The sequence below is a fragment of the Erythranthe guttata genome, chromosome 11, assembly GCF_056151865.1.
Source record: "Erythranthe guttata isolate IM_541 chromosome 11, IM_541, whole genome shotgun sequence".
Lineage (NCBI taxonomy): Eukaryota > Viridiplantae > Streptophyta > Magnoliopsida > Lamiales > Phrymaceae > Erythranthe > Erythranthe guttata.
The window spans coordinates 1,441,310-1,675,559 of record NC_142543.1 but is presented as its reverse complement, the minus strand read 5'-3'; the positions used below and the strand labels follow the sequence as shown (position 1 = coordinate 1,675,559).

Genomic DNA, 234,250 nt, shown 5'->3' with positions numbered 1-234,250 from the left:
CCACCGAAACTTTTTGACCTAAATGAACTGCTACAAAATCAACCACACCCAAATTTCAAGAACTTCTCACATGCAATAGGTACTTTCTTTATTGCTAGGAATCTTCTTTTTTCTCACAAAAAGAAGTTATAAATTTCATTACAACATCTGAAAATATCATATGATAATAATATATCATCTTTTACTAAAGTAAAAAAGGTGAACAAAGTAAACATTGTTGATGAGGATTTTGCTCAAAAGTAACAATGTAATAAGATTAGAATATCAAATCTAATTTTCATCTACTAGAAGCAAAGATACATTCCAAAAAAAAAATATATGGTTGTTACGCAATCAATTTATGTCAATCACAAAAAATCTATACAAATTACAATCTAAAAAAAATAATCAAAAAATCCAAAAAATCAAGAATCACACGATCGAATGCGCCCGTGTCTCCCATATGTCGAAAACATTCTCGTCACTATGCAACGCAAATAGCCTATCGCCCCCAATCGAGAAATCGCAAATGGAACCACCGTAGCTATTCCTCAACCTAGAAGTCAAAACCCAATCGGGCCCCGCGAAAACCGACACACTATCGTTCATCGATGAGAAAAGCTGCCCTTCGTGCAAAGCAAGCTTCGGATAACAAGGCTCGTCCGGCATTTTCCCCTTCATTAACCTACTCCTCGAGCTCCACCTCACGATACTTCCTGCGCGCCTCAAGTCCATAAACCCTAGATCCTCGTACTCGTTCACCACGCATATAGAGTTCGTTTCCTCCATAGCTATCGCGTCTCTAACTCTCCTTTCGTCGGTAATCGGCGCACCGATATCCGACCAAGACCAAACCATGCTCTTATCTCTAAAATCCAACAAACCTATGTAGCAATTATCCTTCCTCGGAAATAGAGTCGCGACGAGTAGACAATTCGTGCCGTGTAGCCATTGTAGCTTGTCCGCTTCTCCGAGCGACCAACCGGATGGCTCGTAGAAGAAATCGACTTGGTTTCCAGTGACTTGGTCCCACACACCAATCCCATATTCGTTACTCCTCCCTTTACAACTCGAAAACAATTTATAATCTTGATTAAAGCTCAACGCTCCACCGGTGTAGCTTTTCGCTTGATTGTCGTGCGCCACATGGAATTTATACCTCAACTCCCCGTTCGACGCGCCGAACAATCCCATGCCGCCTTCGTCTCTGCCTAACCTCTCGCAAGCGCTAATTACGATATTATCCGAATCAACCCAAATCGCGTCGTTCACCCTCTGGTAGTCGAGGTTGATTGGAGGGTGCTCCTCGAGCGTCCAGTCGTAGACGTGGACCATGCTGCCGTGGGCGACGCAGCAGCCGCCGTCCGGGCCGGCCCGGATGGCGGTGCCGTCGCCCGGGGCCCGGCCGTGTACGGACCGGGCCAGGTGGAGCCTGTTCCCGTCGAACGGGCCCCACCTGGCAGTTCTGACGTGGTCGGATAGCCCGTAGAATAGGGCCTCTTTGTAGAGGAGCTTTTCTGGGATGTTTGTTGGGATGTGGAGCTCCCCTGTTCTTAGGAGGTCAAGGAGGATGGAGAAGCAATCGGGGTTTCGGTCGATGAAGTGTTCCGTGGCGGCGGCGGTGGTGGCGGGATTGGATTGGAGATTCCAATTCTCGTCGAACATGGCTCCGAAGAGGGAATTCCGGCCGGCGTTTGCGAGGGTGGTGGCGGTGGTTTCGAAGATTCGGCCGCCGACATTGAATTTTACTCTATCTTTCTGAACTCCCATCATTCAAAATTTGATGATCTAGAGAATGGTGGTTTTGAATTTAATACTTCAATTTGAACCAAAGGGGGGAAAATAAAATGACAGAGGATCACAACACAGCACGCATCAACAGAAGAGAAACACAAAGGAATATTCGATTTTTACAGAGAACAAAAAAAAAACATAAATTTGCGATGAAAATTCAACGGAATTCGACCATTAACAGAGAGCTAAATAACAACGAACAGGGGGTTTTGACTGGATTGAATCACCAAATAAAGTAAACAAAATAAAAATTAAAACTTGCGCAAGAGAAGTGGAATATTTGCAAGAAAGAGAGATTTGGGAGATGGGTTTTTGAATTTTCTGAAGAATTTGGTGAGATTGGGAGGGGTTGGATTTCAAAAATTGACTCTGTTTTTTGATCTTAAAAAAACATGGGCTGAATTCTCAAACTTAATACCAATCTTTAATACTCCTTTTTATAAAATATCAATTGGTCTACAGATGGGCCCCACCGCCATTTTATTTTATTTTATTTTAGTTTATTTCCGACCGTCGGATTGATCAAGATTTAATCGACGGTTTGGGACCTTTTCGGAGGACTTATTCTAGTTTTTTGAATTTAACAGTTAAGATTAATTTGGGCCTAAACCCCATATGCGATTCAATAAAGATTTATAATGTCACGTCTGCGGGGGTATAATTGGTATTTTTCGGGCAATATTCCATGGATTTAAGGGGATGATGTAAGACCGAAACAAACGTCGGGAGATTTTGATAATTAGAAATATGTGGGTGTTTTTCATAATTTAGCCTAACTTTAGGGTTTTTTTTATATGATTTACCGAAAGATTAATAAGGTAGGTCATTTACCTAACAAACATCATTATCTTAAGCAATTTCAATGTGTCAATTTCAAGTTCAAAAGTAATCATCAAAGTTTTATAACACCAAAGACTATATAATTAGCAACTCTAAATATCTAATGCAAAATATTTTTGAATAATGAAATAAATTAGTTAATAATTATCTACTATTTAATATTTGCAACAACTAATGACAAAAAAGGGTGAAATGATACTTACACTACATGAAATCATCATGTATATAACTAACTAAAGACTTGCATCTAAAGTTATCAAAAAAGAGGAAGGTTATGAACAAGTGAACCTCACACTATACATTTTCAATCCTAAATACGAGGAAGACGATCGATTACTAATTTCTTACGTAGAGAGAGAAAAAAAATTCAAATTGAGAGCTAAAAACAGATACTTTAAAAATAAAAAGGGTAAATTACAAACACATTCCTGAGGTAAAGTGTACTTGCAAAAAAAGCCCTTTTATTTGAGAAATTACATCCAACCCCCTACAGTTTGTAGATTTCTTACATTCACCCTCCTATAAAAGGGTGCTAACGTAAGATATCTACAAATTTCAAGGGGATGAATGTAATTGTTGGAAAATAAGGGGTTCTTTTGTAAATAGACCTTACCTCGGGGCTTACCCTTAAAAAACATTAGTAAACTTCAGAAAAATTCTTTATCAAATAAACTCGAGAAATTGTACATTTTATGTACCAAAAGAAAGAAGAAAAGAGAAGTAAATGTACATGTAAAATGTTACAAGTTTACAACAACAATTGCACCAGATCAGCAGTAACTCAAATGTCCAAATGCTATTAAAAAAAAAGATTTATAGAATCCACACATTTCGACAAATCTGGTCCGTCCGATTCGATTCCAGGCTATGTTTTTTCATGACCTGTATTCCTGGAAATTTGCATGGCCGGTTGCCTGTGCATGCGCCACCGCTTCCTGTAGAAAATCGAAGGCAAAATATATATATATATATAGACCACAATTTCAAGATATAAGAAAAAAAAAAAAAAAAAGAAGAAAGGAAGACGAGTGGCAAACAATACAAACCATCTGCCCTACAACTCCGATTTGGCAAACAGCGCACCGTAAAGTGAACTTAGCCGTGTCTGTATAACTCCTCTTCCTATAAATTTAACAATAATACTATTAGAGTGTGTCGAATACGAAAAGATAAAATAAATATATTAATAATTAGCACAAAATAGTCACTCAAAGTTCTCTATAACTGCACCAAGTCGTTTATTTTAGCTTCATATTTAATAAGGTTGAGCAAAATTTTGGTTTCGTTTTTCCCTTGCTTGAGCTATGATAACATATAATATATGTCTATACTTTAGAAAAATACGATCGAGGTTGCATATAACTTATAAATAACAGTTTTGCTGCCATATACAGTAGACGCAGGAGTACTATGTAGAACGTGATAGAGTGGAAGCGATTCACAATCGTATTTTGAAACTTTTTAAGTAAGTAAAATATGTCACAAAATTGGTGTCATAAGTCAGAAATTTTTTAAAGATAAAAAGATTTTACCTGTGCTGGTCTTTAACGAGATTAAGGGCTAGGCTCTCAACGGGCCCCACTGTTCTGTCCTTCTGGACAGCAAATATCGTCTGATCAAATTCCTCCGGTGCTTCTTCGAACGGACACATCTGTCGAAATGTAAACATACTTTTCCATTCACAAATTTAAAGAACTAAAAATGCACATTTAATGCACAAAAAATACGTAAATTACTCAGAAAATGCACACAGAGAAAGAGGATAAGAAAGAAAAAACATACAGACAAAGCATCATAATGGAGCCCGTCGTAAATAAGCATCACTCTTTCCTCGTACTTCTTTTCCTGTAGATACAATCCGAAAACAATCAATAGTCGAGCAATCGTAACCATTCACGTTGCAGAAGGACTAAAATTAAAACAGAAATTACTAACCTGCCCATACAAATCGCATCTCGTGTTTTGTATATCATACGCTGCAATTTCTCGTCCATAATATTCTGCCAATATAGCAAGCTCAATCGCACCTTCATATATTAACCAACAAAAAGACTGTCAATACATTAACCGAACAATCTTAAAAATAATGTCACGTAAGTTTATTTGATTAAAGTTAAAATCCGACCTCCCCATTTTTCCGGATTAAGAATCCATGTACAGTATTCTTCATTAGTCTTTCCAAGAAATGCTTCGGTATATTTTTCTGGATCACTGCTTACTGCTGCTGCTATAACCTTCATTGGTCGAATTTAAACAAATAAACATAAAAAAAAAATTAAAAAAAAAAAAAAAAAATTATACTTCATTTGATCAAATGACTCTCGTTTTGTTTTATAAAAAATATTATCGGAACTCAGTTACTATTGATGCTAAGAAAAATAAAATGAAAGTAGGAACGGTTTAGATGTGAAAAATGCAATCCCGTCTCAGCTTAGAAATGCCGACTACACAATGAATATCAAGTGGCATATTATACGAATCGTATTTACTATTTACTGAAAATAAAACATGATCAAACTTATAACCTGTCTCAGCTCGGAAGCCTTGTTTTTGTTGTGATCCATGACATAACTGCAGATTAAATTCCGTAAATTAGCTATCATATAAATTATAAATTCACACGTGATAATCGAAATAAACTCAAGATCGAAATAAACGTCGGTAACTTTTTTCTTTTATGCTATTTAGATAATAAACTCAAGATTGAAAGCTTACCCGACCGCATTGAAGAGGCAACTATTGTCGGAAGGAATTACTCTCCTAACTACAACACCTTCCATTTTATAAAACCTGAAATCGACAAAATCGTGTTCAGGCCTCGTTCGAAATTCAGGCGCGGATAAAATTAAGTTACGAAGATTCGACATCAATAAACGAGCCCACAAATGAAAAAAGATTTCACCAAATCGACAAGATTTTTTTCTTTAAAAATGAAAACATGAGTAACCAAAGAAGCATAACAAACGGTAATCACAAACAATCAAGAAAAAAATTATTTAAATTTATTTTACGACTCGTTAATCCAACTTGCCTCCGGGAATAATGCAAGCTAAATTACGTAGTTTTAATTCCCCAACACCCCAGAAAATAATGAATTTAAATAAAAAAAAAAAAAAAAAACATGATCAACCGAAGAAGCATAACAATCAACAAATGGTAATAACAAGCAATCAACAAACCATTTTTAATCCAATAAGCAATACTGAAGAAGATTGCTATTCAAATAGAACGAATTCGACAATAAAAATCAATAACAATTCAAAAAAAAAATCGAGAAAAAAAAAAGATGGGTACCTGAAATAATTTGGGAGATGAAACGAAAGGCGAGTTCTAGATCTGGATTATATCTCACAAAATATTCTTGCGTGAATTCTGCAAATGAAGCAAAAAGGCAGAATTTATAATGGAATCCGAATAACTGTATCTATCGTCGTAATCCGAATTTGACAGCTTTGAATTGCGCAATTAATGAGAGCGAAAAAGGGGATTATATAATTTGTTGGGAATTGAAATAAGCAGCTATTGATTTCTTTCTGTGTATGGATAATTGGATATGGAGTTGGTTGAAGCTCAAGTTCTCTCGGAGTCGGCGTTTATTCAATTGTTTTTCTTAACCGGGCCGGGTTTTTTCTTAACCGGGTCGGGTTTTTTCTCTTAACCGGGTCGGGTTTTTAGCAGATTATACGCTTTTAAGTTGATGTATTTGCAAAATAATTTTGAACTTTGCAATATATTTTCAAAAAAAATATCTCTAACTGTCCAATGCAGTTTTGAACCGAAAACTGATGCTGCAAAAATCTGTTTTTTACTGTAAGTTGTAACTTAAAACAGCTAGTTTAGAGAGAGAAAGTAAAAATTTCCATTTGCAGATATATATAACAATAAATAATAAAAAAACCGCCTTAAAAGGAAGTTTTGCAATTTTTTAGCGGTTCGAAAGTAAATTATCAAAATATCGTAAAGCTTGAAAGATGTAACCTATCCGAGAAGCGATGAATCGATATAAAAGATGGAGCTCTCATTCACACTATTCAAGTCATAAGACTTTCAAAAAAGGAAACAAATGTATTAGAAGGAACAACAGTTATAGAATCCATCTGTTTGTGAATACATAATACCATACAGCCAGCCACTTTCAGCCTCTTCTCAAAATGAGGCCAAAAGCAATAAAATTGTAATTCAAAAAAAAAAAAAAAAAAACACAATTACAGGGGCGGGGTAAACACGAGAAGAGGCTCAGCTCAAAAATCAAACTCACACAGCTAATATGTGAAGAATCGAGGAAACAATTAAGGTTCGTCTTTGTCACAATGGAATGTCTCGACATTCCCAAAGGCTCCAATATCATATCCTCAAAGGGCCGTTTCCAGAGATCTCGTTATGTCCCTGCTGTTTAAGTTTGAGTCTACTGTTTGCAATCTCTTGAAATACGTTCGGTCCACCAAAGTCAGCTTTGAAGGCCTTTATCTTCTTCCTCTTTCCTCTGTCGTACTCCTCATCCCTGCCGATGAAAATTAATGTTAGAACTAGTGTGCGTAAGCCATAAATATAATTCTTAGTTATGAAAATCGAGGTTGTACGTAGAGGTTACGCCTTTCATCTTCAATGCAAACTGATTTTAAATGTCAAATTTGTAGCAACGAAAGAATGATTTTCAAAACAGTTGTTTTATTTTCAAAAGTTGATAATCGAGTAGTATTATATATAAAAGATACAAGCCCCATAGTTTGATGATTCACTGCAACTCAATAAAAATATAAAAAGTGAGATGTCAGTAATCTTATGAAGTGGATACTAACCATTCATCTCCAACGTAACCAATTCGCATAGTCTTGGCTGCATTTTGTTTTCGTTTTGCTGAATGCGTTCCATCCCAGCGAGCAACTACAGTCAAGCGAGAAAAAAAAAGTTTTAAAAAATAAATAATAATAATAATAATAATAATAAATATTTGCAGATGTAATGTATTATTAGAAAATATTCTTTACCAACTGTCTCTTCTAAGCCTCTAGTAAGAAGGCTCATTGCATCACTCTGCCTCGATTCACTTTGGTGAGCTTCAGAATTACCAGGTCCTTTAGCAGCACACTGCCTTAGTTGAGGTTTATTTACGGCAGTGCCATCAAGAACTCTCTCTCTAGATTCATTATTGATAACATCACTCGATAGACTCCCTTCTTTGCCACTAATGTTTTGTGTGCTTAAAATATGAGTTTCACCAACTGAGCCACAGTTTGCTTTCTTTTCCGGGGTAAGGGTAGAATGGTCAATAACAGTAGATTGCTTAAGATTTGATGGCAAGTCATTCTCGACCGATATATGTTTCACATTAGGAGACTTCTTTTGATCTCTTCGCTTGGGTTTTTTCTTTTGCTTGTGCAGACCCACACCGAATATAATGTTGGAGCTGAGCGATGTTGTGGCAAATTGACACTTGAAGAGCTTCCTTTTCGCTTTTAGTACACGCCTCTTGTTTTTGGTTGTGTCCCCATTTTCACGAGTTTCTTCGATTGTTGAATCTCCAGTCTTCTCGGAGGAGCCTCCAGCCTTGAAAGACATAGTTAATAAACGGATAAAACAAACATTCATTTTTTTCATTTCTTTGTTTAAGAGAGAGGATTTACCTGAGACTCATCAATGCTGTTTTCCTGAGAGGATATTGTGTTAACTTTACTTGATTCTTCAGCAATCGTTGCTATGGGAATGGTTTTACTACCACACTGAATGAACGAAAGGTAAAGATGAATTAGTGATGTCTACCTTACATCAGAGAGAGAGAGGCCATTTAAAAACAGGCTAAAAGGGTTAAATACCATTTCGGAATTGGTTCCATCAATTTTGCAAGTGTCTTCAGTTATGAAGAGGATAGAGCCGTTTGGCGGCTGATCAGCTGTTTCAGTTGGGTTTTTCATGGCAACAGAATCACTTGATTCTTTCTTGTGAAGAGAATCCTGTGGCACGTTACATTCAGGCAACACAGTACCACCAGGTTCCTTTCGATCTTCTACAACATTGGACCCGTTGTTGCAGAGAACAGTTTCGGGAGCATGTCCATTGACCTCAAATGTCGAAAGTGACCCTCCTTTATGGCCCACTGATTTAATATTATTAGTAGAATGGTCCTTCAATGGATCCTTTGTTTGTGGCACCACTTGTGATTTTTCAGGCTGAGAATCCTTACAGCCCAAGTTATCAATAGCCATTTTGCCATTTAAATTCTGCAAAGGTGTCTCTTTCGAAGGAGTCTCCTTTGGTGCAGTGGTGATGACTGTTACAGCCGCAGAGGCAGAAGCATTCATTTTTTTGTCGATCGAGTCATTGTGAACCTTTTCTTTTAACACCCCGTTTAATTTTGGATATGCTCCATTCAGTATGGCATTCATACTAACGTTTTCTTTCGGGGCAATGTCGACAGGTTTCTTTGGAATAAAGCTTCTTCTATCTCGAACGTAAAACAACATGTAGGCTTTCTGTTCGAGAACTTTCCTCTCGTTAACTTGGTAAACCTGTTAAAAGTTAGAAGTAAGGGTACCCCATCAAAAAACACAATCCCTGTAATAAAACTGAAACAGTGAATTGCGAAATGGAGATGCTTACACTTGAGGACCCTAAGTAGTGTTTGCGAAAACTTTTGGAAACAGATTATGACATTTTTCTTGGCTCAAAATCTGCTTCAGCTCACAATTTATTTTTTGTAGCTTTGAGTTACAAGTTCAAAAACATCTCTACAACAACTTTTCTAGTTTAAAAGCACTTTTATAATTAATGGAAAGTTGTATGGGACAATTATTTAAGGTATTTTACAAAAATAAGCTGATAATTCAAGTTTGTTTGCAAACACTACAACTTCTATATTAGCTGATTAAACTTTAAAGCCATTTTTTTAGGACACTTGCAAACACCCCCAACATTAAGAAATAAGCAATTATTACAATCACCAACTTAATGGCTTGTTACAATTATTTCCTCCTACCTGATTGTCATCGAGATTATACCACATGCCACTTGATGTGCGAACAAAGCAGTAGTAGTGGCCAGAACGAGTGCTCCAGCCAGCATGAACAAGAACACCATAGAGGGTGTAATTTAGATCCCCGTCCTGCAATTATTACAGTACAAGAACTGAAAATGCATATAGACAGGAAAATGTTTGAAGCATGGATGTCAATAAAAACCAGAGGCAGGTTTTCAACTGAGTGTTACTACAAAAAGAAACAACTGTCTTACACGATTCTTTATTCCGTCAAAAACTTACATGGGTGCCAGTCACAAAAGGTTTCAAGTCCAAGGTAGGTCCAAAAGCAATTTTCTTGTCGATCTTTTGACCGGGTGAATGTGCACTGAATCGCTTAAGGTGCACAGCAAGTACGTGAGGTGCCTTGTGAACTGTTAGCTGCTTGAGAGCTTTAACTTTCTGCTTGCATTGCTGACACTGATACTCTTTAGCACCTCCGTCTAATTGTTCTTTACTTGTGAAATGAGCAAGTGCCTTGTGTACTGAGTCTGCTTTCGCTATTTCTAGACTTAGATCCAAGAATGGTTCGAATTTGTTAGAGCAGAAGGAACATTGCATGCATTTCACCTAGAAAATGGCAGAACATCCTTAGTCCAAGCAATAGAAAAGCAAAAAACAAAGACCTTTAAAGTCTTACAAATAATGTAATAGGATGATTAAACTATTTGCTACTTTTTCAAAGATTCAACCAAAAATGAATCATTATTAGAAACCATAGTTGAATTGAAAATGCTAACTATTTCGACAGCATTATTTAATTTGAAGAAAATTGGAAAATAAGTATCAAAGTATAATCATGGTAGGAAACCTCCAAAACAGTTTTCTTGCATCTTCATACTTCTAATAGCCACTAAATTACCTGACTCCGTAAGCGACCGCCAAATATCTTGTGAACTAAACTTTTATCATAAGCATTATCTGATTCAGTAGGCACTCCAGATGGTAAGCAGCATTTGTGCATCGATTCGAGCAAATTGACCATATATTCATGCGCATCTTCTTGCCTTGCATTCCTAAAGTTCCGAGATATACCTAATATTTTGGTTAAGAAATACACTTAAATATAACAGGATAGAGTATCTTTACATGCCCTTAATTTCTTTGAAATGTTGGCAACTTGAGAGGCAAAAAATATATGCAATAGGAAGCAGAAAAACATATGATACCTGCTAAGCACAAGCTCTCTAGAATTTCTATATTGTGAGAGGAAGCCAACTAAAAATATTAGCATACTATATAAAAACTATAAAGACATATTCACTCTTCGATTTCAAACAGAATACTAGAAACTGGCAACTAAAGATTGCAGATCGAAAATAATCTAAGAGGAGGATTGGCTCAAAACCAGAATCACAAAAGAAAAAATTATTTTCCTAAAATTAACAGAATCAATAGCCTGTCACTTTCAAAGGATACAACGCAAGTTTGAAACAAGATCTTTAGGCTCTAGGATCCTCCCAGTGGACTGCAGAGCACGGCTTACATGTTTCTGAATGGCACATAGAGCACAAAAACCAGCAGTGCGACCTTCATAAAGCATGAAAGAATGATTAGAATGACTACAATAAATAAAAGTGAGCCAAAAGTAGGGAAATACTCACAATTATTTTGGTGCTTCCCACTTTGTAGATAAGCTGCTAACGGTTCTGTATAAGTCAGACATTGCACTACCGAATTAAGGAAACAAGTGTTCCCCAGATTGCGTAATCCGGCACCCTGAGATAAAAGTATGAGCCTTTTTCTTAACACTATTTGCCTCCTCAAAAAAACAAAAAATATACAAGAGGGAGATTTGATAAAGAGGGAAATGATATTATCCCAAAATATTGACAAACAAATAGAATTTGATAATGTATGAACATTTTGAATCTACAAAACAACGAAGGAAGATTTTACCCCAAGAATATAGGACAACAGCAACAGGGCATTTCAGCGAATAAATCCTGTTCCTCTCGTCACCATAATTAATTACTAAGAAACTATGCTTACGTAGCTTTTCAGCAACTAACAGATTCTATAAATTTGTAAAGAAAACAAGAACAATGAGAAAAAATTAAAATGTTTGATCAACCATTGTACGAGCCAACAGAGTCGGGAGGTGAAAATGCGGTAGAAAAGCTTCTTACAACAGTTGAAAAGCTTTTTAGCCCAATACAATAGACAAAGACAATCCAAACTGAAGTGAATACAGTCACCACATGTTTTAGTTGCCTTCCCTCACTTGGCACCTTAAAATGTTCCTTCCACTCTTTGTCGTAACGAAATTCCCACCGCACAACAAACTCCCATCTCTAGGCTTCTAAAATGTAATCATAAATTAAGATAATATTTTTTTCAATTTAAACATTTAAATCATCAGTTCTTTTCCTGAACAAAGATAAGAAGCTAGAAATCCTTAATTATAAACAAAATAAATCTAATAATACAAATAAAAAGCTCTTTTCAGCTCAAAACTGCAGCATCAAAAAAGAAAAAAAATTTGGAAGCTTTAAGCATAAATCCGAGAGAGAACTCACGATTCTGCGGAAAGTGATCTCGAGGTTGAGCTCCGGATCCAACCCAATGTCAGTAAGCTCGGACGATTTATCACATTTGTTACCCGAACCGGAAGGCTTGTGGGGCTCCGGGTTAGGGTTAGGGTTCAAGCACACGAGCTTAAACCCTTTGTTGTTCGCAAACCCATTGAACGGCCTCTTCTGCGGTTGATAATCGATTCTCCGATAATGTAAAGTCGGCTCGGGCGGCGCCGCCTCCCCCATAAGATAAATAAATCGGAAGCAATCACGCAGAGGTGGTGGTGGTGGTGGCGCGTTTGTCTGACAAAAAACCACAAACCCTACGGAGGCAGAAAAAGGCTTCCACACACACTCTGATGCATAAGGTTTTCTTTTTTTTGTGTGTGTGTTTGTGTGTGTGCAAGTGTGTGAGAGAGAAAAGCACAAACTTTGTTTGTAAAAAGGCTTTTTCTTATTGGCCCATACAGTTACCCCCATTAAAGCCCACTTACAGAAATCCACTCTCTCTCTAAACATATTTTTATGTGGGCTTATTTATATGTTATTTATATTCTTCCTAAATATATTAATTTTTAATTATATATATATATATTATTTTTTTTTTGAGTAATTTATTTTTATATATTGTTTTATCTATAACAATGAAAAAAAACACAATAACATAATGTATGGAGTAAGTTACATTTAAGTAATTTATCGAGATTTTACTATATACTAATAAACATAATTTAGAAGGTTGACAAAAGTAAATCAAAAGTAATACTTCCATTAGCCTAACACTATCTAAATTAGTGGAAGTTACTCAACTTTAATATTTTTATTTTATTTTTATTTTAATTCAAATACTGATCAGTATTTGGCGTCTATATACAAATCCTTTAACATGTATATAGACGGCTAAAAAGTAGTCATAGTCGAGAAAAAGTCACACGAACAAGCAACAGTAAATCACAACAAGAATACAAAAGACCCTGTAAAAAAAATACATTATTATAAATTTCACTTTATGTATATACATGTATATAAATGTCATATTTATTTATTTTAATGTTTTATGGGATTGAGAAAAATATGGATTGGGCATGCTTGAGCAAAATTATGCAACACTACTCGATTTTCTTGATCCTTTACCATCCATAATCATTAATAATATTATTTAATGAAATTAATTATGACACAAATTCAACTTGAGGAGAAAACACAAATGATGAGAGCCACCACACCTATATGGGAATCATTGAATTCACACCGTTACATTCCATTCTTCATTCTTGCTTCATTCTTTCTTATGAAAATTCAATATTTTAAAAATATATATATATTTTTTTAATTTTCTTATCTGCAACCCCACACCACCATTTGTGCTCATTTAAAAAGGGTTGTTTTGCAGAGGTCTCTAAAATTTTGTATGTCAGACAGACAAAAAAAAACTTCTCAGAGTATAGTTGTTTTCTCTCTTGGCTTCATTTGAACCAAAGCACAAGGCCACCACCACTCCCCCCACAACTTCATTCTCTTCCCTTCATCCTTAAAATACAAATAAAAAAAAAAAAAAAACTTTCTTCCATCTTCTCATATCCATCTTACACTGTACCATATTTTCTTGAAAACCTTAAAACAGAGAGAGAGAGAGAGAGAGTATTTTGAGAAGGGTTTAGTGGCATATGGATTCATTTCTGTTGTAAGTAGCAGAAAAATGGTTACAAACACATTAATGCTGCTAAAGTTTTGATCTTTAAGGTTTTAAGACAAGGGTTTTGAGGTTTTTTTTTTTTTTTTTTTTTTTTTTTTTAAATAAACTGATTTTTTGAGGCCTAATCTGTGATGGGTTTTGGATTATTAAGCCATATTTTAGTTCAAGCACTGTTCTTTATTCCTCTAGTGGTTTGCCAAATACCCAATACAGATGAGTATTTCCTTTTCAATTTCTTGCAAAAAATGGGCTTAAACCCTTCCAAAGACAGCGCCTTTTCTGGTTCCTTCTGTTCATGGAGAGGAGTCTTTTGTGATGACAATGGTGAATACATTTTCAAGTTTGACGCCTCGGGTTTCGGTTTATCCGGTCCAATCCCGGACACCACCATTGGCAAGCTGACAAAACTCCATACCTTAAATCTCAGTAATAACAGAATCACTGCTTTGCCTGATGATTTCTGGAGTTTAACCTCGCTCGAGAATCTCAACCTCTCGTTTAACCAAATCTCCGGGGTTTTACCTAGCAATGTAGGCAACTTTGTTCAGCTTCAAAGCTTGGATCTTTCTCACAACACTTTCTCGGGGAATATTCCCGACTCGGTGAGCTCGTTAACGAGCTTACTAGCTCTGAACCTCAGTCGCAACGGGTTCGAATCGGTAATCCCGTTGGGGGTTTCAAAGTGTTGGTCGTTAGTTTCGATCGATTTTTCATCAAACAAGCTCAACGGCTCTGTTCCTTTCGGTTTCGGTGCTGCATTGTTTCCGAATTTAAAATTCTTGAATTTGGCCGGAAACGAGATTTCGGGCCGGGATTCGGGTTTTTCAGGGATGAAAGTAATGAGGTATCTTAATATTTCCGGGAATCTGTTCGAGGGTTCTGTTGTAGGTGTGTTTGAAGGGGCTTTGGAGGTGGTTGACCTGAGCAGGAACCGGTTTCGAGGCCACATTGCTAAGGTAAACTTCAGCTCCACTTTCAATTGGTCGAATTTGCTGTATTTGGATATGTCTGAAAATCAGTTTAGCGGCGAGTTTTCGGATGATCTGAGCCGTGCTGCGAGTCTCAAACACCTTAATCTTGCACACAATAGGTTCACCGAGCAGCAATTCTTGAAAGTTGACAAGCTTTCTCGTTTGGAGTACTTGAATTTGTCTGGAACTAATTTGATTGGTCAGATTCCGAAGAACATTTCACTTTTACGTAGTTTGAGAGTTCTCGATCTGTCGAAAAACAATCTCAGTAATCATATTCCTCCGATTCTTACTGAGAATCTTGAAATTCTTGATTTTTCGTACAACAAGCTAACAGGTAACATCCCGTTGTTCCTCTTACAAGAACTTCTCGAAATGGAGAGGTTCAATTTCTCTTACAACAATCTGAGCTTTTGTTCTTCCCAATTTTCCAACGAAACCCTCGAATCGGCTTTTATAGGGTCGGTCGACACATGTCCGATCGCCGCAAATCCAATCTTTTTCAAAAGAAACGCTCCGAAAAATCATACGGGACTAAAGCTGGCACTAGCTTTAGCCTTATCGATGACATGTTTGCTTGTGGGGTTAATCTTTTTCGCCTTTAGCTGCCGAAGGAAGAACGCAATGTGGGCGGTGAAAAAGCAGAACAACTCTTTTTCTGCCAAGGAAGAACAGCAAGTTATATCCGGACCGTTTTCTTTTCAGACAGAATCGACAACTTGGGTGGCAGACGTAAAGCAAGCAACATCGGTGCCTGTAGTAATCTTCCAAAAGCCGTTGCTTAATTTCACATTCGCGGATCTTTTATCCGCAACCTCGAATTTCGATCGAGACACATTGCTTGCGGAAGGAAGATTCGGGCCCGTTTACGGCGGGGTTCTGCCAGGTGGCGTCCACGTGGCGCTCAAGGTCTTGGTCAACGGGTCAACCATGACGGATCAAGAAGCTGCGAGAGAGCTCGAGTACCTCGGACGAATCAAACACCCAAACCTCGTACCGTTGACTGGATATTGTCTAGCTGGCGACCAAAGGATCGCGATTTACGAGTACATGGAAAACGGGAATTTGCATAACTTGCTATACGATTTGCCTCTTGGAGTTCGAACCAGCACAGAAGATTGGGAAGATGATCTTGAAGAAGAAAACGGGATACAGAATGTGATTGGTCTAGAGGGTTCTTTAAATACTTGGAGATTTAGGCATAGAATTGCTCTCGGAACAGCTCGTGCGCTTGCATTTCTTCACCATGGATGCTCGCCTCCGATTATACACAGAGACGTGAAAGCGAGCAGTGTTTATCTCGATTTTAATTTGGAGCCGAGATTGTCCGATTTCGGGCTTTCCAGGATTTTCGGAAATGGGGTTGAGTACGATGAAATTGTTGTGAGTGGATCGGAAGGGTATATACCGCCGGAGATTCTTGATCCGGAAAATGGCTGCGAGCCGACGCCGAAATCTGATGTGTACGGATATGGAGTGATTCTCTTCGAGCTGATCAGTGGTAAAAAGCCTGTGGGAGATGATTACGGGGGCGAAAGGGGAGTTAATTTAGTGAGTTGGGTGAGAGGGCTAGTGAGGAAGAATCAAGAATCGAGAGCTATAGATACGAAAATACGCGGGAGTGGACTCGATGAAGTGATGGCTGAGGCTTTGAAGATTGGATATTTGTGCACGGCTGAAGTACCGTTTAAACGGCCGACCATGCATCAGGTTGTTGGATTGCTTAAGGATCTTGAACCAATTACACAACAATGAAGAAATTATCAAGATTCCTTTTTTTTCTTTTTTTTTTCTTTTTTTAAATGTTATTGCCTATTATGGTGCTGCTGTGAGAAGATTGTGTAGCAGCTGTAGTTTTCTTGTTTTTTTTTTCTGGATTTTCATTAGTGATTCCGATTCTTGATCGATATAAACCTCGGTTTGATCCATAAAATCGCGTCTTTAGTGCTAATGTGTTAATGTGTAACAGCACTTTTTTTTTCTTTGCTAAGAGGATGAACTTATGTGATTTTTGCATACTGTATGAGATTCAAAAGATTGTTTGGATGATATAAAAAATATAAAAAAATTAAAAAATAAAAAAAATTAAAAAACTGGATTGCTAAATTTTGTGGTGGATCTGTATTCTGTTATAAGTTAGTTGTGGGCAAAATGACAGTTTCTGTGCACACAATCATCTGGTGCAACTCAACAATGGAGGACCACCATACCACAATAGGTTCATAAAGTATGTTTGTATCTATTCTTAAATGAGACAAGCACCATAAATAGTATCAAAACACCCGTGACGAAAAATATATTTCGTACGGTTTGCTGGCTGCTGCACGAGAGTGGAATTTAATCGGTATACACACGTGGTTACCTCTAAAAATAACAATTGTGACAAAAAAAAAAATTATTTTGTGTGGTTTGCGGGCTATTGCACGAGAGTGAAATGTAATCAGTATACTTACGTGGTTGCGGATTTCTTGTCTAAAGACAATTACCTAATGTTAGGACAAGAAAATTAAGGCATTCTTGTAATTATTTAACTGTAAAGTGAGCTTTACTAATTATAATAATATGTCACTTGAATGATTGTTTGTGACTAAAGTCATGTTGAATATTGTAGTTTAAGTTGTTCTTGGATTACTTTTGAATTTTATCCAAGAATCTAAATAAATTAAGAAAGTATTATGGAATCAAGCAGCAAATATGTGCTGCACCACTAGCTAATTGCTTTAAGCATCAACTACCAAATTAATGTGCCCACTATCTGATTTTTTTTTTATTTGAAACAAATTATTCAACACTCGATTCAAAATCGATTGTTGTAAGCTCGTTTAAGATCGATTCTTTAACATAATATAATTAAAATTGTATTTCATTATATTATGAAACTTATCGTAATGGAGAAATTATAAACAACTTGTCGTTGAGGTGTCTTTCAAGTCAACAATAATTAATTGTAATTTTTTTCGTGTTTGGTAAATCTCGAATATTGTTGCACGAGTCCACTAATAAAGTGCTATCTAAACAAAACATTAAATAATAATAATAAGCTCATAAGAAATTACAATAAAGTACAAAGGGAAGACATTTCAATTTATAATGAAGAATTTTAATTACTAGTGCAAATTAAACCAACCATAATCACTTTTCAAATCCCACATTTTAAATTCTCAACTGAATAATAATAAATTAAAGCAAACTAAAAAAAATATATATATGTAATTGTCAGTTCAAATGTTACGGCAAGTCAAAGAAGCGTGGTTTAGTGGTAAGATTATTTGAGTCACTAAAGATAAGTTGGTGATCAACTTAAATTTGAAAAAGCACTTTTGGAGCTAGAAAAATAAGTTGTTTATGTTAATAATTGTAAACTGTAATCATATAGTAGAGAGTTTCTTTGACTTTCCTACATGTAAAAAATTGGGCACAATTTAAACATTTTAAATAATATGATAAATTAATGAATTGTATATTTCCTACATTTAATTTAATTTACATAAAAAAATTTCACCTTATTCATATTTTTATTAAATGGGCTTTGGCCCAATGTGAATTGGGTTTGGCTAGATGCTAAGCCTCGATTTACTGCTAATATCTTAATAAATCATATATATTCAAAGATTCATATTTCATTGGGCTCAGGCCCAGTAATATATACACAATATTATTATTATATTATTATTATTATTATTATTATATAATAATAATAATAATAATAATAATAATAATAATAATAATAATAATAATAATAATAATAATAATAATAATAATAATAATAATAATAATAATAATAATAATAATAATAATAATAATAATAATAACAATAATAATTATTATTATTATTAAAAAAAAGTCAGATTCAAGTAAAATAAATTTAAAATAGAAATAAATTTTGTTTTCTGATTTCTGAAAATGAAAAAAGAAAAAGAAAAAAAAGAACCGGAGTCAAGAAGTCAACACAAGAATCCGAAGCAATGATGGAATAAATGTCCGGTTCATAAAACAATACCGATTCTGATAAATGAAATTAACAATTAAAAACTTTACTAACGACACTCCATAAAAGTTATCGCCACGCCCTGCGCAATTACTAGCCTGCCCCCATTAGTCTTGTATAAACAACGCTTGAGCGATGGGGCTTTTGGTCATTTCAGTTGAAGAATCAGTCCACACAGGAGGAAAAATGGAAAAGCTTTTTGTTACTTCTCACTCACAAAAGCACGCACTCACACACTGACTGCGTGTAGGAATTCGTCATGGAAGAAGAGAGAAATCGGAGCTCGGTAGCTCTTCCGATGACGGAAATCGAGAATTCGACGCCGCTAAACGGCGGTGAAGGAGAAATTCGAGATCAAATAATAATAGTCGAGAAAATTGATGAACAGAGGCCGGTGCTCAATTATGCAGCTGGGAATAATTCCGGAGGTGAATCAAAAGCTCCCGAATTCGAAACCCTAGCCTCCGTACAGCTGCCAGAGGGTGATTTGCAGGCCGATTTTGATGAGTCCTCCCACCTTCTGTCAGGTAGATATAATTCCTTCGTCTGTGAATTGTGATGTGTGCGCGCGCGCGCGTGTGTGTGTGTGTGTGTTTTTTTTTTTCAGAAATCAATCAGCTGGATGATTTTACAAGTACTGTGATTTTGAATATGTATGTATTAAATATGTTGATTATGTCGAAATTTTGCAGAGGTTCCGGTAGAATACTCTCTGCAGCCATTAAAGCCCACCGAAGAAATTGAGGTTTGAATTTCAGTCCCTCAACTTTTTACACTACGAAAAAAACTAATTTGTAGGGTTTATCTTCTGGTTATTACTTTTGAGTCTTGTCACACTACTTTCAAATTGTACCTCAATTTATTACACTACTTCAATTGTTACTCTTTCTGTACTTTACGGTCGAATTAGATATCTGTTTTGCATGTTCATGTGAGTCTAGACTCTGAAGAAAGCATGAAGGAATACAATATTAGGCTTTGTCTTTTGAACTAGTTTTCTTGGTCCTGTGCGAATATCGTTGACCTAAATATCGTAAAATTTGGTCCAAAATAGACCAAATTTTTTATACTGTACAGAAATTGAGGTACCGATTTTTTTATACTTTACTTCAAATTGTGCAACAAAAGCAGGGAAGACGAAAAAGAACTAATCCGTAGCGTTTGTTTATCTTGATCTGGTTGTTATTCTTGGTACTCGGTGAGTTTCTTTGGTTTAATGATGTCTAAACATGTATTGTGAGTGAGTTGAAAGTAAGAAAACGTTAGAATATGGTCGAATCAGATTTCTGGTTTGAAAAGTTTGTGTGGCTCTGAAGTAATTTTCCTTATCAAAGTGCAGAAATTAATTGTCTACCAAATAATACATCTTACACCAAAGTATGTAGAGGATTAAGTTTATACTATATGTTGATTTCGATGAAAATTATACTTTGTGATTCGCTGTTTTATGTGTACACAGCCTTCTCTTTGAAGTAACATAACATGTTTTGTGTATCTCTGTTTATATCAATTTCAACACGACATTTAATTTCATCTTGTTTTGTTACCATCTCAGGATCAAGTAACAGCTATGCACGACGAATCTTTGAAATGCATTACTGGTCAATCTGCAGAGCTTGTGGTACAGCATCAGATGCAAGCCGAAGCACCAAATTCAATTGTACCTACATCAAAATTGCAACCAGAGAATGGGAACAATCTGTGTCTTACAGAAAACAACATGCAGAATTCTCCAGACCCAAAACCTTTAGCCGCCGCCATGCCTACACAGAAAAATCCTTCCGATGGGTACAACTGGCGCAAGTACGGTCAGAAGCAAGTGAAGAGCCCGGAAGGTTCTAGAAGCTACTATAGATGCACATTCTCCGATTGTTGTGCAAAGAAGATCGAGTGCTCCGATCGCTCTAACCGTTTGATAGAAACTGTTTATAGAAGCCACCACAATCACGATCCTCCCCAAAAAATGAATTGCACTAGAGAAAATCGACCCTCATTAGCAATTGTGCCATCTACTCCATCGAAAGAATCTTTGCCATCTACTCCTTTAAAAGAATCTTTGCCATCTACTCCTTTAAAAGAATCTTTGCCATCTACTCCATTAAAAGAATCTTTGCCATCTATTCCATTAAAAGAATCTTTGCCGCCTACTCCATCGAAAGAATCTTTGCCACCTATTCCATCGAAAGAAGCTTTGTCAGGTGCTCATGATGTGCCTGAAATTAAACAGCAGGAGTCGAGTGATTCTGATCAGACCACGGAAACTAATGCAAAGGAGGAATATGCTGATGGGTCTGAAAGTAGGAAAAGGTACTTTTCGATAGTTATAGTGATGGTAAAAAAAAATTCTTCGTATTATGAGTGACAGTTGCCATACAAAATTGATTCCTCTTTTTTCATCTCTGCAAATTACCAGGCAAAAGAGCAATTCCGCAGATGTACTGGAGTCCCTTCCTAAACCCGGAAAGAAATCTAAATATGTCGTTCATGCAGCTGTTGATGTGGGAATATCAGGAGATGGGTACAGGTGGCGCAAGTACGGACAGAAAATGGTGAAGGGGAATCCACATCCAAGGTAAAACTCCGAATCTTTTAGTGTCACACAGGGGGGGAAATCGGACGGATCTGATTGGAATTAGCACTTTCTGAAAAGATCTGATTTTTTTCGAAAGTGAAGCTGGAATCCAATTTTGTTTAAAAAACAATTGGAACAATTGAAAATCGGAATTTCGGAAATTAGAATAAAAAACTCTTGTTCCAATTATCGGAAATTTTCGGATATGAATCGGCGGAATTCGTAAAATTCCAATTTTAGTAACCTGAAATGTAAAATGGATAATAATTTTGATATTTTAGGCGTAATTTTAGGAAAAAAAAATTAGAAATTTTCGGAAATTAAAACCAGACCGAAAATCAGAATCTCCCATTTATATTCTAATTTCAATAAAAAAAATTGGGAAATCGGAATTTCAAAATTTGGAATGAAAAATATCGTTCCAAAATCGGAATATTTTGGATCTGAATTGGCGAAATTGGAAATTCGTTCCAGTTTACACCCCTAATTTTACACTTCAATGCTAACTCCTCACAAGGCCCGGCTTTACTTTTTCTAGGAGCCACAAAAAACCCGAATCGTTTAATCTTCATCATGTGGTTGTCATTTCATACATCTCTAAATCTTTCCCTTTATACCAGCTGCTCCATCAGTAAACCTAAATGTTCTTTAAACAATTTAATGCGTAGCAGTCTACATTTACATATGGTTCTATCAAGAAAACTTAATATTGGTAGGATATCACACTTTTCCTTGATTAAGGTTCATGTTCGAACAAGGAAGGATTGTGAAATAGATGTGACACCCCCCTTGATTAGGCTAAGCTGATTTTGGTTTTAATCGCCTTTATCTATGAATTATCAGGAATTACTACAGATGCACATCAGCTGGATGTCCCGTAAGGAAGCACATCGAAAGTGCAGTGGACAACGCAAACGCTGTTGTAATAACGTACAAGGGAATGCACGACCACGACACACCTGTACCAAGAAAGCGTCATTCCCCGAAAAGTGCTACTACTCATTCCCCAAGAAGTGCTACTCATTGGCCAAAAAGTGCTACTGCAAATGCTGCTTCTGCAAATGCTGCTTCTTCTCCTCCAGTTCCATTGGACGATTTGCAAAACAAAACGAACCCTCATACTACGAGTCGAACACAATGGTCGGTGAGCAAAGAAGGCGAATTGACGGGCGAAGCGATGAATGTGGCTGGGGAGAAAGAATCGGGATCTGCAAGAACGCTTTTGAGTGTTGGGTTCGAAATCAAGCCTTGCTGAAAATCTAAGCACTGAAGAAAAGTGGGGGGTCACGCAACTATGGTGTGCAGTTCCGTAATCGAATTTATCGTATAATAACTTATTTGATTTGATTTTTATCTTTCTTAGCTGTAGATTAGTATTGGGATAGTGTGGTAATTTGTAATGCAGAACTGAGTAATAAAGATAGGTTGGTTGTAACTTGTAAGAAATATCATGTAATATTTGCAGCAGTGATTTATAGGAGTGATTTATGTAAATTATTGTGGATCTATAGCATATTGATTTGTGCCCACTATATTTTCCTTTTAAATACAGTAGATAAGAACTAATGTATGTCGTCATACAGTAGTTTATGTAAGGATGTATTAAGATAAAAAAAAAAAAGAAAAAGAAAAAAGAAGTTAAATATCACCTTTCACCCTTGTACTTTGGTTCGGTATCACTTTATCATCTTTTACTCTCGATTGCATCAATTTCCCTCTCCAGCACTTGAAAATTTGTCTCAATGTGACTTCATTGTTAGTTGTCAGACATTTGACTTTAACACTGTTTCATCTAAGCTCTAAAATTACAAAAACGCCACTTCTCCCAGTTTAAATAATTATTTAGAAAAAAAAAAGTTAAATTAAATAATAAAAAAAATTGAGACAACGAGAAAACATAGTCCACGACGTTAGTCACAATTTTTTTTGAGAGGTGGCTTTTTTGTATAGCCAAATGTCTAAAAACTAACGACGAAGCCACATTGAGACAACTTTTCAAGTACATGGGGGGAAATCAATGCAATCAAGAGTAGAATGACGTAAAGTGATATCGAACCAAAGAACAAGGGGGAAAGGTGAAATTTACCCAAAAAAATAATTAGAATTGTAGAGTAAATTACGGTCAGTCCATAAGTTAATGTCAAATTACGGAAACTCCTTCATGTTTGGGTTAATTACTACCATCCCATCAACTATGAATTTTCTTACACGCTCACTTTTATGGCACTCTTATGGTGTCAAATTCAACATAATTTTCTAGATTGCGTGAATGTTTTCTAATTTGTACTCTTTTTGTCAAAATATGCCGTTTCCGATACACCTCAAAATATGCCGTTTTCAATACATCTTATGATCATCTTATTTCAAAATGTGGAGTTCGAATAGGTAAAACGAGTATAAATTAGATAATATTCCATATAATTTAGAAGATTACTAAATTTAACAATGCAAGAGTAAATATATAAAAAAAAATCACAATTGAGGTATAATTCTATGTTCCCAAATAAGATGGGTTTTTTGTAATTTACCTTGCTTTTATAGATAACCTTAATTTAACCTAGAATTCATATAGGATACAACTTTGGTCACATGCCGATATGGCATGACTCATTAGTCCACATTGAAATAAAGGATGTACCCTTTTAGATAATTTAATAATAAAAATTAATTAAAAAATAGTAAAAAGTATTAAGTGATGTCATCTCTACCCCGGCCCACCACCCCGTAAACCCCTTTACACCCTCTCACACAGTCAAGAAGACGTGTTCACACCGTATCTATCTACTACTATAAATATCACGAGTCTGGCACTTTTCACAATGGCCGCCATTAGAGTAGCTTTCAATTCCCTCAATTTGCTCGCCTCGACTTCATCTTCTTCTTGCTCCTGCCACTCGGTTTTCACGAAATTGCGATTACGGCCCATCTTGGGAGTTTCCTTGACATTCGCACCCCTCTCTTCTAGAACAGCAAATCGAATGGCTCATTCCATTGCTCGCGCCACTCTCGGCCTCACTCAGGCCAACAAGATCGACGCCCAAAAGGTATTGTTTATTTATTTAATCAAAGATTGGTGTTTTTTTTATATCAAGTTCTCTGTATGTATGGTGTTTGATGTATTGCCTCATTGAGAAACCATCCATTACTGTAGTGTCACAGATTCATTCTTCTGTGGAATGGATATGATTTAACTTAATATTGCCAGAATAATTTTCCGGGTTACAATCTGTTCAAGAATCTGAAGTTTAATTTGTTTGATTGTCTCGTCTTATTCTACCCCGTACATTAGTTCGTATGTGATTGTATGTGAGCTTAATAATTCTTTCAAAAAATAATGTATAGATCTCGTTTACTGCGAAAGAGATCGATTTGGTCCAATGGAAAGGAGACATACTTGCTGTTGGTGTAACAGAAAAGGACATGGCGAAAGACGAGAACTCAAAGTTCAAGAATTCGGTCCTTCAAAAGCTAGATTTACAGTTAGGTGGATTACTATCCGAAGCCTCCTCTGAAGAGGATTTCACCGGAAAATCCGGACAGTCAACTGTTCTCAGGTTTCCCGGCATTGGTTCGAAAAGGGTTGGTTTGATCGGTCTTGGTTCAACTTCGTCGCCAACTTTGACTTATCGAAGTCTCGGTGAAGCTGTGGCTGCAGTAGCGAAATCTGCTCGTGCAAGTAATGTCGCCATCGCACTTGCTTCGTCTAAAGGAATCTCTGAAGAATCGAAGCTGACTACTGCTTCAGCCATAGCTACTGGTACATTTTATTGAATTATAGATGCGAATATATTATTTTGTTGCATATATAAGCGGAATTGAACTAACATTGAGTTTTGAATATTATAGGAACTGTGTTGGGGACTTTTGATGATACTAGGTTCAAGTCGGAATCGAAACAGTCAGCTCTTAAATCGGTGGATATTATTGGTCTTGGTAGTGGGCCCCAGATAGAGAAGAAACTGAAATATGCAGCAGATGTTTGTTCCGGGATTATCTTCGGGAAACAGCTTGTAAATGCTCCAGCTAATGTACTCACCCCTGGTTCGTACTCGTAAAACAGTTAGCTCTTGTCCACTTTTGTTTTGTCTTACTTTTTATAACATTTGGTATTGATTTGGCCCTTTTATTATGTGAACCATTTTTCGACTTTTTTCAAAAAAAAATTCCGATGAATTTTCAGGAGTACTTGCAGCCGAAGCCACGAGAATTGCTTCTGAACACAGTGATGTCTTGTCCGCAAAAATATTGGATGTGGAGCAGTGCAAAGAATTGAAAATGGGTTCGTATTTGGCTGTCGCCGAAGCGTCTGCCAATCCCGCACATTTCATTCATTTGTGTTACAAGCCTTCTAATGGAGAAATCAAGAAAAAGATCGCCTTGGTCGGAAAAGGCTTGACTTTCGACAGGTAAACGCCTTTGTATATGTTTTGCAAATGCAATTTCTTAGATATTTCGGTACCGATAATTTGATCGTGCGCTTTTTTGTATACTATGCAGTGGTGGCTACAATATAAAGACAGGAGCAGGCTGTTCTATTGAACTCATGAAATTCGATATGGGCGGCTCAGCAGCGGTGTTGGGTGCAGCTAAAGCTCTTGGTCAGATAAAACCGTCTGGCGTAGAGGTGGAATATTTTTATTTTTTATATATTATATTATATTTCTCGAAGGATTTTAGTTAATGATGATAACTGGTGATGCATACGCAGGTTCACTTTATTGTTGCGGCTTGTGAGAATATGATCAGTGGAACAGGTATGCGACCTGGCGATGTCGTCACAGCTTCTAACGGAAAGACCATTGAGGTAATTTTCTCCACATTTCAAGTTATTTTGGTTCGATTTTGGTTCTTCATTATTTTGTTATGTTACCTGTTTCCGAAATCACATTTGATCGATTGAATTTTTTTATAGCATGTCGTTGGAATTAACATATTTATAGCAAAGATTCGTTGGAATTATTTTGTATTGAATGATACATGCAATTATTGTCTTCTGTTTTTTTTCTTAATGTACTTTTGTTTGTCGGTGTTAGGTGAACAATACCGATGCTGAAGGCAGACTTACACTTGCAGACGCGTTGGTATATGCTTGTAATCAAGGTGTAGAGAAGGTATGCAAAGATCTATTTTTATTCGAATTTCAATCTCTGTGATTCTTGGAATTGAAAATTTGGATGGCGTACATTCGATATGGAAACAGCTAGTAAAACCCATAAACAAGTTTAACTCTCATTGGAGATTTCTTTTTCTCTCTCCATATTATCTGTCAATTTAGAATTCCAATGATGTATTGATCACTATTTTCCAATTTTGCCCTTATCTTTTAGTATGTTGAATGTAAAACGGATGGAGTATTTTTGAACTTTTGAAGTAATTTCTAGAGCTCGTATTTCGAGGTTTGAGTGTATAACGGCATTTTTTATATCGAATGTGTAGATTGTGGACTTGGCTACACTGACTGGAGCCTGTGTTGTTGCTCTTGGACCCTCGATTGCTGGTAACTGATTATTACCGATTTCATCTTCTTGATTTGATTGCTATTTAAAAGCAACGAATAAAATTACAATACAAAATAAACTACATATATGTAAATTCAATGGAGATAGGATTGTTGCTTAAGTATCTACTAATTACTTTCTTTAAAACAAAAAAAAAAACAAAAAAAAACAGGTGTTTTCACACCGAGTGATGACCTGGCGAAAGAGGTAATCGGAGCTTCAGAGATAAGCGGTGAAAAGCTTTGGAGGATGCCAATGGAGGATAGTTATTGGGATTCGATGAAATCGGGAGTGGCTGATATGGTCAATACTGGTGGCCGTCAAGGTGGCGCAATCACCGCAGCTCTTTTCTTGAAACAGGTAAATAAATAAATAAAATTAAATAAAAACGGACAAAAAATCGGAAGATTTTGATTTAGAAAAATAATGGTACAAGTTAAAAGTAAGACAAAAATATTTAACAGAAAAAATTGTTTGTTTGCAGTTTGTGGATGAGAAGGTGCAGTGGATGCATATCGACATGGCGGGCCCGGTTTGGAACGACAAGAAGAAAAACGCAACGGGTTTCGGTATTTCTACATTGGTCGAATGGGTGCTGAAGAACTCTTCTTAAATTCGCGTTTTTGAATTTAAAATCGATGAAATATCGAACATTCGGTGTTCTCTTTGGTTTGGTCCCTCTGCTTAAAACGTAATGCACTTGTCTAAATTAAACTAAAAATTTCATATAATTTGATGCCATTTATGTGGAATTGCATAGGAAATAATTTATTCTATGAATAAGAGTGCAATAGTATTTTATTGAACTTTAGTTATATTATTAATTTATTATTACTTCAGTGTTTCTTTATGATTTTATGTTTGGGTTTAGTCCTCAGATTGGCAAAGGTTTGCTTGCTTGTATCTTTCATTTTAAAATATAAATATTAAAAATTCTCACTATTTGATTCGGAGTTCGGAAATTGGTAAATTACAATCATCCCCAGAAGCAAAGTTTATTTATGAAAAAACCCCTGAATTTTTCATAATTACACCCACCCTCTGCAATTGGTAATTACACCATTTTCTAGGGTGGTGGGTGTAAGTAATTTATAAACTGCAAGGGCCTGAATGTAATTTTGAAAAAAAAGAAAGGATGTAATATTTATTTATTACAGAGAGTCATTCTTCCCCAATTTAAGGTCTTTACAGTTTACATCTCCACAACCAAAAGAAACATCCAATAGGCAATAATTACACCATAATTTTAGCTAAATTTTAATATTTAATAATTTTTAAAATATTTAATCTTTAAATAATAAATATATTATAAATAATGCACCAGTAATGATAAAAAATATAGAAAAAAAAAACTACTGAATTACAACAATTTTTACAAGGAATTCCAATTGACTTGATAAACCTTTTGGTCAAAATTAAGGTTCTTACAGGCGCGTGTGTCTCACGCGTCGTTTGGACATAGCAAAGGACCCCATTAGATTATTAATTTTTTTTTTTCTTTCTCAATTTGATTCAGCTCCCACTCCGCCTCTGATTTCTCTGTAGACTTTAATTCCATTCCCCATTTCTTTTCTTTTGTTTTAATCAAAAAAATCAAACAAACAAAAATGAATTGAGGGTGACAAAACTAAAGGAAGATGAGTGTTTCTTTGACTGTGATGAACTTTAATCTTCTTGAAGATCAGACAGAAGACAGCCCCAATTCATGGGACAAGAGGAAGGATTTGTGCGCCACTGTCATCACCAGTTATTCTCCTATCATTCTCTGCACACAGCAAGGTTTGTCTTTACTATGTGTAAATGTGTTTTTTTTGCAATTCTCGATTTTTTTTTGCCGTTTCTTGAAATTGGGTGATCTGGGATTTCTTGGATTTACATTTCAGCAGATGGGTTTTCGGAAAGTTGTGATCTTTTTGCTGATTGAAGTGATCTTGATTTTGTTTTGATTTTTGATGGGTTAGGGGTGAAGTCACAGTTGGACTATCTGCAGCAATGTTTGCCAGGTAAACGTTCTTGATTATATTTATAGTCTATTTATTTAGTTGCTTATGTATTTGTTGGAAAATAAAACAAAACCTTGATTGAGGGTTATAAATGCATTCGGTTGTGCATCCCACGTATTACCCGACAACCATCTGCTGTAAAAGATACTGAGATATTCGAAATATCTATTGCTTAGTTAAAGATTTCGAACGATCATATTTATCACATGTCTTACATGTTTGTGTTGAATCTCGAGTTGTTATGTGAGACGAGTTTGTTCTCTATGCTGCTCGAACTATTTGCAACATAGAAAGATAGATATGGCATCAATTTAGACAACTCTTAACGAGGCGTAGTGTGAATGGAATGAGTATAATGACCATAGTTGACGAAATACGATTCACTTGGATGTGGTGGTTCGAGTTGGTAGTGCAGAAATAAGTGGCTAAAATCCTGTTTAATTTTATTTTTTCTTTAAAGTATGTCATTATGGAAATAGAAGATTTATATGATAATGGGTGTTATTTATGTCGGACAAGAAGGTTACGGACAATTTGGGGTTTCGAGGAAAGGATCCGAAGATGCTTCTGATCAGCACTGCACAATCTTTTACGACAAAGAAAAGGTGAAAACTTTTATCTTTTTATTTGTTAAATTTTTTTATTTTGAATTTCTTGTTGTTTCCATATGATTAGCTCGTAAAATAATCGTCTCAATAAGTTCCATTTTATTTATGTAGGTTGAAGTTCTTGAAGGTGGAACCTTTTGGTTGTCTGAATCACCGTCAGTACCTGGAAGCATTTCTTGGGGTTCTTCAAATCCATCTATCTCTACGTGGGCTATATCCTTCATCTATATATATATATATATATATATATATATATATATATATATATATATATATATATATATATATATATATATATTAAAGATTGTATGATCCTATTAGTCTTTCGTTTGGTTGCCGAAATTGGATTTAGCCAAAATAAGATTTTGATGATCTTGCCAACCAAACGAGGCCTTAATACGTTTGATTAGTTAGTGGAAGCGTTGTTAGCCTTGACTAATTAATTGTGTACACATTCCAGCTAAAAGGCGTTGAGCCACCGGGTTTTTCGTTTCAGATTGTAAATACGAACATGGACGAAATTAGCCCTCGTGCTCGAAGGCGCGGCGCTTTGCTGACATGGCAGCACATCGCTTCCTTGCCCCCTAACTTGCCCGTTTTGTACTGTGGAGGATTTAACACGCAGAAGGAATCAACTACAGGTCGTTTTCTTCTTGGAAGATCGAGGTATTACTTTCACCTTCAAGGGCAATAACGTAATTTATCCCCAATCAAACTAAATCAATGTCTCTCTTCGTAATTTTTAATTTAAAAAAAAAATATATTTTTATTACAGGGAACATGGTGTTGTAGGTGATATGAGGGATGCTTGGCCGAATGCTCGTGTGAGAAAAAACGTATCTTTGATTCGCACTTACCATGGATTCAAAGGTAATAGTGAATCGAAAACAGTGATTGTGATTTTTTTTCTTGTTAGGTAACGTAATTTACGCATTTTCCCTTAGGAAGAACCGAACGTACTAGAGATTTTCAATTTTTTTTGTTTTCGTTCGGTTTTTGCATTTCCATTATCGTCATTTAAAAAACCCATGATCCAAACAGAGCCTTAATTTGCGTCTTTATTACAGGTGATAAGCAGGGGGCGAAAGAATTCTTGAAGTTGGTATTTCGAGCGCTTTGTCTATGCTGGGACAGGCAAACACAGGATCTGCATGTCGACTGGATTCTGTTCCGGGGGAGGTCTTTGGTACCCGTCTCGTGCGAGGTGGTTAGTGACAACGTTGACGGATTTTACCCTTCTTCTCATTATCCTATTTTTGCCGAATTTATGCTCCCTCGCTCCGTCAGATTCACCGAGACACCACCTACTCAAGCTTGAAATTAAACCCTCTTTTTTTTTTTTGGCACGCTTCTTCGATTTCGTTGATTTCTTGATTCTATTTGCCACTTACAAACAGAAATGCTGGGGATGTTTATGCAATATTTTACTGGGGTTCTTTTCTTTTTTCCGAAGTTCCGGTTCTTGATTTAATCTCGATACTGGATTATGTGAAGATTATATGTATTAATATGTAAAAATGTTTTTTTATGTGAAAAATATGTAAATATGCTTATAAATAGTCAATAGATAGATATATAACAATCCATTCTCAAACAAAATTTATGTTTTACTTTACCTCTCAACCATTTTGCTTAGTATTTTCCTAGGATGATCCAAACAGAACCTAATGAATCTTGATCAATTGGTTGCAAAATAGAATCATGGCATAAAATTCCACTACCGTTCGATTCATCGCCGTACATTCCGTTTGCTCAAATCGATGTTTTCTCGATTATAAAGTTTGCAACTTTACGTTCACACTCGCAATACTTCTAGTGCAAAATAATTATTTTGTATGCATCAATCATATTACACTAAAAAATAATAATGACTGGTACTTGGTAGTTCATAATATATACATTTTAGGAAAATAATAAGTTAATACAAACTACTAAAGAATAGGACAAATTTGCAATATTTTTTTTTTTATGGGTGGAATAAGTACAAAGAAAGTTGTAACTTCCCATAAAAAGTAGAAATTGTACTGTCACAAAGAGTGAAAGGACCTGCCTGCTAATTACTCGGGAAAGCAAAAAGTCAACATTTGATCTTCCATAGGGGTCAAAGGTCAATTTACCCAAAAATAAATATTAAAAAAAAGAAAAAAAAAAAAAAGGAACCCACAACAACCTGTCCCTATCTAAAGGCAAAACTCATATTACAATCAAGAAAATGACAACTGCCTGAAACCCTAATCCCCAAATAGAATTTAGTCAAGAAATTGGTCCCAATTTTCCCTCCAAAATTGGAATACAAAGAGAAATTAAAAGATAAACCCTAAAATAAATTATTGAGCCCCAAAATCCCACAAATGTATAGTACCATCAGAAGAGCAAGCAGCCACATATCTTTCATCTGCAATTAGGGCATTGCAAATTCCAATTCCCTCTCTAAAACTATACAAATATTGACCATATAATTCTATCTCCCAAACCCTAATTATTCCCCCACCCCATATTACCCCAAACCCTCCATTCACACATCCCAACACCTCCCCTTGCGCTCCGGCGGCACCCCTCACGCTAAACCGACACACCTCCGCCAAGTCATCCACCCGGCGCACGGTGGCGCCGCCGCGCACGTCGGCCACAACCGCCGAAGCGTTGGCGGCGTCGAACGATCCCACCACCACTCCCCGCCGGAACTCCTCCTCCGCCAATACTACCCCTTGGTTCTGCAAGTCGAACGCCACCGCCCTGAGGCTTGTGCACGCTAGGGCGATTGTGCCACGGCCGGTCACCCGGACGCGGCCGATGAGATCGGTTAGTTCGGTTAGCAGATGCCACCCCATTACCGCTTCCGGATCGGTTAGTGTGCCGCCAACAAACACTAGCTCTTCCGTTTGTCCGTTCCATATGTGAAATGCGTGACCGGGAACACCTATATATACAACAAAAAAATAGAGAACATAAAAATCATATATACCGTTTTATACGATATGGTCGGATGTTGGTTCTTTCGTTATATATATATACTTATATATGCATACAACTTTTTTTCGGAGTTTGCAGAAAACCACCTGCGAAGAGGCCAACCCACCACTGATCGCCGCCGGCGAAATCAACTAGGGCACCATCGTTCACCACATCGCCCAAATGCGCTCTCCTCAGAGGTGCCGCCCCATCGCCGCCCACCACCGCAGTGTGAATGTCGCCGTCGAGGGTGGCAAACACAAGACGGGAGTCGGACAACACGATCCCGGAAACAGCGCTGGAGAATCGACCTAGGCGGTCGCGGTGCTGCGGGTAGAACGTGGAGATGTGGGCCCCGGTCGAGAGGCGGAAGAGGTGGACTGCCCCGTCGGAGAAGCCAGCAGCAATGTAGCGGCCGGAGAGCGCCAGGCGGCGGCACGATAAGCCGTCGTTGTTGTTATTGTTATTGTTATCCGTCGGTACGAAATGTAGGGTGGTGTACGTGTACCTCCGGGACCGGAAATTGCTGGCGGTCCGGTGGCGGTAGATGTACTCCTCCCGCCATGTGGGGCGGACGAGATCGTCGCCGCCGACCTTCCATATACGTTGCGTGAGGTTCCGCCACAGGAGATCAGAGCGTGATATCGCTTGCCACGTTGTAGAAACCTGTAATTGATTAATTAAATAATTAATTAAGAAATACATATTTCAAGCTAAAAAATAATATTCAAGAATTATAATTCAGACGAAAGTCAAATTGGCAATGCAAGTAAGAAGAAGACAGCCATCATATCTACTGTGACTGTATGTAACACAGAGAGAGAGATACACATATAGATACAACCACATATATACATACACATGAGAGAGAGAGAGAGAGAGAGAAAGTAGGCATGATCAGACTAGTTTTTATTCGACCTATACGATATACAGTATAGGTGTAGATAGAGTTGTAACGCTGTACTCAACCTCAATTTATCTCTCTCTCTCTCTCTCTACTGCTTGCAGCAAAAAATAAAAGAACTGACAGCTTTCTCTCTCTAGAAATGTGTTATCGAAAGAGTGATCAGAATGCAGAGAGGGGTGAAGAAGATAAGCCACGGCTGAACAGTAAAAAAAGTTCAGATAGATACAGACAACATCATAAAGGAAAACTTTAGTTCATAGCTATCTGAAATCTGACATCTCTTAAAGATTTTTTTTTCTTTTTTTTTTGTGTCTACTTTTTATGTGTATTTACAGATAAATAAAATCCAGAGGATAATGATGTAATATATTCTTTTTATTGCAAAGAATGGGAAAACTACCAAAGATTCACTTTTTAGATTTTCCAGTGCAAATTTTATATATTACATTTTTTTTTTAATTTGGTTAAAAAATTCAAAAATGGAGAATATAATGAATCACACACACAGCACACACAGTGAACGTGTGAAGTTTGTGTATTGCATAACAGTTATTTTTGTAAGGAGATTAAAGCAAAATATCATGGGATAAAAATATGTTAAGTATGCAACTGCATGTACTAGTGTGTGTGTGTGTGTGTGTGAGAGAGAGAGAGAGAGGGGTAACCTGAAAAATATTGAAAAGAGCATGGGCGGCGGCGAGGCGGCCGAGGGAGAGGGAAGCATCGACGGCGAGTTGGAAAGCGAGAGCTTCAAGAAAAGGCTCCGGCCAAACCTCATTGCTCCACCGAATCCTACTACGAGAAGATGATGGCCCTTGATCAAACTCGCCGGCGCCGCCGCGGGGTCCGGCTTCTTCTTCTTCGGAAGATGAAGATGATGAGGTTGACATTCAAGAGTACTCAAAAGTGTAACGGAAGATTTGGAGACAAAGAACAAAAAAACACAAGTATGGAAAGAGACGCCAACAAATATAAAATGAAGGGCCCCCAAATAGGGACGTGTTTGTGTGTGTGTGTGTTTTTTTCCAACTTTCAAGATTATGTAGACCGATGAGCAGAATTTAATTAATTAAATATTTGTTTTCTGTTATATTTAATTTTAACAATCAAAATTATTAATTGTAAATTCAGGATATTTAATTAAACCTATAAAAATTGCACGTTTGACAAGTCAATGTTTTTTTAAAAACTTTATAGTATTAAATTTAATGAATTTTGTGATGGTTCTAATTTTTTTAAGTGAGTATAAAATATGACAAATGTGAAAATTTTAGAACTTAATTTGAGGGTCAACGGTCAACATAGCTTGCCACTTGGACAAGTTTTGATGAAAAGCTGCTTGGACTTTAGTTTTGGCAGAACCCATTTGTTGGGAGAAAAAATATATATATATATATTATTGGGAATGTCCATGAATTTGTTTTATTTTATAAAATATGGGAATTTATTAAAAATAATTTAAGTACCCGATTTTTTGCTTGAGAAAAATCTTTAAAGGCTTATAATAATCATGTAAAATAAGTTTCTTTGTACAAACAAACATTTTATTTAGTTATTGTGTAATATTAGACATTAAAATTTCGAAAAATGAATAAAAAAAATGTAGTGCAAAATTAATTCTATTTATGGGCCGAATTTTGGATTGTAAAATTGGAATCCAGGATTATAATTTTTGAAAAGAAAACTGTGAAATTTGTAAATTTGGTTTATTTATGCACTCAACCCTCGTTTGGTTGCTACAATTAGACATGATTAATTAAATAATTTTGGACCGATAATTATGTATATAAAAATATAACTGTTATCTTGACTTTCATATGCGTGTTTAACCTTCTCAACTAATCTTATCCTGAGAATCAGACGACAAAGTATGATATATGTAATAATCGCGATATCTTGAAACGCAATTTTGGATAAATAATTGATTTAAAAAAAAATTAAAGTCGGACAGAAATTCAGACTGTAATGTATAGTGTTGCTTCCTATCGTTTTCATTTTTTTCTTTCTGAAAAACCGAAATTCAAGAAATAAAATCGTAATTGTAAATGAATAATGAATTCAAATTAAAATCATAATAGCAATGAATAATAAATAACGAATAATGAATATTGTTAGTACACAATATGCATATCCATGACAGAAAAAGAAAAAGAAAAAAATACAGCAACTGAACATCTTAAAGTTTCTGAGTTTTTAATATAACATTTATTAATTAATGAGTTGTCTAAAAATTGTGTAGGTGGCACATTAAATCTTGAAAAATCATCATTAATTCATAATTAATTAACACACTCACAGCTCTCTATTTATTGACTGTAGTTTCGTACTCCTTCCCCTTTTTTAACTGTGGGTTAAGTTGATGTGTGTGCATATAAATTAAGAACCATTGTAGATTAACACCTATTTTATAATTTAATTAGTAACATGTTCGATTGATGAGACTCGTTACTTAAATTCACTACTTGCTCGTTCAATTAACACTATAAAGTTTTCTTGACTAAATAATGTGCGCTAGCTAGTAATGCGTTCGGAATTCACTACTTGCTCGTTCAGTTAGCACTATAAGGTTCTATATTGACTAAATCATGGGCTAGTAATTCGTTCGGTTGACACTTGATCGAAAAGGTGTCTATAATAGAGAAACCCCCCTATTTTATGAGCCCTGAGATGAAGGGTTGGCTTGCGTACACGCAAATAAAAAATTTCCTGGAATTAAGAATTATTAAAAAAAGAAAAGGATTAATTAAGATAAAATAGAGAAAAAAAGCTGAAAAGGAAGCCCATAAATGCTGTGAAATTAATATTATTTTTCTTGGTTCTTTATTGACTGAAAAAATACAGTGGACCAAGAAAATGTGGCATGCTAAAGTCTAATCAAGTGATGGACACACTCTCTCTCTTCTCTCTCTCTCTACATATATGTTGTCAGAGAGAGAGAGAGAGAGAGAGAGAGAATATTGAATGTGTTCTGCTGCATGTATGTATATGTATATATATATATAAAAAAAGTGTGTTTGTTATATTAGAAACAAGAGCGAATGGGGCTAGCTAATTTAGATCAATACAAAGTACAAAATAAGTTGTCTGAATCTGACAAATCCCCACAAAAAGGAGTTTGTAATAAAATAAGAAAGAAAAAAAAGAAGAAAAGGGGGTCTCAGATCCAGGTGAGGCCTATATATACTAGCTATAAACATGTTTTTGTGCACACACAACAAACGGATTTTTTATTTTATATATTCATATATACTCTTTCAGATTCATTGGGTCCCATTTATTACAACCTCTTCCTACTTGGTTATAAATGCTTGTTGAACTAATTTCGGGCCGAGGCCCGTGAAGCCCGTTTTACTCCCGTGTCTGGGCCGGCCCGTGGCCCATGAAAACAGGGGGCAGGGTGGGTTGAGCCCGCAGGCCAGACATGCCGTCTTCAATGGGCCAGGTGGGCCATTTGTTCACCACGTAATTTACCCATATATTTTCCAAAAATTACATTTTGAATATTCAAAATGTGATTTTTGAAATATAATGATAAATTTCGAAAACTTCCTGAACTTAGGTTAAATTATAAACAATACCCTACCTATTTGTAACTATTCAAATTTCCCCGACATTCGTCTCCGTCTTACATTGACCCTCTTATGGTGTGATTTTACACGGAAATATTTTTTAGTCGAGGGATTATTTTCGAAAAATGCAGACTCTACTCCTGCAAACATGATATATTTTTATCCTACTTTTTAAAGATTAAAAATAACTTCTTCCTTCTCGCTCGCTCCGACACTAGCGGCGGCCCACCGCTCGCACACCTATGTAGTGTCGCCGCTAGTTCGCCAGAGCCTTTACGATTCTGTCGATGAAACGAACGGAGATGGCGAATTTAAGACACCGTGCAACAATTCAAAGAGTTCAAGTAAAAGTTTGGTAAAATAATTTTATCCAGGGGCAACATACAAAACACATGATAGTTTGGGGGCAAAGTGCCATTAACCCAATAATATATGGTTGATTTATTTAGCCCACCGCAATTGAAATCATTAATTTAGCCCACAGTCCAAAGCCATGTTTTCGTGGGCTTGATTATTTTTTAGCTTAGTCTAAATCCGTTGGGCCTTTTAATAAGCTTAATGGGCTATAGCTTATTAAAGCACACCACAACCACTATTTTCCTTTAAATTTTATTGCATTTAATAAAGTAGAGAAGAAGGAAAAGAAATCTAACTAGGACTAGTTGATTAATTAAGCTATCTCAGTCAATTAATGAATGATTATTTACTATTTAGTCCGCAATAACATCATCATCCATCTGATTATCACTGATCCCAATCCAACGGTCGAGATCTACTCATCTTCAAGCAAAAACTGTCAAACAACTTGATCCCTCAGTTGGATTTTTGCTTTACTTCCATTTTCCTCCTCGTTCCTTCCGTACTCTTCACTTTTCGACGCGCACACACAACATTTACACGCAAATATAGATGTATTAGAGAGAGAGAGAGAGAGAGAGAGAGAGAGAGAGAGAGAGAGGTTGGAGGGGATTCTGGTGTGGCGTCTGGATCTAGATCTTCGATCGGCGATTCTGTAGTGGTGAGTGTTGAGGTGGACTGGAGAAAAGATGGCCGCCGCCGGGATGAAGAATCAGGCGATTTTTGTGTCGCTTCTCCTCTTCATCAACGCCGCCCACTCATTCTACCTCCCCGGCGTCGCGCCACAAGATTTCCTCAAGGTAGTTTATATTGTCCAATCAATATTTTTCATTTCACTGTGAATCGAATGCATTAGTGTAGGATTTTATGTGTGTGTGTGTGTGTGTGTGTGTGAATAGTAAATATGCACATGTTCTTAATATTGCTGTAATTATGTTTAAACAAATAGATTTGGTGTAATCTGATTCAAAGTTGGAATTTAGACGTAAAATTAGTGTTAGGTATATTCTGGAATTTGAATTTTGTTAATTAAGGGCGTGTTAGTGTTAGATCTCTATTATTAGTGAGTGAATGAATCATGCTCTTAGTATTGCTGTAATTATGTGTAAACAAATACATTTGGTGTGATCTGATTCAATGTTGGAATTTAGACGTAAAATTAAGCAGATCGCTTTCGAACAGCTCTATAACAATGTGTCTTATTCATTTGGTTGTTTATATAGATTTCCAGAGACCTAGCATAAAATATTCTCGAACATTTTGTAGTTACTTCAGATAAAAACAACAATTCAGCAATGCCTTAAAGCTTAGTTAGCTCGTGGTGGTTGTTTTAAATTATCGAATATCCAAGCCATGTGCTAATGTTAGTAGTTGTTGACGATTCTTCTTTTTATGATTTTTTTCTTCGTAATTCTAATACATTTCATTCTTCATTGAATCTACGATTTATATTTATCTGAAACCTATGCCATAATTACAGTGTGGAGGATCTGCATTAGCTGGTCGATATTAAATGCTAGATCATAAAATATATTTTGTTTTAGAGGAACTTAGGGCTTAGGTCGTTTCATAGTAATGAAACATATGCAAAACTGAAACTGGCAGTTTTCAGAATCCTTCAATTCAACAGCCCTAATATACTCAAGAATCTTAACCGTAATGTTTCATGTAGGTATGTACGTGCAAATGCCTCCCGTGATAACTGAAGCTCAAACTTCTATGTGTAGTGCTAGATAATGTGAATAATAACGTTTCATAGTTGTAGTTGGTATATATATATATCAACCTATTCGTGCGCAAATATTTATTTCTGCAGCATGTTGCTCAACATTTATTTGTAGAATAATATATCATCTTTCTGTTACTTTCGCCTTTATGATGTAGTTGTTTTCCTCTGACGTGATTAGTCTAATTTGGCATTATTTTATTAATGCAGGGTGACCTTCTAAAGGTGAAAGTGAACAAACTAACCTCTGTAAAAACTCAACTTCCCTACTCCTATTATTCCCTTCCTTATTGCAAACCAGAGAAAATTGTGGATAGTGCTGAAAATCTTGGGGAAGTTCTTCGTGGTGATCGTATTGAGAACTCTCCATATGTGGTATGTCTTTCTTTTCGTCCGTCTTTTTTTTTTTTATTTTTTTTTATTTCTCCTTGCGTTCAGTCGATTCTCAAATCATGCATTACAAAAAACAAACTAACTTTTTATTGAATTTTGTTTCATGCAGTTTAAGATGCGAGAACCACAGATGTGCACTGTTGCTTGCCGTATTATACTTAATGCTAAAGAGGCAAAGGAATTTAAAGATAAGATTGATGATGAATATCGAGTAAATATGTAAGCCACATTGCTGAAGAATCTTATGCTATTCCAAAATCCAAATCATTCACGATAACCTTCTGTATTGATGGTTTCTGTAACAGGATTTTGGATAATCTCCCTCTAGTTGTGCCTATCAAAAGACTTGATATGGACTCCTTGATGTATCAGCATGGTTTCTTTGTTGGTCTGAAAGGACAGTACACTGGAGTAAGTAATAGATAAATTTGTTATTGAAAAAAGTCCCTTTTGCGGGCCCACTCAGATCTTGGTCTCTTACTTTTTACCTGAATTGCTAGAGCACAGATATGAAGTATTTTATCCAGAACCACTTGACATTTATCGTTAAGTACCATAAGGACGAAGAAACTGGTGCTGCAAGAATTGTGGGATTTGAAGTCAGCTCATTCAGGTAAAATATGGCGCTCGTGTGCAATAGATAATGTGCTTCAGATTTATCTTCTATTACAATCGATCTTTTTTTTTTTCAGTGTTAACCATAAATACGAGGGTGATTGGGATGATAAAACACGATTGACAACATGCGATCCACATGCAAAACGCACAGTAACTAGTTCCGATAATCCACTGGAAGTCGAAGATAAGAAGGAAATTATTTTCACGTACGATGTAGAGTTTCAGGTAATGAAATTTATATATTTAAAAAAAAATCCTCTCTTTTCTTTTCTTGATGTTGATTTCAACTTGCTCTGTTCTTCACCTTGGTAGGAAAGTGAAATCAAGTGGGCATCTAGATGGGACACTTATCTTTACATGCCTGACGATCAAATCCATTGGTTTTCAATCGTAAACTCTCTAATGATTGTACTTTTTCTCTCGGGAATGGTAGCCATGATTATGCTGCGAACACTCTACCGCGACATCTCAAAGTACAACCAATTGGAGACTCAAGAAGAAGCTCAAGAGGAAACTGGCTGGAAATTAGTCCACGGAGACGTTTTCCGGCCTCCAACAAACTCGAATCTGCTCTGTGTCTATGTCGGAACTGGAGTTCAATTTTTGGGGATGATACTAATCACCATGGTTTTCGCAGCACTCGGGTTCCTCTCCCCTTCTAACCGAGGCGGACTAATGACAGCTATGCTTCTGCTCTGGGTTTTCATGGGCGTTTTCGCTGGATATGCTTCTTCTCGTCTCTATAAAATGTTCAAAGGAACCGAATGGAAGAAAATCACTCTCCAAACGGCTTTTATGTTCCCCGGTATTCTCTTTGCTATTTTCTTCGTTTTAAATGCCTTAATTTGGGGGGAGGAATCCTCTGGTGCAGTCCCATTCGGTACCATGTTAGTATTGGTCCTCTTGTGGTTCGGAATTTCGGTACCGCTCGTTTTTGTGGGAAGTTATGTCGGTTTTAAGAAGCCAGCTATTGAAGATCCGGTGAAAACCAATAAAATCCCGAGGCAAATACCGGAGCAGGCTTGGTACATGAACCCTTTCTTCTCTGTACTAATCGGGGGCATACTTCCATTTGGTGCGGTATTTATCGAGCTGTTTTTTATTCTCACTTCGATATGGTTGAACCAGTTCTACTACATATTCGGTTTCCTATTTCTAGTGTTTGTGATCTTGATTGTGACGTGTGCGGAGATTACTGTTGTGCTGTGCTATTTCCAGCTCTGCAGTGAGGACTATTTGTGGTGGTGGAGATCTTATTTGACTTCTGGTTCTTCGGCTTTTTACCTCTTCCTTTACGCGGCGTTTTATTTCTTCACGAAGCTGGATATAACAAAACCTGTTTCGGGTGCTCTTTATTTCGGGTATATGTTGATTGGTTCGTTTGGTTTCTTTGTGCTGACCGGTACGATTGGTTTCTATGCCTGTTTCTGGTTCACGAGGCTCATCTATTCGTCTGTAAAGATTGATTAAATAGGTCCTTTAGAAACTAAAAAAAAAAGCAAAAAAAGCGTAGTGTAATACTTGTCGAAAGTTGGATTCTAGTACTTTGCCTTTTCGTTTAGCCTGATAACCGGGTTAGGCCATAGATTCATTACAAGTGATTAATAGTAGTTTGTCATTCATATTTCATACTGGATGGCCTTTTTTGAGTCTTTATGTAATATTTGTTATTCTCTGTTATTACTTGTTAAAAACATTTATAAAGACATTTTTGGTGGATTTTGAAGCAATCATTTGTCCTCTAGTAGAAGAACTTGTTGCTGAATCACATATAATTTTGACAATATCAAGAAAATATTCTTCTAAAATTGAAGAAAAGCTACGATCGAAATTGACGGATATCGGAAATCTCATTACGACGAGTTCGCATATTAGTCAATGACGATACCAGGGGTGGCCATGGCCCCCCCATTTTACCTCACTATAATTAATTTATACATTTAAAAAGAAAAAAATAATTTCCTCTCCATTTGTTTTTATCTCTGAAATTAAAGCCAACAATCATAGACAAAATAAATAGAATGATAAGTATTTGCTCTTCATTGAATAATATTTTTTGGTTCTAAAACTTATATTTTTTAGCATAATTTATGTTATTTTAATTAAAAGTAAATAATTTTTTTTTTGCTGTTGGTATAAATTGAAACCAACAGTAAAAAAAAAGTCTGAAGAAGGCGGAAAAACACCATTTTCAATTTTCTAATCTGTAGCAGTTACATAATCATCCGAGTGCTTCTTCCTCCACACACACACACACACACACACACACACACACACACACAGTCTGTGTGATTGCGCAATTGGCAGTGAACATGTCAGAGGAAAGTCTGGAAACGGTATCTCCGTTCACGGCTCCTCCGCCGCCGGTGCAGCAGAGGCCTACGTGTAAAGCCGCTGTCCGAGCCGACCGCGGCGGCCCTTACATCATTCTCCGTCAACCTAATGGCTACTCCGCCGAGGTATATATATTTTCATTCTCAGACGTTCAAGTTTCCCCATTTTGCTCCGGCGTAATTGATTAACGCAGAATAATTTGAATTGTTTTTTTAGTAATTACGGAAATGGCGCGGACTTAGGGTTTCACCGTTTCGATTGTGATTTGATCCATTTGTAGATTCTGATTTATGGAGCTCAAGTAATATCGTGGAAGAATGAACGCCAACAAGAGTTGCTTTTTCTCAGTAAAAAGGTACTTTAATTCCTCTGATTTAATTACCAGTGGTTTAATTTAATTTTCTGTTCAATATGTTAATTATTTCCCGAATTAATACATTATGTTATTAACTAGTGTTGAGATGACATTCCGTAATCAAACAAGATGTTTAATTAATCAAAGTGTGGTTTAATCATGATTCAGTATTTTACTTTCCTTACTTGAACGGTCGAACACGATGTTCTCTTCTTTAGTACTGTCGTAAATAATAATGAATAACATATTTTAATTTTCAGGCCGTTTACAGACCTCCACACCCGATTCGTGGAGGCATCCCAATTTGCTTCCCAAAGGTTAATTTGCTTCTTTCATTTGTTTTTGATTCCATTTGCCTAGTTGCGTTTATTCGGTCTCATATATGTATATTGATTTATTAGAAGAGAATAAAATGTTGTATAATTAATCATGCACGATAAGTTTTTCGGCAAAGAAAACATGGATAAGCATGGATTTGCCAGAATCAGATTATGGCAAACCGAGACTTTGGCAGATGATGCAGTTTTTCCCCTTCCAACACCCGATAATGCGTACGTTGATTTCGTTCTCAATCATATGCCCCGCGACTTCCCAGACTGGCCTAATCATAGGTACTTTACAATCAATCTTTTAATTAATTGTGATATGTATACTACCATATCAAAATCGAAATTATATCATTCGTGTTTTAATTAATGTTGCAGATTTGAACTCCGTTTACGTGTTATCCTGGGACCCACCGGAGATCTGACTATGACATCTCGTGTAAAAAATGTCAACACTAATGGGGAGCCTTTCACATTCAAATTTGCCTATCACACCTACTTCTCGGTCTCAAATATCCGGTAATACTAATGACATTTATTATATTAATGTTTTTTTTAATTAATATTTGAAACAGTGAATTAACTAACTTGATTAATCCCTTTTTCCAGTGCAACTCAGATTGAAGGATTGCAGACGTTGGATTATCTGGACTATCTGGAGGACCACGAGCAATTAACTGACGAGGCTGATGCAATCACATTCGAAGACGAAGTATATACACACACATAAAGATGGATTTTTACCTAAGTTTAATTAATTATGTTTGTGTAATTAATTAGCTATATATAATTTCCGTTTTAGTTGGACAGGGTATATCTGAACACTCCTGACGATATCTTTGTTACGGACCGTGAGCTTAGAAGAACTATTACCATTCATAAAGATGCTAGTCTTCCTGAAATTGGTAAGGTTTTTATATATATACTTCATAGTGTCGTATTTATATGCAACGAATTATTTAATAAAACGTGCGTTGATAATATTTTTTTTTTATTTTTTTATTTTGTAGTTGTGTGGAATCCATGGGACATTGAGGCAAGGGATATGGATGATTTAGGAGATGAAGAGTATAGGGAGTTTGTTTGTGTTGAGGCAGCTGCTATGGAGAGTGAAATCACGTTGAATCCGAACGAAGAGTGGACCGGGACTCAGCGCCTTTCCGTCGAGGAATATATTGATTTGATTTGATGAAATATTCACTGCAGTTTGTTACTTTGCAGTTTCTTTGGCTACTAGTTTCTGATTCTTGAGTTTAGCTTATATGTTGATGTATGTATAGTCACTGGCGCGGATTGTGTGTGATCACAAATTTACTTCGTCGAGGGTATTTCGGTCATATCATGTCCGATTTTAAATAAAAAAAGTTGAACTAAATCGACAGATTTGTGTCTTGTTTGTATTGAGGTTGTTTGCAAAGAATTACCTTGTCATTAGGGGTGAACACGGGCGGGTTTGAACCAAAAAGTTAACCCGACCCGACATAGGCCAGGTTTACAACGTGGCGAACCGCACCTGCCTAGTTATGATTACAAACTGCTCGGTTCGGGTCCTTTGATCCATTTTTAGGGGTAGTTTGCTAAAAAAAAGATGAATTATGGATGGGTTTTGCTAACACAAATAACATGAGGACTGTTTTAATAATTAGAGTAAATATAGGGGTGCCGAATGCAATAAAGGCTATTTCACATATGGGAGTCCGGGCCACCTCATATGAATGTAAACACACTATTTCCTTAATTTGGGTCGGATCCACAAATTTTAATCATAATACTCCAAAATGGATCGGATCTTTTATTGGGGGTTTAAAGCCAAATCTAAACTCTGGCCCACTTCAAAAACATTTTTTTCACCTCATTTTTTTTTTAAATTAACTAAATCAGAGAATACGGGGGTACTGTGGTAATTTCGCGGCTGGAAAGTGTTGTATGCCTCTGCTGTATCTATCGATTTCAGTTGGAGCGAAAACGAGATTCTGTTAAGAGTATAAATTTGAAACCAACAGTAGGAAAAAAAAAGGTGTGAAGAAGGCGGAAAACACCATCTTCAAATTTCTGATCTGCAGCAGTTACATAATCACCCGAGTGCTTCTTCTTCTTCCATCTATTTGTAGATTCTGTTTTATGGAGGTCAAGTAATATCGCGGAAGAATGAACGCCGAGAAGAGTTGCTTTTTCTGAGTAAAGAGTACTTTAATTTCTCTGATTTAACTACCAGTGGTTTAATTTAAGAAGTTGCTGTGATTCATAGTACACACATGTAGTTTTCGATAAGACGTAATGCAGCTTCCTATGCAACAGAGAAATGCTTGCTGTACTAGTTTCTGATTTTTCAATGTGGTTTGATATATACGAACAAGCTCATCGGTTTATTTTAGGTGAACTTCGCGTTTCGGGTATATATATATAGATTTCACCGTGCACGGGTATATGTGTTAAAATGCAGTTTCTTCGTAGTTCTGTTCATAGATCATTCATGATTCAACCTAATATACAAATACAGCAGTACAGAGAGAGAGTTTTATCTTTACATAGTTGCTCCAAAAAAAAAAAAAAACAAACCAGTAAATATTAGTTACAGATACAATTATCCTGTCATACTCTCACAAACACAACATCACTCCAGTATTTTACAAATCTTCCAACCCTCACTAGTAATCTCCTAAACAATCAATTCAGGAAACATCCAAAAAATAAAAAAGAGAAACCCGAGTTAGAAAACGATAAGATTTAATCAGCGTCGGCAGTAAAATCAGGCTCCGGAGGCTTCTGCAGTTTAACCAGCTCGCGCGTAATCTTGAGATTCCGATTCCTATGCACTCCCCTCAGAGCATTCGCCGCAAACCTAGACACCAGAAAAGTGGCACCAATACTATATGAACCGGTGGCGTCAGCGGGCCCCGCCAACAACCCTTCCGCCTCCTCCTCCTCTTTCCTCTTCATCTCGATCACTTTCCTCTTCGAGTACCGCCGCCATGCCGCCTGAATAAAGCAGGCCGCCCAAGTCCGCCACTGCTGCGAGTAGAAACGGAAGGTGTGCTGCACCTGCCTGCTGTGCAGCCGCCTGAATTGACTTGCCACAAATTTCAGTTCATCAGCTGTTAGTGCAAAAGCTTCCACCTCGGTCAGTGCCTTCACTGTTCTTGTTGAAGAAGGCAAATTAGATCCGGATTTCGGATCGAGGGCCCACGTAAGAAGCTCCTCACCACAGAAATCTCCTTCTTTGAGTAAACTGCGGTTGAAAAATCCGCTTCTTCCACCGTCGGTTGTCACACTTTCTAGACGACCACGTATGAGAAATATCATTTCGTCTACTGGATCTCCCTCTCGCACAATGTAAGTGTTTTCGGTGTAGAGGCAAGGCTTTAGCCTCTCGCAAATTGCGTCCAATAATCTCTCGTCCATGTTCTCGAATAGAGGGACCTGCCAGAAATTGGTGATGTTGAAATCTCAAATAGTAATACAAAGTGGTTCATGGATTTCAAAATGAAGAAAATGAAAATGCAAAAGCAAATGAAAACAAAGAAGTGAAAAGGTCTAGCATTGTTTCGTTCCCAATTTTTACGTGTAGTTTTCTTCAATTTTTTTTGAAGAAAATGTATTTTCAATGTTTTCGTCACAAAAACTTTTCACCTTTTTTTCCCCAAATCATTTTACCTAGTATTTTACCTCGTAACCAAATAGGAAATCGATTTTACCTATTTCCTTGATCCAAACAGAGCCTCTATAAAAATATTATGTTTATGAGTAGCAGGGGGGCACGACCTCCCCGAGTAGACGCATTCAATTGTTTACGAAGGCATAAACAGGAAAAAAATATATTGCAAATTTTGGATAAGTGATTGAATATTTTACCCTCTTGACCAAAGCCAGACAGAGATGACGTTTGATGTCTCTTCTGAGATCCTTGGGCAGGCTCTCAACCAAGCTTTGTTCATCGACTCCACGTGTTTCTAACCACTTGTACTGATCATACCGCCTGACACGGTCTCTCAAATCCGGAGGGAGCAACCGATGGTGCATCCATTGCTCCGAGTCACGCCTTTTGACTCTCATCTCTTCAAGTCGAATAGTGAGTGATTGAAGGTATGTCTGTGGGAATAGCAAAACACCCCAAAAAAAATCAAAATTAAAAATTAAAAACAACTACAAACAAAAATGTATTTGATTATGATGCCCAACTAATGCCAAGAATCCTATGTCACCTGCATATTTCCAATCAAGAGCGCAAAGAGAATGAGTCCGAAGATGGCAAGTGCAATGCTGAATATCGACTCTCCAGGGTAAGTACTGGTTTGGAGTCCTTGCCCAAGTGTACTGCACAAACGAGAAGCGATATATATATAAAAAAATATTACTAAAGCTTGAGGTTAAATTAGTATGCGCGTGGTTAGCTGATGTATAGAAGTCTGTTTACCTCAAATTCTGCAGGCCCCACCACAGACAGTAACAATATTTGGACAAGAACTTTCTGGACGAAACAATCTCCGCCGCCAAAGCCTGCCGGAATATTCCAAAATCAAACGGCGGGTTGTTCTGATCATCCACAGGGCAAGCCGTGCTTAAAACCGAGTCACTAATATTGCTCCAGATATCATAATCATTCATATTTTGATTCCCACAGTATAAAAAACCTGTGACGCATTTTCCACTCCGTTTACAAGCTCTCTGCCAGCATGTATCATTACGCTCCACAGATAACAAGTACCAAAATGCCCCTACTATCTGAAACAAAAAGATGTATAGAAATGGGGTTTGATGAAATTTTGTATCATGAAAAAAGCAGCAGCAAAACCAATATAATAATATAAATGCAAGCTTACATGACTGGCAAGCATGTACAGTAGCAAATAGGACACTGCACCAGCCCATGCAGTTTCGGCAAAGACACCAGAAGTTCTTTTCAGTTCCGAAGTTAGAGGCATAATTCGAGCAAATCTCGGGATGTACTGAAGTAAAATGATAAAAAACAATGCTTGTTTTGTAGTCAGTACATCTGACCCTTTTGACCTCTGCAGAAATCTCCAGACAATAATCTGCATAAATCCAAAACACTATACAGTTAGAAAACAAGTATTTAATAAAGAACATATGATGTGACCACATAATATCTCAAACCTGTGGAAGGGGAAGAACCGCAAGGAAATCAATGATAAAATAGTACTTCAAGTAACGTTTAGCAATCTGTGCAGGATCTATCACAAGCTCGCCTCTTCCAAATACACGAGATGACGGGGCGATATAAGCGGTTCGGAATTGGAGAGCCATGTGGATAAGATAGAAAGCATCGACAATTGTACGCAGAGTTGTAGCAGTGATAGCCAACTTTCTATCTATGTCTAGGCAATTCGAGGACTTGTTAAAAACCGGAAGAAAGAAAAACAGCGGGTCCACAGATACTGCCAGAATACACGACATCACAAAAAGCTTGTTCCATAGTGTAAGAAGTTTGTCTTGAGGGTCAAATATCTTCTTCTCGGACACTTTTAGGTCTTCCGGAAACACGGCTGGGGAGACACCAAATCCTAGGGACCGGCCGATGGATTTTAATCCTTGAGAACCTTTCCTCATACCTGTCTTAAAGGATTTTGTTGGAGTATGAGTTGTGTGAGTACCACGTCCTAAACCGTCAATAGTGAAGCCACATTTATTTGTTGCCACTGAAGCTGATGGGGATGACAGTCTTGAATCCAGGTCATCCAACCTTTATTACAAAAATCCCTCATTAAAAATAAATTAAAGAAAAGGAAAAAGAAAAAGAAACATCTAATACTTGTTCATCAAATGCAGGTATGCAGTAACCAATAATGCAGCAATTAGGGATTCCGATTTTAATTAAGTCTCACTTATTTGGGGTTAGCATCTTTATTGATTTTCAGGACATATTAAAAGCAATGTAACTTCTTTCTCCTTCAAGTAATCTGCCTAATAAAGTTAGCAGCAGGACAAAAAAAGTTCTATTTTCTAACATTTAAGAAAAAAAAAATAATGGGATACCTTACAAATTTGTCCCGTTGCCCAGCGATATATGGAGTCTTTGGACCGCAATCAAACATTATGTGTGATTAACGTAACTCCTTCAACTGCACGCAAAAGAGGAAAGTTTCAACAGTCTGCAAGAAAGTAATACATGCTGAACAATTTCAGATTGTCTTTTAGGAAAAAAAAAAGGTTTTCATTCTTCAACATTTAAAAGCAATTCGCTATGCACGAACTGAACTAAGAGCAAACATAAATGAATGTTGTGAAAACCCTAAAACCTTCTACCGTCATAATCAAGATCATAAAACCCGAGGCCCGTAAAGATCATCTGAATTCAATTATTACAAGTCTAAAACCTCTAAAAGTCACTTCAAGATCCAAAAGCAAAAAATACGATACTCCACCACCAATAATTTTTTTTATTCAAAGTTCCTAGTATACAAAAAGATCCATCTAAAATTCTCCAAAATCCCGCACAACCAGAATTACGAACATGGAGGAAACTAAAGCCGCAGATATGCAAAAAACCCCCAAAATCCAGAGTTCCCCAATTGAACTCAGATTACCAATCTTCAAGGTCAAGCTACAACAACTCCAAAAATCTCATCAAAATCGTCACCAACAAACTTATTATATCCCTTAATCCCTACAGATATACCTTATAGCTGCACTATCCCATCAATAATCACGATTAACCACAAAAAAAAGGGTAAAATTGGTCAACTAATTATATTTTCAATTTACCTCAAAAAATGCATCCCGTGACGATTTACTGCAGCAGTGATCTTTCTTCTTCTCTCTGAATCAAAAAAAAAAAAAAGGTTTACATAAATACTGGAGCTAATCAAAGCTTCGAGATAATGCAAAAGCACAACCGTAGAATAGCAATCAGAGGAGAAAAGGCATCTAAATTCTGAGTGGTAATTTAAGTCGGAGATATATGAATAAAAAGTATAATTCAGATGCAGAATAGGTAAAAGCTAGATCAAAGGGATGGACTTACAGCAGAAATTCGCAGATATTAAGTCATGAAATTCCAGTAGAGAGAGAAAGAGAGAGGAGAGAGAAATGACCTGTTCAAGCTTGAAGAAGAACTCAAGTCAATTTTTATCTATACCGAAGTGGGGGAGCACAATTTCCTAAATGACCGATGTACCCCTATCTATTTCTATTTCTCCTACCAACAATATATTTTACAATTAATACATTTCATACCATCTATTTTTAAGTTATTAAAAACCAAAATTAATTCTAAAATGTTTGACGTGTTAACGTAGTCACATTTGTTGGACTCACTACTATTATTATTATTTTATTTTTTTCATTTATTTAATTAACCACTACCATGTAAAAAAGTGAATCGACACTCTCCAAATTTTGCTAAAGATTTTTATAAAAAAATTGAAAAAGTATGTTGATAACTCAAATGCGTGTACAATGTATATTCCATCGATAATAACAATTAGGGAGTGGTTAATTAGTTGATTGTCTTATAAATATAATATAGTTTTATTTATTTAATCACCGATAAACATATACATATTTATTCCGGCATATTTGAGCATTTCGGCCCACTAGAAAATTAAGCCCAAAATAAGAGAAAGCCCATTATAAAATACCCATTTGAATGAATTGACAATATTTAGTAAATCACAATTGAATGATATTTGGATTCCAATTATATATATATATATATATATATACACACACACAAACATGCACACATACGTATGTGGTTGAGAATTTAGTCTTGCTGTCTATCAAAGAAGACCAGACATATAACATATGTGACAGATACAAGACCTGCTAAAAACAGTGAGTTAGCAATCTGTCGAAAACCGAACGATAAATTACAAATGCCTCGTAAATTATTAGACTAACCAAACACTAAAATACGACATGATTATTAAATTAATCACGGCTTATATCACTAACCAAACGATATCTGAATACCGCCTAGGAATACTCGGACATCGACAAATACACCGTAGAACAGAGAAGAAGAAAAAAGATGAGTAAATATTATTCACTCATACGATACCATCTCAATGCTCTTCGACATTCTACATTATCGAACGAAATACAACCCAATAAAAAAAATCTAGGATTGACTAATAAGCCCCTGAGCAATAATATTTCGAGCCTCGTTACAAAGGGCATCTGAGTTATCTCCTACTATGGGTGGGTGAATAATAACTTTCACTGATCCTGGATTAAGTGTTCCTTCCATTCCGACAGGCATAATATCACCTGTTCCAATTAGAGTAATCGGAATAACCGGTACTCCAGTTTTTGCAGCCACGGTAAATGCACCTTTCTAAAAAAATAAAAAAATAAAAAATAAGAGATGGAAAATTAAGAAAATCCTGTAAAATGAGTGGCAGAATAAAGCCTAACCTTAAAAGGGCCTAATTTGCCATCTTTACTCCGAGTGCCCTCTGGGAAGAAGAAAACCGATGCACCCTTCTTAACCAGAGCCATGCATTGCTTAAGGCAGACCTATATTCGATTTCCGAAGTAAGCAATAAAACTAAAAATGAATTGCTCGAAAATGTGAAGTAAAAAGTTTATAAAGAAGTATTCAGTACCAATTGACTTCTGCTGTCCAAGCGCTTCAAAGGAATTGCACCGAGCAGAAACATGGCCCACCCAATGATTGGATAAAGAAAAATCGAAGTCTTGCTAATGAATTTGAAGCTTCTGCCAAGTGTCAGAAGGGTATATATGTCCAAAAAACTTTGGTGGTTTGACACGTATATAGCAGGAGTATCTGCTGAGGGAAAATTATCCAAGCCCACGTACTCGATCTTGACCAATGGAGCAACTGTTAGAGAAGCCCATAATTTGGCAATAAGATAATGGGATTTTCTTCGATATCGGTCAAACACGAGCACAAGTGGATGCTGTAGAAGCATTGGCACAAACAAGACGATTGCAGCACAGATTGTCACAGCGTAAAAGAGGATTCCTCTAACTTTTGAATTCAACCAAATTTCTGAAATTTTAGAGAATTGAGTGGTGAGAATAAACAAGGTTAGTAGTAATTTAAAAAAAAAAGAAAAAAAAAACTAGAAGTGGGGGCCGGGTAATAGGGTACCTGATAATGGATATGAAGCTGCGGTGGATCCAGTACCCGCAAGTTCGGACCTAACAGCTACGTCTCGTGGTAATTTTCGTCTTTCATTACATGCACGATCATTACGTGTTGTGCTGAGATCAACTTCATGGTACAAAGAGCTTTGGATTGGATAACTTTGTTTTCTTGAGCTACATATAGTTTCATGTGGAAGGCCATCTACATGGGCAAAAAGGGAAATTCAAACCAACGAAAAAATGATTCTATAGTTACCAAGAAAGTGAATCTAATTAATTACCCTCGTAAAGACATTAACATGTAATCATAAGTCGAAAATAATGTGTTCAAATCATAATTTTATTTTTCTAAATATCCTTGTACTGCATAATGTAGTTTAAACATGGAAAAAAATAGATCTGTACGGACTTAAAAGGAATAAGTTTGGCTAGGATAAAAGGCTATTTCGAAAAAAAACGATATCTGGAAAATAAACAAAATACCCTCCAATTTCAGTATGTTTTACGAACACGTAAGTTTTTGCACCTAAATATGTGAATAACATTGTATTCCAGCAGATACTTCGTATCATATGAATCAATCGAGAAATAAGCAACAATAAGATGATGCTTCCAAAAAAAAGTCAATGATGAGAACATTAGTAAAGTTTTTCGATATCATAGCAAAGGACAAAAACTCGAAACTTGTTATAAATGGAAGTTTGAATCTTATACAAAGAAATCACTCATTGTCGAATCATTTATTTACCGAGCTCTTACAATTGCAGGCGAAATCCGTTGAGTGAACAGTTCTATTTACTGAGAATAAATTCAGAAAATGCTTATTCATGCTCCAAATAATTTGATCCAAAAGACATTTAGCAACTAAAAAAACAGAGTAAAGACCTAAAAGAAAATCACTCACGTTTTCTCGAATATCTCTGAAATGGTTGTTTAAGGCTGAAGCTTCTGAAGCGATATCCGTTATGAGATGCCCACTGTGAAGATCAATATTAAGCAACAGAACTGTCAGCAAAAAGTAGAACAACGAAATTCAACTAATTAAGAGTTAAACGACTCTCGAACCAGATTAAAATCTCATTTATAGGTACTCGTTCAAATTGCTTCCACGCACTTTTTGCCTCTTCCCAATTAGACACACATCGACACATTAGCATTACTCGAAATACTAAAACAATGAACTCCCAATCCATCCAATCCCCAGTAAGACCCAAAAAAAAAAAAAAAAAAAAAAAAAAAAAAAAAAAAAACAACCCAATTAGATTAGGGCAGGGCTATGAGGCACATCAATTACACAATTTAATGTTGAACTAAGTGCCAAAATAGTGGAAATTCACGAACAACCTAAGTGATCTCGAACAATACATATTTTTGAGTTATGTCCAGTCAGATTCATCAAACGACTCCAATTTCTAAATTTTATTCCACACTAAAAATCAATCAAAATAAATAAACACAAAATTGGTAAATTAATTGGCAAATTAGAACCACCCACGGTGACCCAACACCTATTCTTCAGTATATAAACAGAGTCGCGCACGAAGAAAAATAAAAAATTAAAAAAAAAAACAAAGAAAAAAAAAAGTGAGCGAGTCAGTGAGTGAGAAGATGATTTACAGGTCGATTAAAAGGTCGAACGAAAACCCTCTGCCCCCTTTCGCCTGCGTAATCACAAAATAAGTCGAAAACTAAATTAAAAAAAAAAATCTAAAATTAAACAGACGACTTCGCACACAATTCACACACACGCATATACAAAATTATGTATATTTTTTTGATACAGAGAATAGATGATTGGATAGGGGAACTCACATGTATGATGAAGTGAAGAAGCGGGAGAAGAAGATGAAGAACACGAGGAATTGAGATGCAAAGATAATTCCATTTTTGCCGATACGGCTTGTTTGGCTTACATTGGTGATTTTTAAATCCTTGTTTGCTTTGAAAATTGTGAAATTTTAAAGATAAAGATGGCAATATATCTAAATGGGAAAACAAATTATTAAATTAATTAACATAAATTGCTAATAAAGGAAAAATAAAATTACACCTTTTATTTAACCATTATTGAAGGGGACAAAATTATAGTGAACACCTTCAAACCTATATTATATAAAGTCTTTTAGTATTTATTTCGATCAAAAACAAAATTCAACCCACTCCATAGTACATTTAAACTTTTATAAATTAATACAGTCGGGACTAGGGAAATTCTATTAATTTAGAGAATTATTAAATTATCGAGTTAACAATTTAACACGTTCTTGCCGAGTCAGGACCGAGAGAAACTATGGTTTAAGCGATGTTATTAATTTATCGAGGACCGAGAAAAACTATGGTTTAAGCGATGTTATTAATTTATCGAGGACCGAGAGAAACTATGGTTTAAGCGATGTTATTAATTTATCGAGGTTCTACTGTAATTAATTTTAGGGTCAATTACAATTGCTCCCGAGGTAATGTCTATTTAGGAAAACCCCCTTTACCTTTTTCATAATTATATACATCATCCCTTGCAATATGTATATTTCTTGCAATATAGTAGGGGGTTGGATGTAAGAAATTTACAAACTTTAGAGGGGCTTGATGTGATTTCTTAAAATTGATTGGCCCTTTTGTAATTACACTTCATATCAAGGAAGTGATTGTAATGGTTGATTAATCAAACTGCTTAACCAAGTTTACTAATCCAAGTCAATTAAACCCAATTGACTAATGCAATTCCACGTATACAATCAACATTTTTTTTTAATTATTTGACTAAGTCTTTCTGACTCATTTATGCACAACTCTCTCAATTACAATTCCCTCAACCGATATTCAATTAGATATTCAATTAGGGTGATTCAAGTTAGATTAGAAATTAAATTCAAATGACTATAAAATTGATTTATTGAGTTTTTTGCCAAATTCGAACCGAAAGATGGCCCATCACATTTAGAGCATCGACAAAATCATAGAAGCACACGTCAATAATACCAAATCCCAATTCAATCCCATATAAATAGCCGTCAAGGCTGGTTAAGATTAAAATTGGCCCAAATACAAACAATTAGGACTTGCGAGACATACATAAGTTGGCCCAAGATAAATAATTAGGCTCAAATTAGCCCAAATTTATAGTCTAATTAAGCTCATGAATAATTTTAACATATATATATATATATATATATATATATATATATATATATATATATATTATTTAATCAAATGTAATGTACGTAATCTAATATATGCATGCATGATCCGATGATGCCAGTTCCCAGAGAATTAATATTGAAACTAGAAGTTATGTACATTGCATGCAGAAAGAAACGAAACTAATCAATCCGATTAGTCATTACATGCATAAACCAATTACATACAGAAATACAAGGCTAATTAATTAATTAATTAAGTCTCATCGCATTCATAAATAGATTCCATAAACTCGAACAAATCAGATCCCCTCAAAAAAAAAAAAAAAAAAGAAAAAAAAAGGAAACCCTAATTAAAACAATCGAAACAATATAATATATATGTGTATATATATAAGAACACTAATAAAATAAAATAAATATAATTTGAAGCTGCAGAAATGGAGATTAATTAATAAAAAGTTCTAGTTGCGTGGGCGCGTGTTCTCAGGCGTGGCAGTGCCGCTGGCCACCCTGGCAACGTCGAGGGCGGTGGCTTCCGGCTTCTTCTTGCTGTACAAAGTCAGATACCCAATCACCGCCACCACCGCAAATCCTCCGACCGCCATTCTCGCCGGGCAGAATGGCATCTTCCTCCTCTGGTTGAGCACCTCCGTGCTGTGCTGCGTCGCCGACGCCGTCCGCGGCGTCCCCTGGTACGCCCCCTCCGGGCCCTGCTGCCGCCCGATCGGCGGAGCTGTCGCCGCGGCGGCGGCCTCCTTCATGGGTGTGCGGCCCTGCCCCGGTGGTGCTGGTGCCTGCACTCCTTTTGGATTCACGTTTCCCGGTGCCACCATTTTTTTGGTTCTTTAACTTTTTTATGTGATATTTAAATTTATTTTTTCTAGCTGAATTATATTAGTTGCAATATATATATAAATAAAGGTCGGTAGTTAGTTATGTCTGTTTGACAAGTGGAGAAGTGCCATTGAATGTAGAGAAAGTTTACACAATTTTTTTCATAATCTCTCGTCTTAATTAAATTAATTACTAATTAAAGTACTTAATTTTTTTGAAGCTGTTGAATCGGTCTCTTTAATTTTATTTTTCAATTTCAATTAATTTAATTGATAAACACCATTTCATGATTGAAATATATATATATATATATATATATATATATGTATGTATATATATATATGTATGTATATATATATATATGTATGTATATATATATATATATATATATATATATATATATATATATATATATATATATATATATATATATATATATATATATATATATATATATATATGAGTAAACTGCAAAAATTACCCCTGTGTAATCCCTAAATAGCGAAAACCCCCCTATGATAAATAAACTAGCAAAAACCCCCCTGTGAAATTATTTAAATAGCACACTCGGCCCATTACTTATTTAAGTGTTGCCTTCATATAAAAAGACACAAATACCCCCGGGATTTTGCAATTAATAAATTCTTACTTTTTTTAAATATTTTAATTATTTTTTTTTTGTTATATCTTAATTATAAAGGTACAATGGGGTCTTTAATTTATTTTCTAGTTTTATTATCACATAATTTTTGTATATATTTTAAATTATCCCTACATCAAAAGAAAACTTAAGTTCCATTATTATGTATTTAAAAAAATATATACTTAATTTGATTAAAAAAATTTAATAATTTTTCAATTTAATAATTTACTATTTTTAGCAATATTTTAATTTCTAAACAATCAAATTAAGAAGAAAATATATATACATGTAATATATATATATATATATATATATATATATATATATATATATATATATATATATATATATATATATATATATATATATATATATATATATAAATACAATTTTAGGGTCAATTTCGTCATTTCACGTCCAAAACCAACTACCAGTCGCGCAACCCGCGAGTGAGCCACACATTAGTCAACCAGGGGTGTTTTTGCTATTTAGAGATTACACAGGGGTACTTTTTACAGTTTACTCACACACACACATATATATATATATATATATATATATATATATATATATATATATATATATATATATATATTTATTCACCCTTTACATCAATTTGTACATTAGTCATTAAGTTTATAGAAAATGTTATTACAAGAAAATTTCGAAAATTAATTAATGTGAACATTGCTCTTTGTGATACACAAGATTATTAAAATAATTGTTATTGTTTATAAAACATAGTTGATAATAAAAATATTAGCTAAATGGCATCCTAAATAATGTTCAAAATACAAAATTTTCAATAAAAATAAATTAAAACGAGCGTAAATCAAATATGTGTAAAAAAAATTAAGTAGAAAGAACCTTACTTATAAGAGTAATCAATGAATTTCACCACTAATTAAAATTATCAAATTTTTAGATTTAGCCAATTTGTAAATTCACCTATAAAATGGTTTTGTAATCACATTGTCAAATATATAAATTTCATTTAAAATTATAAAAAATTTAAAATGGAGAAGAAGGTTTCTGCACTAGTCCTCTTACTCTTACTCGTCTTGGTTGGTAAGTTTTCTTCCGAATATTCACTTTATTATTAATAATAATATAATAATTAATTAATGAGTTAATTAATTAATGTGTATATACAGATGAATTCATGGTACAAAGTGAAGCAAGAATATGCTATTCAAAGAGTAGAAAATACAGAGGGAGATGTTTCTTCAGGAGCCAGGTGGCCAATTGCAGATCTATCTGCAAACGTGAGAAGCACTATTTCTCCGCCGGCGGCCGATGTTCCCGTGGAATTTGCTACTGCACCGCCAAATGCGGCGGCGGCTTAGTTCCGCCGCCTGCTCCACCGCTAGGTGGTGGTGGTGGTGGTGAAGGAGGTGAAATTGGCGGCGGCGGAGGAGGAGGTGAGATTGGAGGCGGCGGAGAAGGGGCAGTAGGAGGAGGAAATGCTGGTGGAGGCCGAGTGGGAGGAGGAGGAAATGCTGGTGGAGGCCGAGTAGGAGGAGGAGGAGGTAGAATTGGTGGCGGTGGTGGAGGCGCAATTGGTGGCGGTGGCGGGATTGGAAGAAATGCTGGTGGCGCCGGAGGCCGGGGTGGAGAAGCGGCGGCCGCGGCCAAGGCCAAACCTCATCCTTAAATAGGATTAATTAGTTAATTATGGAATGATAGATGAAATAATTAATAGGGAGCAATAAATTAAAGTTTTATTTAATTTGAATTTGCATGTGTAATTTGCAGAACTTTGTAACATGTCGTTGGAATTATGAATGAAGAATAAATTAAACGTGTTATTACTTGTTGGAATTTTGTAGTATTTTTTTGAATGTCTTTTTAAGAAAGAAATTTCATTAAACTCAATGAGTAAATTCAGTTGGACAATTAGCTAAATTATTATCGCTACGCTTAACAAAAAGAAAATCACACGAAGCAAAGTTGCTAGCACCGTACGATAAAAGTTCTCCCGACTTTTAAAGAATTGATAACTTGGATACAATCGCCCTGAATCGCCACCCCTTTATTACTTAGAGCCATGGTTATGGCTTCTAGAGCAGCATGCGCCTCGCAATCAACCACCTTTGGCCATTCTGACAAGTGTCGCGCCGCCCGTCAACGTCAAACTTCGATTCTTTATTTAATTATTATTATTTCAATTTTAGAGAGGAGAATGAAGCTCAACAAGTACATGCATGATCATAAATATATACATATTATTTGATCTTCTTATATACTTATGCTAGCTAGTCTCACCTTCTTATTCATACTCTTTCTTTTCACAATTTAATGCATATCAATTAAAAATTTAAATTCATTACGGATAGAAATGTAGAGAAAATGCATAATTTGAACTCCCGACGTTGATTCAAATAATTAACCCTAATCGATTCCGTCCACATCTTCAGTTCCACGATAAAATTAATCGCCCTTATTTGAGAAATTACGAGTTGCCCGCAGAATGACGACTATACACTTTTTTTTTCCCCTCATTTTTTTAGTTTTTCGAATGAGTTCTACATTTGTACAAGAATATAATTAAATGTTAAGGTAACATTTTTTTGATCTATATATATATATGCAATTATATATATGTAAAAGAATTTGGACATTGACATAAATGTATTTAACCACAAGCTAAAACTTTCAAATTCTTAGATTTGGCCACTTGTAAGTTTGTTATACCATGGCTTCATCCTTCTTCAATATCCAAACCCCATGTAAAAAAATCTATAAATTGGTGTCCTCAATTATAAATTATATTATTCCTAAATATTTAAAAAATAATTAAGAACCAAATTAATATGGAGATCAAGAAACATTATGCACTAGTCCTCTTACTCCTATTTCTCTTGGTTGGTAAGTTTTCTCAAATGTATTTCGGATAATGCATATGGATCGTTTTACGTATATTGCAACGAAGGTCTAATCTAACTTGCCTAACAATAGTTTGGTTTTTTTTGCGTACAATAATTAAAACGCAGACGTACAAACGGAAGCGCGAATTTGCTACTCGACGAGTAAGAATTTCCATGGGAACTGCTTCTTATGGAGCCATATTAGAAACTGCAAAACAATCTGCAAACACGAAAAATTCGTCACCGGCCGATGCTCCCTCGGGACTTGTTTATGTTTGAAGAATTGCAATTTCGGCCAAGCTCAGCCGCTTCCTAAACCGTCCCATGGCGGCGGCGGCGGCGGCGGCGGTGGTGGTAAAGTAGGTGGATGTGCCGGTGAGACACGTCACAACAGTACTAAACATTAATTAACAGTAGTTTCTGCTAAATTAAAAAAATAATAATTTAAGTTATTTGTCTTCATTTCAATTTGCATTGTAATTGACTAATAATAATTAAATGGCATAATCAATGTCCTTGTGCAAATGCCTATTAATCATTTGGTTTTGGAATTATATATAAAGCAAGAATAAATTAATGATTAGTCCTATATTAAAAAAGGAGAATAAATTAATGTTTCATTTTTTTGAATGAGATAAATACCATCCACTCTCGTGCAATAACACGCAAATCGCACAGAAAATGGGTAATTAAGCAAACTCCGAGCCACGAGCTAGACGTCGTCGCACACTCGCACTCTTCTACTGTGTGGACAAATTAAATATGATAATAATAATAAGAAAATAAATAATTATATAACAATACAAATTATATTATTCTTCATCTAATACAATAGACAAAATCATTGCCAACAAACCAGTTATCAGAGTTTAACTAGGATTTCACTATAAGAGAAAATGTCATTAATGACACTACAATTTTGATAATATTAAAAAAAAATCAATATATACATATATTTAATTTTCACATGCAATTAATGTATTTAATTTCACCTCTAGCTAAAACTTTGATTTTTTATTTTTAATTTGGCCATGTGTAATCTTGTTATAGCATGACTTAATCATTGGTCAATATCTATAAAATAAGGTGTTCTTGGTTGTTTGGGAAATCATCCTCAATACTTTAATAATTTCAAAATTAATAATTAAGAAGCAAATTATGAAGTCTTTTGGAATAATCCTCTTACTCCTACTTCTCTTGATTGGTAAGTCCTCTCAAATGATACATACATAAATTTGTATATATTTGCAAAAATAATTTTTTGCTCTAGTTTTTTTAGTCCATGAAAGTTTTCTTTATATATAGAAACTCCAAATTATATTTGCCTAATAAATGGAGAAATTACAGTTTTCACCCCTCAGGTTTGCACCGATTTACAATATTTAGTCCCCATGTTCACAAAAAATACATTTGGTCCCTCATGTTCCAATAATTTAACACTTTTGGTCATTTCCGTAATTTACCTTTAGTCCGTTAGTTAAGGCAGTGATGGGCACATGCTTGACTCCGTTAGTTTTTAACGGGAAATTGACGAATAGGATTAAAAGTGTTGAATTTTTGAAACATAAGGGGTTAAATATATTTTTTTTTACATGCATGGACCAAATATGAAATATGTGCAAATATGAGGGACAATATTTTCCCCCTAATTAATTTAAGTCATTTGGTTTTTTTTGGGTGAAAACTAATATATATATATATATATATATATATATATATATACACACAGGGGCGTACCCACCCTTGTGGCTGGGGTGGCCCCCGCCCCCCCAAGATTTTATTTTTAAGCTGTTTTTTTTTTTTTTTTTTTTTTGGTATTTATGTATTAGTTAATGCAGTTTCGCCCCCCCCAAACTTTTCATTTTGTACACTTTAGTCCTCAAAACAAAAAAAAAATTATTTCTAAACTACCCCTATATTTCAGCCCCCCCAACAAAACCCCCCTGGGTCCGCCCCTGTATATATATATATCTATATATATATATATATATATATATATAGGTGAAGTGATGGTAGAAACGGCGGAAGCAAGAACATGCTACGCAAAGAGTAAGAACTACCATGGGAGATGTGACGTAAGCAGCTGCAAAACAGTCTGCAAACAAGAAAATTTCATCACTGGTTTATGTTCCGTTCGATCTTGTATTTGTTTGAAGATATGCGACATTTATGTTCCGCCACTTCCTCAGCCGCTAGGCGTGGCGGCGGCGGCCGAGATGGTGGTGCATAGTGGTGGTAGAGGTGGTGAAATTAATAAATAAAGTTTGCCTTATTTGAATTTGCATTGTATAATTGACTATTTGATAATTAATTTCCTTGCCGTAATATTGTTTAGAACGCTTCTTAATTATTATCGGGTTTAATTTGGAAATTTTTGTAAGAACTCTGTGTAATCTCTAATTGCTAAAAAAGTTCTAGGGTTAAAAAAGTATTAGCAAGAATCTCCTATGAAAACTAGTCAAAAGCTAATGAATTCCCGAACAGCTTATCGTGCGCTTTACGCGCGGGTTTTGAGAATGGGTTGTATTCTTTGACCGGAAACAACTTAAATTCCCTTTTGAACAATTTCAAAACATTACAGATCCACCCCCAAAATTTCTATAAACCTAAAATAAAGTTTTCAAAATTTTCACTTCGATCCCTCATATTTTATGAAAAACCCTCTTATTATTTTTTAAGTTTTTTAATATTTAATGTAAATTATTTTACATTTCATGTTGTTAAAATTAAAATATTATTAAAGAATTACTATGGACAGTTTTGTCATTTCATGAAAGTCAACGTCCAAAGTCGATGATAAGTGGTTGTCTGCTATTAACTCATATTCACAGACAAAAAAAAAATATTATACAAAATAATATTAAAAATAATAAGTTTTGCTTTAGCATTACAAATTTGACATTTTAGGCTACGAATTTAATTAAAACCAACTTTTTACATCAAAAAAAGTTTTATTAACTATATCCAAAATATAAGACGGAAATTAATAACATAATTTAAATCATTAATCAGTAATATAAAGTCAAAAGGTGTAAATATACATTAATTAATCCAAATTTCTCTTACAAAAATTTGGCACCCTAAAATTTTCACCACAGAACTACTCAAGAAATGGGCATTTAATTATCTTTACTACTGTCTTTAATTATTGATTAACATCTACAACTATAAATTAAGCTCACCATTTTCATAATTAATAAGATTAATTATATAGTTGAAATAATTAAAACACATCATGCAATTGAACATGGACAAAAGGTTCTTTGGGCTTCTTATTTTACTCTTCCTCTTTGCTGGTTAGTTCTATATATTGCTTCTGAACCCGAATAATTTCATCGAATATATGTTTTTTTTTTCTTTAATATTGTAAAAAAATTATTGGTATTAGGAGAGATGGTGATGAACTCGGAAGCAACGAGGATGTGCAAATCGAGAAGCCGTGAGTACGTGGGCAAAAGATGCTATAATCGGAATTGCCATTTAATTTGCTTGCACGAGAAGTTTACGTACGGAAGATGCTCTCGAGCACAAAAGTGCCAATGCTATAAGCCGTGCGAAGAACCATTGAACCCCGGTCAAGAACCACCACCGGCGGGACCGGTGTCGTTTAAATCTCCAGCAATCTTGGAATAATTTTTTATTTTTATATTTCTTTCGTCTTTGAGAAATTAAAGCAAAATAAACTGATTTGGTGATGTCAATTTAGTAATTAAAAGATCATCTTAATCACTGTTATGTTCATCCTTGATTCTTTTCACTACGTGCATGCATGCAATAATAGGTTTTAAAGGGGTAAATAATACTTTGTAAACACATCATTTAGATCAATTAGTAAATAATCTTTCAAATCAATTAGTAGTAAATAATAAATTATAAAGATTTTTCAAATTAATTATTAAACATCTCATGTAGTAAATAATAAATTAGAAAGATTTAAACATCATTTAATTTTTATTTTTAATTTATTGTCGAAACTTGTGAAATTCGATTAATTTATATGATGTTTAAGATTGAAGAGTCCTAATTATAAGATTGAATTTCCTGGAGAGCCCCTATTGAAATATACAACTTATACAAAAAAAGAAAAATCTAACTCCTCACTTTAATTCGTTCGGGACCAAATTATTAAAGAAACGACCCTCCCCCAAAACCGATCAACGGGCCATCGCCGCACTACCACCCCATCGACACCGCCATCCCTACCACAACCATCGTCGGAAAACCATGACTAAACCACAAGCAAACAAATAACCAAATAGGTTTTCAATTTTCTTTTTTAATTCTTTGAAATTGCTTCCTAAGCTTGTAATTGAAAAATGGGAATTATTTAAGAAATTTGTAAGAGACGTATTTCGACACTTACCTGTTGAAATTTAGGTGTCGAATTTTCGTGAAAATATTTGTCATGTAAGTGTTGGTCGAAATTACACAAAAAATTGACACCTATATATAAACATAGAAAAGGATCTTACTCTCACGCAAAAGAACTGAGATCTAGAATTCGAATTAAAGAGATTCAAATTTGTATGTGTCTCATCCCGCACTCTCATTGAATGGTTTACTGTATAGATGGAAAAGTAAAATTGTCCCCAAAATAGAGAGCAGAAACAACCATCCCTAGAGTCAAAATGGTGTGTCACCGTAAGATGGCAATGAGAAATTCAATGTGGTGGTACGACGAGACGAGAGATATAAAAAAAAAAAAAAATCAAATTTTAAGGTCGGGAAGGAGGCGAAGTTGAAATACCTCGAATAAATAGTTCTGATGAAAGAGTTTAGAGTCCTCGAATAAATAGTTCTGATGAAAGAGTTTAGAGTCAACGATCAAGATCAAATGATCAAAAACGACTGTCAAGTCACCAATTGAGCTTTGTGTTGTTTGGGCCGAACGAATTGGGCCGACTTAAGTAGAAATCTGATTAAAGGGCTTAATTCTTGATTAATTCTGTTTGGACCCAAATCCAATTCTATCGACTAAAAATTCAATATCATGCAAGTCAAGATATTAACATGCAATAACACATAGACTAATAAACCTAATTAAATTTTCCTATATACAAAAAATTTACATTTCACCACTAAATTAATAAAGAAATGGGCATTAAATAATGTTTACACAAATGCTATAACGAGTCTCCCACATTTAATTCCATCTACAACCTATATATACACGAGTTCACTCAGTTGTACGTATTAATTCATCATACTTTAAACATGGATAAACGGTTCTTCGGCCTTCTTGTTTTACTCTTCCTCCTCTTTGCTGGTAATTAATATTATTAACTAGTCTTTCTAATTAAAAGAATATTGGATTTATCACGTATGTTGGTTAATTTTTTAACGTAATATTGTATCGTGTGTTACGTATGCAGAAGAGGCGACGATTCGTTCGGAAGCGACGAGAATGTGCAAGTCGAGAAGCCGCGAGCACAAAGGAAGAAGATGCTATAATCGTAACTGCAATTTGATTTGCATTCACGAAAAATTTGTGTACGGACGATGCTCTCGTTTCCAAAGATGTATGTGCTATAAGCCTTGTGATCATAGTCCGACTCCGCCGGGAATACAAGACCCCCCACCAACCCCGTCGACTCCCCATTCTCCCGACTCGCCCGATTCGCCCGTATCTTTGATCTAATTATATTATTGACCTTGAATTAAATGTTTCTCGTTTTTTTCGTAATTTCCTAGGGGAGAATGTATCATCAATAAAAGGAATAAATGATTTATTGAATATTGGTATTTATATAATTTTAATTTTAACCACTTAAAATAGGGTAAATTACAACCATCCCTGAGGTATGGTCAAATTACAAAAAATCCCTCATGTTTGGATAATTACATCTACCTCCCTCAACTATTAAATTTGTTCTAGTTCCACCCTTATGGTGTCAAATTCAACATAATCATCTAGATACCGTGGAATGTTCTTTAGTTTAACCTCGTTTTGTGCAAAAATACAATTTCTGATGCACCACCATCTGATATATACAAGCCTAAAAACACATCTTATGATCATCTTGCTTCAAAATATGGAGCTCGAATGGGATAAAACGGGTACAAAATTTGAGAATATTCCATATAATCTAGAATATTCCTCTAAATTCGAAACCGCAAGAGTGGACGTATAAGAAGATTTATAGTTACGGCTGATTATAATTACCCAAACATAAGGGACTTTTTCATAATTTGACCATACCTCAACCCTTAAAATAAATTCTTTATAACAAAAATGAACTAGTAGTTATTTAATTCCATTAATGAACATTTCCAAGCCAAAACAGCTGTGGAAATTGAGCTGCAGCAACGAAAAGCAAAACGTAGTTCCGCTTATTAGTCGAATACATTTGCTTATCGAAAATCGGAACTTCGAAAACGAGTATCCTCTTCACAATCTTAACCAACAAAACCCCCATGCAGAAGCTCTCCCACAAGGTGGCCCCACAGAACATCAAGTGGGCCCACCTTACTGGATGTGGGGAAACCCTAACCGCCATTACTACAGCTGCTCCAACAAAAGTGTAGCCGGCATACGAAACGACATCGAGCAACGGTACTAATATTATTTCTCCACTGCCGCCGCCGCCACCTAAGGAGTGGAGTGTCCCCTCAAGTAGAAGCACTTGCATTAGCCAGCACATCAATCCCGTGCTGAACTGCACTCCTATCGACTCCGGGCTGAATCTGCAAAAACATAAAACTACATCGATCGCGCGCGTTGTGATATTTTGACGTGTACGTCAATCGTGTAGTATTCTAACATATATTGTTAACTAAGAAGTTGTACCGTTCGTCTTAAAATTAATTAATTAGTATACTCTTATAGGGCATTCAACACACACATGCGCGGATCAGAACATTTTATATCTCCGGGAAAAAAAAAAAAAAAATAGAACCGAAAGTAGGCTAAACCCCGTTTTTTTTAGATGTATATATTCATAGAAAGATAAGAATACGTTAGTCGGAATTTTTCGGAATTAATGTCAGAAATTAAATCAGATCAGAGATTCCAAAACAAAAAATTATATAATTCCAATTTCAATCCAAAAAAAAAATCGAAAAAAATCGGAAATTGGAATGAAAAAAGTTGTTCCAAAATCGGAACTGTTCGGATCGAAACCAGCGGAATTTCGGTTCCAACTTGCACCTCTAATTAAAAGTAATTTATTAATTGATGGCAAGACAAACTTACTTTCCATTGATACCAAGAAAGAAGGCAGCAAGAAGTACATAAGTAACAAATGCCATCAGAGGAATGTAAAGATCTGGAGCATTTATATCATGCATCGCACTTTTGAATGATGATGAATCATCCTCCATTGCTCTCATCCATCTTCCCTGCATGTACGTACTCAAATATATATATTTTTTATTAAATTTAAATTTAAATTAAATATTACAAGAATTATATATTAGATTGAAAATTAATTACCTTGTGCAGAAATGGGAACAAAATCAGCTTGAGCTTGTTCTTGACGTATTCGTCGTTCACTTGGAAGTAATATCTCGGATTATTAACACACATGTATCTGCTAATCTGTATTTTTTATTATTTAATATGCATTAGTAAATTATTTTTTTCCTGCATTATATATATATTATAAAAACAACACAATTAATTAATTAAAATAATTAAATCTCTTACATTAATATTTTTCTCGCCATATGCGGTGAGAATATCTGAACCAGTTGCATAAAGCACATTGGCAATTTCATGAGATTTGAATTCCTCGTACATTGCTAAGAAATTTTCCCGGATGAATAATTGAATATATAGGAATTAAAATACATTTATGTATATATAATATATATATATATATACGGAGTAATTTATAAATAGTAAAACAGAAAATATATTATCTGCTGCGTGGATGCAGTTGTGATGAATTTCATTGAAGGTGTTAAGTCATTATCAGAGGGCGGTGGCTCAGAAAGCCAGTTTTGGGCAACGTTTAATTTCCCAATGACATATTTGGATATCCTAAATTTCAAATTAATAAAAATAAAAATTAAATGAAAAGAAAAATATAAGATTATTCAAAGTTCAAAATCGATTCGAATAGTCGAGGTTATATAACTCTTTGGAAAATCGTGCAGATATGCTAACTAAACCTCTTAATTCGTGTCTAAATTTAATCATCTTTTGAAATTGGTTAAGTTAGGTGGAGGTTGAAGGAATAATTGATCTTTAAGATGGGAATGCGATGGAGAGATGAACAGATTAGTGATCGCGCGAGGTGGAGAATTGAAGTAATTTGATCAATTAATCAAGTGGAGTTGAGCTGGTTAGCTAGCACACATACATACACTAAATTACTGTCGAGAAAAGAGAGTGATTAGGGAGGAAAGAAATACGAGAGAACATCGATTTCTTATAAGTTTGCGAGTCTTTGTAATCTCTGTAAACAAGTGGTGGTGCCATTAAATTAATAAAGAGTTGCTCTCTTCCATAGATGTAGGTCGTTCTTCAAAACTGAACCACGTAATCATTTTATCTTCTTATTTCATGTATTTATCTTCCAGAATGAGAGTTTTATGTGCATGATTATTGCTTGTTGAATTGTATACTGTTTGTTGAGATCTTGAATTGAATTTTGAAAGTCAACATTCCACAAAAATAGAGAACATACTACAAGAAAGATACTATAGCCTATATATATATATATAGACACATTTGCAAGACTTTGATTATATGAATTAAATAATATAATTTGGAATTATATATGCTACAAAATCGAGATTGATATATGCACATGCACGTGTTAATGAGTGCATTTAAATCTATCTATCTGTATTTCAATTTTCCGTGATCGAATTTGGGTCTATGCCAGCCAGTCCTACCTTTGTGTGCTACAAAGCTTATATACCAAGAAATCTTTTATTGTCATTAGTCAATACACAAAGTCAACACTTGTTTTTTTATTTATTTATGTATAATTTTATGGTTTGTGAATATCAATTGAGAAAATTTATTCGGAGTATTTCATCGGGTGCAGTTACAGTATCTACAAAACCCTAAAAGTCGATTATTTTTTGGGTTCCTTTTTTTTTTATAAGAAAAAAATATTTTTAGGGTTCGGAAGCTCAATATTGTAAATCATTTTCAACGGGAACTCTCCCACCTTCCCTCTTTAGTCTTCACAAATGCACTGGACAACTGGAGAGAGAGAGAGAGAGAGAGTGGTCCGGCCTATATATTTATATGTATATATAATGCATGATTCATTTGTGCATGAACCTCTAACAAGAATTGATTAAGAGCCCATACATAAATGCCTTCATAATATAATCATCTCTCTCTCTCTCTCTCTCTCTCTCTCTCTCTCTCTCTCTCTCTCTCTCACACACACACACACACACACAAACAGCAGGTCCACATTTGTGAGCAGTAGACAGCAAGAAAAGAGAATTAATGTGAGAGAGATAGGGGTTTTCAACACACAAACCCTATCTCCATCATTGATGCATCATTAATATATATATATATATATATATATATATATATATATATATACTGTTATATATATATGGACCTTCTGTATATGTATATATACATATATCCTTATTACATTTGGTTGTAAGTACTTACAAACAAAATGAAGTACTTACAGAGAGCTGTTCTTCTGTTATGCTTGAGTAGTGTTTTGTCGGCCACAAATAATAATAAGAAAAGTGCAGCAGCAGCAGCATTTGAAGTAGTGACAAAAGAACAAGAAGTGGATCGTATAACTGCACTGCCAGGTCAGCCTCCGGTGAAATTCTCTCAGTTCTCCGGCTATGTCACCGTCAATCAAGAACAAGGCCGCGCACTCTTCTATTGGCTCACTCAGTCCACAACTAATACACACACTAAACCTCTTGTTCTTTGGCTCAATGGAGGTATTTACTTTTCTTTTTTCCTCTTTTTTTTTTATTAATAATAATTACATAGTTATTTTGATGTTTAGTTGGATAGATTAAAAATATATTACACTACATATATATATATATATATATATATATATATATATATATATATATATATATATATATATATATATATATATATATATATATTGGGAAAATTACGCCCAACCCCCTAAGGTAGGCCAAATTACGAAAAAACCCATCAACGATATGTATTGTCTTACACTTCCGTTCTTACAGTGTCAAATTTACCTACTAAATGAGGGGTTTTTTCGTAAGAAAATACATAATTGAGAGGATGATTGTAATTACCCAAATAAGAAGGGTTTTTTCGTAAATTGACATTACTTCAGGGGTGACCGTAATTTACCCATATATATATATATATATTTTGATGTCATGTATTCTTGATTTTTTTATATATAAAATTGCACCTACAATTTTTCCATTTATTTTTCCTCTTAAACTTGGTTATTTGGTTTAATATAGTGAGTTTGTTTTAATTTATTTAATATTTTGTGAGCCTAAATCAAATATGAGAAAAAAACAAAATGGCACGAATGTAATATAACGTCAAGAACAAATAATTAGCCTCATGATTTAAATTAATGAATGCATTGACCCTACTACCTTTTTGCCATGAAACAACTTCCATCTACCACCAGCTCATGCTAGCAGAACCCCATTAATATCTCATAAAATGCACCTACGTCATTATAAATAAAATAAAATAAATAAATAATTCAAAAAAGCTTTGTATATTTTCATACGTAAAAGAAGAAAACCTTTTCTCTGTGAGATAGTAAATACTGTGTGTCTGAGTTTTTTTTTATGGTGTGTAGATAAGCCACTCTGCCATGTCAGAAGGGCTTTTCCTCAATAAATTCTTTTAATTTGTTTTTATTTTAAAATAGAATAAAGTATTTTTTTTTTAAATTGAAACTAAATTAAATTAAAATAAATTAATTGTGCAGGACCAGGATGTTCATCAGTGGCATATGGAGCATCAGAAGAAATAGGCCCATTCAGAATCAACAAAACTGCTTCTTCTCTCTATCTCAACAAATACTCATGGAATTCAGGTTTCATCTAATTTCTCAACACACACACACACACACACACACACACATATATATATATATATATATATATATATATATATATATATATATATATATATATATATATATATATAGATATAGATAGATAGATAGATAGATATCCATTTGATACGAACTCGTCGTACATACAGTGGCGAATATTCTTTTTCTCGAATCGCCGGCTGGAGTTGGTTTCTCCTACACAAACACAAGCTCTAACCTCAAGGATTCTGGCGATAAACGAACATGTACATATATATTTTATGTCGAAAAAAAATTAATAAATTAGTTTATATTTCTGAAATATAAGCGATGTAATTATATATTGGTCGAAAACTCATCAAAATCGCCTCTGTTTTTTTTCACTAACACAGCTCAGGATGCTCTGTTATTCCTCATAAAATGGATGTCAAGATTTCCACAGTACAAATACAGAGACTTCTACATCTCTGGAGAGAGTTATGCAGGTATATACACACATATACATACATATATATATACACCAAAAATTTTGCAATATTATTCGACGATCGTTCCTAAGTTTTCCAATCACACGACAGGGCATTACATCCCACAGTTAGCACAGAAAATAACCGACTACAACAAGAAATATTCCCGTCCAACAATCAACCTCAAAGGATTCATCGTAAGCCCACTTTTCTATATATTTTTTTCCTATAATTCCCATAATTCAAATAAAAGCATCGATAATAATCCTGTTTTATTACATTAAAAAAAAGGTCGGAAATGCGGTTATAGACAACTACTACGACAATGTTGGAACCGTAACATATTGGTGGAGCCACTCTATGATATCAGATCAAACGTATAAATTAATCATGAAATCGTGCAATTTCCGATCGCAGAACATTTCTCAGAAATGTGACGATGCGGTGAGTTACGCAATGAACCATGAATTCGGAGATATAGATCAGTACAGTATTTACACAGCAAAATGCAAAGCGTCGGAGAAAAAAACTAGGGTTTCTTTGAAGCTTAAGAACACTCTTATAGGACTAAGACGTTCCGGATACGACCCTTGCACGGAGAGCTATGCCGAGAAGTACTACAATAGGGTAGATGTTCAGAAGGCTATGCATGCAAATTCTACGGGGATTTCGTACAAATGGACAGCTTGCAGGTATATATTTATGTATATTTATTCCATATGTACAGCAAGAAGAAAATAGAAAATTTAGTTCTTTAATTGTGTATATATGACAGTGACGTGCTTCTAAGAAACTGGAACGACTCTGATGTTTCGGTGCTTCCGATATACAAGAAGCTGATTGCTGCAGGTCTTCGAATATGGGTTTTCAGGTACAATCAAGAAACTCACTAAAGGTGTTTCTGTGTGTAGAAATTCTAATATTCTATTAAAAAAAGAAAAAAAATATATCTAAAAACTGCCGTTCTTGAATGTAATGCAGTGGGGACACAGATTCCGTAGTTCCAGTGACTGCAACGAGGTTTTCTTTGAACCGTCTAAATCTCAAAGTCAAAACTCCGTGGTATCCTTGGTACTCTAATGGGCAGGTAACGATATCTAATTATATTTATACAAAAGAAAAAAAACACGAAATGTAGGATGCTAACCTAATTATGGATTTACGGCTGCGATCCAATTTGCAGGTTGGGGGATGGACTGAAGTTTACGATGGACTAACGTTTGCTACAGTGAGAGGAGCTGGGCATGAAGTTCCTTTGTTTCAGCCTAGGAGAGCTTTCGAGCTATTTCAGACATTCTTGTCTGGAAAGAACTTGCCTAAATCTTGAAGCACTTGCGTCGTAAAAAACAGAAACTACGCTAGAGGGAGTATTACAATAGGATCATTCAATTCCAACTGTACTTAAATTACGTAACAGAAGTCCTAATTATTGTCGAGCTATAAGTTAATAGTTCATTTATATCAGCGTGTTTCGACACATAAAATTCTCTTGGCAGCAGAATTTTACGTGTCGAAATTCAGACAGAAAGATGGGGATGTCAAATGACAAATACATTGCTTTCAAACATCAGTGTTGAATTAAATCAGTGCATGCGAGTACAATGTGAATACGGATATAAATCTAATGTACGTACAGATCGTTTCATAAACTGCAGCTCTCCAGAAAAAAGTCATTGCTTGAACCCGTCGCTCAGGCCTGGAGGCATTCCTAAACTCTGCGCAAGGTCACTCATTCTTTCCTTCATTGCCTAAACAATCAAACATATACGTTTTTAAAACTGGAAAAATAAAAAAAATACGAAGAAAATAAAAACAATAACATACGATGATATTCTTACAAGTACACTCTTCTGATGAGCATTCATGTACGCCTCGGTGATCAAAAGCGAAAGTTTCTGCCATACAATAAAGTATATTTAGCTAATACAATCGTTCAAAGACTGTCGTAGTAATTACATAATATATTAGTTTTAACGAATAATAAACACGAAATAATGAAGCTTAAAATTAGGAATGTGCGCAGATACTCACTTCTGGTCCTAACTCCATTGCAGCCTCCGTAATTTCAGTGCGTATAGGTTGTTGATTCCCGGATAAAGTTACCTGAAGAAAATTCATTTACGGAATTATTAAATATTTAAAAAAAAAAAAAGATAAGCTATGTTATACAGGTGTACGAGCTACTACAAATGATAAGTAAATTGTCAATACCTTAATGAGCTCTCCTTCACAGTAACCATCAAACTCTGCTCTGTAGAAGAAAAAGAGAAACGAAAATAATAAATCGGTACCTAATTATACGCAGAAATACTTACGAAATAGATGTAGTTTTTTGGACCAAAAGAAAAACATACACGGCAAGTTCTTTTTGCACTTTCACTGCCTCGACCTGTACCACCATTTGTGCCTTCTTCACAGTCTCGTATAAATTCTGCATTCCTCCCAGCATTCCCATCTAAGCATGGTACGGAAAACATGTTAATCAAATCATAAGCTTAAGATAATTCAGCACTATTATCACAAATAATGATGTGGAATTACTTGCCTTGGAAGTGGCGTCATCGTTATTTTCGCTATTATTCTTCTTCCCACCAAATAAACCGCAGATACGGAAATTTCTCTGTTTTCGTACGAGCTTACGATAACTAGACGGGGATAAAACTCGAATGCCAGCTGGACATTTGCTGATGTTTAATCTATCTGAACAGGAAAATGTATATATGTATTAGAAAATGTTACTGAATGCAATTAGAACCCTTCGAAAAATCACAAAATTGCTCGTCTAAAAGTAATTTTCCTGTTCGAGAATATGCACACAGCACAATTGCAGGAATATTCCTCAAGCTTAAAATTAACGCATCAAAACAAACTAATTCATAAATCAATTATTCAAATTCTCTACCATCGAAAATTTGTGTATTTTGCAACCATTGAAGAGATTTTTAAATCAGAAACTCCGAATAGCATATTATGACACTTATAAATCTGAAGAAGAAATAGAATTGAAAAGCAATTAATTTCCGATTTAAAAAAAAAAGACCAATTAACATATTTTCAGGAAAAAAACACATTTACGAAAGGGAGGCGGAGAGATTACTGATGGAGGCGGAAGCCGCCGCGGAATTATGGAATTGGGATATTACGGCACTGGTCGACGCCATTTCCACACTGAAACACACACACCGAGCGATGAAGAAGAAGAAGAAGAAGAAGTGGATAAAGTAGTTGAGGGTTTTGGTTTGTAATTATTTCGATATATTATTTTGCGAATAAATAATATCTATATTTGTATTTTCTCATAATAAATAATATTTTTATTATTATCCAACGTTATTTATTTTTATGGGTAAATTACAAACACCCCCTAAGGTATGGTCAAATTACAAAAAAACCCCTCTTGTTTGGATAATTACATCTACCCCCCTCAACTATGATTTTTTCTTACACCTCCACCCCTATGGTGCCAAATTCAACATAATCATCTAGATTCCGTGAAATGTGCTCTAGTTTGTACTCGTTTTGTGTAAAAATACAGTTTTCGATGCACCACAAACTGATATATACAAGCTAAAAATTACATATTATGATCATCTTGCTTCATAATGTAGAGCTTGAATGGGATAAAACGGGTACAAAAGTGATAATATTTCATATAATCTCGAAGATTCCACTAAATTTGAGGAATTGAGGGGGTGGTTGTAATTATCCAAACAAGAGGGGTATTTTTGTAATTTGACCATACCTCAGGGCGGTGTTTGTAATTTACCCTATTTTTATTTATTTCCTTTTCTTGACCACGAGTACGGCCCACGTGAAAAAATAAGTCTAATAAAAAATAAAATGGGCAAATTAGGGCTAACACCCTAAGGTAATGTTAAATTATGAAAACTCCCTCTTGTTTGGATAATTACAACTTTCGCCTTTAACTATGTATTGTCTTACAAGTGTACCTTACAATTTCAAATTTACCTACTAAATGAACGATTTTTTTGTAAGAAAATACACGTTCAAAACAAAAAACGGAATTAACAAAATAAAAACGACATTTAATATTTCAGATTAAAAAAAGGGTTAATATGCTAGAGATCCCTAGTTGGAAATATAATTAGATATGGAATACAAGCCTAATATTTTTTTCTTAACTAAATCTTTTTTACAAAAATAAATATGACCCATATCCTTTACCTTTTTTATATCCCAAATTTGCCCTCAACTTAAATCCATAAATTATACACGTTTCTCTCAGATCTATTTTTCTTATTTTCTTCCCTCTTCTCTCTCGTTCTCCCTCTCTCCCGTTCTCCACCTCTCACTCCATAAATTATACACGTTTCTCTCAGATCTATTTTTCTTATTTTCTTCCCTCTTCTCTCTGGTTCTCCCTCTCTCACCTCTCTCTTTCTCTCCATCTCTCACGTTCTCCCTCTCTCGTCTCTCTTTCTCTCGCTCTCCCTCTCCATCACTTCTCACACGATGGCTATGGCGCAACTATGGCGGTGGCGGTGGAGGCGACGTTAATAAGGGGATGGTTATGGAGACAAGAGGCGACGACGACTATGGTGGTGGAGGTCAGTCTACGGCGGTTGGTGACGGCTATGGCGGCTAGGTTTTAATTTGGTCGACGGCTAGGGTTTAATTTGGTCGACGGCTATGGCGGCTAGGGTTTAATTTGGTCGATGGCTAAGGGTTAATTTGGTCAGATCTACGGTGGATGGTGACTAGGTTTTAATTTGGTTGACGGCTAGGGTTTAATTTGGTTGACGGTTATGGCGGCTAGGGTTTAATTTTGTCAATGGCTAGGGTTTAATTTTGTCGGCGGCTAGGGTTGGTGGACGACTAGGTTTTTGCAGGTAGGGTTTGGCGGCGGCTGAAATTTGTTGGCGGCTATGATTTAACGGTGGATGGAATATGTTAGAAGTTAGGGTTTGGCGGCGGCTGGAGTTGGTGAATGATATAGTTCGGAATAGTACTTTTTAAAAATCTGATGTATTATAAAAACGAAACTACTGGTGTTTGCAGATGACTACGATCGGAAAAAAAATTAAAAAAAATCATAATTTTCAATATTATGTTGGAAAAAAATTGATTCTTAATAATGAAAAAAAACAAAAAATATAAGTAGTTCACGTAACAAATAATATAACAAAAATGCTAGATGCAAATTAAAAATGTTAAATAATACGTACATCATAGAATATTTACAATCTGATGTAATTTCGAATTTGTGAGTAGAGGAGCATTTTTGGAATAAATTTTGTGAAGCAAATTTTAATTAGACTGTCATTTAGTTCTAATAAGATTTGTTACGAGAGACTTATATCCTAAGACTCCTTAAAAAAATCTTTTAATTTGTTTGAAAGTTTTTTGGGATTCTTGAAATTTAATTTCCATATAGATCTCGAGTATTAATCATGTACATGGACATACATACCCATTCACCAGACACGCAAAATTACGAAACTACCCCTCAACCATGGGGAACAAGAAGTAATGCCTGGGAGAAAAAAAAAATGTGGATATTCGTGTCAAATGTTTTCATTATTTTGTTTTATTATTGCAGGTAAAATGGGGCAAAGCTGGTGGATCTTGACTTTGGGTTCCAATCAAAAGAAACAGTGAAGACGCCAAGGAGGGTATAATCGTAATTCCACATCACGGGTCCCGTACCATTAAGAGAGAGAGAGGAGAGAGAAAGAGGAGGGAGGGGCATCACCATCAAAGCAGGCAGGCAGCCTTCAGAAGAAGACCCAGTCCCTAAAAACAAGCTACTCTACCAACAACTTCAAATTCAGAAAACTCTCTCTCTACTTTATATTTTTTTTTATCCCTCATACTTTCTCTCTCTAGAAATAAAAACTTATCAAAGATTCAAGAATCCAAGAGTCCAGCTTTCCTCTGTCCACCACTCCACCTATAATGTCTATACATCATATTATATATGTATCTACGTCTTTATTCTTACACATACACACTCAGAAAGACAGCAAAGAGAGAGAGAGAATAAATAAATTAGTGTGTGTGAATGTGTAGAGAGAGAAAGTGAGAGGTGGCTCTTCACATTACAAACATCACACACAGAAAAAAAAAAGCAGATATGGCTTTTGTGCCACAACTGCCCTTCATCATCAAACAAACAACTACGTTTGTTTTTTTGGTTGCCCGAATTATGTGGGCTTTTTCGGCCCTTTGTCTTGGTCAGAGTTTTCTTCCCACAGGGAAACAAAGAAAAGAAAGAAAGAAAAGAAAGAACCTTCCCCCCCACCCTCTCTCTCTCTCTCTCTCTATTTTCTCTCTCTATTTTACTGCCCTCTCTCTCTCTATCTCCCTCCCCTATTATATCTTCTCTCTATCTCTCTACATACAAATAACAAACCCACCTTTCTTTATTGCTTGCCCATCTCTCTGTCTCCTATTTCTTATCTTTTACCCTAATTTTCATTATTCTTGCTTCTCTCCATAGAAATTTCTGCCGCTCGATCTGTTTCAAGATCGCAACTTTTTTGTGGGGTTTGTATTAGGGTTGTGGTATTATGTCGAAGAGGAGGAATAAGGCGGTGGTTTTGGATTCAGCGCCGCCGTCTTACGGCGGCGGCGGTGGTGGTGGTATGTACGAGGATTCGAGGGCCAGGCTGAAACATCAGACTCTTATGCAAGAATATCAAGAGTTGCAAAAGGTCCTTTCTTTTTGTTTTTTTTTTTTGGTTATTTATGAGATCTGAGACTTGATTTTATCGTTTTGTTTCCTGGTTGGATCTTTGCTGTGTGATTTTTATTTTTTGCCCTAATTTTTTATCCTTTTTGATGTTCTTGATTATGATTCTGCTGTTTGTCTACTTGAACTCTTCACTGTGTGATTTGCCCTAATTTTTCATCCTTTTTGAAGGTTCTTGATTATGATTCCGTTTGTGAATTTGAACTCTTGGCAGTAGTGTCTTGTATTAGATCTATTTATTAATTGAAAAGCTTTAGTATTAATCGAAGTATGGCGATGTTGATGTCGGTACAAGTACCGATTTTTCACATCGTTCCTTGTAATGTTTAATCTAAATCGATTTTGAAATGTCTTGATGCCTGTTAAGTGTTAACCTTATTTGGCTAAATAAAAGTTACATGTAATGTTGAAATTTCCGGAACTTCGGAATCTTTTGATGCTCCGAAAGTTAGTTTAATAGGAGCCGGGGTTATTATTATTTTTTTTTAATTGTGGGACTAACTTACAGTTAAACCTTCTTACAGGAAGTTAATGGTATGAAAAGTAAATTGGAGGCAGGAAAACAGAGGAAGATGATGCTTGCTGCTGAAGTTCGGTACGCATAAGTTTTATGCCTTAATTTAAAAGTATATTGCTTTATTGCTCGTATATTGTGATGGAATAATAATGAAAAATTATGTTACCCTTTTATCAACGTATGTACGAATGGTTCACTATTGTGGCCGATTATTGATTTCTCGAACCCTAATTGCTTCAATATAATCTGCTTAAATGAAGAAAAAAAACGAATCTTTATGCACAAAGCTTCTGTTAGGGTCTGCCGTGATTGATGTAACCCTAATCTTGTCGTTATAAAACACAGGTTTTTACGAAGAAGATATCAGCACTTTGTGGAATCGAGGAATATGATCAATTCGTCAGAAAAGGAAAAAAATGTGCAACGACCGAAATCGATTAAGCAAACAGTGAACAGAAAAGAAGTGGGCCATACTAGACTATCCCAAGTTCCCGAGCCTAAACCTAAGAGGAAACGTGTTACTAGTAGAGGAGAAACTTCGACTAAGAAAACAAAACCAGTTCTTGATACATCTTTGAGGAATTCCGTTGTAGCTTTCGATCTGAACCAGGATAGTTATAACAGTGGATGCGGTAAAGAAGCGTCTTTTCCCAGCCGAGCTCCTATTTTCGACTTGAACGAAATCTCGGTAAATAGTTAAAATGTTTTTTACATACTTACTTTTTTTCTCGTTTTAATTTGCTGTATTTGTTCTAATTATGTTTCACATTTACTAGACGGGAGATGAGGATTTCCAGAGTAATGTTGAAGCAGTGAAGAAAACGAGAAGCACAAACGAAGAGGTGCAGAATGATTTAATGCTTTCGATATGTAGAAATGGCGGTGAAGTAGTGCCTTCGTCTCGTGTTGGGAAGAGGAAAATTTCGTGGCAGGATCCTGTTGCATTGAGAGTTTGAAGCCCTAACAACTTTCGTATGTAGAGTATCTAGTGTTCTTATATATAATATTTTTTTTTCAATTAGTTGTATACAAACTTATGTGTTAGAAACCATCAAACGGCTGTAATAAGTCATGAACATAACGTAACTATTTTTTTTTTCGAGCTTTCGGCGTAAAGTTTGCTAACTTCTGTCGCTTGTAGAAGATGTAAAGACAGAAGCAATTTTGTTATAACAAGTTATTTGTATTGTAGATACATTTCGATTTTCAAATAACTTCAACTTTTACAATGGTAATAAAACATTACCAAGATAATCATTGGCAATTTTGAATAATGAAACATTTTGAACCAGAACACAAAATTTGAAGCAAAATTTACAGGGAATCGAGTCATCGGAATTGCAATTATATCAATGAGTTTCTTCGCCTTTTCATGGTCATCCAAAGCATTCTGAGAAAAGATGCGGAATTGCGCATCTCACACTAAAATCTCTGCTTTATAATTCTTTCGATCAGACTTTTTTTTTTATTTGTCGACTCGAACTGATTCTGATTGATCTTTATTCCCACTCCTCCTTAGCTTTCTTCTTCAAGAAATGATTTGGTAGAAATTCAACTCCAGGTGCCTTCCTCTTCAATCCCGTCATACTCTCACCACGTTCGGGCTACAATAATCGAACATTATCGACACATTATAAATAGTGAAAAGACCAAAAAACCCCTCTCAGAAACTAACAAACCTAATATTTAATAAAATTGTGAGATCTTAGTTGGAAGGCAACTCAAAAGTAAAAGTTTAAGAAATTTAAATCAAGAAACACAAGTTAGAATATCAAATCTCCTTCCAATGTGCTACAGATCAACGAAACAAATCGAAACAATATATCATTTCCACATGGTAATTAATTTAATTTCAAAGTCGAGTAATTAGCAACAAATACTTACATTGAAAGGCTTCGAAATTCTCCGACCAGCACTACCTCTATGGAACCTTCCATTCAGCCTTATTTTCTCCTCCAATGAAATTGCAATTCTTTCCTCTAAAGACCTCCCGTGAGCTAATGGAATACTTGTTTGCGATTTGAAGTCCATTTTCGGAGACGAGAAATACGGGCCCCACCTTGGAAGAGCCGATTCTCTCTCCATCAGTTGGTTCCTCTTTGCCTCGTCTTCGAAGTAAAGCCTTTTTCTGATTTCGTGCATGATCATCTCCTCTCGGATTCTTTCCTTTTCGAGCTCGATTTCGATTTCGGCTGCATCTCGCATATTTCGTGGATTAAATTGGTGGTCTCTGTAGAAGTTATGCTGCTGGTTGTGCCCTAAATCTGGTCCTATATAGCAAGATGAAACAATTTTTTTTTTTTTTTTTTTTTTTTTACATAAAATTAGGAGATCAACAAGAAATCTATGCAGTAAAACCAGAAGAAAAAAAAATCTGATCTTGATACATTTAAACAACGCAAATTCCATACGATTGAACAACTAAAAAACGCAATGCCGATTAATCCCATCTATTTTCAGCTGACGACAAAACATATTGACTAGATTTATTACCGGAAAATCGAAAATAACTAAATTAAACGACGTAGGAGTACGGACCTCGACGGCAACGATCGGAAAACGGGTCGTAATTCGAGGGCGGAGGAATCCGCGGTGGATATAGTTGATTAATCCCCTGAGAATTGAAGTCCATGTTTTAATTGTTCAATATTCCGGCGAACAAATGCGGATTCTATCGAAAGTTGAAGTGCTGGAAAATTGGGAATTTCAAAATTTGAATCATTAGGGTTTTGAAGCGCTTAATAATCGTGTGGAGCGCGCAGGATAAAGTTTGTGCTGATTGGTAGGATCGGCAATTGGGCCGGGATTAAGCGAAGTCCAATGGCTCGGCCCGATTATATTTTAGCCTAGTCTACTTTCTAATTAGCTGGGCCGAGTTTGAGTCATTTTACTGAAGTTCGATATAAATCCAAAACTCGATAAAATAAACAAGTCAAACTTGAGCTTATAATAATTAGGCCGATGGTATGTATACTTGAGCCGACTCAAACTGGGCTCACATGACCCAATTGTCGGTCCTACTGATTGGCTCAATTTTATCAGTTGTATTTTTTTTAATTTTTTTTTGTCACAATTTTTGTCACTTGTTAGATGTGTAATTTGGTCAAAATATTTTTTTTTATTAATATATTGATGCATTCAAAGTTCAAAAACATTGTTGTTAGAATCATGGATAGTAGTAACAATAATGAGATTAATTAACTAATCTGATGTAGATGGCAAGTTTGTGGGGCGAAGAGATAGTGCTAAGCACGTCATTAGGGTTCTTATAGAATTTAGTGGACTAGTTAGTTTATGTTTCTTAATTCCACAAGTGTACATAAATTTGTATTTTTCTAGTGTATATGAATCTTTCAATTTTCCTCCACATTTTATATTTTTTGTATGCCAAAATCGTATAGGTATACTGAGCAAGTCGTAGAATAGCTTGCAAACTAATCGTTGCTAAGAGTATTCAAATCTCGGTCAACTGACACGTCGTGCTCACTTGCTTCAACCATTAGAATATCTCTTGCATGACTCACATCATACCTTTAAAATTATGTAAAGAGTCGCGAAACAAAATTTTGATTTCATATTTTGCATCTTAATATATATTTATAAAAAAAAACAAATTAAAAAGACTAAATTACTGTCATGAAGTCATGAACTATAGAAATATCAATTTGAAGCAAAAAAAATCTATTAATTTTTTCTAAAGGGTGCAAAATAGAATTAATCATAAATACGAGGACGTTTGTGCAATTAAGAAGTTGATTGCACACCGCTATAACATCCAAGTACTCGTGGACAATTAATCATAAATACGACGACGTTTTGTAGGGTATACGAATCTTACTCTTCTAGTTTGGGATCCAATGTTGTATGCAATAATGTATGACCGACATGTCACAATTGAATAATAATTTAGTAATTTAGAAATATCAATTTGGAGTGAAAAAAACAGAATTAATCATAAATGCAAGGACCTTTTTACAATTAAAAAAGTTGAGCCGACACCTCTATAATATCCAAGTCAAATCCCCCACTTTTTCTTCTCACACGAAGCAGAGATATTTTCAGAATCTAAATCAGGGAAAAAAAAGATGCCGTCGAGATTGGCGATTTTCTGCGAGGTTGTACTCGCAATCCTCCTCCCTCCTCTCGGCGTCTGCCTCCGCCATGGATGCTGCACTGTAAGCTCTCTGTTTTTTTTACAATTCTCCAGCTTCATTTCATTTTTCGCTCTGCGAATTTTTTAATTTTTTTTTTTTTTTTTAATTTGCAGACGGAGTTCTTAATCTGCTTGATTCTGACTATACTCGGATACGTTCCCGGGATAATTTACGCGCTGTACGCAATTCTGTTCATCGATCGCGATAAATACCGCAACAGTGGAGATTACTACGAGGTTGCCTAATACTAATTCTTCCTAATTTCCTCGTTGTTGTTTTTTTGTTGTTGTTTTCTGTGTGTTGATTGCTCTCCAAGTGTTCGATCTATTGTCTGAAAGATCTGCTACTTTGATTTCATAATTTGTTGTTGTTGTTGTTGTACTTGATGACTTGATGATGTTGGTTTAATTGAGAAGTTGTTTCTTTTGTTTGATTCAGCTCATTCTTTTCATTGTTCTTGCACTCTTATGTTTTAACTCTGCATTTTTCTTCCCATCAAAAAATAAAAAATAAAAAACTCAGCATTTTTCTTTTTATATATATATATATATATATAGTAAATGCAATATCTTGGATTTTGAGGGGGAGTTTAGTTAGATGCTACATCGGGTATTTGTTCACCGTTACTAAGCACACATAAATATGTGAATGTGTGTGATTATGTGTAGATCTACGATTAAGAGTCACCTGGTGTTAATAATCGGGTGTAGCATAGAATTTCCCGATTTGAGATAGATCTTGGCTGTAACTAAGCTTTGGTTGAAAATAATAATAATAAAAAGGAAACCGGTTCGTTGTTATTTCGATCCCAATAGTTATTGAGAAATCAAATATTAGGACAACTTAATGTTTGAAGATAATATGGGCAATACATAAAATACCTGATTAAGTGTTATATAGAAAAAAAGAAAATGAGGAGAGGATAATAAGCTTGAAACATAGATAATTTGAAGCCATTTGCGGAAGATGTTGTTCTTGCACGACCGCCACCTGGAATTGTTCGAACGCCCGTTTTCTTGATCTGAATACTTGCTAGTTTCCGAGTGTTCTTGGTCGGAAATTCGATCGATATGCTGTCGGAATTAGTGAAGATTGATGCTATTAGCATAAGAGGTTTTAGTTACTTCATTTACTTTTTTAATTTCCAAAAAAAGAATAAAAAAATTGGATTGGGAAATAATGAAATTAGGATAAGAAAATAAGAATATGAGATGTCGGAGTATAAGGAAGTGTGGTAGTTGGATGATAGTCATGAGAATTCAAAGTACACAACTACTATTAGCAAAAATGGTGGTAGTTGGGAATGACTTGAAAGAATTATTGGGTAAATAACACTTATCTTCTTTTACTTTGAACTTTGTGCACATGAGCCCCTGATACTTTCAATATAGCACATGACCCCTTTTATTTTAATATAAACACATAACTCCCTTGTGGAATACAAAGTAGAATATCATAGATGGGTTATGTTCTTATATTTTAAATACAAGGGGTCATATGTACGAAGTTCAAACTACAGGGGCGCCATTTGTTTATATTTAAAGTACAAGGGGTCATGTGCATAAAATTCAAACTGCAGGGGGTCAAGTGCTATTTACCCTAAATTATTTATGAAGTTTGACTTATTCATTGATATTTTTGTGAATTTTCTGAATTACAAATACATATCTTCATTACATTCATGACAAGTGTTCAAATCAAGAAAAGATACACTCACAACATGGGGACAACTTTGAGGGATATGTTTTTGTAAAGAAATCAATTATTGTGTAATTAACCCTACAAATGATATAATATGAAGACAACCACAAACAAAGTTGAAAAAATTCACATTTGACTAGGGAATTAATATCTCAATTTGACAAAGACTAGCACAAAGATACAAACAATTAAGTCTAAACCCAAGTCTCCCAAGACTTGTTACATATATAATATTGAAATCAATCAAACTCCTAATTAGCTCTCCAATAATGAAACACAAGCACAAGATTCAAACAAGCTTGATCAAACGCTAATTTCTTACAACAGATAATCGAAACGAGTTCGAAAATCTTGACGTAAAGAAAAAACAATAATTAAAATCGGCCTTACAAATGGTCATTACAGCACAGTCAAACACACAAACACGTGCACGAAGGCACCAAACAAACTTGCTCAAAAATCAAGAACTCCGATAGGGTGAAAGTCTAGAGAAAGAAGAGAGCAAAGAAAACGGAGAAACCGAGAAGAGAATAAACTTGGAACATGGAAGATTTCAAGGCAACCGCCGACGATCCGCCCCCTTTCGAGCCACCCCTTCTCTTAATCTGGACATGCACTTGTTTATGATCCGAATGGCTGACGTGTAAGCGTTGTTGTTGTCTTCTTCCTTGTTGCAAACTCAATTCTTTCGAAGAATTGCTGTCGTAATTCGCTGTGATTGGAAGAGTAAATAGGAACAGTGATAAAAGTGCTATGATCATAAGAGATTGTAGGTACTTCATTTTTATTTTTGTGTTGTTGTGTGTAAGAGAATAGTTGAAGAGAGCAAATATATATATATAGTTGATATATCGTGAATATGTCAAAGCATATATATATATGAATACAAATATTCGGTGGTTGAATGGCATATATTATTTGAGCTGTCACATTATTATTATTATTAATTAGAGTAGGAATTGAATAATCCGAATTTGACGCGGGGGAGCAATTATTTCTACACGACCAACATTAATTAATACCAAAATCAAGAAAATGGAAAGCAGGAGGAGCAGCCAATGGTTTGTCGACAGCTGGCGCCGCTGTAGATGGTACTGCTATATCGGAGGAGGTACTTGAGCTGCAGCGGTGCAGGTGGTGCACCGCTACCCTGCGAGAAGGCACGGGTACGGTTTTGCCGCTAATGAAACCGCCGGTGCCTTGAGGCAGCGAACGATGGTTCGGTAGTGGCGGCTGAACAACACGTGGTAGGGACGAGTGATGGTTCGGTAGTGTCTTTGTGGACCGGACCAACTATTTGGGATGCCAAACATCGAACAAAGTCTAATTATTTAATTAATTAATAATAAGTAATCTCCCCAACCAAACGAGGTCTTAAAGAACAAATATATATATATATATATATATATATATATATATATATATATATATATATATATATATATATATATATATATATATAACCAAAATTGTAAGAGAATTAAGATATATTGCATGTAGCTTCTTACACATTTATTTGACTAGGGAAATAAGATCTCAATTTGACAAGGAAGACCACAAAGACTAGCACTAAAATACAAACAAGTCTAATGAAATTCATACACAGGTTTCAACAAACTTGATCAACATGCACTTCATTACAACGCAACACGCGCACAACAAAAGTGCTCAAAATCAAGAACTCCGGTGAAAGTCTAGAGCAAGAAGAGAGCAAAGAAAACGGAGAAACCGAGTATTAGTAGAGAATAAACTTGAAACATCGAAGATTTCAAGCCGACTGCTGCAGACACTCCGACGCTTACCGAGACACCCCTTTTTTTAATCTGGACATGTACTTGTTTCTGATCAGAGTTGCTGACGTGTAAGAGTTGTCGTCTTCGTCCTTGTTGCAAACTTAACTCATTCGAATTGCGGTCGTAATTAGCTGATATTGGATGAGAAAATAGGGACAATGACAAAAGTGCTATGATCATAAGAGATTGTAGGTACTTCATTTTTTTTTTGTTTTAATGTTGTTGTGAAAGAGGAGATCTAGTTGAAGAGAACAGTTATATATATATATATATATATATATATATATATATATATATATATATATATATATATATATATATATATATATATAGGATACAAACAATTGACTGTGATTCGAAGATGAATATAAGTATGCAGATGCATATAATGACTACATTCTACAAGCAATGTGGTTGTGGTTGGATGGCATACATCATAAGAAAATATAAATTAGTAGGATAAATTATGGTCACCAACTATGAATCTTCTTTACGGTGTCAAATTTAGTGGAATATTCTCCAGTTTCTACCCATTTTATCTCATTTGATCTTCACATTTTGAAACAAGATAATCATAAGATGTGTCTCTTGACTTGTAACTATCATATTGTGGTGCATCAGAAACTGTGTTTTTTGCACAAAACGAGTACAATCTAGAAAACATTCCACGGAATCTAAAAGATTATGTTGAATTTGACACCATAAGAATGGGCGTGTAAAAAGATTCATAGTTGAGGAGGGTGGTTGTAATTACCCAAACATAAGAGAGTTTTCGTAATTTAACCTTCCCTCAATGCACCGTTATTTACCCGATAATTCATACATTACTAAATTGACACATGATAATATTTTTTGAATTATTTTTGTCTTTATTATATAACTCCTTACACTACACTAGGAATAGAATATCCTAATTATCAAGACATAATGTACACGAAATATATAACCATCACATCCTCATTTAAAAATTGTGCACAGTCGCATTATAAGTTCACAAATTTAACAAGTCAACAAAAATAAAAATAAAAATAAAAATAAAAAACTAATCAAATACAAAAACAAATGGATCCCCTAAAAAAGGGGATCCTTCATCCTCGAGCAAACCACAGCAACTCCGATTAGAGCCACCGGTCGAGAAGCCAAAATCTTTTACACTCTAATTTCTCGTCTCACTCTAACTTAACACTCTAGTATGACCTCAATAAAAATACACAACCTACCAAATATCGAATTGCATAATTTATAGGCGTAATTGGGTAAGAGCACATTTTCCGTCCGAGGTTACAGTTTCGCCCTAAAAGAGGCTCTCGCATGCTGCAATACCAGAGGCCTGTGCATCCATTATCTCCTTGCCACCTGTCTCGGATCCAACAGTCTTCATTGCAGAAGTGAATACTGCTTTCTTGAAATAGCCATCATCGATCTTCGACAGAATCTCCTTCACAGCATTGAAGTCGATCAACCCTCGAGCCAGCACAAGTTTACCGATAATCTCACCGAAATTCGACGGTGCTTTTGGTAAATCAATGGCGAGATCTTCCAGTAATTCTGCGTATAGGAGAAAGCCCGTCTTGACATCATCTGCACTTAGAACATTCTTGCTGAACAAATACTCCAGCAGTTTCGCAATTGGCTCCACAAAAGACGAGCCTTTCTCGAACCCTAGCAAAAGGGCCTCTTTCACAAATTCTGGGTGATAAGCAGGGGACTTCAATTCTTCAACGCACTGCAACGCTTCATCCAAAAGCCTGACGCTGAAATACTCCTCCAAAAGTGAAACTGTCTTTCTTTTCAGCACATCGGTGGTAGGTTTTGTAGCAGGGGGGGCAGCCAATGGTTTGTCGACAGCCGGCACCACTGTAGATGATACTGTTGGAGGAGGTACTTGAGTTGCAGGAGCAGGTGGAGGTGCACCGCTACCCTGAAAGAAGGCACTGGTTTTCCCGCTAATGAAACCGCCAGTGCCTTGAGGCAGCAAACGCTGGTTCAGAAGTGGAGGCTGAGCAACACGTGTTAAAGAAGCAGCACTGTCAGCACCCCTTGGCGTGGATCGAGACTTAGGAAGTTCCCAATTGCCGTCGTCTATTCCAGGCATACCAGGCATCTTCCTTATTCCAGGCATACCAGGCATCATGCCGCCTGCACCTGGCCGATTAATGTATCCACTAGGGCTTATACTCCCTTGGGCCCCACCAGAAGGAACGGCTCGATTATTTCTCATGCCAGCAGTTGCACCTGGACGTAACCCCATGTTTTTCTCGGCTTCGGTGTGGATCTCAGAAATGGTTTTGGCTTTCACCTGGTAAAAGATATAAACAACGTAAGATATAATTTTGAAAATATGTTTCAGTATTGAGAGCCTGTAATAAGGAGATCTCGCGGGAGGGGGTGTGGGGGGGTTTACCTCTTCCCGTCTTGGAACCCAATTGTTGGTGCGCAGATCAAGGACATTGCGAACCATAAACCTTAGACGTGCGGCCAGCTGAGGGTTTGCTGCCAGTTCCTTCAAACGGTCGAAATACACGTCATTAATACGCTTTGATTTTTGGTTCTCGTCAAGCTGTTTCCCGATAGTGTTGAAGAATTGGCACACAGCCTCGACATTTTCCTCTGCCGGACAAATCTTGGGGTCATTTCCCAATAGTTCCTGCTTGACAAAAACCCCCGCTATTAGGCCATGTTGCAACGATAGACAGAATCAAAAAATATATATATATATATATATATATATATATATATATATATATATATATATATATATAGAGAGAGAGAGAGAGAGAGGGGGGGGGGGGGGGGGGGGGGGGGGGGGGGGGGGGGGGGGGGGGGAACCTGAGCAATGTGATGAACAATCTTCTCAGGAACCATCCTCTGCTTTAGAAGTTCTCCAATTAGACGGATGTTACCAAGTGTGCGGAGTTTGACTAGCCTCTCTTTATCTCTCCTCTCCGATTCTTGCTCGGGAGAAGTCATCTGCCTGACCTCTTCCCTCAACTTGTCAGCACCTTCAAATGCTTCCTGGCAGATGTTCAAAAGAGCTCGCTTAAATGTAATTTCTTTAACACCCGGCTCGTCTGATGGGAATGCAGGAAGCTTTAGATTCAGATCTGAGCACAGCAACGCATACATGGGGCAAAACGTTGGTTCCAACACGGCCTTGTCAAATATCAAGGTGATGACTTCCTATTCAGAGAAAAAGGAAACATAATAAGTTTTTAAACAGGAGCACAAATAACTATGCAGTAAGTGCAGATAGAAGGATAAATGAAGGAATAGAACACCTAAAATTCTGTATTCACTTTAAAGTATGAAGACTATAGTACCTTCAAAATATTAGCTGTGGTTATCCCAGAGTCTATCAATTGACCCTTGAGAAGGTCGAATTTCTCAGGAGTCAGCTTGTTCAATATTCTGCAGGAAAAGCGATAAGTATCAATTTAACACGATAAGGTTCGCAGCTACTCATTTAAAAAATCACCTCTTTCTACTATTTTTAATTTTCTGTCTGTACAGCAAAATATTTTGAGGAACTAAACAACAAAGGGGCAAGTCATAACATGGCATACATAATGCTTAATTGTTAAGAAGGATATGAACTCCGAAATTAGCCCACTTCCTAGAAAAAGGAAAATTCCAGCATAACTGAGATACATGTGTGCATTAAATGTAGTAGATATAAAATAGATTACCCCTTCACTGTTTTCAACACACGGTCTTCCTCAGAAAGAGTTCCCCTTCGAGCAGACCATGGTACCTCAGCCTTGATTAGAGTCGGTGCAACCTGTTTCATCAGCAACACAGGAAATACTCAATATTGTTAGAAAAGGTATCAAACAGGATATCGCAGATGAGGGAAGAGGAACAGGGGAAGATATCTTAAGAGATTTGCTCGCAAAAAATTCTTAAAACACGATTCAAGGATCCAAGAAAATGTGGCAACTGCTCTAGTTATTCTTGTAAACGTATTGTAACAATTTATCTAACAGAAGTAAATTACCCCTTGGTTTGAAGAAAATTGTGATCTAGCAAACTGCGAATTCATCTGATCTTGCTTATTGTATTGGTTACCATCTTGTTGCCTAGGGTCAAACCTGCCAATGAAGTCTCGATCTTTTATTGTCTCCCAGGATCTCTCCTCCACAGGGGCAGGTAATTGTGCAGAACGATTACGCCAGTCACGATTGTCCGGCTCAGAATAACGAGTCTGAGCCTGACTAGGGAGCTACATATATAAAAAAAAGACATTTAATAAATATATCGAGGTAAATATGAATAATGAAAAGAAATAAAGAAATAAAAACACCAAGGGAACGAATGAAAAGTAACTGGCTTCAACAAGTTCAATGGACCACAAAGAGATACCGAACTAAAGAGTCAAGCTTTAGTTGTGATTCATTTCGATAACAAGAAGTGAAGAGATTAATAAATGCAGAATAGAAACTTACATTGGTTTCTCCACGACCCCAACTTGGATCTACACCAAAAAACTCGGCTTCAACTTCTTGTTTGACTCTTAGAATATCCTCTGAGATGATGGCCACCTACAAAGAGAATATACAAAATTGGCAGATTTTAGAAACAGCATCAAAACCAGCATTTGGCGGCAACAGCAATCCACAAGATGATATGAACATAATCAGTTCCAAATGAGGACAAAAGAACATCCAATTTGAGCAATTGAGACAAGCTATCGCAGAGGCATTAAATCATGACAGGAATTAAAAAATACAGGAATTATCCCTACTAAGTAGCGGGTAAGAATGAAATAATGGAGAGACTGTAACAGCAATGAAAAATGTCATTGAAAAGCAACGTTAGATGTCATGAAACTGAAATGAATAAAGCTAATTCCTTTTAAAGATGTTCTTGTGATGTCAAATCCCAGAAATGAACTAGATATTATAGAAAGTAACATAAAGTGACAACAATATCCATTCTTGTACACACGTAGACCGAGAAGAAGCCTTACCTCCCTTAGCTGAAGGAGCATGTCTTTAGTAAAACGGATCCGCTCATGGCCCTCAAATCGAGACTCTCCGGTCTATTACAATTTAAAAAAAAATAGAGTGAACACTTGTCTTAAGAAAGCAAAAATCAGGTTTCCAGCAGACCAATAATCACAAAATGCAAGATATATAACATCATATCGTAAGGTTTCCATGAATGACAAGTAACCGAAATCGGTCACTACAAGAATGAATTACCATATATATGATATTAATTCCTACGATAGCTAAGATGGCTACAAGTATCGGCAAGATGCAAAAAGTAAGAGGTGATTGCATTCTTATTCAATCATCATATACTTAGACACAGAAAATGGAGCAAGGTAGAACGAGGCCCAAATTAATAATTATTATAGATGAAAGCAATAGTACCACTTTCATAGGCAGCAAGCCTAAACCTCATTATCTAACAGAATAATTTCATCAACTGTTCCATGAAATACCGACTTTTAGATACTCCACAGTTATTGTACAAATTAAAAGCATGAAACATAATCCGACGCTCCAGTAGGCGACTCAAAGACATAAAAAGGAAGAAAATACAGTATACTATATCTACCAGAAGCTCAATTCTAGACATATGAACATATATATACAAGCATCAATTAGCTATCTTTAGTTGACAAAAGGGGAAATTCCCAAAAACATAGTAAACTTCTTATCACGACTCTATAATCCATATCTGAACTTTTTAAATTTAAAAAAAAAAAAAAAAAAAAAAAAAAAACAGTGATTGGTGCTTATTATAACTAGACTAACAGAGAATCTGATGAAATTAGATATAACTAGAATATACATAAACGCATACAAAAGTAAGTAGCTTTCTGATTCAGACCCATCCAATCGGGGGGAAAAAAATATTTCCTAAAAAATCACAATAAATTATGAAAACCTAGATCTGAAAAAGAATTGCAAGAGGAAGCAACCTTGAAGGAAGGTAGCGAGGAAGCTGCGGAATCGCCATGGGGACGGAGGAGCGGGAGATCGGAATTGGCGGCGGCCGCCGACAACGAACCGAAGCGGGGGCCGAATACTCTGCTTCCGCCACGAGTGCCGCCACCTGGTCTCAAGCTCAAAAACGTCTGATCAGCCTGCATAACTCGCAAAAACAATAATCTCTTTGAATCCAATCACCACAAATTCTATCTCGGCGAAACAATTGATCTATATATAAGCAATGCTTGTATATAGATTTTTATTCCTACGAATAAAAAAAAGAAATCTTTATAGTTCAGAAGAAGATAGATAGGGGAAGAGGATTAGAGATTTTAGAGAGAGATAATTTTGGTTTCCTCTCTCTACAGGGAGAAGAAGAAGAAGTGGTGGAAAAGGGGAGGGTATGTTTATGTAATCGAAAGTGGAGAGAGAGAGAGAGAGAGAGTTTAAAACCCTTATTTGGTGGTGGGGGTGGGGTGGGGGTGAGTTGGATTTTTTGAGGGGCTTTTTGGTAATATGACTTTATTAAAACTTGCCCTTTATTGGCTTTTTTGGGGTTTGGATTTGTTGGATAAAATATCTCCACCCAATATTATTTTTAAACTCTATTGCATTCTAGGTCGAAAATATGTTTTTAAAGATTAATGCAGTATATATGTGTATTTAGAATTATTTATAGAATTTCAATTTAAAAATTATTTTGTGCTATTGAAACACATTTTAAATCGAAAAAGGGTATATACACTTCACCTCCTGTGGTTTGAACTTTGTGCACATGACGCTCAACAAACTTTGGTGACAATTTGACATTTTTGCCCTTTCGGTGTGGCGATGCTCGAATTTTGTAATTTTGAGCCACTAAAGATTTTTTTAGCATGATTATTTATCAAGTGAAATACTATAGGGCGTTATGTGCTTATATTAAAAGTACAAAGGGGATCATGTCTGTTGCATAGAGTTATGTGTTTATATTGAAAGTATAAGGGGTCATATGCACAAAACTCAAATTATATAAGGGTTAAAGTGCAATTTAGCCAAAAGAAAAACACTAGAATGAAACTTTGGTGAGGGAATTGATATTTTTGCCCTTTTTGGCACTCAATGAACTTTGGTAACAATTTGACAATTTCACCCTTGCGGTGTCCTATTTTGCAATTATAGGCCATTAAATCAATTTCAGATTTCATTATGGATTGACATAATTCATCCACTTCACTAAGGTATTATTAACTTTTATTATTTCATTATGTTAATATTTCAAGAAAATCTTTTTAATTGTCAATGACATAATTAATAATATATTGTTACATTATTTGAATAGTATTACAATAATATATTTTCAAAATGCACATCATGTTACAAATTTTATTTCAAACATAAATTGACAAGTGTAATCCTTTTTCTTTAAATAAATAATATTTTATTCATTTTAATTAGCAAATAATTACCAAAATAGCCAAAAATCATACTTAACATAGAATAATACGAATAATTAGTAATTAATCATACTTTATTACATTAATCCTAATCCAACACCTACTACATATCACCACTATTTAGTATTTACACAACCAGCAAAAACCAAAAAGGAAAATACAAAACCAACTCAAAATCAAAACACACAAAAAAAACACACCAAACACTCTTTAAAAAACTCCCTAAGAACCAAAATCTAATCAACCTCCTCAATCTTCGGCCCCGCCCTACCGCCGGTGCTCGCCCCACCACCGGAGCTTCCACCGCCACCGCCACCGCCCGCCACATCATCATCCATCGGAGCACCACCTTCGCTTCCACTCTGATACATCTTAGAAATAATGGGATTACAAATCCCCTCCAACTCCTTCAACCTATCCTCAAGCTCATCCACCTCAGCCAGCTGATTCTTCTCCAGCCACTCCACACACTCCTCCACCACCTTCTCGATCCTCGCCTTGTCGCCGGCATCCAACTTTCCGGCAAACTTCTCGTCCCTCACCGTATTCCTCATGTTGTACGCGTAATTCTCCAACGCGTTCTTCGCCTCCACTTTCCTCTTCACCTCCTCGTCCTCCGCCTTGTACCTCTCCGCATCTCTCACCATTTTCTCGATATCGTCTTTACTCAACCGCCCCTTGTCATTAGTGATCGTAATCTTGTTCTTGACTCCGGCCGTTTTATCCTCAGCCATGACGTTCAAGATTCCATTCGCATCTATATCGAACGTCACGTTCACTTGCGGGACCCCCCTCGGAGCAGGCGGAATCCCCGTCAGCTCGAATTTTCCGAGTAAATTATTATCTCTAGTCCTCGCCCTTTCGCCTTCGTAAACTTGGATTAAAACACCCGGTTGATTATCCGAATAAGTCGAAAAGATCTGCTCTTTCTTCGTCGGGATTGTCGTGTTTCTCGGGATTAAGACCGTCATCACACCACCCGCAGTTTCGAGGCCTAGAGATAACGGGAGTGACGTCGAGTAGTAACAAATCTTGAACTTTCTCGTCCCCTTCTCCGGTGAGGATTGCTGCCTGGACTGCCGCCCCGTAAGCCACCGCCTCGTCGGGGTTTATGCTCTTGCAAAGCTCTTTGCCATTGAAGAAGTCTTGCAGCAGCTGCTGGACTTTCGGAATTCGGGTGGAGCCGCCGACAAGAACCACCTCATGGACCGAGGATTTATCGATTTTCGCGTCTCGTAAGCACTTTTCGACCGGCTCCATACACCTCATGAACATGTCCATACAAAGCTCTTCGAATCTCGCCCTGGTTATGGTGGCGTAGAAATCGATCCCTTCGAATAACGAATCGACTTCGATTGTCGTTTGCGTGGTGGAGGAGAGGGTTCTCTTGGCTCTTTCGCAGGCGGTTCGGAGTCTCCTTAAAGCTCTGGCGTTTCCACTAATATCCTTTTTGTTCTTCCGCCGGAATTCGGAGACGAAGTGGTTGACCAGGCGGTTGTCGAAGTCTTCGCCGCCGAGGTGAGTATCACCGGCGGTGGCTTTCACTTCGAAGATGCCTTCTTCTATGGTGAGTAAGGAAACATCGAAAGTGCCGCCACCTAAATCGAAGACGAGGATGTTCTGCTCGCCGGATCGGGAGCTTTTCTTATCCAGGCCGTAAGCAATTGCAGCAGCGGTGGGCTCGTTGATGATACGGAGTACGTTAAGGCCGGCGATTGCTCCGGCATCTTTCGTTGCTTGTCGCTGAGAGTCGTTAAAATACGCGGGAACCGTTACGACGGCGTTTTTGATCTGGTAACCTAGAAACGATTCGGCGGTTTCCCTCATCTTCGTGAGGACCATTGAAGAGATCTCCTCGGCGGAGAACTGCTTCTGCTCGCCTTTGTAGGTGACGCCGATCATCGGCTTGTCGGCGGGGCCGGGGATGACCTTGAACGGCCAGAGCTTCATGTCGCTCTGGACGGAGGGATCGCTTACGCGGCGGCCGATGAGGCGCTTGGCGTCGAAGACGGTGTTGTGGGGGTTCATCGCCACCTGGTTTTTGGCGGCGTCGCCGATTAGACGCTCGGTGTCGGTGAAAGCTACGTAAGAAGGGGTGGTTCTGTTGCCCTGGTCATTTGGTATGATCTCCACGCGGTCGTTTAGCCAGACGCCGACGCAGCTGTAGGTTGTGCCGAGGTCTATGCCGATCGCCTTGTTGCTCTCTTTCGTCGTCGCCATTGTTGATCAAATCGAAGCTTCGGAAATTACAGTTGGGAAAAAAAGACTGGATTTTTATTTTTGATTTTTGAAAATTTCGATTGATTTTTGTTCGATGAATGGAAAATTGGGGGAGGGAGTTTATGTATATGTAAATGGAGTGTGATTCGAGAAGATTCTACCTAGGGTTTGATGCATGAATGTACTGGAGAATTCGGGAGAGAAGGTGGTTAATTTACTAGATAGTCCTTCGGGAATTTGGGGATTTGCGGAGGAGATGTGAATGGTGTTTGGGGGTAGTTTCGGGAGAAAAAAATAATTGTTGCGGCGGTGGACGGCGAGGTTTATCTCAGGAATTAGGCGGTGGTGAGTTGGAAACGGTGACGTGGGGGTTGTCTGAGTGTCGAATTGCTGAAACGATGTCGTTACACGTGTCTCTTGGGTGGAAGGGCTATGTTTGGCTGGGATTCAGCTTTCTCCAAAAGAATAATTACACCATAGAATTACGGGTAAATTATCAAACAAGATACCGGTCAAATTACGAAAAAAATCATGCAAGATGATCATAGGAAGTTTTTTCTGGCATGTATATATTGATTGTGGTTTATCAAAAATGCATTTTTTCACAAAACAAGTACAAAGTAACGGAATCTAGAAGATTATATTGAATTTGACACTATAAAGGTGGACGGAACGTGTAAGAAGATTCATAGTTGATGGTTAATTTTAATTATCCAAATATGAAGAGTTTTTTCGTAATTGGACCATACATCGGGGTGACTGTAATACCTCGGGTTGACTGTAATTTACCTTTAATTTAATTCATAATATTTTTAATATTTTTTCTTTTTATTTTAATTACTTTCTTTAACACCAAAATTAAATATTTAAAGATTAAAAATTAAACAAATATTTTTAATAGGTTTTTTTTTTTTGACAACAAATATTTCATATAATTTTGTGACAATTTATGTTTAGAATGTATTTTAATTTTAATTACATAATTGCCCCTAAAGTCATAAAAAAGAACCAAAGAAGCCCAAACCAAAGCAAAAGTGCCAAAAACATGGATAAGATGACCAATTACACTCGCTGCGTCTGAAGCTCCTCCACCACCACCACCACCACCACCCAACCCCCTCAGCCATGGCTGGTCTGAGCAGCACTTTCCAGCACCCCTTCAAATCTCAACTCTCTAATCCAATCAAACCTTCTCCTCTCCATATACACACCTTCTCCTTCCGCATCCGTACCCCCACCACTTACCCCTCCATTTCCACCACCATATCCGCTCGCTACGGCGGCGGCGGAGGAGGCGGCGGCGGCGGCTACTCGAAGAGGTCCAAGCCACCTGTTGATGAAGCCCTAGACATCTCTTCAATTAAGTGAGTAATCTCAACCGATTTTATTACTGATTTGGGGATTAAAAAAAATGATTTTTTTTTTAATCTGTTCGGATGATTAATTTCGGTGTTATGTGGTTTCAAAATTAGGTCTGATACTGTTAGGCTTATTGATGAAGAGCAGAAGATGGTGAGTTCATCTATACATACATGTTTTGTATCTCTACATAATGCTTATGTTATGTATGAAGGTTCTGTTTGGTTGAACATTATTTTTTTTTTTTTTGATTTGTATAGGTTGGATTAGTATCAAAAGCTCAGGCTTTTCAAATGGCTGAGGATGCTGAGCTTGACTTGGTATGCTGTCATGGTTAATTAGCTTTTAATTTCTCTTACTAAACTATCTTTAATTAATTAGTTAATTAATTAATTTATTGCATTATGCTTCTATGATTAGGTGATATTATCTCCAGATGCAGACCCTCCAGTTCTAAGAATTATGGATTACAAGTAAGAAAACTTTATTTTTCGGCGTAATAGTTGTGACAGCCGATTGAATTACAATGTGCCCTTATTTATATATTGCTTCATGAACTTATTACAGTAAATATAAATATGAGCAGCAGAGGAAGAAAAAAGAGCAACAGAAGAAAAGTCTTGGTGAATATCGCTTTGTCGTATTGTTTCAAGTTTTCCTCTCTCTCTCTCGTGCATTTTGTCGTATTATGTTACTGAATTTCCGACTTGAATTACAGCTACCCGTGTGGATTTGAAGGAATTGAAGATGGGGTGAGTTTTCTTGTAGAAATTGAACTGTCTCTGGATATGTTTTGAAGATTTAATTTGTTATTCGATTTTAATATCTCGTTTTTCAATTTTCTTTCTCCTTATATATTTCATGCCCATCTAGCTTAGTAAGAGACGAAGTGTATACGTATTCATGTTTGATCACGTTTGTACTTATACTTAGATCCCCTGTTTTGCGTGACATTTTGTACATTTTATTACGATAAAGAGATGGTTTTCGCAATCCAGTGTTAGTTATATACGAAAGACGCATTCTTGAAACAAATTGTTCGATGTTAAATGCTTGATGAATTGAAGAATAAATTCTAACTTGAACTGTCAGATTGTTATAAATGCAATTTGTTCTTTCTATAAATTTCTTGTATTATTCGTTTCACGATCCAGTTTTTTATAAAAAAAATTATCTTTATCACATCTTTCGTATTTGGTGGCAGTTATAATATCGATGTCCACGACTACTCCGTGCGTTTGAGAGCAGCTCAGAGATTCTTGAAAGACGGCGATAAGGTCGGTCCGTTTCCTTTTTGCCCCACCATGCAATCGAAAATCAACTTCCAATATTGTATTATAAAAAAACATTTTTCGTGCAGGTCAAGGTTATAGTAAGTCTGAAGGGCCGTGAAAATGAATTTAGAAATAATGCCATCGAGCTTCTCAGACGATTTCAGAACGATGTTGGGGAGGTATATACATATATAATATATTCACCACTCCGCCATTATATAACCTTATTTACTTGTACGGTACAACTCGTATACATACATATCCTTTGACCGATCTAATTTCGTTGTACCAATGACAGCTGGCGACAGAGGAAGCTAAAAGTTTCCGGGACAGAAACATGTTCATTGTAATGATACCAAACAAGGCTATTACTCAGAAAGCACAAGAACCTCCGAAGAAAAAGGACACTCCCGTAGAAAACGAAGTTTCAGCCAGTGTTTGAGTGTGATTTTGTTATCTATCCTTTAAAAGACTCGAAACAAAAAAAAAAACAAAACAAAACAAAAAACGAGAGCAGGTAGTACTATTATTGTTCAGTTATATCTTTTTAAAACCGTCCCTTAAGATTCTATGTAATGCTCATGTGTAGAGATTTAGTGCAAAAACTGTACAAGAATTGTGTTTGTTAACTGTAAAAAACAAAGAACAGCAATTATATAGTTTCTTATTAGTTTTGTTAATTGAGAGACGAACTATTCGACTAGTGAAAATTTATTTGAGGTTGATTTGTGTTAAAGAAAAAAATTTGATAATTTATTTGAGTTTGATTTGTGTTAAAGAAAAAAATTTGATAATGATTTCCGTTCAATAAGATATAAAGCCCCAATTGATGTACACAAACAACAAAAATATGCATCGCACTTCGTGACGTTCATTTCGAACTCGATCGGACTCAAATTCAATGTAATTTTACGAAACTTCGATTATGACATGTTTAAATGTTGAATCTTTTACCAATAGTCTCCACAAGAACAAGCTCCATTCTCAAAACGATGAAACCGATTAGCATCCCTAACAATTATTACTCTCTCAGTAATCCCAGAAACAAATTTAGTAAAATTATGACAGTCCAAACAGACCCTAAGATTCTTGATAATCCTAATCTCACCTCCTTCTTCAGACATCATAAGCCCGAAAGCAATAGCGAGTTTCTCACTATGAACACTCAGCATAATCTCCTTCTCTTCTTCTTCGACGTCGTGCAGCGCTGTAGTAACTGTCTCTGCAAGATACCCAGCATCTTTCATCTTCCCCATTAGTTTCTCGAGCATTTCGTATATACCTTTCGACTGCGCGTGCGCCCTGTCGCTCGAAGTGAACACGTGTTGTTGTCCGTGAACCTCGATCAAAGTACAGCCAGGTGTCTTCACCAGATTCTTCCGCCTCACCACTTGTCTTAACGAAGCAGCCCGATCGTAATTCTGGTTATTGGAATATATATTCGAGAGCAAAACACGGTACCCCACGTTTTCAGGGTCCAATTCGAATAACCGATCGGAAGCCAAACGAGCCAAGTTGGAGTTCTTATGAACCATACAACCCCCTAGCAATGCACCCCACTCGGCGGGACCCGGTTTAATCGGCATCTTATTTATAAATTCCACCGCGTCTTCTAATTTTCCAGCTCGTCCAAGAATGTCAACCATGCATGCGTAGTGCTCGGAGTTTGGTTCGAAGCCATGATCGGAAACCATAGAGTGGAATATTCTTTCGCCTTCTTTCACCAAACCAGCATGACTGCAAGCGTACAAAATCGAGACAAAAGTAACCCCCGTTGGAGAAATACCCGAAAGAAGCATTTCATCGAACAGCTTTAGTGCCTCGTGTCCATATCCGTGAAGTCCATATCCAGAAATCATGGAATTCCATGTCACCACATTCTTTTCTTGCAGATTATTGAATACAGTCCTGGCTTCGTCGATACTGCCACATTTCGTGTACATGTCGATCAAAGCGGTCGATACGTAAATATTTGACTCAAAACACTCTTTTTTAATCAAATCGTGGACCCATTTTCCGAGCCCTAAAGCACCGAGTTGTGCGCATGCTGACAAAATACTGGTGACTGTGACTGGATTCGGTTGAATATCGAGATTTTGCATTTCGTGGAAAAGAGATATTGCAGTTTCCGTTTGCCCATTTTGGGCGTAACCCGATATCATGGCATTCCATGATGCCAATGTTTTCTCTGGCGATTCATCGAATAGCTTTCTAGCGAGTTCCAACTCGTTCAGCCGACTATAAACTGTCGTCAGTGCAGTTGAAATGGAGGAATTGAGAAGAAAATTGGACTTCACACAGAATCCATGGATTGATCGAGTAAGATCCAAGTATCCAAACGGATAAAACACGGGAATTAAACCAACTATTGTGCTTGAGCTAACTTTGCACCCCGATAAAAGCAATTCTTGAAATAGCTGAACCGACAGCTCGGTTTCGCCATTGCAAGAATAACCGGAAATCATTGCGTTATACGCGACCAAATCCGGTTTCCCAATTAAATTAAACAATAATCGAGCGGTGGAAATATCTCCACATTTAGAATACAAAGAAACCAAACAAGTGAGCACGTGGTCGTGCGAATGGCATCCGATTTTCAAGGCCAATGCCTGAACCATCATCCCAGTTTTCATCTCCTGCAACTCAGCTATAGAAGAAAGCACTACAGCCAATGTAGTCGAATCGAACGACGTAGTCCTCTTCACCATATCCCGAAAAACCTGAAGAGATTCGTCGAAGCAACAAGTTTTCACCAGCCCAGAAATGATCGTGTTCCAAAGAACCGTGTCTGGTTCAGATATTCCATCAAACACCTTATGAGCATCTCTTATCCTCGAAAATTTCGCATACATGTCCACCAAAGCCGAGCCCACAAACAAATCCGAGCCAAACCCAGAAACCATCACATGCCCATGAAGCAAAACCCCAACTTTCTCATACGCAGACGAAGGAAAACCGGATAAAGCCGCGATAACAAACGAGTAGGTGAAATTATCAGGTTCGAAGCCGGGTTTCTGGAGCAGACTTCTGTACATACACAAGGAATCGAATGGGCTGCTTCTGAGGCCTTTGATGAGTACATTGTAAAGGAAAAGATCGGGCGAATCGGTGTTGGAAAAGAGGAGCTTCGCTCGGACATGGGATTTGAAATCGAGGAGTTTCTGGATGAGCTTTGTGATGGTGATGTTGTCGTTGACGAGATTGTTGTGGATGATTTGGGCGTGGGTTTGGTCGAGGTGCGAGATTGTTGTCGCCTGTTTGATTAAGCTTAAGAAGAAGTTTCTGTCTCTTGGAGGAGAGATTGCTCTGCAAATCATTGAAGGCGAGCGGAAGAAATAAAATAAAATTACAGGCTTGTTTGTAATTCCATTGTCAATAATTTTCGCGGCAAATTATCGGTTTAGTTCAGCTTCTTGGCAATTTTATACAAAGGAAAATATATAATTTTTTTTTTAGAAAATACAGATGAAAATAAATATGTGTATCGTTTAATTGTTTATTACTTGCTTTATTTTTTTTTTTTTTTTCATTGTTCTTTTTATAGGCTCAGGCCCAATAAAATTCAAATCGTTCAAGTTTGCTCAATTGACACTACTAAGAGTCTATTCACATTTTAGGGCAAATTACGATCAACCTCTGAGATATGATCAAATTACAAAAAAAACCCTCTTATTTATGTAATTTTGCCTACTGAATAAAGCTCGTCCACCCTTACTGTATTAAATTTACCTATTGAATGAGGGATTTTTTCGTATAACAATACATAGTTGAGGAAGTTGATCGTAATTACTCAAACAACAGGCGTTTCTTCGTAGTTTGACCATACTTTCAGGGGTGGCCATAATTTGCCCCACATTTTATTGTACTCTTTTAAATTGGCCATTTAAGAAAAAAAAAATTATTACTACAAAAATCTTCCATTACAGTTTTCTTTTTTTAAATAGCAATTGGTCTCCTCACTTTTGTATTACTTGTTAAAAAAAAAAAAAAATCCAAGCCCATTTATAATGAGGGAAAACCTGCAGACCAAATAATAATAAAAATAATAATGATAATATTAATAATAATAAAATAAAAAAGAAGTAACTAAACTAGTTCATGTGTGAGACAAGGTTAGTACAGTAAATTTCACACTTCCTTTCACCTTTTCTTTTCATTGGTTTATAACAAATTAAATACAATTAGAGAAAATGAAGAGCGAGCTGTAGCTAACAGACTAAAACAAAGAGAAACCAAGAAAAGAAAAGAAAAAAAACCTATAGTAATTTGAAACCAAATAAGAATGGCGGTGCAGAATCACTGCTCGACTTGTTAGCATCACTCGATAGTATTCAAAAAACTATCGAATTTATCTATCTTTAATAAAAAATACCTATAATACCGGAGATTCGCCGTTTCTCCAAGCTTGTTTCATCTGTAATAGATGCGTCCTTAGACTGTTTTCTTCCACCTGTTCAAATACGTTGAATCTTTCTCAGTTATTACATTTCAAGAACAATTGTCATTTAACAGAAATGTAAAAGCGTGCAATAACCGATGAAGCCATAACGAGACAGACAGGATGGACAATTACAAGAACGCCCTTAAGTCATGTTTTTTTTCCTCACCTGTAACGCAGCTGTGGAGCCCAAAACTAACTCACATTCATCGAGCACGGCTCTTTCTTGTGCTGCTACATTAGCAAGTTCAGACACCAAACAGTTCATTCCCTCCATCTGTATCATACAATACAAAATCAAAATTCGTGACCAAGAATGTGAAATAATTGTAAGCTAATTAAAAATTAAATTTTCCACCCAAACGGATAATTGTAAATCACAAACAAGAGGAGGACGTAAGTATCTGAAAATATATCAGACAATACATTCAGAAACTACCATTAGTAAAGAAAATATTCTAGACAACAAAGCTACATCGACTACATCTGCTTAGATGTATAACAATATGAAATTCGAGACTTTTTTTGCTGTAAGCACTTGGATCGTAAGAAAATTAATTTAGGGAATTATAGATAAATATAAAAGCAGGAGTAGTTATCTTTACCCTTGAAAGTGTGGAACATAAAGAGGATCCCATTGCCTGCATCACATCAACGGCAGAGCATACAGCCGCCTTAACAGTTTCAATATCTCCCTGGAAATATTAAAATTACGTAATTTATATCTCCTTTTCTCTTTATTAATAATAAAATTGAGCAAAATAAAAAAAGTAATGTGGCATACCCTTGCTCCTCCTGTGATTGGAATGCGAATTGTGCTAGCCTGAAGATCTTGAATGGCTGATGTTAATGAGTTCAAATGATCCCTTTCAACTGAAGCCCAATCGTCGAGACAAGTTAGCTGTCACGTTTTAATTGGATTAGAAAATGTAAGACTCCTTTTAATAATGTACAATTAAGTGAAGATACTAAAAAATATATTCATGTACAAGAGATTGACTGAAAGTACCAACCAAGAGACACATCTCATCCATCAACATACATCAAGATAAGGAGAATACATTTCTTTACACATAAATCTCTGCTTAGAGATATCTAGAAACTAATCAATTTTTGACCTACTAAGCACGAAAAAATGGATGAAAAAACAATCTTGTAAGAGATTTGGCAGAAGCGAAACATGATAATTCTTCCCCAGCATAATTATAGGCAGAATAAAAGAGGCATTACTTACTTGATTGTTCAAAACTGAGTAGAGCTTCGACTTGAGCCTCAGCTGCTGGAGCTCAATCCTTCTCTCCATTATCGAGTCCAAAAGATCAGAAATTGTCATCCAAACTATGTACAACATTTTCTGCACCATCATAATCAAATTAGGGGCTAAAACAATACTACGTATAAATTTGAGAAGCAAACATATTTTATCAAGTCAAAAACTAGCTAACAAGATAAGTACAGACCTCTGCTTTCACTTTCTGAGATTGCAACACAGCACTAGTTCGCGCATTCGCATATCGCCATTGCAAGTGTCTATTGTACAACAGCCTCAATTGATGCACATCTTCTATGTGATTCGCAGCCTTCTTTCCTTTCTTAATATCCGCAATAAAAGAAAGAACAGAGGTCGAAGTCTGAGGTTGTCTGGACGGGCTGGACGGTCTTACCCGAGAAGGACTCGGCCCTCTAGACGGAGGGTTGACCGCCTTTATTCGAGACGGACTTACCCCTCTAGAAGGTGACGATGGTCGAACCACAGTAGCTGGACTCAACAAAGCTCTAGCTGCAGCATTTGCCAATTTCGTCCTATCTGACGAACTCGACGAACCAGGTCTTTGCATTTGCAGCGAACTATCATCAATTGAACGTGATATTTGCATTAACAAATCACTGCTCGATTTGACCAAGGGTTTACTCGCCCCATCAAGAGATAATCTCCTCACAGGACGGGATAAAGACGTAAACTTGCCCGTTTTATCAGACAAATCGACGCTTCGATTCAGAGAAGTGGGCAATTTCCCATTTGCTCTGCTTGGCCATCGATGCTGATCCACTACACGAGGGTTTAAACTATCGACAGGTTTAGAATTCTCCGATTGGTCAACAGAATTCTTTCCTTTAAGTGGACTCCTCTTTCTTTCTGGTGTGGGCTTTCTCTGAGCAGGTACCTCAGCCTGTTTGTAAGTAACATTCGACGATGGTCTCAAAGTGCGATCGGAAGGTGCAGGTTTCTCTCTCTTACCAATCGGTACGGAATAGGTATCGGATTGGAAAGAGACAGTGAGGCTACGCATTGTGGAGGGCCATAACGACTCTGGTAATTTATTCACTGCTAACTTTCTTGATGACATCAGCGTCTCTGCGGCTGTATCTTGAACTGGTGTCGATGGAGATGGGGGTGAAGATGGTGTAGAGGGTCGTTTTCTTTCGGCTGAAATAGCCCTTTTTGGTGCCGATGCAGTCGGGTTTGGTGAGATCTTTCTGGCATTTGGCGAAGGGCATCGTTTCGGACAGGTGGCGGTAGATGGTGTAGGTGATCTATATCTTGAACTAACTTCTCTTCTTTGAGCTTGACGAGGTGCAGCACCATTCTTATTCTCGGCTGGAACCAGTGGTTGTCTTCTTGCATCTGCTGTAGATTGCTTCTGTAGTAATACTCGCTCTGATTCACATACATCCATCCAAACTGTGCAAATTAGACCACATTGATTGTCCACCCCCTTTTCACATATACTAATAACAACCTTAAAACATAGCTTTTGAAACCGCTAAACAACCCGATTAATCTATCGACTTAATCAGGACTAATGTTTGTGAAAGAGATCCTTTCCAATCTTGAAAATCTGCCAAAGAAATTCGCGGCAAAAAGTGAGATACCACAGATAGGTAAACAGAGAAAAGAAGAGAACAAGGCATGATGAAAAAGAAAAAGAAAAAGATGATGCTCGAAAGAATACATCTTTACAGACACCCAGATCTCAAAAGAGACCCAATTTGATTATTCCACCCAACAAATCACAAATGGGCCTGCCTTAATCATCATCATCACACAACACAGTCCAAATTTGGACAGATCGCACACATCTAGAAGACAAACAGTAAAAAAAAAACACTTAAACAAATCAAGAAGAACAGTAAAATTAAGGTTGGAGTCTATGGAATCAGAGGATTTTGATTTTTGATTTGGGAGTTCCCTCATAAATGGGGAAGAGAGTAGAGAGAGAAGTGGGTAGGAGGGGTGTTGGATAAGAATTTTTTTCCTCTATTGCTTTTACTTTTTCAATTTATATATTATTTTTCCTTCTCTTTTCTTTCTGGTCCACAAACCTTTTGTCCTGTCACGGGTTTGCCATGGTTTGGTTGGGCTGGAACTGCATATGCCAGTATCAAAACACACACACACACACACACACACACACAAACAGGGTAAGCAAAACTCACATTAACAACCCCACGCAACTCTTTTCATGAAAGAAAACTATCTGAATAATGATCTCTTCACCAGCCTCTCTCTCTCTCTCTCTCTCTCTCCCCAATAGATACAAAATGCAGAAAATATCAAAGCGATGATCACACAAGCACAATGAATTAGCTTCTCCACTCTTACTCTATTGATAATTAAACAAAACAAGGTAGAAAAGGTAAAATAATATTCGAGAAACAATAAATTAAGAATTTGTTTCTGCAGAAAAAAGGCTATAAAATATATATTTCCATAAAAAGGGACACAATTCACAATAATTATAATAGGGATATGGGAACACATACATGGAGACCACGTGCAGGGAGAGAGATCATTGTCCATCCCCATGAATTCACTGTACCCTAAATTACTTATTTTAACCGCCATTTGTCATTGATTAAACCTTAATTGAGCATCATTAGATGCAGTAATTATGCAAAAAATTAAAAAAATAAAAAACTCTGGCTTTCGATGCAAATCGTTAATTTCTTCCGTAGAATATACTGAAGATTAAAACATCGAGGAATTTCGTTTTTACATGAATAAATGCACGTAATAATGGTCTGCGCTTTGTCAGGATTTGTTCCTGAATTTCCCAACATTTGTAGATTTCTCCTTAATATTTTCTCATAAAAAATTAAAATTGAGGAAGAAATAAAAAAAAAAAAAATAATATAGTTATTTACATAAATATCAGCAAAAATTTCCATCGGAAACAGCAACAAAAGGTAAATTAAACTATACATATGGAAAAATCCCTGCATATTTTACTGTTCAAAACCCTAGGAATTATCCGATCACCGGAAAAAAAAATACTTTCAGAAATTGACTGGAAACTGTAACAGAACAAGGAAAAATCGAAAATTAAATGATTTAATCCATCTAAAAAAATGAATAATTTTCACAAAATTGCTTTTACAGAACAAAAAACCTAATTAACAAAGTATAAACAGATTTTTACCTCTACTCATTTTCCGGCGAAAAACAACTGCCGTATTTTTTCTGGAATCTCGATCGGCTTCTTTAGCCGTGATTCAGTAAAATATACTATATATATAATATTCTATATATATAGGAAATGTATTTAGAGATAATTATAAATAAATAAAGCGAAAAAGGAAATTAAATAATAAATGGAAAGTTCTGGTTTTGGGGTAACAGAGAGAGATGTAAATATAGAGACGGCGGAGGCGATTATTTTAATTTTTAGCGCCCCCTAATTATTTATTTAATGAATTATTGATTATTGCATCATTTATTTTTTTTTTCTCTATTATAACTTTTTATTTACTATTCCGCTTATTTATTTACGGTAATTACATGCTCCTGAGGTACGGTCAAATTACGAAAAACGCCCTCTTGTTTGGATAATTACGTTTACTCTTCAACTATGAATCTTCTTACACATCCACCCTTGTGGTGTCAAATTCAACATAATCATCTTGATTCCGTGGAATGTGCTCTAGTTTGTACTCATTTTGTGTAAAAATACAGTTTCTGATGCACCACAATCTGACTTATACAAGTCAAAAAACACATCTTATGATCATCTTAGTTCAAAATATGGAGCTCGAATGGGATAAAACGGGTCCAAAAGTTATAATATTTCATATAATCAAGAAGATCCCACTATGTATGAAATTGCAAGGGTGGACGCGTAAGAAAATTTATAGTTGAGAGAGGTTGTTGTAATTACCCAAACAGGAGGGGCAGGGGCGGACCCAGTGGGTTTTCTTGGGTGGGCGGAAATATATGAGTAATTTAAGAGAGAATTTTCTTTTTTTTTTTGGCACTAAAGTGTACAAAATTAAAAATTTGAGGGGTAAAAGTGTATTAATTAATACATAAATACAAAAAAATAAAACAGCTTAAAAAAAATCTTGGGGGGCGGACGCCACTCCAGCCATAGGCATAGGTACGCCCCCGAGGAGGGGTATCATAATTTTACTATACCCTTCAGTTGTAATTTACCCTATTTATTTTCATTACTTACGAAAACATCTTAAAAGATAACTACAATTTTGTTAAACATAATTATAATTATTAAAAAAAAACATTATTATATTTATATATTATATAGTAAATGGACTCAAATTATATTAAACCGAGTCCATCTTAAACCGGATCAACCAATTAAGGTTTGACTTTAATAAATCAAATCCAAATTGTTATTTGGATCAAACTTGAATTCAACGAAAAGGCCTTTGTCTTGAAATTTCTTAATAGCGATAATATTTTATATAAAATTAAATTTGATTTATCTTAAGTGCATAATATATTTTATATATTATTAAATAAATAAATAAAGATATTATATATAGATATTTGGGTTTAGGAGAGAGGTATTGAAAATGATTGTTCATAATAATCATTTTGTCGAGTACTTTTCCATAGGACCAAAGCAAAGAAGATATAAAAGGACCACTTTTAATTTTATGTCACAAACAAATTAATTGTATCGAATTGTGAATTTGTCCATTCAATTAAGGGACTGAATTTTCCCAAGTCTATTTTCCTTTTTTCGTGTTTTTTCAGCCATCCAAATTGAATAATAATAACAACAATAGTTTTCGTATATACTAGTACTTCACCCGTGCGTTGCACGGATATGAGTTTCAAAATGAGAAAAATAATAATATTTAAACGATTATCTTTTTATAACAACACCAATTGAAGTAAAACAAAATGGAAGGAAATAAAAAAATATCTCTTAATTCAGAGTTGTAACATATAAAATTCAATTAAATATTACAAAGAAAAATACGCGAATGGCGCAAATCACGATATGAAGATTAAGTAAAATAATTTAAAACATATGGTATAACTCTATTTCATGGAATGCAATCTACTACACTATGTGAATCCTCTGCAAAATAACTAACTTAACAACAAACACAGTAGCATAGAGGTAGCACAATAGATACTCAAATAACCTGCAAGTTTATCACTAACAACATTCAATTAGTGATGCACATTACTCAAACAACAACACAACTTATAAATATTGCAAAAGAGATAAGATGTATACGCCAATACCAATAATAATACCAATATTGATATCCATATTGATACTAATCCTGATACTAATACTAATACTAATACTAATACTAATACTAATACTAATACTAATACTAATACTAATACTAATACTAATACTAATACTAATACTAATATTAATACTAATAACAATACTAATAATAATACTAATATTGATAGTAATAATAATAGTACTATTGATATTAATATTGATACTAATACTAATACCGATACTCGTACTAATACGGGTACTCATACTGATACTAATTCTAATCATAATATCAATACTAATACTAATACTAATACTAATACTAATACTAATACTAATACTAATACTAATACTAATACTAATACTAATACTAATACTAATACTAATACTAATACTAATACTAATACTAATACTAATGCTAATACTAATACTAATACTAATACTAAGACTAATATTAATACTAATACTAATACTAATACTAATACTAATACTAATACTAATACTAATACTAATACTACCAATACTAATACTAATACTTACTGATATTGATACTGATACTGATACTGATACTGATAGTGATATTGATACTGACACTGATACTGATACCGATACTGATGTTAATACTGATACTGATGTTGATAGTCATATTGATACTCATGGTAATATTAATATTAATTATAATACTATTACTAATACTGATATTCATACTAATACTGATACTAATATTGTTACTCATACTGATACTGATGCTGATAAAAATACTAATACTAATACTAATACTAATATTATACTAATAATACTGATACTAATATTAATATTGATATTGATACTGAAATTGATATTCATATTGATTTTGATACTGAAACTGATACCGATACTGATATTGATACTGATACTGTATTTTTTTATGATACTGGTACTGATATCGATACTAATACTTATACGGATATTTATACTGATATTAATACTATTACTAATAGTAATATTAATACTAATATTGATACTAATACTATTACTAATACTAATATAAATGTTAAAACTAATTATAATGCTAATGATACGTATACATATATTGATACTGATACCGATACCGACTGATACTGATATTGTTATTGTTATTGTTACTGATACTGATACTGATATTAATACTGATACTAATACTGATACTGATACTGATACTGATATTGATACCGATACTGATACTGATACTGATATTGATACTGATACTGATACTGATATCGATACTAATAATGTACTGATACTGGTACTGACATTGGTACTGATACATGTTGTGGTACTAATACTGATACTTATACTGATACCGAACATAATATTGATACGAATACTTACGCTTATGTTAATACTAATATTTGTACTAATACTAATACTAATACTGATACTAATACTAATACTAATACTAATACTAATACTAATACTAATACTAATACTAATACTAATACTAATACTAATACTAATACTAATACTAATACTAATACTAATACCAATACTAATAGTAATACTAATACCAATACTACTACTAATACTAATATTAATACTAATATTATTATTAATACTATTACTAATACTAATATGTTAATATTGTTAATGTTAATGCTAATACTAATTTTGATGCTAATGCTAATCTAGATATGCTAATTATTATGCTAATGCTAATTATGATTGTAATTCTAACATTATCCAAATCCTTATCGTATTCGTAATTCTATTCATAACACTAATAATAGTTCTAATCGTAATCCTAACCATAATCTTATTCCTAACGCTAATCATAAGCCTAATAATTTTAATACTAATAATGTTAATGCTAATCCTAATGTTAATTCTAATTCTAATTTTAATTATAATTCTAATCCCAATCCTAATACTAATGCATGTCACTACTTATCGTACTAAGCATAATCATAATCTTAATTATAATCTAATACTAATATTAATCATAATTCTAATATTATATTAATCCTAATTACAATCTGAAACCTATTTCTAGTATTAATACTAATACTAATTCAAATAATCTTAATTATAATTTATAATACTAATATTAATCACAAATTCTGATTTTGCAACAATTTTTTTTTGCAATGATATATTATTTAGTATAAAAAAAATTATATTAAATCTTGAACCTTTATATCAAATTTCTTAGGTGTGGCAGTTGAACCATAAAAAACACATATGAATATGTTAGAAATTAATATTTAATTATATTATCAAACTGACATTAAAATTATTTAAAATATTATAAGGGTATAAGTAAGCGTTAAGACGTAAAAGAACAATAATCATTGTTAATAAGATAAATTATGAAAATTCTCTTGAACTTAGGTGAAATTACAGAAAACACCCCCACTTATCGGTGATTATACCAAACCCCCCTGATGTTTGTTTCTGTCTTACACGACCCCCTTATGGTGTGATTTTTTTACGGAATCTTTTTTATTCCATGTAATGTCCCAAAAAATATGGAGTCCACCATTGCAGACGTGACATTTCTTTTATAGTACTTTTTAAACTAAAAAGTTACCCTCAGGGTTGTCATGGTAATAATAAAAAATTGTGAAAGTGTTATTTAAGAAGAATAAAGATTTCGTGTAAAGTTCACCTGAGGGTAATTTTTGTCTTTAAAAATTACCATAAAGAAATGTCGTGTGTGCAGGGTATAATAAGCATTATTGGAATATTCCACGTAATAATCCTTGAAAATCATACCATAAGGGGGTCGATGTAAGACGGAAACAAACATTAGGGGAATTATTAATATAAACTATTTACGGCAAGAGCATTCGAGTGGGATTATTAAATAAGCTATCAAAACATTTAACCACTATTTTTATACTCTAAGATAGTAATTTTTAATTCTAATAGAGTTATGAATTGAGGTATTTTGACATTTCATCTTTCAAAATGTAAAAAATACATTATGCAATCATGCAGAATAAAATATCAAACACGAGTTATGAATTTAACCACCTCAGTGTCCATTTAGAAAATAACATGTCGCAATTAGATATATTTAATTAACAACTATTTAATACCTATGGTTGAAGAAAATACATTTAGATAAATATCAAAACAAAATATTAAATAGCACATAAATATTTGCGAACTCATTTTGATACTTTTGGGTTGGAGTTGGTGTAGATATTTACTTCATTATATTTATTAGAATTATAATAAAATGCTTATTAGTGGAATACAATATATAATATATACAATCATTATACATTTTAAACAAAACAATTGATATTCTTAATGTTAGCCATTAAATAAAATGGATAAACAAATTTAATTCCAAAGATTTAGAATTATTATATTTTGAAATATATAAAATCAATTCGTTTTTTTATGAATTGATTAAACTTAACTTAGGTTATTCAATTTATTAGTATAATCATAATAAAATTTGTATTTTAATTAGTATATAATTAAAAAGGTTAAATCAATCGTAAAGTTTATTGTCACTGGAATCAGTGAAGAAAAAATAATTATTTAAATAATAACATGAAATTTATGTATTATAATTTTCAATATGGTAAATAATTGGGAGTACATTACTCTACACATGGAATAACAAATAGTGTCAATTTTCGCAAGATAGTAAATTCAAACATGTATCTTTCTTTTTTACAGATAATATTAATATATAATATTAAATTAGTAAAAAAATACATATTCTCTGGTCATGTTCATGTAAAATGTATAATATCAAATAATTTATTCTGCAATATGTTTTTTTAATATAAATCCAATTTTATGAATTAAAATTTAAAAAAATTCGTAACACCGCCAATCATGCAATTATAATAAGGGAAGATTTTAAATCGAATTTAACTAAATTCAAATTAAATTAATTATAAAATTAAATTCAAAAATAAATTTATTTAGGGTTTCCAAGAAAGTTGATATATTTAGAGCATTTTATAAATGGTAGGATATAAATAGATAAATAAAATAATTAAATATATTTAATTACCTTTGATTTTGGAAAATGATGACATGTTTTTTGATGATTTATTTCCACCAATCAATTCGCCACTTGGGATGAAATTGAGGACATGTCATCAATTAAAATTGCCAAATGTCAAGCAATTAGCTATGCAATTCAACTTTTATATATTATATAGATTTTTAGAACATATTTATAATATATATGATTATTATAAATATAGATATTATTTTGTATTTGTCTTACATGCTTGAATAGGCCCATTATCATGGGCCCACAAAGACACTATTCATGGGTCATAGATAAGGGTGTAAATAAATATATATATATCTAATTGAGCTCAACTTATATTTATTAAAGTTTCTCTATTTTTTTTTTTTTATCGAAATTTGAAACTCTGTGTTTGAATTTGTTTTGATAAGAAAAAAAAAAATTGAATTGAGCTTGAACAAGATTTAATTGAGATGAACACGAATAGAGCTTGATTTTTTATACCTATTTTTAATTTATATTTAATCGAGCATATTTAATCGAGCTCCATATTCAGCTCAAACTGAAATTCATAACTTATCGCACAAAAGTATATTTTCAAGTTTGATTAATTATATGTCAACAAATTGATCTCAAACTAGCTTGTAAAGAAAAATTCCTAATTAAATATCGAGCAGCTTGATTTGATTTTCAGCCCCACTAATAAAATCATACAAATACCAAATACAGTTATTTCTATGCTAAATTCAGTGAAGGTTACACTGGTTGGATTTTTACTACTGATCTACACACCAATATAAATATGTGTGTTTGTGTTTGTGTACAACCCTATTAAATCTATACAATTATTAAATTTCCATTTAATTATGTCCACCAAAGCCTCAAACAATTATTTATTATCCATTTAATTGTGTCCACCACTATAATTATGAAATACATAGCAAAAATTATGTGGAACTACTATACTAGTGAATCAATGAGAACATAAATAAATCAAAGCATTTCTCTCAACAAGATTGATTACTTGACTTACACTACTCTTTTCACTTTTTGACATAGCTCTAAAATACATTCAATATTGAATTTATCATGCCCACAAATTATTCATCTTGAATTCAATTGCCCCACCGTCATATCATAAGAAAAATAAATCAACCATACTCACACGTACAATAGGTTGCAGATCACATGAAAGACTAAACAACAGAGATTTGAACGTGAGTCAATTGACACAAACTACCTTGCTCAGCTAAGATTTAAGACCACATTTTGTAAAGTTTGTCATATCTTATATATAAATCCAATAAAAAAATGTTTTATTATTTTGGTCAATAAGAAATATACCAATCACGACAGTTATTTGACTTGCCTTTTTGTACATGGGTTTGTCTGCTGACGGGTATTGTTCACTACGATGATGTTCAAATTGGGGGCCATCTCTTGTTTTATTTTTGGTTCAATACAACGAATCACTAATGAAGAAATATATATAATTAATGTGTAAAGCAAGAAATTCATTAGTAGTACTAATCAATTTTTAATTAGTAATCAAGGTCAATTTTTCATTTGACCTTCATATTTATATATATAATATGTATAAAACCATGGATTATCATTATATTGTTATGTAAGTTGCAGCCCATGTTATTATGAATTATGACATAAGAGAAAACGCATGTCATGTGTTTGGACCATATTGTCCCTACTCGCCGATATCTAATAACGTTTTTAATATTGCGACTATGATTTTTATTTATTTTTTTATTGTGATTTTTTTAAAGCTACTGCACATGATTCTATCATTTTATGTAACCACCTCATAATTAAAGAATTAGAATAAAATTATGATTAAGCTCATTCTTTTTTCTGAAGATACTAATTAATACACAGCTCATAATTACAAATTTATTATCTAAAAACATCATAAATATTTATTGCAGATTTAGATAATCATATTTTTGTAAGTGTATAATTAACTTGTAAATTTTTATTTATTTTTTAATGTTGAAAATGAATATTGGTGAGTGGAGGACCAAAGCACAAATGATAGGCACTCATTTGGCACGATAAAATGATAAAATAAATTAATATAAATCCTCAAATGTATATTTCTTTTTGAGCAAAGTTCACTTTGCACCTCTGAATTATTACATTTCGTAATTAAGGGATGTATTTGCGATACTCATAACTTCAGGGGTGCAAAGTGAACTTTGCCCTTTTTTTGGGGGTTATATTATATATATAAAAAATATATTGGAACTTAATTCAAACAATTGCAGCTTCTTTTCTCTTAATAATAGGAGATTAAAAGTTTCCCATGAATATATTAACCCAGAATTCCAATATATTTTATGGCCTCACAATTATACGAAAGGCTATAATATCATTCGAACGTCTCAAGACAAGAAAACTCCATCAAGACACGAAAAGCTGCTCTAGAATCGAAAAATCCAGTGACCATAAAGCAATCCAACAACCAATCAGAAACCGGCATCTGTCTCCCGGGATTGGTAAAAATCATTCGCTCTCACAATGTTCACTTCTTCAAATTCGCTGTCATCTGAAAATGAAAGTAAACAGTTCCGTATCAGAGCTACTACCGAATACGAGCAAAGCCAAAAAAACACGGTATTTACAAAGTCTTCAGTCGAAATAATCCACAGTAGGTTTCAATATTCTTATTTTTAGATTCCAACAAAACCAATACTAGATTACCAAGTCTTGATTTGGAATATGCAATACGACAATTTCTTGAAAACGAAAAAAACTTGCAGCATCTTTGAGTAATCATTTCAGACTAAAAAAGGGTTCGATTCAACCCTCGTCTATATGAAAACATCAAAGATATTCCGTATAGTCCACTTAAAGAAGACTGTATCGAGTTATGGTGTTAACGGAGAAAGATAGATAAAGTTGGAAATAGAAGATATTCTGCCAGCCAGAAAGGAAGTCGGTCGTATATTAAAGTGTGTGTGTGTGTGTATATATATATACACACACACACACTTTATATATGAATAGAATGTAAGAGAACCTTTTCTCAGAGTTAGGGCAACAACAGCATCATTCTCAACCTGAAAAAGATAGAGCACAATAATTTAATGTATTAGATTGAAGTCGAATTATGTTTTAAAAAAAACGAGCGTTCTGAAATCAAAACAACAAGCGCCATTTGAAGTTATTTGATAAACCTTCTGATCAGCCAGTGATTTTGAATCGTCTAATATTTCCCGATTTGGCAATAAAGTCAAACGTTGATCATTGACTGGTTGATCAAGGAGTTCTTGCAACTTCTCTTTAATTTGTAGAACTGTCTCGCTCGGCAGACATTGCAGAAAGTAAGTTGTCTTGTTCCGTTTTACACGAATATACATCACCTGCACAGTGAATTTAACGAAATTACGCATACAAATTAGCTTTTCTCATTGGCTGCAGTAAACTGATCGAAACATAAGTATATGCAATAAGTTTTTAAAACATACTTGTAAGAACTTTTATGAAAAATAACACAAATATTTCTCATAAATTAGGACACAGGAATTTCCATAAATAGTACGAGATAAATTAACCGTCAAGTACTTTATAGTACATGTGCAAGCAGAAAGATTATCATTATGTTCTCCACTTTCACAATCTAAAACCTTTTTTTAGCAGTCGGAAATCAATAGTCCTTCATTCAGAAACTACAAAACTATTCTTTATCTTCATGACATATAACGAACAATTTCGAATTAATTATTGCCGTTCCAACAATTAGACAAAAAAATTGTAGTTATATCCATATGAGCAGACGTAAATTTAACGAAACAGATCAATAGCCGCAGAAAGAAAAATACCCACTACTGAATAAGAGCAATTATAATCCCCCGAACATAATCAACTTTATAATTAGGCCCCGTTTGGTTGCCAAGATAAGATTAAATAATCTAATGAAATCCATTTGTACCTTGGAAAGTCCAATAAAAACCATGCCTAAAAGGCAAGATAATGCATGATAACATAATATTTACGGGTCGACCAAACAAGTTATTGGGGATACCAAACATCAAACAAAGTCCATTATTAGTAAATCATGGCTAATCTCCACAACCAAATGAGGCATTAATGTACAATTCAGTCTAAAAAGTTGAGAAAAACTCCGAATAATGGCTTAACAAGTGAACAATATTCTAATTTCTAACACCCATAACCTCATGATTAAATTTGTTAGCTAGTAATACATAAAATCTTGAACAAATTCAACTCCACTGGTAAATAAAATTGCTGAAGTTATTTGCCCACTGAATAAATAAATAAACAAACAAAAAATTCCCACAGGAATACCTAAATTTCAAAATCAATTCCAAATTGGCCCACATTATCCAGTGCCGTGAAATCTCCTTGTTTAAATTACCATGGAAAAGTAAGCAACAAACACAGCTGACTCAAAGTGAACATTAGACGAAGATTTCATAGTAATCGATCGATTTTGAGAACCAACCCCAAGTGAATGTAACGCAAAATTGGGAATTCCGAGAAAAATAAAAGTACAAGATTAATCGAATTTTGCGAAAAGGAAAATCATACAGTTTGATCATCGGAGCTCTTCGGAAGCGGCGATGGCTGCGACATACTGAAGATTGAAGTATTACTCCGACGGGGTAAAATTTGGTGAAGAAGGAAAGTGAAATTTTGTGATCCTCAGTTGAAATGAAACTGTGTTTATAAACCCATAATTAAATGAAAACGGTGAAATATAATGGACTTGTAAATATTATTATTATTATTATTATTTTTTTTTTCTCACAATATATTTTGTGTCATTGTCATATTTATTTATTTTAGAGCAAATTACGGCGTACGACCAAATTACTAAAAAAATCCTATTGTTTGAATAATTATAGCTACCCCTCATTTTAAATATTTTTATATAAAACTCATGTAATTAGGATTTACTGAATCAATCGTATATTTAGTCCGGTAAATGTTATGAAATGTTGACGTACCGAAATTTCGGTTCGTTTTTAGCAATTTCACATCCCTAAATTTACCTCTGAATGGGTTTTTTCGTAAGTTAATACAAAGTTGAGGGGTGACTGTAATTACCCAAACATGAAGGATTTTTGGTAATTTGACCATATTCAGGGGTGACCCTAATTTGCCATTTATTTTATTATTATTATTTTAAAATTAGACTATATTTTTTTTAATTACTATCACATGACGTATAATAGAATACAAAAGTTATAAGAAATAAAATAAATTGAAATGCTAAATCCCACACTAATTTTATTAAATCATGCACATAACAAAAAAATATTTATCTCGTTAAAAATTTTTCTTCTACTTTCCCACACTTCTTCTTTTTCCCTAATTTTTTCACAAAATCACACACTAATAACGTCCCTAGCTAGCATTCGAAGTTCGAATTTGACAAAAATATTTACATGTTCAAACTAAAATAAAGTTGGATTTTGAGGAAAAAATCCGAATCGATATGAATTTGAATAATTAAAAAAACTTAATGAATTTGAATAAATATTAAATAAAACGGGACTCGTTTTTTAGGATTATTCACGTAAAAAATTAATGAATTTTGAGTGACTTAGATAAAATTATTTTAGAGAGAATATGAGCAGAGAGAAGATTTTTTTTTTTAATTTATGTGTGGGATTTAGTAAATTTTAATGTGGGATTTAGCACGCCCCTAAAATAAAATATGACACCACTAGCCCGGGACTAAATAATTACTATATTTTATAAATGAAATGCTAAATCCCACACTAATTTTACCAAATCTTGCAAATAATTAAAAATATTTATCTCTCTAAAAACTTCTCTTCTCCTTCTCTACCTTCTTTTTTCCCTAACTTTTTTCACAAATCACACACTAAAAACGTCCCTAGCATTTCAAGTTTGAATTTGAGAAAAATCTTCACGTGTCCAAACTAAAATAAAGTTGGAATTTGATAAAAAAAAATCGAACTAATATGAATTTGAATAATGAAAAAGGCTTAATGAAAGTGAATAAATATTAAATAAAATTGAACTCATTTTTTATGATTATTCACGTAAAAATAATGAATTTTGGGTGACTTTGATAAAATTATCTTAGAGAGAAGTTAGGAAGAATACGAGTAGAGAGAGATTTTTTTTTTAAATTTATGTGTGGGATTTAGTAAATTTTAGTGTGCGATTTAGCACGCCCCATTTTATAATTGGTATTTCAATTTTTTTTCCCAAAAACTCAATAGTTTAAGAGATGTTACACACGTCCGTGATTTTGCACCATTGATTTATAAAATAGCATCCACTAGCCACACATACATATAAATATGTATTATTATGTGTCACTCTATAGTGTAAAATCATCCGATGTATTTTACCAAGTGTAGCATTTATAAAACTGTACAGTAATACCGTCATGGATGTGTAGATATAGGATAAAAATGCTTGATAAATTCAATAAAGTGTGTATGGAAATATAAAAATAAAAAAGGCAGCCACAATCACTGAGAAATGTGTTCATAACATTCAAGAAAGTTAAAAAAAAAAAAAAAAAACATTATTTTTCCCAAAAAAATAATTAAACAAAAAAAATCGAATATCATAAAAATATATCACCTTTGGGTTTCCACACACGAACAAGCCGATCATAAAACGAGCAAGTAGCAACGGCTCGACTCTCCCCTCTTTGCCAATCGGCTCCGTAAGCAAGCGAGCCATGTTTATTATACCTTTCCACCACTCGAATTTCACCCCCTTCGAATTTAACAACAGCAAATCCATTATGCATACATGCACTCAAAACCAATCCCGATTTAATCGGATGGTGCTTAATTCTCCAAACACCTCCACCAAGACTTATCGAAGACTCACACACAGGCATCGAAATGTTTCTCACATCCCATATTCTCAAGCACTCTTCGTAACTGCCGGTGAGCAGAGTGTTTTGATCGAACGGGCTTTTTGCAATGCAGCAAATTCCCATTTTGTGGGTTTTTTTGTTTTGGAAAACTAAGTTCGAGGGGTTGTCTCGTAAATCCCAGCCGGTGAATTTGCAGTCGTCTGAGCCCGTGTAGACGAGTTTTGGCTGTTGGATATCGAATGAAGCTGCCCAAACCTCGAAATCGTGGGCTTTAAATTCTTGGAGTAGATTTATTTCGGATTCGTTCAGTGAGACTATGGAGATTGATCCGTTTGAATGGCCCACTGCCATTGATGTGGCGGATTGATTCCAGTCGATGCACAAGCACATCGAAGAACTGATGCATTTTCCGGAAACTTCTTTTAGGGTATTATCTGTATCAAGCATAAGGAATAATATCGTTACTCGTACAGTTTCGCATATGAGAAATGATCGTAAGAAACACGACAAATTTTCGACTGCGTGTCATTACTATGCAACTGGAGGTACAACTGTTTAAATTAATATATCAATTAAAATCGGGAAAATTTACAGTTTTAATCCCTCAAGTTTGCACCGATTACACATTTGGTCCTCCATGTTCACAAAAAACACATTTGGTCCGTCATGTTCAAATAATTTAACATTTTAGGTCATTTCCGTCAATTTACCGTTAGTCCGTTAGTTAAGGCAGTGATGGGCACACGCTTGATTCTGTTAGTTTTAACGGGATATTGACGGAAAAGACTAAAATTTTTGAAACATAAGGGACCAAATGTGTTTTTTGTGAACATGAGGGACCAAATGTGAAATCGATGCAAAGTTGAGGGATGAAAACTTTATTTTTTCCAATTAAAATCAGATGCAATTCGGTAACTGCTCTCAGCCGTTAACTCAAAACCCTACGTCATAAAGGACAAGTCGACGATCATTCATAGATTCGACGCTTTCAATCAAATAACACTACTACAATTTCACGGTCGCCGATAATTGGGTTAGATCCAGCTACAATGGACACAAAAAACTTCGAGTGTATATTATTACAAACAACATCGATTTCCACAATTTCAAAGTATTCAGATTGAAAATATGAAGCACAGTTAACTAATCATTTCTTGTTTCTAAGACTATAATTTGGGACTGAAAAAAGTTTTAATTTGTATACGAACAGTATCAAGAAAGCCTATAATCAAGCACCAATTGAAAGTTGAAACACATTTCATCCGACAGCTCGAGACGATTCTATACAGATTAGTAAAAACGAAACAGGAAAAAAGAAAAACTCACTGCGTATTCTCGAACCATCTGAATCAGAAGTTTGCAGGCTATAAACCTTAACACAACCATCAGCATCAGCTTGAGCAAGCAAAGGCGGGCCGGCTGGATTCTCCGAGAGCACCGGGGCCCACTTAATATCGAAAATGCCACCTGTTTCCACTTTCTGAACCAACTCGAGCCGACCATTTTCAGCGTCGACGTCGAATAGGGTTATGCAACCGGATCGACTGGGGGGATCGCCCTCTTGAAGCACGTAAGTGGAGGCAGCAAGCACGTTGTGGAACGAATTATGTGGACAAAACTCAACTGCGTCGGTGTTTCCATCTAAGATGCAATGGCCCACGTCCATTTTAAATCACCTGAACACGTACGGGAAAACAAGCATAAGTATTCAAGAATTCAAAAAATACGGAGGTCTGCTCAGTGGGGCATTTCGTCGAACACGTGATGTGGCAGAGTACAAAGAGAAAATCAAGAAAACTGAGATGCCTATTTAAGTTGAGAAAACTTCTCACGCCCAATTTCCACAGTACGGCAAGAGTTACAGTACAAAAAGGAAGGAATTTAACGAACTTGGAGCGCCATTGCTTACCGTTAAGTTGGTTGATTGTCGGAAGTAAATCGGAGCAAAGGTCCCTCTGTCAGGTAAGATGGGTTTGGGCTTGCTGACTTGGACTCGACCTATATAACCTACTTCTTAAATAAAGGCCTCGTTAATTAATTCATTAATTAATATTTAATGATGACCAGTTAATATTTTATTATGGATTTAATGTTTAACTAGTAATACACCCGTGTGAATATTGTGATAATTGTTTTGTCATATTGTAACAGATAATTGAATACATAGAGAAAAAATAATTCTAACAAATTTAGAAAAAAAATATGGTTTTTGTTCTTGTGAATATATATATGGAGTGAATGTTAGTAGTGATCGTTAAAACAAATACGATGAACATTTTTCAATGATATTAGAAATTTATAGTGCAAAGTATATAGCAACCACCTACTGCAAGTCTTAAAAAAGTTGCAACTGAAAACTGAAAATCTAGAAAAACAACATAATTAAAATTAACATAGCGACCAGATAAATAAAAATCTTGAAACATACACCGAGAGAAAGGTGTTCTAAAAATGAAAACACCACAATAGTTAATGTTATTGTATTGCCGCCAACAATACAATAATGTGGTAGACTATTATGTCATGGTTTCTCTGTTTTGATCCTCTTATATGACTTGGTAGTTGACATTTTTGTAGTTTCATCATTGGATAAATTAGAAGACGCAGCTTCTACACCAAGTCCTTTACCACGCAATTTAATGATTGGTGTCGCCTTATCATGAGAATCGGTGAAATCCTACAAAATTTATTAAAAGAGGGTATATGTTATTGATATGTGTAAATGATAGAAATAATTGTTGTGTTATAAATAATTCTTACATTTAAGTTGTTGTTACTAAGTTCTTTACCACGTAATTTACTGATTGGAGTCGTCTCATCATCGGGTTCGACAAAATCCTACAAATATTATTGGAGGAAGGTAGATTTCATTAACTTGTGTATAAATGAAAATAATAGTTGTGTTATAAACAACTCTTACATCCAAATTGTCGCCTTGCTGTTGAGCATTGTTGTCGGATGAGTGTTCATCCTCATCAACAAATTCCTGTAGTTAACAAAAATTAATATAATTTTATGATGCAACATATAAACTATATTTGTGGCCTTATACCTCGATAGAATGCATAACACGAAACTGTCGAATAAGTTCGTGATCACCCGTCATTGTTTTTACAGTATAAACTGACCAACTTTTTGATATGTTCATCGCACTGATTTCGACCTTGAACATAAATTCATTTTTTGATGATGGCATCAAATTCTTTAGGAATTGTATCGGTCAAATTATCCTACCAAAAAGCAATGATCAAGGATTTTTTGAAAATTAAATATAAATAGAAGTAATTCAGCATTCCATATGAAAGTGGTTTTTATATTACCTTATGCACGTCACCAATAAGTTCGGTTGCTGATTTGCCCACGATTTTGCAAACGAATTTATCAAACATGACAAACTTAGTGGATCCAATAGTATCAAATACCAGTACTTGAAGCCTATACCTGTATGTATGAACTTGTGAAACACCATACTTATAGTTATAGGGCAACTCCTATTATGGAAGATTAAATTACCGTGGCATTGGATCAACATCCTTAGCCCATTTTGGAAAAAAATTATGAATTATAGAAAATATTTTAATTACTTTCTTCCGATAATTTGGAAAAAAATAATGAATTATGGAAGACTTTTTGCTACTAAGAGTAATACTTGCACCTATTTTAAATTGTTCAAGTGCTGACAAACTGAGTTTTTCTATAAATAATATATATAAAATAAATTATAATAATAATGCTATAATAAATACGTAAAAAAAAAATCAGTTCATTTATTAAAATTACCGTGGGATTGGATCAATATCCTTAGAACATTTTGGGCAACAAAATTGTGTACTTGTTTGCTCTACCTTTCTGAAACATTTAGGACATGCATCATACCACCATTTGGTATCTGGATCGATATCAATTACCTTGGCAAGTACAACAACAGCGCGTTCCTAAAAATATAATTTACAATTAGTTTTGTCAAATTTGTAAAATAAGTCGAGGAGAAATAATTTACTTACAGTAGTGCAATCTCTCAAATTATTTATCGTCATTTGCTTCGTTAGCAACAAATCATCTGCAATCCCCGTCGATCGATGATTTGATGACACGCTGATTGATTGTGTAAATGTGCCATCTTGCCTAATGAGTCTGTATATACGTACAAATAGTGAAGAATAAATTGCATTGTACATTATAAAATGCTTCAGTAAGAATTACTAAAACATGGTAGTTTTAAACGAACTAGCTTTTCTCTGTACGCCCTATGTTCCTCGGAGTTTTCATTTATCAACAATCTTGAGTTGTGGAAAGCATTAGAAATACTATTCTGACCTACAAAATAAAATAAATATGTGAATTAATAAAATGAAGTGAAACTTTAATGCAATATTTAAATGTAACTAAAGATAGGAATTACCATTAAAACTTTTGACCAGACACATCTCCAGAATAATGATGATTGGGTCAGCTGAGTTTTGATTACTAATATGCAAAGCCATTTGATCGGCGTATTGGTCCCATAGAGTGCATTTTATTTGATTCTCTCTGAGAACCACATGTAATAAATTAGAAGATCATAAATACGAAACCATTCAACATCAATTGAATTTACTGTATATAATCTAAAAATACTCACGATAAGTCTTGAAGAGTGATCTCTAGTATCTTGTGGCTGTGTCCACTTTTGTTAATATCTTTCACTTCATCTCTTTCTATAACATGTCCAATAACATCTGGAAAAAAAAAAGTATATGCGTATAAAATATTGCAATGTTTGTATAATAAATTAAGAAAACACATATTTTAATATTTTAAAAATATTTTACCACTAAGCCATGTGTCATCCCCATCATTAATGATGTCACGAAAATTCGTAAAGTCATAATTGACGCCTGGAATATTCTCGACTTTGTAATTAGTTACCCGAGTAGTTTTTATAAATATGATCTTGTGAGCATTGCGAGTAGCCCTGTACTTCCCATCGTTCGGAACTACCAAAATATTCTGGGAGACATAAGTATTACCTTCTTTTACAATATTATAAAAATTGTTCACTTGAGTCTTTTTTATAGACGCATGAATTTTTCCTCCCTGAAAAAATATATGCAACAATATCAATAAGCCAATAAACAGAATTTAAATAGCCATAAGAGAAATAAATTTTGTAAATAAATAATGACCTGCCCATCAACTAAGATCATATCAATACCATTAATAATAGTTTGGTCGATCTTGCTAGGAACTTTCCAAAGTTGAATGACCCGAGCCACCACTTTCCAGTTAAAGCGGTCTGGTGTAATATCATTGAAACATGTTACTTGCGGCGCCATATCTACATGATATATGGAATAGAAAATCAGTGTACATGCTCCATTCAAATTTGATATTATTTTTATAAGATATTTTTATATAGTACGGAACAACTTTATAATTTGGTAACTTCGAACAATTTGAAAAAAAAGGGCATCAATTATATAACAACGTGCAGTACAAATGAATTGCTGGTTTTGCCATGCATAAGCCCCTGCTCCTATTAATTAATGAATTAGGAACTATCAGTTTATAACTCGTCAAATTTAATTTAATGCGTGTGCTATTTTGTACTTAGGTGTTCATAAAATTTAATTTATGCACCCAGAGGGGCTTGACTTTTCAAAGTGCAACACTGAACTTTTTCTAATTAATCACGTGATTAATTTAGCCACACTCAATTTTTAATTTAGCTTTTTTTCTTTTTTTTTAAGTAAAAATTAGCAATTGTTAAACTACTTATGAATGAACATTTGTAAAATGTAGGACTCGGAGATAAATTCAAATAATATATATAGGCCCAATGCACAAACGTCGACCAAAGAAAACGAAAAAACATCTTCACCTTTTGACGGCTCTTTCTCTTAAATCATAAAACCATAAAAATTGAAAAAAATTAAACAAATTGCTTCAGAAAAGAGAAAATGCATGGATGGAGGCTCTTTGTTAGGCCAAACATTCAAGGAGGGGGTAATAATTCACGTGTACCCAATTATTACTGTTAATAATTTAAAATAAATTGGTCCAATCTTATGCCTATGTTTTTGCTTAACTTTGGCTCTTATGCAGATTATATAAAAAATTGTGGAATAAAAATTTCTTACTTGAAATTTCAACCACGGTTGGCAGTGACTCTCGTTGGCAGCAAAGGGTACTTGAATCCGACTCCCAGATGATTTTTGTTGAACTTTTGGCCGGCGGATTTTAGAGCTTCAATTTTGTGGAAAGTAAGAGCTTCAATTTTGTGGGAAGTAATAATTGTTGAAAGATTTGTGTGAGAATTTGTGTTGATATAGAGATGAGACATGAAATTGGAGATTAGAAGTTATTAAATCGATGGGAAAACTGAGAAAACTGATTTCAATCGGCGGTTTCTGCAGTTGAGGGAGTGGGTATTGAAAGAGAAATTAACGGGATAAAAATTTAGAGAAAAATTAGAGATAATGATAAAAAACGGCCGATAAAATTTAGGGGAGATGAAATATGGGCTTTTTCATTTTTACACCAAAAAATAGTAAAAATTATAAAACTTCCCCTAGGGTTAGAAACCCTAAGTTGCCACGCGTCAGAAGATGAGGCAAGGGATTGTCTTTTTATATATATATACTAGTAATCATACCCGTGCGATGCACGGGTGACGTTGCAAAACGGAAGAAAATAATTATTTAAATACATGACGATAAAATTATAATAAAAACATTATTGAATAATATAAAAATATTTAGTTATAAAATTCAAACAATTATGTTACCTTATTTCACTTATTCCTTAAAGAAATAAAACATTTAACAAAGCACAAACTAATAATCGTGAAATAAATGTACAACAACGTCATCAAAAAATAAATTGAAAATATTAGAGATTGAAAAGAGAATATTTGTACATCGTCAATACAATAATAATTTTTAGTATCAACATATATTATGTTGCATAACAGACAATAGATCTCAAATAAGCAACAAACATTATGAAACGAACACAAAAATAAAGATAAAATAAAATAGTCAAGATGAAGCAGCAAAATAGGAGAATATATAAAAAGAAGAATAAGACAATTACATGCTACAATAATACGACAGCTAAAAATAATTTTCCTCCGCTAAATTGCTATTCTAAGGATATAAGACAAAAATGATACATTATTTAGCACAAATCTTGTAACACTCGAATCTTAGTGCTGGCTTGCTTCAAATCAAACAAAATGAAAATCAATTATTGAAAAGAAGGGACATCAAGATCAAAAAAACAACCATTGAATTGAATGAATTTATAACAAACTGTACTTCTTTTATTCAAATATCCCATAAATCTACACACAATAATACTTGAAATAAAAAAACAAAAGTGAGGATTACAATATTTTTTCAGGGGTGGTGAAACCCTAAAAAAAGACTCAAATGATGATCCCAAAATACTTTTCAATAATCGTAGAAGATTGAAGGTTAGTCAATCATGTATATAAACACAATGAACAAAAGAAGAACGATACAACTTCGAAAGATTTGACCGGTAGGGAGATGTATTTCAGTATCCACAACTTTTGTACAAATATGCACATTTTATGCTTTGTTTCAAATCAAAACATGTAGTCTGAAAAATAAAGACATGTCTTAATGACATCAAGTTTATATATATTTTTTAAACAGAAAAAAAAGAAACAAAATTACTTATTTGTATACCTCAAGTTGATTAACCTTTATGTAGTCTTACAAATGTCTTAATATTTCTTGTTGTGACCTCTTTCGTCAATTAGAAGAAGCTGCCAATTGCTTCAGATAATATCACATGAGAAATAGGAGAACCAAAATTTGATTCGGTACAAAATTAACAAATAACAAAGTAAAGAACAAATGCCTAGAAAAAAATGAGTAATGAACACAATAAATAGTTTATAAATGTTGCAAATAGATTTCATTTGATCGCCGAAAATCAAACACTGGCTCAGTGGATCATAAATAGAAGATATCTTAAATCCGATTGTTGAAATAGATTTTGAGCCACAATTAGTTGTTTTGGAAGAACATAATAAGGAAAATAAATATCTAGTAATAACTTTTCTATTTGATATATATGCAATTCTAATCAAATTAAAAAAAATCAAAAAGAAAAGAAAAAGAAAAACATAAAACAAAACAAATAGGCAAATTTCATCAAATTCATTTTAAATATTTTCCTTCCGTTGTCTTTGAAAAATTAATCTTAGAGAATTCATATTGATAATTTGAAAACTGAAAGTAAGACATAAATGTTACCTTTGAAAAGTTATTTCATGAGCATCAAGTATAGATATTAGAGTATGCAAGAAAAAAAAACCAATAATAGTAAACAACTATTTGCATGATCTAACGACGTTGCTGCTGGTATTTCGCCAAACAATATTCACGTTCTAAGAAGAACTATAGCAAAATAATGGGCATAAATTAGATTTATCACAAAAGAAGATTCATACCGTAGTGGGATTCTCAACTTCAGTTTCTTCTGGCTAATACGACGAAAATGTTATGTGATATTCCGAACCATGAAAATAAAAGTATCACAACCAACTACACCAAACAAAAGATTACATTAAACCAAGCAAATAGAATTTTGTTGTAGTGGTTTCACTCTTTATGCACTGTCGTAAACTATATATGGTTAAGCATAACAATGTGGTGCCTAGTGGGCACTTGAGGAAGCACTTATGTCAGGGCATGCTTCAATCAAACCTGCCCGCGAGACCAGGAGAAGAGCAATTCTCCTCAATCATCCTGGTAATCATCTCTTCAAACATACTTCATAGGAGAGCCAACTCTAAGAAATACAATCTATACATTCACTTTCACACCTTATTTTAATTTTGAAAACAATGGTCCTTCAACAAAATTCTAACATAATAATTGAAGATTGGAATATGATAAATGAGAGAGAGAAAATCACTTTACCTGAAATTAAATTTCTTCGAAGATCAAGGCTTCCATAGCCCATCACCTGCGGTTGAACATCAACACCGATACTAAAGGTGTTCGATAAATTATGGCATCAAACACGTATAATCAAAATAACCCATGTCATATAGTTAATGGTCGACATTCAACGTGAAACTTAATCTTAAAAAAAACTTGGATCTACTATTAACGAAACATGTATTCATACGATTGATAACTTAAATAATGATAATTAACTTACAAATATATAACTTGAGTGATTAAAATACATTCTCCTCGTATATTAAAGTTTTTTGCTAGAACTTCGGACGGTATTGCTGAAAAAATAACAGCAAACATTGAAGATAAATTCTGTATAAAAATAATTGCTATGGAATTTAAAATTATTTGGAAAATATATATATGGATAAACATTTTCTCGACATTAACACGAATGAGATATATAACTGAAATGGCTCACTCATTTTCAAGTTTAGTTTAAACACATTGGCCATTGCTGATTGTAAACTTCATCACAATATGAAGAAGAAGAAAAATGAATTTATCCACTACGAATAGCAAACACCCCCTAATCTTGATGTATATATAACGCCATGACGAAAATCAGGAAAGTCGAGATCAAAGTGATCAAAACTCCATGCAAAGTCTTGAAGCAAAACTGTCTATGGGAGATAGTCTTTTTTTTTGGGGGGGGGGGGGGGGGGGGGGGGAATTAAGTCGAATAAAATAATGCAGAAGATGGTAAGAAAACTATTAATGAATTGGGGAAAAAATGAGAGCAAAAAAGTAGGAAGAATGAGGAATGACCGAGTTGGGATGATAGTGGGTGATTTATTAGTGGGAAGTTAATTTGAGAGTGGTGGGTTATGTTATTGTGGGAAGTTAATTTGAGAGTGGTGGGTTACGTTATTGTGGGAAATTTTTGTTTTGTGCCTATTAATCTTGAAATTTAGAAAAACCACCCAAAAACATTTCAATAAAAAGGAAAAAAAATGTAAATAAAACTGCCTAACTAAAAATCTGATAAAACAAAAAAAAATAAAAACTACCTAAATAGTAATTGACAAAATTGCCCTTAGGTTTAGGTTTAGGGTTATGGGTCAAAATATCTTCAAAAGAACGCAATATTAAAATACTTTGATGTGAAATTTAATTTTCAATAATTGCATCAACTCCTACACATTTGACAACAAAATTCCACTCGACAAAAAAAAAGGGTTTTACAGTCGATGTCATAAACACACCTAAAAATGTTAGTCAGAGTATTAATTTGTATAAATCAACCCAATCCAAGTAATTAATAATTGAAAGTGATCTTCAGTACCATTCTAAGCTTACCACTTGGATTGATAATTTTGTATGTATGAGTTTTAAGGACAATAATAAATTACATTCCACTTAAACTTTTGCAAAATATACTTAAAAATCCATTCGAAAAAAAATATTATAAAAACTTGTATTACATGAGTGCTATTTCCAGTCTAGAAGCCAAAATTAAAAATAAAAAAAAAATACATTTTCCACCTAATACTTAGTTAGTTCTTTACTGAAATCTATTAGTACAATTACATGTTTTAATTATAAAACAATCTTCACTATTTTTTCTTTCCAACCCACTTTTGAGATAAATGGTTGTATATGTTTAGGACTTTATGCAACAGTCGAAGAAAATTCAAGAAGTGTTCTGTATTCGCTTGTTATTAAATTACAGAATTTGATAGCGTCAATACTAAGAACAGACAAAATAATAATAACAACTAAAATTCTTCCAAATTCGAGATAACATTAAAATGTAGACTAACATAATTATGAGTTTGAGTGTTAATTTAACAAACATAAGTAGTGAATTGGCCACGGGTGCCTAATTTAAGTGATCGTATTTCTCCTAAAAAAAGTAGTGAATTGGCTAAATTAAAGGGCAAATAGAATCAAGTATAATAACCAAGTAAAAAAGAAAAGACATATGCATGCATACTTTACTCTCAAACATCCAATCAAAACAAAATTAATTTTTGTGAAAAATGAATTTCAAAATGCATACCTCTTCAACATACTCAAACTTGTGACAAACAATGTAAATTATAAGAGAAAATTAACATAAGTTACGTGCCTTCTCCTCAAACATTTTGCAGAACACGACAAAGAAGAAGAAGTGGAAAAATATAATAAACAATAATATTCTACATATGAACAAAAACTATTCATGAAATTGGCATACGGAAATAAAATTCAAAAATAAACTGAGATTTGCCCCAAATAATTATTTGTTGCGTCTGTTATTAAGTATAAGGAAAATATTCAAGTTGGTTACTTCAAAAATATAATTAGATTAGAGATTGCAAATATACCTAAACTCAAAATAAGAGAAATAGGTCTATAACTGCAAGATAAATAAATAAAAAATAGACGAATCGGTCTTGGTACAAAAATGAAATGAGAAATCTTAAAACAATCAAGCTGTATTGCTGATCCATAGTCTACTAAAATTAATAAAAAAAAAAAAAAAAAAAAGCACACATAATTTATTGTAGAAGAATCCAAAAAATATATTTAGGTACCTCTAATTTCTGAAACGGCACCATAGCATCATGCCCAGGAGAATTTCTTAAAAGTCTGAAAGATTGCGAAAAGAAGTTGTGTTGGATTCGTGCGTTTAAATCAGAGAGTTTTTTGCCTTGCAAGGTAAGCAGTTTTAATATATCGTGGGAAATTGAGAAATTTAAACAGTTTGTGTCGTGGGAAGTTTTTTTCCATTTTCTTTATTTATTTACTTTTTGGTTTTTTTTTAAATGTTATAATGTATTCTAAAAACCGGCCAAAAAATCATAAAAAAACTTCCAACAAAAATGGACATAATAGATAGTGGAAGGAAAAAAAAACTTCCGTGCTTAAAAAACTAAAAAAGAAAACTACCCAAAAAAGGAGAAAAAACTACCGAAGAAATGCAAAAAAAAATATTGTTAAAAAGAAAATGACAATACTGCCCCTAGGGTTACATCTAGGGTTATAGGTCAAAATATCTTCCTTTTATATATAAGATATAGATGATGACGAATTAAATATTTTCTAGTCTTTTCATATTAGGTAAATTGCGGCCAGACTCATGAGGTAAGGTCAAATTACGAAAACCCTCATAATGTTTGAGTAATTACAAAATTAACCCATCAACTATGAATCTTTTTTCACGTCCACACTTATAGTGTCAAATTTAACATAATCTTCTAGATTCCGTGGAATGTTCTCTAGTTTGTACTCGTTTTGTGCAAAAATGCAGTTTCTGATGCACCACACATATGATATTTACAAGCCAAGAGACACATTTTATAACCATCTCTTGTTTCAAAATGTGGAGGTCGAACGGGGTAAATCGGGTACGAACTGGAGAATATTCCACATAATCTAGAAGATTTCACTAAATTTCACACCAAAAATAAGAATGGAAATTAGTGAAAGAGACGTACATGACATTTTTGTAGTCTCGGAATCTAGTCAAAGCTTTGATGATTGTAGTGAATCGTCACCGGAAAAAGACGGAAAAGAGTTGGAGAGCAAAGCGTTATTACGAAATAGCCACTGTAAGAAATCTTCGACTAGTGAATCGGATTATTGAGAAATCGGAGATTGTAGAGGTGAAATCGTTGGCTGAGATAATAGAGGAAGTAAGTTTATTACATGATGGTATTATGAGTTTGAGAATTGTACAGAAATCTGATCTCAGAGAGGTATATTCTCTTTTTTGGCGGGTCGAACTTCGTCCGGTGGAAAGTTCTAGAAGATCTTACAGCCACCACAACCAACTGCAGTTCGATATCTCCTTGTAATATTTTTATAGAACTTTTTAAATTTGCGTTTGAGCTTTAAAAGAACCAAAAGATTGATTCTTGACAGTCAACAAACAAATCTCAAACGAGTTTTTAACGAACAAACTCGAATCAATGCGAATATAGTCCATAAATATTATTTTTTTATTGCCATCTTCTGCAAATGTAGAACTGAGAATTCAAATCAGTTATTGTGAAAACATAAGTACGACAACTTTAAACCGTGTGATCGAGAATTGAAGATCAACGTTGGCCCTAATAAACCAGCAAATCTTCGGACGAAAAACTAAGAATCACTAACTAGCTCGAGTTTAGGCATTGAAATTCCCGATAAAAACGACTTGACCAGGGTCAAAGCTTGCTTCGGTCTATGCAATGGAACTTCATGACCTGCTCCTCTCACCGTCACAAAAGTCAACCCTTTATATTCTTGCGTCCATCCTCCGACCTTTATTTTTTCGTACACGAAAAAAATTATTATAAGCACAAAGACGCGAAATGGTGATTTTACATATACGTAGGAGAGTCGTAAGAAGAAATGCTGACCTGGCCATCATCGTACCAAGCCCGCCACGGACTAACTGTCGGAAGTTTGAGAGCATCTATGTTGTACCGTGTGGATGTTACTGGAATTACAGCATCTGTATCGCCACTGTCGAAAAAAAAAAAATAAAAAAAAAAAAAAATAAAAAAAAAAAAATAAATAAAAAATCAAGTATTAATTTAAATGATTTGATATTAAATAAATAAAAAATCGAGATGGGAAAAATAAAAACCTGAAGATCCAGACACGAAGTCCCGAGTGTATAAGCTCACGGTAGACATTCAATACTGACTTAGGAGAATCTTGCCAATTCTCATTCACTGTGTTACTGCATTTAGAATGTAAATTTGTATATAAAAGTATTCAATATTTATAAATAAATAAAATAATTCAATTTAGGGTAAATTATAACCAACCCTGAGGAATGATCAAATTACAAAAAAAAACCCTCATGTTTGGATAATTACATCTACTTCTCAACTATGAATCTTCTTATACCTTCACCCTTATGGTGTCAAATTCAACATAATCAACTAGATTCCGTGGAATGTGATCTAATTTGTACTCGTTTTGTATAAAAATGCAATTTCTGATGCACCACAATCTCTGTGATATATACAAGCCAAAAAACACATACTTCAAAATGTGGAGCTCGAAAGGGATAAAACGGGTATAAAAGTGATAATATTCCATATGTAGAAGATTCCACTTGTAATCACCCAAATAGGAGGGAGCTTTTCGTAATTTGATCATACCTCATGGGTGGTTGTAATTTACCCTTCAATTTAACATATAAAAGTTGTACCTGCAAGTTTCCCATTTCAACGAGGAGTTTCTCGTATGAACATGAAGGGCCTTTTGAACTTCCGGAAGATTGAAGTAAACAGTCGAATGCTCCTCTGTGCATGGATCGTATGCTCGTCTCAAAAGACCAACCTTCTACAAATTTTCAAAATATAAAAATATACCCTATTTAATATTCCAAATAAGAATTTCCGAAAAATATATTTTAATCCGAAAAAAATAAATAATAAAGACTCACACTCTTTTTCCTCGAAAGACGACTTAGACTAGTGGAATTAGCTGTGCACGCAGGAGTGAAGATGCTGTACATATCAATGTCGCCGACTTCTTCATACGCAAGATCCAGAGCATTGTCACACTGCTCGTTTGCGTGTATGAACGATTGGAAATCGCATAATATATTCAATTTCTTGAATGTCTGATCGGAAATCATACCAACTGACCACATGAATTGGAACACTCCTAAGTGGTCGTGAAAATCATCGATTAACGCGTTTCCAACCTAAGACGTGATTTTTCCGGTTATTGCACAAAACAAAAACATATACAGTTAAACCTCTATAAATTAATACAGTCAGGACTAGCAAAATTTTATTAATTTAGCGAAATAATAATTTAGTAGGTTTTTACCGAGTCGGGATCAGAAAAAACTATTATTTAAGCGAGGTTATTAATTTATCTAGGTTCTACTGTAATAATTATTGTTTCTTAATTTATCGAGCGGAAGAAAGGGTTATATATTTACCATGAGACCCTTGAGGTTGATAATTTCTTCTCCGTTTTTGTGATTGTGTTTCATGATCGCTTGGCTTAGTTGAGGTACGTAATGCCCTGCAAAATTGTTGACGAACTGAATTATGTAAAATAAAATAATAATAATAATAATTTGGAAGAGAAAAGAAATTCCATTTTACGAACGACGAACCAGCATAGCTTTCTCCTGTAATGTAGAAGTCGTTTCCTTTGTACTGCGGAAACCGTTTGAACCATTGCAGCAAAAATTCTAGGTTTTCGGCGGCTGCAATCATGTAAATTAAATTCAATATAAATATTAAATCATCAAGAAAAAAAAAGGGTTATTAGATAGGAAAAAGAATTACCAGTTCGTTTATCACCATTGGTGAATAGGTCAGACGAAGTGTTTGAATACGAAAAACCAACTCCTGCCGGAGAGTCCAAAAACAGAATATTTGCAGCTGCAGAAAGGGAATATTCTTCTATCATTCTCGAAATAACGTTCGTATATCGGAGTAAGCGAATAAAAGCACATGTGTTTTTTTTTTTACCTTTATTCCAAGAATACGGGTTCAAATAAATGGACTTTCCGTCTTTCTCGATATGGAATGGTCCGATTTCCTCAGCAAGTCCGAATGCAACAGATGAACACCCGGGCCCTGCATATTACAAACAAAGTTAAAAAAAAAAAGAAAATCGGCAAACAAATGAAGATGCTCAATCGAATTGATCACAGTTTGTAAAAAGTAAAAACACATCTTATGAATTAGAATTTAACAAGACAACAAATAAAAAACCCAAATTGGACACGCATTTTCAACAAGTACCCGATTTTGAAACGGACAGCCACTAAGGCCTCGTTTGGGAATAAGGATAGGACTCGATAGACAAAATAATCAAGATTTATCAAATATTTGGGGTTTTACTTAAAAACGGATACGGAATTTAATCAGTTAGCATATGAATGATACTGAGTCCAACCTCAATACTACAAGAATTATATATTCATTCATAAATCCGAAACATAAGATAATTGCATATTACATGATCACACATTAATCCCATCATTATTACAAGAAATATCTATTCCAATCAATCTTATCAATCCCATCAATATTCTCAAACGAGGCCTAATAAGTTTAGCTACTTACTAAAATCTAACCATAATCAAGAAAAATACAGAATAGGAAAGAAACATCAATAAATCACACACACACACACAGAGAGAGAGAGAGAGAGAGAGAGAGAGAGAGAGAGAGAGAGAGAGAGAGAGAGAGTACCTCCATTGAGCCAGAGAACGATGGGTTTGGAAGAAGGGTCCACCTCAGCCTCAAAGAACCAATAAAAGAGAGCTCTACCAGATTCTTTATTAACAGTAGCGTACCCAGAATAGTGTGCGAAGCTGACATTGAAGCTCTGTCCTGGAAGCTTCGAAACCCTGTCGAGCTGCTGCTGCTCGTAAGACGAGTTCTTCGACGACGATAAACCCGCGCCGCAGCTGATCAAATGGAGCTCGGAAATCAAAATTACGAGGACCAAATTGAAAACCCAATTGAAAGTTGACATCTTTCTAGGGTTTTCAGGATCCGATTGAGAAGGAGGAGAGATTTGTGACCACCCTTACGAAAGTGGAGGAGAGAAAGTGGAGTAAAAGATATTTGTTTATGGTTAGTTTTAACTTTGTAATAAAGCGTGCCCATGTTTCTTGGGAAATGAGACAAGCAAGATGGCTCGTCTTAAAATAGATTTTAGTTGTTTACTTCTAAATTCGAATTTATTTAAAAGATAAGAAAATAATAATAATAATAAAAAAATTTAAATATATAAAAAAAAAAATTTATAATGAGAATATATACTACACTATATAATAGTAAAATTTATTAGTGATATCGAAATTACACTATTCATACAAATCTCGTAATGCAAACTCACTTCGAAAATGATTATATAAACTTAATTTAATAAAATGAAATTGATCATTTAAGAAATAAAGCAATTTGTTTTGTTTTAAGAAAATGAAACAATTAATAATTCCAAAATTTATATAAAAGTGTAAATAAAATTTAGGGGTGTTATTGTCATTAATGAATAATCTGCAAACCTAGGCCACAATCCAAATATGTTGAAACCGAATGGTGGGCCCCACTCTCGACGACACATTTAGTAAGTTTGTTAGCTAAAGTATTTGTCTTCTTCCTATTATAGCCCGTTACAACTATTGGGCTTTTTGGTCAGAAGACCCAACTGACTGTAGCCCATTACTTTTTGAAAATAGCCATATCTGTGTTTCTTTTGCTATAGGGTAAATTACATCCATACCCCTGAGGTATGCTGAAATAATTTTAAGGTCCCTGTTGTATCGATAATTACACTCACCCCTGAAATGTAGTTAAAAACTCTAATGGGATAATGCACTAGATACGTCGTTCCAATAAAGTTCTAACTGACTATTACTTTTAGTAAGTGGTGGAGACAACATAGAGCTAGTTGGTGACATGGCTCCCCCAACATTTCTTAAATCATCCATAGTGCTATGTTGTCTCTACTACTTCCTGAAACTAATAGTTCGTTAGAAATTTATCGGAATAACGTATCTAATGCATTATCCCCTATTAGTTTCTAATTATGTTTCAGGGGGTGAGTGTAATTATCGATATCACAGGGACCTTAAAGTTATTAAGTTATTTCAGCATATCTCAGAAGTATGAGTGTAATTTATCCTTTGCTATATTATTGATTAGGGTGTTAACGAGGCGAGTTCGAGCTCGAGTTCAAGCTTTTAATCGGACCGGTTCACCGAGCTCACAAGCCGGCTCAAAGTAATAAACATGTTATAATTTTTTTTTTAAATCATTTAAAATATTATAAAAGTTCTTACTATGGATTTAAATTAGTAATTTTTCGTGTTTTTTTTTTTTTTTTTTTTTTATATATTCAAAGTTACTTTCGAATTACCACTTCTGATTTTTAAATGGTATAATACAAAAGATGGATAACAAATAATAATAATAATATTAGTAATAATAATAATAATAATAATAATAATAATCCCCTTTCCCACTGTCTTCCCAAATTCCGTGTTTCTTTTCATTGGAAGAAAAAGATTTGAAAGCGCACGCACACACACACAACACACAGTAAACAAACAGTAGCGTCTGCTACTTTCATTGCTCCGTGTTTTTCGCTGTTGCGTTGCTTCCTAGTAAAAGCTTCCCTCTATCTGAACATGTCAAACACTACTACCAAATCAACCAAAAATTATAGTGAGCGAGGCGTAGGGTTTCGCAATAATAAAATGACAATAAAAAAAAAAAAAATCAACCCTCCATTGTACATTCAACAGCCGCCATTGTTACAGCACAGAAAAATATATACATACAGGTACGTGCGCGTCAGCGCGTGTACTCGCCTTCATACAAACGCAAGCGTATTACTCGCCGCGAGAGATTTTTTTTTTTTTGTTTATTTTGGGGGGCAACCATTTTCAACAATTTCATTTACCCAATTTTGTTCTTATGTGGTCTACTTTGGCGCTTTTCGCGGTTGGGTTGATTTCAGTGATGCATTATACTTGTGAATAAAGTTGGGTTTGCTGATTGCATATTTGGTGGGGATTGCCTTGAATTCTGTGTTTTTTTCTCCTTTTTAGTGACCGATTGAACTTTTTTTATCTGGTTGAAGAATTCTGTGTGTTCGGTTCAATTAGGGCTAATTCATAGATTTCTGAAGTGATCTAGGGTTTGTATGAAGGTTTTTATGGTGGAATTGAGGTTCAATTTTGAGTTCCATTTTGTGGTGTAAAGGTTTTGCTGATAGAGAATCTTCCTAGGGTTTCTGTTCGTTTTGCCCGTTTCCTCGTTTTGTGGTTTTGGTGCAAATGGGGAAGCTTGTAGTTCGTATTGTTGAAAATGGGCACTCATATAGAATCAACTGTGATGAACACACTCCGGTCGAATCTGTGCAGAAGCTTCTAGAATCGATTTCCGGGATTCCATTCAAAGATCAGCTTCTTTTCTGCTTCGGCGTGAAATTGGAATCTCATTCCCCTCTCTCTGCTTACAAACTCCCGTCCGGAGAAGAAGAAGTATTCTTGTTCAACAAATCAAGAATGCGGATCAACTCACCACCCCCCACACCAGAAAAATTCAAGATCAACGTTATTCCCATTAATCCCCCGTTATCACCCCCATCCTCATCTCGTGGTCCCCACCCTAATTTAGACGATACCTCTGATCCAGCATTGAATGCCTTACCTTCGTACGAGACACAATTCAGAAACCATCTTCAATCGGGCAGTGCTATTTACAGACGTACATTGGCAATGTTCGAGATATGCGAGAGGCTTTTGCAGGAGCAAGAAGCGCAAGAAAGGGCGTTGGATGTTGCTAAGGGTAATTTAGACCATTTCTATAAGATGGTTTGTCAGAATTATACGGAGTTTATGAAATGCTATTCGCAGCAGGATTGTAGTCACAGGAAATTTCTGGTGGATTTTGGGAGGGAGAAAGAGAAGTTGAGATCGATAAAGATTATGCCATTGTTGCAGAATGCTAATCGGAAGTGCTTACTGGATTTTGTTGACGAGGAGAATTTGCAGAAAGTATGGGAGGAATGCAGCAGCTCGCACGGGCGGTTTGAGAAGAAAGTTTTGGAACTAAAAACGGAGTTTGGAGATTTAAATGGCCAAGTACAAGATTTATTTTCTTGCAAAACTTCGAATTTTATCAAAGATGTGGAGTTGTCCGTAAAAGAACACCGGCGATTTATGGACGAGCAGAAGAGCATCATGCAGGCTTTGAGGTCTACTTCTTTCGTCTGCAAAACTCTCTGTATTAAATTTGCTCTCATCTATTTTAGTGCAGCAATAAATATCGGCATGCGAATTTGCGCAAAGTTTGCACTTTTTTCGTAACCTAATTGCAGTTCGTTAATAACTGTTAAAAGATTCTGTTTGTGCCGTCAGTCACGTGGGTTTATTGATAACGGTCACAACTATTCTTGATTGGCGTTTTGTTGACAGTGTTTTATATAAGAGCTCTTTATGATGGATGTCAAAATCTATGGCGGCGTAAACTTACCCGGATAACAATATCAAACTTATAATTTTGGATTTTTCGGGAATTTTCGTGACGTGGTATTTTATTACATATACCACTTAAATGTGAGCAAAAGTTGGAAGCGGCGCTAACTGTGAGCGAGCGTTGTTTTGAAGCATGATTTTTAGTCTTTTTTTTAACACGTCATTTGATATCTGAGATTATCTAGTGAAAAACTAACACGTGGTTTTATTGCAGTGAAGATGTAAATACCGTAAAGAAGCTTCTAGAAGATTATATTTCCCGCCAGGTGTCGCCTTCACCGATCCTCCCCCACAATGCCTTTTCTGCATTGGGTCCCACATACAACACCCACGAAAAAGATTACCTTCCCAAAATGCGTGCGTGTGACAACGCAATTTCCACTCTGCTCGATTTGTGCACGGACAAAAAAAACGAGTCGAATCTATACGTGCACAATTACATGCAAAAGATCGCACGCATGCAATACATCATCAAAGACTTGCGCTACAAGTTTTCCGTTTTCAGTGAAGCTCTAAAGCATCAAAACGAACAATTTCACCAATTAAAAGTACTGCACGGTGTGGGCCCTGCTTACATGGCATGCCTCGCAGAAGTAGAGAGAAGAAAAACGGCAACGAAGATGTATATGGAAAATGCTGAAAAGTTGTCTGAAAAACTTGCAAGAGAGCGGGATTTCGAAATTAGGAGACGTGACGAATTTGTCAAAGTACACAGTACTTTTATACCTCCGGATATTTTAGCTTCCATGGGATTGTACGATTCCATAAACCCTTGTTATGTCAATGTGGCACCATTGCCAGGTGGCAGCACGACACTGGCTGTAACTGATACGACTATTTTGCAAAACGATGCAGAAACCAAGATCGAAGCATTAATTAACGAGGTTTCGAAGTTTGAAAGGGAATCGGAGATCAATAGGAATCTACTTGATAGACTGAGAAGTTGTGCCACATCAGCTGATTTTGCTGACTCTTTACGTGTTTTGGCTCAGTCTTTAGTTCGGTGAGCGCTATCTCGTTTGAATTTTATTGATTTTTTTTTGTCACGTTGGAATATAGACTAAATGGGACATATCTGTGAAAAATTATGAGGTTTGGTTTCGATTGGATGCGTGGCAATTGGTTACGATGTTAATTAGAATTATTGTTTGATGGAATTGTTTCTGTACTTTTTTTTTTTTTTTTTGCAGTGCCGGCGAGGAAAGTAACGAGGACAGTACTTTTAAGTTGCGTGAATGTATTGAGATAATTGCAGACAAAGTTGGTGCTTTGTCGAGGCAGTGTGAGGATTTAGAAGAGAATAGAGACTTGGTAAATACTCTTTGCACTAAGAATCAACTCGAAAACCAGGTAGCTGTATACATGCTTAAATGTCATCTTACATTATTACAAGTGGTGGAAATTGGAATGGAATATGCCGATTCGGATCAGAAAATTTCTGATTTTGGAATAGTTTTTGTATTCTGATTTTGAAATTTCCGATTTCCATTTTTTAAAAATTGGACTGAAACAGAGATTGCATAATGGATCCCGATTCTTGATCTGAAAAAGTTTTTCGTCGATTCTGAATCCGCAAATTAAATATTCGACTCTGGAATTAGCAGAAAATTCTAATTCTGATCTGATCCGTTCAATTCCATGATCGATTGATTGAAATATCACTTGACCAAAACAAATTATTATATGTTTCTTACAGGCAAACAAGGAAAGGATTTCTTTCAACCAGTTACAAGTCGACGAGATCGCTGCGTTTCTCCTCAATGCCTCCGGCCAATACCAGGCCATTAATCGCGACTGCCCTTATTACTATCTCTCGCCTGATTCCATTTCGTTATTGTCCGATAATCGTCCGAGCTATATCATAGGACAGGTTGTCCATATCGAACGAAGAACAGTTGAGTCACCCCTGTCTGAAACTGGAACCGGCCGGTTGACTTCGAGTCAAGAGTCAACTCCAAATCCGTACGGTCTACCTATTGGGTGTGAATACTTTGTGGTGACTACAGCCATTTTACCTGATACTAATGTTGATTATTCACCTCGTTCTTGATCTTTGTTGCCAATGGCAGATAGATGTGATGGAAGAAAAAATAAAAAAAAAAAATGTAAATATACGATACTGTATACTAGTACTAAAAGTTGGTGTACGTGTATAACTGTGTTACATACTGTATAGTCGACAATCAAATAAATCATGTATCGTTGTACATACCGATTTCATTTCGTGTAAATTTGTTACAATTAGGGCCCTAATTGGTTTCAATCGGACTAATTAGGGCTCTAACAAGGTGGAAGACGGTGTCGTATTGGGGAAGTCGTATTTTAACTTTGCACGTTTCTTTTAAATTCAGTAATCCGTTATAATTATCATTTTTTAGTTGATGTGTATCGAAACCTTAAACGATTAACGAAACAGCTGAAAATTATAGTGCTCGTAAGAAATTAAGAAATGATACATTCGAACATAAAATGATCCAAAATTACACATAATACAGATCGGAAAAAAAAAATAACTGAAGTTGAGGGGCTCTAATTTGAATTCCCGGTAACAAAAGTGAGAACAGCCTTGTAATAAAACAATCAGCTCTAGTACATATTACAGCATAGCAAAAATCGAGCAGCACTAGTTCGACCGGTTTACTTTCAAATATGGCAATGCACCGATCACGTTGTTGTAGTCACTGCGATCCACTTGCAACTGTAAATAACAAAAACGATCGACTTAGAAACGCATAAGGGAATTTGCAGCAAGTAATTAAGAGACGGCAAAAGGACTAATATTCCTTCATATATAACTTCGATAACTAACTGTGTTACTACTTAATAGTTCTCTCTAATTTTGCCATGCTCTCGATCCTCAACTTCAATTCGTTACGAATATTTTAAACTTCATAACAAATTCCTAAGTACGAACCAATATATATATATATATGTATATCCTACGATATTATAGCCAGTTCAAAGCATATTTCCCGTCTTTAGTTTCTGATCACTCATGTAAGGCCACGTTTGGGGATAAGGAATCGGACTTGATAGGCAATATAATAAAGATGCATCAAACAGTTTGAAGCCCGTGATTGAAAAAACGAGCCCAAAATTTAATCAAGCATATGAACGGTATCGAGTATTACACAATCCCACGACGGATATTAACCGATACAAGGACTGTATAATCATAAATATCAAACCTAAGATAATGACATATTGGAAATGGACAATGTAATCTTATCCAATTCAATCAATCTTATCAATCCAATCGATATCCCCAAACGAGGCCTACGAGATTATCTAAAATTAACACACATTATAATCAAACTATAATCAAATTGAGGTAAAAAAAAATTAAGAAAAATGAAATAAACAAACCATTTTAGAGAGTCTGACTCTCCTCTTGGTGTTCTTCTTCCTGAGCAAATGCTGCTTCCCTGCTCTTCTTCTCATTATCTTCCCGCTCCCCGTAACCCTAAATCGCTTAGCGGAAGCCTACAAAATTCAATTTCAAAACAAAAACAAAATTGAGATTATCAACACGTGAATTTGAAAAAACCAACACGTGTGGGGAATTTGGCTTGCCTTGTGAGTCTTCATTTTGTAGCCCTTGGCGCACACCACCGTCATCGGCGACGGAGTTCTGTGGCCGGAGGTGGAAACTGCTGCCGTTTGGGGGAGAACGAGGGGGCGGAGGCCGCGAATTGTGTGCGACGAACTTAGGTTGAGTGAGTGTGTGCTTTTAGCGACGAATGGAACCGTCGCTGATCGGACTGCTTGGTGTGGAGAATGAGCTCTGAATCCGAGAGAGAAAACAGTGGTCGCCATTGTTGATGTTGCCGCCATGCTCGCCGTTTTCCAAAGATTGGATTTTTATTTCTATTTTTTTCAGAATTTGTGGATAAATGGATGTGGCTAGTTTGCACAGACGATTTGAAACCTCAAAACTCGGTTTGGTAATTGGGAATAGAATTTACAGTTTTACTGCTCACTGTGAAACTCCATGAGTTAAAAATGAAATTCATTTTTTTACCTTTTTCTCTTTTTTTAATGATTTATATAAATGAAAACTGCTCTTATTACCAAATCGATTTGTTTTGGACTTGGGCCTTAAATTTCTGGACCTCTCTTTATGGTTTCAAATAAAAATATTCATTTTTTTTTTAATTTTTTTTTTGGGTAATTACAGTTATCCTTGAGGTTAGGTCAAATTACAAAAAAGTCCCTCATGTTTTGGTAATTACAACCACCCCTTCAACTATAAATCTTTGGGTAAATTACACCCACCCCCCTGAGGTATCATCAAATAACTCACAAACCCCTGTCGTTTTAGGAATTACAATAACCCCCCTGAGGTATTGCTCCGTCTAACAGTTACCCCCTTACGGCCCCCTTACTAACGGAATCTACAAGATTCCATGGAATATTCGTTTTCAAATTCCAAATATGCCCCTGCACACGTGTCCCAGTAGGTAGTTATTTTTGTAAGACTAATATACCCCAGAGGGGGCTAATTGTAATATGTTTAATTTTATAATTATAAAAAAAAATTCAAATTTTAATATAAAAAAAATAAAAATTCTGACCGTTTTATATAGCCGTTGTACCATGAGGGGTTAATTGAAATCGAAAACATTCCAGAGGGGGGTAATTGTAATGTCTGAACAAAAATAAAAAAACAGCCGTTTTCCCCCCACCCCTTATATAAGTGTCACCATATGTTCAATTTTTTTGTTCACTCAACTTAATCAAAGTCATTTCGTTTTTGTAATTATATGGCATCCTCAAGTAATAGTTCTCAAATCAGTGGAGTTCGTTACAAGAAGCAGAAATGCAAGCGGTCGAATTGTGGAAAAAAGACTACTATCATGATCTCGGAAACAAGTTTAAATCCGGGGAGGTTGTTTTATTGTTGTTCCGAGCACGGTTTCTCTCACTGGTGTGACCCGTTTGACGGTCAGCAAAACTGCTCATACAACATTTCGAAGGACTTTCATGATGAAAGTGAAGCAACTAGTGCAAAAAAAGAATCTGCAGTCAAAATTGAAGAACCTGCAAATGGAGTAATTCATGGCCTAATTGTTTTAAACCTAGCAATATTTGCATTTTATATGTTATGCCAAACATTTGTGCTTATATTTCACTAGTGTAATAATCAAAAAAACTTGTATTTTCAATAAATGCAGATTCTCAACTACACAAAAAAACCACAATATTCTAATTCAATTGACTTACAAACTTGTTCACTAACAGAATATAAACACAGATTCCCGAGTACACAAAATACCCACAATATTCAAAAGCAAACTGACTTACAAACTGGTTCATAAACAGAATATAACACAGATTCCCAACTACACAAAAAAAGACCACAATATTCTAATCCAAACTTGTTCACAAACAGAATAACATCAGTTGGCCTACAAAATAACTACAAGCTTCCAAAATAATAACAAAACAGGCCTCTTTGGCTTTCAAAAATATGCCTAATCAAGTACTTGACAAAACAGGCCTCATTATATTAATCATTCGAACATGCATAATCAACATTAAAACCTCATCAAAGAAAGGAATTTATCTGCACTCATCTTGGGAAGAAGATGATCATATTTAGTGGTCATGGGGTTGCCAATAGCAATCCTACTCAGCCTCATTCTCTCTTCAAATTCATCATCAAGTTTAGAAGCTGATGCTGTTGCCCTGGAAGTTGATGTTGTTGCCTTGGAAGGTGGCTTCCAAACAGGCTGTGAAGATGCCTTAGAAGCTGTTTTAGCTGCCTTGGAAGGTGGTGGCTTGGAAGATGTTCCCTTAGAAGTTGTTGCCTTGGAAGTTGTTGCCTTGGAAGCTGGTGGCTTGGAAGTTGTAGCCTTTGAAGGTGGTGGCTTGGAAGCTGTTGCTTTGGAAGGTGGTGGCTTGGAAGCAATTCCAGATGAAGGTGGTGGCTTGGAAGCTGTTGCCTTGGAAGGTGGCTTGGAAGCTGTTGCCTTGGAAGGTGGCTTGGAAGCTGGTTTTGAAGTTGTTGCCTTTGAAGATGCTTTTGAAATTGCCTTAGAAGGAGCTTGAACTTGGACAGTGGGGCCATCACATTGAACAGTGGGGCCTTCAGCTTGTAGATCACCCTGAATATTTAAAAGACAATAATGAGAAACTACTGTTCAAAATATATACATCATATTCAAAAAATAACTATGATCTTGTAAATATACCTTGTGTATTTTTTTTTTTTTGTGGTTGATGCCAGTATTTGATGCTTTTCTCTTGCCAACTCTACTTGACTCAGCAGCTTGTGACAATGGAATTTCAGCTTCAGGATTGTTGGATGCTTGGAATTGGCTGTCACCTTCAACAACCTACAAACAACATCATTAAATGCAAATCAACTAAACAGTAAAAATACAAACAATATCAGCTAATGCAAATCAACTAAACAGTAACATAAAACCAAAAAAAAAAAAAAAAAAAAAGTCTAATTACACATTTACCTCAACACCAGAAGACCTTGGAGCTCCTTTGCAAGTTCTGATATTGTGCCCCAAGCCATTACACCTTTTGCATCTAACAACAGAAGACCTCTTTGCAGTTTCCCCCTCATTTGGTGCTCTTCTTCTGTTTTTCTTTGGCCTGCCAGGTGGCCTTCTATAAGTTGGAGGCAGCAAATTTTGTGGAGTAACAGTGGTGTCTTCTGGCCACAATTCAGAACTTGTAATGGCATGAATGTGGTGACTGTAAGTGGTGAGGTACTGCTGTTTGGATAAACTTGGGTGAACATAATCCTCTATGTTTTTTCCCTTCTGTACAGAATCCCCAAAATTGCATGCTTGCAGGGGATTCCACTCAGATCCCAAACCTGACACTCACAAGTTCTGCTAGATAACTTAACAATGAAAAGTTGGTTATCTTCCTGAACTTGGAATTCATTGTCACCAGCAACAAAGAAACGACATTTCCTAGCCTCTAACCTCTCCTTGTTCAACCTTATCACTACATTTTTAGGAAGATCAGTTTTCCACCTAATTCCCTTTTCCCTCCTCATTATCAGCCTATTCATCAACTTTGCTCTAAGTCCATCTAACAAATGAAAGAAAGGCTTAGGCCTAAGTTCAGCTATCCAGTTATTAAAAGACTCAGAAATATTATTAGTGACATGATCATTCTTCAATCTCCTATCATATGCATATCTAGACCATAACTCAGATGGAATCTTTAAAAGCCAGTTATAAGCCCTAATGTTATGTTCTTTGATTTTGTACATGGCAAAGTTAAAACCTGGAGCAGTATATGACCTAGCAGCTTTCCAAAACCATTTTTTTAGGGGAACCCCAGCAAATGAACTTCTAAAATTTGCACAAATGTGCCTAGCACATTTTCTGTTAATGGCATGAGGGACTCTCTCTGTTATTGCATCCACCAGTCCCTACAATAAACCAATGAATTCATTAATATCAAAAAAAACCACATGAAAAATAATATCACAAGAAAAATAATAGGAAATAAAACTGACCTTTTGTCTGTCTGTCATGAAAGTCCATGGTCTTCCATCAGAAAATCCATCAAACATGATACACAGATTGTGAAAGAAAAATCCCCAACTCTCCTTGGACTCAGTTTCCACAATAGCAAATGCTATTGGGTAGAGGCCATTATTTGCATCCAACCCTATTGCAGACAGTAGCACACCACCATATGGACCTTTCAAATGGCATCCATCAAACCCCAAAAAGGGAGAACACCCAGCCATAAATCCATCTCTCACAGCAGCCAATCCTAGAAAGAATCTCTTGAATGTTGGACCCCTAGGGATGGAGGGATTTTCATCATTTGCAATATCACACTGTAGTGTGACAACACTTCCAGGATTGCTTTGTTGTACCATATGAGCATATGTGGGCAATTTCTGAAATAGCTCAGCATGGTTACCTTGAATCTCCTCCATTGCTAACATCCTTGCTCTGTACATTTGCATATAATAGGTAGACACCCCATATTTTTTTATCTCATCCTCTATACCCTTCAAATTCAAGTCTGGATTGCTTCTTAGTACATCAATCAGTTTTGATGCCATCCATTTGGCAGTAACCTCTTTGTCAGCTGAAGTCCTTACACAGTTGTGAGTGTCTGTGTAAGTCTTGATTTGGAATGTTACATTGTCTGGTAACACAGAAGCATGGATTCTCCAGCTACATTTTGTCACTGAACAATGAGCAGTCACCCTTTTTCTCTCATTTTTCTTCCTTACACACTCAAATCCTTCTTGAATAACATAATCCTTCAATACCAGCCTAAAAGCATCTACATTGTCAAACACTTGACCCTTCTTTAGCACTATCTGACCTCCCTCTCTGTGAGTATACACATGATCTCCAAACTCCATGCATCCATTCAAAGGATCATTGTCAAACTCTTCATCTGAGTTGTTTGCAGCTTCACAGTGGTCATCTGACTCATAATCACTCAAAAAATCATCTTCATATTCCTCTGCATCACTCAACTCAAGCTCACTTCTGTTATCATCCTCATCAATGTGTGCTATAAAATCATCATCTGAATCATCAATGGCATCATCGCTACCATCATTCTCTTCTACTGGCACATCCACATTTGGCTCATCTTGTTGAGCTTCATCAGCAATCTCAGTCTCTATGAACTGAACAATTTCTTCAATACTCACCTCAGCAGCCATACTAACAGGAGTGTCCACAAATAAGTCAAACCAGTCATTCTTTGTATTTCTTTTAAACATGTCCATCACATCATGATCATTTTTAATCTCCATCACCTCACCACCATCAATAGTACATGAATATCTTAACCCTGATACTTCAATATTAGGGAATGACTCTACAACATCTAAACCCAAATCAATATAGCTATACACATCTGGATCAACACCACTAAGCTTCACTTTGGAGCCCAAATAATTCAGAACAATGCAATACAACTTATCTTCCATGCCTGCAATTAAAAATAAATAAAATGTTTCAATTAAAAATAAATAAAATGTTTCAATTAAAAATAAATAAAATGTTTCAGACATAAGCAAATTGGGGAATATAAGGAGAAAAATTGCAAATAATAAAACCTGGGTAAAATGCCCAAAATTGATAAAATGAAAGAACAATTAAAAACACCTAAATCAACAAGTCTGGGTAAATTTTGAGAAAAAAAACATGGAAAAATCAGAAGAGATTTACAAAACCAGAAATATAGAAAAAACCCTAAATTGAAAAAACCCTAAATTAACCCATTTAACAACATGGGGAAATTGAAAATTTTTACTCATAAATAAAGAGGAAAGAGACGAGAAACCTAATCCATTAACCACATCATAACAAACTAAAACTCAGAAAAAATGGGTAAAAACTCACCGTTCTGTTTGCGTATGAACAAACAGGAAGCCTTCTTCGTGCACCCCACGAATTTCCAGCCTTCAACCCTCAACGCAGTCAACTGAAGTGTGAAAATTTCAACAAAAGACCTCGAATCGCAGTGAGAGGCGAAGGAAAGTGAGAGAGATTCAAGAAAAATAAAAACCCTAAAAATTGCAATGAAACGTTTTTAGAATCTGCAAATGAACTTGTGGGTAAAGTGGACTTTTCCATTCTTTACATTTTTCGTTTTTTTCCAGACATTATAATTTAGAGGGTAATTCGGTAAATTCCTTCATTCTGTTAGCATAATTGACGGTCGGTCAATTTCAGGGGGGTTATTGTAATTCCTAAAACGACAGGGGTTTGTGAGTTATTTGATGATACCTCAGGGGGGTGGGTGTAATTTATCCTAAATCTTTTTACACGTCGACCATTGCGGTGTCGAATTTAGTAGAATCTTATAGATTATGTTGAATATTCTTCAATTTGTACCCATTTTACCATATTTGAGCTCCACATTTTAAAACAAAATGATTAAATTGTGGTGCATCAGAAACTGCATTTTTGTACAGAACGAGTATAAACTAGAGAACATTTCACGGAATCTAGAAGATGATGTTGAATTTGATACCATAAGGGTGGACATGTAAGAAATTCATAGTTGAAGAGGTGGTTGTAATTACCCAAACATGAGGGCTTTTTTCGTAATTTGACATAAATTCAGGAGGTGGTCGTAATCAAAGAGTGGCATAATTTTTTTACTTTACTTTTTATGTTTTTGAGATGAATAATTTCATTTTTACGACAAATGTAATCGTTAAAAAATGTCGGTTGGTATATATATTTACCCTAAAATTCAAAGAAAACGAAGTTTGAACGGTAGGTGTTCAAAAAAACACGAGAATTCGGTAAAAATGTTTCTTTATTTTTTTTCAATTTCGGGATCATCGTCATATAACATCAATTGGTATGGGAGAAATTAAATGAAATGTTTCATCTAATTTGATGAATCAAGTAAATTCAAACAATAAAAGCGTCACCAAATGTTGCATGTCAGGTAGGTAGAAACTGGTAGACAAAATGGAAAATTACTAGTATAGAAAAGCAGCAAGTAAGAAAAAAAAGCTAAGTACAGTCATAAATCAAAAGTTTCCATAAGTACTTCCTCTCCTCACATTTCTTATTATATCTACAACCTACATATTTATGGCCACGTGGAGATGTCTCAATTTTTATAAATTTTTCTGGTGGAAATCATTTTCCTAAAACTTCATATGAAAATTAAAAAAAAAGTTGGGGTGGAAAATCATTTTCGCAAAATATACGAGTTAAAAATTTATAAAGAACGAGTTGAATTATGAAATGGAGTAACTTTAAGTATTATTTGCTAGTGCTTGTTCGGTTATCTATATCGAATTAGTTGGGATTAGATAAGATTGTGTAAATTATGTATAGAATAATTAATTATTTATTTAGTAAGATATTGGGTTAATTGGGTTAGAATTTTGTATTACTCTGTCAAATTCTGGTATTATATGTGATTTGTCTATAAACTTTTTATTTAACAAAATTAACATATAATTTGAAGGATAAAATAGTTTTTTACTTGTTTAGTCACTCCCTGATAAATTAATATTAAAGGGAGGGGTGCCACTGATTTAATAAAATAGTATTATTTGAAACGAATTTTCATTTTAGCAGCCGGCTTGAAACAACTATGAATCTTGCCAATCGAACATGTCAATAATCTTTACTATTTCGTCGTAAAACCTTACAGCAGTAACAAAAACGAGCCCTACGCAGATTCAACACGAGTCAACTGGTCACGGGTATTTGAGGCCCGGAAAATAAAATAAATACTACACAAAAAGAAATTGCAAAAAAAGACCATTAAATTTAGGGTAAATAACAAACACCCCCTGAGGTATGGTCAAATTACAAAAACCCCCCTCTTGTTTGGATAATTACTTCTACCCTCTCAACTATGATCTTTTCTTACACCTCCACCCTTATGGTGTCAAATTCAACATAATCATCTAGATTCCGTGGAATGTGCTCTAGTTTGTACTCGTTTTGTGTAAAAATACAGTTTCCGATGTACCACAAACAGATATATACAAGCTAAAAATCACACATTATGATCATCTTGCTTCATAATGTAGAGTTTGAATGGGGATAAAACGGGTACAAAAGTGATAATATTCCATATAATCTCGAAGATTCCACTAAATTTGAGGAGTTGAGGGGTGGTTGTAATTATCCAAACAAGAAGGGTGTTTTTGTAATTTGACCATACCTCATGGGGTGTTTGTAATTTACCGTTAAATTTACTAAAATTATATTACAATTAACTACAATTTTGACTTAATTTTAATACTTGGGCTAGGCACATGACCAAAATGAATGAAACAGTGTTTTTATATATTTAAAAAAATAATAATTTATTTTTTAATTTTTGAATATTGATGCAGAATAGAGCCACACACATTAAATAGGCGAATTGCCAAACACATAAATTTCCAAATTAGTTTTTCTCCCCCAAAATTAAACCTTAATTCGGTAAAGTGGCCACACTTCTTTTTTCCCATCTGTTTCCGGTCCCTAAAATCAACACCTTCCAAACGGCAAATACTCAATAGATTTGTCTCTCACTGTGTGTGTGCGTGTGTGAGAGAGAAAGAGGAGAGAGAGAGAATGTAGAGAGAGAAAGAGAATGGTTAGAAATGAGAGGCCTGGAATAGCCAGCGTAATATTCTTGTAAGAACTGAACAAAAATATATATAGTAATAGAAGAAGAAGCTGAAAGAGGCTTATGGGATTGTGTATTACCTTATCCTATCCTTCTCTCTCTCTCTCTCTCTTCTCTCAACATCTTCTCAACAATTCATAACAACATAATTAAATATTATTTATATATATATACACATATATATATAAAACAAAAAAAGAAAACTCTTTAAAAGATAGTCTTGCTCACTCACTTCATTAGTTTTTTTTTTTCACACAATCTTCAAAAAAAAAAAACAGAATTCTTTCGGTTTGTTGTTCATACACACATGTGAACGTATATCGAATATTTTCGACATAATCGATATATAATTTCAGCTGAATTTTCGTCGTACCGCTCTTCTACTTCTTGCTCACATTGGATGGATATTATTCAATGATTATTGGATAATATTATTATTATAGACATATAATACTTGTGTGTAGCATTGTTGTTACAGGACTGCATTGTAATTCTCAGTCCTGCAGTTTTGAAGGTCAGCAAAAAAATATAAAAATATAAAAATAAATAAATGGCTCCTAAAAATGGAAAAACAAAACCACACAAAGCCAAAGGAGAGAAGAAGAAGAAAGAAGAGAAAGGTTTGAATTATCTTATCCTTATCCTACTTCTTTGTTTCAATATTTTTCCAAATTTTATTTAATTATATTTAAATTTTTCACGAAATTTCATCGAAAATTAGTAAGGTAAGACCCGATTATGCTCAATATCTCGCTCTATGTATGTTCATTCTTCTGCCATTTATTTCTCGAAGAAATTATCGAATTCAGTGGGAAAGCCAATATAGGGTCATCGGGGGTCATAGCCCCCACCGATTACTAAAAAACTTCGTATTTTTATATAAAAAGTTGTTATTTTTTCGAGTAATTTAAATCGGAGAAATTTGTCTTTTAATTGGAAGTGCACAAGTTCTTGCTCCAATTTTATGTAACCAATGCATTTCTTGTATGTATACATAGCATGCATCGATAAAACATCATTTTTCTTATTTATTTATTTATTTATAATTATTTTTAATAAAAAACTGATACTATTTGAAATTCTTATCTGATAATTAATAAAAGGCCTGTTTTCAGTGGACTAATTTTCTTCTTAAATCCTCTCTTTATTTTATTATTATATTAACCCAATAAGCAGGTGCTGACAAAATTCTTGTAATTGTTTTATTTTACATTTTATTATTATATTTTTTATTTTACATTTTATACTATTATATTAACGGAATAAACAGTTGCTGACAAAATTAATGTAATTTTACAGTTCTACCCACGGTAATAGAAGTAACGGTTGAGATACCTGACGACTCACAAGTCACACTTAAGGTAATTTTTAATTTTGATAAATTACACCTAAGGTACTTGTATTTATATATAATTACTTTTAGAAAACTTAGACCATCTCCAATGGTCAGGGGGTGGGTAGGGGTGGGGTGGCAAAACCACCTCCAATGGAGGTGGGTAATGAGGGGGTGGGTATGGCTTGGGTATGGGTGGGGAGGAGGGGAGGGGGTGTTTAGCTTGAGCTGCCCCCTTCCAGCTCACTTGCTGGAAGGGGGCGTGTGCCTACTCTCCAATTTACTTTTTTTTTTTTTTTTTTTTTTTTTTTCTTTGTTAACCGATTGTTTCTTTTTTTTTTTTTTTTTTTTTCTTCTTTTTTTCTTTTCTTTTTTTGACATGTCAAATTTGTTTATTTTATTTCTTTTTCTTTTGTATTTATTTTAGTATTATATCATTATTTTATTTTATTTCATTTATTTAGTTACATAATTTAATATCACATAATTTCAATAAAATCAACACTTTGTAAATAAACACTTTCAATACTTTCAATAATTTAATATCACATAATTTCAATTATATCATTCTTGTTGTATTATTCGGTTTTATCCTTGTTGTTTTTCAAATGTTGTTTTCGTGGTTATTATTCTTGTTTTTTTTCAATTATTGAATTAGTTGAAGATTATTTCTTTACTTATATTTGAATATTGTATTATTATAATTAAATTATTATTATTATTATTATTATTATTATTATTATTATTATTATTATTATTATTATTATTATTATTATTATTATTATTATTATTATTATTAATTATTAATTATTATTAGTACTAATAATTATTATTAATTATTAGTTATTATTATTATTATTATTATTATTATTATTATTATTATTATTATTATTATTATTATTATTATTATTATTATTATTATTATTATTTTATTATTGTTGTTGTTGTGGTTGTTATTATTATTTTATTATTATTATAGTGGTGAGAGTGGGGATTGGAAAAAAAGTAATATAAGACCGAACGGTTGGAAACGACGTAGGTAGAGGGAGGGGGAGGGGGATGGGGAGGGGAGGGGGAGGGGAGGGGAAAACCCCCCCTCTCCATTGGAGATGCTCTTATATATATATCAATCTCATGCAATTGCATGTCACTGTAGGGAATATCAACGGACAGGATCTTAGATGTGAGGAAACTTCTGGCGGTCAACGTTGAGACTTGTCATTTGACCAACTACTCCCTCTCCCATGAGGTAACTACTAACTACCCCTACGGTTACTGATTTACACAAATCGTACTTTACTTAAAAAAAAAAAAAAAGAATTAAAAAAATACGTAAACCGTTTAGATGTTTTATCTCGGTCAACGTTTAGTTAAATTATATCTGACCGTTAATTTATTTTTAAAATATATATTTGAGGATTAATGAATAAATTAATGATATGTGGAGTATTAATTATTAAATGACAGAATTATTGTGAAAGATGAATAAATTCTTGTGTCAGGTACGAGGGGGAAAGTTGAAAGATTCGGTGGAAATTCTCTCTCTCAAGCCCTGCCACCTCACCATCGTACAAGGTATTCATTAATTAATATACAGTATTTTGTATTATTGCACAAATTCCCCCAACTTTTGTCTAAATTGTGCTCCACGCCCAATATCTTTTTTTGGGCAAATTACAGTCACCTCTGAGTTATGGACAAATTACGAAAACCTCCCTCTTGTTTGCATAATTACAAACACCCCCTCAACTATGTATTATTTTACAAAAAAAAAACCCTCTAACTGTAAATTTAGGGATGTTAAATTGGTAAAACCGAACCGAAATTTCGGTACGCCAACATTTCATACCGTTTACTGAATTGAATATACGATTTAGTTCGATAAATAACCGAATTACATAAATTTTATGTAAAAATATTTAAGAGGGGTGGTTGTAATTATCCAAACAAGAGGAGTTTTTTTTCGTAATTTGATCATACCTTAGGGGTGGCCGTAATTTACCTTAATTGCCCTTCTTTTTTTTAACAAAAATCATCGTCTTTTTTTTTTTTAAACAAAAATAAAATATCAAAGTTAAACAAACCACTAAAAACTCATCAATTAGTGGATTGTGACAAAAAATAAATACAATATAAATAATTTAAGCTAATAAAAATAATATAATATCGTTAATACTTATTTAGCAATTCAAAATAGCACAAGAGGGGTTATGTTCTACAATTAACTCTCTACCGACATGGATCGATACTTTGGACCTGTTAAATACGAACATTTTTGCCATTCTAATTTATATAAATTAATATCTTGCAAGTACATATCTATTTGATAACGATTTTTTAGAACAAAATATAACAATTAATAAAATAGTTTTGAAAACTAAAAATCAAGACGAACTCATTTGTTATTATAAAATACTAAATTTGAAATGCAACGGATATTGAATTTAAACTTATTCTGGTGCCAACTCATCCAATATATATATATATATATATATATATATATATATATATATATATATATATATATATATATATATATATATATATATATATATATATATATATATATATCAATGTATTTTCTATTGTCATTTATGGATGGGAAATATTTTATTGAAATTTCTAAGATTGGGTTTTATCTTAATTTTAACTTGATTTTATGGGAAATATTCTATCCAAATTTGTTGTTGTTGTTATTATTATTATTAATAATAATAATAATAATAATAATAATAATAATAATAATAATAATAATAATAATAATAATAATAATAATAATAATAATAATAATAATAATAATAATAATAATAATAATAATAATAGTAATAATAATAAATAAATAAAATCGGGAGAAAGCGGGATACATGTAATTTCTGAAAATACATGGGCAAAAATAAAGGGGCTGAAAATTAAAATTTCTGAAAATAAATGGGCAAAAATAAGAAGTACAAAACTGTAGGGGCTGAAACTGAAAATTTCTGATTCACTGTAGAGGAGTACTCGGAAGAGCCAGCTGTAGCACACATCAGACGGGTTTTAGACATAGCCGCCTGCACAACCTTCTTCGGCGGTTCATCGTCATCTCCCAAAAATGTACGGCCAGGCTCCAAAGATGCCGGCGCTAAGGAATCCGATTCAACCACCTCCGAAACCGGTTTCGACAATGCGGCCGCCGATTCTTCACCCAAGCCCAAACCGGCGGACAAAAAAGCCGCCGGCACCGTCGCGGGGGTTTCGAAAGCCAAGCCGGAGAAATCGGAGGTTACCGTTTCTACCGACGTCGCATCCGCAGGACCGGACGCGGCGGATAAAGGCGACGCTACGGCGGCGATGATGTACCCGCCGCCTAGGCTCGGGCAGTTCTACGATTTCTTCTCGTTCTCTCACCTCACTCCGCCAATTCAATGTGAGATTCTTATACCCCGTTTCTACTTGTTGTTTTAATTCTCGATTTCTTCTGTGTACCTGTAGTTACTGTTAAATCGTGCATGAATCGTAGTGTTTTTATGTAAATTGACATTTAAGAATGCTGGTTCGTGTATCCATTTGTGACAATTACATACTTCTGCAGATATTAGGAGATCAAATCGACCGTACCTTGAGGATAAAACAGATGATGATTTCTTCCAAATTGATGTTAGTTTCTTAAACTCCTAAAGGACAGCTTACTTTGCTCTCATTTTATTTTGGAATGCCCTTCTGGTTTTTTTGTGGTTACGCCACAAAATTGTGTGGTTCCTTTGATGAACTAATTCGTGTTTTCTCGAAACTTGAATTTAGGTGCGGATTTGCAGTGGAAAGCCAACAACTATCGTTGCATCTCGAAAAGGTTTTTATCCTGCTGGAAAGCGGAATCTCTTGAGTCATTCCTTAGTTTGCCTATTGCAGCAGATAAGCCGAGTTTTTGATTCTGTAAGTCGAGTCTTATCCTGGAATTGTTATTTATTTTTCTAAAAATTAAATAAGTGCGAATCTGGACCTGTATTTTCCCTATTTAGCCATGGTTTCTTCTATTATATTACACTCTTTTAACAAAGTTAATTGGTGTTTCTCAGGCATACAAGGCTCTCATGAAAGCTTTCACCGAGCATAATAAAGTGAGTAATCTGTCTCTTAAACTTATGAAGAACTTTTGGAACATGCTAAATGATGGCATCTATTTATTTCAGTTTGCGAATCTTCCGTATGGTTACCGAGCAAACACATGGCTAGTGCCATCTGTTGTAGCTGAGAATCCATCTATTTTCCCTCCACTTCCATTGGAAGATGAAAGCTGGGGAGGAAATGGAGGTGGGCAAGGAAGAGACGGAAAGCACGACTGCAGGCCGTGGGCGAAGGAGTTCTTGATTTTGGCAGCAATGCCATGTAAAACGGCAGAGGAGAGGCAGACACGAGACAGAAAAGCCTTTCTCCTTCATAACCTATTCGTCGACGTTTCGGTCTTTAAAGCAGTTGCTGCAATAAAGCATCTCATGGAAATCAATCAGAAGTCTACAAATGGTTCCGATTCGTCGATTTCACACGAGGAAAGAGTTGGAGATTTACTTATTACCGTATCGAAAGATATGCCGAATGCAAGCACAAAATTGGATAGCAAAATCGATGGAAGCCAGATTCTTGGAATTCCGCACGAAGACCTAACCAAGAGAAACTTGCTTAAAGGCATAACTGCAGACGAGAGTGCTACCGTCCATGTTGGTCTAATACCCTTTTTTTTTTCTTTCAACTTGTCTTTTATATTATTTCAAATAATTATTCTTCATCTTTCTGCACAGGATACTTCAACATTAGGTGTTGTGGTTGTTAGACATTGTGGGCATTCCGCCGTTGTGAAAGTTTCAGCTGAGGTGGATTGGGGTGGTAATCCCATTCCCCAGGATATTGACATTGAAGACCATCCCGAGGGAGGAGCAAATGCCCTGAATGTGAATAGGTTAATCAAATAACCTCTGAAAACCAAATTTTTTGCTTCACAGTTCCGTCTGGGAACAGTTGTTAACTTTGTTGTTTGGTCTGAATTTCCAGCTTGCGGATACTGTTGCACAAGTCAACTACACCGGCACCCCAATCATCTATCCCAGTTCAAAGGATCGCGAATGTGGATATAGAAGAATCACAAACCAGTAGGCCTTTAGTCAGGCAGGTCCTTGGTGAAAGTTTACTTAGAATTGAGGAAGAAGAATCTAAACCGACAACTTCCGTTAGGTGGGAACTCGGTGCATGTTGGGTTCAACATCTGCAGAATCAAGCTACTGTGGAAAAAGAGTCCAAAAAGAATGAAGAGTCGAAAGTTGAACCAGCTGTGAAAGGTTTAGGGAAGCATGGTGGACTTTTGAAGGATTTAAAAAAGAAGAAACCAGATGACCAAAGTAAAAATGATTCGAACAAGGAACTAAGTGGTGGTAATAGTTCTGATGCAGAGAAGAAGGAACTTGATAAAAAAGACAAGGAAAACGAGATCATGTGGAGGAAATTATGCCCTGAAGCAGCATATTTGCGCCTAAAAGAATCTGAAACTGGTCTTCACCTTAAGGTTGTCTTCTCGAGCCTGCATATTATTCCATGAAAAAGGACAAAATAAGATTGATTTTTTATTTTATTTTTGGAATTCATAGTGTCTTGCAATCTTAACATATAGTTCCTCTGGCTCCATTTACATTGACAGTCACCTGATGAGTTGATTGAGATGGCACACAAATACTATGCTGATACTGCCCTTCCGAAATTGGTTAGTCTACCGTTCCCATCTATCCTTAAACCGTAATCTTATTTTTTACAAGATGATGACTTAAATCTTTTGTACAGGTTGCTGATTTTAGCTCGCTTGAACTATCACCTGTTGATGGAAGGACTCTGACTGATTTCATGCACACCCGGGGTTTGCAAATGCATTCCTTAGGTCATGTGGTAATTCCTTTTTCTTAATAGTTTTTTTTTTTTTATCAAATTGAATTTTTTTTTGGGTCCTAAGAATATTCCTTCTGGTTTTTCCTCGTCGAATCAGGTTGAACTTGCAGACAAGCTCCCTCATGTTCAGTCGCTCTGTATTCATGAGATGGTGGTTCGAGCTTACAAGCACATTCTGCAGGCTGTTGTAGCTGCAGTGGATGATATCGCTAATATGGCATCTTCAGTTGCTTCATGTCTGAATGTTTTGCTAGGTACACCACCATCAACTGGAAATGGTGATGCAGATGTGAGTCAAGATGATGAACTAAAATGGAAGTGGGTCGATAAATTCCTTTCGAAGAGGTTTGGGTGGCAATGGAAGGATGAAAATCGAAACAATCTTAGAAAATTCGCGATTCTTCGTGGGCTTTGTCACAAGGTAGACTAATTTTTTTTCTGAGCAACTATAAACCTTGGATATTTTTGAGATTTTTTATTTCCTCTCTTATGTGGTATATATATTCTTGTGTTCCAGGTAGGACTCGAACTAGTTCCTAGGGATTATGATATGGACACTCCCTTCCCTTTCAAGAAATCGGACATAATTAGCATGGTCCCTGTTTATAAGGTATGCTTCTAATGCTTCGTTTTAGAAAACTGGAGGCAGAGTTGGATATTAAGGTTTTTTTTTTTTTACTGCAGCATGTTGCTTGCTCGTCTGCGGATGGCCGTACTCTTCTAGAATCATCTAAAACATCCTTGGATAAAGGCAAATTGGAGGATGCTGTTAATTTTGGAACTAAGGTAATTTGTCGTTAAACAGAACATACGATTATAGTCTGGAGTATGACCAACATTTACTTTTCAATTTTGAAGGCACTCTCGAAACTGGTTGCAGTGTGTGGTCCTTATCATCGAATGACAGCAGGAGCATATAGTCTGCTGGCTGTGGTGCTCTACCATACTGGGGACTTTAATCAGGTATTCAAAATTAATCTTGGAAATTATTCAAAATCTATCTTTTCATTTTGTTTTCATTATATAGAATAAAGAATGATTTATTTCCTGATATAATCCTTCGCTTCTTTTGAATGTGAGCAGGCAACCATCTACCAGCAAAAAGCTTTAGATATCAATGAGAGAGAGCTTGGACTTGATCACCCAGATACAATGAAAAGTTATGGAGATTTAGCTGTCTTCTACTACCGGCTCCAACATACTGAGCTGGCCTTAAAGTATGTCTAGATGTACTCATTTTTTAGAATTTAAGAGCACTTATTTGTTCTCTCTTAGCTTTCTTCTGTGTTGGATTACTTAGTTTGGGAAGTTTCTAAATTAGCGTCTTCTAGAGTTCTCTTCGTTCAATAAATTAATAACACTGTAAGGCTAGACACAAAATTTGCGGCAAGTTAATTTTTAGTTGCTGAAGTGATATATTTCTTGAATATACTTATGAATAGGTTGTCTCTTTTGGATATAGGTATGTCAACCGAGCCCTGTATCTCTTGCATATAACTTGCGGACCTTCTCATCCAAATACTGCTGCCACATATATTAACGTAGCTATGATGGAAGAAGGTTTGGGGAATGTCCATATTGCCCTTAGGTACCTCCATGAGGCTCTTAAATGTAACCAAAGACTGCTGGGAGCCGATCATATACAAGTAATCTCTCTCTCTCTCTCTCTCTCTCTCTCTCTCTCTCTCTCTCTCTCTCTCTCTCTCTCTCTCTCTCTCTCTCTCTCTCTCTTTCTCAGTTATTATTTGCTGCCAAATGTTAGACTTTTGGGTATCCTAATAGATCAAATATCTTTCTTTTGGTTACTGTGTCAGACTGCTGCAAGCTATCATGCTATAGCAATTGCTCTCTCATTGATGGAGGCATATTCACTTAGCGTTCAGCATGAACAAACCACTCTTCAGATACTGCAGTCTAAACTTGGACCAGACGATTTACGCACACAGGTCGGTGCATTTTTTTTATAAGTTAGTATTATTATTGTTATTACTTATTACTATTATTGTATTGTTCTCAATCTTACTTACGTCTCTTCAGGATGCGGCTGCATGGCTTGAATATTTCGAGTCCAAGGCTCTGGAGCAACAAGAAGCTGCACGCAATGGCACCCCGAAACCAGATGCCTCCATCTCTAGCAAAGGCCATTTAAGGTGATATTACTGTTATAGCTCTCCAACCTCATTATGCATACATGATTTGATATGTGCATGAGATAGTAAGTCTGGCTGTTAAAAAAATGAAAAAAGAGGGGAATTAAGTTTATCATGTGTTTATATTCATGGGCATAATCCACTTTTTGTTTTGGGGGAGGGCAGAGAGGTCAATTCACCCACTTGGATTGAAAAGTTTCTGACATCCATGTGTATAGATGTTATATTCTAGCATAATTCCTTTTGGAATGCACTAAAATCATGAAAAGACAAGGTTGAGGTCAAAAAAGGTATAAGTTTTATTCTGTTAATTATTTGATATGAGCTGTCCTGCAAGCATCTTTAAGGAAGAGATGATTCTTTCGAGTAATGCCAATAAGTCCAAGTATTTTATAAACTTGATATATCATATTAACTAATCTATACTTGTGGATGGTTGGAGTTCATCAGATCATACTTTGAAATTGATAATATGGCCTAATTCTATTGAATTTGCTCTTTCAAGAAGAGCTTTTAGTTGGAAGCTAATTACTACTTTGTTGTCTAAATTTTATCGGTTTTAAGTTGTCTATTTGAACAAGTGTTACTGATTAAATGTCATACATGGTCAGAATAGTTCACAAATAGAAAGTACTCGTAAGAATCATTTGCCAGCAAAAGTAATTAAATGTGTGGATGATATTATATCTTAATTTTGTCCGTTCTTTTTTTGAAAAAATATATGATAATGGGCATCGAACAATTCAATGTGAACTTCACATGAAATCAGTGGCCAAGAAGATTTCTGGCCCACCCAGTTTAAACAACCGGGCTAGGAATTATCAACAATTATAAGTATAACTTAGGCAATATTACATTGAATGGATGTTAACTAATCTGCTGCACTTATTTTTGGATTTAGTGTGTCGGATTTGTTGGACTATATAACCCCTGAAGCGGAGATGAAAGCAAGAGATGCTCAAAAGAAACAAGCTCGTGCTAAGGTTTGAAATTTTTACTACATATGCTCGTATCTGCTATCCCGATTCTTGATGAATTTACTGACCCAAATATCACCTTCACACATATGCAGCTAAAAGGAAAAGCTGGTCCGAATTCGGAAACGACAACAGAAGAATACAACAACAATGAACTCCCATCACAAAACGAACCTATTGCACAGAACACAAGTGATAAAGAGAACAAATCTGAGTCACATTCTGAGGAGTCCACTAAGAAAACTGCCGATATATTTTTGGCAGAGAATACATTGCTGGATGAAAACAAAGACATTACAGAAGAGAATGATCTATCTGAAGAAGGATGGCAAGAAGCTTTCCCAAAAGGGCGCTCAACGGTGGGCCGTAAGCCCTCAGCTTCTAGAAGACCAACCCTAGCAAAATTGAACACCAACTTTCTGAGTACGTCGAATCCACCTAAGCCCCGAGCTAAACCTAGTAATTTCACCTCCCCGAGAACAAATTCGAACGAGAATGGTGCTTCATTAGTAGCGGCTCCACAAAAAACCGTGAACAGTTCTAGCCGAAAGGTGAATGCTCCTACTGCTGTGGCAGCTTCTAGTGATGTCACTCGAGCTTCTGTTGTTAGTCCGGTGAGTGTTCAAACAGCTGGAAAACTTTTCTCTTACAAAGAGGTTGCTATAGCGCCACCTGGCACAATTGTTAAGGCTGTGGCGGAGCAGCAGCAGCAGCTGCCGAAGGAGAGCTCCGCTGAAGAAAATCCCAATTCGAGCAAGGAAACGAGCGGAGGAGATTCAACAGCAGTAGCATCAACATTGAAGAATAGTGAAGGGGATGAAACTGAAAAACAGTTGGATCTCGATCCCAAGGAGATTAAATCTGCTACTCTTGAAGAAAAACAAGTTATTAGTGAAAAATCCGATGAAAAATCAACAGAAGAAGTGAGAGTTACCGAACGTGAAACATCAATCGATTCTTCTGTGGTTTCTAATTCGGTTACTTCCATAAAAGAGGAACCAGAAGTACAACCGGATTCAGGAAAAACCGCTGAATTACTGGAGAAAGATGCTTCTAGTCCAAAGGAAAAAGTGGTAAGTGAAAACGTTGATTCACTGCCAAACGAGGAACAACAGACACAAGCTAACGAGGCGGAGGCTGGAAAGGAACCAAGCAAGAAACTCTCTGCAGCCGCACCTCCATATAACCCAACCACGGTTCCGATATATGGTTCAGTTGCTGCACCTGGTTATATCGAGCACGGAGGATTACTGCCACCACCGATGATTGCAGTCAATCCTGTCCGTCGATCGCCCCACCAGTCAGCTACTGCTAGGGTTCCGTACGGCCCACGTCTCACCGGTGGGTACAACAGATCGGGAAATAATCGCCTTCCAAGAAATAAGCCAGGTTTCCATAACGGTGAACACAACGGGGAGGTCTTCATCCCTCAGATAATAATGAGCCCGCATGCCGTTGAGTACGTACCTGGTCAACCGTGGGTACCGAACGGGTACTCTGTAGCCCCGAATGGTTATATGACTTTCTCCCCGAACGGATATCCTATTTCACCAAACGGTTACCCTCAGTCGATCGGCTTTCCTGTTTCTCCGGTGGATTCGTCAACGGAGTCTCCTCCAGCTGTGAGTGTTGAAGTTGCAGATGAAGACGGGAAAGATGAAGTTGTTGTCGAAGAGGTTGAAGAAGCGTCGGATGAAGATAAATTGGAGGAACAATCTGCAGTGGCTACCGAAAAGACTCGTTCTGATCTTATGGAAGGTGATGAGAAATTAGTTTGTGAAGGTGAAGGCCATGGAGATAGCAGCACGGCTGTTGAAGAAAAGTCAACCGACAGCGAAGCTGAGGTTGTTGTTGAGGTAGCCAGTTAAAATGGCTCTTTATTTTTCGGTTTGCTAATCCAGTTTTAGATAATGAGCTCTTTTTAGAATATCCGCGATTGTGGACACGAGGTAATGAGTTGATGGAAGTCATTTTTCTCGAGTCCTCGTGAAAAGAACTGTTGAACTTCATTGGGTGCGCGTGCAAGAAGCGCCGACTGGCTATTACTTTGATGTGCAGAAGTTACACTTGGACAAGGATTAAAAATTCTTTCTTTCTTTCCTTTTCTTTCCCCCCCTTTTTGCAGACATTTTTTTTCCGGACATGTAATAATAAACGTATTCACGTTGTAACGTTTTGCGTAGAAACCTTTTGTACACAGTTTGCCTCCCAGACGGAAACTATGATTCAGTGCCATATTCTGAGATTTTAAGCTTTTTTCTCCTCACATGTTTAAGAAATTACATGTAAATTTCATTTTTTTCATTACTCAACGCATCACTGGTTGCTCTCAGCAAATACAGTTGTGATGTTACAAATAAACATATATGCTGCTACATCATCACAAGCAGAAAAAAGAAAGAAAAAATAAAATCAAATATACCTATTTAATGAAAAAGATAAAAAAAATAGAGATACAAAACAACAACATAGTAAAACAATTTATGAGGACTATAATAGGTCCTCTCTCTAAGAAACTCTAGGCAGGTGAACATCGCCTCCATTCCATGATAATAAGAATCGAAGCACTATGAGCCAGGGCAGCAAGCACAACGAAAACGTGGAAAATCTGATGACTATGCCCCACAATATCAAACTTACCGGGCTTCCATCTCTCCGGTATTCTCGTAACATAAAACACCGCACCCACACCGTATAATACCCCCATAGCTATCTCATACACCAGCGATCCCAATATCTGCGGGTGGTCCCAATGCAGAACCACCGCATGGGCGGCCGGGATCACGCCGGAGAATCCCATGCCGAGGAAAACTGCCGCCCTAAACGACCTGAAACGGCCGCTGGAGAGAGCGGGCGCAAGAAGAGTTACAACAACCAAGATTCCGATGACAGTGATTGACGAAAGGTACAAGAACCGCCAGTATGGGTGGTCGGAGAAGGTGTAGTAAATTGGGGCGAAGAAAGAGCAGACGATCATGAGGGATATCCCGGCGTAGTCGAGGCGCCAGAAGAAGTAGTAGAAGCGTTTGGAGTGGCAAGCGAAGAGGTGCGATATGGTGCTGAATATCAGACAGCCCATTGCTCCTACTAGGAAGACAAACCAGGGCCATAATGGAACTGATGCAGTGGAATGTTTTGTCACACCTAGTATTGGTGTGCTGGCTATGTGCCTTAGGTAAGAATCCTGCACATTGAATTTTTTTCAGGGGTAGGTTTTTGGACAAGTAGAGTAAATACAGGGGTGTTAAATGCAATAGAGGTTGTGGAATGAGGAAAATGTGTTTAGTAGTAATGATACTATAATTATCAGATTTGGGACAGTAGATTCTTTGGGTTAATTAGGCTAATCTTACTGTAATAATGAACATGGAAAGATGTGCATATGATTCATTTGAAGTTTGGTTCACATGTTCACACATGCGTGTAGGCAACTATGTTGGTGGGTGAACCCCACGTGCCTAGTTGGATGATTGATAACAGAGCTTAATTTAAACGCTAGTAATTAGTATGATTCTCACACTAACTTTCTAGAGTGATCGAAATTGTCTTTTTAATTAGCATATATTATTTTTGTATTATTATTTTATTTTTTTCAGCCAGCATATATAAGTTGTAAAGATGAGATATAAATATTAAGAAAAGCAATCAGCAAAGACACTGTACCTTAATAGGTAACGTGATTTTTTTTTCTCTCTTAACTATTTAATTAATAATACTAATAAAAGATTCCCCACTTTGTCTTCTCATTTGTGATTTGATTACCAACTCCAAGAATTTCTAAAAAGTCTCAACTACTACTTAAATCATACCAAGATTTTGGGTTTTGGTTTTTGATTTTGTTAGGAGATTCTGTACCTAATTTTGGCATTAGAGTCTAAGTTGGAAAAATTGGTTTATTTCTATACTTCACCCGGTGAAGATTACTCTGGATGAATTTTAAACGTTAATCTACACGCACCAACGTGGATGTGTGTGTTTTGTGTGTATATGAATGACAAAGATAGACCTCGTGTATTTCACTCGATATAGCACAACATAAAACCGAAAAACTGGTGAATATAGATACATCTAACTTCAAATATCCAAATTTTAATTCTCTCCTATTTGGGATTAAATAATAGTAATAACTAATAACTAATAATAGAGAAAAATAAATCATTTATGTCCAGTCAGCTAATCAACGTGCATACGCTAATGAATCAAACATCTGTTCTTTTTTTTGGAAGACTTTACCGCCACTAATGGAATTCATTATTTATTACTAATAATAATTTTTAAATAATAATGCAACGTGGTGTGGGACCCAGAACCGTAGTTTTTGGAGGGGGAATGAACAAAGAACCACAGGTGGGAGTGGGCCCCACCTCAAAACGTACTACGCTTGTCCAATCGTGTGTGCCTACTTTCTATTTGCATTTTTTAAAATAAATAAAATAAAATAAAATAATATATTAAATAAACAGAATGAGACGAGACACTAACCGAAAAGGAAGCGTTAGAGCCGTTGGATTCATTCATCATCGTCGTCTTCAGCCATCCATCACTTCGCTCTCTGCAAATTCGATTATTTTTCAGTTCAAAAATCAAAATTAAAAAAAAAAATGGCGTCAAGTGTGAAAAAATTAGGGGAAAGTAATTTCATCAACCAATTATAATAATAATAAAATCAACAAAAAAAAAAAATTGAGAAATTTTACCCGAAGAAAGCGGCCATCACATTTTTCAAGGTCATCTTCTCCGTCAAGCTCGTCACCATCAACCCTAGAAATATCACAAATCCAACTAAATGCCTGCAAAATTCGAATCAAAAATTTCAAAATCCGAAGCTCAATCTGGATAAATCAGAACCACAAATCTCTGCAGAAAAAAAAGGAATTAATTGGACTCACGTCCAAATATTCAAAGTCTCGTTGTGCAAGGAGAAAACGCTGAGAAAAACATCCTTCAACGGCCATTCACATCTGTAATGATCGGTGATAAACTCGTTGTCCTTCAAATACTCCGGCAGCTCCTCGTACTTCACCAACCTCCGCTCAGATTTCACCGATTTCTTCTTCTTATTATCACCGCCCTTCGCCGCCGGCGCCGCCGGCGAGGAGCTTTTCACCGCTCGTCTCTTCATTTTCGTATGTATTCCGATTTATGTGTAATCTCCACCGGGAAAAGAACAACTTTAATTTTCCGGTGGAAACGCGAAAGCTTCGCCGCCGGAATAACGAGTTTCCTTTTCCCTCCTCCTCCTCCGCCGCCGCTGTGTGTGTGTGTGTGTGACTATGTGTAATTTCAATTTCAAAGTGTTGTCGAGAATGGAGTTTTTTTTTACGATAGGTGCTGAGTATATATAGCGTGTGACCATTTATTTATAATAATAATTTTAAATTACACAATTCGGAAAATAAAAAAAGTGAATTTCGTTCAGAGTTGTGATCGAGTGCGGTAGGGATCATCTCAATTAGATGTGGGTGTGATTTGATTGCCAGCTCAGCTGGTTCCATTGAGCGTTGACTATAATCTCTTCCGGTCAAAGTTAATTGGACAATCACAGTTGAACACGTGTTCACGTCTCTTAGGTAGAATACGATTTGTTCGATGCTACACCCGGTGAAAAACACCGGGTGGGTCTTCTGCTGCCACGTGTCTCTTTTTTTGTATTTTATAATAGATTCCCCGCTAGGGTTTACCTTTAGGGGTTTTAGAAAAATAAAAAAAGAACACGTGGCAGCAGAAGACCCACCCGGTGTTTTTCACCGGGTGTAGCATCGAAGGAACCGTAGAATACAGGTGATTTTTTGCCGCTCCAGCTACGAAATGGGTTGGTGTAGAATTTCAAATTTGGCGGAACCTATCAATATCAGGAAAATAAAGCACCATCCAACTAATTTTTTTTTTTCAAACTATATTCAAATTTTTTATTTTAAATTAAGCAAGTTAGATTATTGATTTACATATTAAAAAACCGCAGTTACTACAATTTAAGTGCTAAATATAGGATTTTTTTAGAATTCGAATACCAATTTTTAATAATAATAATAATATAAAAAATATATAAAATGAATAATTATATGAATAATAAAGGGGGTAGGACAATAAGGTAAGGAATTAAAGGAAAGTATTTGTGACTGACTTTATTGAAAGTTATTTGTTGGATTGTCTAATAATATCCGTTGTAAAAGCCTATATTTTTGTATTTCTAGAAAAAAAGAAATAATCAATTGTAATAAAATAATATTCATAGAATCAAAATGTCATTAACTAATTATGCAATTTATATAAAGAAAAAAAAAACAATTATTCTCTAATAGTGGTTTGTGTTTTTTGAAGGGTCCCGTACTCCCGTTTGAATTCTTTTCTCCCGCCACAATAATTTAAAACTTCTTATATTAAAAAAAAATAACCACATTTTAAAAAAAAATATTGAAAAAGTAACTAGTAGTTTTTTTAGAGCAAAAATTAATTAATTTTTAAATAAATAAAAACAAAAAACTAATTCACTATTATATGTGGAATACAACCCAGAGCCCAAATAAAATTATTGCAAATTACCTCAATGATTAATATGCGCATGGCCAACTTGGCAATCGCTGCCACCATCAATAATTTGAACAGTAATTTTCAATTTTGGAAAAGTGTCTACCACACTTCTTTTAATTTATTATTATTATTATTATTATTATTATTATTATTATTATTATTATTATTATTATTATTATTATTAAATTGACTAATTTTACTTAATATGATGATCTAGAATTCATACATCGTAAACACACACACGCAATATATGGTTACGTACCACTATAAAAAATTAAAACTTCATGTTAGGTTAATTATAGTTGTTCTATATTATATGCAAAAAAAAATTAGTGACAATTAAGACCCTCTTAATTTGGTGTAGCTGACCAAACTACTAATAAATCATATACCTTTTGTATCTTAATTAATTTGTTGCAATTCCTATTGTTTGGGAAAAAATAAATAAATTAAATAGATTCCACTTCCTTGAGATCCTTTATTTCATCTTTGCAATTTATAAATAAACCCCTATACCTTTTACAATTTACAAAGAATGAAATAAAGATTTACCATTATTCTTTTAATCCCATGCGGTACGGATCATTGAGAATAATGGGGCATGGGCTCAGGCCCATTAAGTAATAAAGATAACTTTGGAGAGATTTACATTTTGGGTCCTTCATGTTTGGCCCGATTCAATTTTTGGTCCCCGTTGTTCTAAAGTGAACAAAATTCACCTCCAATGTTCAAGTTTAAACACTTTGGGTCCCCGCCGTTACATATCCGTTGGCAAGTAACGGAAAATACTATTTTGAGGTAAAAATTGAAATTTTAAATTTTTTTAAGGCTAGAAAATAGTTAGAAATTCTTATCTTCAAAGTTCAAACAATTGAAGAGTGACGATATAGAATAGTATACAACACAGCTAATAAAACCAGTTTTTATTGATATTACCAATAAACCCAGTATATATGTACTTTGAATAAACAAAAATAAAATCTTATCCTGTTTACGAATCAATATATATATATATATATATATATATATATATATATATATATATATATATATATATATATATATATATATATATATATATATATATATATATATATATATATATATATATATATATATATATATATATATGTTAATAGATAGTTTGGATGTGATTATCTTGTAAACATATTCAAAACAAAAAAATGGCTAAAGCCTAAAATCAATTTAAAAAGTCTAATTCATCAATAAAATCGACTTCCTAATGAAGCATGAAAATCGATTTTTTTACTCAATTATATTGGTTTTCGACATCAACATTTTTTTTTCATTTCATTAATCTGATTCTTTTCGTTATTCAAACTGATTGGATCAACGATCGAATTGCGGATCAACTAACTAGTTCGACCCGATTTGTAGCAACCATTACGATTCGTAAATTCATATCGAAATTGTCCTTCAATAACACAACTTAATATTCACTAATATAATCCACTAATTACAATAAAATAAAATAAATACAACTTGTTATGTGGTTGACAAAAGTTAGTTGTAGAAGTTGAGCAGATATGATTATATTTTCTAAATCAGTAGATTAACTAAAAAAATATAATTATAAATAATTAATTAATTAAATTGCACTTTTTCATTGTGCCGTTTTGAGACGGCCAATAATCAATCTGCCGGCACAAATATGTACACTGCCAATTTTGCCAGCACTGCTAATCCACATTCCCTTTATAAACCACAGCTGGTAATTAACTTCTTAATTAATCCAACTTTTAATTAATGGCGAAGTTATCACAGCAAAGCACCATTAACAACATCGTTGCCAATGCCGATGTTCCTGTAGGGATGAAGCGCAAGCGTACGAGGAAAACTATCCCTAGAGACACTCCACCTCAGCGCAGTTCGATTTATCGCGGCGTAACAAGGTTTATATATATTAATTATCAACACCTGCAAAATAATAATTAACGACTAACGATAAACTAATTAATTAACCATCAATATATACATATATGTAAATATTTATGAATTAGTTTTTTTTGTTTTAATATAATGATTTTTCGGGTTTTTAATTTTTAGGCATCGTTGGACGGGTCGTTATGAAGCACATTTGTGGGATAAAAATTGCTGGAATGAGACACAGAATAAAAAGGGCAGACAAGGTTGATTATATATATATATATATATATATATATATATATATATATATATATATATATATATATATATATATATATATATATATATATATATATATATATATATATATATATATATATATATATATATATATATATATATATATATATATATATATATAATGGACTGATCAGCTAGTAATTAATTTCTTGTTTGCCATTTTCATGACTATGGTTGGAAATGTTGGTGGAAAATGCATGCAGTATATCTTGGTATGTTATTTGTTTCCTTTAATAAACAATATTGGATTTTCAATAGTTTATTTATTTATTTATTCGCTTTTAATTTGATTAATTACTAATATATATATTATATATATATATATATATAATATATTATATAACAGGTGCTTATGATGATGAAGAAGCAGCAGCTCATGCATATGATTTGGCTGCACTTAAGTATTGGGGTCAAGATACTATTCTCAATTTCCCAGTAATTATATAATTTCTTTAATTAATTTCTTCAACATTTATTATTAATGTTTTCCAAAATTAGTTTATATTTTATTTTTCACACTACGAAAAACAATTAAATATTAATTTATAATATATTTTCATTTCTTTTGTAGTTTTCAACTTATGAAAAGCAGTTTACAGAAATGGAGGGACAATCAAGAGAAGAGTATATTGGATCATTAAGAAGGCTAGTATATAATTAATAAAATGTTAATAATAGTTTATATATATTTTTTTTGTTAAATTAAAATGCTGATTTAGATCTTTAATGTTTTGTTGAAAATTACAGGAAAAGCAGTGGTTTTTCGAGAGGAGTGTCCAAATATAGAGGAGTTGCAAGGTACTACATTGCTAGTTTTTTCGCAATATTATTCTTCGACTTTTCGACTGGCTAAGCTTATAAACTGGTAAAAAGATCTTATAAGACTTTTAAGAGCTTATAAGCTCTTCCAAACGAACCTTGAATTATAAATTTTTATTTATATAATCAATTGAACTGCAGGCATCATCATAATGGACGATGGGAAGCTAGAATCGGAAGAGTTTTCGGAAATAAGTACCTCTATCTTGGAACTTACGGTAAAATATTCCATAAATTTCACTCATATAACAACTATATATAATTATATATATTTTTTTCATATTGATGAATACTATTTGTTTTGTGCAATTTTTTTTAATAAATATTTGTTTTTAAAAACAAAACCCAAACACCCGTGACATAATTATATTACCTTTGACATCACAATATATATATATATATATATATATATATATATATATATATATATATATATATATATATATATATATAGTTTGTTGGCCAATTTAACCAACTTACACATCTTCAATAATGCTCCATATGTACTACTCTCTTAACTTCTTAATTATTATAATATCCCCCTAATTTTGTTTTTTATTTGATTAAATAAATAAATAAATAAATAAAATGTTACAGCCACACAAGAAGAGGCCGCGGTAGCGTACGACATGGCAGCGATAGAGTACCGCGGACTGAACGCCGTCACGAATTTCGACCTCAGCCGTTACATAAAATGGCTAAAACCTAATAAAAACAACGATGAAACCACCCTCGCATCATCCTCCAACAACCACAACGACTCCGGTGGCGTCTCAACCACCCCACCCCCTCTTCGGCAACCCTCCTTACCCGAACCACGGCCCACCACCGCTACGTCAGCCCTAGGACTCCTGCTGCAGTCGTCCAAGTTCAAGGAACTTATGGAGATGACCACGGCGGCAGAAGTAATACACGTGTCGGATAATGAACAACAACAATGCAGCTTCCCCGAAGACGTAAAAACGTGTTTTGAGTCGCACGATTTTAGCAACTACAGTGATGAACAAGGTGAAGATTTATTTGGGGATCTCAATTCTTTCATGCAGCCTATGGTCCAATTTGATTTCGACCTATAAAAGTTTTTTTTTTCTCATGCAGTTTATTAAAATATCATTTCTTTTCTAATCTAATTATTTTATATTACTGCATATGTTATTCTTTGAATGTCAATTTTCTTTGTAGATATAGTTTGTAATAAAACTTGAAATTGACTATATAAAAAGGTTTTTTTTTTTTTTTTTTTGTGTATTCCACGCGTGACGATGTAGTTGATTTTATATAACACTTTTAATCAGATTATTTTAGAGAGTAATAATTATTTTATTAGATTAAATGTATGTTCTTGAAATATATTACTATTTACTAGTGCAGGGCCAGCCAATGTTGAGATTTTAATACTTAAGTAGTTTAAGTGGGCTGAGTATTAAAAAAAGGCCCAATTCAAAAAACATTTCGGCCTGTATTGTAGTTAAGAGTATGTATAATTACAGTTTTGGTCTCTGTATTATATATTATTTTTCTATTTTGATCCTAAAACTTTTTCTGGCACGAAATTGGTCCTCAAATAACCTGTATTTTCACAATTTTCGTCTATTGTTTGAAATTGATGTTAGGTTGGAAGGAAAAGTCACGTGCGAGACATGTGATCATCACATTAACCCCTTATGTTTGATAATAACAACCAACCCGTAACTATGAATCTTCTTACATGTATATCCTTGCATTGTCAAATTTAGTGGACCCTTCTAGATTATGTAAAATATTCTCCACTTTGTACCCGTTTTACCCCATTCGACTCCATATTTTGAAACTAAATATATGTCTCTTGACTTGTAAATCTCAGATAGTAGTGCATCAAAATCTGCATTTTTTTTTCACAAAAACGAATACAATTTAGAGAACATTCCACCACATCTAAAAGATTATATTGAATGTAACACCATAAGAGATGGCGTGTAAGAAGATTCATAGTTGAGGGGCTGATTATAACTAAACAAACATAAAAAGTTTTTTTGGTAATTTGACCTTACTCTAAGAGGTGGGTCGTAATTTACACAATATATCTTTGAATATCTGTAGTGAAAAGGACTGCTATCTTTAGGATTTTAATGCTTTTCACCGATGAGTTAACATCTCAAAATATATTACTTTTCTCTTTTATTAATCTTCTTTTTGTATTTTTCTGCTTTTTTCTGTTTGTTTAGAATTTGGCATCACTTTCTCAATCCTTTGTTTGGTAATAAGAATTAGTGCTCTCAGCTAAAGTCTGATGAAACGTTATCACCAAAAGAATGGTGTGGAAAGTACTCTGAATGTGTAGCCTTTTTCCATTCATGTTTTTCCTTTTTCTTGTAATAATATATATGGGAGTGATAGATCATAGTTTTTAGGGTAAATTACACCGACACCCCTGAATTATGCTCAAATAACCTTAAGGTACATGTAGTATCAATAATTACAATTATCCCCTGAAATATTGTATGAAACCCTAACGAAATAATACATTGGATAGGTTATTCCATTAGGGCTGTAACAAATTATTAGTTTCATACAAAGGTGAAAACAACATAGGCTTAGAGCTTAGAAGTTGACATGGTTCTTATAACATTTCTTAAATCCTTATTATTTTATATAAATTTATAAATTTTCGTCTATGGTAGCATTGAAGGCTGCGTGAGAAACAAATATAGTGCACATCCGTTCTTAAGATGGCTCCTATAATTGTTTCAGGGGTGTGGCTGTAATTACCAATACTACATGGACCTTAAAGTTATTTTAACATACTTCAGGGGTGTAGGTGTAATTTATGTTAAGTTTTTAATTGATTCACTTGTTTAATTGTTTTAAGAGTTATTGTGGAACAAATGAATAATAATCAAGATTAGGTATTAAAATAAACACCTAATTGAATATGTCAATTGACCAAATCACCCTTAGATTTAATGGTTTTAGGCCCACAGAAGTCAAGACTAGTCAAACCTAGTTCATTGAAAAGAGCAGCCCAATTTGGGTATTTGGTTTGGTCGTCTCGAAAAAGAGAAAGGAAAATAAGGCCTCGGAATTGCTGCTGTTTTTACACAGTCCACTTTTAAATTACTGAAGCTATTTTTTTGACATGTAGAGTATAGGACAATTGTATTTTAATTTCGTAGTTTTAATTTTGGGTAAATTACACACACCCCCCTGAGGTAAGCTTAAATAACTGTAAGGTCCCTGTGGTATCGATAATTACATTCACCCCCCTGAAAGGTATTTAAAAACTCTAACGGGATAATGCATTGTATACATTATTCCAATAAGGTTCTAATGGACTATTACTTTTAGCTAGTTGTGGAGATAACATAGAGTTATGGGGAGTTATGGGGTGACATGGCTCCCCCAATATTTTTTAAATCACCCATAACTCTTAGTTGTCTTCACCACTTCATGAAACCAATAGTGCATTAGAACCCTATCGGAATAATGTATCCAATGCATTATCCCGTTAGAGTTTTTAGCTACCTTTCAGGGGGGTGAATGTAATTATCGATACCACAGGGAACTTACAGTTATTTAAGCTTACCTCAGGGGGGTGTGTGTAATTTACCCTTTAATTTTTAATATTTTGATTCTGAACAATTTCTTTATTTCTACTAGTAAAAAAAATAAATCAAATTATGTATATATTTTAATTTTTGTATATACATAAATTTTAGGATAAATTACAAAACTCCCCCTGAACTTAGATTAAATAACAAAAAACACCCCCATCAATTTGTAATTATCAAAAACCTCCTGAGGTTGGTTTTCATCTTACACCAACCCATTACAGTGTGATTTTTCAGGGATTTTTATTCCAGAAAATAGACTTTACACAATTTCAGATATTTTCTTTAATTTCTCATCTATTTAACATAAGCTATAATAGACTGTATGCATTTTCTATTAAAAAAACTCGATCAACAGTTAATATAGGGGGATTTTGGTTATTACGGATAGGTGGAAGCGTTTTTCGTTATTTAGTCTAAGTTAAGGGGAGGTTCCGTAATTTATATATATATATATATATATATATATATATATATATATATATATATATATATATATATATATATATATATATATATATATATATGTTGTATGTATATGTGTGTAATAAAAAACGATGGCAGAACAAGTACAAACACGGAAAGCCCTTGTTTCATGCGAATTTACTTGGCCTTATTACTTTTTTTTGATAATTACTTGGCCTTATTACATTCAGACAGAAAATAGTCACCACTCTACAGCCAGTACACACATATTTACACACACACACACACAACGCTAATGTGACTCTCAATTTTCCGGGCCGATATAAATAGTAAAGAAAAGTATTTATATATATATGTGCCCTTCAGATTTTTGATAAAGGATGACTATTTGCTGATCAACAATGTGCGTTGCAGTAGGGCTGAGCAGCGGCTGCCGGCGGTGGCCGCCGGTGCGACGGAATAGGTGGCGGCAAGTGACGATGAAAGCTCATGTGGAAGCTGCTATTGATGCTGCCAAGAAAAGGGTTCTTCTTTTTGGCTCTTGTTTGAGTTGGGTTGGTTCCAAAATTCAATCTTTTCAAGTGGGATTCTGAGTTTGGCGGCGGCGGTGGGCGGCGCAGATGGCGTTGCGGTGTGGTATTGGCGGGGACGGCTCAATCTAGTGATGTTTTGTCAAATTTGCTTAATTCTGCACTTTGTGTATTTGGACGAATATAATTAATTATTAATATATGCATAAGAGATATATATGTATTAATTAATGTAATTAAATAAATTTCCAGGCCTTCCCTTTTTCTTGATGAGAATTACCAAGCTCAGTTCTTCTTCAATCTTCATGTACATTATTAATTATTAAAAAAATGCAATTTCACAAAAATAATATTAAATGTAATATTGTTGTTACACATGTAAAAGGAAAACAAAGACTAGTAAAATTTATATGATAAATATCATATAATGCACTTATATAAATATCATATTTAGCTACGAATGATGATGAGATCTAACAAGAATTATTATTATTATTATTATTATTATTATTATTATTATTATTATTATTATTATTATTATTATTATTATTATTAAATTGTAATATTACATACAACGATAACGATAGGAAGCACGAGGACGGCGAGACGCAGGTGGAGTCGTCGGAGAGGCGGTGGTGGTGGAATTGGTGGGGCGGCAACCGGACAAACAAAAACAAATGTAGAAGCCTTTGTGATAAGCACATTCAGAATCATCAGTGTTAGTGTCTTGTATGCATTCCGCAGCACAAGCATTCGGCTCACACTTCTCCTTCGGCCAACACTTCGACGTCGTTCTGAATTCGCACTCTTTCTTCGTATTTCCCGCAACTCCGCCCCCTGCGCATGTATATAATAAGTACACCATTATTAATACATAATTCTAGAGAGAGAGAGCCCTAGAGAGAGAGAGAGAGTCAAGTGTGCACCGACAGAATAATAGCAACAAGAGTAGTAAGGTGATCATCTGCACATTAATCTTTTCCATGTTTCTTTTGTTTTTAATTTTGAGGTGTTAATTAATAATATAATATAATATAATGTTGGTTGTAATTGTTCTTTATTTATACTACAACGCCATTGGTTACGTACCTATCTTCTTCTTAATTGACACCATCATCTTTCAAATTCAAGCTAAGAGGTGAATTTATTTTATTCTTATCATCACCTACTAATCTCAACATTCAATTTTGGATACACGTGTACCATATTTATTTATTATTGCCCGCCACATGATAAGAAATACCTGCAAGTGGATCAATTGTATTGAATCAAAGTAAAATAACAATTTATTTTAAGTAAGAAAATCACTTAATAAATTAATTTTTTTTTTAATAAAATATAGGATAAATTACACACACACCCCTGAGGTATGCTTAAATAACTTTAAGGTCCCTGTGTTATCGACAATTACACTCACCCCCTTGAAACGTATTTAGAAACTCTAATAGGATAATGCATTTGATACATTATTGCGATAGAATTCTAACGGACTATTGGTTTCAGAAAGTGGTGAGCTATGCTTGATTTAAGAAATGTTGGGGGAGCCATGTCACCCCATAACTCAATGTTGTCTCCACCACTAGCTAAAAGTATAGTTCGTTAGAATGCTATTGGAATAACGTATCCAATGCATTATCCCATTAGAGTTTCTAACTACGTTTCAGGGGGTGAGTGTAATTATCGATACCATAGGGACCTTAAAATTATTTAAGCATACCTTAGGGTTGTGGTTGTAATTTACCCTAAAATATATAACCTATTTGATATATAATTTGAGGGATCACTTTCCCAAGTCTAAAATTTAACGGCAAATCAATATTGTCATTTTTTTAGAATCAGCGGCCCGTTGGATACATCAAATAGAAGCCTAAACCCATACCCATAGAAGCCCAAGCCCAAACCAAACGGCGGACGACCACCGCTTCATCGCCGCCTCGCCGCCTCGCCGCAAACGTTCGACACTTACGAATTGCGATCGACTAATCTTCATAATTTTATCTTCCAATTATTCTCCTGTTGTTATTACCATACCCTAATTAAATTTTTATCAACCCCCAAAAATCCGACTTCTCTTTGCCGCCATAGCCACCGGCAAATTCAACTTCACTGTTAGAGTTTCTGGACAATGAGAAAAACTGGTGAATTATTATTCCAACAGGTTCAAATAATTTACTGATAATATACCTGAGTAGTGATTAGGAATGGGGATTATCGAAGATGGTTCAGTTTCGGGTGTTCTCCCGAGTAACAGCGAAGCTTTTGCAGTTATCTACCCTGGTTATCCTACCTCGATTGGACGTGCAATCGAGACTCTCGGCGGCGATCAAGGAATTGCCAAGGTATATTTGTTTACTTGTATTCATTTTGTTCAATCACATCCAATTTTGCTTAGAGTATGCATTCGTTGGTTGTGTTACGGAGTGCTATTATGTACAGCTAGTTCGTTTCGTCGACAGAAATTGTAATTTTCTAGGGTTACTTTTGCAAATTGCAGCTCGGAACAAGAGCATGGTAGTTAGAACTTAACAGAGAGATGGAAATTGAATTTGGGCAATTGAGAAACCCTAACGTTTGTATAGGGATGTCGATTTAGGGTTGGCAAACTGGCGATTCACATTGCACTTCAGGCTATCGTATAACTCGACTGTTGTAGCTGTTTCGTATCTTTTACTGAAAGCAAACTATGATCCGCTTTGTGTATCAGTATACTTCATGGCTATTTGGTTTCTGGAAATGAAACGACATGTTATACACACAGAATAGCCTTCTTTACTTTCCACTACCCTATTTAACGGAGAAATGGAGCGTACCCTCAGTATGGATAGGGACAATGGAGGAACTTTTTTGTTGTTTTTCCCTAAACAAATTCTACCTCACTTGTATCCTTGCCTTTTGTCGTTGTGATTCTTCTTTCGCTTTTGTAATTGTGCATGTGGAGATATTTATTTTGGGATGCCAAGAACCTGGGGTACAGAGGTACATTTAATATAACTTGTACAATAGAGCTGGATTTATTGGGTTGAATCATTGCATTTTTTCTAGTCCCGTCTCTTAATGGCTTAATGTTATGCCAGCCGAATTGATTGCAATTTTATTTTATTTTGCTTGCTATGATTTCAGGTTCGTACTGATAAGTCAAACAGGCTGGAGCTACATTTTCGTCCTGAAGATCCATATTCACACCCACTCTTTGGGAAACTCAAGTCCTGCAATAATTTTCTGTTGAAAATCTCCAAAACGAAAGTCAAGGACACACACGATATTAAGGAACTCAAGTCCCTTTCTGAACACGCATCAGAAGATTCACTTCGTCTTAGCAATAATAGTTTAATTCCTGAATCAACAGAAAGTACAGAATACATTGCACAACCTGAATGTGACTTTTCGGATCCTTCAGATAAAGCACAGATAAAAAATGGAGCTCAAGAGCAGCTTTCTGCCGATATTGTTGCTAGAGTCTCTGAGGCATACCATTTCAAAGGTGACGGTGATATATTTTCCCATTCATCATCTTCTTTCACAACAGAAATGAAAGTTATGTTGTTTCTTTATGGTAGTACCTTATGCCATCTTTATTTTCTTTTCTGAAGGCATGGTGGATTACCAGCATGTGCTTGCTATTCATGCTGACAGAACTCGAAGAAAGAAAAGAAATTGGGCTGAAGTAGAACCACAATTCGGTCAGCTTGTACTTGATTTTTTTAGCTTGTATAGAGTTAGAGTAGCTCCTCCGTTTTCTTACCATTTGTTATATCTGTAGAGAAAGGTGGTCTAGTGGATATTGATCAGGAGGATTTAATGATTTTGGTGCCACCACTTTTTTCACTGAAGGATATTCCAGACACGATAGTGTAAGATGCTTCATCTTTATTTATTGCTTATGTTTTATCTGTGCAGAAGTCATTTTTCTGCATTCTGAATTATCATCCTTTCTGCCTGGTAAAAACTAAGAATTACTTGTCTTATTAGCTTGACAGTTGAATATATTTCAGATACTAATTGTTGGTAAAGATAGAAAAAAACTGGCTTAACTAATCTGAGTGTTCTTACTACAGTGATTTGGCAATCCTAGAAATTGAATAGATTGTAAACAAGCATCACATGCGTTGCAAAATCCTTTACTATATCCTATGACCTTGCTTTCGTCAGATATCCTTATATCACTAGTAATACACTAGCTAATGTAGTGTTTAGATTCGTTTAAATAGGAGTTAACCTTTTCAATATCAGTAGTTAGGCAGCTGTTTCTCATATTATGGAAGATACCTTCCTTGCATTTCAATCTTAGTGATTGTGTATCTGCAGTTTAAAATCGTCCGGAGAGATAAGTTTGAAAAAGAAACAAAAGGGAGATGTCGAACCGCGCGAAGAGGTAAGTTCCTCTTATGGCAAGAAAGCAACTATGAGTACCAGACTATCATGTTTTACTTACTTCAGTCACCATACATAGTGAAGTAATGGATACCCTCTTTGAGTGAAAATCTTTGAAGACTATTGAACTGTATGAATAGACTATCTGAGTACTTTCACCATTTATGTTTGTAAAATCACAGATGCAATGAGTCTTTATTCTATGAAAATTATTTTCACAAATCTATTTTTCTTATTGCTCATGAGATACCTACCTAGTGCTAAGGGGCTTTTTGATAGTCTTAAATAAACTTGACTTAGATCTTTCTCAGTGGCAAATGTACAAGTTTTCCGAGTCACTAGAAAATAATCGACTCTTTCAGTCCTTCAAACGATCTTACTTTGTTATACCATAGTTTCTAATATTGTGTGTAATATTCGATTTAGATTTTGAAAAATTCCATTCATTTGATGCAGATGGAGATAGAGCCATGTCTTGCCATTGACTTCAACATCAAAGATATCCTGATTGTTTTATGTCTGTGTGGTTATATATTGTTGATGCATGATTATCTCATGATGAGTTTCCTAAGAAGCATTCTATGGGTTATTTCACAGAAATAAACCTGAAGTTAAAGTTATATTTTCTCTTGCACTTTGTCCCAGAAGTGATTAATATGGACTCCTTACCTCTCTTTTGTCATGTCTCTGCAGCCTGTTTCTTCTTTTAGTCCTTTGTTTTGATAGATGGATTTGTTTTTAGTCCTACAATTTAACAAGAATATATATAAGAATAAGCTGAGGGAGTTGGCATCGAAATTCTTTTATTCTGCAGTCGATCTTTTGTTTGCACTTGACATTCGTACAGATCCCTAAGAGAGTAAATTGGGAGAAATCCGTAACCAGGAACTCAGATCGATGGCATGGGCTGATGGCTGTGTGTGAATTGTTTGATGAACGTCCAGTTTGGGTAAAAAAGTCTCTAGCTGAACAGTTACATGACCGCGGTTTAAATGTTGAAAATAAAATGCTCAAAAGGTGGCTTTTTAATTAGCTGTTTTGTAATATCTTCTGTTAGTGTAAGTGATACAGTCGGAATAAAATTAATCATCGCTTTTCTGTTTCCAATTTTTAGGTTCCTTGTAGTAGTAGCATATTATTTCTCAAACGGGCCATATCTCAGATTCTGGATCAGAAAAGGATACGATCCCCGCAAAGATCCTGAATCCCGTATGTAAGCTTTCGTATCAGAGAAACTGTCTCCTTTCGAATATTAGGCAATGCAATTTCAGTTCTGTGTAAGGTAATAAGGTTAAGTATCGTTGCTGATGTGGAATTAAGCCTTGGCGCTAACAGTTCTTTTTCTTGGAGATTGGATTTTCCTAACTGACAAGCTTTAAAGCAAGATCCGGGGTGCAACTTTACTAACTTTATCTTATTTGCTTGAGTAGATACCAGAGAACTGATTTTCGAGTACCACCATCATTAAGAAGCTACTGTTACAGAGAAGCTGTATCTGGGTAAGGGCTTCTATCAATTTTGCCATCAAGGTTATTGGATTGTGTTGCAGTATAAGAAGCCAATACAAGTTTATTTCCTCATTCTTAAAAGGCTAATCTGTCACAAAAAAAGGATGTAGTATGATTAGTTTGCTGATGAATTTGTTGCCTCTATTTTACAGTTCTGTTCTGTTACTGCTCTAAAATATCAATCTTTTACTACGCCACTGCCTTTCTTCCTTAAAAAAGTAAAGCTAGATAGGTTGTAGTCATAGAGATAACACATTACGTCCAGAATACGATCCTTTATTTTTGAATTCATTCTGTGCAATCTAACATTTTACTGCTAATGACGAAAAACCTCTAAAGTCTATCTTATTTATGTGTGTGTTGATAACAATCTACATCTTCTTTATTCCTCTCTTTCCTCTTAGATCTGATTTACTTCTCTTGTTGTCTTTCTTGACCAGATCGAAGAGCAGGTGGGAGGATATTTGTGCATTTCGGGTTTTTCCTCGTAAATGCCAAATTTCGCTGCAACTCTTTGAACTTAAGGATGACTATATTCAACAAGAAATCAGAAAACCTGCAAGTGAAGGAAACTGCAGTGTAATATATACATATATGTATTATATTAATGTTCTAACATAATTGCATATTTTATATGAGAAAAAACTATGGCATTCTCTACATTGTACTAAGAAAAAGATACACTTATCCAGATGAAGCAACTCTCTTCATCTCTCTGTCTCATTTCATTTGAAGTTGCCGAAGTACCTTATTCATCAATTTCATATCTATCAAATATCTGCGTTTGACTAGGTTTTGAAAATATTCTATTTCTGGCAGCTGCAAACAGGGTGGTATTCATCACAAGTGATTGATTGCTTGAGGCTGCGTGTGGCTCAGAGATTTCTGTCAGCATATCCTGAAACTGGTGCAGAGTTATTTCTAAAGTCCGCTTCTAATCGCTTTGAGAAGTCGAAGAGAGCGCATCTTAATGTGAAGAATTTGAAAGTTGATGCGGAGGACAAACCAGCCGACAAAGGTATCTATCAATAAAACTAAATCACAAGTTTGGATTCCGTATAATATTTTACATGTTCATAATATCCATGAGAAGTATCTAATACGAAAAGCAGCTTCCCAATGTTCCCGTGGAAAGCCTCAAGCTGATTCTGGAACTTTTTTTCTTATTAATTCCATCATATAAATAACATCGTTTTTCTTCGACACATTTTTCATCCTACTATATTTGCACGTTGCAGAAGTTTTAGAAAGTGAAGATAAAGAAGCCAATGATGAAGAAAAAGAAACCAACGATGAAGATAAAGAAGTCAATGATGAAATTGAATACGAGGAGGAAGATGAAGAAGATGAAATGGATGATGATATTCTTGACATGGATGCGGATGAAGCTTTTGATCTGGTGAATAATTATTTCGTCTAATCTATGCATTGTGTCAAATAAATAGAATTTTAAATTGTCAAATCAATTCGTAATTATTCCCTCTCATCTGATTCTTTTGTTACCAGGTTGATCAGGATTGGGATTTCCCTCCACCAGATTCATGTATCCTTGTGCAACACGTCTTTTTTATTTACATTCCGTATTCGAAATATTATATTTATAAAAAAATTAAATTCAATATATGGACATCGACTCATCGTCTCTATTCCAAGTAGAGTGTTTTTAAGGTAATGTTTCTTTTTAACATTGTCCCTCCGATAAGTCGATTACTTGGAATTTTCTGGATATATGTATATATATAAACGAATGTTATTGTGATTCAGATACAATATCGAAGCAAAGCGAATTAGCTTTATATCCTATACTTGACATAGATACAAACCAAGAGAGCATCTCGAAGGGCTACCTACAGGAGCTTTTCGGCAGTTTTCCCTTTGGCGGCGGTGGTGGTGGTGAAGTGCAAGATGTCGACCCTGACGATGGAGAATTTCAAATTTACGAACAAAATAGCGACGACAACTACTCTGACGATGAGGATTATTAGAGTATTATCAACAGGTAATTGCTTCTTAACCATCTGTTTTACTTTATCCTTTTTGCATTAGGTGACTTCTAGTAGTGGGAATTGCATTGAATTAATTATTTTATTCAAATTATTTATTAGTCATTTATCAAAGGAGAAATCATTTATTATATGGTATTTACTTATCTGATCCTGGACCAAAATTAGTTAATGGGCTGGACCACTGTTGGGTTTATCCTCTTGGGCTTTTCTTTTTTCATGATAAATTATAATTTTAAAACTATTGATAATATAGATTTAAAGAAAATACTAATTTATATAATATTAGATATATATTTTCCTCATAACAAATGTCGTCAATTTAATATCATGAATATAGAACAAACAATGATTTTCGTTCCACCTCTAAAGCAAGAAAGAAGCCAAAATTTTCAGGAAAAGGGAAAAAGAACAAAATTATTGGTACATTTTAAAATAATATTTCATCAAAAGAAATCAAGTGGGGAAAAAGTGGAAAGGCACCATTCTAGTGGAGGATGAAAATCCAAAGGCATATATATATATATATATATATATATATATAAATTATATTACGGCCACCCTTGAGGAAATATTAAATTGTAAAAAAAACATCTTGTTTTGGTAATTACAATTGCCTCCTTCAACTATATACTTTCTTACAAAAAAAAACCATTCATTCTGTAGGTAAATTTGAAACCGATGGATATGCAAGACAATACACACTTGATGGGTGGTTGTAATTACTCAAACATGAGGGGATTTTTCGTAATTTAACTTTACTTTAGGGGAGTGGCCGTAATTTGTCCTAAATATTACGCCTTCGTATTGGCTTTATTCCTTTTAAAATTTGCCCTCTCAAATTAGCTTTATACCTTTTATGGCTTTATATTTTTTATCACTGCCACTTGAGAGAGCAACAGGCATGGTGGAAGAATCAATTCCACACCCATGGAATGGAAGAATAAACGCAGTCCAACAAAGATATTTGATATTTGCGAATTCCCATGCACTTTCTTTAATTTCTTTTATTTTGTTGGGCAATATTGTAATTGTACAAAAAACAACTACTAATTTTTAAATAATAACTTTCTCAAAAAAAAAAAAAAAAAATTAAATAATAACCAAAACATTGAAACTAATTTTATTTAGATAACAAAAACTTGACCTTTCTTATGTTGGCAAAATGGAAACAAGTCAAATCCATCACCCTCTCCCAAATATAAAAGTCAAATCTAACATAAACGTAGTGAACAATTTTTTTAAATACAATTAAATTTTATGGAAAAATATACTTCATTTGTTGTACAATAACCGTGACTTTTCTAGAATATTTATGTTCCATTTTATTTGTCGTTTTAGATTTTCGATACCGCATCTTTTGACCTTATTAATTCAACTATAAATATTAATTCTCTTATAAATCATTAAATCACAAATATTGTTTTAGTCTTTTTAATGTATAATAAAATTTTATATTTGAGTATTGAATTAATGATGGTAGAAATTGAAAAATATACATTAAATGCATCATTGTAATTTGTAACCATAAAAATAACTAGATAGCTAAAAGTGTGTAAGTTCGAAAGAGGGGCATTAACGTCAAGTCTAATCTCCACAGCATATCAAAAGGAACAAAAAAAACTAAAGAGACTGCGCGCCAACCTGGCAAATTAGCTTCTCACATCAAATCTCACAACTTCAATGTAATTAAGTCTCTCTCTCTTTTACCCTTCTTGTATTACCTCTTCTTCTCTCATGTTTTGGCTACAACAAGCAATGTTTTCCCTTTTCATTTACTCCATTTTAATTAAAAATAAATAAATAAATATAATTCATTGGGAAGAGAGAGATAGATAGATAGATAGATATTGATTGTATAGTTTATTAATAAGTGAAAACGAACGACAATAGGGTTATTTATATGTTACGTCGCACTGAAAATTACACTGAATGAGTTTTTATCCTATGTGTGTAAATGAATATTAAAAAAATACATGATATATTTCATCGAGTGTAGCAAGGTGTCGACAAGACCGCGAACAAATATGAAAATTTAGTATATTATAAATAAAACACATGCAAATGTGTGATTTTATTTGGGAATTTTTATTTTTTAGCATAGTGATTTTCAAGTATAGGTAGTTGTCATTCCAATTAATTAATTTTGGTGTCACTCTCAATTTCTGAGCTTCTAATCCCTCACTATCTCTGACTTCTCCCTAGCATCCCACCTGATTCTCTCTCTCTCCCTATCTCTCTCTTTCTCTCTCTCTCACACACACACACACAACATACACACACTCACTCGTACACACAGTGGGGAAAAGGAGTTGCAACGGATGGAAAAAAGAAAAAGAAAAAAAGGAAGATAAAATTAAAACCCACAACAAAGTAGATAAAGAAGGGGGGTGGGGGTGGGGGTAGGGGGGTTAAAAGTTGTAGAAAGCAAACACTCAAAACCATTAAAAAGAAAAAAAATCAAGAAAACACACAATATATATAAACACAGATGTAATGTAACACAGTGCTTAAGTAGATTTAAGGAAAGTTAAAGTGATAAAATTTGAGAATGAAAAAAAAAGACAGCAAGACACAAGCTTTTGCAAAAGAAGAGAGAGAGAGAGAGAGAGAGGAGAGAGAAACCTGCACATATGTTGCAGAGGCTCCTTTTTTAGTACACGCATTCATTCACAGAGAGAATACACACACAGACACACACACTTTTTTTCTCTCTCTTCACAGTATTTTTGTATTCTCTTCCCCCACAGTCTAAAGACAAAAGGGCTGGTAGAGAAAGATCAATAAAGAGGATTCTCAAAATACTCAATACAAAATAAAAACGGGGTTCGAATTCTGTTCAAAGAAAAAAAAAAAAGATGGCAACTTTGCAACATGTTTAGAGAGAGGAGAGAGAAAGGGTGAAACTTGAAAGTAACACTGTCTGAATACATATGATCATGTCTCTCATGCTCTGTAACAACTGCTTCTTCTCATTCTTTCTTCTTACATTATTTTTCTTCAATCCAACTCTTTCATTCGAGGCTCGAAACCCTGAAGGTATTGTTTCATTGTGATAAAATAAATTTAATTTTTTTTTTTTTTTTGTATTTTTGGTTTTGTTATAATTTCTTGATTTTTTTTTTTTCAATAATAATAAAAAATAGTTGAAGCACTTAGTGCAATAAGGGAAGGTTTGGATGATCCACATGGTGCTCTAAGCAACTGGGATGAAGACTCCGTTGACCCTTGTAGCTGGTCAATGATCACTTGCAACTCAGATAATCTTGTCACTTCTCTGTAAGTCTAATTTTCTTCATTTTTCCCAACCCCAAATAAAAAATTAAAAAAAATTGTATTTTCTTGATTTATGTAAAAAAAAAAAAAAAAAAAAAAAAATTGTGCACAGAGGAGCTCCAAGTCAGGGTTTATCAGGTTCATTGTCTTGGATGATTGCAAACCTTACAAACCTCAAACAAGTGTAAGAACACTTTTTTTTTTTTTTTTCTTTTTCTAATTTTGAATTTTAATTTTTGTTATTTTTTTTTTTAATTTTTGTAATTATGGAATTGCAGATTGCTGCAGAACAATAATATATCTGGGCACATTCCAAAAGAAATAGGATATCTTCCAAATCTGCAGACATTGGATTTATCCAATAATAAGTTATCTGCACACATCCCTGATTCTTTAGGGTTGTTGAATCACCTCCAATATCTGTGAGTACTACCCTTTCAAATATTTTTATTGCCTTGACACCCCCTGAATTATGTGCCATGTCGCATACACACCCCTCAAAATTACGAAACGTACCAAATACCCCGGACCCCTATATTTTTTTGGTCAAACTCATAAAAAATGTAAAAGAGACGGGGGTGTATTTGGTACGTTTCGTAATTTTGAGGGGTGTGTTTGCGACACACCTCGTAATTCAGGGGGTGCAAAGTGAACTTAGTACTGAAAAACTATAGTGTCTGTTATTGTGTGTTGATTTTGTCTTGTAATGGTGTACTAGGAGGTTAAACAACAATAGCCTGAGTGGGGCTCTTCCTTTGTCCTTAGCTATTCTCCCTCACCTTACTTTCTTGTGAGTTTTTTTTTTATATATATATATATATATATATATATATATATATATATATATATATATATATATTAATTTTAAATAATGTTGGAGATTTGGATTCAACATGTGAATATTTTTTTGGAGATTTGATTTTGATGTTGAAAAAAATGTATTACAGGGATTTGTCCTACAACAATCTGAGTGGACCTGTTCCAACTTTTCCTACCAAATCATTCAAGTATGTGTGTGCTTTTCTCTCTCTCTCTCTGCACAGAGAAACTGTGTGTTCCTTTGTCATTACATTGCTGTGATAATTCATTCTACTATGATTTTAAATAATTCAGACATGACAAAAATATTGGATATTTGTTTTTCTTGATTGTATTTGGTATTTTCTTGCCTGCAGCATCCTAGGAAATCCCCTCATTTGTGGAAGCCACTCTCCTGAAAAATGTCCTGGATCAATTCTTGCTACTCCTCTCTCTTTCCCCATTGATCCATCTTCAGGTAATATAGTCTCTCTCTCTCTCTCTCTCTCTCTCTCTCTCTCTCTCTCTCTCTCTCTCTCTCTCTCTCTCTCTCTCTCTCTCTCTCTCTCTCTCTCTCACACACACACACACACACACGCACACACACACAGTTGTAGCAAGTTTCTTGACTATTCATTAATTTCCCTATTATGCATTTGTCAGGCAACAGAACAAACTCCAAGAAACTAGCAATTGCACTTGGAGTGAGCTTTAGCTTCGTCTCCATTTTATTCGTAATTTTCGCATTTCTCTTCTGGAAAAGAAACAAGAAGATAAAGCAGTCCCTTTTGAGTAGTACTGGTCAGTAATCTCACCTCAACTGCATATACATATACATAATATATATGTATATATTCGTATGGGGAGTTCGTAATTTTTCGTAATATGTTACAGATGTTCAAGAAGAGGACCTCGACCTCACGAGGCTCGGGAATCTCCAAAACTTCACATTTAAAGAGCTGCAACACGCTACCGACAATTTTAGCCACAAGAACATACTGGGCACGGGGGGATTTGGCAATGTTTACAGGGGTAAATTGGGAAACGGCAATGTGGTGGCGGTGAAGCGGCTCAAGGATTTGACCGGAACTACAGGCGAATCGCAGTTTCGAACCGAACTAGAGATGATCAGCCTAGCCGTTCACCGGAATTTGCTTCGTATAATCGGATATTGCGCCACCACAAATGAAAGACTTCTTGTATATCCTTATATGTCCAATGGGAGCGTTGCATCGAGACTTAGAGGTATATTCATTTTCTGTACTAAGGCCTCGTTTGGTTGGTAAGATTAGCCATGATTAGTTAAATAATTGGATCATCTTAGAAAAAAACGAATATAATGGGGTTTCCATAAGACTATTTAATCTTATTTTAGAAACCAAACGAATCCCAAGAATCACTCTTTAATTAGGTAGATAAATTTTCGTCACCTGTGATCCTATAGTGGGGCCTACTTCAACTGCAGTAGATACGTTGCAAGATATCGAAAAATTCTTTTCGTGTTATTTCTCATTATGATTGCAATTACTTCATATGTTATGTAAGCATACTTTATTACATGGACTAGATCAAATCGAGGGTAATTTTGTCAATCTTGAAAGATTTTAGTGCTAAATTTACAGGAAAACCGGCTTTAGATTGGAACACGAGGAAGAGAATTGCGATTGGAGCAGCAAGGGGGCTGTTGTATCTTCACGAGCAATGCGATCCGAAGATAATACATCGAGATGTGAAGGCAGCCAATGTACTGCTCGATGACTACTGCGAGGCTGTTGTAGGTGATTTCGGCCTCGCTAAATTACTGGACCACGCGGAATCCCACGTGACGACAGCTGTTCGCGGTACGGTGGGCCACATCGCACCGGAATATCTCTCCACTGGACAGTCGTCCGAGAAAACCGATGTATTTGGATTCGGCATTCTTCTGCTGGAGCTTATAACCGGAATGAGAGCTCTCGAGTTTGGAAAGTCGGTAAACCAAAAAGGAGCTATGCTTGAATGGGTACGTATGTATAAATGTGAAACTCGGATTTTGTCTTTGGTGGGGCCCACGTATACGTGAAAAATTATGCGAGGCCCCTTAAAATGGTCGAAAAATAACAAAACCTCCATATTGAATGAGTTTATTGCATTTAGTAACCCGTGTTACACCGAATTGCTAAAAAAAGGTCCTCGTTTTATAAATATTAGGAAAACACCCTTACGATATATTTTTTAGCACACAACCCCCTAGATGGTGCATTTTTAGGGGTAATTTGCTAATAAAATTGAATTACGAGGGGGGATTTTGCTAATTATTTTTAATACGAGGTGTTTTTTTGTGACAATTAGAGTAAACACACGGGGGCTAAAATGCAATAAAACGCATATAATAGTAGCTAGCTCCACCGCGGTTTTTTTTTTTTTTTTTTTCATAATTTACTTCGTGGAAACTTGACGTATACTTGATCGAAAAAAACTGCATGGCAGGTTAAGAAAATACAGCAAGAAAAGAAAATCGAGCAAATTGTGGACAAGGAACTAGGAGTCAACGAGTTTGACCGGATCGATGTTGGAGAAGTGCTGCAAGTGGCTCTGCTTTGCACGCAGTACTCACCGGCCAACCGCCCCAAAATGTCCGAGGTTGTAAGAATGCTCGAAGGCGACGGTCTTGCAGAAAAATGGGCGGCGGCACATAATAATAGTAACTATATCCACACGAATTCGAATTTAAATAATATCTCGTGCAGTAATAATAATAATTATAGTAAGTCACGGTCGCGCGATGACATGGACCATGATCAGTCGAGCGTGTTTGGTATGACTATGACTATGGATGATGACTATGATGCTCATTGCATGGAGCTCTCTGGTCCAAGATGATATATATATATATATATATATATATATATATATATATATATATATATATATATATATATATATATATATATATATATATATATATATATATATGAGAATATTTATTGGCTTGTGTTGGAGAAGAAAGAGTTGAGATAGGTGTGATTCATGCACACTCTTGTGCATTTAGATATGTTTTATTCTTGTTATGTGTATATATATATAACATATATATATTTTCAGTGGTTTAAATTTGGTGATTATTAATTTATTATTATAGCGAAGGTAGTTTTTAAAGTTGTTACTTAACAGAAACCCGAGTTCAGTAGTGAACATTGATATGTTTTTTTTATTTCCGAGTTAGATTTGTTTCAAAATCGAGTAATTTACTGATTTTTTTTTTTAATAAGTGCTTTTGAAAGTGCTTTTTGAGGAGCTTTTTCGAATCAATGCTTTTTTCAGAAGCGTGGTTTTAGAAAATTGGGCAAAGACACGCTAATTTGCTACAGTGTACTGTGCAAGTGTTTGCAATACCCTAAGAAAAGTGCTTTTGGGAAAGGGATCAAAAGCTTAGAAGCGCTTTTATCTGTAGAGTTTTTCGGTAATTATATACCTCAACACCCCTTGAGGTATGGTTAAATTACGAAAAATTCCTCTTGTTTGGATAATTACAACCACCTCCTCAATTATAAATCTTGTTAAACGTCCACTCTTACGGTTTCAAATTTAGTGGAATCTTCGAGATTATATGGAATATATCACTTTTGTACCCGTTTTATCCCATTCGAACTCTACATTTTGAAGCAAGATGATCATAATATGTGTTTTTTGGCTTGAATATATCAGATTGTGATGCATAAGAAACTGTATTTTTACACAAAATGAGTACAAATTAGAGCACGTTCCACGAATTTTAGATGATTATGTTGAATTTAACACCATAAGGGTGGATGTGTAAGAAAAAAATCATAGTTGAGGAAGTAGATGTAATTATACAAACAATAGGATTTTTTGTAAATTGACCATACTTAAGGGGTGGTTGTAATTTACCCTTATATCTATATATATTTAAACAAAAATCTCAGGCAACCCCGAAGTATGGTCAAATTATGAAAAAACTCATTTTGTTTGGGTAATTACAGCTACCCTCTCCTTTTAAATATTTTTACATAAAATTTTTGTAGTTCGGTTATTTATTGAAAAAGATTGTATATTTAGTTCGGTAAACCGTGTGAAATGTTGGAGAACCGAAATTTCGCTGCGGTTTTACCGTATTAACATCCATAAAGTTACCTCTGGAGGAGTCTTTTCGTAAGATAATATATAATTGAGGGGGTGACTGTAATTACCCTAAGCAAGAGAAGGTTTTCATAATTTGACCATAACTCAGGGGTGACCGTATTTGCCCTATAAATATTTAATTCATTATTGTATTGAATATTTTAAATGGGCATAAGCCCCAATTTGAATAAATTTTCCTTAATTGGGCCCGATTAAATATAATAAGGGTCCAGGCCCATTTTATCTTATTTACAAGTATAAATAATCCCAATCCTAAGTAATTTTTTTTTTGATAAGTAACCAATCCTAAGTAATTATAATTATAAATTTGCAAAAAATAATTTATTTATTTAATGATTTAAATTCAGAATAATCGGACAAAAAACATGTGAATATATGTAAAAAAAAGCGTGAAATTATACGCCGGATATTAACATAAAATTAAACCGTAAAATAAAACATTTTCTTAATGAAAATAATTATAGAAAAAAAATTCGAAACTTGGGACTAGGTTTCCTTAAACCCTTCTTCCCTCACTTCCTCTCTTCCCTGAATTGTTTCTTTCTTCTTAAATCTGTCATTTCTCGTGGTTTAGGGCTCCGGCGACGGTGTTCATAATCGAGTGACGCAGAGCCGACGATTTTTCATTATCTCCGGCGAGGTATATTTCTCACTGAAGTTGTTTTTGTTTCTGTTCAGATCACATTAGACTATCTGTTGAATTCATTTCGGAGGACGGAATTTATTTCCAGATTTATAATTAAGATGCTCTCGTTGTTTAATCACCAACACTATGTGAAAGATTTGGGATGAAAATAAGTATTGACAGCATTTTGAGAAGTGATTGTGGTTTTGATTTTTCCCCCCTTTGAATGATTGAAGAGATTCTGTGTATTTCATTACCTTATAGCCTCTACGCTATTTTATTCAGCTTAATAAACAAGAAAATTTGGTTGAGGGGCTGCTGCAATTGAAAGTATATTTTCGGAATTTGAGTTTTATTTTTCTGCAATTACAAGCACCACTTACAATAAATCCAGCTGGCAGCTAAAACCTGCTTGAATTTTGAAGGGGAAGAACTGAACTAGGAACAAGAAAGAATGGATTATTTCTTTTTGTTACACTCAAAGATCGTTTGTAGTTGAGACAACCCTTGATCGAGCCAGTGTTCGTGGTATGATTGGCATGTAAACAAGTTTTTATTAGACTCATTGTGTATTGTATATCTTCAAAAACCTATGAAAGTGAAAGTAAAGTGAATAGTAGAGAGGGGGGGGGGGGGGGGGGGGTGGGGGGTGGGGGGGGGGGCATACACAACATAGTAAGTCAGCGCAGCGGACTGTGAAAATGAAACGTGAACCAGGCAGTGGAAACATGCTAAATTATGTTTATTATTTCTTATTTTGTATCTTGCTTTTAACAAAATGTTGCTACATATCCAACAATTTGAGGGGACAAACTGATGCAGTGGATAGAGGATGAAAAGTATCAAAGGCTAAATAGTTTATTTCTATGCTACACCCGGGGAAGGTTACGTTGGCTGGATTTTTACCGTTGATCTATGCGCACCAACATGGATGTGTGTGTGTTTGTGTGTAAATGAATGGTAAAGATCTACCTGATGTAGAATAGTATAAACTGGCTAGAATGGGTTTGGGTGGGGTTTAAGACTTTTAAGTTTCGTATTCCACGATCTAGGCTCAGTACCATATATCTCTTGTCAACTCTTTTTGTTTCCTTCGTCTTTCTTCTATTGCCCAGAAATGCTACAAAGCCTGTGCAATGTCTTTGTATGCCTGTCCCGTTTCATGTACTAGATTGGCGATCGTCGACTTCATAGTTCATGTTTTTTTTATAATGGTGACCATAGTGCATGCATTTCTATCTTCTTCTTTATGTTTCGTTTAGTGCAACTAGAACATGTCCCCTTTTCGTCTCCTCATAGCATGGGTTATTTTATTGGTTTTAACAGATCTGAATATGTTATGCTCTTTTTTTTTTTTTTTTTTTTTTTTTTTTTTTTTTTCATACTATAATCATCGTATTTAGATCGGAAAAGGTTAATTTTCAAGTTGTTATTTGTCAGGTTTGTACTGTGTTAGTCTTTGTAATTGAAATGGGTTTCACACGAGGCATGAAGCGTCCCATTCAAATTCTGTACAAAAGGCTGAGTAGTCCAGTGAACTGTGGCCATGCTTATTCTACTTCTGTAGTACACACAGAAATCTCTTTTGCTAGGTTTTCAAGAAATAATTCCGCGGGATTTTCAAATTATTCCAATCCAATAAATGGTTTTGGGATATGTTTCACTCGAACTTACTCATCTGAAGTATCTTCATCTGAACAAGTGAATCTCATAAAACAGCTCAGGGAGAGAACAAGTGCTCCAATCAAGGAAGTGAAATCTGCTCTTGTATCCTGCAACTGGGATATCGGTGAATCTATGAATTTCCTTTCTTTTTCCATTTTTTTGGACATTGAAGCTGTGCATGCCTGCCTGCTTATATAATAAGTAGAAGTTGTGTTCGATTACTGCAGAGGCTGCACAGACGGATTTGAGAAAAAGAGGAGTTGTTCTTGCATCAAAGAAGTCTTCTCGACTTGCTGCCGAGGGTTTGCTTGCATTGGCTCAGAATGAAAAGAAGGCTGTTCTCGTGGAACTCAACTGTGAAACAGACTTTGTTGCTAGGAACGACATATTTCAGTCTCTGGTATGTATAATATTTGCTGGGAAAATTATAATGTTCATCCCTCAACTTTGCATCGATTTCACATTTGGTCCCCCATGTTTACAAAAAACACATTTTGTCCCTCATGTTTCAATAATTTAATGCCTTTGGTCCTTTCCGTCAATTTACCGTTAGTCTGTCAGTTAAGGCATTGATGGACACACGCTTGATTCCGTTAGTTCTAACGGAAATGACTAAAAGTGTTGAATTTTTTAAACATGAGGGACCAAATGTGTTTTTTGTGAACACGAGGGACCAAATGTGAAATCGGTGAAAACGCTATAGGTAGTCTATTTTGAGCTTCATGGCTTCAACACGACCTATAGATTCCATTGTCAGTTAGATCGAGTAACTATTTCTGTAATCACCGTATATCCTACTCTTTCTTCCGACTTTTTGTATTCCCTTTGAATTAATACTTTTTGTGTGCATATTGTGAATTTGTGATTCTTGTAGGCCTTATCGTTGGCAAAGTCTGCTTTGCTGGTTGAAGGTTCTAAAGAGCCTTCAGTAGCTACTCCTTTTAGTCCTGAGTGTCTGGAGGTTAGTAACTTTTCTTCATTACGTCTGAAGAAGACTATTAATGTTTATTTCCAGTTGATATTGTAATCATTTGTTTTTCCGATTTCCTATGGATTTACATCTGAATCTCTGGGCTCATTCCATTCTGACTTAACCGTCCATCTTATAAATGATGGCTTCCATTTTTATACCTTTATAGAGGTTCTAAAGTAAATGTTTCCAATAATCGTTTTGCTTTTACAGGATTTGAAGATGAATTTTGACCATGCTAAATTAACTGGGGAGAGAACTGTTCGAAATGCAATTACGGAAGTGGCTGCAATGATGGGGGAGAATGTCAAACTTGGAGGGGGTTTCGTAATAACCGCCCCTTCACAAGGTGTCCTGTCCACTTATCTCCATACGAGCCCCCAACCAGGTAACACGACTTCAAATTTCCTTCCTTATAACAAATTCTTACATCTCTGAAGTGTTGTTATGTTATAATAGTTTCAAGTCTCAATTGAAGTTCAGGTATAGGCCGTATTGCTGGTATTTTATCGCTCGAGGTAGAGGATAAGGATGTTTCACTCGATGCTGTCCAACGTGTCGGATCGGAACTAGCAATGCATATAGTAGCTGCAAAGCCGTTGTTTCTTACAAAGGAAGATGTAACTGCTGATGCGTTAGGCAATGAGAGTGATATTCTTAGGTCTCAGGTACTTTTTTTTATATTTGTTACATATGCTGATGGTGTTTATTATTATTATTATTATTACCTTTTAAATACGTAAATATTTGTCAGTTGAAATAGTCACTTCCCGTAACTATTTGGTTGGTATTATTATCAGGCGGAGAGTACAGGAAAGTCTCAGATGGCTATAGATAGGATCGTTGAAGGTCGTCTAAGAAAGTACTTTGAGGAAGTTGTTCTTATGGAGCAGAAATTTATCGTGGATGACTCCGTAAACATAAAGGTATAGTCAACTATTATTTTGATTGACAAAGCTTGTTTATGAATTAAATTTTATGCCATTTGTAATCACTACTCGGTGATTCTTATCTACGTTTTATGCAACTTTTGCAGACACTTTTGAATAATCTGTCCAAGGAAGTGGGGTCCACCGTAAAAATTGGGAACTTTCTCAGAGTAGAAGTTGGGGAAGGACTTAAAAGGTAAACTTTTCTTAAGCCAACATGGCTTCGGCTGAAATATTATTCGACTCGTTTTTTTAGTGAACAAGGTCGTATTTACTATCACCTAATGCTGTCTAGTTCATTATTGACATGGAGGATTATGTCATCAGTATTTCTTAATTATAAATTTTGATATATATATACAGTGCAGTCGGAAAAATTACTAATATTAATGGTGTTCTTTTCGACAGGCTTGAAGCTGTCGGTGGATCAGAACCTCTAACTCAGGCTGCTTAAAGGCTGAGTAATTATTATCTACCTGTTAATGAGAGGATCAAGATCTTTATGCAGTGAATGGCTGAGGGGTTTCGAAATGAAATTTTGTTTGTCGTAATATTTCGAATTTTCCGGAAGAAAATTAGAACTAGAATAATAAACCCTTTTCCCCTGCATTTTCGACTTGCATTCTAAAACAAAAAAACTCGAACTCGGGCTTCATATTCGTTGATTATGTTACGACACAATTATTGTCTGGACTATGTGATAATAAGGCGTTGATGCAGTGGATGAAATGAGGGGCTTTTGGTTTGATGAATATTTGATCTTTTTTTTTGGTAAGTAATAAATATTTGGGTAAATTACGTCCACCCCTGGAGGCAAGGTTAAATTACGAATTACTCCTTATGTTTGGGTAATTACAACAACTCCCTTCAACTACGAATCTTCTTACACACCCATCTTTGCGGTATTAAATTTAGTAGAATTTTCTAGATTATGTGGAATAATCTTTAATTTGTACCCGTTTTACTCCATCCGAGCTCCATATTTTGAAACAAGATGATCATAAGATATGTACCTTGGCTTGACTTATAAATTTCAGATTGTGGTGCAACATAAAATGTATTTTTGCATAAAACGAGTACAAACTAGAGAATATTCCACGGAATCTAGAAGATTATGTTGAAGTTGACACAATAAGGAGTGGATGTGTAAGAAAATTCATATTGGAGGGGTGGTTGTAGTTATCAGAAGATAAGGGGTTTTCTTGTAATTTGACCTTACAATAGGGAGGTTGCCGTAATTTACCCTAAGCATACAAGACAACGCAACTTCTACATAAATCTATAATTGAAATTCAAACAAAATATAGAAAGTAATTCGTTAAATTTTACAAATATTTGTAACATAAAATACAAGAAGAATTAAAATAGTAAAGAAATGTCATTTTCAATCTTCCCCATTTCCTTTTAGGGGTAAATATAACGAACGAAACGCCAACTGGGAATAAAAAGGGTAGGCAGGCGTATTATAGCATTGAGTGAGATCTAAATCTAAACCTTCACACTCACGCGATAGAGCATTTGCTGCAACCATACAGCACAGTTTTTTTCACACTCTCACATGCGAAATTCACACACACACACACACACACACACGCACGCACTCTCGACTTCGCAAGTAAAACTCCATTTCTCTGCGCGAAAGCCCTAAACTCGGCCGATCCAAATCCAGATCCATTGTCGGTGCGTTTCTCTCTTCACAGTTCATACGCGCACACTGGTAAATTTGTGTGTTCGGATGTCAATTTCACTAACCTAAACTTCTTAATTTCGTTCTTTTTTGTGTGTGGTGATTATCGTTTTTTTTGTCGTTTACTGATTTTCATCCGATGCTCCGCTGATTTTTTTTTTTCCTTTTCTGAAAGAATCGTTGGATTTGAACTGGTTTTGAGTACGTTACTGTAGATCTGTGTATGGGATTGCGTTTATGGTTTATTGTTGTGGATTTACTGCTGAACACTTGATGAATCCGATTTCTGAGCTTCTTATTGAATATCAATTTCTGTTTTTGTAAATTTTATTTTGGTGCTGCCGTTTTCCTACCCGGAGTACCGTTTCGAATTGTTTGGTATACGATTGTACGATTATTTCGATATGAATTTATTATGGGAAGTAAATTAAAGGTTGACTGAGTACCTGCTCGTTTTTTTGTCAAATTTGTTGGAGAATTAATTCCTGCTCTGTTAATCGGAAAGTTGTTATAGTAAAAATCAATTCCGATGCAGAGTCGTATAAGTGAACATATATTAATCTGTTTCTCCAGGTGTTGATCCAATTTCGGAATCTGACCAATCAAGCTTTAGTTATTTGAAACAAGTGCAACCCTAATGTATTTACTTTTGTGCTATTTAGAAACGATGTTTTAGTGTTCTCATGACTTATGTGGGTCTGAGAGGAAAAGGTTGATTTTACTTTGCTGATGGCAGATTTTAGCTTTAACTAATTAATGATGTTAAACTGGTGTGACGAGTTGCACCAACTGCTAACTAAGCAGCACAAATCTGCATATTTCATATCATATGTTAATATTAACTACTGCATATCTATATCTACAGGACGATAATCCACACCATAGTTAATAATACCTGAGTATGTATAGCAAATACATGTTTCTAAATCTTGTATGTTTCCTGCCAAGGGATTGAACATGATGTATTTGCAAATTGCAATACATCAACTAGAGAGAAATACACTAATTGTGTTGAGCTTTTGTTTTGCAGAACTGATCTGAATATGCCATCGGCATCAATTTAACTTTGATTCAGCTGGTTTGAGGACATTTGATCAGCTTTCCTTCGACAGAACAATGGCTTTGCCTTTGATTTCGGGAAGGAATTTATGCATTTCTTTCAGTTACTTGGTTCTCATTTTCCAAGCTTGTAATGGTTTTTATCTACCTGGAAGCTATATGCACACATATTCAACAGGGGATGAAATATACGCGAAAGTGAATTCTTTGACCTCCATTGAGACTGAGCTTCCCTTCAGCTATTACAGTCTTCCTTATTGCCAGCCTCCAGGGGGCATTAAGAAAAGTGCTGAAAATCTTGGAGAACTGATAATGGGAGATCAAATTGACAATTCTCCATATCGCTTCCGCATGAATGTCAACGAGTCTGTGTACATCTGCACCAGTCCTCCATTGAGTGAGCATGATGTAAAACTTCTAAAACAGAGAACTCGGGATCTGTATCAGGTTAACATGATTCTTGATAATTTGCCTGCTATGAGGTACACAAACCAAAACGGGGTTAAAATCCAGTGGACCGGATACCCAGTGGGATACAGTCCTCTGAACAGTAATGATGATTACTTTATCAACCATCTCAAGTTCAGGGTATTAATTCACGAGTACGAAGGAGCTGGTGTGGAGATAATTGGTACTGGAGAAGAAGGTATGGGTGTTATTTCAGAAGCTGACAAAAAGAAGGCATCAGGGTACGAGATTGTTGGTTTTGAGGTTGTCCCGTGCAGTGTAAAATACGACCCCGATAAGATGGAAAAACTCCACATTTACGACAATGTCACATCAGTAAATTGTCCTCTAGACGCTGAGAGGTCTCAGATTATAAGGGATAAAGAAAGAGTGTCATTCACATACGAGGTCGAGTTTGTGAAAAGCAACATAAGGTGGCCGTCTCGGTGGGATGCCTATCTGAAAATGGAAGGCGCACGTGTGCACTGGTTCTCGATTCTCAACTCCTTGATGGTGATCTTATTCTTGGCAGGCATTGTCTTTGTCATATTCTTGAGAACCGTGAGAAGGGATCTGACGAGGTACGAGGAACTGGACAAAGAAGCTCAAGCCCAGATGAATGAGGAGCTTTCGGGATGGAAGCTAGTGGTGGGTGATGTATTCAGAGAACCCTCACACTCGAAATTACTCTGTGTTATGGTTGGAGATGGAGTTCAAATTACCGGAATGGCAGTTGTCACTATCGTTTTTGCAGCTCTAGGTTTCATGTCACCAGCCTCACGAGGCATGCTTTTAACAGGGATGATTCTGCTTTATCTCTTCCTTGGAATTGCCGCTGGATATGTCGGTGCTCGAATGTGGACGACCATTAAAGGCTCGCCCGAAGGATGGAGATCGGTTGCTTGGTCAACCGCGTGCTTCTTCCCAGGAATTGTTTTCGTTATTCTGACGATCTTGAACTTCATCCTTTGGGGAAGTAACAGTACCGGAGCTATTCCTATTTCGTTATATTTCATACTCTTGTCGCTCTGGTTCTGTATTTCGGTGCCACTAACTCTCGTCGGTGGGCATTTAGGCACAAAGGCTGAGCCTATTCAATTCCCTGTTCGAACTAATCAAATCCCCAGAGAGATCCCTGCACGCAAATACCCCTCATGGCTGCTTGTACTTGGTGCTGGAACTCTTCCGTTTGGAACTCTCTTTATCGAACTTTTCTTCATCCTGTCCAGTATTTGGCTCGGAAGGTTCTATTACGTATTCGGTTTCTTGCTTATTGTACTGTCCTTATTGGTGGTCGTTTGCGCGGAAGTTTCCGTCGTGCTCACTTACATGCATCTCTGTGTCGAGGATTGGATGTGGTGGTGGAAGGCATTCTACGCCTCTGGTTCGGTTGCACTGTACGTTTTCTTATACTCGATCAATTATCTGGTTTTTGACCTACAGAGTTTGAGCGGTCCAGTTTCGGCTACACTTTACCTTGGATACTCGTTGATAATGGCGGTTGCTATCATGCTCTCTACCGGCACCATTGGCTTCCTCACTTCGTTCTACTTTGTTCATTACCTTTTCTCGTCGGTGAAGATCGATTAAAAACAAAAATCTTTCAGCTTTACATGAAGCACATTTTAGGGGTCTTTAAACTTTTGCTGTATCTTGATATTACTATAGAACTTCATATTGTGTTTTTCTTTTTTAGCTGCTTCCATTTCTATGTTCTGTTATTTTTTATATTTTTTTTCTTTTTCATTTTCCAATATTTCATACTGTAGTGTCTTGTATACATTATGCCAATTGTGTGCTTGATTCTTGCTATACTGTAATTTTATGTTGGAGAGCTGAGGTAGACTTGAGTTGGTAATTGTATAGATAGAAAATTACAACCACCTCCATGAAGTAAAGTCTAATTACAAAAAGACCCCTTCTTTTTCAGAAATTACATCCGATCCCCAACAGTTTGTACATTTCGTACATCCACACCCCCTCAAAAGGGTGTTAATGTAAGACACCTACAAGTTGTTGGGGTGGATATAATTATGAAAAAATGAGCGTTTTTTTCGTAAATAAACCCAAGTATTAATTTTGAAAGACAAACATAAATTATTTTGGTTTTACTATAAACTCTTATTTTAAATTTGGCACTCACGGAACTGATTTTATTTTTATATATAACTAATAAATTCATATATTTATCATGTAACTTTATCTTTGATATAATAAATAAATATTTTACTAAAAAGTTGCCAAAACACCATATCTTGTAGTACATCATTAATCACATGTTATTTACTTTTGATGTTTCAATCGTTAATTTGAAGTTTTAAGATAAAACTTTGCTTCCAAGTTAACAACAATCAGAAGAGTAGAGAAAGTCAAACGGTGTCGTTTGTTTAAGGTAAAAAAAAAAAACCTGATCATACAAAAACGATTGAGAAATTATTAAAGTCGGAGATGGCGAATCAATCGTCTTCTAACCCGATACTCTGCGCTTCCTTCAATCAAGATCACAGGTTTCTCGCCCAAACCCTACTTGTAATTAATTTTTTTTTTTTGTTTGTTTGAATTTAATTTGAAGTCGTTATTTTTTTAATTTTCGTTTTTTTTTTGTTCATCAGCTGCTTTGCAATTGGAACGAAAGATGGCTTCAAAATATTCGACTGTGATACTGGAAGGCTCCTTTATGAACGAGGTATGTTGTTGTATATTAATTATTAAATGTTTTAGTACTTAGTTTTGTTTCAGTCACTTAATTTGATGGAATCTGATTTCTTCTGATAGTTATTGGGGCATTCATTATTGTTGAAATGCTCTACAGATCAAGTTTTCTTGCCATAGTCGGAGCTGGTGAACAGGTTAATTTTTTATTTATATTTTATTTATTTTTTATTGTTATTAGTTATTACTATCAATTATTATTTATTATTATTATTATTATATGTCATTGCTTCAATCAGCCATCTTTGTCGCCGAGGAGATTGTGTTTATTCAATACAGTTAGTGGCACTTCTCTTCGAGAACTCAACTTCTTGACGTCAATTCTCGCTGTTTGTGTAAATAGGAAGAGGTAGTTTTTCTTACTTATTTCTAATAAATAAATACTTATTGGTTGAATTTTTCATCATTACTCGGCAATCGATTCATTGATCTAGTTTAATTGGAGATAAGTTGAAGGTGCTTTAAGAGAAGTTGAGCTCAGTATACTGGCTGAACGAACCGATTTTACATCCTGCCATTTCTCTAATTATTAACATAATTATCTACATCTTACTGTAAAACTGTTCACTGACTCGGTTTCTTCGAAATTTACAAGAATACCACTTAATAGCGTCCAAAAAAAGGTTGGTTTGACTTGTTACTAAAAGCAGCAAACTAGTATTAAAAGTTCGATTTGTTTAAGGATTGTACAGACGATAGTTATCATCAGTAATCACCAGGTTGAGACGAAAATTGACATGAGAAAGTTCTTAATTTTATTATTAATAAGGTTTTGTCGTGCAAATTATGCATCTCTATTAGCTATTCAGAAATTATCTCGTCATTTTTATTAGTTTCTTGGATTTACTCTTTATATGCAGATTGATAGTTGTATTGCAAGAGAAAACTTATATTTATGATGTTAATAGTCTGGAAATAAAGCGTATCATTGATACAGTGCCAAATTCACTAGGTCGGTTTACACTATCTATTTTCTGTTTTTCAATTGCAATCAGTTTCAAAGTTTGCGTTTGCTTTTTCCTCTACTATTTTCAGTTTTTTTTTCTCTTCTTTTTTTCTTTTTTTCAGGGCTTTGTGCATTTTCAGCGAGTATAGAAAATCCGTACTTGGCTCTTCCAGCTAGTACCATAAAAGGCTCTGTACTAATCTACAATGTTATGGATCTGCAGTCGCACTGTGAGGTGGTGTTTTAAGTTCTTACTTATTTTACTGATTTTGAACATCATCATATTAATTAGCTGTATATCAGTTTGACATTGCCTTAATAATAATATTTTCTTTCGTTTGAGAAGTTTGCAACTTTTCGTTAAATTTGCCATCCCTTTTGCACGTCAGTTATCGCTCCTCCCTCTCAGCATGTTGATGAAAACTCAAATTTTGTGATATTTATAAATCTTGGCACAGAGTCGATTGATTTATGGTGAAAACATAATCTATTTGCTTGCTAGAATGATGTGGTAAGTAGTTAGCCATGAATGCACTTGTTCTTGTCATCTCTCCAATTTAATTAGTTACGGTAAACTGCAGATACATGCCCATCGCTCGAGATTGGCTGCCATGGCTTTTTCTTCAAATGGGATGTATATAGCAACGGCATCTGAACAAGGAACTATAATCAGAGTTCATCTTATTTCAGAAGCAACTAAGGTAAATTAGCAAAAAATCATTTACGCTTATGTTAAGAGATATTTTCTTTTCGTTTCTCTGTTGTTTCAATCCAACTTCGGATCTTTTTATTAATACACATTAATATTATGTCTTATTTTATGATTTCGTTGACCCTTACTGCATTTTAAGGTAGAGATGCTTCAAAACGGAAAAAAAACGGTATTGACGATTAAGACATGTGAAATTTCTCTGTCAAACTTAGGAGTATTTTTATGAAGCATCTCTACATTAGAATGCATTTCAATGCCGTTTTGCTCGTATGTGATGTCTTTTTCTTGCTTCTTATATATGAAAACTAAACTGTCTTCTCTTCGTCAGTCATACAGTTTCCGTAGGGGCACATATCCATCGACCATTTTTTCTTTGTCATTTGGACCATCGGCTGATCTTCCCGATCTCCTTCTTGCAGCAAGCTCTTCAGGTTCTCTCCATATTTTCTCCCTCGGTTTGGATCTGAACGAGAGGTAAATTCTACATCCATCGTAATTTAACTCGGGTAAAAAAAAGAAAAAATATGTTTATTTTCTGCTAGGTCCGTTTTTAGTTTTACTAATTCTCATATTCCTTTATATTCAGCAGCAGAAAATCAAATAGTTTTTTTGGATCAATAATGCCTGGTTCTGTCACTGATGCATGGGATCCTGCTCATCATATTGTACATCACAACGCTTTTGCAGCTGGAGTTAGAAGGTTAGCCGACTTACAAAACCTAAATAAACTGTCCAATTTGTTCGCTTATCACATGCTGACTAGGATGGCAACAATATATCCTATACCGATGAATTGTTCAAAGGTTGAAGAAAGATAACCCTTCGAAAAAGAAAAACGCATATTTCTCGTTGTTGTAATGTGAAAGTTATTTTCTTTTCATCTTTCGTCTTGGTTATTGAAAACAAGATTATAAAAAAATGGATAATCTGGCTGATCAAAGTTCGGATATATTGATTACTTATTGGCTCTAATCATTCGGTTTTTTATTTTCTATTTAATACTATACTTACTGACAAGAAATGTTGCTGGGAATATTGATTCTTGAATATCTTCCTTGTTTAAAAGCTCATTATGCTTCTTCTCGTTTTTGCTTCAGTGATGCTGTAATTCGAAAGATCGAGAAAGCAAGCGGTACATCAATGTCTGAACCTGTAACTTTGAGGTGAGTTCTAACTGATTTAGGTTAGCTTCGATAACAATCAAGATAAAAGATCGCAAAAGATACGTTTAAACCAGCTTAACACTTTCGTGTAATGCAGTCAGAGATTCAGTTCAACATGTTGAAGATGCATGAAAAAACATGTTTGTACGCACATATGCGGAAACTCATATAAACTTGCATGTTAATATATTTCGGACAAGTGTGACTTTCGATTGAAGATCTGTGTCTGATTTTGCAGAGCCACGGTATCGGTGATCACATTTAACGGATACTTTCAAGAATACGGTTTCAGAATAAACCATAAAAATGAAGCTACGTGGACCTTGGAACACGAGTTTAATCTTCTGACAGCTGTCGCAGAAACAACTGCAAGTTAAATTATGTTGTAAGTATATACTTTTAGAGCTTGTACAGTTAATTAATCGAAAACTAAAACTTTGAATTCATGGCTCATATAATTTATATACGTATAGCATTTGTTCTGCTTTGCTCTCTGTCGAAACTGTCTTTGAAGTTTCTTTTGATTGTTTTTTTTGGTAACAATCATTAGAATTATTATAGAATATGTGGAAACTATTATAAAATTATTGTCACCAAATTGCATTAGTTATTTGTGGTGGTTAAAAAACACCACCATTTATAATAAAGGGACTAATTTGCAATTAAACATCAAAACTGTGTCAAAGTAAAATCACGTCAGCCAAACGAAGCCCATACTCTTACATCATAGTATTTCGAAGGGATCGATACAACAAAATCTGGCATTTCAAATATATATGGAACAAAGCGAGGCACACACCATTAGAGGGACATTTGCAATATCTAAATCTGCATATATAGAATTAGTACTCCCCTCTAAAATTGTACTCTAAATTCATGGTGTGAAGATTTGCATTATCGGGTCCTCGTCTTGACAAACTTGCCCCTTGAAGCCCTCTTCTCCATCTTCTCTCTCTTCTTTCTCGTCTTATCATCTTCTTCACCCTCCTGCACACATCAAAGATTACAAGTGAGAACCCTCGAGCATACCATATAACAATGTTGAAGTAATTTTACAGCTAAAATAGTTGATTACCTCGGAACCCTGTGGCATAAATCCCCTGATAAGCCCAAATAGTTGATATGCCGCAAATCCCGGAATCTGGATTATATCAAGAAATCCAATCAAGTTAATTTTGACTTCATTAACCATACAACACGACTGAATATTTTTGTGTGGATGCGGATTTTCTCATAATTATATCGTACATTTCTTGATGCAAATAGTTTGCAGCGGGACACTAAGTGAACTATAAGCTCAAAGATGGTGCAATTGTTCAGAGATATTAGCTATCAGTACGGTTCATGAAAAATCTTTTCAATCTGCAGCGACGGCATAAGTTACAACTCGACTGACAACAAGCAATGCCCTCATCTCATAACTTCAATTCTATTATTAAACTTATTGTCGTGGTTCAATTGTTGAAATAAATTTTGAAAACGTGGTAACTTCAAGAAAGTAAGAGTTGAACCAATATCTCTCAGTAGGAAGTGGAAATCAAACCCTAACCCTTGATTCGACTTAGACGATCCCAGGATGAACGAAATTTCTCCACAGTTATAATTTTAGACGACAGTCGTATGAATATTCATAATGTCGAACAAACCATAATTTACACTGCAAACAATTTGTATTGTTTGCTCCAAGAAGAACTTTGTATCTAACTTTACTTTTGTTTGAACAAAGGGATCGGAAACCGAAAAGCAACAACGCTAAAAGTAAACTTGTTTCGTTGAATATATCCATTTCTCAACACCATCATCACATTCAAAGCTAAAATGTTGAGGGATAGAAAACTTACCACCAAGTATATGTACCAGAATTTTTCGGAAATGATGGAGCTGAGTTGGACGAAACATGTAATGTAGATCACATCATGCAAATATCTGCAATGGAAAAATTGCATCTTCATAGTAAAACCAAGTGCCCAAAATTAAGAGATCGACAAAACAATCATTTGTGATTTAATAATCCATCTAAGAAATAACTCAAATACATACATACATACCCACACATTCCGCCGGTGCTCATATCGAATCCGCCATCGAGGAGATCGCCGTCGCCGCTATAACTGGGCTGGGCCATGGCGGCGAGCTGTTGGTACGGGATGACGTAGGCGAGCGAAGTCAAAATCAAGCCTGCCCAATGCTTCCACGTGAAACTCGAGTAGAATACCACCATCCTTATCACAAGATATACCGCCTATCGCCAAAATTAAAAATAAAATAAAAAATTCAAAAAAAATCAGCAAATTGAATTCGATCAGGCGATAAAATCGAGAAATCGGCAAAAAAAATTGGAATCCGATTGAAGAGATTTTGTGCTGTTACGTTGGAGGCGATGATGACGCGGAGTAGGGTTTTCATGTGGCGGGCGTTTTCCTCTTTGCGTTTCTTCGCTCCTTGATTCGCCATAGCTGCTAACAAAACGGCGTCGTAATTGGGTTTTGGTGCAAAGTGCTGCTGACTGAGGTGGGAGAAATGGACCAAGGAAATATGTGGTTTGTGAAATGACTATTGCACCCCTACCTCAATTTCTTCGTTAATGGGCCTATTTATTTGAATCCACGGGCTTGCTGTGGGCGGACTTCACGGGCCTGTATTGCGGGCGGGCCGCGCTGGATAAGCCTGGCCCGAATTTTGTTCATCACTAACATACAATATAATAGGAAAATTAATACTCGATAAATTAATAATTTTTCCCAGTCCCGACTTGATAAAAACGTACTAAATTATTAGCTCAATTATTTAATATTTCTAAATTAATATAATTTTATTAGTTAAGACTGTATTAATTTATAAAGATTTAACTGTATATATAATTTGCTGATTAAGTATTTGCTAAAAAATAAAAGAAAATAATTATTGTTGCTAAAAAGAAACGAAATTAATTGTTAATTGCAGATGGCATTGTCATGAAACATGGCTGTAAACCTCGTCAGGTCGGCATTAATCAATTAATTAATTAATTAATCCTTTTTTATATATATAAAATATAACTCATTAAACGTTAATTAATTCTTCTATCACATCTAGTATCTCCACTTGCGTGTAAATAAAAATAAAATATGAAACAGAAAAAAAGAAAAAGAAAAGAACAGCACGCGAAGCAAAGCTAAAAAAACAATTGGAGAGAAACCCAGATCCCGAACTCCTGTTCTTCAGCCACCCTCTTCAGATATATAGAATTTATAATTCTTCAGACATATATACTTGTAAATTACCCACACAAAGATTAGATTTTTTTATTTATTTATAATTTCTTCATTTAATTCATTCTTGATTGATTCTTGAAGAATATATATACAGAGTGTATCTATCTGCAGATTGTGAGTTTTGACATGCATGCGAGTATTTAATTTCAGTTTCCGTTTCAATCTCTCAAGAGATCAGCTCTTTACGAATTCTGCACCATTAATCAGGTTTGCTTGTTGACTTTTTCTTCTTCTTCTCTCTCTCTCTCTCTCTCTCTCTCTCTCTTTGATTTCTTGCATGCGTAGATTTGGGTTTTTTGTTTCTTGAATTTAATTGGATGGGGTGTTTGCTTAATGATGGTGATAGATTAATATTTTATTTTTTATTTTTCAATTTATGCACTGTTGTAGCTTTTAACACTTGGTAGTAGTAGTTGATAAATTTTAATTATTGAATTGAGAATATAATAAGATTAAAAATTGATTCTTTTATTGAATGATGTAATGTTTAAAAAAATTAGTTTGGAATTTTAGTATTGCCTGCAAGTTGAAATATGAAATAACCATAATTTGTAAAGATTTCTCCTTATTTAATTTGTCTTAATTGAATGCAGCTTATTTCGTGATTTTTTTTTCGATTGAAGAACTTCCGGTGTTTCGAGCCTCTGCAGAACAAATTTTCGGTGAATTATAAGTCATTGTAACTTGTAAGCATTATACAAGAATGAGGACAGTTATTTGGGTTTTGAGGAAATTTAGGCCAGTTTTTCAGTACAGAGCAAACTTTATCTACAATGGCTCTGCCAAAAGACGAGATTTTTGGCCCGATACGAATCACCGCTCTATATATAGCCTATCCGGTAGCACATACATTCATCGATGTAAACATGAATCGTACATGATCCACCGAGCTATTTCATCCGATGCAGCTAAAGTTACCAATAAAGGTTGTAGCATTGTTTTTTTTTTCCAAGAATCCAACTTTATAAGTTGGAATTTGAATTCACAATTTTCCCGGTTTTTAATTTGATAAATATATTTGATGGCAGAACTAAATAGAGGAGGGCCTCTCGTAGAATACGAGCGACGAGTTGCTGCTGGTGAACTTTTAGATGGAGATTCCTGTCAGGTATGTTAATTGTTAATTATTGTATTTTTTTGTTGATTTTAGGGTTAATTAATAGTGCTATATGACAATTTGTTTTTTGTTTTTTTTTAACTTCTATTTAAACTTAAATTACTATTTCGATACGTGTTAATGGTATCACATTCAAACTCAAGGCAATTAACTTGATCTAATTGCTTATATTACATGCTTGCAATGCATATGTATATAGCTAATTTCCAACCGTATATGAATTACGACTCTGCAGCTCAATACCCTAGGAGAGCTTCAAAGACTATACGACGAGCTTGTCGAAAATGCAGAAGATTGTCGATTGGATAGATATGCTACTTCCAAGAAAGATGGGAGGTAAGTTATAATCAAGTCTCTGTTTTTCGGGATTTAATGAATATATTATTTGGTGCGCAACACAATTTCTCTTGTCTGTTGTTGTATTTAACAAGTTCCATTATTTTTTTAATTTTTTTTTATATATATATCTATACTCTTCAAATGTGCGTCGCCTTTGTTTAATGATCGATTTTTTTTATACAGGAGTCGGTGGTTGTGGTCCCGTTTTATTCCCCAAACATCGTATGCCCCTGTTAAAGGACTTTATCTCTACGGCGGAGTTGGCACTGGCAAAACTATGTTGATGGACTTATTCTTTTATCAGCTGTAAGAATCAAATTTAAATTAACCCCCGCCCCCGCCCCCACCAAAAAAAAAAAAAAAACAGTTTTATCGATATTGTAATTGGCACGCAAATTTTGACAGACCATGTAATTGGAGGAAGAAGAGGATCCATTTCCATGACTTTATGCTAAATGTTCACAGCCGTTTGCAAGTACTACTTCTCTCGTGTTACTTTTCCCTTCGATTTTTAGATACGATTTTTGTACGATATAACGTATTTTTGTGATATTATATGATGCTATTGAAATCTTGAAGCATAGTGATAAAAAAAATTAATTGCAGAAGCACAGAGGGGTGGCGGATCCTTTAGAAGTTGTTGCTGGAGAAATATCGGATGAATCTATATTATTATGCCTCGACGAGTTTATGGTATTTTGTCGTAATTTTTTTTTTTTTTTCATTTTGTGGTATTTTTATCTAGTAAATAATCCATTTGATTATTTTGTTTAGAACTTAATCGGCAATCACTTTCGGTATTCAATATTGTTAGGTGACTGACGTTGCTGATGCATTAATTCTAAACCGCATGTTTAGACATTTATTCAGAGATGGAGTTGTAAGTATTTTTTTAACATCCTCATTCCGGTTTTTTTTTTTGATTTTGTCGTAAATGAAATGATTCGTTGCCCATAATAATATGTGTTAATTTTTATTTTGTAATGTGGTACATGAAAAAGATTCTCGTTTCTACTTCGAACCGAGCTCCAGATAAACTTTATGAAGGGGGGCTGCAACGGGACTTGTTTCTTCCGTTTATTGATGCTTTACAAGTATGTATATTTCTTCTCTCAAAAATATAAAATTATATATATATATATATATATATATATATATATATATATATATATATATATATATATATATATATATATATATGTATATATATATATATATATATATATATATATATATATTCGTTATTTATGATGGTAATGTGATTCTGATGTAGGAAAGATGTATAGTTCATCAAATTGGTTCATCTGTGGACTACCGCAAAATGACATCGGTACAGTTTCCAGATTTCTCGGTTTTTCCAAACCGCAAAATGACGTATTTACCCTTCCTTTCCCTTACAACGTACGTATGTTCTATTTACTATTCGTTTTTATCTTAATTCCAGGCAGAGCAAGGTTTCTACTTTGTAGGCAAACATTTGTCGAGCCTTCTTAAGCAAAAATTCCAACAATTAAACGGCGAACAAATAGCCGTTCCGCAAGAAGTCGAAGTTGTCATGGGAAGAAAATTACAGGTCCGTAACTATCTCGATTTTAAACAAATATATGTCGATTTTTATATTGAAATTTAATTTTATTATTTCTAATTCGATTCTCTTAATTATTTAGGTTCCTGCGGGCGCAAATGGATGCGCTTATTTTCCTTTCGAGGAACTCTGCGACAGACCACTTGGAGCCGCAGATTATTTCGGGCTATTTAGTGAGTCATTTGATATCTCGAGTTTGCTAAAATAAAATTAAAATTTTGTTCTTTAAATTGCACGAATATATCTATTAATTAATTTATTTTTTATTCTTAACAGAGAAGTTTCATACGCTGGCTTTGGACGGTGTGCCGATTTTCGGACTCTCTAATAGGACTGCAGCGTACCGGTTTGTCACTTTAGTTGATGTTAGTTATTCCTTCACACACTTATTAAACAAAATTTATTTTCTCGGATTATTCGATTTTTTTTTTCAAGGAGTTAATTGAAAGCAATTATATGTTGTGTTATATAAATATATATATATAGGTTATGTATGAGAACAGAGGTAGATTATTATGCACAGCTGAGGGGACACCTGTCGAACTATTTGACCGAATCGTAACAATAGCTGATGCTCAGCAAATGGCACCTAGAACTTCTTCGAGATCGAGAAAATCTGACGATTCTGACATTTGTGTTGACAATGAATTAGGTTTTGCAAAAGATCGCACCATTAGTCGGTAAGAATTTTTTTATTTTTTATTTTTTATTTTTAAATTCCCCCCCTTAAATTACAAATTACGAGTTTATTGCATTTAGTACTCTGTCTTTTATCAAATTGCTAAAAAAATCTTCCCGTGTTATTTAATAAATATTAGCTAAAAAATCGGATTTGTTATTTACAGGTTAACAGAAATGAATAGCACAGAGTACTTGGAACAGCATGCTGAAATTTGGGCACAGAAGCGGCTGTCTGATAACGAGTGACGAAAAAGCCCTCTACATTCTTTTAGTTTTAGACAAATTAATTATAGGTATTGTTTGTTGTGTGTAGGATTTTAGCACATAACATAATATTTGGGTCGATTTTTGACAGCAAATCGCGATTAAGAGGAGATAATTAGAGCTGATTGATTAATCATTCATAGATGGATTGAAATAAATGATACTATTTTGACATCTTATAGTTGAAATAAACATTGTTGCTGTATTGATGAACATGTTGCATAGTTTTGTAATTTGAAAAAATTGTGTCCTAAAATAATAATAATTATTATTATTTGATTATACAATTAGTGATATTATTGTTGTTGTGAATTGGATCAAACAAAACTCACAATATAAATAGTTGATTAAAGACGAAGAACACCCGAGATTACGTGGTTCGGATCAGTGTAATCCTACGTCCACGGGAACAACAATGGTGGCTTCTTTATTATCGACATTCTATGGAGTTTACAAGCACATAAATCAAACCGAAACCAAAAACAAACCGAAACGGAAGTAAGCACAAATCAACTCGTTGTAAGCAAATTTCTGCCAGCTCAGCTGCCTTCCACGTAGACGACTTGTGCTTCCAATTGCCCTGCTGAGTCACCACAACATATTTGATTTCTCATAATAGTATTATGCTATTTATAATAAAAAGGTAATTAATTTAAGTTGAAGTTTTTTATTTTTTATTTATTTTATTTTATTAATATAATACAAGCATGCAAATTGCGACCAAACAATTTAGACGTGTAGAGGGGTTGATTCGATTCGTATTTCTTTCGTCAATGGAAGAAATGTCTGCACTTTGATCGCAAATCTATCGTATTTTCATTTGCTCTCTCTCTCTCTCTCTCTCTCTCTCTCTGCTGTTTAGGTGACGGCGTGATTGCCGGAAACCAGCCGGCGATCGTTTCACAAGGTAAATCGTTTTCCCCCAATCTCTCTCTCTCTCTCTCACACACACACACACACAGATATGTTCGGAAGGAGAAATGTGTACTTGTTACGAATTGCGATAGGTGAATAATGGCGGTCATGGTGGTTCTTTTATAATCATCTGATGGCGAATTATTGTTTTACATTTATGCGCTGTTGCCTTCTCCATTTTCCTGCGAGGGAATTTGAATGTGCAGAACATCGATCTGTAGAATTTTTATTTTTTTTCATTTGTGTGTAATTTGTTGGGGATGATGTTTACAAATTGTTGCAGACCAGCCAATGTTCCTAAATCATTTCTTCACGAAATTCGACAGTAATTTTAAATTGAAAAAACAAGTAATTGCTGATGCATAATTTTGAATGTTTTCTGTCTATTTTCTGAAACAAAACCTTAACACTCTGCTCAAATGGCTTTTTACCTATTGGAGCATTTGGTTGTTGTCTTGAGAAAATAAGGTTGTACTGCGCGTGTGGAAATCCAAATGTCAACCGCTTAAGGTGTGAGCTTGGCCTGCACTTAGAAAAATAATGGAATAAAATGTATGCACTTAAAGTGAGAAAGTTTATCATGACGATGACTGTATCATAAATATAAGGACAGAAGCTTAACGGATCGGCTAAAAAAATTACATATGGAAGCCAATCTCTTTTATATAAAATATTATCAGTTGATATACCGATGTTAACCTCCAATGAACTTTGTAGGTGAAAATGATGTAGATGTTATCATTCTCATCCCTATCATATTGCTAACTTTATCGATAATAGGTATCTACTCTGTATGTATAAATGATTGGATTTATAAACTCATACCTCCTTTCCTTGTTAATTTTATAGGTTCTCCAATTTAGCTTTTTAAATTTCTCGGGTTTTGGCTTGTCTGAGATGGCTGCTGGAAGTAGCAGCCAACAGAATTTCAGAAAAGCTATTGGAGTTATTAAAGACTCTACATCAGTTGGAATAGCGAAAGTCAACAGTGAATATAAGGTGGTATTCTAGCATCAATGTGCTGAGATCTCTTGATGATAAAAGGTTGTACATAATGTTAATTATTTCAGGAGCTCAATGTTTCCATTCTTAAAGCCACAAACCATGTTGAAGTCTTGCCGAAAGAGAAGCATGTAAGAAGTGAGTTCAACATTCTGCCCTTAACTTCTTTTCTATTTTTATTAAATATCTTACCAGTAACTTATTCCGTCTAGATGTCATTTTCTGAATGACCTGATGGAGGTGAAAATTAACGAAAAATATTTATCTATTTCTCTTTTTCTTCAGTTATTCTTGGTGCAGTTTCTGGTTCAAGACCTCGAGCAGATGTTTCTTATTGCATACATACACTCACTAGGCGTCTTGCAAAAACACGTACATGGGTGGTAAGCTTCTAATCCCTTCTTAAATTCACTTTCTTTTCATTACTTGTTTTTGAGTTGTTTCCACCACATGGAAGAGCTAATTCCTAGTACACTTTGAACTCATGTTTGACACCAGCATTCAAAATTTTTATTGTTGTGCACGTATTCTCTTTCATTACAGTTCAGAAATTTTATTTTCTCTCATGCGAGATTGTGTTGTACAGATAACTGCTCTTTGAGTATGTTATTTTTCCTTTTAAAAAATTTTACTTTTTCTCTTCACAGGTTGCACTGAAAACTTTGATTGTTATACATCGTGCATTGAGGGAAGTTGATCATTCATTTTGTGAGGAACTAATTTACCATAACAAAAGCAGAGGTCATTTATTGAATTTATTGCATTTCAAGGATGAATCAAGCCCAAGTGGTATTTCCTGGTTCTTCGACTTTTATCAATTACTAATACATCATGTGGTGAACTGACCATTTGAGATTTCTGATTTTAAGCCTGGGATTATTCCACTTGGATTCGTGCATATGCTCTGTATATTGAGGAGTGCCTAGAATGTTTCCGTGTGCTAAAATACGATTTCCACAGAGATCACTCGGTATGCGTTTCTCTTGGGTGGAAAACTTCATATTGTATTTTATTGTGTGGTTCTTGACTATCGGAATAAATAACTTTGATGTATTGTCCAATGATATTTACTTCACTCTACTATTCTTCCTCGTATTAAGCCTTTTAGTGTATCATACACAGTTTTTGACTAAAAAAATAGGATGTCTCTTATTTATCATTTAGAGTTCCACTAATCTGGATCAGGATCTGGTATCTTCCATCAAACAATATATCTCTTAACACAGTTTAACGGAATTGGAGATTAGGATACTTCAAATAAGATGAATTATATGACCGTTACTTTTTTGCTGACTTGGTTGATATCCGAAAATAGTGACGAGATTGGTGTAATATGCCCCACTTCTTTGTCATGAGCTAACTGTTTGTTTGCAGAGAACGAAGAAGTTTGATACTCCTGCTTTGCTCGAACACTTGCCCGCTTTGCAACAACTTCTTTTCCGTCTCCTTGGTTGCGAGGTATTGAATTGGCAATTACTTGGTTTGGAAATTTATATTCTCTCTTAATGTCCAATATGACAACATCTATACTGCCGAAAATAAACTTGAATTTTTTTATTGCCTGAAATTTTGCAGCCAGCTGGTGCAGCCCGATACAATTTCATGATTCAGTATGCCCTTTCAATTGTGAGCAGTTCTTAGCTTTAATCTCCTCTTTTCATGCACACTAATAACTTGATTTGGTTATAGTTCTTTTCTTGCCTTATAATGTTCTACTTTAGGTTGCAGCAGAAAGTGTGAGGCTTTATGTAGCAATAACGGATGGAGTGCTGATTTTGGTTGACAAGGTTTGGATTAGTTTTCAACTATTTCCATGAAAAACAATTATTTCTTCATAAGAACCAGCACTAATGACTTACTTCTACGCTGAACAGTTTTTCGAGATGCAACGCCGAGATGCAGTGAGAACACTTGAAATATATCGAAAGTCGAGCGAACAAGTATGTAATGAGTATTTGAGTATGCTGTGCAAATACACACGTTTGTTAACGTCGTAGGCCTATTCCAATACTTTTATGCATGTTGCCGCAGGCCCAGAGGTTATCTGAGTTCTTCGAGATATGCAGGGCTCTCGACTTTGGACGGAGACAGAAGTATGTCAAAATTGAACAGGTAGAAATACCATATACTTCACTATTTTTTTTTTTTTTTTGCTCCTTCAAAATCATTACATTTCCTATCGTTTTAAATTCTTTGTTTGCTCTGCTATCAAACTGCAGCCCCCCGCATCATTTATTACAGCCATGGAAGAGTACATAAAGGATGCCCCACAACCGTTAATGCTTCCGTGGACAGATGTATGTATGAAGGCCTCAATTCATTAAAAGTCTCTTTAAATACTTCTAAACATGCTGACCACCGGATGTTGAAAAAATGTCTTCTTCTGGTATGAAAATGAAGCATTTCTAACATATTTTTTTCCTACTTGAATCATCAGAATGATGATAAGTGCATTACTCCCAAACTGATTGCTGTCCCTGAACAAAGTTTGGAGACGGTGTCATCTGTTGAATCTGAGGAGAGCGCAAAGACTGATAAGAGTGAAACAGATGCTGCACCGTTGATTCCTGATCTATTGGTACGGAATTCTGATGCATCATAGTTTTGGATTCAAATATTGACCAGTGTCTAATAATTTACTCAAATAAATTTATGTACTTCTCAGAGCTGGGATGACCCAATTCAAGAAGCACCTGAATTGGACGAAAATGATTCCACCCCCCTTTCGATTACTGCACCAGGTGATTCATGTTCTCTGTTGTATAAAACTTTTACTAGTTTGCAAGTATCTGAAGATATTTTTCCCTCTGTTATGTGTAGAATCTTCAAGCGAACCAGCTAGTTGGGAGCTTGCACTAATTACAACACTTCCGGATGCCGCTTCAATTGCGGTCAGCAAGGTGAACTTTTCATTTAAGGATATGAAAACACTTTAATTTCTTAACACATTGATTTACAACATATGATTTAATATTCAAAATAGATTAAAATATTTTCTGAAAAATTCCTCATCTTTCTTGTTGAATGGAACATATGAAAACAGGGAGGTGTTCTAGATAGATCAATACTCGACAGTCTATACGATGCAGCACTGACGACACCAAACACAAATGGAGCCAATTATCAGACTTCAAACGTCTCTTCCAATCCTTTCGAATCTGACAGCTACGGTCAAGAATTGGTGTTTTACGATCCTACCCTCGCAGCGCAACACCCAAGTTTTATCATGCAGGTTCCCGATCCAACCCCCCAACAGCAAGCAATAGCACTATATTCGCAGCAACAAGATGTCCAACAAATCCAACAGCCAATCATGGGTTATGATTACATGCAGATGGCCGGAATCCCACAGCAGGAACCAGCTTTTGTAGACCAACAACAACCTCAGATTCAACAACCTCAACTTCAACTACAAGAATCATCGTTTGTTGTCCCCGATTTTATGCAAATGACCGAAATGCCCCTGCCTGAAGTCTCCATGCAGCAGCAAGAGAAACCAATAGTCGAGCACGGTTCTATCAGTACGCCTGGGAACCCTTTCATCGAGGAGCCGACTGTGTCGACTGGTGCACCTCAAAGTCAACAATCTTCCAGTTTGAACTTAATTTGAGTGGATTCCAGATAGTAGGCAGTACTGAGGTATATTTCTTTTTATGGTCAGTTTTCCTTAGTGTGGTAAGATGAAGGAATTGTTCTGGCATTGATTGTACAGTTATTGATGTGGATCTACTTGAATCTGACACATTGATTTCAAGACATGATATTTATTTTCTTGATTCTTTCTAGCACTTATAAAGAGAGGTTGTCCACTTGTAGAGTGTTGATAATTTGGTGTACCCTTTTGTCACTTTAATATAAACGACTCTTATGTTTACGATGGAAATAGCACGGAATGTTTAATAGATGTTTTCACTGGATTATATACCCGTCTGTTGTTCTAAAACCTCATGTTAACTGCAGTATACCCTCGAGAACTAACAGGACAAGAAACACTGTCAAAGATAAAGAGGATAAAACTCCCACCCTGTGAAATGTAAAGGATTCAAGTTATTACGACAAAGTGTGTGCGCAGTGGGTATAATTGTGTTCGAGGAAAAACGATGATACGATTTACCTTTATAGACACTGGAGGAGAAATAGTTTCCAGCTATAAAATATTTAACCAATAACACTATAGAACTACTTATCTTAATAGGAGTAAATTTTGCATCAAAGAAATGAAAGCAACGTAAAAAGTCAATCACAGGACTCTGTATTATTATGCACAAAAAATACAGCGCGTCACAATTGCATGATCAAAACGAGAAGACTTGGAACAAAAATAATCAGAACAAGCAATCCCGCTTGGCAGCACTTTTCAAGAGCTATTAGCTATATTACTTATCTAACGTTCTCCCTTGGAACAAATATATGTTCTTACGATGAAAGAAAAAGCAAGCACATCTAACGTTGAAATTGAACAGAATAAGAGCCAGTATTTGGATCTTTGACAGCTTTAAAGTTGTCGACGCTCATTCCAAAGCGACCCAGAATGGAATTCCCCATCTCTTTCAGTTTCCCTGCAATAAAAATGTAAACCCGTTTTATAATATGTAGAACAACCTTATAATTATACAACACCTTCAACAAAAGAATGGCAATGAACTCAACCTACAAACACATTGTTTTATATTATGTCCGTATAAACTATTGGAGAGTAAAGACTCAATGAAAGACATGGGAACTCCGTTTTATGTATATTTGCATCTACTAGTTCATGAATAAACATTCAAAGCTACATCAATCTCCAACGTAACAGCAGAAAACACTACTAAGTCTATTAAACGATCTTGTTCTAGTTAATGTTGAAGCACACTAGTTCCAAACACAAGTAACGAGAGAACAATGTGACAGAAGCTGGAAGGTAGATATAATACATACAAAATCCAACAGTACTTACCCATAATGTTCACCATGCCATTGTACAATTTCAGAACAATAAACAGTTGCTAATGCTCTTGCATTTATGTCAACACTCGTGAAATTTCTAGTGGGTTCGTATCTTTTCTCGGTGCGTGCACATTTTCTTATACTTAACGATTTTTGGTATAATATATGATCTTTTTGTGATTCCGCTTGACGATTAAAAAATTAATGGAACAAATATTGAGAACTATTTTTAAACTACTTACGAATAAACATCTTCAATACTATCTGTTTGAGTGCTAAAAAATATTAAAAAAAGATTAAAAAAAGATTTAAACATTTCATCTATTTTTAGCAAAAAAAATGTGAGCTATAGTATACAATTTTTTGTGATTTTTCTTGACTATTCAAAACATATTGAGAGAATTTTTTGATGAACAATTTCTTGACTACTTATCGATAAATATCTTTTATATTATATAATTGAATACTAAAAAATATAAAAATTACATTTGAACATTTCAACTGTTTTCATCAGTATAAGGTTTTTTCTAAATCTACTTAAACTGTTCAAAAATCAGTGAAACAATTCTAGATGAACTATTTCTTGACTACTTATGAATAGATACTACATATTTATGTGTTAGGAAAGGATTTGAACATTTCAGCGATGTTTACCAAAAAATTTGTGCACTCTTTTTTGTGATTTTGTTCGACTATTCAAAAATTAGTACGGACATTTTTTAGACGAACTATTATTGACTAATCTTCTATACTGTATAATTTAGTGTTAAAAAAATTTAAAAATTACTCGAACATTTCGGCGATTTCTAGCAAAAATGTGTGCTATAGTATACAATTTTTTCGTGATTTTGCTTAACAATTCAAAACTTAGTGACAAAATTTTTAATGAACTATTTTCTTGACTACTTGTGAATAAACATCTTCAATACTATACATTTGATTGTTAAAAAATATTATGAAAAGATTTGACAATTTCAGCTATTGTTAAAAAAATGTTTGTTGTATAGTATAAGATTTTTGGCAAATAAAATTCAATTTTGACACAAATGGTATTCAGAATGAATTGTGTAATAACCATTACCATACCGTACCATAACGAACTTGGGTATACCAAAATTTTTCGTAGGGTAACGGTAATGATTCTTGCAACACCAAAATTTGGGTAATGGTAATGGTATGAGGGGTTTGGAAGAGCAACCGTACCAAACCCGCCCCTACCAGCGACCATCATGGTCACTAAGATACTGATGGAAAAATTTAGAATATAAATACCAGATCCACATATGTAAAAGAGTTTAACTTACCCATCATCTCTTCTTTCATCTTTTCACGCTTTTCATCAGCCAACGGCTTTAAACGGATTACACTTCTCCTAGCCTGGTCGTTTGATGGATCCAATTCTACGATTTTAGTCAAATCTGCAAAAGAAGAAAATAGAAGAATATTGGAAACGAAAACAATGTTGAGAAAAGCTAAAATAAATTACTAAACCAAACCACTAGAAAATGACAGAAAGCAAGCAATTATGAATGTGGCAACAAGCAATAATTATAGTTTATCCTCCACAACTAAACAGTAACTTTAGACGTCTCGTCCTTAACCTTACCAGCAATCGACTCGTCATATTGTTCTAGCTTTTCGCGTGCCTCTGCTCTTCTTAAAAGAGCTTTCAAGTATGTAGGATTCAGCTCTAATGCCTTTGTACACTCTTTTACTGTCTCCTCATATTTCCCCTGAACATTTAAGTAGTAGGATATCAACTTAAGAACGATGACGCAAGATATCAGGATCAGTCCGAAACAAACTCATAACAAATCAAAAGCACACATAGGAAGAATGTCTGTTTTACTGCATCTGCTCAAAACCTCAAACCAGTATATTAAAAGGATTCCTAACCAATAAAATGTACTACTTTAAGACAGTTTTAAACGAATAGTTAAACCTGCATAGGAGTTCCCCTACTCTATTTTGGTTTTAAAACTCAACTACTTATGATTCTGAACCTTTATATTTTTTTCTGAATACATTAAATATAATCTTAGTTGAATTTTATCGAAGTTCCATACAAGTAAAAGGTAATTGAGGAGTGGAATAAGGAACGAGGCAAAATTTCGATGAAAACTGAGAAATTGTGTCCAAGACAGCCACAGAAGTAATATTTATTCCCCCCCCCCCCCCCCCCCCCCAGCATGCTAACATATAAATTTGAGAAGCACTGTCCAATATAGCTTGACAACCATGTTATCAAAATCTTCCATGGTCATTTATACAGTAAATATTCTTTGAGATGCTTTTCATCGAAAAAAAAATCTATATAAAGCAGAACCCTAAAGCACATTTATGCATCTCAGATTCTACAATTAGATGGAAAAATATGATACATATTATTGCATTCGAACATGAAAGGGACGAACCAGTTTGGAGAAACAAGCAGCTCTATTTGCGTGACATATCGATTGCAGTTCACTAGATGAAGGATCATTCGGGACAGTTTGTATTGCGAGCTCATACTTTGTCAATGCCTCCTCATACAGTCCGTCTTTAAACAAGGAATTTCCTTCGAGTTTCGCATCATTAGCTCGTGCTATGGCTTTCTGCTCCTCGTAAAGTACAAACAGAATTAAGATAACATTATAAGTGGTGAAATCATTGACCAAAAAAAAAAGAAAACTAAAAACTGAACTAATCGAGTTACATTTGGGTACTTCGACGTACTTGAACTAATTAACAAATGATTAAACAAAGATAAACAATTAATTAACACAATGACTCAATCAAGCAAATAAATCATGATGATTGATTACCAGAAAAAATCTGATAGCACTTCTCAACAGTTGCCTTGAAATTGCAAAATCGATCATAAATACATCATTGCGACCATTATCAACAAACCGACTGTATTACCAATCAAATAATCTCATTTAACTACGTACGATTGACCTCCTTCTCCAATTTGCAGTAGGCAAAACTAATTCCCCAAAACGAAAATTTAACAATAATCATAATTCATAAAAAATCGAAACAAAACCCTAGAGCGTTTACCTCATTGGCTTCTGTATCGACGGTTTCGGTCTTCTCTTGCTGTTCTTCTTCCTTCACCTCACGGCTCACCTCATCATCGCCATTTTTAGAACTAACGACGTTATCCTTATTAACAGCATCATTATCATTACTATTATGGCGGTGATTGTCGGATTCTAGAACGGCGTCGTTCAGCTCCGTATCACTGGCGGTTTCGTAGCCATCGGAAGTATACCCCGCCGCCGCCGCCGTTGAATTAGGTTGTGATTTGAGATCGGTTTCAGCGGAAGGTTCTTCTTCGATCACCGCCATTTCGATCAGAGTCGAATCAAAACCCTTGGATTTTTCAACTTTCGAGTATTGAAGCGTCTTGCTGGGAGATTCCAGATAACTCTAGACTTTTTGCGCTTTGACGAACCATACGCCGTCGTTTGAGTTAACTTTCAGTTTAGTTTATGCCTAAATGACACTTATTACTTATTACTCCCATAATTATTTTTTAAATTACGGACAACCCCTGAATAAGGTTAAATTACGAAAAAAAAAACCTGGATTATTACAATTATCCCCTCAATTATGTATTTTATTACGAAAAAATTCCTCTTTCAATAAGTAAATTTGATATCGTAAAGATAGACGTGGACTTGTAAGACAATTAATGAAACTATTTTTAGGTAAACAATTTCTTGAATACACATGAATAAAAACAACTTATATACCTAGTTACCTACATATTTTGAATTTTAAGAATATATTTTTTTTTAAGAACTAAGCAATTTTAGCAAAAAAATGTATGCTATAGTATACCATTTTTTTTGTGATTTGGCTAGAACATTAAAAAATTATTGATTTCTTTTTTAAATTAACAATTTCTTGATTATTTATGAATTAATATATTTTATATTATATATTTGAGTGTTACAAATTATTTATGAATATTTCAACGATTTTTAGAGAAAGAAAAATGGGTGTTTTAATACTTCAAAATTAGTGAAACAATTTCGACATAAATGATTTGTTGATTACTTACGAGTATACATATTTTCTAATATAAGCACAAACAAATAATCGAGAAATAATAAATCGTGTTATCTCATAAAAGGATGGAAGGGAGAATATTGGCAACATTATTTAAAGGGTAAAATAGGGAATTTGGGGGTAAATATGGAACGGGGTGGGGGATTAATGGTTTTATCTATCCTACACCCGGTGAAGGTTACACCGGGTAATTTTTTACCGTTGATCTACACATACCAATGTGGGTGTGTGTGTGTTTGTGTGTATATGAATGGTAAATATCTACCCGGTGTATTTCACCCGGTGTAGGATCTCAAAAGCCGGGATTAATTGGGACAAGGGCAATAGTGGTGGCAAACGCAGACAAAGTTTCCTCGGCCACCAGGCTGCTCACACGTGGCAGTCACTGGGCCGCTATAGCTTTGAGTACATATATTTAAGCAGTTGACACAGCTCCCCACTTCAGTGCTGCACCGGCACAATTTACGACTCTGCCCATACACCATCTTGTTAACTGCATTAATTAACCAATAATTAATACTAATTAATAATATTATTTTGCAATATATATATAATTATAAATTAAAATGTGACCTGATGCAAAAACAAAGAGGCAAAGCAGAAAGGACAAGGTTGAAGAGGTAGTAGCCATATTATATTCCTTTTTCTGTTTTTTCTTTGTCTGATCAGTGAGAATATATGTATATATATATACTGTAAGAAATGATTAAATATTAATTAATTGTGATGATGCACTACTAATATCAGTATACCAATATTTAATGTCCAAGAATATTCGCAAATCATTTTTTTGATATTTCCTTCTACTTTTAGTAATTAACTTCACATATTCGCAAATAAAATTTTTTTTTTTTATCAACGTTGTCAATTGCATTATCAAAATCAATAAGGGGCCCTTAATACGTCTATTTAAAATATTTTGTTACCATTTACATTTCGAAAATGTTCTAAAATCGTGCATTTGTAAGGGTGGAAATCAAACGGAATTAATTGAAAATGGCTTTTCCAGAAATTTCATATTTTGTTCAAAAGTGAAAATGGGTTTCAATTGTCGTACCAAAAAAAATTGGCAAATTTTGAAAACTACACTAGTTTATAATTTCTTATTCCAAATTCGGATATAGTGAGAGTTTTCACAATATTTTTCTATACATGAACTTTATATATCAAAAGACAAATATGTGAAGTTTTTGTGATACTAGAAAAGAAGCTGCAGAACATGTTTTTCCATCTTCGATTTATTTGACATCATATTTCACGACAGGGGATTATGATTACGTCGTCGAAAGAATGAAAGAATTACAAGTCTTAAGGAAACTCTTACTATTTTGTTGGAATTAGAAGATCATTTTGACCTGTTTTTTGTTTTCTGATAGAAATCGAGCCTTCGTAAATGAGCCGACTGTCTACATTCCAATAATTGCAGTCCCAAGTTAGTTTTGGACAGTGAGATATTTTCTTCTGTGTTCCCACTCGAATGTAAAGTATATTACGGTCACGTTCTGAACAAGCTTGAAGATACCTAAAAGAAATTAAGCACGTTTATTAGAAATCACGGAAATATATTACAAAAACAAGGAGAAACAATCATCGATTATGCAGTATTGCCTACTATGTATTTATATAATATAACCATATATTTATATAATGACAAGAATCGGGGCTACAGAAAAAGCGATTGTGGGCCCCCAGAGATAACATACTAAAAAATATTTGCAGAAAAATGAAAATATACCTTCACGTGGTGCGGCATGATTTTTATATCGTAAGGTACGTGCAGCCATGCTTCGGGTGGGTAAAACAAGAAGTTATCGGGCTTGCTTGTATAAACATCGGCATATTGATGGATGTGGTAAGCAAATGCAGATTCTTGACCAGTGTCGGTCAAGAATGTAGCTCCGAATGAACTATTAAACATGTCTTTCATTGTGGAACGTGCCTTCTGTCTCTCTTCGTTGAGCTCTCGAAGAAGAGACGTGTATTTTTCACTTCCCTCAGTATTAGCAACAACAGAATGCAGTTTGCCAAGAAGTTCTTGTATTATATGAAACTTTGCCTGCGGGTGAACAAATTAGGTAAACCGAACCCAGAATATCAGGTAAGGACACTCTAAAAATCAGACGATAGATTTAATAAAAGACCATCTCTTTCACAATATACATATACAAAAAATAAACAGTTTCATACAGAATATCGAAAATCATCAAACAAGAGAAATAGAAACGTCATTTACCTGTTCAAAACGATAACTATCTTCATTCTGGATCTGTATTTCATTCTGAAAGCAACCACGGAAACGAAATTCATTACTTCATCTCAAGCATGACAATCAGATAAAATATAAGGGACACCTCTTTGACGAGTAATGAAAAAAGCCCCGGTTTCAGGGCTCACACTATAGTGACCATTGTGAGCTATATATATCTTTCTTTATTTAGAATAACAAAGAAAAGAAAACTTACATAGTGTTTAAGCAAATATAGGATGGGATAAACTGAAGCATACCTCCAACTCATGAATGATCGCAGCTGTCCGCCACCCAGCTTTTGAAGGCCCTCTAAGATCACTAAATAAGTGGTCGCCGAAGTATATAACCTAAAAATTTATATATATATATTTTTTTTATCATTAACAACAAAGAAAATAATATATATTGAGATAAATAAAAAATATAAATGAACTCCAAAAAACAGAGGTTGCCATATAGGATCTACCTCAGGACCATTCCACTTAGTTATTTCCAAGAATGTCTTCAGGCATCCATGGTAGTAAATATTGTTTGGGAGAAAAGCATCCACCTTAGAGAAAGCCAAAGTGTCCTTTTCCTCATCATAACAGCTACGTGGGGGGTTCCAGGGGCAAGTTTGCAAAACGAAAAGAGTGAGAGAAAGGAAATAATTGCGTAGCACGGTAGCAATCATAAGATTTCAATCCTGAATGAACAATAAAAATTACGAAGTGAAGAACCGCTTACATGATACCAAAGTTTATCATATGTTCACTGAACTATAAGAAAGGTCACCTGAATCATATATAATAGGGTGGGTGGTTGGCTAAAGCCAAAAACCTACATAAACTTTCCTTCTACAAATTTTTTTTACAAAAAGTCGAATTTTATGGAAATCTAATTTATTTTACTGAATACAGTGAAATTTAGATCTTGTGTCATTTTGTTTACTCAGTAGTCAGAGATCCTTGTACAGTTTTGACAGCAAAAGTTCGTTCCAATTTTTTTCTCTTCTCAAGCTGATTAGTATCTACTTCTGATACAATACAGTTTTTTTATTTACCGTGACAACATTTGAAGGTTACATGAAGATTGATACCATCATTATTGGCGTAAAAATACCAATCAATCATGAAGTAACAAACTAAGTACCACCATAACCTCCCTAAGTTATAATTGAGGGACAAAATGATATTAAGTACAACGGAAAAGAGGAGTACCGAAATGGATGCTCGGATGTATAGAAGTCTGGTTTGTTGGCTTTAGCAATTACAACGTCAAAAAGTTCCCTCCAGGAGTCTTGTTGTCCCAATGAATCCTATTCAACAAAGGATGCGAGATACTTAGCATCTTTTTTTATGGCTTCCCCAGATAGAGTAATGACGAATACACAGAAATGGAATATAGAAGATGACTTGTGGTAACTAAACTGATGCTCTGATGACAAGTACAATGATCATGCATATTTCAGACATGATTACCTCCAGCATGAAGTGCATTCCTCCATCGACAAAATAATAAGGAGAATTCGTCAACAGAAAAAGTTTCTTTCCGTTCTCCCTTAGCATTCTCAGAAAGCGAAGTAGCTGCCCCTGGAGAAATACAGACACTCTGAAATTGGGTCACTTAAAGCTGCTAAAAATAACAAAAAGATAGTTGCAAAATTTCTGAACAAGTTAACATACATTCTTTAAGAGATACTTCTTTGGATCAGAAAGAATTCCTCGATGTACTAAACCACTTTGATGTACATGCTGAATTGCTCGATTCACATCTTCATAAACATAAGAAGCATCAAATTCCAGCTTGGCATCAACAAAATGTTGAACAATATCAGCAATAAGGCATGCCTGCAATAACAACATATCGCTGACTCAATCAGCCATGGCTTACCGAGGAAATATACCTTCTGAGATACATAGATTAAGATAACAACAGTTCCTAACTTGTCGAAAGTAAAGTAACAACTATTTTAACCTAGAAATGGACCAACCTCACTGAAGCAAAAGAAGTCCATCAAACCGACTAGCCCTCGAGCTTGATCACGGCCAATATGTCGTGTTCCATATAAGTCGTTGATTTCTGATCGGCTAAGCTGCATTATAATTATAACCGAGAGGTAAATTGACTAATACTCTTATTATTCATTTACCGGAAATATCTGTGTATACATACTCAGTGACTCACTATTGTTGTAGCTGTCCTTTGTTATCTAATACTTTTTGGTCAAATAAAACAAAGATGCAACAGTTTATATTCTTTACGGAATCAGAAAAGAGAAAAAGCATTTCGAATAAACAGTTACAAATCATACCTTGCGCCTGCCAAAATAGCATCCATCCGGCTCAATTGATCCAAAGAAATCAAGCTTCATTAGGCATCCTTTTGACTTGTCATAATACAACCCTCTTATCGGAAACGAACTATCATATTTGAATTCCATGCAACACTCAGGATATCTAATCTGAAAATCCCACAACAAAAACCAACGATATCAGCTGCTAGGTGTCTTCTCAAAACATATGGACAGAGTGAACTTGATACATATTATCTCTACATGAAAAAATTGTGAACAAACCTCGTTAACCAAATACTCTTTGGCAAGATCATATATTAAGCTCTGTAAATTTGCAGAGTAGTGTGCCAACGTATAGTCATAGTCAAACCCGTACACTTGTATATTATCCAACCTCAAGTTCTTATTGATATATATGCCTAAAATGTTAACATTAAACTTTGTCAAAAAAAAAAACAGCAGCAAGAAGAATTTGACTGTTCAGCTACATAAAACAAAATCAAAAAGAAGATTGTAACCTTTAGGATCTATTTTAGGAATTTCTCGCAATACGTCCGGGATTTTGAGAAACTTTTCTTTCACAGTATTAAATGCATGCCGAATCTTGTGAATGTCATCCTCCAAAATCTGGTTTCCTTCCTCTGCTTCCGATTTCAGCACTCGTTGTTCTGCCGTGACAACTGAGCTAAATTTACGGTGAGTGTTTCCTCCTACCCCTAAAAAATTTCCAAATGATAACTCAAATATATAATAAAAACAAATAGTTTCTCCTCTTTTCACATTTAGATGATTACAGTGAGATCATTGGAACACATGACCAGAAAAAGGTAAAACTCCCTAAATTTCAGTTCAGTTTTTCCAAAAAAAAAATTAATTATAGAAGTCCATCAAATATAACGATTCCTTCTCCTTTCGCACACAATTCTAGATACACAAAATCGCATAAATCATATTCCAAATTTCACATAAGCACACAATGAGATTTTAAAAGAAAACCTTCCACAGGCTGAAAATGCGCAGCGTGCGTTCTCTGCGATTGGATACCAGAAATACAGAAGAAAAAAAAATTGAGTTAGAAACTAATAAATACAGTACACGCTAATTTAAATCGTTACGGAAAATAACCATAAATCACAATCACAATCTCCATAGAAGAACCGCATTTGCAGAAACCACAAACATGAAAATAAACAAAAAAAAGAAAAAAAAGGAGAATTACCAGAAGAGAAGAACCGAGCGGGAGGAGCCTCCTCCGGACGGAGGCCATGAAATGTTTAATTTCTGTTCTCCGGTGAGATTGGAGATTCAGGAAAGCTGGTCGAATCTTACTGTAGAATGGAATCGATGAATTAGGGCTCTCAAGTTGGCACGAGAATCTGTTGGGTGGAGATTTGAAGTGTATTAGAAATGTCAACATTTTATGCGTAGCCGCCAATTTCTACATCTACATTTAATTTTCTCCAAACTGAATTAGAAAATTTTATTATTATTTGTGAAGATAATTATTTTTATAAAAAAAAAAAAAAGGTTAACGAATATTTTCGTTTAATTGCTTGCAAATCACAGCGTAAGTGTTAAAGGCGATGATCGAAACTACTAAACAATGGCATTTTCGTGCTTGGGAATTATACGAAAAATGTGAACTGCACTTTGAATTCTGGTCCACTCCTACTTCCTATTTACGTGGCCAATTAAATCACTTCAACAGAAAAAACAGATCTAGTTATTATTTTTATGGAAATTTAAAGTGACCAAAGAAATCAATTATTTCCTTATTTGGCTAATTTGGATTGTATTTTGTTCATTTGTGTTATACAATAAGAAAAAAGTTAATTAATTTTTATTTATGAATAAAAAAATGTTAATTAGTTGATTATGTTATATTTGTTTATATGGAGACATAATTTGCTATATTTAATACGCGATACTCCTTAATTATAATTGAAATAATAATAATAAATTATGCCATAGCCCTTACCCAATTTTTAGGTGGGCCGGAATAAATCAATTAAGATATTAAGAGTCACAAAAGCAAGCCCAAGGAATGGCCTATAAAGGAATGTAAATACTATTCTATTTAGTATCTTTCGGCTTTATTAATTATTTGGAAATTACAATCATCTCCCTGTGGTAAAGTTAATTTACGAAAAAACCCACTTTTTTTATAAATTACATCCAGCCCCTTGAAGTTTGTAAATTTTCTACTTCCACCCCCTATAAAATAGAAGGGTGATAATATAAAACATCTACAAATTGCAAGGGGTGAATATAATTATACAAAAAATATAGGATTTTTTCGTAAATAGACCTTATCTTAGGAGGCGATTGTAATTTACGATTTTGTCTAATCAACATGTTGATAATGGAGACCATTAACATAATTATGCCACCTAATAGCCAAAGTAAAGTGTACTCGAAATAATTGAGATTACCGTTCTAGAAATAATTGAGATTCCTTTCTTTTCTTTATTAATTCTACATTAAATAATCTTCTATAAAATTAGTCCTCTCAAAAATCAATAAATAAATGCCGAAAGCATCTTTCAATTATGAATTGTAAAATGGAATTATTTATCCTTTACAAAAAAAAAAATACACAACAAAAAACTCTGATATATGAGAGAAAAATAACGTATTCACCTTTTGCTTCCTTTTTTCTCTTTTTCTTTTCTTCCACCCTTTAGAATTAAAAATTTAAAGAATAGAAATTAAATAATTAAAAAAAATAAACCGCTACAAAACTAAAAAAACCCACCGCGGAGAGAAAAGAAAAAAAAAAAGAAATTAAATGAAATTAAATTACTCTACAGATTCACCGTGATTAATGATTATCGCCGTAATAAGATAAATACCATCTAACAAACTTTTTCAACCCGGTTTGCAAATCGGTTGTGGGCTTGTACCCTAATTCAATTCGGGCCGAGCTTATATTCGCATGTGTAAACGGAACGTCGCCGTTTCCCGGCATTTCGACAACATTCTTCTGCGCCTTCGTCTTCAGTTGCTTCTCCAATATCCCGACCATCATCGGCACCGTCACCGGCGAGGTGTTGCCCAGGTTAAAGATCCGAAACTGAGCCGGCCCCCGTTTCTTCCCACCCGACCCGGTGCTCCTCTTCGATGTGTCCAGTGACGCCACGCAACCCTTGACAATGTCGTCGATGTATGTGAAATCACGGGCCAACTCGACCCGGTTCTTGCCCCGGTAAATCGTGATCGGTTTCCCCTGCAGGATGTTCTTAGTGAAGGAGAAGTACGCCATGTCGGGCCTTCCCCACGGCCCGTAAACCGTGAAGAACCGCAGCCCGGTTATCGAAAGCCCGTAGATGTGGTTGTAAGTGTGGGTTATTTCCTCCCCGGCTTTTTTTGTTGCGGCGTATAGCGAAGCGGGTCGGTCGGTCCGATCCGACTCGGAAAACGGGGCCTTCTCGTTCAACCCGTATACCGAGCTGGAGCTGGCCCACACGATAGCGGGTTGCGGGTCGGCGGTTTTGCACGCCTCGAGGAGGGTGACAAGACCCGCTATGTTGCTGTGCACGTACGAGTGGGGATTCTCCATCGCGTAACGTACGCCGGCCTGCGCCGCGAGATGCATCACGTGCGTGAACTGCGCAATCTCGAAGAGCTTTGCTAACATGCGCGCGTCGTTGACGTCACCCTGAACGATAAATATATTCTGCGAATCGAGAAGCTTCTTACGCGCCATTTTCAGAGAAGGATCGTAGTAGTCGTTGAAGTTGTCCAGGCCGACGACGCCGTCGCCGCGCTTTTTAAGGGCGAGGGACACGTGGCTGCCGACGAATCCGGCGGCGCCGGTGACGAGGACGGAGAAGCCGTTGTGGCGGTGGATCTGGGCGGAGGCGCGGACCTGCTTCTCCCAGTGGATCCCGCCCCACGCGGTGGAGAGGTACTTGCTGCCGGAATCGACGAACGACTGGAAGCTGAGGTACGCCGCCGTGAGCGCCACCAGGAACAGCGCCCACAGGAACATCGTGCTCGTGGAGGCGAAGCACCGGTGGAATTGCCGGTGCATTGTCTTCGATTTGTCCTTGAATTTTCCCGGCGTTGAAGGCAGGAACAATTCTTCCTCCGCCATTGAAGGCATTTTTTTTATTTTATTTTTTTAATAAAATAAAATAAAAATAAAATTAGAAATATTTGCAATTTCTTTCTGTGGATGATTTTTTTAAATGTATATCAAAAATTGATATATGGAGAAAGAAAAAGTGAAAAACATAAGCAGATGGAATATTGAAATGCATCTGCTAAGGGAATAAGGGAAGAAGATGAGGATATTATATAGTGGGTGACCACACACAATAAGGGGATGAAGACGCGTGAAGGTTGGCATGCCAGAGTGGAAAATCAATATTATTTTATTTTTATTTAGAATAACAAAAAATAGAAATTAAATTTAGTGAAAGGAAATTAATATTAATACAGATTAAAAAAGAATGAGCGGTCAATGGAGATGTAGTATAAGATTGCTTTGACTTTTCTGTTTTGTAGATTCATTTCTACGCGGGATTCGGTAAATTGTTTACCGGTTTGTTTCTTTATTTGGGAGATGTGTGGGCTACACGCGCCGAATGTGGATTTATTACGTATTTACGTATGAGTAATCTCTATTTTGGTGGTTCCTTTTTTGGACTATTAATTAGAATTTTGACTTTATTTTAATATTATTTTTAAAATTAGCATCTAAGATATACTTGAAATCTGAATTGAATTTTTATAAAAAAAGATATTTTTTTATTGTGAATTTGGATTTTGGATGAAATATTTTCAAAGCATAGTCTTGGATAATTAAATCTGAATTGAAATATTTTGAATTTTATTATTATTTACATTATAGTAATTAAGAATAAATGGTGCAATTCATTGCTACTTTAGAGATTAATTATTTGCGGTACGAGGATTATATTATAGGCAATTCATTACTACATGGTTGAGAGTTGAGTAGTGGGATTATGTCAACCACTGTACAAGCGATGTGTTACAATTCTACGTCACATGTTGCAATTCTTCCATCACATTTTTTGATCATTTTCGTGGGAAATAACTATATCACAAAAAGTCCTCGGACGCTCAAGTCAGCTTTGTATGATAGAAGAATTCAGATAATTCAAGAGACTGCTCGAGAATTATGAATTGCGTACCTTTAATTGTGATGTTTCCGGGTATTTATATAGAAATATATATTCTCATGGGCCTAAGTCACTTAACATGAGCTGCCAATTTGTGCCTTAACCAACTTGGGCCTGTATAAGCTTGGTTTGTGTGTATCTATGAGCTTGTAGATATGAACCTTTGGGCGTGGGCCCTTCAAGATGATTTTTTCGTAATAAATTGAAATTTTATTTGAAGCACCTATATTTATTTATCGAGAAATAACATAATAATAGTATAAAACTGAAACACGACTACTATTTGGAAACGGAGGGCATTTCGGTACATTCACTCTACTTAAAAATATTAATCGACAAATGTCAAACCGTTAAAACTGGCCTTTCGTAGCCAGCATAATTGAACCAATTAACCAAAGTTTTTGCCGGCAAATCGAATCCAATGAACACCACAATTTATTTATTCACGTTGTATTAAATTATAATTATAGTCAATTTATTCACGTTTTTTTAAATAAAAAGATTCGGCAATTTCAACATATTATTTTTTTACTATGAATTTCCAATATTGCCCTTGAGAATATTGTGGACGGTGCTGAACAATAGATTTTGACTGTGTGACCTTATCTCCTTGATTTCTGCTGCAATCATGGCTGGCCACTCTGTTTGCCAGCTGTCCAGTTTTGATTATTATTATATACTACTTTATTTTACCTTTTCTTACTAAATTAATTGCTAATTAGATAATTAATTCATTTATATTTCATATATAAATGAAAAGTACTGTACTCACACTCTACCAGAAGCTTCGAGGCCTTTTCCCTTTTGACGTGTAAATTTCAATTAGAGAGCAAAATAATATTATATAAAATATTAAAAAAATGTACTGGCTGTGAGTAGAGTCAGTGAGCTTAAATATTAAAAATAATGTGAACTAAATTTATATTCATTCACCCCCTAAGGTTACGATAAATTATATAAAAACCTCTAATGTTTGGGTAATTACAACAATCTCATCAATAATGTATTATCTTATACGTCAAACCTTACGATGTTAAATTTACTTAATGAAGAATGGGGGCTTTCTGTAAGAAAATAAATAATTCAGG

At 34.9% G+C, this 234,250-nt stretch overlaps 47 protein-coding genes and 3 long non-coding RNA genes across 71 annotated transcripts; 21 read left to right on the top strand and 29 right to left on the bottom strand.

The window, feature by feature from the left end:
- Window positions 1-227: 227 nt before the first annotated feature.
- Window positions 228-2,174, bottom strand: LOC105961437 (BTB/POZ domain with WD40/YVTN repeat-like protein). Its single transcript, XM_012985667.2, has one exon. The coding sequence runs from the start codon at window positions 1,750-1,752 to the stop codon at window positions 412-414; it is 1,341 nt and encodes a 446-aa protein (XP_012841121.2). The 5' UTR covers window positions 1,753-2,174; the 3' UTR covers window positions 228-411.
- Window positions 2,175-3,254: 1,080 nt separating this feature from the next.
- On the bottom strand, window positions 3,255-6,262 carry LOC105961436 (OTU-like cysteine protease family protein). The gene is made up of 9 exons (XM_012985666.2): window positions 5,908-6,262; window positions 5,329-5,403; window positions 5,139-5,184; window positions 4,739-4,847; window positions 4,549-4,640; window positions 4,396-4,458; window positions 4,146-4,264; window positions 3,660-3,735; window positions 3,255-3,548 (listed from the first exon to the last, which is right to left on the bottom strand). Exons 2-9 carry the CDS (start codon window positions 5,391-5,393, stop codon window positions 3,489-3,491), a joined length of 630 nt encoding a protein of 209 aa, XP_012841120.1. The 5' UTR covers window positions 5,394-5,403; window positions 5,908-6,262; the 3' UTR covers window positions 3,255-3,488.
- A 396-nt stretch (window positions 6,263-6,658) lies between these two features.
- Window positions 6,659-12,548, bottom strand: UBP23 (ubiquitin-specific protease 23). Of its 2 annotated transcripts, none has more exons than XM_012985665.2 (11): window positions 12,145-12,548; window positions 11,230-11,344; window positions 11,045-11,155; window positions 10,488-10,660; window positions 9,869-10,195; window positions 9,587-9,712; window positions 8,427-9,119; window positions 8,238-8,333; window positions 7,602-8,160; window positions 7,413-7,497; window positions 6,659-7,114 (listed from the first exon to the last, which is right to left on the bottom strand). In XM_012985665.2, the coding sequence occupies exons 1-11, from the start codon at window positions 12,385-12,387 to the stop codon at window positions 6,958-6,960; spliced, it is 2,685 nt and encodes an 894-aa protein (XP_012841119.1). In that variant the 5' UTR covers window positions 12,388-12,548; the 3' UTR covers window positions 6,659-6,957. The 2 variants fall into 2 exon arrangements, with proteins under 2 accessions (XP_012841119.1, XP_088681952.1); XM_088825826.1 differs by having other exon boundaries at window positions 10,795-11,155; window positions 12,145-12,531.
- A 1,014-nt stretch (window positions 12,549-13,562) lies between these two features.
- LOC105961433 (putative LRR receptor-like serine/threonine-protein kinase At2g24230) lies at window positions 13,563-16,741 on the top strand. Its single transcript, XM_012985664.2, has one exon. The coding sequence runs from the start codon at window positions 13,969-13,971 to the stop codon at window positions 16,561-16,563; it is 2,595 nt and encodes an 864-aa protein (XP_012841118.2). The 5' UTR covers window positions 13,563-13,968; the 3' UTR covers window positions 16,564-16,741.
- A 2,204-nt stretch (window positions 16,742-18,945) lies between these two features.
- Window positions 18,946-22,897, top strand: WRKY32 (WRKY DNA-binding protein 32). The gene is made up of 5 exons (XM_012985663.2): window positions 18,946-19,323; window positions 19,489-19,541; window positions 20,352-21,103; window positions 21,210-21,368; window positions 22,212-22,897. Exons 1-5 carry the CDS (start codon window positions 19,056-19,058, stop codon window positions 22,621-22,623), a joined length of 1,644 nt encoding a protein of 547 aa, XP_012841117.2. The 5' UTR covers window positions 18,946-19,055; the 3' UTR covers window positions 22,624-22,897.
- Window positions 22,898-23,995: 1,098 nt separating this feature from the next.
- On the top strand, window positions 23,996-27,672 carry LOC105961431 (neutral leucine aminopeptidase, chloroplastic). The gene is made up of 10 exons (XM_012985662.2): window positions 23,996-24,412; window positions 24,711-25,125; window positions 25,215-25,409; window positions 25,549-25,774; window positions 25,866-25,992; window positions 26,077-26,172; window positions 26,402-26,479; window positions 26,805-26,865; window positions 27,039-27,226; window positions 27,351-27,672. Exons 1-10 carry the CDS (start codon window positions 24,188-24,190, stop codon window positions 27,477-27,479), a joined length of 1,740 nt encoding a protein of 579 aa, XP_012841116.2. The 5' UTR covers window positions 23,996-24,187; the 3' UTR covers window positions 27,480-27,672.
- Window positions 27,673-28,273: 601 nt separating this feature from the next.
- On the top strand, window positions 28,274-30,929 carry LOC105961429 (DNAse I-like superfamily protein). The gene is made up of 7 exons (XM_088825825.1): window positions 28,274-28,645; window positions 28,828-28,869; window positions 29,392-29,474; window positions 29,589-29,691; window positions 29,930-30,143; window positions 30,253-30,347; window positions 30,545-30,929. The coding sequence occupies exons 1-7, from the start codon at window positions 28,504-28,506 to the stop codon at window positions 30,793-30,795; spliced, it is 930 nt and encodes a 309-aa protein (XP_088681951.1). The 5' UTR covers window positions 28,274-28,503; the 3' UTR covers window positions 30,796-30,929.
- A 725-nt stretch (window positions 30,930-31,654) lies between these two features.
- SAP (Transducin/WD40 repeat-like superfamily protein) lies at window positions 31,655-34,335 on the bottom strand. The gene is made up of 3 exons (XM_012985606.2): window positions 34,002-34,335; window positions 32,537-33,095; window positions 31,655-32,397 (listed from the first exon to the last, which is right to left on the bottom strand). Exons 1-3 carry the CDS (start codon window positions 34,224-34,226, stop codon window positions 31,805-31,807), a joined length of 1,377 nt encoding a protein of 458 aa, XP_012841060.2. The 5' UTR covers window positions 34,227-34,335; the 3' UTR covers window positions 31,655-31,804.
- A 3,225-nt stretch (window positions 34,336-37,560) lies between these two features.
- On the top strand, window positions 37,561-41,729 carry LOC105961428 (transmembrane 9 superfamily member 9). Its single transcript, XM_012985659.2, has 7 exons — window positions 37,561-38,062; window positions 39,199-39,363; window positions 39,491-39,600; window positions 39,687-39,792; window positions 39,882-39,994; window positions 40,074-40,224; window positions 40,312-41,729. Exons 1-7 carry the CDS (start codon window positions 37,952-37,954, stop codon window positions 41,467-41,469), a joined length of 1,914 nt encoding a protein of 637 aa, XP_012841113.1. The 5' UTR covers window positions 37,561-37,951; the 3' UTR covers window positions 41,470-41,729.
- Window positions 41,730-42,040: 311 nt separating this feature from the next.
- Window positions 42,041-44,389, top strand: LOC105961381 (putative glucose-6-phosphate 1-epimerase). Its single transcript, XM_012985605.2, has 8 exons — window positions 42,041-42,458; window positions 42,614-42,688; window positions 42,949-43,005; window positions 43,130-43,299; window positions 43,393-43,533; window positions 43,624-43,726; window positions 43,817-43,919; window positions 44,025-44,389. The coding sequence occupies exons 1-8, from the start codon at window positions 42,312-42,314 to the stop codon at window positions 44,201-44,203; spliced, it is 975 nt and encodes a 324-aa protein (XP_012841059.1). The 5' UTR covers window positions 42,041-42,311; the 3' UTR covers window positions 44,204-44,389.
- Window positions 44,390-45,530: 1,141 nt separating this feature from the next.
- Window positions 45,531-50,246, bottom strand: CNGC5 (cyclic nucleotide gated channel 5). 7 transcript variants are annotated; one of them, XM_088825817.1, is made up of 9 exons: window positions 50,067-50,246; window positions 49,738-49,792; window positions 49,009-49,094; window positions 48,130-48,715; window positions 47,835-48,047; window positions 47,429-47,736; window positions 47,217-47,328; window positions 46,867-47,103; window positions 45,531-46,434 (listed from the first exon to the last, which is right to left on the bottom strand). In XM_088825817.1, exons 3-9 carry the CDS (start codon window positions 49,065-49,067, stop codon window positions 45,742-45,744), a joined length of 2,208 nt encoding a protein of 735 aa, XP_088681943.1. In that variant the 5' UTR covers window positions 49,068-49,094; window positions 49,738-49,792; window positions 50,067-50,246; the 3' UTR covers window positions 45,531-45,741. The 7 variants fall into 7 exon arrangements, with proteins under 7 accessions (XP_088681943.1, XP_088681944.1, XP_012841109.1 ...); XM_088825818.1 differs by having other exon boundaries at window positions 49,009-49,124; window positions 49,738-49,790; window positions 49,997-50,199; XM_012985655.2 differs by having other exon boundaries at window positions 49,997-50,151.
- Window positions 50,247-50,729: 483 nt separating this feature from the next.
- On the bottom strand, window positions 50,730-54,064 carry LOC105961426 (1-acyl-sn-glycerol-3-phosphate acyltransferase BAT2, chloroplastic). 2 transcript variants are annotated; one of them, XM_012985654.2, is made up of 7 exons: window positions 53,899-54,064; window positions 53,704-53,747; window positions 52,991-53,063; window positions 52,091-52,288; window positions 51,582-51,988; window positions 51,391-51,492; window positions 50,730-51,310 (listed from the first exon to the last, which is right to left on the bottom strand). In XM_012985654.2, exons 1-7 carry the CDS (start codon window positions 53,969-53,971, stop codon window positions 51,095-51,097), a joined length of 1,113 nt encoding a protein of 370 aa, XP_012841108.2. In that variant the 5' UTR covers window positions 53,972-54,064; the 3' UTR covers window positions 50,730-51,094. The 2 variants fall into 2 exon arrangements, with proteins under 2 accessions (XP_012841108.2, XP_088681950.1); XM_088825824.1 differs by lacking the exons at window positions 53,704-53,747; window positions 53,899-54,064 and adding an exon at window positions 53,178-53,322.
- A 1,318-nt stretch (window positions 54,065-55,382) lies between these two features.
- LOC148766759 (uncharacterized) lies at window positions 55,383-56,112 on the bottom strand. The gene has a single exon (XM_088825463.1). The coding sequence runs from the start codon at window positions 56,057-56,059 to the stop codon at window positions 55,688-55,690; it is 372 nt and encodes a 123-aa protein (XP_088681589.1). The 5' UTR covers window positions 56,060-56,112; the 3' UTR covers window positions 55,383-55,687.
- A 3,313-nt stretch (window positions 56,113-59,425) lies between these two features.
- On the top strand, window positions 59,426-60,095 carry LOC148766758 (uncharacterized). Its single transcript, XR_016034579.1, has 2 exons — window positions 59,426-59,571; window positions 59,697-60,095. It is a non-coding gene; the product is annotated as an uncharacterized LOC148766758 (long non-coding RNA).
- A 5,732-nt stretch (window positions 60,096-65,827) lies between these two features.
- LOC105961368 (uncharacterized) lies at window positions 65,828-67,308 on the bottom strand. Its single transcript, XM_088825521.1, has 4 exons — window positions 67,216-67,308; window positions 67,003-67,107; window positions 66,763-66,908; window positions 65,828-66,254 (listed from the first exon to the last, which is right to left on the bottom strand). Exons 1-4 carry the CDS (start codon window positions 67,306-67,308, stop codon window positions 65,828-65,830), a joined length of 771 nt encoding a protein of 256 aa, XP_088681647.1.
- Window positions 67,309-69,102: 1,794 nt separating this feature from the next.
- On the top strand, window positions 69,103-72,608 carry LOC105961425 (serine carboxypeptidase 24-like). Its single transcript, XM_088825095.1, has 9 exons — window positions 69,103-69,449; window positions 70,451-70,558; window positions 70,729-70,824; window positions 70,951-71,043; window positions 71,137-71,222; window positions 71,317-71,717; window positions 71,801-71,896; window positions 72,007-72,112; window positions 72,209-72,608. Exons 1-9 carry the CDS (start codon window positions 69,167-69,169, stop codon window positions 72,350-72,352), a joined length of 1,413 nt encoding a protein of 470 aa, XP_088681221.1. The 5' UTR covers window positions 69,103-69,166; the 3' UTR covers window positions 72,353-72,608.
- Window positions 70,651-74,310, bottom strand: LOC105961423 (nucleoid-associated protein At4g30620, chloroplastic). Of its 3 annotated transcripts, none has more exons than XM_088825097.1 (8): window positions 74,123-74,291; window positions 73,571-73,725; window positions 73,380-73,480; window positions 73,237-73,276; window positions 73,057-73,128; window positions 72,864-72,920; window positions 72,660-72,773; window positions 70,651-70,774 (listed from the first exon to the last, which is right to left on the bottom strand). In XM_088825097.1, the coding sequence occupies exons 1-7, from the start codon at window positions 74,184-74,186 to the stop codon at window positions 72,696-72,698; spliced, it is 567 nt and encodes a 188-aa protein (XP_088681223.1). In that variant the 5' UTR covers window positions 74,187-74,291; the 3' UTR covers window positions 70,651-70,774; window positions 72,660-72,695. The 3 variants fall into 3 exon arrangements, with proteins under 3 accessions (XP_088681223.1, XP_088681224.1, XP_012841107.1); XM_088825098.1 differs by having other exon boundaries at window positions 70,694-70,806; XM_012985653.2 differs by lacking the exon at window positions 70,651-70,774 and having other exon boundaries at window positions 72,556-72,773; window positions 74,123-74,310.
- Window positions 74,311-76,583: 2,273 nt separating this feature from the next.
- On the top strand, window positions 76,584-79,449 carry LOC105961421 (ribosomal RNA small subunit methyltransferase G). The gene is made up of 4 exons (XM_012985650.2): window positions 76,584-77,699; window positions 78,262-78,332; window positions 78,600-78,942; window positions 79,031-79,449. Exons 1-4 carry the CDS (start codon window positions 77,556-77,558, stop codon window positions 79,208-79,210), a joined length of 738 nt encoding a protein of 245 aa, XP_012841104.2. The 5' UTR covers window positions 76,584-77,555; the 3' UTR covers window positions 79,211-79,449.
- LOC105961422 (uncharacterized) lies at window positions 79,417-81,026 on the bottom strand. Of its 2 annotated transcripts, none has more exons than XM_012985651.2 (3): window positions 80,793-81,026; window positions 80,139-80,524; window positions 79,417-79,858 (listed from the first exon to the last, which is right to left on the bottom strand). In XM_012985651.2, exons 1-3 carry the CDS (start codon window positions 80,884-80,886, stop codon window positions 79,754-79,756), a joined length of 585 nt encoding a protein of 194 aa, XP_012841105.1. In that variant the 5' UTR covers window positions 80,887-81,026; the 3' UTR covers window positions 79,417-79,753. The 2 variants fall into 2 exon arrangements, with proteins under 2 accessions (XP_012841105.1, XP_012841106.1); XM_012985652.2 differs by having other exon boundaries at window positions 80,139-80,518; window positions 80,793-81,023.
- Window positions 81,027-82,266: 1,240 nt separating this feature from the next.
- Window positions 82,267-82,845, top strand: LOC105961420 (PMP3 family protein At4g30650). Its single transcript, XM_012985649.2, has 2 exons — window positions 82,267-82,429; window positions 82,522-82,845. Exons 1-2 carry the CDS (start codon window positions 82,340-82,342, stop codon window positions 82,651-82,653), a joined length of 222 nt encoding a protein of 73 aa, XP_012841103.2. The 5' UTR covers window positions 82,267-82,339; the 3' UTR covers window positions 82,654-82,845.
- A 3,987-nt stretch (window positions 82,846-86,832) lies between these two features.
- Window positions 86,833-92,354, bottom strand: EIFISO4G1 (MIF4G domain-containing protein / MA3 domain-containing protein). The gene is made up of 9 exons (XM_088825816.1): window positions 91,832-92,354; window positions 90,869-90,940; window positions 90,345-90,440; window positions 89,897-90,121; window positions 89,589-89,680; window positions 89,223-89,310; window positions 88,732-89,082; window positions 88,307-88,549; window positions 86,833-88,201 (listed from the first exon to the last, which is right to left on the bottom strand). The coding sequence occupies exons 1-9, from the start codon at window positions 92,000-92,002 to the stop codon at window positions 87,197-87,199; spliced, it is 2,343 nt and encodes a 780-aa protein (XP_088681942.1). The 5' UTR covers window positions 92,003-92,354; the 3' UTR covers window positions 86,833-87,196.
- A 940-nt stretch (window positions 92,355-93,294) lies between these two features.
- LOC105961417 (heat shock 70 kDa protein) lies at window positions 93,295-95,833 on the bottom strand. Its single transcript, XM_012985644.2, has one exon. It carries the CDS (start codon window positions 95,495-95,497, stop codon window positions 94,175-94,177), a length of 1,323 nt encoding a protein of 440 aa, XP_012841098.2. The 5' UTR covers window positions 95,498-95,833; the 3' UTR covers window positions 93,295-94,174.
- On the bottom strand, window positions 93,514-94,011 carry LOC148766757 (heat shock 70 kDa protein-like). The gene has a single exon (XM_088825520.1). The coding sequence runs from the start codon at window positions 94,009-94,011 to the stop codon at window positions 93,514-93,516; it is 498 nt and encodes a 165-aa protein (XP_088681646.1).
- Window positions 95,834-96,465: 632 nt separating the features above from the next.
- LOC105961419 (Translation initiation factor 3 protein) lies at window positions 96,466-98,810 on the top strand. Its single transcript, XM_012985648.2, has 9 exons — window positions 96,466-96,861; window positions 96,970-97,009; window positions 97,117-97,176; window positions 97,277-97,329; window positions 97,424-97,479; window positions 97,575-97,608; window positions 98,061-98,133; window positions 98,217-98,309; window positions 98,429-98,810. The coding sequence occupies exons 1-9, from the start codon at window positions 96,623-96,625 to the stop codon at window positions 98,570-98,572; spliced, it is 792 nt and encodes a 263-aa protein (XP_012841102.2). The 5' UTR covers window positions 96,466-96,622; the 3' UTR covers window positions 98,573-98,810.
- A 223-nt stretch (window positions 98,811-99,033) lies between these two features.
- On the bottom strand, window positions 99,034-101,567 carry MEF29 (Pentatricopeptide repeat (PPR) superfamily protein). The gene has a single exon (XM_012985643.2). It carries the CDS (start codon window positions 101,445-101,447, stop codon window positions 99,081-99,083), a length of 2,367 nt encoding a protein of 788 aa, XP_012841097.2. The 5' UTR covers window positions 101,448-101,567; the 3' UTR covers window positions 99,034-99,080.
- A 676-nt stretch (window positions 101,568-102,243) lies between these two features.
- Window positions 102,244-107,129, bottom strand: QWRF8 (QWRF motif protein (DUF566)). 4 transcript variants are annotated; one of them, XM_088825724.1, is made up of 8 exons: window positions 106,990-107,086; window positions 106,334-106,390; window positions 104,029-105,408; window positions 103,803-103,922; window positions 103,353-103,469; window positions 103,174-103,263; window positions 102,738-102,845; window positions 102,244-102,580 (listed from the first exon to the last, which is right to left on the bottom strand). In XM_088825724.1, exons 3-8 carry the CDS (start codon window positions 105,244-105,246, stop codon window positions 102,503-102,505), a joined length of 1,731 nt encoding a protein of 576 aa, XP_088681850.1. In that variant the 5' UTR covers window positions 105,247-105,408; window positions 106,334-106,390; window positions 106,990-107,086; the 3' UTR covers window positions 102,244-102,502. The 4 variants fall into 4 exon arrangements, with proteins under 4 accessions (XP_088681850.1, XP_012841101.2, XP_088681849.1 ...); XM_012985647.2 differs by lacking the exon at window positions 106,334-106,390 and having other exon boundaries at window positions 106,990-107,129; XM_088825723.1 differs by lacking the exons at window positions 106,334-106,390; window positions 106,990-107,086 and adding an exon at window positions 106,007-106,301.
- An 8,146-nt stretch (window positions 107,130-115,275) lies between these two features.
- LOC105961415 (Ubiquitin-like superfamily protein) lies at window positions 115,276-117,736 on the bottom strand. 2 transcript variants are annotated; one of them, XM_012985642.2, is made up of 4 exons: window positions 117,578-117,736; window positions 116,203-116,388; window positions 116,046-116,085; window positions 115,276-115,571 (listed from the first exon to the last, which is right to left on the bottom strand). In XM_012985642.2, the coding sequence occupies exons 1-4, from the start codon at window positions 117,620-117,622 to the stop codon at window positions 115,492-115,494; spliced, it is 351 nt and encodes a 116-aa protein (XP_012841096.2). In that variant the 5' UTR covers window positions 117,623-117,736; the 3' UTR covers window positions 115,276-115,491. The 2 variants fall into 2 exon arrangements, with proteins under 2 accessions (XP_012841096.2, XP_088681737.1); XM_088825611.1 differs by having other exon boundaries at window positions 117,335-117,722.
- Window positions 117,737-119,429: 1,693 nt separating this feature from the next.
- LOC105961380 (Transducin/WD40 repeat-like superfamily protein) lies at window positions 119,430-121,874 on the bottom strand. Its single transcript, XM_012985604.2, has 3 exons — window positions 121,768-121,874; window positions 121,185-121,534; window positions 119,430-120,292 (listed from the first exon to the last, which is right to left on the bottom strand). The coding sequence occupies exons 2-3, from the start codon at window positions 121,522-121,524 to the stop codon at window positions 119,598-119,600; spliced, it is 1,035 nt and encodes a 344-aa protein (XP_012841058.2). The 5' UTR covers window positions 121,525-121,534; window positions 121,768-121,874; the 3' UTR covers window positions 119,430-119,597.
- Window positions 121,875-122,172: 298 nt separating this feature from the next.
- Window positions 122,173-124,578, bottom strand: LOC105961379 (uncharacterized). 2 transcript variants are annotated; one of them, XM_088825391.1, is made up of 9 exons: window positions 124,480-124,578; window positions 124,091-124,388; window positions 123,863-123,992; window positions 123,639-123,793; window positions 123,179-123,299; window positions 122,911-123,088; window positions 122,779-122,844; window positions 122,619-122,696; window positions 122,173-122,535 (listed from the first exon to the last, which is right to left on the bottom strand). In XM_088825391.1, exons 6-9 carry the CDS (start codon window positions 123,052-123,054, stop codon window positions 122,380-122,382), a joined length of 444 nt encoding a protein of 147 aa, XP_088681517.1. In that variant the 5' UTR covers window positions 123,055-123,088; window positions 123,179-123,299; window positions 123,639-123,793; window positions 123,863-123,992; window positions 124,091-124,388; window positions 124,480-124,578; the 3' UTR covers window positions 122,173-122,379. The 2 variants fall into 2 exon arrangements, with proteins under 2 accessions (XP_088681517.1, XP_088681516.1); XM_088825390.1 differs by having other exon boundaries at window positions 122,911-123,299.
- Window positions 123,170-125,173, bottom strand: LOC105961366 (uncharacterized). Its single transcript, XM_012985591.2, has 7 exons — window positions 125,024-125,173; window positions 124,670-124,934; window positions 124,480-124,576; window positions 124,261-124,388; window positions 124,087-124,175; window positions 123,735-123,793; window positions 123,170-123,299 (listed from the first exon to the last, which is right to left on the bottom strand). Exons 1-7 carry the CDS (start codon window positions 125,171-125,173, stop codon window positions 123,170-123,172), a joined length of 918 nt encoding a protein of 305 aa, XP_012841045.2.
- Window positions 125,174-128,327: 3,154 nt separating this feature from the next.
- LOC148766756 (uncharacterized) lies at window positions 128,328-131,571 on the bottom strand. The gene is made up of 2 exons (XR_016034379.1): window positions 131,356-131,571; window positions 128,328-129,114 (listed from the first exon to the last, which is right to left on the bottom strand). It is a non-coding gene; the product is annotated as an uncharacterized LOC148766756 (long non-coding RNA).
- A 1,170-nt stretch (window positions 131,572-132,741) lies between these two features.
- On the bottom strand, window positions 132,742-136,408 carry SCPL29 (serine carboxypeptidase-like 29). The gene is made up of 10 exons (XM_012985641.2): window positions 135,982-136,408; window positions 135,253-135,360; window positions 135,067-135,162; window positions 134,892-134,984; window positions 134,712-134,797; window positions 134,205-134,468; window positions 133,968-134,101; window positions 133,395-133,490; window positions 133,165-133,270; window positions 132,742-133,066 (listed from the first exon to the last, which is right to left on the bottom strand). The coding sequence occupies exons 1-10, from the start codon at window positions 136,265-136,267 to the stop codon at window positions 132,905-132,907; spliced, it is 1,431 nt and encodes a 476-aa protein (XP_012841095.1). The 5' UTR covers window positions 136,268-136,408; the 3' UTR covers window positions 132,742-132,904.
- A 1,355-nt stretch (window positions 136,409-137,763) lies between these two features.
- LOC105961411 (autophagy-related protein 11) lies at window positions 137,764-141,990 on the top strand. 2 transcript variants are annotated; one of them, XM_012985639.2, is made up of 4 exons: window positions 137,764-139,501; window positions 139,996-140,784; window positions 140,972-141,092; window positions 141,478-141,990. In XM_012985639.2, exons 1-4 carry the CDS (start codon window positions 138,579-138,581, stop codon window positions 141,829-141,831), a joined length of 2,187 nt encoding a protein of 728 aa, XP_012841093.2. In that variant the 5' UTR covers window positions 137,764-138,578; the 3' UTR covers window positions 141,832-141,990. The 2 variants fall into 2 exon arrangements, with proteins under 2 accessions (XP_012841093.2, XP_012841092.2); XM_012985638.2 differs by having other exon boundaries at window positions 140,972-141,131.
- A 226-nt stretch (window positions 141,991-142,216) lies between these two features.
- LOC105961412 (large ribosomal subunit protein bL35c) lies at window positions 142,217-143,774 on the bottom strand. The gene is made up of 3 exons (XM_012985640.2): window positions 143,355-143,774; window positions 143,148-143,264; window positions 142,217-142,479 (listed from the first exon to the last, which is right to left on the bottom strand). Exons 1-3 carry the CDS (start codon window positions 143,613-143,615, stop codon window positions 142,405-142,407), a joined length of 453 nt encoding a protein of 150 aa, XP_012841094.2. The 5' UTR covers window positions 143,616-143,774; the 3' UTR covers window positions 142,217-142,404.
- Window positions 143,775-145,184: 1,410 nt separating this feature from the next.
- Window positions 145,185-148,404, bottom strand: LOC148766755 (uncharacterized). The gene is made up of 3 exons (XM_088825681.1): window positions 147,271-148,404; window positions 146,252-147,183; window positions 145,185-146,119 (listed from the first exon to the last, which is right to left on the bottom strand). The coding sequence occupies exons 1-2, from the start codon at window positions 148,138-148,140 to the stop codon at window positions 146,545-146,547; spliced, it is 1,509 nt and encodes a 502-aa protein (XP_088681807.1). The 5' UTR covers window positions 148,141-148,404; the 3' UTR covers window positions 145,185-146,119; window positions 146,252-146,544.
- A 3,538-nt stretch (window positions 148,405-151,942) lies between these two features.
- LOC105961409 (Tetratricopeptide repeat (TPR)-like superfamily protein) lies at window positions 151,943-164,519 on the top strand. The gene is made up of 23 exons (XM_012985636.2): window positions 151,943-152,506; window positions 153,186-153,247; window positions 154,376-154,468; window positions 154,722-154,794; window positions 156,212-156,625; window positions 156,791-156,855; window positions 157,000-157,131; window positions 157,275-157,316; window positions 157,389-157,913; window positions 157,995-158,152; window positions 158,245-158,752; window positions 158,885-158,947; window positions 159,025-159,126; window positions 159,224-159,547; window positions 159,644-159,736; window positions 159,811-159,912; window positions 159,985-160,089; window positions 160,210-160,343; window positions 160,589-160,772; window positions 160,941-161,072; window positions 161,164-161,276; window positions 162,178-162,259; window positions 162,349-164,519. The coding sequence occupies exons 1-23, from the start codon at window positions 152,437-152,439 to the stop codon at window positions 164,119-164,121; spliced, it is 5,349 nt and encodes a 1,782-aa protein (XP_012841090.2). The 5' UTR covers window positions 151,943-152,436; the 3' UTR covers window positions 164,122-164,519.
- Window positions 164,520-164,523: 4 nt separating this feature from the next.
- Window positions 164,524-167,676, bottom strand: HHP2 (heptahelical transmembrane protein2). Its single transcript, XM_012985637.2, has 4 exons — window positions 167,143-167,676; window positions 166,951-167,043; window positions 166,736-166,805; window positions 164,524-165,437 (listed from the first exon to the last, which is right to left on the bottom strand). Exons 1-4 carry the CDS (start codon window positions 167,373-167,375, stop codon window positions 164,772-164,774), a joined length of 1,062 nt encoding a protein of 353 aa, XP_012841091.2. The 5' UTR covers window positions 167,376-167,676; the 3' UTR covers window positions 164,524-164,771.
- Window positions 167,677-170,551: 2,875 nt separating this feature from the next.
- Window positions 170,552-173,040, top strand: LOC105961378 (AP2-like ethylene-responsive transcription factor At1g79700). Its single transcript, XM_088825519.1, has 8 exons — window positions 170,552-170,697; window positions 170,852-170,934; window positions 171,175-171,183; window positions 171,318-171,406; window positions 171,543-171,616; window positions 171,719-171,769; window positions 171,932-172,008; window positions 172,388-173,040. The coding sequence occupies exons 1-8, from the start codon at window positions 170,552-170,554 to the stop codon at window positions 172,864-172,866; spliced, it is 1,008 nt and encodes a 335-aa protein (XP_088681645.1). The 3' UTR covers window positions 172,867-173,040.
- A 3,629-nt stretch (window positions 173,041-176,669) lies between these two features.
- Window positions 176,670-177,383, bottom strand: LOC148766754 (uncharacterized). The gene is made up of 2 exons (XR_016034267.1): window positions 177,264-177,383; window positions 176,670-177,170 (listed from the first exon to the last, which is right to left on the bottom strand). It is a non-coding gene; the product is annotated as an uncharacterized LOC148766754 (long non-coding RNA).
- A 745-nt stretch (window positions 177,384-178,128) lies between these two features.
- Window positions 178,129-184,346, top strand: LOC105961408 (uncharacterized). 2 transcript variants are annotated; one of them, XM_088825427.1, is made up of 14 exons: window positions 178,129-178,672; window positions 179,454-179,814; window positions 179,924-180,013; window positions 180,094-180,184; window positions 180,639-180,705; window positions 181,161-181,204; window positions 181,551-181,721; window positions 181,819-181,917; window positions 182,135-182,203; window positions 182,653-182,791; window positions 183,032-183,230; window positions 183,451-183,611; window positions 183,719-183,755; window positions 184,028-184,346. In XM_088825427.1, the coding sequence occupies exons 1-14, from the start codon at window positions 178,535-178,537 to the stop codon at window positions 184,195-184,197; spliced, it is 1,836 nt and encodes a 611-aa protein (XP_088681553.1). In that variant the 5' UTR covers window positions 178,129-178,534; the 3' UTR covers window positions 184,198-184,346. The 2 variants fall into 2 exon arrangements, with proteins under 2 accessions (XP_088681553.1, XP_088681554.1); XM_088825428.1 differs by having other exon boundaries at window positions 183,719-183,880; window positions 183,977-184,346.
- Window positions 184,347-186,641: 2,295 nt separating this feature from the next.
- LOC105961365 (protein CLAVATA3 INSENSITIVE RECEPTOR KINASE 2) lies at window positions 186,642-191,181 on the top strand. Its single transcript, XM_088825426.1, has 11 exons — window positions 186,642-187,254; window positions 187,362-187,494; window positions 187,604-187,675; window positions 187,770-187,913; window positions 188,210-188,281; window positions 188,439-188,498; window positions 188,667-188,767; window positions 188,953-189,090; window positions 189,184-189,534; window positions 189,912-190,291; window positions 190,759-191,181. The coding sequence occupies exons 1-11, from the start codon at window positions 187,149-187,151 to the stop codon at window positions 191,149-191,151; spliced, it is 1,950 nt and encodes a 649-aa protein (XP_088681552.1). The 5' UTR covers window positions 186,642-187,148; the 3' UTR covers window positions 191,152-191,181.
- Window positions 191,182-192,705: 1,524 nt separating this feature from the next.
- LOC105961407 (translation elongation factor Ts (EF-Ts)) lies at window positions 192,706-197,373 on the top strand. Its single transcript, XM_012985633.2, has 9 exons — window positions 192,706-193,072; window positions 194,498-194,846; window positions 194,950-195,122; window positions 195,597-195,683; window positions 195,906-196,080; window positions 196,176-196,360; window positions 196,493-196,618; window positions 196,729-196,817; window positions 197,030-197,373. The coding sequence occupies exons 2-9, from the start codon at window positions 194,528-194,530 to the stop codon at window positions 197,073-197,075; spliced, it is 1,200 nt and encodes a 399-aa protein (XP_012841087.2). The 5' UTR covers window positions 192,706-193,072; window positions 194,498-194,527; the 3' UTR covers window positions 197,076-197,373.
- A 531-nt stretch (window positions 197,374-197,904) lies between these two features.
- LOC105961406 (transmembrane 9 superfamily member 12) lies at window positions 197,905-201,648 on the top strand. 2 transcript variants are annotated; one of them, XM_012985632.2, is made up of 2 exons: window positions 197,905-198,338; window positions 199,339-201,648. In XM_012985632.2, exon 2 carries the CDS (start codon window positions 199,425-199,427, stop codon window positions 201,402-201,404), a length of 1,980 nt encoding a protein of 659 aa, XP_012841086.1. In that variant the 5' UTR covers window positions 197,905-198,338; window positions 199,339-199,424; the 3' UTR covers window positions 201,405-201,648. The 2 variants fall into 2 exon arrangements, with proteins under 2 accessions (XP_012841086.1, XP_012841085.1); XM_012985631.2 differs by having other exon boundaries at window positions 197,925-198,301.
- Window positions 201,649-202,076: 428 nt separating this feature from the next.
- ATG18B (autophagy 18 B-like protein) lies at window positions 202,077-205,834 on the top strand. Of its 2 annotated transcripts, none has more exons than XM_012985628.2 (11): window positions 202,077-202,321; window positions 202,427-202,500; window positions 202,590-202,663; window positions 202,766-202,875; window positions 203,387-203,478; window positions 203,595-203,707; window positions 204,054-204,173; window positions 204,513-204,658; window positions 204,771-204,884; window positions 205,282-205,347; window positions 205,586-205,834. In XM_012985628.2, the coding sequence occupies exons 1-11, from the start codon at window positions 202,263-202,265 to the stop codon at window positions 205,722-205,724; spliced, it is 1,107 nt and encodes a 368-aa protein (XP_012841082.1). In that variant the 5' UTR covers window positions 202,077-202,262; the 3' UTR covers window positions 205,725-205,834. The 2 variants fall into 2 exon arrangements, with proteins under 2 accessions (XP_012841082.1, XP_012841083.1); XM_012985629.2 differs by having other exon boundaries at window positions 202,102-202,321; window positions 204,774-204,884.
- A 149-nt stretch (window positions 205,835-205,983) lies between these two features.
- On the bottom strand, window positions 205,984-207,916 carry LOC105961404 (uncharacterized). The gene is made up of 5 exons (XM_012985630.2): window positions 207,718-207,916; window positions 207,396-207,589; window positions 207,189-207,273; window positions 206,423-206,488; window positions 205,984-206,334 (listed from the first exon to the last, which is right to left on the bottom strand). Exons 1-5 carry the CDS (start codon window positions 207,799-207,801, stop codon window positions 206,242-206,244), a joined length of 522 nt encoding a protein of 173 aa, XP_012841084.2. The 5' UTR covers window positions 207,802-207,916; the 3' UTR covers window positions 205,984-206,241.
- A 486-nt stretch (window positions 207,917-208,402) lies between these two features.
- LOC105961402 (AFG1-like ATPase family protein) lies at window positions 208,403-212,720 on the top strand. 2 transcript variants are annotated; one of them, XM_012985627.2, is made up of 15 exons: window positions 208,403-208,808; window positions 209,195-209,527; window positions 209,630-209,709; window positions 209,954-210,054; window positions 210,241-210,363; window positions 210,463-210,532; window positions 210,664-210,750; window positions 210,872-210,937; window positions 211,059-211,151; window positions 211,331-211,387; window positions 211,502-211,630; window positions 211,725-211,815; window positions 211,919-212,007; window positions 212,129-212,322; window positions 212,488-212,720. In XM_012985627.2, exons 2-15 carry the CDS (start codon window positions 209,305-209,307, stop codon window positions 212,567-212,569), a joined length of 1,485 nt encoding a protein of 494 aa, XP_012841081.2. In that variant the 5' UTR covers window positions 208,403-208,808; window positions 209,195-209,304; the 3' UTR covers window positions 212,570-212,720. The 2 variants fall into 2 exon arrangements, with proteins under 2 accessions (XP_012841081.2, XP_088681399.1); XM_088825273.1 differs by having other exon boundaries at window positions 208,484-208,808; window positions 209,225-209,527.
- A 538-nt stretch (window positions 212,721-213,258) lies between these two features.
- Window positions 213,259-218,387, top strand: LOC105961401 (putative clathrin assembly protein At5g35200). Its single transcript, XM_012985625.2, has 16 exons — window positions 213,259-213,494; window positions 214,352-214,501; window positions 214,573-214,642; window positions 214,790-214,887; window positions 215,152-215,293; window positions 215,374-215,474; window positions 215,879-215,962; window positions 216,080-216,130; window positions 216,226-216,291; window positions 216,379-216,444; window positions 216,536-216,616; window positions 216,724-216,801; window positions 216,942-217,082; window positions 217,170-217,245; window positions 217,325-217,404; window positions 217,548-218,387. Exons 2-16 carry the CDS (start codon window positions 214,400-214,402, stop codon window positions 218,112-218,114), a joined length of 1,803 nt encoding a protein of 600 aa, XP_012841079.2. The 5' UTR covers window positions 213,259-213,494; window positions 214,352-214,399; the 3' UTR covers window positions 218,115-218,387.
- A 346-nt stretch (window positions 218,388-218,733) lies between these two features.
- TPR1 (Tetratricopeptide repeat (TPR)-like superfamily protein) lies at window positions 218,734-222,915 on the bottom strand. Its single transcript, XM_012985624.2, has 5 exons — window positions 222,476-222,915; window positions 221,848-222,027; window positions 221,040-221,166; window positions 220,738-220,851; window positions 218,734-219,063 (listed from the first exon to the last, which is right to left on the bottom strand). The coding sequence occupies exons 1-5, from the start codon at window positions 222,764-222,766 to the stop codon at window positions 218,948-218,950; spliced, it is 828 nt and encodes a 275-aa protein (XP_012841078.1). The 5' UTR covers window positions 222,767-222,915; the 3' UTR covers window positions 218,734-218,947.
- A 1,757-nt stretch (window positions 222,916-224,672) lies between these two features.
- Window positions 224,673-229,721, bottom strand: LOC105961399 (HAD-superfamily hydrolase, subfamily IG, 5'-nucleotidase). Its single transcript, XM_012985623.2, has 14 exons — window positions 229,235-229,721; window positions 229,012-229,045; window positions 228,534-228,731; window positions 228,298-228,434; window positions 228,034-228,183; window positions 227,713-227,814; window positions 227,405-227,569; window positions 227,201-227,311; window positions 226,940-227,037; window positions 226,207-226,330; window positions 225,998-226,087; window positions 225,726-225,770; window positions 225,228-225,548; window positions 224,673-225,014 (listed from the first exon to the last, which is right to left on the bottom strand). Exons 1-14 carry the CDS (start codon window positions 229,430-229,432, stop codon window positions 224,988-224,990), a joined length of 1,800 nt encoding a protein of 599 aa, XP_012841077.2. The 5' UTR covers window positions 229,433-229,721; the 3' UTR covers window positions 224,673-224,987.
- An 887-nt stretch (window positions 229,722-230,608) lies between these two features.
- On the bottom strand, window positions 230,609-232,282 carry GAE1 (UDP-D-glucuronate 4-epimerase 1). The gene has a single exon (XM_012985621.2). It carries the CDS (start codon window positions 232,118-232,120, stop codon window positions 230,837-230,839), a length of 1,284 nt encoding a protein of 427 aa, XP_012841075.2. The 5' UTR covers window positions 232,121-232,282; the 3' UTR covers window positions 230,609-230,836.
- Window positions 232,283-234,250: the final 1,968 nt, after the last annotated feature.

Excerpts from the sequence above, each read along its gene's own strand:
- LOC105961404 (XM_012985630.2), bottom strand. The coding sequence starts at position 207,801 with ATGGCGAATCAAGGAGCGAAGAAACGCAAAGAGGAAAACGCCCGCCAC. Across the intron at positions 207,274-207,395 it reads AGCACCGGCGGAATGTGTGG|ATATTTGCATGATGTGATCT; the intron begins GTATGTATGTAT and ends TTTCCATTGCAG. Across the intron at positions 206,489-207,188 it reads TCTGGTACATATACTTGGTG|ATTCCGGGATTTGCGGCATA; the intron begins GTAAGTTTTCTA and ends GATATAATCCAG.
- QWRF8 (XM_012985647.2), bottom strand. The coding sequence starts at position 105,246 with ATGGATGTATGTGAATCAGAGCGAGTATTACTACAGAAGCAATCTACA. Across the intron at positions 103,923-104,028 it reads CTCAGAAAGTGAAAGCAGAG|AAAATGTTGTACATAGTTTG; the intron begins GTCTGTACTTAT and ends ATGATGGTGCAG. Across the intron at positions 103,264-103,352 it reads CAATCACAGGAGGAGCAAGG|GGAGATATTGAAACTGTTAA; the intron begins GTATGCCACATT and ends TAATATTTCCAG.
- LOC105961429 (XM_088825825.1), top strand. The coding sequence starts at position 28,504 with ATGAGTGTTTCTTTGACTGTGATGAACTTTAATCTTCTTGAAGATCAG. Across the intron at positions 28,870-29,391 it reads TCTGCAGCAATGTTTGCCAG|GTTACGGACAATTTGGGGTT; the intron begins GTAAACGTTCTT and ends TCGGACAAGAAG. Across the intron at positions 30,144-30,252 it reads TTTCTTCTTGGAAGATCGAG|GGAACATGGTGTTGTAGGTG; the intron begins GTATTACTTTCA and ends TTTTTATTACAG.
- LOC105961436 (XM_012985666.2), bottom strand. The coding sequence starts at position 5,393 with ATGGAAGGTGTTGTAGTTAGGAGAGTAATTCCTTCCGACAATAGTTGC. Across the intron at positions 3,736-4,145 it reads CTCGTTAAAGACCAGCACAG|GAAGAGGAGTTATACAGACA; the intron begins GTAAAATCTTTT and ends TTAAATTTATAG. Across the intron at positions 3,549-3,659 it reads TCGGAGTTGTAGGGCAGATG|GAAGCGGTGGCGCATGCACA; the intron begins GTTTGTATTGTT and ends GATTTTCTACAG.
- LOC148766755 (XM_088825681.1), bottom strand. The coding sequence starts at position 148,140 with ATGGAGTTTGGAGATCATGTGTATACTCACAGAGAGGGAGGTCAGATA. Across the intron at positions 147,184-147,270 it reads TCATGACAGACAGACAAAAG|GGACTGGTGGATGCAATAAC; the intron begins GTCAGTTTTATT and ends GGTTTATTGTAG.
- LOC105961408 (XM_088825427.1), top strand. The coding sequence starts at position 178,535 with ATGGGGATTATCGAAGATGGTTCAGTTTCGGGTGTTCTCCCGAGTAAC. Across the intron at positions 179,815-179,923 it reads TGAGGCATACCATTTCAAAG|GCATGGTGGATTACCAGCAT; the intron begins GTGACGGTGATA and ends TCTTTTCTGAAG. Across the intron at positions 181,722-181,818 it reads GAAAATAAAATGCTCAAAAG|GTTCCTTGTAGTAGTAGCAT; the intron begins GTGGCTTTTTAA and ends TCCAATTTTTAG.
- LOC105961366 (XM_012985591.2), bottom strand. The coding sequence starts at position 125,173 with ATGGCGCCGCAAGTAACATGTTTCAATGATATTACACCAGACCGCTTT. Across the intron at positions 124,577-124,669 it reads GGATGACACATGGCTTAGTG|ATGTTATTGGACATGTTATA; the intron begins GTAAAATATTTT and ends TTTTTTTTCCAG. Across the intron at positions 123,300-123,734 it reads GATCCAGATACCAAATGGTG|GTATAGGCTTCAAGTACTGG; the intron begins GTATGATGCATG and ends TCATACATACAG.
- LOC105961422 (XM_012985651.2), bottom strand. The coding sequence starts at position 80,886 with ATGGACTTCAATTCTCAGGGGATTAATCAACTATATCCACCGCGGATT. Across the intron at positions 80,525-80,792 it reads TTCCGATCGTTGCCGTCGAG|GACCAGATTTAGGGCACAAC; the intron begins GTCCGTACTCCT and ends CTTGCTATATAG. Across the intron at positions 79,859-80,138 it reads GAATTTCGAAGCCTTTCAAT|CCCGAACGTGGTGAGAGTAT; the intron begins GTAAGTATTTGT and ends CGATTATTGTAG.
- LOC105961433 (XM_012985664.2), top strand. The coding sequence starts at position 13,969 with ATGGGTTTTGGATTATTAAGCCATATTTTAGTTCAAGCACTGTTCTTT.
- SAP (XM_012985606.2), bottom strand. The coding sequence starts at position 34,226 with ATGTCAACCTCATCATCTTCATCTTCCGAAGAAGAAGAAGCCGGACCC. Across the intron at positions 33,096-34,001 it reads CTCTTTTCAATATTTTTCAG|GTTTCTACAACGTGGCAAGC; the intron begins GTTACCCCTCTC and ends AATCAATTACAG. Across the intron at positions 32,398-32,536 it reads GTGGGTTGGCCTCTTCGCAG|GTGTTCCCGGTCACGCATTT; the intron begins GTGGTTTTCTGC and ends TTGTATATATAG.
- LOC105961378 (XM_088825519.1), top strand. The coding sequence starts at position 170,552 with ATGGCGAAGTTATCACAGCAAAGCACCATTAACAACATCGTTGCCAAT. Across the intron at positions 171,770-171,931 it reads AAATATAGAGGAGTTGCAAG|GCATCATCATAATGGACGAT; the intron begins GTACTACATTGC and ends ATTGAACTGCAG. Across the intron at positions 172,009-172,387 it reads CCTCTATCTTGGAACTTACG|CCACACAAGAAGAGGCCGCG; the intron begins GTAAAATATTCC and ends AAAATGTTACAG.
- HHP2 (XM_012985637.2), bottom strand. The coding sequence starts at position 167,375 with ATGAAGAGACGAGCGGTGAAAAGCTCCTCGCCGGCGGCGCCGGCGGCG. Across the intron at positions 167,044-167,142 it reads GAGACTTTGAATATTTGGAC|GCATTTAGTTGGATTTGTGA; the intron begins GTGAGTCCAATT and ends CGAATTTTGCAG. Across the intron at positions 166,806-166,950 it reads GTGATGGCCGCTTTCTTCGG|AGAGCGAAGTGATGGATGGC; the intron begins GTAAAATTTCTC and ends TCGAATTTGCAG.
- LOC148766757 (XM_088825520.1), bottom strand. The coding sequence starts at position 94,011 with ATGGCTGAGGATAAAACGGCCGGAGTCAAGAACAAGATTACGATCACT.
- MEF29 (XM_012985643.2), bottom strand. The coding sequence starts at position 101,447 with ATGATTTGCAGAGCAATCTCTCCTCCAAGAGACAGAAACTTCTTCTTA.
- LOC105961409 (XM_012985636.2), top strand. The coding sequence starts at position 152,437 with ATGGCTCCTAAAAATGGAAAAACAAAACCACACAAAGCCAAAGGAGAG. Across the intron at positions 154,469-154,721 it reads ACTACTCCCTCTCCCATGAG|GTACGAGGGGGAAAGTTGAA; the intron begins GTAACTACTAAC and ends TTCTTGTGTCAG. Across the intron at positions 160,344-160,588 it reads CATACTGAGCTGGCCTTAAA|GTATGTCAACCGAGCCCTGT; the intron begins GTATGTCTAGAT and ends TTTTGGATATAG.
- LOC148766759 (XM_088825463.1), bottom strand. The coding sequence starts at position 56,059 with ATGGTGGCACCGGGAAACGTGAATCCAAAAGGAGTGCAGGCACCAGCA.
- LOC105961428 (XM_012985659.2), top strand. The coding sequence starts at position 37,952 with ATGGCCGCCGCCGGGATGAAGAATCAGGCGATTTTTGTGTCGCTTCTC. Across the intron at positions 39,601-39,686 it reads GATGAATATCGAGTAAATAT|GATTTTGGATAATCTCCCTC; the intron begins GTAAGCCACATT and ends TTTCTGTAACAG. Across the intron at positions 40,225-40,311 it reads CGTACGATGTAGAGTTTCAG|GAAAGTGAAATCAAGTGGGC; the intron begins GTAATGAAATTT and ends TCACCTTGGTAG.
- SCPL29 (XM_012985641.2), bottom strand. The coding sequence starts at position 136,267 with ATGTCAACTTTCAATTGGGTTTTCAATTTGGTCCTCGTAATTTTGATT. Across the intron at positions 134,469-134,711 it reads TCAACCTCAAGGGTCTCATG|GTTGGAAACGCGTTAATCGA; the intron begins GTAAATATATAA and ends ATCACGTCTTAG. Across the intron at positions 133,491-133,967 it reads TTGAAATGGGAAACTTGCAG|TAACACAGTGAATGAGAATT; the intron begins GTACAACTTTTA and ends TTCTAAATGCAG.
- LOC105961421 (XM_012985650.2), top strand. The coding sequence starts at position 77,556 with ATGTCGAAGAGGAGGAATAAGGCGGTGGTTTTGGATTCAGCGCCGCCG. Across the intron at positions 78,333-78,599 it reads ATGCTTGCTGCTGAAGTTCG|GTTTTTACGAAGAAGATATC; the intron begins GTACGCATAAGT and ends TATAAAACACAG. Across the intron at positions 78,943-79,030 it reads TCGACTTGAACGAAATCTCG|ACGGGAGATGAGGATTTCCA; the intron begins GTAAATAGTTAA and ends CACATTTACTAG.
- LOC105961365 (XM_088825426.1), top strand. The coding sequence starts at position 187,149 with ATGATCATGTCTCTCATGCTCTGTAACAACTGCTTCTTCTCATTCTTT. Across the intron at positions 188,768-188,952 it reads CCCCATTGATCCATCTTCAG|GCAACAGAACAAACTCCAAG; the intron begins GTAATATAGTCT and ends TGCATTTGTCAG. Across the intron at positions 190,292-190,758 it reads AAGGAGCTATGCTTGAATGG|GTTAAGAAAATACAGCAAGA; the intron begins GTACGTATGTAT and ends ACTGCATGGCAG.
- LOC105961379 (XM_088825390.1), bottom strand. The coding sequence starts at position 123,054 with ATGCCATCATCAAAAAATGAATTTATGTTCAAGGTCGAAATCAGTGCG. Across the intron at positions 122,697-122,778 it reads AGCAAGGCGACAATTTGGAT|GATTTTGTCGAACCCGATGA; the intron begins GTAAGAGTTGTT and ends TAATATTTGTAG. Across the intron at positions 122,536-122,618 it reads TTAGTAACAACAACTTAAAT|GATTTCACCGATTCTCATGA; the intron begins GTAAGAATTATT and ends TAAATTTTGTAG.
- UBP23 (XM_012985665.2), bottom strand. The coding sequence starts at position 12,387 with ATGGGGGAGGCGGCGCCGCCCGAGCCGACTTTACATTATCGGAGAATC. Across the intron at positions 9,713-9,868 it reads CTTTTGTGACTGGCACCCAT|GACGGGGATCTAAATTACAC; the intron begins GTAAGTTTTTGA and ends TAATAATTGCAG. Across the intron at positions 7,498-7,601 it reads AGGCTTAGAAGAGACAGTTG|TTGCTCGCTGGGATGGAACG; the intron begins GTAAAGAATATT and ends GCTTGACTGTAG.
- CNGC5 (XM_088825817.1), bottom strand. The coding sequence starts at position 49,067 with ATGTTTGATTGCGGTCCAAAGACTCCATATATCGCTGGGCAACGGGAC. Across the intron at positions 47,737-47,834 it reads TGTACATGCTTGCCAGTCAT|ATAGTAGGGGCATTTTGGTA; the intron begins GTAAGCTTGCAT and ends TTTTTGTTTCAG. Across the intron at positions 47,104-47,216 it reads TCTTGATTGGAAATATGCAG|ACATACCTTCAATCACTCAC; the intron begins GTGACATAGGAT and ends CTATTCCCACAG.
- LOC105961411 (XM_012985638.2), top strand. The coding sequence starts at position 138,579 with ATGGGGAAGCTTGTAGTTCGTATTGTTGAAAATGGGCACTCATATAGA. Across the intron at positions 139,502-139,995 it reads AGCATCATGCAGGCTTTGAG|TGAAGATGTAAATACCGTAA; the intron begins GTCTACTTCTTT and ends GTTTTATTGCAG. Across the intron at positions 141,132-141,477 it reads AGAATCAACTCGAAAACCAG|GCAAACAAGGAAAGGATTTC; the intron begins GTAGCTGTATAC and ends TGTTTCTTACAG.
- LOC105961412 (XM_012985640.2), bottom strand. The coding sequence starts at position 143,615 with ATGGCGGCAACATCAACAATGGCGACCACTGTTTTCTCTCTCGGATTC. Across the intron at positions 143,265-143,354 it reads ACAAAATGAAGACTCACAAG|GCTTCCGCTAAGCGATTTAG; the intron begins GCAAGCCAAATT and ends TGAATTTTGTAG. Across the intron at positions 142,480-143,147 it reads GAGTCAGACTCTCTAAAATG|TTGCAAGTGGATCGCAGTGA; the intron begins GTTTGTTTATTT and ends TGTTATTTACAG.
- LOC105961415 (XM_012985642.2), bottom strand. The coding sequence starts at position 117,622 with ATGTCGCAGCCATCGCCGCTTCCGAAGAGCTCCGATGATCAAACT. Across the intron at positions 116,389-117,577 it reads AGAGCTCCGATGATCAAACT|GTGATGTATATTCGTGTAAA; the intron begins GTATGATTTTCC and ends TTCACTGTGCAG. Across the intron at positions 115,572-116,045 it reads TGCCCTAACTCTGAGAAAAG|ATGACAGCGAATTTGAAGAA; the intron begins GTTCTCTTACAT and ends TTTCATTTTCAG.
- LOC105961381 (XM_012985605.2), top strand. The coding sequence starts at position 42,312 with ATGTCAGAGGAAAGTCTGGAAACGGTATCTCCGTTCACGGCTCCTCCG. Across the intron at positions 42,689-42,948 it reads TGCTTTTTCTCAGTAAAAAG|GCCGTTTACAGACCTCCACA; the intron begins GTACTTTAATTC and ends TTTAATTTTCAG. Across the intron at positions 43,300-43,392 it reads CCAGACTGGCCTAATCATAG|ATTTGAACTCCGTTTACGTG; the intron begins GTACTTTACAAT and ends TTAATGTTGCAG.
- LOC105961406 (XM_012985632.2), top strand. The coding sequence starts at position 199,425 with ATGGCTTTGCCTTTGATTTCGGGAAGGAATTTATGCATTTCTTTCAGT.
- LOC105961426 (XM_012985654.2), bottom strand. The coding sequence starts at position 53,971 with ATGGAATTATCTTTGCATCTCAATTCCTCGTGTTCTTCATCTTCTTCT. Across the intron at positions 52,289-52,990 it reads TCAGAGATATTCGAGAAAAC|ATGGCCTTCCACATGAAACT; the intron begins GTGAGTGATTTT and ends TTGCCCATGTAG. Across the intron at positions 51,989-52,090 it reads AGCTTCATATCCATTATCAG|AAATTTGGTTGAATTCAAAA; the intron begins GTACCCTATTAC and ends CTAAAATTTCAG.
- ATG18B (XM_012985628.2), top strand. The coding sequence starts at position 202,263 with ATGGCGAATCAATCGTCTTCTAACCCGATACTCTGCGCTTCCTTCAAT. Across the intron at positions 203,479-203,594 it reads TACAGTGCCAAATTCACTAG|GGCTTTGTGCATTTTCAGCG; the intron begins GTCGGTTTACAC and ends TCTTTTTTTCAG. Across the intron at positions 204,885-205,281 it reads TTTGCAGCTGGAGTTAGAAG|TGATGCTGTAATTCGAAAGA; the intron begins GTTAGCCGACTT and ends TTTTTGCTTCAG.
- LOC105961380 (XM_012985604.2), bottom strand. The coding sequence starts at position 121,524 with ATGGACGTGGGCCATTGCATCTTAGATGGAAACACCGACGCAGTTGAG. Across the intron at positions 120,293-121,184 it reads AGATGGTTCGAGAATACGCA|ATAATACCCTAAAAGAAGTT; the intron begins GTGAGTTTTTCT and ends TGCTTGATACAG.
- LOC105961368 (XM_088825521.1), bottom strand. The coding sequence starts at position 67,308 with ATGTACGAGGAATTCAAATCTCATGAAATTGCCAATGTGCTTTATGCA. Across the intron at positions 66,909-67,002 it reads TGTTCCCATTTCTGCACAAG|GGAAGATGGATGAGAGCAAT; the intron begins GTAATTAATTTT and ends ACGTACATGCAG. Across the intron at positions 66,255-66,762 it reads TTTCTTGGTATCAATGGAAA|ATTCAGCCCGGAGTCGATAG; the intron begins GTAAGTTTGTCT and ends ATGTTTTTGCAG.
- LOC105961401 (XM_012985625.2), top strand. The coding sequence starts at position 214,400 with ATGGCTGCTGGAAGTAGCAGCCAACAGAATTTCAGAAAAGCTATTGGA. Across the intron at positions 214,888-215,151 it reads CAAAAACACGTACATGGGTG|GTTGCACTGAAAACTTTGAT; the intron begins GTAAGCTTCTAA and ends TTCTCTTCACAG. Across the intron at positions 217,246-217,324 it reads CCTTTCGATTACTGCACCAG|AATCTTCAAGCGAACCAGCT; the intron begins GTGATTCATGTT and ends TGTTATGTGTAG.
- LOC105961420 (XM_012985649.2), top strand. The coding sequence starts at position 82,340 with ATGCCGTCGAGATTGGCGATTTTCTGCGAGGTTGTACTCGCAATCCTC. Across the intron at positions 82,430-82,521 it reads TCCGCCATGGATGCTGCACT|ACGGAGTTCTTAATCTGCTT; the intron begins GTAAGCTCTCTG and ends TTTAATTTGCAG.
- LOC105961431 (XM_012985662.2), top strand. The coding sequence starts at position 24,188 with ATGGCCGCCATTAGAGTAGCTTTCAATTCCCTCAATTTGCTCGCCTCG. Across the intron at positions 26,173-26,401 it reads CTAACGGAAAGACCATTGAG|GTGAACAATACCGATGCTGA; the intron begins GTAATTTTCTCC and ends TGTCGGTGTTAG. Across the intron at positions 27,227-27,350 it reads CAGCTCTTTTCTTGAAACAG|TTTGTGGATGAGAAGGTGCA; the intron begins GTAAATAAATAA and ends GTTTGTTTGCAG.
- LOC105961402 (XM_012985627.2), top strand. The coding sequence starts at position 209,305 with ATGAGGACAGTTATTTGGGTTTTGAGGAAATTTAGGCCAGTTTTTCAG. Across the intron at positions 211,152-211,330 it reads CGTTTATTGATGCTTTACAA|GAAAGATGTATAGTTCATCA; the intron begins GTATGTATATTT and ends ATTCTGATGTAG. Across the intron at positions 211,631-211,724 it reads TCATGGGAAGAAAATTACAG|GTTCCTGCGGGCGCAAATGG; the intron begins GTCCGTAACTAT and ends TTAATTATTTAG.
- EIFISO4G1 (XM_088825816.1), bottom strand. The coding sequence starts at position 92,002 with ATGCAGGCTGATCAGACGTTTTTGAGCTTGAGACCAGGTGGCGGCACT. Across the intron at positions 90,941-91,831 it reads CCTCGCTACCTTCCTTCAAG|ACCGGAGAGTCTCGATTTGA; the intron begins GTTGCTTCCTCT and ends AAATTGTAATAG. Across the intron at positions 88,202-88,306 it reads GGGTTCCAAGACGGGAAGAG|GTGAAAGCCAAAACCATTTC; the intron begins GTAAACCCCCCC and ends ATCTTTTACCAG.
- LOC105961407 (XM_012985633.2), top strand. The coding sequence starts at position 194,528 with ATGGGTTTCACACGAGGCATGAAGCGTCCCATTCAAATTCTGTACAAA. Across the intron at positions 195,684-195,905 it reads TTAGTCCTGAGTGTCTGGAG|GATTTGAAGATGAATTTTGA; the intron begins GTTAGTAACTTT and ends TTGCTTTTACAG. Across the intron at positions 196,081-196,175 it reads CCATACGAGCCCCCAACCAG|GTATAGGCCGTATTGCTGGT; the intron begins GTAACACGACTT and ends ATTGAAGTTCAG.
- LOC105961417 (XM_012985644.2), bottom strand. The coding sequence starts at position 95,497 with ATGGCGACGACGAAAGAGAGCAACAAGGCGATCGGCATAGACCTCGGC.
- GAE1 (XM_012985621.2), bottom strand. The coding sequence starts at position 232,120 with ATGCCTTCAATGGCGGAGGAAGAATTGTTCCTGCCTTCAACGCCGGGA.
- LOC105961425 (XM_088825095.1), top strand. The coding sequence starts at position 69,167 with ATGAAGTACTTACAGAGAGCTGTTCTTCTGTTATGCTTGAGTAGTGTT. Across the intron at positions 69,450-70,450 it reads TGTTCTTTGGCTCAATGGAG|GACCAGGATGTTCATCAGTG; the intron begins GTATTTACTTTT and ends TTAATTGTGCAG. Across the intron at positions 71,223-71,316 it reads TCAACCTCAAAGGATTCATC|GTCGGAAATGCGGTTATAGA; the intron begins GTAAGCCCACTT and ends ATTAAAAAAAAG.
- LOC105961437 (XM_012985667.2), bottom strand. The coding sequence starts at position 1,752 with ATGATGGGAGTTCAGAAAGATAGAGTAAAATTCAATGTCGGCGGCCGA.
- WRKY32 (XM_012985663.2), top strand. The coding sequence starts at position 19,056 with ATGGAAGAAGAGAGAAATCGGAGCTCGGTAGCTCTTCCGATGACGGAA. Across the intron at positions 19,542-20,351 it reads AGCCCACCGAAGAAATTGAG|GATCAAGTAACAGCTATGCA; the intron begins GTTTGAATTTCA and ends TTACCATCTCAG. Across the intron at positions 21,104-21,209 it reads GGGTCTGAAAGTAGGAAAAG|GCAAAAGAGCAATTCCGCAG; the intron begins GTACTTTTCGAT and ends GCAAATTACCAG.
- LOC105961423 (XM_012985653.2), bottom strand. The coding sequence starts at position 74,186 with ATGGCGTCGACCAGTGCCGTAATATCCCAATTCCATAATTCCGCGGCG. Across the intron at positions 73,481-73,570 it reads ACGATGACGCCACTTCCAAG|ATGGGAATGCTGGGAGGAAT; the intron begins GCAAGTAATTCC and ends TACCATGCTTAG. Across the intron at positions 73,129-73,236 it reads GTGAAGGAGAGCTCATTAAG|GTAACTTTATCCGGGAATCA; the intron begins GTATTGACAATT and ends AATTTTCTTCAG.
- TPR1 (XM_012985624.2), bottom strand. The coding sequence starts at position 222,766 with ATGGCGGTGATCGAAGAAGAACCTTCCGCTGAAACCGATCTCAAATCA. Across the intron at positions 220,852-221,039 it reads ATATGACGAGTCGATTGCTG|ATTTGACTAAAATCGTAGAA; the intron begins GTAAGGTTAAGG and ends CTTCTTTTGCAG. Across the intron at positions 219,064-220,737 it reads GATGAAAGAAGAGATGATGG|GGAAACTGAAAGAGATGGGG; the intron begins GTAAGTTAAACT and ends TTTTTATTGCAG.
- LOC105961399 (XM_012985623.2), bottom strand. The coding sequence starts at position 229,432 with ATGTTGACATTTCTAATACACTTCAAATCTCCACCCAACAGATTCTCG. Across the intron at positions 229,046-229,234 it reads CGCTCGGTTCTTCTCTTCTG|AGAACGCACGCTGCGCATTT; the intron begins GTAATTCTCCTT and ends ATCCAATCGCAG. Across the intron at positions 227,038-227,200 it reads GAATGCACTTCATGCTGGAG|GATTCATTGGGACAACAAGA; the intron begins GTAATCATGTCT and ends TTTGTTGAATAG.
- LOC105961419 (XM_012985648.2), top strand. The coding sequence starts at position 96,623 with ATGGCTGGTCTGAGCAGCACTTTCCAGCACCCCTTCAAATCTCAACTC. Across the intron at positions 97,010-97,116 it reads TTGATGAAGAGCAGAAGATG|GTTGGATTAGTATCAAAAGC; the intron begins GTGAGTTCATCT and ends TGATTTGTATAG. Across the intron at positions 97,480-97,574 it reads GCAACAGAAGAAAAGTCTTG|CTACCCGTGTGGATTTGAAG; the intron begins GTGAATATCGCT and ends CTTGAATTACAG.